At 46.6% G+C, this 276,529-nt stretch overlaps 17 protein-coding genes and 1 pseudogene across 38 annotated transcripts; 10 read left to right on the forward strand and 8 right to left on the reverse strand.

Annotated features, from left to right (window-relative positions):
* Positions 1 to 1,188: 1,188 nt before the first annotated feature.
* IFT172 (intraflagellar transport 172) lies at positions 1,189 to 34,504 on the forward strand. The gene is made up of 48 exons (XM_058551552.1): positions 1,189 to 1,344; positions 4,026 to 4,169; positions 4,389 to 4,501; positions 4,948 to 4,987; positions 5,289 to 5,354; positions 5,579 to 5,658; positions 5,867 to 5,954; positions 6,788 to 7,002; positions 7,910 to 8,033; positions 8,450 to 8,545; positions 9,456 to 9,617; positions 9,958 to 10,011; positions 10,234 to 10,337; positions 10,792 to 10,877; positions 14,537 to 14,649; positions 15,505 to 15,672; positions 18,582 to 18,718; positions 18,959 to 19,066; positions 20,507 to 20,591; positions 20,896 to 20,988; positions 21,519 to 21,596; positions 21,839 to 22,087; positions 22,270 to 22,348; positions 22,557 to 22,677; positions 22,868 to 23,012; positions 23,536 to 23,625; positions 24,184 to 24,281; positions 24,454 to 24,589; positions 24,675 to 24,791; positions 25,116 to 25,258; positions 26,038 to 26,131; positions 26,285 to 26,349; positions 26,542 to 26,722; positions 26,966 to 27,075; positions 27,194 to 27,323; positions 29,446 to 29,544; positions 29,750 to 29,859; positions 29,990 to 30,053; positions 30,160 to 30,246; positions 30,544 to 30,660; positions 31,251 to 31,361; positions 31,552 to 31,671; positions 32,216 to 32,311; positions 32,530 to 32,589; positions 32,675 to 32,773; positions 33,095 to 33,248; positions 33,446 to 33,537; positions 33,749 to 34,504. The coding sequence occupies exons 1-48, from the start codon at positions 1,306 to 1,308 to the stop codon at positions 33,836 to 33,838; spliced, it is 5,250 nt and encodes a 1,749-aa protein (XP_058407535.1). The 5' UTR covers positions 1,189 to 1,305; the 3' UTR covers positions 33,839 to 34,504.
* On the reverse strand, positions 33,976 to 35,599 carry KRTCAP3 (keratinocyte associated protein 3). Its single transcript, XM_058551549.1, has 7 exons — positions 35,517 to 35,599; positions 35,186 to 35,370; positions 35,043 to 35,102; positions 34,660 to 34,866; positions 34,406 to 34,540; positions 34,187 to 34,299; positions 33,976 to 34,064 (listed from the first exon to the last, which is right to left on the reverse strand). Exons 1-6 carry the CDS (start codon positions 35,542 to 35,544, stop codon positions 34,192 to 34,194), a joined length of 723 nt encoding a protein of 240 aa, XP_058407532.1. The 5' UTR covers positions 35,545 to 35,599; the 3' UTR covers positions 33,976 to 34,064; positions 34,187 to 34,191.
* A 97-nt stretch (positions 35,600 to 35,696) lies between these two features.
* On the reverse strand, positions 35,697 to 46,483 carry NRBP1 (nuclear receptor binding protein 1). The gene is made up of 18 exons (XM_058551548.1): positions 46,375 to 46,483; positions 43,410 to 43,639; positions 43,103 to 43,225; positions 42,809 to 42,910; positions 42,328 to 42,417; positions 42,134 to 42,174; positions 41,666 to 41,760; positions 40,077 to 40,160; positions 39,828 to 39,886; positions 39,569 to 39,667; positions 38,323 to 38,455; positions 37,712 to 37,817; positions 37,512 to 37,562; positions 37,282 to 37,417; positions 36,801 to 36,854; positions 36,650 to 36,713; positions 36,333 to 36,388; positions 35,697 to 36,249 (listed from the first exon to the last, which is right to left on the reverse strand). Exons 2-18 carry the CDS (start codon positions 43,617 to 43,619, stop codon positions 36,145 to 36,147), a joined length of 1,608 nt encoding a protein of 535 aa, XP_058407531.1. The 5' UTR covers positions 43,620 to 43,639; positions 46,375 to 46,483; the 3' UTR covers positions 35,697 to 36,144.
* A 16,407-nt stretch (positions 46,484 to 62,890) lies between these two features.
* PPM1G (protein phosphatase, Mg2+/Mn2+ dependent 1G) lies at positions 62,891 to 81,367 on the forward strand. Its single transcript, XM_058551558.1, has 10 exons — positions 62,891 to 63,136; positions 76,001 to 76,070; positions 76,557 to 76,642; positions 76,987 to 77,119; positions 77,801 to 78,216; positions 78,790 to 78,927; positions 79,273 to 79,507; positions 79,888 to 80,017; positions 80,335 to 80,437; positions 80,757 to 81,367. The coding sequence occupies exons 1-10, from the start codon at positions 63,017 to 63,019 to the stop codon at positions 80,961 to 80,963; spliced, it is 1,638 nt and encodes a 545-aa protein (XP_058407541.1). The 5' UTR covers positions 62,891 to 63,016; the 3' UTR covers positions 80,964 to 81,367.
* A 136-nt stretch (positions 81,368 to 81,503) lies between these two features.
* On the forward strand, positions 81,504 to 85,409 carry ZNF513 (zinc finger protein 513). 2 transcript variants are annotated; one of them, XM_058551567.1, is made up of 4 exons: positions 81,504 to 81,856; positions 82,398 to 82,553; positions 83,552 to 84,148; positions 84,238 to 85,409. In XM_058551567.1, the coding sequence occupies exons 2-4, from the start codon at positions 82,529 to 82,531 to the stop codon at positions 85,062 to 85,064; spliced, it is 1,449 nt and encodes a 482-aa protein (XP_058407550.1). In that variant the 5' UTR covers positions 81,504 to 81,856; positions 82,398 to 82,528; the 3' UTR covers positions 85,065 to 85,409. The 2 variants fall into 2 exon arrangements, with proteins under 2 accessions (XP_058407550.1, XP_058407549.1); XM_058551566.1 differs by lacking the exon at positions 81,504 to 81,856 and adding an exon at positions 81,973 to 82,146.
* A 108-nt stretch (positions 85,410 to 85,517) lies between these two features.
* Positions 85,518 to 91,672, reverse strand: SNX17 (sorting nexin 17). Its single transcript, XM_058551568.1, has 15 exons — positions 91,495 to 91,672; positions 90,963 to 91,037; positions 89,894 to 90,011; positions 89,088 to 89,152; positions 88,685 to 88,795; positions 88,482 to 88,572; positions 88,239 to 88,326; positions 87,922 to 87,991; positions 87,275 to 87,367; positions 86,975 to 87,178; positions 86,712 to 86,837; positions 86,471 to 86,548; positions 86,246 to 86,320; positions 86,112 to 86,153; positions 85,518 to 86,021 (listed from the first exon to the last, which is right to left on the reverse strand). The coding sequence occupies exons 1-15, from the start codon at positions 91,555 to 91,557 to the stop codon at positions 85,908 to 85,910; spliced, it is 1,413 nt and encodes a 470-aa protein (XP_058407551.1). The 5' UTR covers positions 91,558 to 91,672; the 3' UTR covers positions 85,518 to 85,907.
* A 222-nt stretch (positions 91,673 to 91,894) lies between these two features.
* EIF2B4 (eukaryotic translation initiation factor 2B subunit delta) lies at positions 91,895 to 96,427 on the forward strand. 6 transcript variants are annotated; one of them, XM_058551564.1, is made up of 13 exons: positions 91,895 to 91,973; positions 92,356 to 92,399; positions 92,714 to 92,849; positions 93,071 to 93,274; positions 93,553 to 93,635; positions 93,834 to 93,925; positions 94,160 to 94,274; positions 94,462 to 94,538; positions 94,711 to 94,813; positions 95,026 to 95,153; positions 95,292 to 95,469; positions 95,875 to 96,055; positions 96,180 to 96,427. In XM_058551564.1, exons 1-13 carry the CDS (start codon positions 91,943 to 91,945, stop codon positions 96,377 to 96,379), a joined length of 1,572 nt encoding a protein of 523 aa, XP_058407547.1. In that variant the 5' UTR covers positions 91,895 to 91,942; the 3' UTR covers positions 96,380 to 96,427. The 6 variants fall into 6 exon arrangements, with proteins under 6 accessions (XP_058407547.1, XP_058407546.1, XP_058407545.1 ...); XM_058551563.1 differs by having other exon boundaries at positions 91,896 to 91,973; positions 93,068 to 93,274; XM_058551562.1 differs by having other exon boundaries at positions 91,920 to 92,002; positions 93,068 to 93,274.
* A 3,521-nt stretch (positions 96,428 to 99,948) lies between these two features.
* On the forward strand, positions 99,949 to 121,062 carry GTF3C2 (general transcription factor IIIC subunit 2). Of its 5 annotated transcripts, none has more exons than XM_058551557.1 (20): positions 99,949 to 100,602; positions 108,304 to 108,575; positions 108,738 to 109,059; positions 109,656 to 109,737; positions 109,840 to 109,941; positions 111,756 to 111,850; positions 112,556 to 112,633; positions 112,779 to 112,877; positions 113,976 to 114,203; positions 114,378 to 114,489; positions 114,706 to 114,814; positions 115,935 to 115,960; positions 116,130 to 116,259; positions 117,902 to 118,046; positions 118,154 to 118,315; positions 118,506 to 118,593; positions 118,858 to 118,986; positions 119,294 to 119,446; positions 119,598 to 119,705; positions 120,010 to 121,062. In XM_058551557.1, the coding sequence occupies exons 2-20, from the start codon at positions 108,329 to 108,331 to the stop codon at positions 120,226 to 120,228; spliced, it is 2,634 nt and encodes an 877-aa protein (XP_058407540.1). In that variant the 5' UTR covers positions 99,949 to 100,602; positions 108,304 to 108,328; the 3' UTR covers positions 120,229 to 121,062. The 5 variants fall into 5 exon arrangements, with proteins under 5 accessions (XP_058407540.1, XP_058407536.1, XP_058407538.1 ...); XM_058551553.1 differs by having other exon boundaries at positions 99,950 to 100,235; positions 100,418 to 100,602; positions 109,656 to 109,941; XM_058551555.1 differs by having other exon boundaries at positions 99,950 to 100,235; positions 100,491 to 100,602; positions 109,656 to 109,941.
* A 2,970-nt stretch (positions 121,063 to 124,032) lies between these two features.
* On the forward strand, positions 124,033 to 134,390 carry MPV17 (mitochondrial inner membrane protein MPV17). 5 transcript variants are annotated; one of them, XM_058551574.1, is made up of 7 exons: positions 124,036 to 124,579; positions 131,230 to 131,345; positions 131,565 to 131,657; positions 131,752 to 131,847; positions 132,095 to 132,127; positions 132,395 to 132,447; positions 132,618 to 133,049. In XM_058551574.1, the coding sequence occupies exons 1-7, from the start codon at positions 124,459 to 124,461 to the stop codon at positions 132,643 to 132,645; spliced, it is 540 nt and encodes a 179-aa protein (XP_058407557.1). In that variant the 5' UTR covers positions 124,036 to 124,458; the 3' UTR covers positions 132,646 to 133,049. The 5 variants fall into 5 exon arrangements, with proteins under 5 accessions (XP_058407554.1, XP_058407553.1, XP_058407557.1 ...); XM_058551572.1 differs by lacking the exon at positions 132,618 to 133,049 and adding an exon at positions 133,453 to 134,390 and having other exon boundaries at positions 124,037 to 124,579; XM_058551571.1 differs by lacking the exons at positions 132,395 to 132,447; positions 132,618 to 133,049 and adding an exon at positions 133,453 to 133,509 and having other exon boundaries at positions 124,033 to 124,579; positions 132,095 to 132,333.
* A 1,129-nt stretch (positions 134,391 to 135,519) lies between these two features.
* UCN (urocortin) lies at positions 135,520 to 135,966 on the forward strand. The gene has a single exon (XM_058550674.1). It carries the CDS (start codon positions 135,586 to 135,588, stop codon positions 135,964 to 135,966), a length of 381 nt encoding a protein of 126 aa, XP_058406657.1. The 5' UTR covers positions 135,520 to 135,585.
* Positions 135,967 to 136,501: 535 nt separating this feature from the next.
* TRIM54 (tripartite motif containing 54) lies at positions 136,502 to 156,367 on the reverse strand. Its single transcript, XM_058550675.1, has 9 exons — positions 155,710 to 156,367; positions 140,943 to 141,115; positions 140,222 to 140,393; positions 138,644 to 138,739; positions 137,707 to 137,940; positions 137,423 to 137,445; positions 137,187 to 137,311; positions 136,962 to 137,054; positions 136,502 to 136,637 (listed from the first exon to the last, which is right to left on the reverse strand). The coding sequence occupies exons 1-9, from the start codon at positions 155,875 to 155,877 to the stop codon at positions 136,621 to 136,623; spliced, it is 1,101 nt and encodes a 366-aa protein (XP_058406658.1). The 5' UTR covers positions 155,878 to 156,367; the 3' UTR covers positions 136,502 to 136,620.
* A 1,991-nt stretch (positions 156,368 to 158,358) lies between these two features.
* DNAJC5G (DnaJ heat shock protein family (Hsp40) member C5 gamma) lies at positions 158,359 to 170,447 on the reverse strand. The gene is made up of 5 exons (XM_058551579.1): positions 170,315 to 170,447; positions 159,790 to 159,905; positions 159,280 to 159,493; positions 158,941 to 159,085; positions 158,359 to 158,423 (listed from the first exon to the last, which is right to left on the reverse strand). Exons 1-5 carry the CDS (start codon positions 170,345 to 170,347, stop codon positions 158,368 to 158,370), a joined length of 564 nt encoding a protein of 187 aa, XP_058407562.1. The 5' UTR covers positions 170,348 to 170,447; the 3' UTR covers positions 158,359 to 158,367.
* Positions 170,448 to 171,732: 1,285 nt separating this feature from the next.
* On the forward strand, positions 171,733 to 180,743 carry SLC30A3 (solute carrier family 30 member 3). 3 transcript variants are annotated; one of them, XM_058551577.1, is made up of 8 exons: positions 171,733 to 171,972; positions 175,513 to 175,694; positions 177,050 to 177,196; positions 177,292 to 177,445; positions 178,022 to 178,220; positions 178,470 to 178,575; positions 178,840 to 178,974; positions 179,871 to 180,087. In XM_058551577.1, exons 1-8 carry the CDS (start codon positions 171,878 to 171,880, stop codon positions 180,017 to 180,019), a joined length of 1,167 nt encoding a protein of 388 aa, XP_058407560.1. In that variant the 5' UTR covers positions 171,733 to 171,877; the 3' UTR covers positions 180,020 to 180,087. The 3 variants fall into 3 exon arrangements, with proteins under 3 accessions (XP_058407560.1, XP_058407559.1, XP_058407558.1); XM_058551576.1 differs by lacking the exon at positions 177,292 to 177,445 and having other exon boundaries at positions 179,871 to 180,743; XM_058551575.1 differs by lacking the exon at positions 171,733 to 171,972 and having other exon boundaries at positions 175,186 to 175,694.
* Positions 180,744 to 188,340: 7,597 nt separating this feature from the next.
* CAD (carbamoyl-phosphate synthetase 2, aspartate transcarbamylase, and dihydroorotase) lies at positions 188,341 to 212,683 on the reverse strand. Of its 2 annotated transcripts, XM_058551580.1 has the most exons (44): positions 212,434 to 212,683; positions 212,046 to 212,185; positions 209,217 to 209,346; positions 208,095 to 208,237; positions 207,778 to 207,919; positions 207,408 to 207,579; positions 207,022 to 207,207; positions 206,725 to 206,837; positions 206,296 to 206,441; positions 205,888 to 206,019; positions 205,522 to 205,755; positions 205,168 to 205,389; positions 204,775 to 204,963; positions 204,377 to 204,501; positions 204,064 to 204,194; positions 200,569 to 200,681; positions 199,609 to 199,853; positions 199,137 to 199,383; positions 198,667 to 198,765; positions 198,254 to 198,478; positions 197,986 to 198,168; positions 197,566 to 197,784; positions 197,095 to 197,262; positions 196,261 to 196,443; positions 196,026 to 196,130; positions 195,325 to 195,564; positions 194,999 to 195,080; positions 194,524 to 194,690; positions 194,199 to 194,363; positions 193,893 to 194,024; positions 193,473 to 193,674; positions 192,898 to 193,088; positions 192,662 to 192,802; positions 192,339 to 192,440; positions 191,835 to 191,931; positions 191,195 to 191,239; positions 190,920 to 191,089; positions 190,735 to 190,809; positions 189,997 to 190,209; positions 189,667 to 189,792; positions 189,317 to 189,472; positions 189,129 to 189,230; positions 188,840 to 188,934; positions 188,341 to 188,731 (listed from the first exon to the last, which is right to left on the reverse strand). In XM_058551580.1, exons 1-44 carry the CDS (start codon positions 212,513 to 212,515, stop codon positions 188,629 to 188,631), a joined length of 6,678 nt encoding a protein of 2,225 aa, XP_058407563.1. In that variant the 5' UTR covers positions 212,516 to 212,683; the 3' UTR covers positions 188,341 to 188,628. The 2 variants fall into 2 exon arrangements, with proteins under 2 accessions (XP_058407563.1, XP_058407564.1); XM_058551581.1 differs by lacking the exons at positions 207,408 to 207,579; positions 208,095 to 208,237; positions 209,217 to 209,346; positions 212,046 to 212,185; positions 212,434 to 212,683 and having other exon boundaries at positions 207,778 to 207,882.
* A 196-nt stretch (positions 212,684 to 212,879) lies between these two features.
* On the reverse strand, positions 212,880 to 217,242 carry ATRAID (all-trans retinoic acid induced differentiation factor). Of its 3 annotated transcripts, none has more exons than XM_058551587.1 (7): positions 217,125 to 217,242; positions 216,285 to 216,406; positions 214,363 to 214,434; positions 214,079 to 214,150; positions 213,857 to 213,978; positions 213,455 to 213,552; positions 212,880 to 213,238 (listed from the first exon to the last, which is right to left on the reverse strand). In XM_058551587.1, exons 1-7 carry the CDS (start codon positions 217,221 to 217,223, stop codon positions 213,134 to 213,136), a joined length of 690 nt encoding a protein of 229 aa, XP_058407570.1. In that variant the 5' UTR covers positions 217,224 to 217,242; the 3' UTR covers positions 212,880 to 213,133. The 3 variants fall into 3 exon arrangements, with proteins under 3 accessions (XP_058407570.1, XP_058407568.1, XP_058407569.1); XM_058551585.1 differs by having other exon boundaries at positions 217,188 to 217,238; XM_058551586.1 differs by lacking the exon at positions 217,125 to 217,242 and adding an exon at positions 216,531 to 216,636.
* Positions 216,906 to 228,818, forward strand: SLC5A6 (solute carrier family 5 member 6). 3 transcript variants are annotated; one of them, XM_058551584.1, is made up of 17 exons: positions 216,906 to 216,957; positions 218,012 to 218,078; positions 221,168 to 221,705; positions 222,029 to 222,094; positions 222,422 to 222,473; positions 222,848 to 222,915; positions 223,268 to 223,422; positions 223,825 to 223,965; positions 224,176 to 224,305; positions 224,868 to 224,956; positions 225,377 to 225,489; positions 225,827 to 225,894; positions 226,329 to 226,415; positions 226,564 to 226,745; positions 226,954 to 227,057; positions 227,298 to 227,413; positions 227,810 to 228,818. In XM_058551584.1, the coding sequence occupies exons 3-17, from the start codon at positions 221,313 to 221,315 to the stop codon at positions 227,960 to 227,962; spliced, it is 1,917 nt and encodes a 638-aa protein (XP_058407567.1). In that variant the 5' UTR covers positions 216,906 to 216,957; positions 218,012 to 218,078; positions 221,168 to 221,312; the 3' UTR covers positions 227,963 to 228,818. The 3 variants fall into 3 exon arrangements, with proteins under 3 accessions (XP_058407567.1, XP_058407566.1, XP_058407565.1); XM_058551583.1 differs by lacking the exon at positions 216,906 to 216,957 and adding an exon at positions 217,342 to 217,443; XM_058551582.1 differs by lacking the exon at positions 216,906 to 216,957 and adding an exon at positions 217,631 to 217,809.
* A 13,726-nt stretch (positions 228,819 to 242,544) lies between these two features.
* LOC131411693 (glyceraldehyde-3-phosphate dehydrogenase-like) lies at positions 242,545 to 243,586 on the forward strand (annotated as a pseudogene).
* Positions 243,587 to 268,237: 24,651 nt separating this feature from the next.
* Positions 268,238 to 271,827, reverse strand: TCF23 (transcription factor 23). The gene is made up of 3 exons (XM_058550676.1): positions 271,581 to 271,827; positions 270,579 to 270,821; positions 268,238 to 268,748 (listed from the first exon to the last, which is right to left on the reverse strand). The coding sequence occupies exons 1-3, from the start codon at positions 271,800 to 271,802 to the stop codon at positions 268,569 to 268,571; spliced, it is 645 nt and encodes a 214-aa protein (XP_058406659.1). The 5' UTR covers positions 271,803 to 271,827; the 3' UTR covers positions 268,238 to 268,568.
* Between the last annotated feature and the right edge of the window lie 4,702 nt (positions 271,828 to 276,529).

Here is a 276,529-nt window from a genome sequence, read left to right on the forward strand (position 1 = left end):
CTCTGGAGCCAACTTGTTACCTGTGAAAATAGAGGCTGTCCTCTACTCTTAAGTTCAAAGGGGGGTTGGGGCCAGTGAGAGAAATACCTGTTGACATTTGCAACCACTGTCAGGGAAGGGCTTCAGAACCCAGCATCTGTCTGCACAGCATATGCTACACTTTCTGGAGGGTTACAGGTCTTCTCAACCTCTGATCCTTAGAGGAGGCTTATGAATAACTCTCCTTTTCTGCATTGATCTCTCTAGTATGTTATAAGAAATTAGACCAGTAATTCTGAAAGGCACCCGAATGCAAACAAAAATCAGTCTTCTACTTAACCAAGCTTCAACCCTAGGTATCACAGGACTTAACCTTAACCTATCAGGTGAGCCAAACTCAGCTTTTGCTGTCCACCCTAAACCATAAAAGCATCCTGATCTAAGCAGCAGTTTTTAATCCACCATTAAAGAGGTAGGGTACCTTACCTCTCCCTGACCACTGGTTCCAAAACACTCATCTCTCAGACTCTAGACACATCATCATTTCTCGGGATGGAAGTGTGACAGGATATAGTAGCATGGCATGGAGATAGGGAGCTAGGAATTAAGAAGGAATATAAAGAGTGTTTAAAGGTACCAGCTCTGGATTGAATCCCAGTTCCGTCCTTTACTGATTGTGTCAGCTTGGGCAACTGACCCCTCTAATCCTGAGTCTCCTATTATGTAAAATAGTATATAAACTATCTAAGAATGCTATCCCCTTCATAAGGCAGCTTTGAGATGAAATAAGGTAATGCACGTATAACACTTTGCACAGTACCTGGCAGACACATACTGAGTATTCGTTGTAAGCTATCATTATTAACCTTGTGATCCCGTGGAAGTCATATAACCTATTTGGGTTCAGTTCTGACAACTGTAAAAGGCCTATAATAGCAACCGCCCTGCTTTCCTCCAGGGTTGCGAAGATTAAAAGAATGCATTGAGCCACGCTTACGTACGTCAAAGAGTCAGAAAGACAATGATTGCGTAGCACCCGGAGTTTGGGCACGGCTTGTGGGCGTGGCCTCAGCTCGGGTTTGCATGCAGCGACGGGATTGGTCGAAGAGAAGCTCCATCAAGCCCGCCCAAGGTCCTGCCCTAGATCTCACTGCGCCGGCGCGTGTTCTGTTTGCTTCGCCGCGATCTTACGTGGTGACCTTGCGACGTGTGTTGCGCTCCGGTCCCATCTGCGTCAGCGGGTGTCGCTGCGGCTGCGTGGCGGGTTGTCCAGGTAACCACGGGAGTTGTCGCTGTCTGGTGGCATCTGAGAGACAGGTGTTCGTCATGCAGTTGAAGCACCTGAGGACCCTGCTGACGCCTCAGGTGAGGAGATGCGTGCCTCTTCCCTCCCCTGCCCGCCTTAACGTTCCAAGAAAAATGGGGGACGACTGAAGTTTAATAACGTTGAGCGCCTACTGTGTGCAGAAGACGGAAGGCTATAGTGATGATTCGGACTCTGCTCCATCGATAGAGTTTTCGATCGATCTACATCGATAGAGTAGGCGAGATGGACAGCTAACCACTGTAGCTTTCATTACGTTTCATTTAGCATCAGTGGTGCACCAGACCCGGTGCTGGGGCTCGGAGGGATCCAGAACTACCTCAGTTATTGCCCCTGCCTTCAAGAGGCTCGTACTAGAGAGAGAGGCGCACATGTAAACAACGAACATAAATCTACACCGAGTTAAATAAGCGCTTTAGGTGCAAGCCCCACAGAGGGAGTGCAGGAGACCGCACCGTTCGTTCTGATGGTGAAGATCTCAGATTCAGAAGAGGCTGGGCACTGGGGCAGCAAACCTGAAACATGGTGAAGAGAGGCTGGGTTTTGGCGTTAGGAGACCAGAATTCAAGTCCTAGCACCACCACTACTTTAAGTAAATGACCTGATACCGCTGACTTTAGCCCTTATGACATAATCTCTCAGAGTGCTTACCCAGCTTCTTCATTTGGAAAATGGGAGTAATAATAATAGCAACCTTGGGGAACTTAGGGGAAGAGTTAAATGAAGTAATACACACAAAAGAACATTGCAAACTGAAAAGCAGTGTGAAAACTGATAGACAAGAGAGAAGGACATTTAAAATGCAAAGGACAAAATAATGCAAAGCTAATGAGAGTAACATCTGCCATAAGCGAGTGTTTAATATGTACCAGGGCAGCATAAGTTAAAAAGCTAGGATTGTGGTTTATGGAGTCAAACATGGATTTAAATCTTGGTTCTGCCACTTACAAACTGTATATGTAAACTTGAGCAAATTACTTAACCTTTCCGTGCTTAGTTTCCCCATCTGTAAAAGGGGCATAATAACAGCATCTACCTGAGTAATGAGGTAAAATGAGATAATACATATCAAGCACTTATCAAAATGCCTGTCTATGGTAAGTGCTTGTTAAAGGTTAACTATTATTATTGTGTTCCCTTTCTCGCTTAATCCTCACACAGTTCTGTGAGGTACATATTGTAGAGAAAGGAGAATTGATTCATTATGGGAATCAGGAAGGCTTTACAGAGGTAGCTTTAGGAGAACAGAAGGAAGTTAGAACAAAAGAGAGATCTGCTCGTTGCTCTGTAAACTGCCCCCTGAATCTGTAATTTAAAAATTCCTTTACCCTAATGGAATTATTGGAAATGAAATCCTCCTTCAGTCTTTCACAATAAGATGATGTCATGATACAGGAAAGGGCCAAATGCCCAGGATTGGGCAAAATAATGAAGGAAGATGATCAGCAACGGTTATTGAGGAGCCCTCAGCTCTTCTAACCTAATATAATCAAGAATTGGAGGGTGATAAAGGTGGTGATGTGGCTATTTGCTGACTGTGGTTTGAGGATTTTGATGAAGAAAGGCTTTTTTACCTTTGACTTTGGAGGTAGGTGAGTTAGGAGTGAAAAGTAACAATGTTTTAAGCCAGAGATCTAGAGCCCAAGTAATTAATCAAACAATTGGAACAGAAGCTAAATTTTTTATTTTAAGGAAGGAAATCCTTGGTGCAGAACCATAGAGGACCAGGACTGGTGGTGAAAGGGACAGACATGGCAAAAATAATTCACTGGGAGATGATCACTTCTAACTTGGGCTTCTGTGAAGTGGATAGTTAGGAAAAAACAAAACAAGATGGCATCGTTCATCCTAAATCTCAACTCTAATTATTTTACTATTTCAGAACTTTCACCGTCTCTCCCTTTCCTACCAAGTAAGCCCAAACTCCTTAACCTAACTTCGAAGACCTTCCTGAGCTGGCCTCACTCTGTTTTTCCTGCCTTGCTTCCTCTATCCTGCTATTTACAAGATAGTTTCAGCTAAATTAAATTACTCTTTCTTGACCAGAAGTTGCCTTTGGTCATGCCATTCCTTCTACCTCAGATAATTTCCCCACTCAGCTCCATCCATTCTTCAAAGCTTAATGTTGATTATTTAAACATCAGATTATCTCAGGCTTCTCCAAACTATTATAGTACTTTGTACATACCTCTCTTATGGGACTTTTCCTGTGTTTGCACCATCTTATTAGATCCTGGGGCAGGGACCTTATTTTGCTCTTTGTCTCACTCTCAGCCCTGGCCAAGTGCCTTTCTCAATAAGGTACTCAAAAAATATTAATTGAATGAATGGCTAAAGACCAAAACTTATCAGACAATTGAATTGATTTCAGTAGCAGACCTGGGATATGAGGGAACAAGGAGGCCATTGCAGGGACACATTGGTACAGTTGGTTTAGCATGTCATCTCTTAGTGCATTTGTATTATGGGTTTGTAGAAGCACCTTGTTCTCACAGTCCAGGGTTTTATGGCCTTGGAGACCAGGATGGATCACGAGCATCTCTTTGTTTTAAGGACTGTGATAGGAAGAAAATTGACCAAAGTCACACTAGAAGTAAAGGAACTAGAAACGCAGGAAGAAAATTGACCAAAGTCGCACTAGAACTAATGGAACTTTAATAGAAATGCTTTTGGCGTTCTAGATCAGCACCTGGGTTTATTTTTTCCCCCTTTGCCTCTGCAGGATGGAGCTGCAAAGGTGACCTGCATGGCTTGGTCCCAGAACAATGCCAAATTTGCTGTCTGCACAGTGGACCGAGTGGTGTTGCTGTATGATGAACATGGGGAGCGGAGAGATAAGTTCTCCACCAAACCAGCTGACATGAAGGTGAAGAGTACTCATGTGTACCTTAACCTACTGATGGGGCCTTATGAACCTGTAAAACTTCTAACTTACTTCCTAGCCATAGGCATAGGAAATGGCCTGCCCCTCCTTTTCTCTGTATAAATCCCTCAAGGCAATTACAGTCACACATGCACTTTTTCTTCTCTTTTCTCTTTCACGTATACTCATTACTTTTTTTTCTTTTCTTTTTTTAACTCTTAGTATGGCAGAAAGAGCTATATGGTGAAGGGCATGGCTTTTTCTCCTGATTCCACTAAAATTGCCATAGGACAGACCGACAACATCATCTATGTCTACAAGATTGGAGAAGATTGGTGAGGATGGAGATTGGAAGATGGTGTGGTTCAGAAAAGAAGGGGAAGGCAGGAAGAAATGCCTCACAGGGGAGCGAAAATAAACAGGTTGAGGAGCCAAGCTGGGGCATGGGAGGCAGAGGCCTTCCAGAGTCTGTTGTTGCTTCCCTACCTTTGCCTGCCCCCCGTGTTCTGCCATCCTATCCCTGGAGGAATCAGTCTAAGGTCAACAAGGAGGCCCTGTGAGACCCTGGGGAGCCCTGAGTGATGTTGTGTCTTTGCTATTGTTCCAAAGCTACTCAGACTCCTCCCTCTTATGCCTCCTTTCAGGGCTTCTACAGAGTGGTAGGAAACACTAGCGGGCCAGCGAAGCTATCTGTTCTTTCTTCCCTTCCCCCAGCATCATTTGTGGCAATTTATTTATGGAAGTGGTTTTTAATATGCTTTCCCTCCTTTTTATTTGGCAGGGGTGACAAGAAAGTTATCTGTAACAAGTTCATCCAGACGGTAAAGTTCAAACCAGTCCCTGGGAGATTGGAATGAACAAACATGTATCAATATATCTGCTTATAAATGCAACTAGGAGTTGGATTTTTTAACATCTGAATCTGACTTTTCCTACTGCAAGGATGGTGCTGCCTGTCTGCTCATCTGCTTTCCTCCTTAGAGCCCCAGTTGTGTCCCCTCCTCTCCTTCCCTATAGGTGATTGGGGTGGTGACATGTGGCAGGTTGTTCAGGTTCAGGTTGTCATAAGTGTGCTAACCTACGTAGACAAGGTTATCCTTTTCCATTATTTCTTCCTTACAGAGTGCTGTTACTTGTCTGCAGTGGCCAGCAGAGTACATCATTGTCTTTGGACTGGCTGAAGGGAAGGTAAAGGAGAGAAGAGAAACACAGGAGAGGTTGTGGATGAGGATAATGGTTCTGGAGAGAGGAATATGGTTAATCTTCTCCCTTAGGGTCAAGTCGTGTACTGGGGGAGGGCATGTAAGGACCAGGGCATTTTTTTTTTGTTTTGTTTTTGTTTTTCTTTTCTTAGGACCTGGGCGAAATTGAAAGTAGCCTGACCAGACTTATGTCCATTCTCCCATTTTCAGGTTCGTTTAGCAAACACTAAGACTAATAAATCATCTACCATCTATGGGACAGATTCTTACGTGGTATCACTGACAACAAAGTGAGTAAGGAAGAGTGGTATCCCAAGAGCTTGGAAATGGTAGGAAAAAGCTATGGGGAAGTCTGGAATGGGAGCCCATAGTATGAAAGATGGGGAGGACTGGTAGCAGGAACCACAGGTAGGGTAGTGTTTGACAGAGAAAGGGGACTTTCTTTGTGAGATAACTCTCCCTGTGTTTCTCTCCTTTCCTTCTTTTCCACTTTTTCAGTTATTCTGGGAAAGGAATTCTCTCTGGTCATGCAGATGGCACTATTGTTAGGTATTTCTTTGATGATGAAGGCTCTGGAGAGTCACAGGTATGTATAAAGGATGCTCTGGGATAGGAGATAAGGAAATCCCAAGAGCCCTCCTAGAGGAGGTTGGACATCTAAGGAATTTAGATTGAGGTGCTGGTAGGGGGAGGCTAGAGGAGTGAGACCTCAGGGAGAGAAACAGTTGGATGTGGCCAAAGAGAGGATTTGCGTTTAGGAGGCCAGAGCTTAATATTTATGGGAAAGGGTGAATCAGGTGAAAGGGACCTTGAGACAAAGGGAAATAAAGACTCAGAGTAATGAAAAATGAAAAAAATTCTCATTTATGTAAAAAATATGTGTATGTATATAAATTCATAGAAAAAAAGAGTTATTTACTCTCAGGAGGGAAAAGGGAAAAGATGGGGGAGTAAAGGAAACATTCATGTTTTACTCTATATAATTCTCTAATGTTTGAATCATTTACATTAAGAATTACTTGTGTAATAATTAAGTTTATCCTTCCTAAAAAAAAAAGGAGCCATGTGCTCCCTGTGGGCCTACACAGTATTGGCTGATGTTTAGGACAGGTCCTTTTGCAGGGGGCCTTATTAGATGCATATTAAAGCTCTCCAACACACAAGTATTTTGAGGTTTCCTCTTGAGCACAAGGTCAGGAAGTGTGTACATATGTCATATGTATGTGTGTGTGAGTATAAGACAGAAAGACAGTTTGTGAAATCTTCGGGATTAGGATGTGTTGGGGGTGGGAAAATGTTGGGAGAAAGATGTCTGCAGTGTAGGATGGTCAGAGTGAGTGTATCAGGTGCTAGGAATGAGAAATTTCTGGGATGGCACCTTAGAGTCAGAGCGATTGAAACCCTCTGCTTCTGTCTTAGGGGAAATTGGTTAACCACCCATGCCCACCCTATGCATTGGCTTGGGCAACCAACAGCATCGTGGCTGCAGGCTGTGATCGGAGGATTGTGGCCTATGGAAAGGAAGGCCATGTGCTACAAACGTTTGATTATAGCCGTGACCCTCAGGAGCGGGAGTTCACCACAGCTGCAGCAAGTCCTGGGGGCCAATCTGTTGTGCTGGGAAGTTATGACAGGTAGGTCCCCTTTCCACTGCATCTTCTTCTGCCTACTCTTCCTGTGTACATTCTTTGATTTTGCTCAGTTATTCTCAACTAGAGTGGGAGACTAGATCAGAATCAAGTGTATGTTGACAGAGATTCTCAGGTTTTAATTCATACACTTTCCTCTTCCTGCTCCCACCATTCATTGGCATGCTGGCAGTTCCAAAAGGCACCATGCTCTTGTTGTGCCTCTATGACTCTCCCTAGGATTCCACAGCAGAGTTCCTCTCCAGTTTCTTTGTGTTCCCTTCACCCCTTTTCAGACCACTGGCTGAGTGTTTACCACATTACATTGTAGTTTGGTGTTTGTATCTATCTGGCTAAACTGAAGAGCCCTTGAGAAGAGGGCCTAGTATTCATTTTTTTATCTCTAGTGCCTAGATTAGTATCTAGTACATAATATATGCTCAAATGTTTGGTGAATGAAGGAAGGAAGGAAGAGTAGATAAACAGCTAGGGTCTGAGTCCCGTCACTTCCTTGGAGTGCTTTTAACCCCAGTTTTGTCAGTCCTGTCGTTCTATCTCCTTCGATCTTATATGTGTCTCTTCCTGTTCCTTTCTTTCTTCTCTGACTCCTACCATTTCTCTTTTCTTTTTCCATATTTCTCTACTGCTAACAGCTCATTTTTCTCACCAGCTACAATATCCTTTTGTTTTTTCCATTCCCATCACTCTTACCCCATTTTACTTTTGACTCGGTTTTCCCAACTTGCTTCCTTTGATCCTTTTTGTCCTCTCCTACTAGACTCCCTAGCTTATCTGTTCTCTTTTATTTCCTTTCTTCTCTGATAAAGCAGGACTAATTTCCTTCAGTTACCAGCCCATTTTCACTCTTTTGCTCAGCCTCCATCTCTTCTAAAAGCCACATACTTTATTTCAGACTTCGGGTGCTCAACTGGAGCCCTCGAAGAAGCATCTGGGAAGAGGCAAAGCCCAAGGAGATTGCCAACTTATACACCGTCACTGCCTTGGCCTGGAAGCGGGATGGCTCACGACTGTGTGCGGTGTGTTACTGTTGACCTCTTTCTGCATTGGTGACTTTCTCCAAACTAGGAAAAATCCTGCCTTATCCTAAAGCACCATCTCCTGACATCGGAAAATCTCCTCTTCCCTTTTGACCCCAACCTAAAAATCTGATGTTAAAAGCAGGGAAGTGAAATTCATACTGTATTGGAGGCCAAAAGAGACAAAGAGTTGTATAGGAAGGGCTGATTTCCCCCTTAGATCCCCACAATATGTGGTGCCCTTGAGTCCTGTGATTGCCACCTCTTTCTTTCTGGTACTTCCAAAAATTACCAGCACTTTTACTGCCACTTCGTCTCTACATTCTAGAACCTAGGTTTTCAGGGTATCTCTAGATACCCTCCCCATGCCTATGTACTGTGTGTGTTACCCTTTATGTTGTCACTTTCCCTTCTAGGGCACGCTCTGTGGTGGAGTGGAACAGTTTGACTGTTGCCTCCGAAGGAGCATTTACAAGAACAAGTTTGAGTTGACATATGTGGGACCTAGCCAGGTAAGCAGCTGATAGCCTGCCACACCAAGATCTTGCCATGGTTCATTCATCCTGTAATACTTCCCTGCCTTCTGGCCACAGCCACAGTGTCAAATTTAACCTCTGGCAGACCTCTTCTGGGGAACAGAATGTGTCAGAGCAGCTCCCTGGCAATTTTCCTGCTATAGTTCCTCCAGCTTATTGTAAGAAAAGGTTTAGACACCAGACCTAAGGGGTACAGAGATTGCCACTTACATCTTCCTGGTTTAAAACTTCGCTACCTATATGCTGTTAACTGGATGATAAATAGGATTACAAGGGTGAATTCTGTTGTTTTAAGGGCCTCTGAACTCACTGTGTATGATGTTGCAAGCTAATTCCATAGTTCCTGAGCCCACTTTTCTCTTTTCTCTACCTCTATCCTCTTTTCCTTCCGTTTATTATTCATTGGTTCCTTCATTCTTTTATTTTCTCCAGAAACATTTATCCATTTTCTGTGTGTCAGCAGTGTTAGGCATTGAGAATACAAAGATAATTATCTGAAATACATTGTCCCTTAATCGAGGAGATCATTCTAGCAAAGGAGACAGACATATCAAAAAATAATATAGTACACTGTGGTAAAAGTTATCATAAAGGTTTGTACAAAGAGCTGTGGGAACGTAGGGAGAGTGATTGGTTTTACCTGGTGGAACTTCCAGAATCATATATATTATGAGCATCAAAAGAGATAATATATGAAAGCATTTCATAAATAGTAAAGCACTACATAAATTTGAGGTGTCATTATTACCAACAATATCCTAGGCCAGGTGAAGAAACAAGATATTAGCTTTGTTTAGCACTATGGAGGTGGGCAAAGGGCACAGCATGGTCATCCCTCTTTTGGGTTGGGGGAAGCCTAGGGAACTCAGACTTGTCCCTTACCAAGGTGATTGTGAAGAACCTATCATCGGGGACCCGAGTGGTACTCAAGTCACACTATGGCTATGAGGTGGAAGAGGTGAAAATCCTGGGAAAGGAACGTTACTTGGTGGCCCACACATCAGACACGCTGCTACTGGGGGACCTGAACACTAATCGCCTTAGTGAGGTAGGAATGGGGCATCTTGAGGTGCTACTTCGGGGGAGCCAGGGTTCCTAGGGGAAGATCTCCATGGGAAGCTCTAACATTCTGGTGTTTTGGGGGTGTGGTTTCAGGGTATGGGACCAAGGAGGTTTAGAATCCTAGAATATGAATCACCACTGTTGGACTGTTTTTACACCTTCTCTCAGAAACATAGGGTCAAGGGCAAAATCTGACATAGCACCTCTTTCGTACAATGTCAAAGCCTTCCCAAACTCAATCTCTCTGCCTCCCACCCTGTCATTCTTTCAGCATTGTCTTAGATAGTTGTCTACATTGTTTGTTATATCTTCTCTCCCCTTTACAGGTAGCTTGGCAGGGATCTGGTGGCAATGAAAAGTTTTTCTTTGAAAATGAAAATGTGAGTAGAATGTGATTCACCATCACCATCTTGATAAGCCTACTTCTAGCTTCTGTGTCAAAGGGATATCAAGTGGCAGCAGATAAAGGGGGAAGGTGAAATAGGCAGAGGAGCAGATTAAAGAGAAAAGTGGGAGTCACTTTGAACTGACAGTAACCTCCCTCTGCTGTTTTTCTCTTTCTTCATGCCTTTCCACCATATAATAATTCCATTTATCCCCAGGTTTGCATGATCTTCAACGCTGGAGAGCTAACCCTGGTGGAATATGGGAGTAATGATACCCTGGGTTCTGTACGTACTGAGTTCATGAACCCCCACCTTATCAGGTAACCCCACAAGGTTCTCTAAATTTTTTTTTTTTTTTTTTTTTTTTTTTTTGTGAGGAGATCAGCCCTGAGCTAACATCCGCCAATTCTCCTCTTTTTTTTTTTTTTTTGCTGAGGAAGACGGCCCTGGGCTAACATCTGTGCCTATCTTCCTCCACTTTATATGGGACGCCGCCACAGCATGACTTACCAAGCAGTGCGTCGGTGCGCGCCCGGGATCCGAACCAGCGAACCCCGGGCCGCCGCAGCGGAGCGCGCGCACTTAACTGCTTGCGCCACCGGGCCGGCCCCAGTTCTCTAAATTTTTGAAACCCAAAAGAATTCCTTTTTGACTTCTAACTTCTTTGTCCTCAGGTTAATCTAAAAACTTCATTCTATGTGGTACTTCAGAGCCCTTGATAAACATCCCAACTGTCTAAGCCCATTTTGCCTTACCTCACTCTTCATGTTTCAGTGTCCGTATTAATGAGAGGCATCAGCGAGGAATGGAAGATAATAAGAAACTGGCTTATCTTGTTGATATTAAGACTATTGCTATAGGTGAGTAAGACTCTCATAATTTTAATAACAAAATAGATGTTTATAGTACGCTTCCCTATCACAAGATTGTATGCAGTGGAGAATCCAGGAATCTGAGAGGCACAAAGTAAATGTGTGATCCCTCTCTTACAGTGGATATGTGAAATGTTTAAATCCATGTATGTGTGTCTATGTCTAGATGTCTAGAGATAGATATATAGGTACATATATAGGCCTTCCCATGTAGGCATCTATCTAGGGCTGGAAAATTGTGAATTGTAGAGAAGAACCGTTAGCAAATTTATGAATTTTCCTCTGTAGACTTCATAGGATCATAGTCTCTTAGAACTGTAAGAGGCCTTATTTTTTTGTATAGTTTGTCATTGGTAACTAGTGATGACAAACTTTATTTGCATTTTACAAATGTTCACGTTTATAAATCTTATTTTGTATATTAATAGTTAATTTTTTATCATGAAATATTTCAAGCATAGAAAAAAAAGTATAGAGAATAGCATAGTATTCTCCAAAAAGGAGAGAGAATAATATAGCTGTGTAGTGTAGTTGTTAAGAACAGGGCTCTGGAGTCAAACCTCCCCCCTTCTCTACTTACTACCTGTGTGATCTTAGGTAAGTTACTTAATCTTTCTGTATCTCAATTTCCTCATTCACAAAATGGGGATAAAAATAGTACTTACCGCATATGAAAAGCACTTAGACTAGTTCCTCGTACATAATAAGCACTTAATAAACGTTAGCTATTAATAATAATAATAGTATTACTTGTATACCCATGCCTAGTACTGTCAGATCCCAGCATTTCATTATATTTACCTTGGATCTTTTCTCTCTCCTCTTATTGATGGACATTTAAGTTGTTGGTTTTTCACTGTTACAGTGTTGCAGTTTTCTAAGGTTTACACCTAGAGTGGAATTGCTGAATCATAGACGAGGTTCATCTTCAGTTTCACTAAATATTTCCAAATTGCTCTTCAAAGAAGTTCTACAAATTTACATTCCTACTAGTAGTTAGAGCTCCCGTTGTTCCACATCCTCTCCAATAATTGAGATTGCCTGACTTCCTGATTTGGCTCAATCTGATGTGTGTGAAATAATATCTCATTGTATTAATTTTTTTTATTGTTCATTTGTTTATTGGCCATTTGGATTCTTCTTCTGTGAATTGAAGTTCATATTCACTGCCTATTTTTTTGTGTGTGTGAGGAAGATCAGCTCTGAGCTAACATCCATGCTAATCCTCCTCTTTTTGCTGAGGAAGACTGGCTGTGAGCTAACATCTATTGCCAATCCTCCTCCTTTTTTTTCCCGAAAGCCCCAGTAGATAGTTGTATGTCATAGTTGCACATCCTTCTAGTTGCTGTATGTGGGACAGGGCCTCAGCATGGCCGGAGAAGCAGTGCGTTGTTGCGTGCCCGGGATCCGAACCCGGGCCGCCAATAGCGGAGTGCGTGCACTTAACCACTAAGCCACAGGGCCGGCGCTTATTGCCTATTTTTAAAATCAGCTTGTCTTTTCCTCATTGACTTGAAGGAGTTCTCTGTGCATGTATAGCCTTCAATGGTTATTTGTATTGCAGATATTTTGTCTCAGCCTGTGGCTTGTCTTTTCTCTCCTTTTTGGGCTCTTTTAGTGATCAAACATTTTTAATTTTCATGTAGTCGATTTTATCACTTTTTAAGAAATAGTTTGTGGTTTTTGAGGTCTTATCTAAGAAATCCTTCCAATTCCCCGCTGTATTTTTAACATTTTTAAATTTTGCTTTTCACCTGGAATTTATTTTTGTGCATAATGTGGGTAGGATCTAATTTTATTTTTTTCCCATACGTTTAACCATTTATTGAAAGTCCATTCTTCACCCACTAATCTGTAATGTCCTCTCTTGTAAATCAAGTTTCCATATACACAGGGTGTGTTCTGAAGATATTTTTGCATTTCATGAATTTTATGTCACAGGTTGCTGAGCTCAGAAATGTAAGTATCCATAATGGAAATAATAATATAGTCCAGTGGCCTAAGTTCCAGCAGCAATAATGAACTATGAGACTTTGGACCAGTCACTTCACTCTATAGGTCTCATCTTCAATGTAGGTAAAATGACAGTTCTTCTCTTAACCTTTTTGGGTCACTGACCCCTTTGAGTATCTAATGAAAATCATAGATCCTTTCCTAGAAAAATATATGTACACACATAATTTTCTGTATAATTTCAGGGTATTCACAGAAATAGGGTCCCCACAGCTCCAGCATTCCATGATTCTACTTATAATTGGGGCATTAAAATATGGCTTTATCATTTTGCTTTTTGATTAAAGGAAAATTCATTTTTAAATTGGTCTTCCCAGTCTCAGACATTAGCTAACATTTGGTCTTTAGCTTCAGCATATATAACAAAGGTAGGCACATTGCTCGTTAATGATGTATATCAATAAGAGTTGTGAATGGGCTTTGATCAAGAGACTCCCTGAAAGCATCCTAGCCAACACTGATGGTCTGTTCTAAATGTGATCATTTCTTTTCTTTTTTTTTTTTTTGTGAGGAAGATCAGCCCTGAGCTAACATCCATGCTAATCCTCCTCTTTTTGCTGAGGAAGACCAGCTCTGAGCTAACATCTATTGCCAATCCTCCTCCTTTTTTTGCCCCAAAGCCCCAGTAGATAGTTGTATGTCATAGTTGCACATCCTTCTAGTTGCTGTATGTGGGACGTGGCCTCAGCATGGCCAGAGAAGCAGTGCGTCGGTGCGCGCCCGGGATCCGAACCCAGGCCACCAGTAGTGGAGCGCGCGCACTTAACTGCTAAGCCACAGGGCCGGCCCTGATCATTTCTTATATTGTCTACAAGATTCAGACCAAACTAAAATATTCATCCTCTACACTGACCAGCCTGACTTTACTCAAAGGTTCCTTCTGTTTTGTCTGTGTGCCTTCCTCACTGTTTGCCCTTCAGTGCTCTTACATCACAGGCACTCAAATGTGCAGGTAACTCCTTGGGGCCAATATGATCATCAAGGTCATTGCATTCATCAGCTTTCTCTCACTGGTGTGCTGCAACTGGGGTTCATCCTTAATGTGCTTAGTGCTGCCTTACAGAGGACTTCAGGAGTAATAGAAGCCAGTTGCTCTGTAGTTCTGATCGGCTGTGAGACAACTCCAAGAGTCCCAGAAAGGAATCACATTTCTTGATGGGTCTGGATCTTTTGAGTTAACTACAGAGTTAAGCAGGGCTGGCCCCGTGGCTTAGCGGTTAAGTGCGCACGCTCCACTGCGGGCGGCCCGGGTTCGGATCCCGGGCGCCCACCGATGCACCGCTTCTCTGGCCATGCTGAGGCCGCGTCCCACATACAGCAACTAGAAGGATGTGCAGCTGTGACATACAACTATCTACTGGGGCTTTGGGGGAAGAAAAATAAATAAAATTAAAAAAAAAAAAAAACTACAGAGTTAAACAAAAACAAAACCTCTACAGTTTTAAGAAACCTAGCGTCTTAGCAAAATTATGTTGTATTGGCCATTTGCATTCCTCACTGACATACTCTAGACTGATGTAACATTCTTAAAGCCCAACCTATGATTGCAAGGCCAGTCCTTTGCAGGCTGCCTCATGCCCTGTATATGATTATGTGGAATCTCACTTCTTAACCCTGTCTCCTTTACTCTATAGTGGATCTGATTGGTGGCTACAACATTGGCACCATCAGCCATGAGAGCCGTGTGGATTGGCTGGAACTTAATGAGACGGGGCACAAGCTTCTCTTCAGGGACCGGAAACTTCGTGTGAGGAGGGTTACTAAGGCCTTAGCCATTGACTGGTTCATAAAGGATGTGGTACTAGCTGCTACCAGGGATTGTGGGAGGCAGGATGGGACATAATTTCTTGGTGCTATGCCATTAGCATAGCAGAAGGCATAGAAGAATCAACATTCTTTGTATCTGATATCACAACCCATCCTATATTACCCTTAAGAAGATTGTATCATGATGGCGCCAAAGTCAAGAGTGGAATTTGGGAGTTGATTTCTGTCTTACCATTTACAAGTCTGTGCCCTCATGAAACTTCCTTACCCTTATATTCCTCTTCCTCACGCCTAGCTGCCCTTTACCCACACCTACTGCCCCAGTGCTCTTCAGCTACCCTTATCCAACAGCATTGAAGCTGGCTTGAGGACAGTCTTCTAGCCCCTTATTGATTCTGATCTCTATACTGTATCACCAAAAAGTTCAACCTCAAGGGCAGAGAGACTATCTGGTGATTTGTCATTTCATTTTCATTATGATGTGAAAACCATATCATAGATTTCAAGACCATTTTATTTGTCTGGTGGCCTTACTGTTGTAATCCAGGCTGGTAACTCTGGCCCAGAGTTATTCTCAGAATGAAAGTGTGACTTTCACCTAACTTAAATTCCTAGGGTGTAGAACTTTGCTCTTTTGGTCATCTCTTATTTGGCCAGAGTCAGATTATACCAACTCAGCATAAACTTCAAGGGTTGCAGGTGAAGAAGCTTTGAAATTTGGCGTGTACCTGACTGGTGGGTTAGCTCAGGACATTTCACCATTAGGGAAATGGTCAAGATCAGAAGACACCCCATATTTTCTTTTAATTGTGTTATCTACCTCTTCCTTCTTTAGTTGCATCTATATGATATTGAAAGCTGCTCTAAGACAATGATCCTCAACTTCTGCTCCTACGTGCAGTGGGTCCCAGGAAGTGATGTGCTGGTAGCTCAAAACCGAAACAGCTTGTGTGTATGGTACAACATTGAGGCACCTGAGAGGGTCACCATGTCCTCTATCAGGGTATGTCGACACCAGGGCACTTCAGAAATAGTGTCAAGCTATTAGAGCCCCCAGGAGGCTCCGAAGGGTACTTGGCTCTCTCTACCCACCACCCATAATCTCTGTGATAGAGTTGGCAAGTGAAGCTTAGACTCCTTCGCCACAGCGGAATGTGCCGCAGAGCCATACTTCTTCAGATTCCTGACATTATATTAGACCCCTGGATTATGGGTCTCTATTACAGTGGCCCTAGGAATTCACCAAGTCATAATGTGGAGTTCCTTTAGGCTGGAACATCCCTGATAGGAGGGGCAGTTCCATGACACCTCCTTGTGTGCCGATTCTCTGTTATAAGCCATTCAAAGTTCCTTTTTTCTCAGACTGCTGATCAAACCCTCTCTCCCGTCCCACCATATCATCACACATACAGTAATCCTCCAAAATCTGGGAGGAGCCTGTGAAAACAGAGAAGAGAGGCCTCTGTGCTAGGCTGGAATGACTGGTGTGGGTGTGGCTGGAGCACTTGATACTTTCTTTTTGTTCTTTTTCTGTATCTTTTTTCTCCTTTTTTGCCTCATTTTAGACTGATTAAGTTTGGGTTTTTTGGTTTGTTTGTTTTGTCTCTTTTAAAGTACCCTTTTTTCACTTTTTTGGTTTGGAGGTTATACATCTATTTCTATAGCGATTACCGTGTACTTAAATTAACAAAGTCTAAAGTTAATCAGCGTCTAATCCCCCCTCCCCTGAAAACAATACAAGGACCTTAAAAGGCTTTAACTTTGATTACCTCCCTTTTGCTATTGTTGTCCAGTGTTTTCGTTCTCTTCTCTTATCCTCGAAGTTAGACATTATTTAACACAGACGGAATTTGTTTCAATTTACCATCACAGTGCCAGTTTCTCTGTCTACCTTTTCCTTTTGCATTGCTGATCTTCCCTCTGGAGTTATTTTTCTTCTTCTGGAAGAATATCACTTAGAAGTTTCTTTAGTGAAAAACTTTTGATGATAAACACTCAGTTTTTGATTATCTGAACAGTTTTTTATTTAGCCTTTGTTCTTGAAAGATACTTGCACTCAGTACCCAATTCTAGACTGACAGTTAATTTTTCTTAGCCTTTTGCAAATATTGTCCCATTGATTGACTTCTTTTGTTGGTCTGAGAGTTATATTAACACCCCTTTCTGTAGAAGTAATCTGTTTTTTCTCTCTGGTTGCTTTTAAAATCTTCTTTTTCTTAGATGTTTTGAAGTTTTACTACAATGTGTCTAGATATAAATTTCCTTTTATTTATCCTGCTTGGTATATATCATGCTTCCTATATTTGTCAGTACACATATTTTTATCAGTCTTAGAAATTTCTCAGCCATTATCTCTTCAAACATTGCTTCTTTTCTCACATTTTCCAGTTTCTTTGTCAGAACTCTAATTAGGTATATGTTAGATTTCTTGTCCTGTCTTCTATACCTTTTTAACCTCTCATATTTCCTTTCTCCTTCTCATTCCATGCTATATTCTGGATAATTTCTTTTTTTCTTTTTCTTTTTTTTTTTTTGTGAGGAAGATCAGCCCTGAGCTAACATCTGTGCTAATCCTCCTCTTTTTGCTGAGGAAGACCAGCTCTGAGCTAACATCTATTGCCAATCCTCCTCCTTTTTTTTGCCCCAAAGCCCCAGTAGATAGTTGTATGTCATACTTGCACATCCTTCTAGTTGCTGTATGTGGGATGCAGCCTCAGCATGGCCGGAGAAGTGGTGCCTCGGTGCACGCCCGGGATACGAACCCGGGCCGCCAGTAGTGGAGCGCGCGCACTTAACCGCTAAGCCACGGGACTGGCCCTGGATAATTTCTTAAGATACATCTTTCAGTTCATTAATTTTCTTCCATCATTGTCTAATCTGTTATTTAAGCCATCCATTGAGGTTTTTACTTCAAAAATTAAACTTTTCACAAGGCTTTATTTGGTTCTTTCTCCAATCTGCCTATTTTTGATAGTCTTTTGTTCCTTACTTAATTTTTCATTTCCTCTTTTAGGTCTTTAAACATTTCCCACATAATTATTTTATATTCCATAACTGTTTTGTTCCTTAACTGTTATGTTTAATATCTGAAATCCTTGGGGGTCAAAGACTGTTGTTTATAGTTATTATTTATTCCTTTATAGTGGTTTGTTAACTTGTATTTTGGTATTTTTTTACTTTGAGCTCATATTACATTGAATGTAATCTTTTGGAATCCTGAGGGCCTGAAATGGACATGTTTTCCTCCAGAGATGAACTGTGTTTGCTTCTGCAGGAATCAGGCATATTACTGACCTGTACCTCTTTTGTTCTCTTTACTGAGAAGATGCCAGATTTAATGAGGGACTCTCAGATTGGGCATCCTGCAGAAGGACCCAAGGTTTAGTCCCCTCAGGCTGTGCTTACCTTCAGAGCAACTGTACTCTTCTCACTTGCTCACCTTTCATTTTTTCCTGCTCAGGTTTTAGCTTCCTGACTTTTTTCTTTCTTTCTTTCTTTTCTTGAGGGAGAAAGGTGGAAGAGGGAGTAGGAAGCATTACTAGTGATTTATTCAGTTGAACACAGCGATACATTAAAAAGTATGTCCCAGGTTGAAGTTATATTTTAACAGGAGGACCCTTAGGAATACATAGTCATGGTACTGCTGGAAGCAGATGTGGATGCCACACTTTGTCAGCTTACCTGCAGGCGTTAGTGCCGTCATAACTATGAGTGTGCTTTAACCCAAGGACATTACCATACATAGGAATTTTTATCTTCTTGAGAGAAACTAAATGTTAGCAAAACAAGGGCCACTATAATTCCCTCAGTGTGTGAGTAAATGGCTGAGTGAGGGTGGGTCTGTTCCGCAGTCGAGTCTGTGGAAACACTAACCTGGAATTCGGGTGGGGTGGTGGGATTGCATTTTTACAGGGTGATGTTGTAGGTCTAGAGCGGGGCGGGGGAAAGACCGAGGTGATGGTGACTGAAGGTGTGACTACAGTTGCCTACACACTGGATGAAGGCCTTATCGAGTTTGGAACAGCCATTGATGACGGCAACTACACCCGGTAAGGGGCTGGGCTGATAGCCAGCAAGGTGGTAGGAGAGTCTGGTTCTGAGAGAGGAGGACCTGGGATGGGTTGTAAAACTGGCCATATCTAAAAAGGACCTGGTGATCCAAGAATGAGACTGGACAAAAAGGGAAAATAATTGCCTGGCCTTCCCCTCTCCTGCCCCATCACCAGTATTCCTTGGTGTCTTCCTGACCCTAGACTCATTCCTTGTGTTTTTCTTCCTTCCCTCTCCAGGGCAACAGCCTTCTTGGAAACTCTGGAAATGACCCCAGAAACAGAGGCAATGTGGAAAACCTTGAGTAAACTGGCACTAGAGGCAAGGCAGCTACACATTGCTGAGAGGTGAGGCAGACTGTAGAACTGAGGTACCAGGCAGCTAGGAGGGATGACCACGTGGGTATTTTGCCTATGGGCTGCTCCTACCCAGTGTTAAGGCATTGCTTCCTTTCCCATGCCAACAAATGTCATAGAACCCTTCCATAGTACAGTTATTCCAAACATCCTCCCATCCTAGATTATAGGAGTATGTCTTTTCTTGTTTTTGCTTCCGGTTCTTGTAACTAGGTGCCCCTTCAAAGTTTTGAACACCCACACCCTACAAGCTATGCATTGTTAAGTATGTTCTGAGTATAGCATAGGAGTGTAGTTATAGGACAAACTTGGGACTGACACTCTTTGTGTTCAAATCTTGGCTCCATTTACCAATGTATGTAACCTTAGAGAGGTTAACTTAACCTTTCCAAGCCTTGATTTCTCGATTTTCTCTATGCAAAATGGGGATAATAATTGAATTTACCTTGTAAGATGGTAGAGAAGAATGGTAGTGGTAGTGAAGAACAAATGAGAGAATCTGTGCAAAGAGCACAGATTGTAAGTGCTCAATAAATGTCAACTGCTGCTATTTGGGCTAGGAGTCATCCTTGATCCCTTTTTTCCCATACTGCCCACAGCTAGACTATCAGCAAGCCCTAGGGACTCTGACCCAGGGTCTCCAAAACACATCCTGAATCTCTTGTCCTGCTCTACTGTCTCCACCCTAGAACAGATCACCCGGGTGTCTCCTAACTGAAGCGTTGCAAAGCCTCTTAATTAGTCTCACTGATACTGTTTTTATACCCCTATGATCCATTCATCCCATAGCACCTGAGGTAATTTTTTGAAACATAAATTAGATTGTCATTTTCTTGCTCAGAACCTTCAAGTAGCTTACCATTATACTTAGTATAAAACCCAGACTCCTTTACATTTCCTAAGGCCCTACAATATTTGGCCTCTGCTTCCTTCTCATACCAGTTACCTATGTGCCTATTCATCTCCAGCCGCACTGGCATCCTTTTGGCCCTTTGAGCATGCCAAGCTCACTCCTGCCATCAGGCCTTTACACTAGCTATCCCCTCTGCCTGGAATAATTTTTCCCCATCTTGCCATGACTGGCTCTGTTTTATATTCAGGTCTCAGCTGAAATGTCAGCTCCTCAGATAGGCCTTCTCTGACTACCAACTTAAATAGTCCCCTCAGTTACTGTCTATAATGTCACACTATTTTCTTTTCTTTTTTATTCTCTCAAATTATCTTTGTTTATTTGTTTACTAATTATTTCTTTTCACTAGAAAGTAAGTTCCTTGAGAGCAAGGCCCTCATCTGTCTGATCCCCTTTGTGTCTCCAGTGGCAAGAACAGTGCCTGGCACATAACAGATGCTCAGTCTATATCTGCTGAGCCAATGAGTTGATGATGATCCTATAATAACATTACTGTTACTGTTATTGCTTCCATACTATAGGTGCTTTTCTGCTTTGGGCCATGTAGCAAAAGCTCGATTCCTGCATGAGACCAATGAGATTGCAGATCAAGTGTCTCGGGAATATGCAAGTATTATCCTCCTGATTCATTCAGTCTCTCAAGCTGAGATTTCTCTTAGTACTCAGCCCCATGATTCCTAGCTTTCCAGTCGTGACTAATTTCCTCTGCGCTGCCCACCCCACCTCCACCCTCAAATTGGACCATTTTGGAATTGCTTGCCAAACCTCAAGCCTCTAAGCCCCATGAAGTTTTTCAGCTTCCCAAGTCTTTTAGCTTCCATGTCTCTCTGGCCTTCCTGTCTCAGCCCACACAGACAGAATGGCCCCTGCAGCACCAACAGAATAACCAGGACCTCCTTTTTACCTGCAGGGTGGAGAAGGAACAGACTTTTATCAGGTCCGAGCACGTCTAGCCATGCTAGAGAAGAACTACAAGCTGGCTGAAATGATCTTCTTGGAACAGGTGATGGGAGAAGAGGAACCGGCTGAAGAGGGGATCAGAGGGAAAAAAAAACGAGGCAAACACAGGAGAGGAAGAGCACTGGTCAGCTGGGCTGCCATAGATTTGGGGAGAACTTTTAGAAAGGTTTATACAGTTAATTTCAATCCTCCTTAATTTCCTCCTCTGCATTAGTACTTACAATTACTTCTTTGTTTTCTAAAAAGTCCACTATCTCCCCCTGTACTCCAGAGCCTGTCTTTGCAATTCTTGTGCATGGAGATAGATCCAGGTTTTATGGGGCCTGAAGTTTATACAATTTGAGGAACGCTCTTTAAGAAAAATTGCCTGGGAAGGGGCCTCTGCAAATAAGGTGCCCTAAAGCTTAAGCTTCTTTTAGTTTCACAATAAATCTACCTCTGCTTGTGCATGAGTAAAGGGTGAGGCTTTTAGTCCACATGGGCTGGCGTCTTAGCCAGGCTTAGGAGAGCTTGCTGATTTCTTATCCTCATATCTTCTCAATGTCCCTCTTTGCTGTGCCCGGGTTCCTCTAGAACGCTGTTGAGGAGGCCATGGACATGTACCAGCAGCTACACCGTTGGGACGAGTGTATCGCTGTGGCTGAGGCCAAGGTACCAGTTCTGTCTTCTCCACAGTTGTTCGGATCTTGGTTCCATCAATATCAGAAATCTCCTCTTGTCAAGAAGGCTATAGGAACTGGTACGGGGTTGGGGCTGGGACCTGATATGCTGAGGAGTTAGGACATTGATGACCAGGAGGATTTCCGTTGCTACAGTGGGATTGGAGAAACATGGGAAGCAGCAGGGCAGGAAGGAGGGATGTGACTTCTAGTTCTTCTCTGTTGTATGTCCAGGGGCACCCAGCCCTGGAGAAGCTGCGCCGCGGTTACTACCAATGGCTAATGGACACACAGCAAGAGGAGCGAGCAGGTGAACTGCAGGAGAGCCAAGGGGATGGGCTAGCAGCCATCAGCCTCTACCTTAAAGCAGGGCTCCCTGCCAAAGCTGCTCGGCTGGTGCTGACCCGAGAGGAACTACTAGCCAACACAGAGCTGGTAGAACACATCACCACAGCCCTTATCAAGGGGGAACTGTATGAAAGGGTATGGCTGGCTTCCTATTCCTATCCTTTATCTCCAGGGCTCAGTGCCCCTCTCCCACCCAGAGGAGTCTTGGAGTGCATAGCCCTCCCTGACTGGAGGCTAAGTCTCTTCCTTTTGGGGCTGATTCTTGATTATTTGTGTAGTAGGGGTATCATTGTTGGTAATATGGTATGTTTTAACAGGCAGGTGATCTCTTTGAGAAGATTCGAAATCCACAGCAGGCCCTAGAGTGCTACTGTAAAGGCAATGCATTCATGAAAGGTACCAGCCACCTACAACCCATCTTTCACTGTTGTAGACTTTTGCCCAAACAGTCCCCCAACACTATTTTGTGCATCTGTTCAGGTTGACTGGCTTTAGTTCTCTATTCCTCCACTTCTCACCTATATTCCATGCCTCATTTCCCTGTCTTACTTTTCATGAGTCCCTTCCCTAGAAGTCTGAGCTGAATGCTGTCTCTCTCTGGTAGCAGTGGAACTGGCTCGTTTGGCATTCCCAGTGGAGGTGGTGAGACTAGAGGAGGCGTGGGGGGACCACTTGGTGCAGCAGAAGCAGCTTGATGCAGCCATTAATCATTACATTGAAGCCAGGTATGGTTTTATGGGGGTGCAAAGGAGATTTGGGCATGAGGTGAGAGGTGATGGAGCAGGTGAGGGCACCAAGGCCTGAAAGAAATGAGATCTCAAAATGTAGGTTGGAGTATGCTTTTGAGGTGTTTCTTTACCTCTGTCCATCTTCTTCTTTCCTCATACATATTTATGCCTTTCCTAACTATGCCAGGTGCTCCATTAAGGCAATTGAGGCTGCCGTGGGTGCCCGCCAGTGGAAGAAGGCAATTTATATATTAGATCTACAGGACCGGAACACTGCGTCCAAATACTATCCTCGTGTGGCCCAACACTATGCATCTCTGCAGGAGTATGAGGTGAGGAAGAGCCCCTTTCTGCAGCCTGAGGCAGTGAAGTACAGGATAACAAAGAGAGAATCTAGAACAGGAAGTGGGGACCATCTCAACAAATTCTTTCTGGGGCCCAACAGTATCACCACCCTCAATGAGAAAAAAGACATGTACTGCCCCGATTTCATACCAGCATGACACAGACCCCTGTCCCAGATATATAAAGTAAGTCTCTAGCTCTCTTCCTGTGCCAGCATGAGTGATTGTTCATGAATAACTCAAACAGAGTTACAATATAGAATTGGCTTGCATTGCAGAAATCAAGGCCCTCTTAAACTCTGATTGTGTTGTCCTCATACTGTTTTGGGCTGGTCTGTTTTTCAAAACAGTAGAAAGTCTGACACACTCACAGTCATCTTTTCTTCTCTGTTATTATATGATAATGGTATCCCGGGCTCTACTCCATCCCAGCTAAGTTTTGTTCTTTCCTCCTACAGGCTGCTTTAACTCTATTGCTCTGACCTTTTGCATCTACATCTCTCAACCACAGATTGCTGAGGAGCTCTACACTAAGGGAGACCGGACAAAAGATGCGATAGACATGTATACCCAGGCTGGCCGCTGGGAGCAAGCCCACAAGGTAGAGAATGAGGTGGTTGTGTTGCCACTTTCCTTAGTCTCTGATTTCCCCCTTCACTAGGTCCCCTAAAGGCTGAGAAAGAGTTCCAAAATATAGTCTGGGTAACTTTGATCCCTAGCCACAAGGAAAGGCAAGGATGAAGAGAGGCCCTTGTTCCCAAATCTGAAGAGAGCAGATGGGTTTGTGAGCTGGAGAATCTGAAATATCACTCCTGAAGCTCTATTCACATTGGTAACTTTGTTCTTGCTTCTGCTCCCAGAGCCCAGTGAATACAGTAGGAGTATGGTAATGGGAACGTATGCCCCCAGCACAGGGCATCTCTGACCCTCCTGCCTTAGCAGAATATAGTTCCTACTCTGCTCCTTACAGACTTGGAATTCCCTGAACTGAGTAGGAGAATGGCAGGAACCAAACTCCTGTGGTTGTTGGGAAAGTTCAGAGTTCCTAAGAAAACAGGTTTCCTTGAAGCCCCACATCCCTGACCTCTCTGCATGTCCCTCTACTTCCCTGGGGGCACCTGGCTCTCTGAGGCTACTCTGGCTCTGTGTGTCGGTATAGCTGGCGATGAAGTGCATGAGACCAGAAGATGTTTCGGTGCTGTACATCACCCAGGCTCAGGAGATGGAGAAGCAGGGCAAGTACCGGGAGGCTGAAAGGTGAGTTGTGGCGCCAGAGGAGGTGTGGAGGGAGATGAGGCTTCAGGGCTGAAGGAAGAGATGGGGTCTGGGGATATGTGCCCTCTGCCCAGAAGGCAGTGACAGGATCTCTTAGGACCCTAGCAGCAGGAATCTGGGTCTAAGAGGCCCCAGGTGTGTCTTCCATCCACAGGCTATACGTAACAGTAGAAGAGCCTGATCTTGCCATCACCATGTTCAAAAAGCACAAGTTGTATGATGATATGATCCGCCTAGTAGGGAAGCACCACCCAGATCTCCTCAGTGACACACACCTACATCTGGGCAAGGTGAGCTCTTCTCGTGTCCTTGCCGATCTCTTCCCCAAACAGGCTCTGTCTCCCCCTCTCTCCATTCTGACCTACCTTTCCCCAGGAGCTGGAGGCTGAAGGCCGACTACAGGAGGCTGAGTATCACTACCTTGAGGCCCAGGAATGGAAGGCAACAGTGAACATGTACCGGTCCAATGGGCTTTGGGAAGAGGCGTACCGGGTAAGGAGTCCAGGCCACACTCAGGAGTACATCCATCCTTCTTCCTCACTCTCAAGTGACTGTAATTCTAAACTGGTTGTAGGTGTCTTTGAAAAATGTCCACACCTATACACAACATTTCTCATACAGTTTTAAGGGTTTGTGGACTACCTGAAATCCATCCTTGGACCCTAAGCAAGTTAAGAGACCCTGAAACTTAGCCGTCTTCCTGTTGTTCTAGAACAGGCACCTCATGTTTGTCAAAGCTGAGGTCAGGTTGGAGATGAGAAGGGAGCAGCCATGTACCCCTGTGTTGAAGGATTGCCGAGTGGCTTTGCTTTACAGGTGGCCAAGGCTCATGGAGGAACTAATGCCCACAAACACGTGGCCTATCTGTGGGCAAAGAGCCTAGGAGGAGAGGCTGCAGTCAGACTGCTTAATAAGCTGGGACTCCTGGAAGCTGCTGTTGACCACGCTGCTGACAACTGGTGAGGCCCTAAGCCTTCTCTCCACTGGCCTCATTCCAGACAGATCCTCTATATAGAGAAAGAAATTTGATATATAACTGAAAAGCATTTCTAAAAGCTGAGGCGAGAGTGAAGAAATGTGGTAGGGAGAGATTCTTGGAAGGACTTGATAGAGAGGCAACAATGAATTAGTAATTCTGCTGCTATTCCCCAGGGGCTCAGAACAGTGTTTAATCTTTGGCTGTTCTAAGGGGAAATGTGGAGACAGAACAGCTTTTAAAGCTAAAGTGCACTAAGCCAGTAACTTACTTCTGAGTAATGGAAGTGGGATTCTGTTAAATGCAAAATGAACTTTTCTTAAGCAAATGTTATAAACACCAGTAGTAATCCTGCATCAGTCAGATTGCTGAGGATAGCCTTACTCGTTTTTGAGAGATTGTTTTTCTGCTAATGTGGATGTGGCTCAGGAGGATGTGGTGGGAGCACCAAGAGCCCTTCCTACCCTGTTCGAGTAGTGCTGTGAGGCTCCCTCCTCCTTCGCCCTCCCTCCTTCATCCCACTGCTTCTCAGTCCGCTGGTCTCGGGGAAGCACAGGCCTTTCCAAGTGTCTCTTGATCCATGTCTTCCTTTATATCTCTCTCTGCTTCTCTATCACTTCATATGGACTGTCTTTCTTAATCTGTCCCTTTTCCTCCCCTCAGTCTTTGCCCTGTCTCTGTTTTCTTTTGCCCTCTGTTTCTCTTTTCCTCTTATAAAGGAAGTATTGAGTAGGCAAACTTTATCTGCCCCTTCCATTTCAGCTCCTTTGAATTTGCTTTTGAACTCTCTCGGCTGGCGCTCAAGCACAAAACCCCTGAGATTCATCTCAGATATGCTATGTACCTGGAGGATGAGGTATGAATGTGGTCCTTCTCCATTGCTTTTGACCCTGACCACAGAGCCCTCCTTTCCATCCCCAGCCCATTGCCCATCAAACCTCCTGTCTCATGACTGCCTGTGATGCCAGTCTCCTTCTCATCACGTGAGGCTGTCTTTCTCTCCCTCTAGGGTAAATTTGAAGAAGCTGAAGCTGAATTCATCAGGGCTGGTAAACCCAAGGAAGCAGTCCTCATGTGAGTTATCCCATAAATTCCTTAATTCTGTCCTCCCAAGCACAGCCCCAGGATCTTACATTGTCATCTTCACCTTCATCTAAACCTAGTACCAATAAATCTTATACTCCCTCAGTGACATGGCTGTTTGCCTGTCATTGTTGAGACCTCAGTCCCATACTCAGCCTGCCCTGTGTCCCCACCTGGGAGCAGGTTTGTCCACAACCAGGATTGGGAGGCAGCTCAGCGTGTAGCCGAGGCCCACGACCCTGACAGCGTTGCCGAGGTGCTCGTGGGGCAGGCCCGGGGGGCCTTGGAGGAGAAGGACTTTCATAAAGCAGAAGGGCTGCTGCTTCGGGCCCAGAGACCAGGCCTGGCCCTCAGTTATTATAAGGTAGGGCACCGGAGTCAGGGCCGTGAGGGGAGGGTGAGAGGGTATGAGAGCCCACAGAGTGCTACACTGACCCCTGGCACTGAGAAAGATCCAGTAGGTTAGCAGTGGACAGGGCGAAGGAGAGATAAGAGAAAGGAGAAGAGAGGTCCAAGGACCCAGGGATCAGTGGGTCATAGCACCTGTTTGGCAGTGGGAAGCTGTCATGTCTGCCTCTACCCTCCTGATACCTGGAAATCTGGGCAGGAGGCTGGATTATGGAGTGATGCCCTGCGGATCTGCAAGGACTACATGCCTGGCCAGCTGGAGGCTCTGCAGGAAGAGTATGAGCGGGAAGCTACTAAGAAGGGGGCCAGGTATGAAGCTAGGAGGCCAGGAAATGTTGGCAGGGTTGGGGGTGGGTCACAAGGTGTGCACAGGATAGGCCATGCTGCCCCCCTGCATTCCTGGTCACAAGCACTCTCCTCTTCACAGGGGCATGGAGGGACTAGTGGAACAAGCTCGACAGTGGGAGCAGGCTGGAGAGTATAGCCGTGCAGTCGACTGTTACCTCAAAGTGCGGGACTCAGGAAGCAGCAGCCTGGTGGAGAAGTGCTGGATGAAGGTGAGGCCTGCCCACCTTTCCTGGCCCTCCGCTTCCCCAGGCCTCCACTCACCCAGCATTCCTTCTCAGACATTCATCTTTTTCCTCCTGTGTCTTTTTGTTTCAAACAGGTATCTAATGAGTTCTTGCTAGATGCTAGATCTAGAACCTATGAAGGCTATAAAAGGGGATATAAGACAGAACCCTGACAGCTAGAAATTGGGGGAAGTTAGACTAACACATGGCTCAATTAATTAATATTGTATCTGAGTGAAGACTAAAGTGTGTGATTCAAAGTGGAGTTCAGGGGCCGGCCCCACGGCTTAGCGGTTAAGTGCGCGCGCTCCACTACTGGCGGCCTGGGTTTGGATCCCCGGCGCGCACCGACGCACCGCTTGTCCAGCCACGCTGAGGCAGCGTCCCACATACAGCAACTAGAAGGATGTGCAACTATGACACACAACTATCTACCGGGGCTTTGGGGAAAAAAAGGGAAAAAAAGGAGGATGATTGGCAATAGATGTTAGCTCAGGGCTGGTCTTCCTCAGCAAAAAGAGGAGTATTGGCATGGATGTTAGCTCAGGGCTGATCTTCCTCACCAAAAAAAATAAGTGGAGTTCAGAGAAGGGTGAGATCTCTGTGAGCTGGGGGCGTCAGGAGGCTTTGTAGGCCTGGAACCGGAGCTGGAAGGGCAAATCCAAACCCTGGAGCTGGAGCTAGAGGGAGGCCAGGAAGAAACCAGAGGCTCCTCCTCTACCCAGCAGCTCCTGAAAAGAAGCCTCTAGCAGATTAAACCAAACCAATATGTTTTATGAATTCTAAGATATATATAATCACATTTTAGTACCTTCGAAATTGGGATACATGTATAGTTTAAATGATGTGCCTTAGATTCAGGGAAATACGGGTATTAGGAGTTATGAGGAGGCAAGGTTGGTCAACCCCCTAAATAAAATGTTGTGTGATGATGCCCCTGCAAAATTTCCCTTAGGTTTCTAAGGCCTTGTAATTGAAGAACCCCTAGAAGTTGGAGGGGAAGAAGTAGAAAGAAGGACTGATGATTGGTTGTATGAGTTTAGCAGAGTTTAATCAGCAAGTATTTAGTAAGCATCTGCTGTGTCTTACTCTGGGGGGTTGTTCACTGGGGTGCATGCATGACTATACCTTCTTCAGATTAGTCAGAGGATAGCTTCCAGGATTGGGGCACTTTAAGCATTGAAGGGTTTGGCAGGTAAAGAAAGAGGCAAGAATAGGTGGGGGAAAGACCAGGAGGATTAGTACAGACTATAGCTAAACTAGACTGCGTGGAAATTAAAATCTGGTGAGGATGTCAGCACCATAGTGGAAATAGTGTGAGCTTATAGAACACTTGGGTTTGTAGAATTACTGAGTTTCAGGGTTGGAAGGTGTCTCCAAGACCATCTAGACCAGCACTGTCCAATTGAAAAATAATGCAAGTCACAAAGATAAGTCACACATGTAATTTAAAATTTTCTAGTAGCCTCATTCAAATAAATAAAAAAGATACGGGTGAAAATAATTTTAACATATTTTACTTAACCCAGTATAGCTAAACTATCATTTCAATAGTTTGAAATATTTCACTATAAAAATTTATTGAGATATTTTACATTCCTTGTTTCATACTAAGTCTTTGAGCACAGCACATTTCTACTGGGACTAGCCACATGTGACTAATGCTTCTGTTCTGGACAGTACATATCTAGACTCACCATAACTCTTATGGATGAAGAAACCAAGGCTCAGAAAAGCCCAACACAAATAGTTGCAGAATGCCTTGGACTCCTATTTTAGGAGTTCTTTTTCTGTACCATGCTACCAAGATTCTGTTTGTGACAAAGAACTTGAGAAACCAATTTGTCAAAGGTGGCAGGACCAAATGCAGTGACCTCAGACAGCAAAGAGAGTATCTGCAAGAGATGAGCTGAGAGGAACAGATAGTCCACTGATGGTCATTTAAAGGCTCGATGGACCATGAGGCAGTTTTTGCCCAGGAACATGGAAGGTGAGGGAGAGTGTGAGAGAGAAAGTTGGCAACTGGAGGGAAAAAATAGATTAGGCCGAGGACCCCCAGTGGTATTTGTCTCTCCTACCCATTTCCATCTTCTGTTCAACCACTCAGGCAGCTGAACTCTCCATCAAGTTTCTGCCTCCCCAACGAAGTCTGGAAGTAGTTCGGGCTGTAGGACCCCAGCTGATTGGAATTGGAAAGCACAGTGCAGTAAGTAGGGTGCTAGGACTGAAAAGAGATAGATTCCACAGAGATGGGTGGAATGGTGACATCTACACCCAGGAAGGTGTGTGAGGTGGGTCTCTTGGCAGGCGTGGTATGCAGTTCTGGGGAAACAGAGAAGAGGGTTCACAGAGGAAAGACTGGGGAGTGAAGGGGAAAGATGGTCTCCAGTCTCTGATTTCCCACCATGCAGGCTGCAGAGCTCTATCTGAACCTGGACCTAGTCAAGGAAGCAATCGATGCTTTCATTGAGGGTGAGGAATGGAACAAGGCCAAGCGTGTGGCCAAGGAGTTAGATCCCCGGTAAGCTCACAACCCTTTCTCAGTGGGAAATTCTCTTGTACTGCCTTTTGTAAAGACTGGGAGAATGTTCTCACGGGGAGGGTGTGCATCCCTGGACCATGAAGTGTGAGATCTGTGTACATCTTCACAGGTATGAAGACTACGTGGACCAGCATTATAAAGAGTTCCTCAAGAACCAGGGCAAAGTGGACTCGGTGAGACTTGCAGAGTTAGCAGGAGGCAGAACGCACAGAGAAGCTCAAGAGATGAGCTCAAGACATGAGTTCCTCATGTAACTCTCTCTTTTCAACTGATCCATAGCTGGTGGGTGTGGATGTAGTGGCTGCTTTGGACCTATATGTGGAGCAGGGCCAGTGGGACAAGTGCATTGAAACAGCTACCAAGCAGGTACTGCTCTCTTCCTCCTATTCCCAGCTCTTCTGTACGTTTTCCCTTGACTTCTCACCTGCCCCAGAGCTGTATCTCTTACTTCTTCCAAAGCCCAAACCCCAAAGATCCCTAATCAGCATCAGGGGGCTCAGTCTTCCACACTCTGAAGTTGGGGTCAGAGGCCTACCTGGGCCTGGCTTGTATATGCCCTTTGCCTCTTAAACAAATCTACAGCCTCAAGTCAGCACCCCACCCTCACTGTCTTGTCTTACTGATCCCAGCCTCCCCCATGCTTTTCCTCCACCCCCGGGACAGAACTACAAGATTCTGCACAAGTACGTGGCTTTGTATGCGACTCACCTGATCCGAGAGGGTGGCTGTGCCCAGGCACTGGCCCAGTATGTGCAACATGGAGCCCCTGCTAACCCTCAGGTACAGCTTGCTTCTTGGGGTGAATGTTTCCTCAAGGAAAGTCTTACCTTCTCCTCAAGAACCACCCATCCTCTCAGGAACTATCTTCTCAAAGGATTCCTTCATTAGAGAGCATCATGCCCAGAGACCCCTCCCAGCCTCTTCTGAAATATACAGCCTCTCTGGAGGATTTACCCTTTGAAGAAACACCCAACCTCCCCATGCTCTTAGCTAACACACAGAGAACAGTCTTTCAGAGATGAATCCTGCACACACCCCTAGGGCCTTAATAACTTCCTCCAGAGAATAAACACCACTCTCCTATCTGAGCATCACAGCTCTCTGGAATATTAGCCCATTAATACTGTAACTGTGCATTCACATTCACACATTTTCCCACACTCAAAGAACACCAATTAGTAAGAAATAGTTATTTTCTTACTCCTCTTCTTTCTCATCCCTAAAAATAATCAACACTTTCTCCATCATTGTCCTTTCCCTCCTCTATGCACACATTTACAGCCTGTTTTCCTCTCTTTGGCCCCACTTCCACTGACTTTCTTCTAGTTGTCCCCTTCTCACTTAGCCTTCCTTTCCCTGTCTACCTCCAGAACTTCAACATCTACAAGAGGATCTTCACTGACATGGTGAGCTCACCTGGGACCAACAGTGCTGAGGCCTATCACAACTGGGCTGATCTTCGGGATGTCCTCTTCAACCTGGTGAGGAAGTCCGGTCAAGAAGAGTGAAAAGGCTACTCCACTTGTCCCTGTCCTCGTCTCTTCTTTCATGCACATAAACCTTTACCCTCAGTTGTATTGTACCTTCCTTGTCCAGGTGACCAGTGGTCTACTGACCACTCTATGGCCCTGGCACTCCTCTGACCCCTGACCCAGGCTCTTCCTGCTCTAGTGTGAAAACCTGGTAAAGTCCAGTGAGGCAAACTCTCCAGCCCATGAGGAGTTCGAGACGATGCTGCTGATCGCTCATTACTATGCCACTCGCTCTGCGGCCCAGAGCGTCAAACAGCTGGTGAGATGGAGGCGGGAGGAGTATTCAGTCTTATGGACACATCTTCAAATGTATTTAAGTTGAATGAATTCAAGTTCTGGATTCTCAAGCTTGGCCTACTTCTCTGCTAGCTTCTCTTCTGTTTAAAGGAATCTTTGACCCTTGCTGAGATGGTTTTCTTCCTGTACTCCTTTGACCTTCTAAGGGCTCTGTGCCCACATTGTTCCAGCCACATTATGCTTAAACATTCAAATCCCATGATTTCTGTATTGACCTCTTATAATATATACATAATTTTGGCTTATTCCTGATAGTATATCGTATATTTAGTTCATATACTTGGATGATAGAATTCTAGAAGTGGAAGGAGATTTAGAAATAATCTAAGTCCAGTTCTCTTGTGCAGATGAAGAAAACTAAGACCCAGAACTGCTTGAAATCCAGAGCAATATAATACTGATTTGTTGGTTTTCTGGTTCTGTGGCTGCCTTAGTTATAAGATCATTGGTCTGGTAGCCCAGTCACTATAGTGCCAGAATCATAATGCTTAGACTTTAATCCATAGGAAACTGTGGCTGCCAGGCTTTCTGTTTCGCTGTTACGCCACACCCAGCTCCTACCTGCAGACAAGGCCTTCTATGAAGCAGGCATTGCTGCCAAGGTGAGCTGGGACAAGGAAGGGTGGGGCCGAGGAGATAAGGAAATCAAAAGTTGGAAGGTAGAATATCCCATCTGCTCAGGTAGAGCAAAGCTGAGTGTAGGGCTGATGTTATGGAGGATATTGTTTTCCTGTATCTTCCTGGATTCTTGCCCTGCATCCTGGAAAAGCAGCGTCCAGCCCAGCTGCTCACTCCCACTTGCAACTTTCCTCTGTTGCAGGCAGTTGGCTGGGAGAACATGGCATTCATCTTCCTCAACCGCTTTTTGGATCTGACGGATGTGAGTAGGCAAGTTGTGCCCAGAGGTTGGGAGGTTTTGCCGGTCACAGGCTGTGCCTATCTCATGGCTACCCATTCTACCGCAGGCAATCGAAGAAGGGACTCTGGATGCCCTTGACCACTCTGACTTTCAGGATACAGACATTCCCTTTGAGGTGCCACTCCCAGCCAAGCAGCACATACCGGTAAGGGTGCAGGATTGGAGAACAGGAGGCCCCACCAGTGTGAGTCCACTGAGAAGGGAGGACATATTAGGTTGGTCCCCCCCAACCCTTTGTAATGGGCATCAGTCAGCAACATCTTTGGAAGGGTCTCAGCCCTCACTATTCCTTCAGTGAAAGTAGAAGCAGAGGAAAAAGCTAAGGCTGTGACTGTGACCCCCAGTCCAAGGAGACTCATTTATGGGTAAAAGGCAGTACACAGGGTGTTGGCTTAGCAAACCCCCTCACCTACCACCCTCCACTTGCCCTGCCCTGCATGAAGCTGCTGCTCCCTGTCCTTCCTAGGAGGCTCAGAGAGAAGAGGTTCGAGACTGGGTGCTCACAGTCTCAATGGACCAGCGGCTGGAACAAGTTCTGCCTCAGGATGAGCGTGGTGCCTACGAGGCTTCCCTGGTGGCAGCGAGCACTGGAGTTCGGGCACTGCCCTGCCTCATTACTGGTACAGAATCCTACAGCACCCCATATTCTGTGGTGGGTGGAAAGGAAGGAAAAACAGCAGGATCAAGAAACTATTTTACTGTGATTCAGTAAAGAATGCAGAAGACAAGAACAGCCTACTTTGTACCCCAAATTGCTTGTCGTTTTCCCCTCTCAATCCCTTTCAAACCCCAGTTCACTTTTTTTTCTTCCCCACAGGATACCCCATTCTGAGGAACAAAATTGAATTTAAGCGGCCAGGGAAGGCAGCTAACAAGGACAACTGGAATAAGTTCCTTATGGCTATCAAGGTTAGAGAGGGAGACTTGAAGAACGGGGGCAGGGAGAGCAGCACTGAAGAACAACAACAAACCACTAGAAGGGTGGGTGGGATTGTCAAGAAGGCAGGTGCAGGCCTTGAACCCTGCTCCCCATGCTGAGATGGAGTTGATTTTCTTTATATCAGGAATGTTTTTCTCAGCACTAATGAGTTCCTCTCATGTTCTTTCTGTTTCCTCACAGACCTCCCACAGCCCAGTATGCCAGGATGTGCTGAAATTCATCAGTCAGTGGTGTGGAGGGCTACCCAGCACCAGCTTTTCCTTTCAGTAACTGGTAGAGCTCAAGGAAGAGTTATTAGATTCTCTCCCTCATTAAAGTCTTGTAACTGAGACCACTGTATTCTTTGATGAAGGTCACCCCCAACACCAATCCAGTGTCCTTTTTCCTCCAAAAGAATCATAATCAAGTAGAATAAAAGAGTTCTTTTATTATAATTGTTTATATCATCCTAGGAGTCAGTGGAAAACTCTTGGGGACTGAGCCTCTGGATCAGCACCTGCATGATAGGAGGTAGCCTCGGTCAGAGGACAAACAGCATAGCAAAGGACTCAACCCAGTTTTAAGAGTGGTTCCCTGCCCCCACCCTTTTCCCAGGCCACAATCCTCACCGCCCATTACCTGTCCTAAACCCAACTTTTCTGTGATGCCTGGATTTCTTGATTTTGATCCAGTAGCTGTTCATTTTCCTGCCTTTTAAATTTAGGAAGTTCAAGCTCTGTCAGTTCCACCAGCTGCAGAAGAGGGTAGAGTTAGTACTCCGGCCCTGAATTATAGTTCAGCATCTTTTCAACACAGCCAATCTGTGTTGAATGAACCCTTCCTGTTCATCTTCCTTACCTGCCCCTGTAGTCCTTCCTTCCTGCAGGGCCCAACCCCACGTAGAGTGAGTGCAGCCACACAGCAGTAACCAGACAGAACAGCCTCCGCTGCAGACATGAGCAAAGAAGGGATCCAGAGAGCCAAGGCTGTATCCTAACAGGGGAAGAGGAATGGTGGGGGACTAAGAGGGACCAGGGCACGATTGGCAAATAGGGGCAAATTAAAAGGGCAGGACCATCCTCCTCATCCTTTTGAGAAGAGAATGGACTCACATAGATTCTTGTGGGGTCAAAGGAGCAGTCAGTGTGTCCAGGCCCCTGGTCCAGCGGTAGCAAAGGATCCAGCAGTCCTGGATGGCAGTCACCAATAAGACGGCGGCCGCCATTGGCCACAGTGAGTGACACAGCAAGGAGGAGGCCCAGGGAGCAGGCAGCGGACAAGAGCAGGTTCACCAGAGCTAGTGCCAGCAGGGCCCAGTGCTGGCGAGAGCAGAAAGTCAGGGTGAGCAGCCTGGGGGCAGCTGACTCTCCCCCTGACTAGACTCCTCAGGTTTCTCTATTTGAGGCTCCTCCTCCTACTTAAAGATGAAGCTGTGTCAGCCCCCATTTCCTTGACTCAAGGCCTACTCATTAAAGCTCCGGAAATCCCCTCTCACCAGTCGTGGGCGAAGAAGGTTCCTGGATGCCAAGAGGGCCACAAGTCCCACGGAAACACTCTGCAAGACACAAAGCCTGAGGCCCGCGTTGCTCTCCGCACCGCCGGGCCGCGGCCCCGCCCCACCCCGCCTGCGGCGCTCACCAGCAGCCCTGAGCCCACGGAGATGACATTGGCGGTGATGTACTCCGGAGTGACGGCGCCGCGGGGATTGGCCACGTGCCGCAGGACGGTGCCGTGCAGCACGGCCCCCAGCAGCAGGTTCACGTGGCCCACCAGGATCAATGCGAGGCCCACGCGCATAAGCCGCCGGGGACCCCGGGCCGCGTCTGCAAAGCACCGGTGAGGGGCAGGCCTGAGCCGGGAGAGGAAGCGCGAGGCCCCTCGCGGCAGCCCCAGGCTAACCGGGGGCTGTAGGACGGGCCGAGGGTAGGCGCAGGGGAACGAGACCGAGACCGGAGGGCCCGGAAGTTACCGAATCTGCAGAGGCGGCAGCACCTCATTCCGTCCCTCGGCGCCTCGCCGCCGGGCACCTCTACCTGGCCCCGGCCCCTCCCTCGCTCTCCCGGTGGCCAGTTCCGCCCGATTACTACCTGGAGGCCCAACCCCCGCGCCCCACTCCCCCTAGCGGGGAAGGTGCAAACACACACGACACTTATAGCAAAAAGTAGACTTTTATTACAGCAGCAACTGAGGCGAATCGAATGGCCCCCCAGGGCCACCACTGCAGCACCACCCTTCTCTCCCGCCCCATCCGCCCCAGCGGGATTGTAAAATTCAGCTCCCCTAGTGCCCGTGGGCTTCCTTCCCACACAGGCTGGGCGGGAGCCGGCAGATCAGCTACTAGCCCCCAACTAGAAGGCGGCTGCTGAGAAGGCCCAGGCCCACGTCTGTGCAAAACAAGTAAACAAAGTGCAGAGGGGAGGAAGAGAAGGGGAAAGGGTAGGGTGATGCTCAGAACCAGGGAGCCCCAAAGCCCTCCTGAATAATAAAGGAGAGAAGGGGCTTCACAGGGTAATACTGACTGGGGGGAAGGGGCAGGAAGGCTGTGGCACGTCTAGTGACAGCCACAGCTCAGATTAGGGGCCTGGCCCGAGTGAGCTCTAAGAGGAGACGGTGACAGCGGCTGAGTTGAGGGTGCTGTTCCTAGCAAAATTGAACTTGTTCAGGGTCTCCTCTAGCAGAGAAGTCAGTCGGCTCTGGTCAGCCTGGGGAGAGAAGAGCTCAGTGAGACAGGCTGAGAGCAGAGAAGAATGGAGGCAGCCAGGGCAGCTGAAGGCAGAAACCTCACCTCACTAATGAAGCCCAGCTGCACCAGCTCAGCAGCCAACTCGGGGATGTTCTCATCTGACAGAGAAACAGGAGAGGGTGAGTACAGTGTGGGAGTGAGGGGCACAGAGCCCTTCAAATAGCCCCAGTTGGGTTACCCTGGCTGGGAAAGAATGATACAAGCAAAACTGTGAGATCCACCCTCCAATTTTAGGAGCTAAGATATTCATTCTATGTGAGTCAGTGTGTTACTGCCCTGTCATTTTCCCCACCCCGAATATGTCCCTCATAGATAAGGCTCATAGACTCCCTCCATTCTGAGGGAAAAGAGAGACTCACTTGGCATCAGGTCACAGCTCAGATGCCGGTTCAGTTTGTCCTCCAGCTTCAGCAGAAGTGTCAGCTGGAGAATAGGACAATCAGAAAATGAGGCTCCTCTTCCCCACCCTCTGGCCACCCAGCCCTATGCAGTCCTGGCCCTGAGCCTTACATGGTGTTTGACTCCCTCCTCTACTGACTCAATGTTGCACTGCATGAGCACCACCTAGGGAGAGGGGACAGAGAGGGTCACTAGAGTAGAGACTAGTCAGTATAAAACAACCCAACAGCTGGAAGCCTTTCCAGCCCACAGGACATGATTGTCAGGGAGCAGAAATGCATTCTTTCCTCTAAAGGACAAAGCCTTGAGGGCCAACCCCGTGGCTTAGCAGTTGGGTGCGCACGCTCCGCTGCTGGCGGCCCGGGTTCGGATCCCGGGCACGTGCCGACGCACCGCTTCTCTGGCCATGCTGAGGCCACGTCCCACATACAGCAACTAGAAGGATGTGCAGCTATGACATGCAACTATCTACTGGGGCTTTGGGGGAAAAAATAAATAAATAAATAAAATTTAAAAAATAAAGGACAAAGCCTTGAGATATCCTCTCCTTTCCACCATGACCACAGAGCCATCCACACTCACAAAGCCCCACCTTGCGGGTCTCCACCTCAGCTGGTTCAGGTGTTGGAGTTTTGACAGAGGGGGGCACCACAGGTGATGTCACCTCCTCCTGCTGTGGTTGCTGGGGCCGAGGTAGCCCAAAGGCTGTCAGGGGGTAGATCCCATTCCTAAAGGGAAATCAGACAGGTCACATGGGCTCTGAGAATACCTTAGGGCACCCACCCCTGCTTCCTCAAGGAAGCCTTCCCGCTCTTCTCTCACCTGACATCTTCAAGAAATTTATCCAATTCCAGAGCTGGTGACTGAGAATACCTGGAGGAGAAAAGAGAGTAAGAAGATGGAAGGAAGGAAACAAGCAAAATAGCAGATTCAACCATTCCCAGAGAATGGACAGTTGACAGAACGCTCAGGGTAGTAGTGACCCGTCTGGCCCTTTCAGACCCTTTCAGTTAGTTACTCACAAAGTCTGAACTGGTTCTCTTCCTGGTCTGGCAGGGATTTCAGCCAGTACAGCACTGGTATCCATGTTTTTGGTGATCTCCTCCAGAGCATTTTCTGGGATCATGTCTGGAAGGTATGATGGAAGAAGAAGTTACAGAAGGATAATCAGACTAATGTCACAGAAGGATAACAGGGGTCCTAAGGGGTAAAGAATCCCCTTGTGGGGGCTGGCCCCGTGGCTTAGCGATTAAGTGCGTGCGCTCCGCTACTGGCGGCCCGGTTTCAGATCCCGGTTGTGCAACCACGCACTGCCTGTCCGGCCATGCTGAGGTGGTGTCCCACATACAACAACTAGAAGGGGATGTGCACCTATGACATACAACTATCTACTGGGGCTTTGGGGAGAAAAAGGGAAAAAAAGGTGGAGGATTGGCAATAGATGTTAGCTCAGGGCCAGTCTTCCCCAACAAAAAGAGAATTGGCATGGATGTTAGCTCAGGGCTGATCTTCCTCACAAAAAAAAAAAAAAAAAAGAATCCCTTTGGAAGTAGAAGAGAAAAGAGAGCATGCCAGTGACAGTTACAAGGTTCCAGACTGGAAGAAAATTCCTAGGAGGGCCAAAGGGACTCACGTTGGTGTCCCACAATGCAGTGGGCAGCAAGGAGTTTGAGCGAGGGCACTTCAAACAGTGCTGGGTGGAACAGAAGTTCTCTGGCTGTTGGTCTGCGAGCAGGCTCAGACTGCAGGCACTTTTGAATGAACTCCTAGAAATGGGAACAAGGAAGTGGAGCAAGCATCTAGCAAGCACCCCACTGTGTTCATCTTTCTCTCTCTCATTATACTTAGCACAAAGCTTTGTACATACTAGTTGCTCAGCACTTGTTGAGGGAACATATTGCTAAATGTATTTGAAAGGGCCTTGAAAACTATAAGATATTCTATGAAAGGCATCATTCACTGTCTTTCCAGTTTTAATTATTTTCATTTTCTCCAACCACAAGCTTTCTCTTTTCTTTACTGCTCAAACTTATGATTTCTTTTTTCCTTATTTTCTACCTTTCTGCTTCATTAGTCCACTCACTGCCCAACTTCTTCTCCAGCCTTGCCAAATTTACTTTCTCTCTTCCCAAACTTACCCATTGTGTCAGTAACATTCATCATCTTTTTATTTTGCAAGCCCAGTACAATTTCCTTTGTGCACTACAATCATTTATTAAATTCATTGGATTTCCCCAAGGTTTTCCACCTCCCATAGGTCCCATGACAATTAACCTGCTTTGCTCCTTTCAGTCTTGAAGGCCAACAAGGTCCTATACCTAATCTTTCACTTCAACACCCCACACTAATACTGAACTAGAAACTTATTCCACACCAGCCTCAAGACCTCCCACTAGTCTTCTTTTCTGTCCTGCTCCCTTTTACACTTATCTGAGGTACAAACTATTCTTATTAATCTCAGCTCATTATTTCAGGGCATTTTCCTTAACTAAAACTATATAAATACAAAACCCTGAAGGACTGATTTGATTAATTCAAACGGATTGATTTGTTTAAAATTATCAACATGATGGTCTGAGGGTGTATACCAATTATTTGAGGTAACCATCAATTTAGCTTACCTCCATGTAGACACGCCTAAATTAACATCCAACCTTTAGCCTCAATATTACCCATCTTAAACTCCTAACCTGTGTGTGTGTATACAAAAAACATGGTAGGCACCACCTAGGGAAATGTTCACTGCCTTTCGCTGTCCTTTCTGCTTTGTGTTCTCTTGTTCTTAGAAGAGCGCATATTCCCAGTAGGTAGGAAGGAAGAAGAACCTGAAGACATTTCAAAGTCTGTTAAGGAGGGAGAAAAGTTCTGAAGATTCTTACCCTCTGTAATGGGTCTTCTAGAAGTTGGATGGCACTGCTGATGGCTTCCTGTGGCACATATGAGGACTCTCCATTGCCCTGAATCTCTAGCACTGCCATCTGCAGTAGGGGGAATAAAGAGGAAAAGTAGAGACCTAAGAACCTCAATGCTCCCACAGTCACTCCCTCAAGACCAGTACCATACTTGTCCTCCCTCCATTTCCGCCTTCCATCTTCTAATTTGACCCCTTTCCACCACCACCCCCTCTGGTCTCCTAACCTCCAGTGCACACATGCCAAAGGAGTAGATGTCCACTGCCGTTGTCACGTTAGTGACTTCTAGGGAAAACAAAGAAGATTTTGGTGAATCAGAGGATGGGGGTAGGGGGTGACAGAAATGCCTTAAAACAAACTTTTTGTATGCCAGTAGAGAAGGACTGGAAGTTTCAATTATGTTACCTCTGTCCCTCAGGTTATAAGGTGGGAAACCTGGGGATGGGCACAGGGCAGAGAAATTGGGATGCCTCACCTCCATACTCTGGTGCAAAGAAGTGTAGATTCTTCTGCTCTTCCCGACAAGTCTTCACATGATTGTTGATAGTGTCAGGAGCCACTGGGAGTAGGGGAGATACCCACAATCTGACCACCATGAACAAAGCATAGTCTCACTCCAGAGAGAGGCCCCCAAAAGCCAAATTCTCTCCTGAAGTCTCTAACCCTTAAAAGGCATAAACCTATCCCTTTCCCATCATGAACTACAGATTAAACACGAACACCACCTACCTCACCTTTCTTGGGTCTACCACTTCCCATCTAAGGTTCCTAACTCAGCAACAAAGGCTCCACACTAAACTAACAGGTACACGGGCTGGTCAAGGACCAATACAGTCTAAGGAAAAACTTGCACTTGTGACCTGTTCACCTTTCCCAAAGCCCAGGTACATCTAATCCCTGATCACATGAAAATGTTTGGTCTAGTTCTTTCATCCACCCTGCAAAGAGCATAAAAACAGGCAGCCATTCCTAATGTGGAACAATTAAAGACCTCAGAAACTTGGATCAAGAAGGATTAGAAGGATTAACAACACACACCCAGGTAGGTAGCCTCCTTCTTACTCACTTTTGCTGACTGAAACTCAAAAATAGCTCAAAATTGAACCAATACCCTTGAATCAGTTTCACTTTTAATCCACCAAAATTTTTAGACCCCTGCTCTATCCCCTTGTCCCTCAACATCGCCTGCCACAGAGCTGAAAGAGGAACCAGGGCAGGGCCCAGTTTGGACTCACTCAGATCATAAACAATGACTACAAGTCACAGAGAGTCTGGGAGCACAATGATTTAGGGAACCAGCCTGATGATGAGGGGGATTAAGAATCCAGGATGTAAGTGGCCAGCCAGGCAGAATCCACACAAAACAAGCAGGTTATGGAAGGGCAAGCAGGTGGAGGGCTGGTGGGGCAGAAGCCAAGCAGGCATAATTAGGCAGGGCGGGTAGGGGAACAGGGCTTGCTCCCACGACTGCATGCACTGGGCAGCCGCAAAGGGGAGCAGAGGGAGCACAAACAGAGCCCCAAGTGGGGCAGAAGGAGCTCTCACCATTAGCAAAAATCCTATGAAAGACTGTTGGGAACAGAGCAGCCCGTAAGCGGGAGGGAGGAAAACAGAGAAAAGTTGTGAGCGATGGAGCAGCCAAGCCCCAGACAAATGGACACACAAACAACACACAGACACAGCAAAAAGAAATGTTATACACTGCACACAGATACACAGCAAATGAAAGCACTCACAGCAGGCACAGCCTGGAACCTCCTTTGGTCGAGTCTGGCCCCAGGGGCTCAAGTCAGACCTTACACCCATCTCTTGCCCTTTCCCGACCTCCTATCAAGATCTCTGTATTAACCCCACTTTCCCTTAGAAAAGATGCAAGATTAGACCATATCCCTTCTCTACTAATTAATTGGCCTCTCCCTATGAATTACCCCTAGCAAGGTCCTTTCTCTTATCACTAGCCCATACCTCAGAATTTTGCTCTGCTCTCCCCCATTCTTTTTATCTTACCCCCATGGTTCCCAAATTCCCGAGGCTCCCCTGCCCAGAACCTCTCCCTCCCCTCACCAGAGCCAATCTTGATGAGTCCGTTGTGCTGGATGAAGATGGTGTCACAGGTCAGGTTCCCATGGATGATGGGGGGGTCACAGGAGTGCAGGTAGCTGTGGGGGCACTGGGCTGTTAGAGGGGCCACTGGGAAATTAGGGCAGGGGGAACCCAGGGGTTAAGAGGAGCAAGGGCCTGGTCTCCTGCTGGTCACCACAAAGATAATCCCCATACTCTGAATCTCCATTATGCCTGATGAGTTAAAGAACTGGATAAGCACTAGGAGAAAGAGGTGGGAGACAGTATCGTGGTTAGGGCATTAGGATGGACCCTTTAAAAGACCCACAATCTTGGGCCTAATCTTGACAGTATATGACTCAAAGAAAGTGGGAGAGGCAGAAACAAACAGCAGAGTGGAGCCCTGAAATCTGTTTGGAGGAACTAAATCAGGAATAAATATGGGAAAGACACTAACCAGATCCTACTTACCTTAGGGCAGAGAGGATTTGTGTGCACCAGCGCTTCCAAGCCTGGAACAGAGTTTGATCCAAGGGTCAGCAGTAATCCCCTCTCTTAACCCTCCAACCAGTTCCCTCCATCCCTTCCTGATCAGCTTCATAATTAACACAATCTTTTTTAAACCCCTAAACTAACCTGAAGCTTTGTCTGCTCTCCCTCCATACCTTTTCATTCATAGTCTTGTGGTTCTTTTTGGTCTTCTTCAGAAATTGCTTAAGACTCCCAGATGACATGTATTCTGTGATAAAAATGACCTGGAGAGGTGAAGCACACAAATCAGGCCTTACAGTAGTAATGATCCTTTACCTGGTAACATATACAGCAAATACATATTAAATTTGGAAGCTTGGTATTTTATTTTTTAAAGTTTCTCTCGTTTTGTTAAGCATCACTTCCTTAGATTTAATAGGACAATGAAAACTACTGAGCAACATGAGCTATGAGAAGGAGGAAACAAAAGTTCACTCATTTCTGCCCTGACTATAACCAGACAAGAGGCAAAGGTGGTAGTCAAAGCCCTACTCTCATCTCCACAGCAGCTGATTCCAGTTCTGTTTCAAAACTACTTTGTTTTAACCTCTGAATGTAAAAGGCACAATAAACATAGCTAGGCTCTCTGCAGTAAGCTCAAGAAAAAGTTCTTACCCTGGCCTTGTTCTCTTTAACGTCAGCCCAATACTTGTGAAACTTAACAATGTTGAGATGTTCCAACTGAATCAGATTATCAAACACAGCACGGACCTTTTCCTGGGAGCAGGGGAGACAGTGGGATAACAGAGTTCAGAAATCATTGTAATCCTGAAAAGCCATTCCCTATCCCTCCCCAGAAACAGTCTAACCCCAACATACTCTCCTCATAGTCAGCTTCCCAACACCAATTCCTCTTCAAACACCAGCGTTCTAACACCCCATAGGCTGCATCCTTTCACCATTACTTACTTCCTGCAGCTTGTAGTTCTTGCGCTCAGAGAACTGTACTTCATTCCACACAACCTCTACACCCTCCTCTGTATCCATGGCCAGGTATGCACTGTCAATACCTGGTACATTCCGTTGATTCACCTGATAAATTAAAATGGAAAGGAATTAAAGTTACCTCATGAATCCTCCATTTTAATACTCCATACCATCATCTTCTTGTAGGCTCCAACCTGTTGAAGTTTGGTCTGCCCTTTTGAGATTTTGCCCCTCTACTTCTCACCTCTTAGAATTCACTCTTCCAAAAGGGACACTACCACCACCTTACCTCTTCTCGCCTCTTCTGCCAGCGCCCACAGGGTGACTCTTCCAAGATCTCAGACTCATCTTCACTTTCTTCTTCTTCCTCTGGGGAAGCAGCTGAGGTGGTGGAGGTCACGGGAGGTGACACTGACGTCAGGCCAGGAGCTGAGGATGAGGATTCTACCTTTGGGTCTGAGCCACTGCTGAGTACTGTCTGAGACTCCCCCTCCGACATGCTGGAACAAACACTCAGGCCTACATTGGTTAGAGCAAGGATGGAGGGAGAAGGCAGAGACGGTTAGGGGAGATCTATAAAGATTTAATCCTACTAACTTCATCTGGAGTTAAAAAGAAAATAAACCAAATACCTCCCTTGTTTCCTTTAAATCAAAAACCAGAATTAGTCCTGTCTGAACACTGAAACATTTAACTACTCTCCTAGTCTAGAGAAGGAGAGCTATCTTGGTTGAAGATGACCCACCCAGAAGTGGCAAACACAAGATTTATGGCAGTATAACCTCTCTTAGTAAGGTCCAAATGAACAGCAAAATCAAGGGCTCCATTCCTTCTCAGCAAATACTCACCCAATAGCCTTCCCTGTGATTCCTCACCTACCCCTATTTGCATTGTACTCAAGAACTAAGCTACATGGGCAGTATTCAAGACAGATGATGCCAGATCCCAAAATGTTCCACTGAACCAGCCCCAAGGCTGGACCTTTAGCACTCTCAGTGAATTTATTCAGCTGAAACCCTTGGCTGATTTATTCCACTAGAACTAACCTTGGCATTCACTATCCATCCTTCCTATACACAGAATGAGCCTACCAGTCCATGGTGAGGCCACCCTTAGGCCAGGTGACTGGCAGTGGTTAGTGACTTCATCCCTGATGACCTCACCTTCCCTGTGATGTGAGTGTGGCAAATGGGTATTGGTTAAAAACATTTTTTTTCATTCACTCATTCAACAAATGTTTATTAAGCACTTATTATGGGCTAAGCACTGGGCTAGGTGCTTGAGATACAATAGTGAACAAAACAAATGAGATACCCACACTCATGGAGCCACAAATTTATTGCAGATCTAAGACATTAAACTTTCAGCTTTCATTTCACTCACATAGCTCAAAGGCTCCATTCTCTGGGGCACTGGATCTGACAAAGGTATTCCTTTCAAGCACAAATAACTCAACATACGGCCGTTGTAGGAAAAAGTACTATATAGAGATAGCATTTTCTCAGGGATGTGGCTACTTGAAAAAAGAATTCTCAAAAGCTAAACATCACTAACTTGTCCAGATAGTCACAGGACAACCACTGAATGTTATTCCATATCTCTAAGAACAAAGGCTGTGAAGGAGTTGGAACTTGTGTGTGCTGGTCTCAAGGGAGTGCCCTCCAGGATGAAAATAATATCCTGGAAAGTAGATTTGCTCCTCTAAGTAAGCTCAGAATACAGAAGCCTCTGATCAAACCAAGCTTTTGAAAAGCTCTCATTTCTCTTTAGGAGTCTGGAATGCCCCCTTCTGCTCATCTCTGTCTGCAACCTATACTATGTTTAACCCAAGTCAGGAGATTTTTATTAGATGACATTCTAGTAAATATCAGAGGGCAACAAAGCACTACAGAGAAAATCTGGCAAGATGTTATTTCCCTATGTTATTTTCTAGGTCTTTGCCTATCACAGAGAGATTTCATTCAACCAGCCAGGAAAACTACTATCTGCATGTCTTAGTAATCTATCAGAAAACTTGAGTTAGAGATCATTTTCCTTCTTCTTCCCCTAAAAAGTAGCTAAGAAAATGGTAAGAAAGTTCTTATGGGTTACCTTCTAGAGCAGCTATTTTTATAGAATGCATCTTGAATCTGAACAGCTAAGTAAAATTTCCAGCTAGATTACAATTGGAAATACCAATGGAACTCTAATACAAGAAGCCTATAGCCAATGGGCTCAAAATAAACTTCTGGACCCAGGGCACAATTAACCCACAGTAGGGCACCACAAGAGAAGCCAAACCTCATCAGTCATGGACATGCCCTTGGAATGTGCTTGTCCTCTCCTTTCCCAATCTTTCCCCAGCAGGCAAAATGAAGTCAATGCTCAAGATCCCCCGCACTTCCCCTACTAATGAAGAAACCTTTGCAACACTGGGAGTTTTGTCCCAGGGTTGTTCAGAGGTTTAAATGAGATCACATATGGAAAAGGCCATTTATGCCCCTAAAGGGAATCTCCTCGCCGCCTCCAGCCACCCCGAGCTGCACAGTGTGTTCACTTCTGAGCAATGTGGGTAGATTGTCCTGCAAAGTTTTTCTCCGAGGCTTTGACTTGGACTGCAGCCCCTCCGCATTTCAACTCAGCAACAGCTGGCAGGCCACAGGCCTCTCGGATGCCCTCACCCTGAGGGGACCAAAGAGGGCCTCTGAGGTCTGCAGGACTGTCCAGTCAGATATAAAGCAAGCTCAGGGGAGGAATTTCACACTCCAACAGGTCTCCCTGCCCGGTGTCTGCAGGGGAGCGCCGGCCCGCCTGGCAGGCCCCAAGAGCGAGCAGCGGCCACCTCATCAAAGGCCGGCCCCGCGGCGCCGTCAGGGGCGCAGGCCACGCCCCCGCGCAGTCGGCGCGCAGTCCCCGCGAGCAGGCGCGGCCCCGACGCTGCGCTTCCGCAGGCCGCCGGGCCCGCGACCGCCGCCCCCGCCCCCGCCGCGGGCCCCGCCTCTCGTCAGCCCCAGTTCGACGCGAACGCCAGGGCCCTGCGCCCCGCGCCGGCAGAATTCCGGGCCGCCTCCGCCGCCACCCGCCGCAGGTCGAGGAGGCAGGGACTGTGGGGCCGCGGCGGCCCCTCGGCTCCAGCGGGCCCAGGCTGGGCCGCCGAGTGAGCAGGGCCGCCTCGACACCCGCCTGCCGGGGTCCCACCGTCCCAGGCCGCAGAGCCCGATCCTCCCGTTCTCTCGCCGAACCTCTCCCTCCCCTCCATTCCCCTCGGCGCTCACCTCCCGACTTCGCTCTCGGCAGCCTGCGCTTCAGCTCCAGCTCGGGTTCCGGGGCCCGGGACCACAGAGACTCCCTCACAGCTGCGCTTCGCAGCGCAACCGAACTGGGGGCCCCGCCCTCGCGGCGTCCGACCAACAGATGAGCGGCGCCGCACTGCCGTTGGGTTTCCATTGGACGAGGCGGCCCGGGGTGGGCGGTGCCCCGGGTAGACGGTCGTTCGCAGGGATAGTCTTCAACCCGGTCTCCTCCCCTTGAGCCTGTCCGGCCGAGACCTCTCCGAGGCTACGGTATTTCGGTCACCACTGGGTCGTGTCTCTGTCCACCCCTCCGTCCGGGCCCGGTGCCCCCGATGATTCTGCTGGGCGAAATGAAGGCCTTCCACCTCTTCTTGAAGGCGCCATGACAGTTCTAGTCCGACTAAAAGACAAAAGGAGCGAAAGATGTAGCCTCAATCCGAGAGGAGCGCCCATCCCACTTTCATTATTTGGGGGCGAGACTGCGCAGGACACCGATTCTTCAGAAAGCTTTAAAAAATTACTGAACACATTAACATTGAAAATTAATAGTTAACGCTTCGTGATTGCATAGCACTATTTGCCAAAACTTTGCAAGAGGTTTTCACAGATGTTATCTCATTTGATCCTCATAAGAAATTGAAATGATCGTTCAATGATAGTTGACGAATACAAAAAAACTGAATCAGAGGCATTAAGCTACTTACCAAAAGTTGATTAAGAGCCAAATCTAGAATCCAAAACTAATATTCATCAAAGAAGACTTCCGTGAAAAGGTGTTTGGAAAGAATTTAGATTGCGAGGAGGTGGAAAGAAAAGATGATAGATTCTGGGTGAACCCATTGATCTGTGAAAACTAAAAGCGGAGGCTGAAGGATAGAAGTTGACTGCCATTAGACACGTATTATAGAGGGAGGAGGATGAATCAATCATCAGAACTTGGGAATGTCATAATTACTAAATTTCACTGTCTTGAAAAGGAATCTCTAACCGTACTTAACTGATAGAAAGGATATCTGGCAAAAGCTCTCTCATTTTCTCATCTCTTCACCTCAAAATATTTTAAAAACCTATCTTTTGTCCTTCCTTGAGTCTTTTACCTTAGAAAGAGAAGGCTCAAACACTCCTTTAGAAATCGGACGACAATTATGGATCTTGTTTTGGCTTTTTTAAAAATGCATTTGCCCATCAAATTTAGCATGTAATTTCAGGGAGCTGAGGTTAAGAATCTTTGTTCTAATCTCAAAGAAAGGATGTTCCTCCCCCACTCCCAGATTAACCTTTTCTCCCTGTGGGCTCCAAAGCAATTGGAACACCTGGCCCATGGTAAACATTAAATATCAGTTGATAATATTATAGTTTCCCCTTCCCTTCTCTCTGGGCCTTGGCATTATCAACTTTTCCTTTTCAACTAGCTCCTTCTTTCAAATGTGCATAGAGGACCCATTAGCATCCTCAAACTCCCATTTTATTTTTAACCTTTCATTCATGTTTAAAATGCTCAAATACTGCCAGCATTTTCACCACCTCATTTATTATCTTTTTTTCCTGCTTAAAAAGGTAACAGATACATGCTTATTGTAAAAACTCAAAAAATTTCAAAACTATTTAACATAGCATAATATTTATATAGTAGCTTCTATGTACTATGTGCCATTGTTTCAATTGCCTTATGACATATTACCTCATTTAATCCTCACAACAGTCCTATGAATATTGTGAACTAACAATGACAATAGAAAGTGAAAATCTCTTGTAATCCTATTTCACCAAAATAATTAAGACTTTGATGAATATTTCTTCGTGTTTCTTTTTCTATGTAAATATTAATGTATGTATATATAATTTAAAATAAAAGCAAGCTTATACTACATAATCTTTTTCAATTTACTCTTTTCACTTTTTTCCAGGGCAGCACATATAGCACTACTTTAGTTTTTTAATGGTTGTAGAATATTCCATTGTCCAAATGTGCCAATGTTTAGTAACTACCAGTGGACATTGGGGTTATAGCCAACATTTATTATTATAAATAAAGCTGTAATGAACATCCTGCTACATACATCTTTGCCTACTTGCAAAATGATTACGTTCTTAAAAGTGGAATTCTTGGCCAGCCCTGGTGGCATAGTGGTTAAGTTCTGCTCGCTCCACTTCAGCAGCCCAGGCCCTATTCCCATGTGCCAACCTACATCACTCATCTGTCAGTGGCCGTGCTGTGGCGGCAGCTCATATACAAAAAGAGGATGTTAGCTGAGGGCCAACGTTCAACGTTCCTCAGCAGAAAAATAAAAAATAACATAAAAAAAGGTATCAAATAACAATACCACCTAGAGTATGTTAGAGTTCTTGCTCTCTAACATCCTTACCAACATTGGGTATTGTCAATCTTTTCAACTTTGGTGATATATTAAGAAAAATATATATCCTGCTGTTTTAATTTGCATATATGTATTCAATTAGAAGTGAAATTAAACATCTTTTTTTTAAGACTTTTTTAGAGCAGTTTTAGGTTTACAACAAAATTGAGAGGAAGGTACAGAGATTTCCCATATACCTCCTACCCCCACATAAGCATAGTCTCCCCTATTGTCATCATCACTCACCAGAATGGTATGTTTTTTTTTTTTTTAGGGTGAAATGCTTCTAAAGATCTTATTTATTCCCCCCAAAGCCCCAGTGGGTAGTTGTATGTTGTAGCTGCACATCCTTCTAGTTGCTGTATGTGGGACTCGGCCTCAGGATGAACGGAGAAGTGGTGCCTCGATGCACACCCGGGATCCGAACCCCGGCCACCAGCATCGCAGCGCGCGCACTTAACCACCAAGCCACAGGGCCGGCCCCAGAATGGTATGTTTTTTAACAAGGATGAACCTACATTGACCTGTCATAATCACCCAAAGTCCATAGTTTACCTTCAGGTTCACTCTTAGTGTTGTGTATTCTAAGGGTTTGGCCAAACATAACGGCATATGTATATCCATCATTATATCATACAAAGTATTTTTTTTTGGTGAGGAAGATTGGCCCTGAGCTAACATCTGCTGCCAATCCTCCTCTTTTTGCTTGAGGAAGATTGTCGCTGAGCTAATATCTGTGCCAATCTTCCTCTACTTTATGTATGGGACGCCACCACAGCACGGCTTGATGAGGGGTGCATATGTCCACGCCCAGGATTTGAACCCATGAACCCCAGACCGCCCAAGCAGAGCACGGAGACTTAACCACTACACCACCGGGATGGCCCCCCATAGAGAGTATTTTTTTTTGCCCTAGAATCCTCTGTGCTCTGCCTACCCATCCCTGGCAACCACTAATCTTGTTATTGTTCCCATAGTTTTTCCTTTTCCAGAATGTCATATAGTTGGAATCATACAGTTTGTAGCCTTTTCAGGTTGGCTTCTTTCACTTAGTAATATGCATTTAAGGTTCCTCCATGTCTTTTCATGGCATAATAGAGCATCTCTTTTTAGTGCTGAATAATATTCCACTGTCTAGATGTACTACAGTTAATTTATCCATTCGCCTACTGAAAGATATCTTGGTTGCTTCCAAGTTTTGGCAATTATGAATAAAGCTCCTATAAACATCCATGTGCAGGTTTTTGTGTGGACATAATTTTTTAACTCCTTTGGGGAAATACCAAGGAGAGCAATTTCTGGATCATAAGTTGAGTATGAGAAAGCCCAAACTGTCTTCCAAAGTGGCTGTACCATTTTGCATTCCCACCAACAATGTATGAGAGTTCCTGTTGCTCCACATCCTTGCCAGCATTTGGTGGTGTTGGTGTTCTGGATTTTAGCCATTCTAGTATGTGTGTAGTGCTATCCCATTGTTTTAATTTTCATTTCCCTAATAACATATGATGTGGAGCATCTTTTCATATGCTATTGGCCATTTGTATATCTTCTTTGGTGAGGTGTCTGTTAGGTCTTTGGCACTTTTTTAAATCAGGTTGTTTTCTTATTGTTGAGTTTTAAGAGTTCTTTGTATATTCTGGATAATAGTCCTTTATCATACGTGTCGTTTGCAAATATTTTCTCCCAGTTTGTGGCATGTCTTCTAATTCTCTTGATATTTTCTTTAGCAAAGCAGAAGTTTTTAATTTTGCTGAAGTCCAGCTTATCAATTATTTCTTTTATGGATTGTGTCTTTGGTGTTGTATCTAAAATGGTATCACCACACGCAAGGTCATCTAGGTTTTCTCCTATGTTATCTTCTAGGAGTTTTATAGTTTTGCATTTTACGTTTAAGTCTATGATCCATTTTGAGTTAATTTTTGTGAAGGGCGTTAAGATCTGTGTCTGGATTCATTTTTTTGCAAGGGGATGTCCAGTTGTTCCAGCACCATTGTTGTCATATGTTTATTGCCCAATGCATTTCCTCTTCAGTTTCTTGCCTGTTCAAGTTCTTTGTGTATATTTTTACTGGGTTGATCATCTTTTTCTTATTGGCTTGTAAGAGCTCTTTATATATTTGGAAAATCCCATTGTCCTCTTACAATGGGATTTTCCTAATCTCCTACAATGTGAATCCCATCCTATCTCTCTATCTCTATTGAAGCTTTAATCTCAGTTTATTATAAATTCATTCTCCATGACCTTTTTAGCATTTGGGACCACTGAACAGCACATTTTTAAAACTCCTCTCTTACTTTTCATAATACTGATTTATTTCATTTCTCTCTCAACTTCTCATCCTAATTTTTTCTCCTCTATCTTTACTTTCTATTCTTCCTTCCTAACTATTAATGTGCCCAAAGTTATATTCTTTGTTCTCTCTACACCATCCTTTAGAAAATATATCCATTGATGATCTTCCAATATATCACCTGAATGATATTTATATTTACCTCTAGCACTTACTTTTTGCCCAAACTCCAAGATAGTATTGGATGCTCCACTGTCATTTCAAACTTAATTTGCCTAAATATTTCCATTGCAGCTCAGTAATTCAACTCAAGAACCAATTTATTGGGAATAGAAACCAAATGGCTGGATGACAGGTTGGGAGAGAGACTTCTTATATACCCATTTATGCCTTTTGAACATTGTGCCATGTGTATGTATTTTTTTATTCAAAAAAAACATTTAACAAAGAAACAGGGGCCTGCCCCATGGCGTCACGGTTAAGTGCGCGTGCTCCGCTGCTGGCGGCCGGGGTTCGGATGCCGGGTGCCCACCGATGCACCGCTTGTCAGGCCATGCTGAGGCGGCGTCCCACACAAAGTGGAGGAAGATGGGCACGGATGTTAGCTCAGGGCCAGTCTTCCTCGGCAAAAGAGGAGGATTGGCAACAGATGTTAGCTCAGGGCTGATCTTCCTCACAAAAAAACAAAACAAAGAAACAATTTATTAAATAATTGTAGAATAAAGAAAGGCAATGCCTTGAGACTACCCATATCTACTTGTCTAATTCTAAGCTTCACAACTGACCTGCTGACCTCATCTCCCAAGTGGACTATAGCTTGCATTGTGACGTGCTGGATGCACAACTCTATAAATTTACTAAAAATCATTAAATTCCCAGTGAGTGAATCTTATGCTGCAAAAATCATACCTCAATAAAACTGTCCAGAATCTTCCAAGATCTTGGCTTCCATAGATCAAGGCAATCGGAAAATCTATTGGGTTTCTGCTCTAAGCTTTTCTTCCTTAATGTGAAACTCACTAGTCATGCCTCCAATCTGATATGTGATGTAGCTCCTTTCTTCCAAAAGAGGCTCTTTTAAAAATGAAGACATAATCAAAGGAACAAAAATGCTCCTTTGCGTCAAGCTAGACATTTGCATTTCTATAGGACCTCAAACTAAGAGAAACCTAGATTTCTTTCTTTTTTATTTATTTATTTTGGCCGAGGAAGATTTGCCCTGAGCTAACATCTATTGCCAATCTTCCACTATTTCGTATGTGAGTTGCTGCCATAGCATGGCCACTGACGAGTGGTGTAGGTCCATGCCCGGGGACTGAACCCGGGCTGCCGAAGCACAGCGCGCCAAACTTAACCACTAGACCATTGGGCTGGACCCAAGAAAAACCTGGATTTCTTGATAATTGTGAATTATATGAGGTTCTTTAAAACATACACACTCCCAGGACCCTCCTTGGATCAACTGAATCGGGATCTGGGGGGAGAAGGAGGACTTTGGTACTATATGTCTAAGAATCTTCCCAGGTGATTCTGATGCAGGTAGCCTGGCCTGTCATTAGGCTGAAGTGTGGTAACCATCACCCTAGCTCACACCTATCCCTGTCTAGGAATGATTCCTTGGGACATTGCCTCATAACTTAGGCCTCTGAGCTTCATTATTTATGTTATGAAATGGGAACATTATTTAGTTCTATACCTCTGTCATGTCACAGGAAATTGAGTTAACTTCTAAGACAAACATAATAGATAAATAGGGGCACTGGGAAATAAAAAAACAAAAAGCCCACCTAAATTAAGAATTCACCTGAGATTATTTGATTTCCACAATTTCATTCAATTATATTTAAATTAAATTGAATTTAAATTAAATTCATTTATTATTTATGTTGCTCTATGTTCTACTGGCATAAAGGTAATACCTGTCTTATCTCATAGGGATGTTGTGAGTTTAAAATAATGATCCGGTCATTCCACAGCTTTTCCTGGGCTAAAAACTCTAATGTAAACCTTTTCTGCTTGTTTTCGTATACTTAATTTACCTCTGGGGTAGTAATAAAGACAAATTTTTCTAAATCTAAAGTTATTTCCTGTAAAAACAGATTTAGACTATAAGGAAAGGATTTGGGGATCCTTTTTAGCACTAATAGTCTAAGACTCCATTATTTCACAGCTCACAGCTGTACTGCCAGGCTTGAATCAGAGAGCAAAATTCAATTTAATTAAGCAAATATTTATCTAGTGCTGGCTGTGTGCCAGGATCCATGTTAGGCAGTAGAGTAACACATTAATAAGACAAACTTCCTGTCCTCAAAGAGCTCATATTTATTTGGGAAGATATCTGTGTAAACAAAAAAGTTATAATACTTAAGAAGAGCAACAACAGAAATATGTGTAAAGTTCCATAGGCTGAATAGAGAAGGACTGGACTGACTTCATAGAAGAAAGATACCTGGGAAGAGGTGGTAGGCTGTATAATGGCCCCCAAAGATATCCACGTCCTAATCCCTGGAATTTGTGAATATTACCTCATAGGGCAAGAGAGATTTTGCAGCTGTGATTAAATTAAGGATTTTGAGGTGGGGAGATTATCCTGGATTATCAGAATAGGCCCTAAATGTAATCACAAGTGCCCATAAAAGAGGGAGGCAGAAGGAGATTTGACTACAGACGAGAAAGAAATATAATAAATACCATGGAAAAATATATAAACGCCACGGAAGCAAGAGGTTGGAGTGATGCTGAGGAATGCAGGCAGCCTCCAGAAGCCAGAAAAGGCAAGAAAATGGATTCTTCCCTAGAACCCCCAGAAGGCACCAGGACTGCTGACACCTTAACATGAAACCAGTGAAATCTATTTCAGACATCTGGCCTGCAGAACTGTAAGGGAATATACTTGTGGTGTTTTAAGGCACCAAGTTTGTGGTAATTTGTTACAGCAGCCATAGTAAACTAATACATAAGGTTTCCCAGAGAAAAAGGCTGATGTCTATCTGACCTGGGTTTTAAAGGATGAATAAGAATTCAGGGCTGGCCCAGTGGGGTAGTGGTTAAGTTCTCGAGTTCTGCTTTGGTGGCCAGGCGATCTGGATTGGATCCTGGGTGTGGACCTACTCACCGCTCATCAAGCCATGCTGAGGAAGGGTCCCACATAGAAGAACTACAAGGACCTACAACTAGGATATACAACTATGTACTGGGGCTTTGGGGAGAAAAAAGAGAAAAAAAAAGAGGACGATTGGCAACAGATGTTATCTCAGGGCCAATCTTCCTCAAAAAAAGAAAGGAAGGAAGGAAGGAAGGAAGGAAGGAAGGAAGGAAGGAAGGAAGGAAGGAAGGAAGGAAGAAAGAAAAGAAAAGAATTTGACTGGCAGTTAAGGGAAGAAAGAACAATCCGGAGAAGAACTTTCCTTTTCTCTGACTCTCCGGTCTCAGAAGATAGGAAATTGGGCCATAACTCCTATGATTTTCCACTCCAAGTTTTGTGACATATGCCTCACTTTTTAGCAGTAAGAGTTGAAGATTTCTAATATGGGTATTAATTTTCTTCCATTCACCTCACCTCTGGCTTTTCAGTTTGAAATTTAATCTTTGTTTTTACAAAGTTTCTTACATGTGGGAGAGAAGCGAAGAGACTTACCAGGGAGAACATTCTTAAGAGAGTAAATGAGGAAACTAGAAAGAGACAATCTGATAAGGATACTTGTTTATTATTGGAGTAAGATGGGAAGAGAGTGACAAAGCCGTCTCCAAAAACAAGTAAAGGAACTCCTTGCCTGACTTGTTTGGGACTAAGAGAAACAAAATGGTGAAAATAAAAAGTTAGTAAGAGCTCTAAACTGGGTATAATTGAAGAAAGAATAAATTAATTCCACTCAGAATTCAGTACAGAGACACAAGGATATATACAGTTAGGAGAGAAGGAGGTTAGATTGACAGTCCCAACGTGTATAATGAGAGTTCTAGAAGAAAATAAAGAGAATGATGGAGAAAAAATGTTTGAAAACATGAGAGAAGAATTTTTAAGTATTGATGAAAGACATTAGTCCTCAAATTTTAAAAATAAGCTTTTAGTACTAATAAAAGAAACACATGTTGAGGCACATCATAAGGATATTTGCAGAACATCAAGGATAAAGAGAAAATTGTAAAAGATACAAGAGATAGGAGAAAAAACAGATTACCTACGAACCAACAGTAAGACTGGTAAAAGACTGAGGGCAAAATACGTTTTGCTATGCCAGAAACAATTAAGGGATTAAAACACACAAACACACACACACACAATCTCAATGAAAGACCTATTTATAAATAATTTATAAAACTGCTTGGGAAAACTTCCACTTCTGACCATGATGGTATAAGGGGGACCAACTTTACCCTCCTGCCTTAATCATCTAGAAAACTGGACAAAATATACGAGCAACAGTTTTCAGACATTGGATAACAGGCAGTGCAGGATAGTGATCTTTGAGACAAGGGAAACAAATAAAGTGAATCCTATGAGTACCCCAGCTTACTAAAGAGTTTTAAGGCTACTTTGTACATAGAGGAAACCCAAACAGAGCCTGATAATCTCACTGCATGGAGAACACAGAGTTTGGAGTTCAGAGAGGCCAAGGTGGCTAACATTTTCAGGGCAGAGTACCAGAAAGGATGGAGCTACGTAGAGAGAGAACTATGGCGCTCTGCAGAAGAATCCTCTCAAGATTTTGGCTGAGTACTCAGCTAAACATAACGTGAGGAAACTATCAAAGTTGAGGAAAGAACAATTTGAGAGGAGTAGGCGGAACAATCTTCCAGTGGAGAGAAAGCCATTTGGTGGACAGAGTAGCAGGACTCTGGCTGGCAGGTTTCCTACTACTGCTGTTTGTTCTTTAGTCCCTAGCAAATTGGAGACCCAAGTGGTTACAAATGTGTGGTCATTTGTTACTTTGAATGTGAGCCTCAGTTAAGAACTTTTGCCCTGGTGATGACTACAAGAAGCAGCAGGACTCTTCTAAGTAACACTATGGTTCTCTTGGGCCAATCTGTGAGACTCAACTTGTGTGTTCTCAGGTCTCAGCAGCCAATATGGCAAAGGAGTTCTGTTACTAAAGGATTTGAGGAATCTCTAAAGAATGGTTAAGAGTCTCCTTGGAAATTTCTATTGCTTATGCCAACTGTCCTTGCTTCAAACCACTGCTGCTCTTAAACTTTGCTACCACCTCCTTCAGGCTCTCCACGTGGCCCCATCCCAATGGACATAGATCTCCTCACTTTATTCCTCAAAGCTCAGCTCAGTCTAGGCTATTTAACAAGACACAGACGCAGAGACATTAAAAACAAAGAGTAGCCCACGACTGCCACTAGAACTGGCTATTCTTCAGATTCCTGATAATGTAGAGCCGGCTCAGTCTGCCCACTCCCCCCAACAGGAATCTCCAGTCTGTGCCACATCTTGAAATCCTAATGCCAGCAACAGGCATGGGTCCAAAGAGAATCTTTCTTTTCCAGTTCAAGTCCTGCTTATTTCCACTCTAGAATGTCCGATTGAGGGACTATTGAGGTAAGGGGGAAATACTCACCTTCACCTTGGCCTGGTTGATACAATCCCAGGAGTCACTGACATTTTCCAGACTTTGGATAATCTGGCTGTATATAAGACCACTTTTTGTGATACAAGTAGTTCAGGCCAGTCTGTCATCTTATGTGAGGTGTGGAGATAAAATTGACACACTCCTCAGGGTGGCTCCAGTTTTGTGATCACCTGTGAGCAAACACCTGGATAAAAACATATACAGGTCTCCTAAGAACAAATAGAGATTTTAAGAGACATTCCAGTCTATATGCTTACTTAGGGGGAAAAAAAAGCTCCCTCTCTCCCTGCAAGGGCACAGTCCTGTGAAAGACACAATTTATATTACTAATAAATAAATTAAACCCAGCATCTCAGTCTGAAACATACAAATTTTGGTTAATGGTCATTTCACGATTTTCTTTAGGATAAAAGTGGGTATTTCCTTTATATATGTGTAGAGGGCCCATTCTGGTGATTTCCCTGCGTAAAGGCAGACTGCTTCAAAATGAATTTATGTCTTGCCTTCTAGAAATATAAAAGTGCAACTGTAAAATATAACACTTCTCTGACTTTAAAAAAAGTTTCCTTTATTGGGTACCCTTTAAAACTTATGAATACAAAGTAGAGTATGTGCTAGACCAGAACCTCAGAAATGGACTCTTTCCCCCTTTCTTTTCTAGTAACTTCAAAATATCTATATCCCTTTTTTTTCCTTCCTAGACTAATCTTTCACCTTTAATCACACACAGGAAGGACTATAGTATCAAAACTGCTGAGCTTCCAAAGGTAATATTTTACAAACAGTATAATGTCATCAGAAACAGGATATAAAGGAAGTATATGAAGGGTCAAAAACAGAATTAGGAACCCCAGGAAAAGCCTGGGAGGGGTAGGAGCCTGGGAGGACCTACTTCCCAACTTCTTTTTTCTCATTCTCTCTTCACTTAACATCTTCCATATGCAGGCCAGGTTTTTCAATCTGTGGTCTGTTACCCTCTGGAGGTCTTGTAATTCCAAGGCACTACGAGTCTTCTTTGAGAATCTTAAAACTTTATGCTTTAAGTTTTATAATATAAGCAAATTAGAAAATTTTGAATCATCTGGATTAACACGCTATTTTTGAGTGATCTTGAGTTTATGTTTAAATTTACAATTGAATTCGTGTCACATTATACTCTGAGGTTAGCATTTAACTTTTAAGGCAATGTTGCCTGGCCTGGGTCCCTGGAATCCCTTGGGATCTGTAGAAATATGTCTCAGTGGTTCACAATTTCCCATGTTTGAAAAACACTGGTTTAAGCCGTCTTCTCCTCTTTTCTCCTTTCTCTCATGAGAGGTAACTGGAAAGAAGCTCATAAGAGGCTAACAGAAATAGACAAAAAAGGTTTTTTTTTTTTTTTAATTGATGTTTTAATGGTTTCTAACATTGTGAAATTTTGGGTTGTACATTTTTGTTTGTCCATCACCACATATATGACTCCCTTCACCCCTTGTGCCCACCCCCCACCCCCACTGCCCTGGTAACCACAGTCCAGTTTTCTCTGTCCATGTGTTGGTTTATATTCCACATATGAGTGAGATCATACAGTGTTTGTCTTTCTCTTTCTGGCTTATTTCACTTAACATAATACGCTCCAGGCCCATCCATGTTGTTGCAAATGGGATGATTTTGTCTTTTTTTATGGCTGAGTAGTATTCCATTGTATATATATACCACATTTTCTTAATCCAATCGTCAGTCGAGGGACACTTAGGTTGCTTCCACTTCTTGGCTATGGTGAATAATGCTGCAATGAACATAGGGCTGCATAAACCTCTTTGGATTGTTGATTTCAGGTGCGTTGGATAGATTCCCAGTAGTGGGATGGCTGGATCATAGGGCATCTCTATTTTTAATTCTTTGAGGAATCTCCATACCGTTTTCCATAAAGGCTGCACCAATTTGCATTCCCACCAGCTGTGTATGAGGGTTCCTGTTTCTCCACATCCTGTCCAACATTTGTTGTTTTTTGTCTTGGTGATTATAGCCATTCTAACGGGCGTGAGGTGGTATCTTAGTGTTGTTTTGATTTGCATTTCCCTGATGATTAGTGATGTTGAGCATCTTTTCATGTGCCTATTGGCCATCTGTATATCTTCCTTGGAGAAGTGTCTGTTCATTTCCTCTGCCCATTTTTTGATCGGGTTGTTTGTTTTTTTGTTGTTCAATTGTGTGAGTTCTTTATATATTATGGAGATCAACCCCTTGTCAGATGTATGTTTTGCAAATATTCTCTCCCAGCTGGTTGGTTGTTTGTTCATCTTGATTCTGGTTTCATTTGTCTTATAAAAGCTCTTTAGTCTGATAAAGTCCCACTTGTTTATTTTTTCTTTAGTTTCCCTAGTCTGGGTAGGCATGTCATCCGAAAAGATTCCTTTAAAACCAATGTCAAATAGTGTGTTGCCTATATTTTCTTCTATGAGTTTTATAGTTTCAGGTCTCACCTTCAGGTCTTTGATCCATTTTGAGTTAATTTTTGTGAACGGCGATAGCACATGGTCCACTTTCATTCTTTTGCACGTGGCTGTCCAGTTTTCCCAACACCATTTATTGAAGAGACTTTCCTTTCTCCATTGCATGTTCTTAGCATCTTTGTCGAAAATTAGCTGTCCGTATATGTGTGGTTTTATTTCTGGGCTTTCAATTCTGTTCCATTGATCTGTGTGTCTGTTTTTGTACCAGTACCATGCTGTTTTGATTACTATTGCTTTGTAGTATGTTTTGAAGTCAGGAATTGTGATGCCTCCTGCTTTGTTCTTTTTCTTTAGGATTTCTTTAACTATTCGGGGTCTTTTGTTGCCCCATATAAATTTTAGTGGTGAGGAAGACTGGCCCTGAGCTAACATCCATTGCGAATTTTCCTTTTTTTTTGCTGAGGAAGATTAGCCCTGAGCTAACATCTGTGCCCATCTTCCTCTATTTTGTATGTGGGATAACGCCACTGCAGGCCTAGTGAGCGATGCATAGGTCTGTGCCCCGGGATCCGGGCCTGTGAACCCTGGGCCACCGAAGCAGAGCACGTGAACTTAACCACTATGCCACCGGGCCAGCCCCCCCAAAAAATGTTTTAAAAATGACTAGTATTTGTCACCTTATCTTCACTGTTTGACCAATTTAAGAGACAAGAAAATATAAGCAATCTAATGATTTTGTGTGTGTGTGTGTGAGGAAGATCAGCCCTGAGCTAACATCCATGCTAATCCTCCTCTTTTTGCTGAGGAAGACTGGCTCTGAGCCAACAGCTATTGCCAATCCTCCTCCTTTTTTTTTTCCCCAAAGCCCCAGTAGATAGTTGTATGTCATAGCTGCACATCCTTCTTACTTGCTGTATGTGGGACGCGGCCTCAGCATGGCCTGACAAGCGGTGCATAGGGGCGCGCCCTGGATCCAAACCTGGGCTGCCAGTAGTGGAGCTCATGCACTTAACCGCTAAGCCACAGGGGGGCCGGCCCCTAAAGATTTTTTTTTAAATAAAGCAAACGTGATACTGGGATATATAATTGTGAATATGTGTAGGAATTGCCAAATGCTTAGAATTAGTTGTTTTCCATCTACAACAAACCAATCTCATGCCTTTATCCCTTGTTGTTGAATGAACTTGGTTTATATTTTAGAGACTCTTTTTTCATTCAGGCCAGGACATAATGTATATCTTCAGGAGCTACATCTGTTACTATGTTTGATTAGTCAGATTTTTGAAGCTTGTAATTTAAAGACAGACTTAAAAAAACCAATCTGTGATATATAATGTTTTGGGGTTTTTTAGTTAAAAAAATTGTTTTTTGCTCCCCATTGAAGCATGAAAACTTTGTGTCCTTAGAGGTGTACTGTGGTGGTTTTGGGGGAAATAGGGATGGAGTAGGGAGAGGATAATCTTCATATATTTTGTTTCTTTCTCACCTCTTTCCACGAGTCCCCCTGGTATCTCCATTTCCCCTTTCTGAGACACCACTGCTCTCCTAGTGCCTCACTTTTTCCTCAAGTCATCCTTTCTTTTCCACTTTTTTTCCTTGTCTATTTTGCTCCCATTTTGTTTCAGGCCATCTTCTAGGAGGCCATCTTCCATCTTCGTGAATGTAACAATTTAATGTTATTTCCATCCCATATTTAGCTTGTGTATATGGAGACTCAATAAATGGTAGTCTTTTTGTTGAATGATAACGCAACATTTATGCAAACTTGGCTCTTTATAGTCTACTCCTCTTATCCTTAAAGCAATCTGGAAAAGTAGATATTGTACGTCTGTTTTACAGATGAGGAACTGAGCCCTAGAGAGAATAAGTAACTTGTGAAGGACCACATAGGTAATATATACCAAGCTTATACTTTTTTCACAATGTCATATTCCATTCTTAGGGGGGAAAAAAAGGAGGCTGAGTAATTTCACGTGCCCTTTACATGGCCTTTGTCAGAGGTCTCATCCAGGTTCATGATGACCTGCTGGCCTAATCAACATCTTCTTCTACCCTCATAGCCTAATTTTCAGCCAATATTTTCAATGTTTGTATATCTAGTTGTCACCTTAAACTGAACCCACCATTTTCTCCCCAAACTAGCACACACACCCACACCACATCATTCTTGTTAATGGCTCCACCAATTTTTGTCCTTCAGGGTCAAAACCTTGGTGTTATTCATTCATTCAACAAACATTTAAATACAAATGAGCTCATACAAGAATTGTGCTAGGGATGCTAGGTATTCAATGCTAAGTTTGATGGAGTTTCTGCCTTCAAAAGACTTATAGTCTATCAGGAAAAACAGGTGGGGACCCAAATAGTGTAGAGATATTACAGAAGACTTCCTGGAGGCGCCGACCCCATGGCTTAGCGGTTAAGTGCGCACGCTCCGATGCTGGCAGCCCGGGTTCGAGCCGGGCGCGCACCAACACACTGCTTCTCCGGCCATGCTGAGGCTGCGTCCCACATACAGCAACTAGAAGCATGTGCAACTATGACATACAACTATCTACTGGGGCTTTGGGGGGAAAATAAATAAATAAAAAATTATTAAAAAAAAAAAAAAGACGACTTCCTGGAGGAAGTGATGATGAAGGGGGGTTGGTGTGGAAGTATGTGTTCCATGGGTGAAAGGATAGGAACAGAAAGCATGACTTTTGAGGAACCCAAAGAGGTACTGCTGAAGCATTGAGTTGTAGGGGAAATGGAGAGAAAGTCGGAAAGACATGCTAGAATCAGTTCAAGCATGAGGGTCTGGTAAACTATGTTAAGGAATTTGGACTATCTGAAGAGCAGGAGAAAGCCTGCTTTCTCTAGTTTGTATTTTAAAAGAATCAATCTGCTCAGAGTTTGGAGAATTCCTCTTCTCCCTTCCAGCCCCTGAATCCAATCTATTACTAAATTCTGTTGATTCCTTATTGTCTAATTTGTTCCTTCATCTCTATTCCCACCGCCACCTTTGTCCCAGCCCTTCTCATTTCGTGCTTAGATTAAGAGCCCTTTAACCGGTTAGTCTCCACACTTTCTCCCTCCAATTCACACTGCACACCAAGTCTAGACCAACAGTCCTAAAATGCTACCCCAGGATAACAGTGAAGTCCAAGTCACCCATCTTGGCGCTTACAACCATCTCTACCCCATCTATCTAATATTACTACTTGAAATCACTCTGCAAGGAGGCCAGCCAACTTCCTCAAAAATCCTCCCCAACGCAGTTTACACTCTTTCTTCACCCCTGCAACCTTGTAACATTATTCCCAGATCGAGGTATTCATTTTCTTTTGTCAGAAAAGCCTCACAGTCTACTCATCTAGGCCTCACAAGGCCTGGCCAGGTACTTCGTCCGCTCAGAACAAATACTAGCCAACTTTAATTGAACAGAATCGGATCGGGTTTGCGGAGTCTGAGGACGCGGTGGGGACAGAGCAGGCTGACACATTGGAAGATGGACCGGAAGCGCAGGGTTCCACACAAAAGAGCTTCACACAAACACCCGAGAATCGGGGTAAGGGGAAGGAGGGCGGGGGCACCGGCGGACAGCTACAGGCGAAGGGCTGCCAGCCGGGCCACGCAAGGTACGCCTCGGCCGTTGGTGGGCGTGAGCGCTCCAATCTCGCGGGACCGGCGGTTGGGCGGGCCGTTGTCCCCGCGGGCGGGGCGAGTTGCTAAGGAAATGACTGGCCGCAGCGCTGTGCCGCGCCGCGCCGGCCGGGCGGGGTCTGGAGAGGCGCCGTTTCCGCTTCCGCTCCCTCTCTGCTCCGGTCCCGTTACCGCCTCCTGGCCGGCCTCGCGCCTTTCACCGGCACGTTGCGTCGGCCGCGCCGCCGGGCCCGCTCCTGCCACGCGCGCCCCCGGGGCTCCGGCTCCGGTACGGGTCGCGCTCCGCTCGCCTGCCCGTGAGGCCGCCGGCCAGCCGCCGCCATGGGTGCCTACCTCTCCCAGCCCAACACGGTGAAGTGCTCCGGGGACGGGGTGGGCGCCTCGCGCCTGCCGCTGCCCTACGGCTTCTCCGCCATGCAAGGCTGGCGCGTCTCCATGGAGGTGAGGCGGGAGGGCCCACAGGCTGGCCGATGCAGGGCGGGAACCCGACGGAGAAAGGGAGCGGGGGGATGGGGTCATCCCCGGGGAAGGGTCCGAATCGAGAGCCTGCGGCCGCAGTGGCAGTTTGCGGGGCGGCAGCGAGAGCGGGGCTGGGGCCGAGAGGGAGCTGCTGGTGCTTGGAAACGTGTGCCGGTAGCCAGCTTGGCGGCGAGGGCTCGGCCATGTGGGGAGAGGCACCTTCCGCCCACTGACTGCCCTCTCCCCGTGCCTTCGCGCCATCCTCTCTGCCAGCCCAGCCCTCCAGGCTCATAAACGGTGTGAGGTTTAGTGTGGTAGTAAAAATGAAAAGAGGGGCTATTTACTCCTTTAGTTTTGCGAGGAAGAAGCGAATACATGTGAATGACTACTTTTTTTTTTAAAATATGTGATCTGAGAGGCCTCTTTGGGCGAGGAGTTTGACAGCGAAAGGAAGCCCGGGCAAATAGTCTGTTTTAAATTCTTAGCACCTAGTTGCCTGGCCTTGGGCACCGAGTGTCAATTTCAGACGTTTGACCGGACTTCCAAGAATTGTCACTCGTTTGTATTCTCTTCAGGGCCTTTTATGGCCTTTAGGAAACTTGAGTTGTGTCAATCACTGTAATTTCTTTTTTATGCTTGATTTTTTTCTCACCTGAGATTTCTTTAAAACTTACGCAGTAATTGTCATTTGCCTTTGCTTGTTGTAGTTGATAGTTTCCTTGATTTTCAATCATCTCATCAATTTTGTTTTGTCTTAACCTACAGAGAACTGATTTTTCTTTTCCAGAAAATTTCACTCTGGATAAAAGAGAAAAATGGAAAAATTCTGGATAAAAAGGAGTAGTATTGGGCAAAATGGATGTGAAACCACAAAGGAGAACAGGGAAAACTATGGTAGGAAGGAAAGGGAGAAAGACATGTCTTTGTGAAGAGTGTTGTGAGATATAGGCAGAGGGGCCAGGGAAATGCTCTAATTATGTCTGGGATTGAGGGTTTATCCGCTTAGTAGGTGGGCTTCAGGTAACAGCCAAACACTGTCTCCCTTGGGAATTTCTTCAAATCCCTCACTCCTCCCTGTGGTTAGCTCTGGAATGACAGTATAAACTTAAATGGTTTGTTCTCAGACTCAAATTTTATACCTCTCAGAACTCAAATTTAAAGCAGGCTTTAAACAGTTCTGTTATTAGACGTAAAATTTCAAGAATGGAGGGGATCCTATAGTTCATCTCATCTAGTTTGGCTCCCACGTTTCACAGCTTGGAAATTGAGGCCCAGAAAGGTTAGGACACTTCTGCCTTGGTGGAAAGAATCTGTTGGATGAAATTGTTCAAGACACTTATTAGACACTGTTATTGTCTGTGTCAGCCTGAAGTATAGCATTCATATTTCGCTGTGGTGCACAGTATTGAGCTTACTGGGTGCGTGGTAAATGTAATTGTCTGACTGTTAGAAATATCTGGATATAGCTTCAAAGGGAAAGCCTTAATGTAAGGCTGGGGTTTGGGTTAGTTGGTAGTTTGGAGTTTCCATTTCTATGGCATTTTCTGTTAATATTGTAAGATTTGAGGTGACTATCTCATCTCACAGTAAGACTTTTCCTTCAGGTTTCTCATTCCATATTTTCCACTTTCCTCTCTGCTGTGGTTTTTCCATTTTTTGGTACTCTTCTTTCTAGTTTTCTTTATGATTGAGTCGCTTGAATATTCAGTTTTCTAAGTTGTTTCCCAGTGATTTTGTGCTGTTTGCTTCTTCTCTGCAGGGCATTTCCTTTTATTTTTAGTTTCTCCTCTGGTAATTAGAAAATGACTTTTTTCATTGGGGGCTGTTTGGTTTATAGAGATCTTGCTAGACTATTCCTTAGATCCTAATCTTCCTCCTGAGAGGTAATCACTTAGGATTGTAAAATCTCCCTATTATGCTATTTCTGAATTTACTTTGTTTGAATAAATATGCCTAATCAAATCCTTTTGAGGTCCTGTTTGGGATCCTGTTCTGCTGCCTTGATACTTTTCTTTCTGGATTTGTTTCCTCTCTCCCCGAAGTATTACATAGTTTCTTTGCTATGGCAAGAAAATAACTATGACTTCTAGCCTCTTGAGTGAATCTTATCTTTTCAGAAAGTGTAAGCGTGTTCCTCTTAACTTTTAAGGCTTAATTCTACCATTTTATTAAGTCTATTGACCTTATTTGCTTGGTCCTAATGATTCAGTTGAGGTAAGTTGATCATACCAATACACGTTGCAAAGGTTGCTAAAATCCTGACTGATGCGTAGATTCAGCCTTAGAGAGTACTATTTTACTTCTTCTCCTGAGACAAGGATGGTAGCTATCAATAGTTGGCATTTTATACTTTCTGCCCCTCTCCAGCCCCTCTTGCTGTGGAACCAGGGTGTTTTGAGGAGGTGTAATCAAAATACTACAGTTGATGTTCCCTCTCCTTCCTTCTCCATGGTTTGGAGGGACCCTCAAGCTGGTTGCGGTGTGTATTTTGGAGGTTAACACGTAGGTTGTGGAAGGTGCCTCAGAAATATGTATGGAAAGGCTCTGAGTTTTTGGTGGCTAATGAGAAGTCCAATCTGAAAACAGATTTAGTTTAAGTAGTCTTAAAGGGACAAGAATACTTTTATTTATTTATTTGTTTATTTTTTGCGAGGACAGCCCTGAACTAACATCCATGCCAATCCTCCTCTTTTTTTTGCTGAGGAAGACTGGCCCTGAGCTAACATCCGTGCTGATCTTCCTCCGCTTTATGTGGGATGCCGCCACAGCATGGCCTGACAAGCGGTGTGGATCTGAACCCCGGGCAGCCAGCAGCAGAGCGGGGGGCCGGCCCCGGGACAAGAGTGCTTTTAGCTTTTGGTTGTGATGTTCTCTGGAAGTGATAAAATTGCTTTCTATGGAGAGTTAGGATTTTTTTTTTTTATTCTGTAAATTATATTTGCCCTTTTTTAAAGGCAGTATCAATACCTAGAGTATAATTTTGAGAAAGCTAGCTGTTTACTGCCATATAGAAGCTGGCTTATTAATGGTCATAGGGGGTCATCTAGAATTGAATGTAGATAATGTTGAGCAGAAAATTCTTAAGATACCTGCATGACAGTTTCAATCATTATATTAATGGGGAAAAATAGAAAATGAGATACCACAACCATGCTGTGGGGTTCCACTTGAGAGAGAGCATCTGAAGCTGCAGAGCATTTATTGTCTGATCCTGAGATTGGTGTCTCATCTCTGTAGCTTAAAGCACTTTTTACTTACTGAACCAGATCAGAATTCCTTTGTCTAGGATGCAGCTAAGCAACTTTTATAAAAGGGTGTTCTTTTCATTTGGTTAGCATGCAGTACCAATACTTCACAATTCAAAGATAGTATGAAATGATATCACATGTATGCCCATGAATATGGAGAAATTGTTTTCTACTATACTCTTCTTTTATGAGTTCTCAAGCGACTGGAAGTTACAATCAGAACTTATTCCTCAAAATTTCAAGACTATTTCACATAAATTATTTCTGTTGCCCAATCCCCTAGTTTGTTGTTACTGCTACTTCTGCACCCCTGACCCTCTGTTGGGTTATCATCTTGGAATTGTACTTTGAGAGGTAAGGGCTTGGATTTGAGTGTAGAAATTTAACAGATCTGATCAATAGTTCTTGCCATTGTAAGCTGCTATTAAAATTATGCTGTCTGGAAGCACATATCTTTAGAACTGAACTTAAAGCATCACTGATGTTTAATCATGTGGTATAAACTGAGTACTGATTCCCGTGGAGTTGTTTTCTGTTTCCCTCTAGATCTAGTTCAAAGATGGAGTATATCAACTTTTAATCATAGATAGTACTTGAAAATGCATATACAGGTCCCTTTTTAAACAATTTTGTTGAGATATGATTTATATACCATATTCATTTAAAGTGTACATTTCAATGGTTAATATAGTCACAGAGTTGTATAGCCATCATTACTCAATTTTAGAACATTGTCATCACCCCAGAAAGAAACCTTGTAATCGTTACCAGTCACTCCCTACCCCTCCTCCTCTACTCCCTGGCAACCACTAATTTACATTGTCTCTATGGATTTGCCTATTCTGAACATTTCATATAAATGGAATCATAAATATGTCACCTTTTATGTCTGGTTTCTTTTACTAAACATAATATTTTTAAGGGTCATCCATGTTGTATCATGAATCAATCAGTATTTCATTCCTTTTTATGGTTGAATAATATTCCATTGTATGGACATTTTGTTTATCCACTCATCAGTTGATGAATGTTTGGATTTCCACATTTTGGCTGTTATGAATAGTGATGCTATGAACATTCATGTACAAGTTTTTGTGTGGAAATAAGTTTTTATTTCTCTTGAGTGTATACCTAGGAGTAGAATTGCTGGGTCATATGGTAACTCCATATTTAGCATTTTGAGGAACTGCCTAACTATCTTCCAAAGTGGTTGCACTATTTTACATTCCTGCCAGCAATATATGAGGGTGTCAGTTTCTCTGTGTCCTCCCTGTACTTGTTAGATCATCTGTCTTTTTTATTATAGCCAGTCTAGTGGGTGTGAAATGGTATCTCATGGTTTTTGATTATATTTCGCTGATGGCTAATGATGTTTGAGCATTTTTTTTTTGTGCTTATTGGCCATTTATACCTTTGGAGACATGTCTATTCAGATCCTTTGTCCATTTTTAATTGGGTTGTCTTTTTAGTGAGATGGAAGAGTTCTTTATATATTCTGGATACAAGTCCACAGGTCCCTTATCAGATATGATTTGCAAATATTTTCTCCCATTCTCTGGGCTTCCTTTTTGCTTTCTTGTTGGTGTCCTTTGAAGCACAGAAGTTTTTAATTTTGGTGAAGTTTTTTATTAAGAGTTTTATAGTTTCAGCTCTTACATTTAGGTCTATGATCCATTTGCGTTAGTTTTTGTTTATGGTGTAAGAAACGTATCCAACTTCTTACTTTTGCATGTGGATACCTAGTTGTCCCAGCACCATTTGTTAAAAACTATTCTTTTCCCTCATTGAATTATCTTGGCATCATTGTTGAAGATCAATTGACTATAAATATGAGGGTTTATTTCTGGATTCCTAATTCCATTTCATTGATCTATATACTTATTGTTATGCCAGTACCACACTGTCTTGGTTATTATAGCTTTGTGGTAAGTTTTGAAGTTGGAAAGTGTGAGTCTTCCAACTTAAGTTCTTTTCTTGTTTCTTCTTTTCTCGGTCCCTTGCATTTCTATATGAACTTTAGGATCAGCTTGCCGGTTTCTGTACAAAAAGCATCTGGGATTTCGATAGAGATTGTGCTGAATCCAAAGATCAATTTGAGGAGTATTACTACTTTAACAATATTAAGTCGGTAGTTTTCTTGTGATGTCTGTCTGGTTTTGGTATCGGGATAGTACTGGCCTCATAGGATGAGTTGGGAAGTGTTGCCTCTTCTATATTTTGGATGAGTTTGTGAAGAACTGGTATTAATTCTTTAAATATTTAGTAGAATTCACCACTGAAGCCAGCTAATACTGACCTTTTCTTTGTGGGAAGTTTGGTTTTGTTTTTTTTTTTTTTTTTTGGTGAGGAAGATTAGCCCTGAGCTAACATCTGTTGCCAATCCTCCTCTTTTTGCTGAAGAAGATTGGCTCTGGGCTAACGTCCATGCCCATCTTCCTCTGCTTTATATGTGGGATGCCTGCCACAGCATTGCTTGATAAGTGGTACGTAGGTCCACTCCTGGGATCCAAACCTGCAAACCCCAGGCTGCTGAAGTGGAGCGTGCGAACTTTACCACCATGCCATCAGGCTGGGCCCTGGAAGTGTTTTTAAAATATTATTTATTTTTAATTGTGGTAAAATGCACATAAAAAATTTACTATTTTAACCATTTTAAAATGTACAGTTCAGTAGTGTTAAATACATTCACATTGCTGTGCAACAAGTTTCCAGAACTCTTTTTATCTTGCAAAACTGAAACTCTGTACCCATTAAACAATTCCACATTTTCCTCCCTCCCAGCCCCTGACAACCACTATTCTACTTTCTGTCTCTTTGAATTTGATTACTCTGTGTACCTCCTATAAAGACAGATTTGTCTTTTTGTGACTGGCTTATTTCACTTAGTATAGTGTCCTCAAGGTTCATTCATGTTGTAGCATGTGTCAGAATTTCCTTCCTTTTTAAGGCTGAATAATATTCTATTGTATGTATATACCACATTTTGTTTATCCTTTCCTGTTTTTTTTTTAAAGTAGATATTCTTTTTTTTTTTTTGAGGAAGACTGGCCCTGAGCTAACATCTGTTGTCAATGTTCTTCTTTTTGTATGTAAGCTGCTGCCACAGCATGGCCACTGACAGACAAGTGGTGCAGGTCTGCGCCTGGGAACCAAACCCGCGCCACCAAAGCAGAGCATGCCAAACTTAACCACTGGGCCACTAAGGCTGACCCTTGTTTATCTATTGATCTGTTGACAGACACTTGGGCTATTTCTACCTTTTGGCTATTGTGAATAAAGCTGCTGTGAACATGGGTGTACAAATATCTCTTTGATATCCTGCTGGGAAGTCCAAGGTCAGGGTGTCTGGTGAGGCCCACTTCTTGGTTCATAGATGGCTGTCTTCTAGCTATGTCCTCATAAGGCAAAGGAAGTCTCGGGTGCCTTTTATAAGGGCACTAATCTCATTCATGAGGGCTCCTCCATTATGACCTAATTACCTCCCAAAGCCCCCACCTCCGTATACCATCACATTGGGGATTATGTTTCCACATAGGAATTTTACTTTTTATTTTTTTGGTGAAGAAGATTGTCCCTGAGCTAACATCTGTTGCCATTCTTCTTCTTTTTGCTTGAGGAAGATTGTCCCTGAGCTAACATCTGTGCCAGTCTTCCTGTATTTTATATGTGGGACGCTGCCACAGCATGGCTTGATGAGCAGTGTGTAGCTCCGTGCCCAGGATCCAAACTCACAAACCCCAGGTGTGCAAACTTAACCACTACATTACTGGGCTGGCCCCAACATACGTTTTAGGGGGACACAAAACATTCAGTCTATAGCACAGTGGTAATACATGCATATAATTTTAAAAGTCAGATAGTAATACATGACTTTTTAAAACCAAAAACTTAGTTCCCTTCCCATCTACCTTCAAATTTTTTATCTTGATTTGTAAAGATTTAGATAAATTTATGTATCATGAATCTAAATGGTTGATTCAGTGACACAGGGAACATTTGTGGATTTATTTATGACCTTAGGAGATTAACAGCAGGAAGGATAACCAGGCCTTTATTAATATAGATCCATTGGTTATCTAGAAGGTCAGAAGGGGCTGTCTGATAAATGATTTGGTAAGGCAAGGCCTAAGAGCCCTGACTCAGGTGACTTGTATTCTGAATCTTCTCCTCCAGAGCATCTCAATGATTATTATGTTATGATACATCTTTAGGTTTAGAGTAGGAAATGAAGGAGGAGATATCCTTAAGGTATTTGTCCTGAGGCAGCTGGGAACTCACTATCATAAGCAAACATGGAAGTCCTGCTATGTTGTTAGACCCCAGAGCTGTAAAGAAATTGAAGACAGTCTTTGCTGTCATGCTGGTTTACAATCTAATTTTGGACCTAGGACTCCCTTTTCTCCCATGGAATGTTGGATAACAATACAGATAGCCTATGCTGAGTGCCAAATTACTGGTAGAGGCAATAAATATTAAAAGAGTTCAGAGGGGAGAATGATCATAGAGTATTGGTGTGATTGAGAAAGATCTCTTGGAGGTGGTGAGACTAACTGGATCTTAAGGAAAAAGTATAAATGAGGACAGGTATGGGGAGGAAAGTAAAAGAAGAAAAAGTATTAGAAGGAGGGATAGGAGGAAAGATTCTGAGGCAGGCATGCTTACTACTATGCTGGGGTGGGGTGGTCAGCATCAAGAGTGAAGTAGTTTCTTTTGGGGAGTGGTATGAGAGTTAAGAGATTAGGTTCTAGAGATAGGTAGGAATGATGACTGAGTGCCTTAAATTGCTAGTTTAGTTGTATGGAATTAATCTTATATGCAGTAGAATCCACTGAAGGTTCTAGCAATAAAATGTTGTATTAGGAAGATTAATCTGGCAGCTGGAAACATGTAGGCTAGATTACAGGAGACAGAGAGTAGACAGGAGAGGAATTAAAATACTATTGAAAGTAAAGTAATCCAGGAACAAAGTTATGAAGGAAAACTCAGCAGGACTCAGTGATGGATGGTGGAAAACAGCCAGGAAGTCAAGGAGGACTAGTGTTAAGTGTTACCTGGAAGAGTTAAGATTCCATTGACCAAAATAAGACCTGTAGGGGAAACTCTGATTTTTTGGAGTCTACTGAGTTCCTGTTTACATATGTTAAGTTTGAGGTGGAGAAGGGACATCCTATAGAAACAGGCAATTTGGAGGTACAGAACTGTGGTTCTTCACAGAACCCAAGAGAACTTTTCAAGAAAGCTGACATGGTTTGTACTGTTTAATTATGTGCAATAGTTGGGGAGAATTGAAGCCTGCAAAATGACTATTTGGATTGCTGTTACAGTCATTGTCTGTCCTGTGAAGTAAGATCTTGAAGGAGAAGGGTTTGAGATTAGGAGTTTAAGAGGAAATGTTAATCTGGAAAGAGAGGAGAAATAACTGCATTTGAGGCAGAAGTGAAGGAGAGGTTAGATGAAGCTATGGAGAAATTTTGAGGTAGAATAGGGAAGATGAGGTGGTTCTTGAAATATGACCTTGATCTAAGTGAAGAAGTTAGCTTATTTGCTACGAGTGAAAGGAGAATAGCATTGAGACCTTGAATAGTGCAGAAAAGGTTTGTGACTGGCTGTGGTTAATAAATTTAAGAGTCAGTGCAGAGTACAGAAAAAAAGTGAATAGAAGTAGTAACCATAATCAACATGATTTATGACATTTTATGACTAGCAATACTTAGTAGCTGTGATTCAGAGGTAAAGAAAGCAGTTGGTCAGGTTACACAAGGTTGGATTAGTTTTTCTAAATTGCTAAGAGATAGTGTTGAAATACTTGGCTCTGGCTCAGAGAGGGACAGAGAGAAAGAAAGGCAAGGGTAAATGTAGGGAGGCTATGATCAAAGGTGTGAAGAGGGAAATTGAAGTGCTTAGAGAAAGTGGTGATATAGATCCAACGCCTCACTGAGAAGTGGAAGAGAAGGTAATGTGGAGTAGTTCTAGAACAGACCTCAAGGCATAAGATGAATCTTTATGGTGGGCAATTCCTCTTTGAGAATAAGGACAGAGAAGAAAAATGTGAGCCAGGTGCTGAATTTCAGAGCAGAATATAGATATTTATATGTTAAATTCCAGCTTACAGAAGACTTTTACATGTTTGGCATCATCCTCGCAATAGTCCTGTGATGATATTGGTAAGGTAGATATTCTTATTCCATATTATAGAGCATAAAATTGAGGCACACTGAGAGGTAGCTGGCCACAGATCATGCAGTATATGGTAGCATGGCAACTCAAGGCCAGTTCACAGATTTGTTTGGTCGTTATTCAAAATGGACCAATTATTGTAGAAAAATTAAAAATTTAGAAAAGTAGAAAATAATTATTACCCAAATCTCACTCTGCCAAGTTTAATATGTGATCTTCCAGACTTCTAGCCTATACACACAGGTACTTTTTTTTTTCTTCTGCTTTTTATCACTTAATATATTGTGAACTTATTTCCAAATTAACAGATATTCATCATTTCTAACAGCTGTATATATATTCCATTGGAGGGATGCACCATTTGTAATCTAATCTATTCATGGAAATTTAGATGGTTATAATTGTTTTTTATTATAAATAATGCTGTAGTGAACATTCTTATACATATCTTTGTATCCTTGTCTTATTAATTCCATAAAATAAACTTTTACAAGTTGAATTACTAGATCAAAGGGCATGCACAATTTAAATTTTGATACATGTTACCAAATTGCCCTCCAGGAAACCTGTACTAATTTATATTCCTGTCGATCAGGAAATGAGAATGTGTTTTTACCTCAGTCTTATTATCACTTGGATATTATTAATCTTTTTCATCATTGTAATTTGCACAAAAGGGTATTACCTTGTTTTTAATCTTCATTTCTTTGATTGCTATTAAGGTTAAGTATTTTTTCGTACACTCACTAAGGCTAGATCTTCTGCTTCAAGATCACATGCTCTTGTGAGAAACAGAGGAGGAAATCAAAAAGATGGTTTGAATAGAGTTGTGGGTTCAAAAGAGATGATACACCTGTGATCTGGAGTAGCGTTACAGGACAGAGAAGGACCAGTTGATTCTCCTGTTCCACTGGGAAGGAGTGGACAGGAAGACTGCTCCTCCCCTACTCTACCAAAAAAGTGGAATTAGTTGGACGAGTTTCTCAAATTTTAGTAATACATTGAGTCATTTAATAGTTAATTTACTTTTGAAAAAGCTAAACATTTCCCATGGTTCAGTCTCACTCCCATCCCTCTGTACCTTCATTCCTTCCCACAGTTAACCACTTATATTAGTTTTATTAGTGTCTTTGTAGTATTACTATGAAAAGACAGGTATCTATTCCTGTGTTCCCTCTTCTTACACAAAAAGCAACTTACTAAATATATCATTTCTGCACTTTGCTTTCTTTATTTAACAAAATATCTTGGAGATCTTCCATGGATTTTTTTTCTTAAAGGAAAGCAATACTTTTAGAACTCCGGTATTCACTAAAATGATTTTAATTTAATGTTACTTAAATGTGTACAAACATAGAACTGGACATAAATTGCATTCTGACAAACCACGCTACAAAATCAACAGAATTAAAATCAACATTAATATGACACGACTCTTTTGCTGAAACTAATTAGACACTCACAGCATAACTTAGGTAGTGTGTGTTGAAGTAGTTTCTTATGGGTTTAGCATGCCTGTACTACACTGTGTCCCGTGCCAGTTTAATTTTCCCACTGCTTTTCTGTAATCCAACCCAGTCCTCGTTACTTTGTTCTACTTTTTTTTTATTTCATAGCACTACCATCTTTCCATATGAATTATACCATCATTCTATATGATTTACCTATTTATTGTGTTTATTGTGTATGTCCCTCATTAGAATGTAAGTTTTTTATGAAGTGCAGGTCTTTATTTTATTCACTGATATATCACAAGCACCCAGAACTCATCCGGGCAGATAATGGATACTCAGATATTTGATGAGTGAATGAATGAATGAATGAACTTTTAGGCACATTAAAGTCTGAGAATCACTGGTAGAGGATGATGGGGCGATATACAATCATAAAGGCAGGCAAGAAGGTGCTAAGATGGTGGTGAGAGGAGAGGAAGGCCCAGTAAGATAAACCCTGACTTAGAGGGAAGGGAGGCCAGCGTGGCTGGTGGTGGAGTGGTTGGAAGAGGGAGAAGATGACGTTTGGTCTCTGGTGCTCTCCAGATACTGGGGATGAGGCTAAGAGGCAGTTGGTGATGACCTTAGACCATCAAGAGCCATCTATGGCAGCCCATTAGCTTCTGGGGCACTTTCCCCTGGAGATAATCAGAGGGAAATACAAAACTAGCTATTTTTTAATGCTCTCCTTCCCTACCTTAAAATAACTTATTTTCTAGACTTGTATAATGAAGGCATAGTCTTATTTCAGGGACAACAGAAGAACCACTGCACTCAGATTTCCTAACTATTAATACAATTAGAAATTTTAAAACGCTAATGCCTGAAAGAGGAAGGAGAATCTATTAACTTACATAAGGATAATCAAAGTAAATAATTGATTATATCCTTTTTGTTTGTAGAAAGTACTTGAAAGGAAGGTTGGGTTGTTTTCCAAGATGGGGCAGAGTCAGCTGTGGCACACTTTTACCGAGGTCAGACAGTCTTGGTTGAACTATGGCTTAGCCTGGAATATTAGTTTGGGGTGGCAGTTTTGTTATTAGAAGAATTTGATCGAGCCCAGCCTTTCAACTAAAATGTTGGTGTGGCAGAACCGTTGCAAACTTCTCTTCAGGTATGTTATGCCGTCTGAGTTGAGTGATATCTCAGTTCCAGCTGGGAGTAGGAGTAAGAAGGCTGATTACATGGGGCATTGTAAATTCCAGTTAACAAGTACTAAACACAGTGTCGTTTAATAACACTATTTGTTGGGAAGATACTCTTTTGTCAATATATCCTCTGCCTAGCCTGAGGTTAACTTCCTGAGTGAGTTAAACTTTGAGAGAAGAGAGGAATAATTTGTTTAGATGGTGCTTTTTTTGGGCAGGGGGGTATAAGTGTATACAGTTTTACAAATTTCTAGTGCTTTCACTTAGTCTGTCTTAGGACTCTTCTAGAAACTTTCCAGGTTGGTAATGCCCTTGGGTCTCTTGCTATATTCCCTAAAATTTTCTTTGAACTTCACTGATTCATAGAATTGGTTTGGAAGTGACTTTAAAGATCCTTTATTCTGGTTCTTCCCATAGTTGTCACAAACCAAAAGGGTCAGGTCTAGAGTTCCAACAGCCAAACTTTCTGCCATCTGGACTGAGATCTCCTAGGCTGAGGCTGCTAGACTGCAGAGGTAGTGACCTGATTCATCTCTCTCCCTTCTTCCCTCCCTACTTGTTTTCTTTGTCCCCCGTCCCATCCTCCCTTGCTTTCCTTCCTTTCTTCCTCCCCTGTACTTCTTTTCTTATTTTATCATCCCATCTTCCTTTCTTATTGTAGGTAAGCCAAAGAAGGTTTAGTGAGATGATGGTGTGAACGCGATCCTCATGACCTGAGGTGCACAAAGAAGAATATCCTTTGACCTTGAGAAATGCTAATTATGCTGTTCTTTTTCCTAGGATGCTCACAACTGTATTCCCGAGCTGGACAGTGAGACAGCCATGTTTTCTGTCTATGATGGACATGGAGGTAACTTAAGCAGATCATATTGGTAACATTCTAGGACCCCAATTCCAGACTTTACAGGGCAAGAACAGGTCCTTGGTTCTTACACTTTCCAAAGTTCTGGTCCTTAGATATTATTTCCTGCCTGGTGCTGTTTTTCTCTGTTCTGCCATTCTTCCTTCCCAGTAGGGTGTTGTATTGGTTCATAATCTCACCAGGCCTTGTTTTAATCCAAGAAGCCTCTTCTTACATTGGCGTTTATCTTTTTTTCACTGAGAACTAAGTATACAGGTGAGAAAAGACAAGTGATATATTAATATAGCCCTGAGAAAAGTGATGATAAAATCTGTTTTCTGGATCAGAACTTCCCAAACATTGTCTTTCAAATAGGTTTCAGTTGTGTGAAAATACTCATCTCCTCAACCCATTTACTCCAGTATGGCATATAGATATTATATTACTTTCTATGTGTGGGAAGCAGTGCTCTGGGTGACCTGACCTTTCTTCTAGGGGAGGAAGTTGCCTTGTACTGTGCCAAATATCTTCCCGATATCATCAAAGATCAGAAGGCCTACAAAGAAGGCAAGCTACAGAAGGTCTGTCTCCCCACAGTGTTCATCCTTCACTTCTATAGGCTTTCCCTTGTTTTTCAGTCCTTGGCTTTTCCGTTCTCATTGCCACCTAGCTTCTTACTGTATTTCTTCTTAAAGAATTCTGTGCCTAAAATGAGCTTATTCCCACTTGGGCCTTTTTAGAGCTGCCTTATTAATTCCCAGAGATGTGAACTGTTTTTTAATTTATATATGAATGTCTCTTAGTATGGTGGACCACACTCTACTTTGCATTCCATTCTTGTGCCCAGGATTATATATGGGCAATTCATTTTGGACCCACTGTACTTTTTCCTGCACTTACCTCATACTGTTTTGCTTATATTCAGGCTTTGGAAGATGCCTTCTTGGCTATCGATGCCAAACTGACCACTGAGGAAGTCATTAAGGAGCTGGCACAGATTGCAGGGCGACCCACTGAGGATGAGGATGAAAAAGAAAAAGTAGCTGATGAAGATGATGGTGAGTGTGGCATCCCTTGTTTGAGAGGAACTCAGCATTTTAAAGAACTATTCTTTAATATATATTATTTATGTATCAATTCTAAGGGGAGATGACTTCCTAAGGACCTAGGGGGTCCTTACATTAAAGAACCCTATGTTCTCCTGCACTACATGTGGTTATGAAGAGGAGAAAGAGAATTAACCTTTGTTGAGTGCCTAGTGTCATAGTTTTAAACATTTGTATATACATTACCTTTGTTATTGTGATGGGGTCCTTCTGGTTCCTATTAATGTTTATACGACCTTTTTTCTAGACTGGAGCTGTCATTAACCCCAGCAGCCAGTCATTAAGCCTGGGCCATAGGCCTAGACTAGCACTGTGGGCTTCCTGGGTTCTCAGCCAAAATAGGGTTTCCAACTTACCAATAAAAAATGAGAAGTGATAAGGGAAATATAGTAACTAGTGTTCCTTTGGCTAAGAAGGGGGTGAAAGACAAAGACCAAAAGAAATCTATAGAGGCAGATGGTGCTTGAGGAGAAGGAAGCAAAGCAGTGTTGTTGTGAGACTTGATAAGTGAAAGGAAGGAGTAGGAGGTGGTGGGGAAGTGGAACTAAAGTTGCAGGGCTGTGGAGGTAGTGAGAGGGACTGATCCCATGAGGAGTCTGGCATGGGGGCGCTGATTTAGCCTCTTCCCTGCAGTGGACAATGAGGAGGCTGCACTGCTGCATGAAGAGGCTACCATGACTATTGAAGAGCTGCTGACACGCTATGGGCAGAACTGTCACAAGGGTGCTCCCCACAGCAAATCTGGAGCTGGGACAGGCGAGGAACCAGGGTCCCAGGGCCTCAATGGGGAGGCAGGACCTGAGGACCCATCTAGGGAAACTTCTTCAGAGGAAAATGGCCCCACACCTAAGGCCCACACAGGCCTTTCCTCCAACTCGGAACGTGGGACTGAGGCAGGCCAAGGTGGTGAGCCTGGTACTCCCACTGGTGAGGCTGGGCCTTCCTGCTCTTCAGCCTCCGACAAACTGCCTCGACTTGCTAAGTCCAAGTTCTTTGAGGACAGTGAGGATGAGTCAGATGAGGCGGAGGAGGAAGAGGAAGACAGCGAGGTAAGGGCCTGTGGGAGCAGACAGATGCTGAATTTTCAGAGAGGGCCTGTTTGGTCGCCCTGCATAGCTTTTGACTCTTCCTTCACCTATTTTGACACCATCCCCCAAGACCCACTATATTCCAAGCTTTTCTTGAATCCACCAACACAGGTACCATTAGCCTTCTTACCTCTTTCTTTGTCGATACTATAACAAGTAGATCTAGTTCTGGCCTTTCAGAATCTGTCTCCTAGAGAGGGAACAAGAAGTTGGTTGTTGTTTCTTTGGATATTTGGCTGTTTCTCTGGGCACCTTATTTTTTGGCCATGTTGTCTGGAAGGTGCTTTTGGCTGATAGCCCTGGCCTTCCCCAGGGCTTCCTGCTAGAGACTGCTGAGCCCAGTTCAGGATATCAGTTATACCCATCCTAGCCCTCTCCCCTCCCCCAGATTTTCCCATCATGATCATACAGTTGCATATTTCAGTGTTTTGAGGACCTATGTTCAGTCAGGGCCTCTTGGTTCTGAGTATGAGTGGGGGGAGGGGGGCAGGGGGTCATGCCAGTCTCAGCAGCCTGGGATCATCCCTCTGACAGGAATGCAGTGAGGAAGAGGATGGCTACAGCAGTGAAGAGGCAGAGAATGAGGAAGATGAGGATGACACTGAGGAGGCCGAAGAGGACGAAGAAGAAGAGGAGGAGATGATGGTGCCTGGGATGGAAGGCAAAGAAGAGGTGTGTAGAGAAGGGGGGCAGTAAGTCTGGAAAAGCCAAGAGGCAGATGTGAATCCCCTGATTTTAATTTGGGAACAGGGGATCTCCTTGCTATTTTAGCACTGAAGTCATGTCATGGGGTGGGGGGGATATTCTGCAAGGGGAACGAAGTCTTTTGGGTACAATTATCTCAGAAGAGGGAGGGAGCATGCTGTAGTCTTGGGAAAGATTAAATTTGTGCTCTTCCTGTTAAAGCTCTCTTGGTGGTCCTAGTGAGAGGAGAAGGCATAGGTGAATGGTCAGGGGAGCACTGATGAGGAGCTTGTGTCTAGGAGCTCCCATGATGCTCCCTTTCTTCCTCTTAAGCCTGGCTCTGACAGTGGTACAACAGCAGTGGTGGCTCTGATACGAGGGAAGCAGTTGATTGTAGCCAATGCAGGAGACTCTCGCTGTGTGGTGTCTGAGGCTGGCAAAGCTCTAGACATGTCCTATGACCACAAACCGGAGGATGAAGTGGAGCTAGCACGCATCAAGAATGCTGGTGGCAAGGTCACCATGGATGGGCGAGTCAACGGGGGTCTCAACCTCTCCAGAGCCATTGGTAAGGGCCAGGAAACCGTGGGAAAGATTTCTGGGGTCTTGTTCTCTGTTGAGACTGTCCAGTAGCAAACTTTAATCTCCATAGCCATGGTACCTTTCCAAGTACTTTCGTATCTACTACCTCTGTCCTTAAACGTCTCTGTGAGATTGGTAAGATAGGTATCATTTTGGATAATGAAAAAGATAGGTTAGCGACTTCCTTAAGGCTCAACAACCTGAAGACAGGGCTAAAATTAGAAAAACTAGAACTCAGTTCTCCATTCCACTAGATTATAGAACTTTGTAAAGAGAGAAAATGAATGGCAAGGCTTGATCAGCCTCAAACACAAATCTGTGGGAAGTGCTCAAACTACTCATCAACCAACCATTCCTTTACTTCAGGAGACCACTTCTACAAGAGAAACAAGAACTTGCCACCTGAGGAACAGATGATTTCAGCCCTTCCTGACATCAAGGTGCTGACTCTCACTGATGACCACGAATTCATGGTCATTGCCTGTGATGGCATCTGGTGAGCACTGACAGAATGCCCTAAAATTCCCTTTTTTTCTGCAAAATTCCCTTTTTTTCTGCAGCATTACTTCTCTTGTAGGGCTTTGGGCTGCTTTTGGCTATATCATCCCTCTAATGGCTGCATTCAGCACCTTTTCTAAAGCTGCTCTAGGATTAAAGCCTAGGCAGACCTCTTGGTGTCAAGACCCCCAAGCCTAAGGCAGAGCTGAGGACAGTCTCTATAGGTGTTTACATTGGCCTGGGCTGTCACCCCTGTCTACACTCCTATACTCTGCCTTGGTGTGACTAAAGAAGATTCTGTTGTTTTGACCCCAGGAATGTGATGAGCAGCCAGGAAGTTATAGACTTTATTCAATCAAAGATCAGCCAGCGTGATGAAAATGGGGAGCTTCGGTTATTATCATCTATCGTGGAAGAGGTGAGTCCCAGGATGGAGGAGAGAAGGTGTCTGGTCTATGCAGTCAAGGTTTTCTCTTTTGACCTGAGCTAAGACCAGAGCCTGGGAGTATCATTAATTGCTGACAGATGCCAAATCCCAGGTAGAAAGTTCCACCTTCCCGCATTTCCCTGACTTATCCTTATGCCTCATGGACTAGCAAGTGGCCTGTTTTGTGATACCTGTTGCCCATTCCCCTCCTTCCTCCACCTTATCTCAGCAGGGCCAGCCCTCTTGTGGAATTTAGGTTCCCAGGAAGGTGTTCAAACCCTGAAGCTGAGCTACCCCATCCCTTTTGTAGCTGCTGGATCAGTGCTTGGCACCAGATACTTCTGGGGACGGTACAGGGTGTGACAACATGACGTGCATCATCATTTGCTTCAAGCCCCGAAATACAGCAGAGCTTCAGCCAGAGAGTGGCAAGAGGAAACTGCAGGAGGTGCTTTCTACTGAGGAGGCCGAAGAAAATGGCAACAGTGACAACAAGAAGAAGGCCAAGCGGGACTAGCGGTTGCCCAGACCCCTGCCCACCTAGACTGTTTTCTGAGCCCTCTGGACCTAAGACTGAGTTTTGTCTTTTTCCTTTAGCCTTAGCAGTGGTTATAAGGTGTGCAGGGGGAGCTGGGTGGCTTTACTCTGCCCATTCCAAAGAGGGCTCTTCTTCCACCCAGCAGCCTGGGAGCCTCTGCTGTCCTCCCCAGCCTCCTCCTTGCTCCTTGGGGCTCATCACCGGTTCTGTGCCTGTGCTCTGTTGTGTTGGAGGGAAGGACTGGCGGTTCTGGTTTTTACTCTGTGAACTTTATTTAAAGACATTCTTTTTTATTGGCGGCTCCATGGCCCCCAGCCGCTTGCACCCGCTCTCTGTTGTACACTTTCAATCAACACTTTTTCAGACTAAAGGCCAAAACCTAATTGTGCCTATGGTGTCCTTTTTTCTCTGCTGCCATCCTGTCCAGGCCACCCAGGGTGCCCTGGCTCCACACTCGACCCCCCATCAGTAGCATCTTCCCAGCTCCTCTGCGTGCATGCGTGCGTGCGTGCGTGCGTGCGTGTGTGTGTGTGTGTGTGTGTGTGTGTGTGTTAGGGAGATGGGGCCTGGGTATTGTGACTTCCCGAGCTCCTGGCAGGCTCATCCGCACCCCCTCCTGGAGTCGGTAATAATATCCTCATTCCGCCGGCGAGGGGTCAGCATAGGCCAGGCGGCCCCTAAGACTGAAACCAAGGGCAGGGCTTCTGTCCCCCTGGCCGGCCGGGTTCTATCTGATCCCTGATTGGCTCGCCTGCTTCCTTTCGTTACAATCACTTCCTGGTCATGTTGTGGAAGCCTTTGCGGCTTCAGCTTTCCACCGACTACGCGTCCCGTGTGGCTTTGCGGCAGCGGAAGCGGAAGCGAGTACGGAGGTACCAGCTGGTCTCCGTAGGGGGGGTACGGGGCTCCATGAATGGACGCGGCGGCGGCGGCGGGAGCGGCCTGAGCTGGGCGCCGGGGCCAGGGCGGGGGGCTGCCCGCGGCCCGCGCCGCTGCATGGGGGCGGCCCGCGAGCCCTGAGAGGAAAGGCAGGCGGGCGGGTCGAACTGGGAGGGGCGGGGCCGGGCGGCTGCAGGCCGGAGGCGCGTCGGGCTGGAGCCGGTCACGATGCCCCGAAGGAAGCAAAGCCACCCGCAGCCCGTGAAATGCGAGGGGGTCAAAGGTCAGGGGTCAGGGGCCGCGGAGGGGGGAGGAGCGGGGGTGGGGTCAGTGGAGTGGGTTGAGGTCAGGGTGAAGGGGGACTCCTGAGGGATGGGGTGGGAGATCTGGACTCCTAGATTCCCTGCGAGGCACTAAGCGAACCTGAGAGGGTCTACGAGTACGGGAAGTACGGTCTTCGAGGGCTGGCTCCCCGGGTGCTGATGATGGGCACAGCTCCTGAGGGAGAATCTACAAGCCCCCTCCCCTCTTCAGTGGATACGGAAGACTCTCTCGACGAAGGACCCGGGGCCCTGGTATTGGAGAGTGATTTGCTACTAGGCCAGGATCTGGAGTTTGAAGAGGAAGAGGAAGACGAGGAAGGTGATGGCAACAGCGACCAGCTCATGGGCTTCGAGAGAGACTCTGAAGGTGGGTTTGGGGGACTTGGTTAAAGATTAGTGACCGCTGGCACCCCAGCCCTTCAGGAGGCGGGTTAGAGTTTAGTGCCAGTGAGCAAAACACCGTTTCCGGCCACAACCTACGCCTGGTATAGTTTAGATTTGAGCCAGATTCCTTCATTTGCCTAATGGGCCAATCAGCTCCATCACTTTGTTGAGGTGAAGTTATGGGGCCTGGTCCAAAAGTATGAATACCATGGATGAATCAGAGCAACTGGTTCAAGCTAAATGCCCTTTTAATAACCTTGTCTTACTCCCTAGTCCATTCCTTATGTGAGTTTACTTTTAAGAACTTCAGGGAAGCAACTTCCCATTCAAGCAAGTACTTATGTCTAATCTAACTCCCTTTTACCTGCAGCATAGCTCCTTTTGTATTGAGGTTTTAAACTCTACCCTCAAGTATCCTTTGATAGTCCTTTTCCCTATGATCTTAGCATCACTCCATCCTAATTTGCTGCACTACTAACTCATTTATGTAGGATATTTTTGAAAGTCATTGAGGGAATCCATGTAAAAGAGAATCCATCCTTTAGGCTTAGAAGTGGTGTTACATGCGTACCTTGTTTCCATTTCCCTCCAAATCGTGCCTCACTTTTTGAGATAGTTTTTTATAATCAGCTCCATACCAAAAGGGACCTTACTAATATAGGGCTTGGAAAAAGGTCTTAGGCTTCTGCCTTGTGTATTTTTACTTGCTCATACCAAGAATCAGTTAATTATATTATTGATTCATTTCATTCTGTGGCCCAATGTGAGCCCTTGATCTTTTTCCATTAAGTGGAACTAGGTACAATTCTGTCATCACTAAGTTAGTCCAGGCTCAGAGGCAGACAATTCATGTTTAATTTTCAGGATCATTGAAGTGGAGAGGGGTGGGACCAAGCAAGTCGGGAGACCACAAGTGAGAAGGGGAGTTTGGAGCCTGGTCCTACCCCATGTTGATGTCTCTTCTCATGTCTGTTTCACCAGGAGACTCTCTGGGAGCCAGGCCTGGGCTTCCCTACGGGCTGAGCGACGACGAGTCTGGGGGCGGCCGGGCACTAAGTGCTGAGAGTGAAGTTGAGGAGCCAGCCAGGGGTCCTGGGGAGGCCAGGGGTGAGAGGCCAGGGCCAGCCTGCAGGCTATGGGGGGTGCCGACAGGTGAAGGGCCGTGTTGTGGGGCAGGAGGGCCGGGTGGGGGGCCCCCACTGCCCCCGCTGCCCCCGCGGCTAGTATACTCATGCCGCCTCTGCGCCTTCGTGTCCCACTACTCGAGCCACCTGAAGCGGCACATGAAGATACATAGCGGGGAGAAGCCGTTCCGCTGTGGCCGCTGCCCCTACGCCTCAGCCCAGCTCGTCAACCTGACGCGACATACCCGCACCCACACTGGCGAGAAGCCCTACCGCTGTCCCCACTGCCCCTTTGCCTGCAGCAGCCTGGGCAACCTGAGGCGGCATCAGCGCACCCATGCAAGGCCCCCCACTCTTCCGTGCCCGACCTGTGGCTTCCACTGCTGTGCTCCACGTCCAACCCGGCCTCCCAGTCCCACAGAGCAGGAGGGGGCAGTGACCCGGCGACCTGAAGGTAAAAAGCCAGGCACAGAAGAACCTGGGACATGGGTGGGTAGCCCTAGGGTACTTAGATTCATAACCCAGGTTTCATTGTCCCCACAGATGCTCTGCTGCTTCCAGATTTGAGCCTCCATGTGCCACCAGGTGGTGCCAGTTTCCTGCCGGACTGTGGGCAGCTGCGGGGTGAAGGGGAGGGCCTATGTGGGACTGGATCAGAACCACTGCCAGAGCTGCTGTTCCCTTGGACCTGCCAGAACTGTGGACAAGAGCTGGAGGAGGGGGAGGGGAGTCGGCTGGGAGCTGCCATGTGTGGGCGTTGCATGCGAGGAGAGGCTGGAGGGGATGCCAGTGGAGGGCCGCAGGGCCCCAGTGACAAAGGCTTTGCCTGTAGCCTCTGCCCCTTCGCCACTCATTATCCCAACCACCTGGCCCGGCACATGAAGACGCACAGTGGCGAGAAGCCCTTTCGCTGTGCCCGCTGTCCCTATGCCTCTGCTCATCTGGATAACCTGAAACGGCACCAGCGTGTCCACACGGGAGAGAAGCCCTACAAGTGCCCCCTCTGCCCCTATGCCTGTGGCAACCTGGCCAACCTCAAGCGTCACGGTCGCATCCACTCTGGGGACAAACCTTTTCGGTGTAGCCTTTGCAACTACAGCTGCAATCAGAGCATGAACCTCAAACGCCACATGCTGCGGCACACAGGCGAGAAGCCCTTCCACTGCGCCGCCTGCGCCTACACCACGGGCCATTGGGACAACTACAAACGCCACCAGAAGGTGCATGGGCACGGTGGGCCAGGAGGGTCTGGCCTCTCTGCTTCTGAGGGCTGGGCCCCACCTCATAGCCCTCCCTCCGTTTTGAGCTCTCGGGGTCCCTCAGCCCTGGGTGCCACTGGTAGCCGGGCTCTCCATACAGACTCGCCCTGAACTAGGTCCTTCTCCCTCAGGACCCTATGGACTAGCCCTGACTCTCCTGTATGTTTTATACAGATGGACCAGAAGCCACCTTCTCCTTCCTCCCCCGCTGGCCAGGGGCTCCACACAGACTAACCTAGGCACTATATGGACCAGCCCAAACCCCGTGGGCAGGGGGCCCATATGGACCAGGGGGCCTTGCCTTGACTGAAGCACTTCATGAGCTCAGTGAGAAGGGCCTGTATTTACCTCTATTGCTCCCAGGGGCTGTGGAGGAACTGGCTGGGGGACTGCCCAGCCTCCCACCTGTTTATTTAACTTATTTCAGTGCTTTATAATAAAGGAAACACTAACAAAGCCATGTCTATGCTGAGTTGGCAGTGGCAAGCACAGCTCGGCCTCATCCTTAGCACAGCAGTCTGTGCTGTGATGGGGGGAGCAGAGGCAGTGAGAGGGAACCAGAGGTAGGCAGCAATCAGGCTGAGTTTAATGAAGGGAAGCTAGGCCAGACCATACACAGACCTCTGCCCATCCCCTTGGCCCATGGCCCCAAGAAGCCAGAAGCAGCCCAGGGGGAGCTGTGGTTCCTCCTCAAGGCAGGCAGCCATGGTCCCTTGGACTTTGTGCAAAATACTAAATGCTAATTTGGCATTGAGGACCAGCTCTGAAAAGACAGGGGACAATCCTTTGTGCAGCCAGCCCAGGGGGAAGGGAAGGTAGATTGGAAGGCCCCTGGCCAAGAGGAGGAAAGGGGAAGGTAGGAAGGAAAAGATCCCCCAGCTTGGGGGATACAGGCACAGGGCAAGTTTCTGAACATTCCTCCAGGGTAGAGAGCAGACATCCGAGCACTGGAGATCACAGATCCTCATCTCCAATGCCCTCGAAGGCGAAATTGCCGTGGACATCACTGGCACTGGCATCTGTGCTGGGACTGCCAATCCCCCGCAAGCTCACGGCACTCAGCTTGCTCTGTAACAAAGGCAGGGTGGGTCAGAGGGCTCAAGCCTCCCTGAGATTCTCTGCAAACGCCAACCTCACCAACCCTCATGAGAAACTTACTGAGAGTTTGACTATGGACTCCCGGCTGGCATCAGGTGACTCCTGGGGAAGAGGATGCAGAGGTGTCAGAGACCGCACTGCGGGAAGTGAGGCAAGGCTGGGGGCAGGGGTACTGACCAGGGAGTAATACTTACAAGCAGTGGGGGGGACTTCACTGCGTGCTGACTGTCTGAGTGTCTCAGGGTGCCCCCCACCCGCCGGCGCAGCATCTGGGGATGGAGACACAAGGTGCTGATAAGGGCAGCATCACTCCCTTTGGAATCCCAATCACTTCGCCTCCCTTTCAGAAGCCTCATACCTACGACAAAAGGCAGGGAGAGCATAGCCACTCAGCTGCCTGGTCCACGCTTGCTTCTTACCTTCCTGATACTACCTCCAGATTTCTTCACCATCAGTTCATCTACCATGGACTGCAAGCAGATGCTCATCATGATAGCCTGAGGGCAAGAAGAGAGCTCAGCCTGACTAGAATGGTCATCCTGAGCCCAGCACCCCTAAGACAAGGGCCCCACTCACATGGAGTCCTGGAAGCCCTAAACTTGGGTATCTAAGATAGATGGTACAATGGGCTCCAGAGGAGGCCTGAGGGTGGGCTCACACCTGGGGGCTGGTGATGGTAACCCACTGTAGCCGGTCCTTGCTCATGAGGTATTCGAAAGCCAGTTCCAGGCGCACCTCACCCCGGCCCCGGCCAGGGCTGCTTGTGCCTCCGCTGGGCAATGGCACCTGGGAGAGGAAGGAGAATTAGGCTGTGTTCATTCTGATCAGTCTGCCTCCCTCCCTGACCCACTGCAGCCCATTCCTGAAGCTCAAGGCTTGCCAGGCCCCCATCCTGAAGGCTTCCTCCTCCTATCCCAACTCACAGAGGAGGTGACCCGCCAGCACCGCATGCGGGTGACCCGGAAGGAACCTTCACGGAGTTGCTGGCCAGGCAGGCGGAGCTGGAGACTGAGTTCACTGTTGCCTGCGCTCACCACCACGGGACAGTCCTTCTCTGGGAAGTCAGCCACACAGGCATCGAAGCGCAAGTAGCCATAGTGCCGCAGCGTCTGGGCCAGCCGCAGGAACTGAAACCCAGTCACCACAAGGGGCAGGTCAGGAGGGGAAGTAGGGCAGCCCAGAGAAAGCAACCCCTTGGAAGGAGATAGGGAGGCAGGGCTCACCTCCTTCTTAGAGACCTTCTCTTGCAGAGATTTGAGCTGCTGGTGCTGCTCCTTGGTGACCAGGATCCATCCACGCTCAATGTCTGATACTGTCTAGAGTGGAGTCAAGGGGTAGGGGGTTCTGCACTCCCAGTCAGAGGTCCAAGGAAAGTGTCCCGTTACCTCTGTCCAGCCTAACCCCTAGCCCTACACCTGAGCAACCTCTTTGTAGTGAGTCCTTAACCATATCAGCTTACAAAGTAGGGGTTGTAGAGGTTGTGCCAAGTGCCCTGATAGTCTTCTAGAAACTTCCCTATGAACTGGGAATAAAGACATGAAAGGAGTTTTCTTGGCAGAGTATGATACCAGAGTCATTTTCAGGAGAAGGGTTCTTTTTTTTTTTTTTTTTTCCCGAGGAAGATCAGCCCTGAGCTAACATCCATGCCAATCCTCCTCTTTTTTGCTGAGGAAGACCGGCCCTGGGCTAACATCTGTGCCCATCTTCCTCGACTTTATATGGGACGCCGCCACAGCATGGCCTGACAAGCGGTGCATCGGTGCGCGCCCGGGATCCGAACCTGGGCCGCCAGCGGTGGAGCGCGCGCACTTGACCGCTACGCCACGGGGCCAGCCCCAGGGGAAGGGTTCTGAGGCAGCTCCAAGCTCACCTGAGCATAAAGCAGGTTCAGGCCAACCCGGTTCTCCATGACATCGTCATCATAGGCAGAGTCCCAATAACTGTGAGGCCAAGGGGTGGAAAGGGGTAATGGGACTAAGCTGGGGTAAGGCAAGAGGTAGAATGGAAAATAGGGGCAAAACAGGAGCAATCTGGAACTATCAGGCTAATGTTGGTACAGTGAGAGGAAGCTTGGGAGGCCTGGTAGAAACACCCAGCACTACCCCCTTGTCCAGATTATTCTGCCTCAATACATGGTCCAATAATCCAATCCAGCACCCTCTTCCCTCCTCCAAGCCCAGCCCTGACCTCTTCCTTAGCACAATCTTATACTCTTGACTTCGAAGACTGGTCACAGACACATATGGCAGCTCGAACTCTTGCAACTTCCGTATGACTATGCGTTAAAAAAAAAAAAGGAAAATGCCATGAAACTCAAGGGGAAGGAATCAAGAGAGAAGCTCTAAGGAAATACCACATTCTCGGGGGGAGACAGGGAGGCAAATTCACTACTGGAAGCACAAGGAGGCTGTAAAGTCCAGAGAAACTCACAAGAAAAGGTTCCATCCTCTTTTTCTCGAACTAGAAAGAGACTAAAATATCCGATCAAGTCATCTGGAAGATCCAGCTTTGCAGCCACAGCCTGGGGATAGGGAAGGAAATACAGCTCATCATACTGGCTGGTTCCAATCATCCCCAAGCCTGAGACCCTGGGGTGTAGGAAAAGGAGGGGCAGTGCAGAACAAGCACCTTACCTCCAGGACATCCTCAGTCTGATCTGAAGTTAGCACACTGACCAGCACTTTCTGCCCATTGCTGAGCAGCACTTCCAAGGAGACCTCCTCAGTGGGGACCTGCTGTGTCTCCTGGTTGTGAGCATACATGGGAATGGGAGGTACCACCTTATTAACACATACCCAGCATCCAGCTCGGACCTATCTCCAACTCTCTATTTCTAGGCCCGTCTAGGCCCATCTGATGCCTTTATTCTCAGCTGCTTAATTACAGGCTGGATTTCCTTGATTTCACTGGCACAGCAGAAGCCTCAATTCATAAAAAAAAGGTGGCAGGATGATGCCTCTGTAGCCACTTCATTAAAATAATGTGGCCCTACAGGAAAGTCCTTCCCTTAAATCTTGGTCCCACCCAAAGGCTTACCTGTTGTGCCCGACGCAGGAAACTATTAAAGGTCTCACTGCTCCCAAGCAATGGGTCTTGCCGAACTGTGGGGACAAGAGGATGATGTTCCAGTAACTTAGGACTCCCTCTTGGCTCCCCCTAGTTCTCTTCTTGGTAGGTACCCCCAGACCCCATTTCCTGGGCTGCTAGTGGCCTGTCACATGCCCCAGCTGGCCTCACCTCACTGCATAAATTCTTCACCTGCCCCACCCCTAGCTGCTATCTAGTTGAGTCCAGTATATAGAACTAGGAAAATAACAATGATGTTAATCTAAAGTACATCAGATACAAATTAAGTTCTCCCCACCAATCTAAATTGCTTTAAGACTACTTAGTGTAATAAATACAAAAAAAAAAAAGGGCCGGCCCCGTGGCTTAGCGGTTAAGTGCTCACGCTCCGCTGCTGGCGGCCTGGGTTCAGATCCCGGGTGCGCACCAATGCACCGCTTCTCTGGCCATGCTGAGGCCGCGTCCCACATACAGCAACTAGAAGGATGTGCAGCTATGACATACAACTATCTACTGGGGCTTTGGGGGAAAAATAAATAAATAAAAAGACTATTTAGTGTTTATTAGTATTTCTCATAGATGTTAGTGCCCAAATTGCTTTGCTAATACCTGGAGCGTCCTTGAATGCTATTTACTTTTGCTAATTAAATAACAGCTAAAACAAGAGGCTTCCCAGATCTAGAAATTAATTCAGGACCTTCTAGAGAACCAGCTGTTTTGAGTCTCTCCCCATAGTCCTCAACACAGTCAGCCTGAAGTTCCCTCCAACCACTCACCAGCTTGCATGTACTTCTCTAACTGCTCTCTCCTCTGTTCTACCTCAGCAGGTGTCAGAGAGAAAAGCTTCTTTGGGGGAAATGCAGGAAGCACATTGGCCCCATACTCCTTCCGAAGCTATTTGGAGAAAGAGATACAACCTTTCACATAAACATAGCAAATGAAAAGAGGCATCTACACCTACAATGTGCTCTTGGGCTCCCCTTCCCTTCCTTCAGTCTCTGCTCCCGTATCTACCTTGGTCACCTGGGAAATGATTCCTTTGGCAGAGATAGCATCCCAAGGGAGCCATTCCTCTGTCCCAGATATAAGTTCTTTCCTATGTTACTGTGTACAAGTCAGCCCCTTCACAGTGTGGGGAGGGTTTGTATAGCGCCTGGGCCTAGGCGCTTGACTATCTAGCAAGACTGTTCACTGAACCCTCACAGGAAGCAAAGGGCTTTATAAGGAAAATTTATGTGTACAAACAGTTAAGTAATAGCTAAATACGTTCACAAAGTATCTTAGGACTTAAAGGGACTTTGCAGATCAATCAATCCATTTTTCAGTTGTAGAAACTGAGGCCCAAAGAAATTGGGTACCTCGCACCAGGTCACAATCTGGTGAAAACGGAGAAACATGGCATCACAGATACATAAAGATAACTGAAACAGCTACGGGCACTGAAAGGAGCCAAAGAACACAGAAAGAAATTGGTGAATGGTTTGTATGGGCAAGGAAAAGAATCTCAAGTTGCAGCTCGGATGACAGAAGGCATGTACTTTGGCAGCAGGGGGCGGGGTAGGTCGGTTTTCCATGCAAAGGCAAAGGTTGAAGTAAGACGGGACAGAGAAGCAGGAAGGAGGACGTGAGCATAGGGAGGAGCGGTTAGAGCAGCAGACAATAAGCTTCTTAGGGAGTTCTCTGGAACTGTCAGACGATAAGATAAAGCACCAGATCCTCCCCTGTGGCAATCATTAAAGGCGAACTACAGCCTACGGGAAAGCGATGAGAGGGAAAATGGACACACTGATGCCCAGGTGTAGGAAAGAGCTTGATGCTGCCTCAAGGCAGGGGTGCTAGTCCCACCTGCTCGTGCAGCCCCAGGAGCTGGCTGTAGCGCACCCGACAGTGCAGGACTCCATTCACGTGAATGTTATAGGCCTGAGAACACAAAAGCAGGCAAGCATTTTAGGGTCGCGATCTGGGCGACCCCCTTCGAGAACCTCGGCCCGAAGCTGCCCTGGCACAGCTCCGCCTCAGTAACGCGCCCGAGATCTTCCGAGGGTTTGTCAGTCAGTCTGCTTTCCCCAGGGCCAGGTACCAAAGCAGAAGAACCAGTCCGGGGGAAACTCGGGCGCTCGTGTCGCAGTCTCCCTCCCCAAGAGGCCAGTGATGCCCACCAGAGTAGCCGCGGCCCAACGGCGGGAGGCGACGCGGCCGAACAAAGGACCTACAAGAGCTGGGGCGACCTGTGGACGAATCTGAGACGTGATATAATCTCGGGAGTCGGCAGCCTGGGACCAGGCCCGAAGGGTGGCGGCCAGGCCTCGGAGGCCGCTCGGAGGGCTCCGGCCCGTTATCCCCGCCCTTGCCCGGCCCGGCTCCGGCCGCTCCTCACCACGTAGGCGGAGCCGCCGCTGTCCCCGCTGCGGGACTCGGTTTCAGGAATGGAAAAGTGCATGTTCCCTGCGGCAGGGCCCGGTCGGGCTCCGGACTGTGAGAGCCGTAGCGGCTTTGCACGCTCGCCTCCGCTGCTCAGCGCGTCCCCGAAGCCTCACTCGCCATTTTGGGGGGGCCTGAGATGGGAAGTGAGAAAGGCGGTGGGACGTCCCCTCTGGGGCGCAGCTCCCCTGGCATGCTGGGAACTGTAGTCTAAAGGGCGAGAGGAAACTGCCGGGACTGGGAGCCCAAAGTTGAGAGGGCCCTTACTGCGATCCGTAGCCCGGGGCGGAGCCCCGGTGCACGTCGGATATGGTAGTCCGCTTGGGGCTGCACGCCGCGGGTGTCGTCCCAGGTGGCGCTGTAGTCCTAGTGTCCGTGGCGGGCGGAGCCTAGGACGGAGGGTGATGGCTGCCGTGGCTGTAGCTGTTCGCGAGGGTGAGTGAAGGGCCCGAGCGCATAAACAGGTACGCGAGCCGACGGGCTCCGGACGGCTACTGCTGGGCCCTGAGCTCTTCTGGGCCCTGTGGTTCCGTTCTGGCGCCACCCCGGGCCCTGGTCTGCACTGCCTCGGGCGCAGCCCCGCGCTGCGTACCGGCTGGTTACTGTGAGAAGGGTGGGTGCCCCCTCCTTCTTCCCTCCCCCTCCCTCCCTTTGATCCTGTCGCCCACTGCGTCCCCACGCGGATCCCTGGCTCGCCTCCCGCCTGGCGGCGGAGCCCTGGTCATGCCGACCCAGCAGCCAGCTGCGCCGACTACGAGTCTCCCCAAACCCTCCCACAGTCTCTCTGGATCACTTTGTGCCCTGTTTTCTGTTGCAGACTCGGGATCTGGGATGAAGGCGGAGCTTTCTTCTCGGCCTGGGGTAAGTGAGGGTGCCTGCTCAAGCCGCCTGTCACGCTCTACGCAGGACGCTGTGTCAGCTTCATTCTGCCCCAACTTCATTCCTGTTTCATTTTATTTCTTGGTAAAGCTAGGAGATTTTACTGTTCTTTCAGCCCTAACGGTATGTGACTGACCCTGGAGAAGAAGCTTTCATCCCTGTGGGATGTAAGCTTGTAACAGGTAGCTGGTGAGAATTAGGGAGGATTAGGGACTTTATGGGAATCTTGTGAGCATCCAGTTTATTCACCTTTGGAATTGTTGGGGGAAGAGCAGTATTCTGTGTCTGTGTCTCAGGCAGGGGGGAGGGAGATGACCCAAGAAGAGAAGCTGCAGCTTCGCAAGGAAAAGAAACAGCAGAAAAAGAAACGGAAGGAGGAAAAAGGAGCAGAACCAGAAACTGGCTCTGTTGTATCTGCAGCCCAATGTCAAGGTGCGGGGGCTTTTTTAAAAGGCTGGGGTTGTGGAGCTGGTAGAGGGATGTGGTGGGAAAGAACGGGGTTGGGGGGTGGGGTGGGGGGTGGGGGACAGGACAAAGTTGGTTTGAGCAGGTGAAGAGTGAAGAAGTTTAGACAAGCACAGAGAGATGCTTTCACTGGGGCATAGATATTAACTACCTGGGGCGTGGACATCTCTTCCTTCTATCTTTAGTAGGCCCAACCAAACCACTGCCAGGACCGGGCAGTCAGGTGGGCACTGCTGGGGAGAAAGTTCCAGCCGGTCGGAGTAAAGCTGAAGTTCGGGCTGAGCGGCGGGCCAAGCAGGAGGCTGAGCGTGCCCTGAAACAGGCAAGAAAAGGGGAACAAGGAGGGCCACCTCCTCCAGCCTGCCCCAGCACAGCTGGAGAAACCCCTTCAGGTATCTTCCCTTCATTTTAAGATCTCTGTTGATTCTAATTCTTGTGTTAGCTCAGGCTTCCCCATAGTAAAACAGCTCTCCCCTCCCATTCTTCACCTTGGTTCCCAGAGTTCCAAATTCTCCCCTTAACCTCATCCTATCCCTATTTCTCCTTCTACTCTTTTCTTCCCTGTTTTTCCTTTCCCTTTGTCCAATTTTTCTTGATGTCCCTTATGCCCTAAAAGAAAACTTCTCATTATCACCTACTATGTCTTGAAAACATGCTCATTCTCTTTTAGGAGTGAAGCGTCTCCCTGAGCACACTCAGGTTGATGACCCCACACTTCTGAGAAGGCTTGTTAAAAAACCAGAGCGACAACAGGTAGGAAGTAGGTTTGGTGCATGGCCAGAAAGACCCTAGGGAGATGGGATAGAGGGAGGAAAGGTGCTTGGGGCAAAGTGAGACCCCAGAGAAGGATGGGTATTTGGGTCAATAGTGGTCTCACTGTTTACTTCCTTTCCAGCTCATCCCATAAGTTTTAAACTCTGGGCCATTGGTCCTATTCCCTTGTTTGTCAAGGTTCCTACACGAAAGGACTATGGATCCAAAGTCAGTCTCTTCTCCCACCTACCCCAGTACAGCAGACAAAACTCTCTGACTCAGTATATGAGGTAGGATTATATAAAATTGTCGTGACTTTTAAGTCTAAGGAGTTTTAGTAACTGTATTGAAAGTGACTGGAAATTTGACATTGGATCTGTGGGAAGAAGCATGAACATAAGGCAAAACTCCAGAGGAAATGGGGGTGTCTGGTGCTAGTGAAGGAAGTTCCTTTTCATCAGGGGCAGGTGGGCAGTAGGTGCTCAAGCTCCCTTGCAAAGTGTGTGACACCGCCATCCCATCAGCATCCCATCCTCTGTGATCCACCCAGCCATGGTGCGACTCGGCCTGCAGTACTCCCAGGGCCTGATCAGTGGCTCCAATGCCCGGTGTATTGCCCTGCTTCGTGCCTTGCAGCAGGTATGCCCTGTCCTGTTCCCTCTTATGACCCAACCCCATCTTCCCCTACACTACCTCAGCTTCTCTTACCAGAGTAATCTCTGGGGGAAAGAAGCAGTGACTCCACCCTTAGAACACTTTGCTCAGTGAAGCTTACCCTGTCCCCCTTTCAGAGAGCATTTTGCTGATCAACTTGTGTACCCCATAGGTGATTCAGGATTACACCACACCTCCCAATGAAGAACTCTCAAGGGACCTAGTGAATAAACTAAAGCCCTACTTCAGGTAAGGACAACCACTACAAGTCCACTCCCACCTCACCCAGTCCTTTTCTTGTACCTTTTCTTTTGCTCTTCTACCTCTATTTTTATTGTTCTGTTCTCTGTCTTCTTGTTAAAGAAATCCTTTAAAATGTGAAAGCTTTGTAAGTTGTAGAGTCCTACAAATGTTGTTACAGCTTCCTGACCCAGTGCCGTCCCCTGTCAGCGAGCATGTATAATGCCATCAAGTTCCTTAACAAGGAGATCACCAGTGTGAGCGGCTCCAAGCGAGAGGAGGAGGTGATGAGTATGAGGGATGAGCAAGGCATGCACCTGGGAGTAGAGCTGAGAAATGTGTTCAGGACTCCCAGGAGGGGCAAGTTGGCCATTCTCTCCTAGTTAAGGGTTAAGGAAGTCATTGGGCCCATCATTACACATGTATTCAAACATCTGGCATGATAGAGGAAGAAATGTGTCCATTTCTTGTTCCCTAAGCATCTCACTCCATTTAGGCCAAGTCACAACTTCAAAAAGCCATTGATCGGTATGTGCGAGAGAAGATTGTGCTTGCAGCTCAGGCAATTTCACGCTTTGCTTATAAGAAGATCAGTAATGGAGATGTGATCCTGGTGTATGGATGGTATGATCCAGACCCTATTACTGAGAAAACTGGGGAGGGAAATGATCCAAAGAAGGGACTACCATTTTGCCCTTTAGGAATGAGCTGGCCATCAGTTAGTGACATTTATAACTGAATCCTCCTCTCCATTCGCTCCAGTTCGTCTCTGGTATCACGAATTCTTCAGGAGGCTTGGGCTGAGGGCCGGCGGTTTCGGGTGGTAGTGGTGGATAGCCGGCCACGGCTGGAGGGAAGGCACACGCTACGTTTTCTGGTCCGTGCTGGGGTCCCTGCCTCCTACCTGCTGATTCCTGCAGCCTCCTATGTGCTCCCAGAGGTGAGGGCAGAGGACAGGGACTCCAAAGTTGAAGTAAAAGGGTGTAGTAGTATAGACATAGTTCCACCTTACCAAGGTTACAATTATTTAGAAATACTAGAAATGGACAGCCCTGTTAATATTTAATAGGAAAAAACATCTAAGCGTGTTATAGCACAGTCTAGCTATTGCAAGAACATTATATTAAACTAGCAACCACCAAGAGGGAACATGACAAAAGTAACTTCAGAGTTTAGTTTTCCTGTGGGTGGTGTGGTGGGTCAATGGTCAGGTGTTTTCTGAGAAGAGCCATCATTAAGATTTGTTACTCGTTGTCTTAATATTATTGTCCTGGGCAGGAGTGGGGAACTTTATTCTGCATAGATCACATGTCACATTTTTCCCCCTTTTGACTCTCCAAAATAGGTTTCGAAGGTGCTATTGGGAGCTCATGCACTCTTGGCCAACGGGTCCGTGATGTCACGGGTAGGGACGGCACAGCTGGCCCTGGTGGCACGAGCCCATAATGTGCCAGTACTGGTTTGCTGTGAGACATACAAGTTCTGTGAGCGTGTGCAGACTGATGCCTTTGTCTCTAATGAGCTAGGTAAGAAGCCCAGAAGGGCATAAGAGAAGGTTCCAGGGACCTGAGAAGATTTGGGAGGGACAGGGGAGGTTGAACTACAATTTGTTTTCTAAAAGCACATAAATGGATACACCTCCCATTGCAGATGACCCTGACGATTTGCTATGTGAGCGAGGAGAACGTGTGGCCCTGGCTAACTGGCAGAACCACTCGTCCCTACGGTTGTTGAATCTGGCCTATGATGTGACTCCCCCAGAGCTTGTGGATCTGGTGATCACGGAGCTGGGAATGATCCCTTGTAGTTCTGTACCTGTTGTCCTACGAGTCAAGAGTAGTGACCAGTGAGTGGGGAAACACAGGGTCAATAAAGGACATACTCCCTACACTCAGCAACTCTGCTGCCTTTGTATCTCTTTTAGCATCGCCACCACTTAGGTTAGGAGTCCAGACTCCCCAACCCCTCTTTAGCACCTGCTGCCAACCTCGACCTTTAAGGAGACCCTCGCAGGTGACTAGCTCTACACCAGTGCTTTGGGGCCAAAGTGAAGGTCAGTATGGAGACCAAAACCTATGCAAGTCATCAAGCATTTATCAAGCATCTGTGTGCCAGATACTGAGCTAGATGTGAGGAGGACTATAGGGACAAATGAGTCCTATCCTTAGTATTTTAATATTATGATTATATTAATAATATTTGTATTAAATTAATATATTAATATTTATATTAAATAATTACATATTAATATATTAATATTTAGCGTCCTTAGTATTAAGTACTTATTGTGTGTCAGAAACTGTTCTAATCTCTTTCTTGTCTATTTAGGAAGATTAATACAACACTATGAAGTGAGATTTTACAGATGAGAAAACTGAGGCACAGAGGTTATTTGCCAAGGCAACACAACTAAGGCACAGAGAGGTTAAGTTTCCTGCCCAAGGTAACACGGTCAGTAACTAAACCAGCAAGTGATCTCAGGCATTCTGGATCCAGAGACTGTGCCCTTAACTTTTATGCTGTCTGCCATTAAGGAGCATGCATCATGGCAGAGGAAGATAGATAATATCTACAGGATGAGATAAATTCTACTAGTAGTACGAACAGAGTTTCTTGGAAGCAACCAAGGATGATGCCTGGAGATCTAGTAAGGTTGGAGAAGACTTCATAGGTAACATCTCACGTAGTCCTTGAAGGATAAGAAGTGTCCCAGTTGGAAAAGGATGGGAAGGCAGATCAGCAGAGGAAATAGCTTGAACACAAAGACAGAACAGACCTTAAAATAAGTGGCCAATTCCAAAGTGTCAAGTAGTGTAGTGAGGCTAGAATTGAGGCTTATTGGAGAACGAGTGAGAAAGCTGCAAAGGTAGATTGGGTTGGGGGCAGATTGTGAGTCTAACCATTGTGGTTAGCCTAAAAAAAGGGAGAGTCATCCATTTTGTGTGTGTATTTTATTGAAAAATTTCAAGCAGCACAGAAGTGGAGTGAGCTATACAAAGAATCCCCATCACCAGATGCAATAATTATCAAGATTTTCCACATTTGCTTTCTTTTTGTTTCCCTTTTTTGTCTTGCTGAAGTTAGAGCAAATCCCAGACATTATATCATTTCACTCCTACAAACTTGTGTGTCTCTAAAAAATATGGAAATTTACATTATTATTACACGTATTGAATTTTTTTATTGTCCAATCCACATTTGAATTTCCCTGAATGTCTCAAAAATGGCTTTTTATAGTTGGTTTGTTTGAATCAGGATCCAAACAAATCCACACATTACATTTGGTTATGTCTTAAATTTCTTGTAATCAAAATCAGTCTCCCCAACCCCCCTTCTTTTCTCATGACATTGACTTGTTCCAGAAACCAGGCTGAATGTGTTTCACATTGCCTCATCAGGAGGCAAATAATGGTTGGTTGGTCCATTTTCGGTGATGAGTGGGTTCAGTTTTAGTTTTAAAGTTTAAAGTTTCCCAACAAGCTTTCATTTTAGTGGTTTTATCCACTGGTGATTATTGCCTGAATTATTTCATTAGAGGATGCAAAATGGTGATTTTTTTTTCCCCTAAGTCTATCATTCTTTCCATATTTACTAGCTGATAATCTTCTATAAAGAACTGCCTCTCATCAGTTAGTTATTCTAAATTATAATTCATATGGAAAGACAGGATGTTTAATTGTTTCCTTTTACTTGCCAGTTTTCAGGAATTGATCACTAGTTACTTCCAGTGGCATACAATGAGTAGTTGATTTTTTGGCTTTCTCTCTTTTTTTTAAAGATCATTATGAACTCATGGGTTTTTATATATTGAGCATACCACTCAATTAACAGAATTAAGCAGAGGACCCACAGGGTCAGCTCTATGTTTTAGAAAATTAACAGAGATTAGAGGCAGAGAAAAAGATCAGTTGAAAGATTGCCTATCAATCAAAATTATAAATGCACCTAAACCTAGAGGAATTTATGCACTCATATAGTTGCACATGTCTGAAGTAACTTAGATACAAAGTTATTTATAGCAGCATTTCTTAATAATTGCCAAAAGACTGGAAACCACTTAAGTATCCATTAATAGTAATAAGGGACTAATTAAATTATACCACATTCATTTAATTAAGTACTAAGCAGTCAAAGAATGAGGAAGGTTTTTATGTACAGAAATGGAACAGTCTCCAAGGTACACTCAGTTAAAAGAAGCAAGGTGTAGGACAGTGAATGTAGCTGCTATTTAAATTAAAAGAGAGATATATATGTATTCCATGTGTGTATGAATACATAAAGTATCTTGGACCTGTGACAAGAAACTGATTACATAATTGCCTGTGTGGATGTGGTCTGGGAGGCTAGTGACAGAGGTGGAAGGGAGTCTTCACTTTATACCCTTTGTATCTTGCATTTTGACCTATGTGAATGTCTTATTCAAAAAATAAATAAATTTAGTAATATAAAAAGGAGATTTTGCAGTAGTTCAAAAGATAGCCTAATCTGAGGTAACAGGAATGGAGGCAGATTGATTCATTACAGAAGTAAATGTTTGCAGCTGAGAGCTGGCCGGCAGACAAGCATTTAAGACATGTTGTATTAGGGGAACTGCAGCCTCAGCTGCACCCAATTTTGTGCTCACAAAGGAGTTGGTCCTAAGTCACAGTGCAGCCTTAGTTTGTCCTTAGGCGACTAAGGGGGGTGGAATGGGAGTCCCTATACTCCCATGTTTAAGTCTTAGCTAGCTCCTCCAAGGTTTTCTTAAATGTTTTGTGTAGCCAAGAGAACTTAATAGGTGACATTGGGAAGAGAAAGATTGGTTTACCCCACCCCTTCCTTTCCGTATTTATACATCCTGGACGCTTCTACTCGGTATGTGGAGACCTGTGAAATTTATACAAGAAAGGACAAAAATTTGTTACATTCTTTCATCACCCGCATGCCACCTCCCAGGGAGGGAGTAGGGCAAGGCCTATGACCAAGGCCGGGGTCCAAGCCCAAGGCTCACTCGAGTGCAGTGCCCCACGCCAGATTTTTCTACTACCGCTTCCCTTTCCTGTCCTTTTTCCAAGTCCCCTTTCATTGTGTTTCTGTCTCCGGTCCATCCTTGACAGCACAAGTGGCCGGATCTGCGGGGGCTGCCCCACGGCAGAGGCCGGAGTCATTCTCTGGCGGCCCGCAGCAAGGACTCCTTTGTCTCCCATTCTCTGTCTTCGGCTCGAACCGCGCCGGGGTTGCAGGTAGACTCTCACATCCAGCCCAGCCCTGCCCGCCACAGACCCGGTAGTCTTGAAGGAAAGCAAGGATTCTCCGCTCGGGAGCGACAGCCAGGCCTGGGCGCCCGCACACTCGAGGCTCGCGTAGAGGCCGCGTGGGAACCCGCGGGGGCGCGACGACCGTCACCGCGCAGGCGTCAATCTTCCCTTCTTGACACTGCAATTCCCATAAGGCCATGCAGCGTTCTTTACGCCGCTGAAGCCCGGGAGCTTCGCCGGCTTTGAAAGGGCTCGGGGACTCTTGCCGCGCTGCATTATGGAATACATAGTCTAATAGAAAATATCTTTGGGCACAAACTCCAGCCCAAGCTCACGTGTTTACCTTGTGTACTAAGCGGGGGGTGGGAGGTGCGTCAGTGAAGAGTAGTTACCAGATTTCGTCATAAAACCGCGACCAGACAGGCGGCGCCATCTTCGAACTTGGACTTCCGGAAGGACTTTGGTGAGGGTGAGTGTACCGCAGCGGGGTTTGTGGGGGCCCGACGATTACTCCTCCCCCTTCTTTTTCGGTGGCGCTATGATATTGGGAACCAACTCCCAGCTCCACTATTCCCTTTCTGCACAGCATCGCGACTTCCAGCCCCTGCGGTCCTACATAAACTATCATGCTCCCCACTTCCTTCCCCACAGTGGCAACCGTGCATCCCCATCTCTGCTAACCACGGGTCTTGCCTTCTTCCCCCACGCGGTGTCCATAACACAGCATCCTGTATCCTGGCCTCGGCGCTGCTTACATTGCGTCCCTCCGACTCTGCGAACCTACAGTAGTCTTCAGCCTTGGAAAACTCGGGGCTCGCCTCCGGCACAAGCTAGTGGTAAAAGCTGCCCCCACGCCAGGACTGAGGAAGGGCAGGCGGTCACCCCTAGAATAGTAGCGGGTCAATCTCCTCATTCTGCTGTGTCCCAGCCTCTTCTTCGATAAGGCTCTTCTAACCTCGGGGGTTGTGCCCCGCGCGCTGCAATCCCATTGGCGCAGCCAAGGGCCAGTTATGTTTCCCTGTCTAGTTCTTTTATCCCGCGGCGGTCTGCTGTGGAAGGCAGAGGTGTCGACTGCAACCCCAGCCGTGGTAACTCACTTTGTTAGAGCGGTGCAGGGGATGGCGAAGCCTCTTCACCTTAGCGGCAGATTCTTACACAGACTTGTCCTTCCTGTCGCTTTTTGCCATCCCTTATCAACTGTGCTATTATTTCCTTAATAGTTTTCTTTAAATTGATTTATTTTTAGAGTTTAAGTGCTTTAGTCTCGATCTAAGCAACGTAGATAAAACCGTGAGTTTCGTGGGCCAGTTATAGTTTTTTATGCAAGTTGAAATAAAAACACAATTAGATATAATTGTTCGTTTTTGTACCACTAAAATCATCTTGCATACCACCAGTTGTACCGTAGGAACACTTTGGGAAACAATGTATTAGACTAAACCGTGTTTAAAGTAATTCGATACTTGAGGAACAGTGTTATCTAATTATTTTCCTTGGCTGGGGAGGTCAGGCTGGCAGCCTGGGGCAGCGTGGAACCAGACAAGTTGAGGTGCAAATGTAAAATTTTATAAACTCTAGTACAAATTTACTAAACATCTCTTCCTTTATTATGCCCAGAATTTGCATTGTAGAATTGTAAATGGAAATTAACCACCGTACCCTGCTGCTCCCTCCTAGAGAAGTGAATTCTTAGAGATTTTTGTACCTTGACAAGTTAGTCATTCAATCAATAAAGGTTAATTATTGCACTTACTATCTACCAGGTTCTGGATACAATAGTGAATCAGATAGGCAAGATTCCTATCTTATAAAACTTTCAGGGAAGATAGATATGAAATAAGTAAATACCCATATCTCTTATCATAAGAAAATTCCAGATCGACTAAAGAGCTACGTGTGAGATCCAAAACTAGAAAAAATATTAGAAGAAAATAAAATAGGATACATTTATATTAGTGGGATAGGAAGTACCTTTTTTTTTTTTGGTGAGGGAGATTGACTGTGAGCTAACATCTGTGCCCATCTTCCTCTATTTTGTATATGAGATGCTGCCACAGCAGGGCTTGATGAGTGGTGGTTAGGTCCATGCCTGGGATCCGAACCTTCAAACCCAACCACTGCGCCGCCACTGGCAGGCAGGAAGTGCCTTTTTAAGATACAAAACAAACAGAAGCCATAAAGGAGAAGTTTGAGAAATTTAACTCATAAAATTTAATTTCAGTTTAGCAAGAAACATTATAAATAAAGCTTTAAAAAAAGGTAGATACAGAGAGCAAATATTTGCAACATAAATAACAAACTCCACAGATCAATAAGGAGAAGATTGATTTGTCTTATAGAAATATGGGCAAATTATGTATACAGGCAATTCATAAACGACATATGGATGTGCAACATATAAAAAGAAGTTGCTAACCTCAGTTTGCAGGACAATGCAAATAAATACAATAGGGAAGAATTCTTTCACTCATCAGATTGGCAAAAATTAAAGATTAGTGAAGGTGTGGTAATGCATACTGATATACAGTTAGTGGGAGTATAGATTGATTTTCTTTTTGGTGAGCTGTTTGCAGTATCTATTAAGTTTTGAAATGTATGTACCCTTTAACCCAATACAGTAATTCCACTTCAGATGATGATTCTAGAAAAATAATTTCTCATTAATGAAGAGATCTGTATTAAAATATTCATTGCAGTGTTATTTGTAATAGTATTGTAATCCAATTGTCCATTAAATGAGGAATATCCAAATAAACTATAATTCTATGGAACACCATATAGTAACTAAGAAGGAGATATATGTATGTGTGCTGGTATGAAAAATCTTTAAGATATATAAGTTCTTTTAACTGATCTCTATTTAACTAGCTCCCTATGTTAACTGACATTCCCCGTTTCCTCTGTAAACATACAGACTGATGCCCATGGCACTGAATGCTCCAAGCCTGTAGGCTTTTCTCCTATAGGCCTGGTTACTCTCCTCCCACCGGTTGAGTTGAATGCTTGCCAAGAGTCATTTGTGTTGGTTCCCAACATTTTTTATGTCAGTTGATTTGTTGTTATATTTATATAATTGTGATATATATTTAAATTTTAGAGAAATTTGAGTATGAGTTATTGTCTATGAAAACTAAGTTGAAATGTGGCAGATACACAGGTGTTTTATAGTTATTCTTTATATTTTACACATATTTACAAGTATTTTTTATCAACTAAAAGTTTTATTAAAAACAATTCTAAAAAAGAAAAGAAAGCAAACTAAGTTAAATGCTTTGGAAACACAAAATAAGTGACTTTGCAAACCAGCTGCCAAATAGGTGTGAGTGAGACAACTGTAAAAGATTGAGGAAAATTTATAAAACTCTGGAAGGTTACTGCTCTTGAATTGCTTCTCAAGAAAAGAGAATGTTTCAAGAAAGGAGTGGTAAGTAGCATCAGTGCTGCTGAGAGGTCAAGTTAAATGAGACTGAGAAGTATCCATTGGATTAGTTGACATAGTAATTATTGATCACTTTCGTTTCAGTGATGGTTTGGGGGCAATATCCTAGTTAGGATGAAGAAGGGTAATTAATTGACATCAAGTGCAGACACTTTTTAAAAGTTTGACAGTGAGAGGGAGGGGGAATATGGGTTGAAGGGTAGTTGTATGTATGTTAAGATGAGAATTACAGACATATTTAAATGCAGTTTGGAAGGAGCTAATAGAAAGGAAAAGGATAAACAACTCCAGTTTCCTTAGGACGTAGGAGAATGGGGCTAGAACAGAAGTGGAAGGTTTGGCCTTAGCAAGTGGATGAGGGGTTCAGATGCAGGGAGTATTAGGCTACTTGACAAGAAATTGAAGTATTTCCCATCTAATGGCTTTGGTTTTTGTTTTGAAAATCTGAGGCAAAATCACCTGCTGAGAACCAGGGGATCAGATATTGGAGGAGAGAGGGTGTGGGAGCTGACTAGAGAGAAAGTGTGATTGCTAGTGCTTGGCAGCTTAGATGCATACATGCAGAAGATGGATGGCTGGTTCATCAAGGGCTTAAATTTTGCCAGGCCTGTGGGACAAAAAGAAAGGAAGTTCATAATATCAACAAGAGTTTGGTTAAAAGAAAGGAATCTGAGCTAGATAGGATGTGGCCTACATAGGGAGAAATTGGAGAAATCAATGGATAGTGGCTTGATGTGGTTGAAGAATAGATACAGTGATGTGTTGATCAATCTAGCTATAATGATGGGAGGTTGTGATGAGATAGTGGGATGTCTTAGTGATTTTGGAGGTTAAAAGGTTTTGTGTGATGACAAGGTCCAGGATCTGACAGTCAGTGAGTAGCAGTGGTTTAGCTGAGTGTTAGGAGCTTCCCAAGGAACAAGGCTTTTACAAGATGGGGAGGACTGTTGGTCTAGAAGTGGCATTGGAGAGGAATTGAGAAGACACCAATCCCACGTTCTACCCTGGGGTAAATGGCATGTGAGGGAATGAGCAACCCTCCACTTGAGAGCCTGGAAAGCTATAAATTTCATTTCCTGGATTTTTTTTTTCATCCAAGATTCTGAGTATGGTTTAGGTGTTGCCAATCAAATGTCTTCTTGAAGAACTCAAATTTGGACCTGAGTGTAGGGAGAAGAGAGGCAGGCCAGGAGGCAATGCATTTTGCTGATGCAGGTTGTGGCAGTGGCATGGTTCTGGATCTGGGAGCCAGAGAAGTATCTTCCCCATTTAGTCAGGTCACTGTCTGATTATTGCAGAGGCAGCTTGTTTATGGAGCCATCAGCTGTGGCAGGTGGCTCCCCATCATGGCATAGGAGAAGCCATGTGGTTCTTGAACGAGCAGCTGTAAAACAACTTCCCGATTTGACAAGCACTTGTTCCTTAACTGTTTTTTTCCGCAACCCTCCCAATGATCCTCTGTGCAGCTGGTTCTCCAACTTGAGTGTGCATCAGAATCACCTAAAGGAATTGTTGTAACACAAAGTGCCGGCCCCGTCCCAGAGTTTCTGATTCAGGAGGTCTGGAGTAGGACTGGAAATTTGCATTTTAACAAATGGATCTAGGATCACACTTTGAGAACCACTGATATGAACCATTTAATACCCTTAATAAATCCCTTTTAGCTTGAACTGGCTAGAGAGGATTCTGTTCTATGTAACTGAATGTTGACAAATATCGTTTTATTCACATCTTCTCTGTCCTTACCTACTTGATCTGTCAATGATTAAAAGAAGTAGTTCTTATATTTCCTGAAGATTTTGCTTTATGTATTTTGATGCTATGTTATTTGATGTCTGAATGTCCATGACATTTCTATCTTTTATATGATTTGAAGTTTTATTCATTATAAAGGGCTCCCTTTTTGTTTCATTTAATATTTTTTCCCTGAATTCAACTTTGCTGTTACCATCAAAAATCTTTTGGGGGCCGGCCCTGTGGCTTAGTGGTTAAGTGCACGTGCTCCGCTACTGGCGGCCTGAGTTCGGATCCCGGGCGCGCACGGACGCACTGCTTCTCTGGCCATGCTGAGGTGGCGTCCCACATACACAACTAGAAGGATGTGCAGCTATGACACACAACTATCTACTGGGGCTTTGGGGAAAAAAAGGAAGAGGATTGGCACTAGATGTTAGCTCAGAGCTGGGCTTCCTCAGCAAAAAGAGGAGGATTGGCATGGATGTTAGCTCAGGACTGATCCTCCTCACCAAAAAAAATAAATAAATAAAAATATTCTTTTCTTTTTGCTTACATTTGCCTTGTATATTTCAATTCATCTTTTTCCTTTCACCTTTTTGAGTTCTTTTGTTTTAGACATCTCTTAAAAAGCATATAGTTGTTTGGCTTTTTAAGTCAACCCAAATCTTATTCTTTCTTTTAATGGTTGAATTTATCTGATACATGTTTATTGTTATAATACATATGTTTTATCTTGCTTCTGTCATCTTTGTGGGTGTTTTTTTCTTTGTGTGTGTGTGTGTGTGTGTGTGTGTGTGTTTCCTTTATTTTCAATCTTTTGTTGTGTGTTCTTTTAAAAAATTCCTTCTGGTTCTACGGCCTACTGTGTATTTTGGAAGCAATATAGTATACTATTTTTAGGTCTACTAAACATCTAAATGGTATTAATAAACCTATAATTTTTAATTTATCAACCTTAGAAGCAAAATTAGGATACTTCTTTTGTCTTAGTCTACTACAATCAGAATATTGGTATTTTTACATTGTGCAGCCTTTAAAAATTTTAAGTTAGAGTCTATTTTATAGCTGTATTTACCATGGTTATTTAAACTCAATTGATGTGTCACTGGGTTAAATGCTTGCTGCCAATCTTTTCATACCACAACTTCTCTGTTTGCAAGTTCTTTATATTGATTTATCTTTCATTGGCAAAATTAGGGCTTCAAGTGGATTATTTTTAAGTATGAATAATTATAAATGCATAAGATTTATAATTCTTAGAAATTTGCATATTGAGAATGTCATCCTATTGCCTTTACATGAATGACATCCTAGTTAAGTAAAGAATTCTCTTGATTCTCTTAGCGTTTCTTTATCTTCTGGCATCAAATCTTTCTGAGGCGGGCCTGATTTTTCTTCCTCCTTTGTAGGAGAAATTTAGTATCTTCACTGAGATTTCTTGGTCTTCGTGATTCTTTATTGATTTTTGTTTCCCTTTTATACCATAAGTCCTTTTGATCTATAGACTGAGGTCTTCTTTTATTTCAGGAAAGTACTCTGTTTTTTATTTCAGGAAATTTTCTTCTATTTTTGAACATTTTTTTTTTCTATTCCCGTATTTATTCTCTCTTCTTTAGGAACATCAGTTATTCATATGTTGGCTCCCGACTTTCTCTTTTCATCCGTATCATCTTCTCACCAGTGACCTTTATCTCTTTGCAATCTGTGTGGTTTTTCTCAAACCTATCCTTCCTATTACTGATTCTCTTTTCAGCAGTCTAGTTTCAACATTCTGCTTCTCCTCTGGTTTTCATTTCTGTGATTTTATTCTTTTACTCAGTTTCTTTCTTTATGACTGCCAGCTCACTTTATACCATGCCATTGTTTTACCTCTTCTTTGATCTCTTGTTTCTTGGATTCCACAGTCTCTTTGGTTTTTTGAAAGTATACAGCTCTTTTTGGAAATTTTCTTCTGTTTTCTGGAGGCTTTCTTTGAAAGGGTTCTTTTCATCTTTTTTCATTTGTTTGTTTGTGTCCTTGTTATTCTTTCTGTTGTATCTATGCATAGGTCCCATTTGGATCCTTTTTGCTTATTACTAATTTTGAATGGAGTGGTTCTGTCAGAGCTTGCCATTTACCAAAGAACTATGTAGGTAGATTCTCATTGACTTTATTTACCTTGGTATTGTTACACTGCATCTTTAGCACATGATGTTATATTGTATCCTTAGCTCCTGAGTTAGAGGGTTGGCTACTGTTATAGTTTATAATCTACTTAGACTGTAGCTTCTTCAAGAGAGACAGTTGGGAACTTTAATTTGTCTGATATTTCTTATGATATTTGTATTAGCACACTTTTCCACTGAGACTGATGAATTCTTTATCCTTAAGACATATACAGACCTATGGAGGGTTCCCTCCTGGGATTTGAGCTATTTCTCCACTTTGTCACAGACAAGCAACTTATTCTGGCCCAAAACTGGGCCCTTGCAGAGTTCTGTGTTGCTCAGGTTTTTTGTTTGGTAGTCAATGTTTTCTTTATCTCTGTCAGTTTACCTTGGTCCATGGTTGCATAGCTGATTTCCTGGGTTTGAAGAAAATGAAGATTCATTACATTTTTTAGTCCATTCTTCACTGTGGAAAAGGTCTCTTAATGTAGTAGGATGTTCCTTAATTGTCTCAGAGCCTATCATCTCTCACATCCAGGTAAGACATTGATGGTAGGGCACTAGAGAACTCTTTTACTTATTCTGAAATAAATCTGTTGTTTGACTAATATTCACAAAGACGGAAGTTAGCTCTAGGCATTCTCCTTCAATTTGATCTAAATTTTATAGTATCTAACAGCTATTCCTTATAGTCTACTTTAGGAAGTTGTGGCCCTTCTCTAGATTCATAACAGGTGATTTCTCTTTCTCTCTCTTTTTATTCGAGGGGGGTGGGGGAGTGATTCATTTCCTTGGGTTTCAGGGAGAGGAGTTAAATAATTGTTCATTCACTGCAATATCCTTACAAGAAGTCTTATGAGCTTTAAATTAAATGCTGTGAATAAAGCACTTAGTACAGTGCTTGGCATATAGTAAGCATTTAATAAATGATAGCTTTATTATTATTTGTTTGTTTATTGTCAGTTCCAGTAGCATGTAAGTTCCATGAGGGCAGGGACCTTGTGTGTCTTGCTTATTGTCATATTACCAGTTCCTAGAATAGTGTCTGACTTATAGAAGATACTTAATAATTATTGTTCAATGAATGAATGATCAGGGAGCTTGGGTTTCTTGTTGGGGTGGAGGTGTGAGGGGAGAAAATACAAGAAAGTAGAAAGATCTGAGCCCTTGCAAATAGCTTTTGCCTTCTACTCATTTTATGTCTCATTATGCAGGGGCAGCCATTTTAGGGGGGTGCTGATGGATACCTGCGGGGTCGGCTATGTTGCCCTTGGGGAGGCCGGCCCCGTGGGGAATATGACTGTGGTAGACTCTCCTGGACAAGAGGTGCTAAACCAGGTTGACGAAAAGGCTTCTTCAGAAACAACCAGTGTGGAGGCTTCCATAGAGATGTCGTTACCTCCTCATTTGCCTGGATTTGAGGATTCTCTTAATGAGAGGAGTCTCCTTCCAGAACAGGAAAGCCTCTCCAGACTGGAACAGCAAGGTGTGTACCTTTACCTTTCATCTTTTTATCTCCCCATGCTTACCTTAAGATGAAAGAGAGCAGGTGAGCTCACAGGATCTTACAAACCTGGGTATGGTGTAATCTATTCCAAAGAGGTTTGAGCTCTGGTCCCCTCTCACAGACCCATATTCTTCTCTACAGATCTTCCTTCAGAGATGTCAAAGATCTCAAAGCCTAGGGCCTCAAAGCCTGGCCGGAAGAGAGGTGGTAGGACACGGAAAGGCCCAAAAAGGCCCCAACAACCTAATCCTCCATCAGCCCCTCTGGTTCCTGGTCTCTTAGATCAATCCAACCCTCTATCCACCCCCATGCCTAAGAAACGAGGTCGAAAGTCCAAGGCAGAGCTGCTACTGCTGAAGCTGTCAAAAGGCCTAGATCAGCCAGAATCTCCACCTCCAAAGAGGCCCCCTGAAGATTTTGAGACCCCTCCTGGGGAACGACCCCGCCGAAGGGCTGCCCAAGTGTAAGGATTGTGGGGCACAGCTTGGTGGAGGGAGGTTGGGGTGAAGGGATCAGGGTGGGGCAGATGCTGGAGAGATGAGAAGACTATGATGAGGTGTCAGGTAAGCAGGGGTGGTGTCTGGGTTCTGGGAACTTGAGCAATCTAGCTCTTACCACAGCAACTTTTATCTGTTGCTAAATTTGTCTATCTAGGAGGCTTCTTTCCGTATCTTGTATCCTTCACATTTTTCATAGTTTGCTCCAGATCTTCATTACAATTTTACCCCCCAGTATATATCGGTATATATGTGCCCTTCCATTCTTTTCCTTTGCCCTCCTCAATGATCTTTGACTGTGGTAGAGTGAAAAGTGCTTTGGACTTGGAGTCAGAAGACCTGGGTTCAGATTCCACATATGTGATCTGAAACATCTTGGCCAAGTCACTTAACTTTCCTGGATTTCTGTTTCTTCATCTGTCAAAGGGAAAAGGGTAATTAATAGCTGCTTTACAGGATCACTGGGAGGATCCAGTGAGATAAGAATCAGCCAAGTGTCTGGAAAAGTGGGCTCTCGGTTAAGTGTTTGTGATTATGGCTCTGACTCTGCCCTATCCCACAGGGCACTTCTTTATCTCCAGGAACTGGCTGAGGAGCTCTCAACAGCCCTGCCTGCTCCAGTGTCCTGTCCTGAGAGCCCCAAGGTGAGCAGCCCCACCAAACCGAAGAAAAGCCGGCAGCAGGCAGCCTGTCCAGGTGGAGAAGGAGAGGATGATATTGCACGGGATGAAGACTTTGTTCTCCAGGTTGAGGCTGAAGATGGAGAAGAAAGTGAGGCCCCAAGTGAGAGCTCGTCTGACCCCGAGCCTGCAGTGCCTCGAAGCATCCCACGAGGATCTACTTCAGGGGTAACCTGAATGGACAAGAAAGTGAATGGGGAAATAGTTGATAGGATTATTAGGGGATCACTGGGGTGTCCAGAAGGAAAACTTTGGGCTAGTAACTGTGATAGCCAAAGTAGGTAAAAGAAGAAAGGGACAACCTCAAAAACAGTTGAGATTGTGGGGGCTGAGGGTGTAAGTAAATACGATTATTCATTCCTATATTGAGCATCTACTCTGCTAAGAAACACAAATGTGAATAAGGCAGAGTCCTGCCTCACAAGATTCAGAGTGTGATAGGTGCTATACCAGCAGTGAGCAAAAGGCTTTGGGGATGTATAGGAAGGGTGATTAACTGCTTAGGCTTCACAGAGAAATGATAATTGAGCTAGGTCTTAAAAGGAATAGAAGTTTGCCAGAGAGGATGGTTTTCCCAGAAATTGATTATGGCTGCAGCATAGGGCCTGGAGTAAAGTGATGGGGGAGATTAAATTAGAGAGGATGAAATGACTAAGATTGGTAGGAGCCAACAAAGGTTGTGTGTGTTTGTTTGTTTGTGGTAAAATAGACATTTACATAAAATTTACCATTTTAAAATGTACAACTTGTTGGCATACAGTGCATTCACAATGTTGTGCGACCATCACCACTATCCATTTCCAAAGCTTTTTCATCATCCCAAACAGAAACTCTATACAATAAAGGTTTTTAAGTAGAAAAATAACATGATGAGTTAGGAAAATAGGTCAATTTGCAGTTGTTAGTTAGAAGACAGCTTCAATTATGCAGGTGAGAGATAGTGAGGGCCTGAATCAAGCAGTGAAGGAAGAGAAGGTAGTGGGGAGATTCAAGAGATATATAAGGGAATTAACAGCAGTTGAGAGTTGAAGGAAAGGAAGAAGTGGGAGTTTCCAGCTTAGATGGTGCTCTCATGCACTGAACTCAGGAACACAGGAAGAATGGGGGACGCTGGAGGGGTGAAGATCCGCAGGGGAGGTGATGAGCTCACTTTCTGATATGTTGAGTGCTGGTGGGCCATGGGCCATCCTTCTGGAGACATCTGGTTGCTAGTCATGTACGTATGTGAGACCAGTGCCTTATTTGTCTGAAGTGCACATTTAAGGGAACACCACAACCCTCAGTAATCAAGGTAAATATTTTGATGCAACATTTTAAAAATCAAAAGTAATGCAACAAATCTATGGTGAATAAAATATCAAAATTTTAAATAAAGATAGGAACTGTATTACTGAATTTTCCTTTTGCCTCACGATCTAATATGGCTCAGCACTACACTGTAGGGATCTAGAATTTGTAGAAAAGTTGAATCTGGGTGAAGTTTACATTTACTAAGATGTAAACTTGATAATCAGGCATAAAAGTGGTAGTCAAAGCCATGGGATATGGGATGAGATTACCAGGAGTACATGTATAGAGGTTGAGAACAAGACAGGACTCTGGGAAATACTATCATTGACCAAACCTATCAGAGGAGGGAGAGCCTGCCAAGGAATATTAGAGAGGTAGGAGGAATGAGGAGAGACTACCATGGGGCAGGAGTTTCAAGAAGCAAATGGGAATCCTCTGAATCAATGCCATGGAGACACTGAGGAAGATGAACAGAAAATGGGTAACAGGTTTTGTAGTTTTGTTGGAGGAGTAGAAGCAGAAGGTGGAGAAGTCATTGTAGTGGTTGAAACATAAATCTTAAGATGGTGATAGGGCAGAGGTTGGAGGGGAAGTAGTGCCAAGAAAAGTAAAAGCTGGGAAAGCTGTCTCCTGGGGACTTTTTCCAGCCTATAAAACTCTCTCCCTTACACTTCCTTCAATTTGATCCTCAGAAGCAGAAACCACACTGCCGGGGAGTGGCTCCCAATGGTTTACCAAATCACATCATGGCTCCTGTTTGGAAGTGCCTCCATCTTACCAAGGACCTGTGAGATTCGGGGAATGGGGGCTGGGGATGAAAGGGTGTGGTGGAGTGCAAAGGATGATCTAGAAGTGGGGCTGTGGGAAAGAGGGAAGGCTTTCACAGGGCAGAACACTGTGAAGACGTTCATAACCAAAAGGCACTGCTCCAAAGGCAAGAGCTCTAGAGCTGTGCTGTCCAATATGGTAGCCACTAGCTGCATGTGGCCTTTTAAATTAATTAAAAATAAATAAAATTAGAGGACTGGCCCCGTGGCTTAGCGGTTAAGTGCGTGCGCTCCGCTGCTGGCGGCCCGGGTTCGGATCCCGGGCGCGCACCGACGCACTGCTTCTCCGGCCATGCTGAGGCCGTGTCCCACATACAGCAACTAGAAGGATGTGCCGCTGTGACATACAACTATCCACTGGGGCTTGGGGGGAAAAAAAATAAACAAATAAAAGTCCTTTAATAAATAAATAAATAAATAAATAAATAAATAATAAATAATAAATAAATAAATAAAAATAAATAAGTAAATAAATAAAAATTAGAAGCCCAGTTTTTTAGTTGCACTAGCCGCATTTCAATTACCCAATAGCTACTTGCAGCTAGCGGGTAGTGTATTGGATAACACAGATAATAGATCACTTCCATCATCACAGAAAATTTTGTTGGGCAGTACTGCTCTAGAATTTCTCTCCTCCTTCATTATTGCTTCCTCTGTTCCTCCAGCCGAGAACAGAAGCATTCATACTGGGAGTTTGCGGAATGGATTCCTTTAGCCTGGAAGTGGCACTTGTTATCCGAACTGTAAGTTGAAGAGACATCTCTGGAGCCTAGGAGGGGTGATACCGTTAGAGACAGAAGGGTGACAGAGGACTCTAGATTTATAATGGGAATTCTGGGATGGGTAAAACTCTTCCAAATTCAGGCTGTTCCCTTTGTCTTCCCCTAGTGAGGCAGCTCCCTACCTGCCCCAGGAGGAGAAATCTCCACTGTTTTCTGTACAACGTGAAGGACTTCCTGAAGATGGCACACTCTACCGAATAAACAGGTGAAGATTGAATCTGTTTTTCTGATTCTAGGAGACAGAAATAGGAAAAATGAATGTTGAAAAGGATGACAGACCCTGTTGGCCCTGTTCTTCCCCTGATGCTGGTCCAGTTGGTCCCAAGGGTAGGAGTCCTGGCTAGATCTGGTCAACCTCGTCTAATTTGCAGTGCTTGTCACTGTCTGAGGGAAGCTAGGGAGATTGAGGGTGAAACCAGATTACAAGGTCACATCTACTCAGATAGACGTGGACAGGCTGGTCCTAGAGAGAACACTGTGGTAAACTAGAATGCACAGCCTATCATCTTTGAAGGTGAGCTAGAGTTGGACAGACTTGGGGAAGGAAAGGAGGAAGATACAAGTGGTGGCTAGGACTGTTCTCACCTTTAGACTCTTCTTGATATTCTGGCCCTTGCTTAAGCCAGTTCATACTGGCTCCAGGTGGAGCTCCCATTCTGTCCTCATTACTTTTTTTTTTTTTTTTTTAAGACTTGATTTTTTTTAGAGCAATTTTAAGTTCACAGCAAAATTGAGAGGAAGATACAGAGATTTCCCATATACCCCCGTCCGCACACATGCGCAGTCTCTCCCATTATCAACATCTCCCACAAGAGTGGTACGTTTGTTAGAGTTGATGAGCCTAAAATGACACATCATCGTCACTCAAAGTCCATAGCTTATCTTAGGGTTTACTCTTTGTGTTGTACATTCTGTGTGTTTGGACAAATGTGTAATGACATGTATCCATCATTATGGTATCATACAGAGTATTTTCACTGCCCTAAAAATCTGCCTATTCATCCCTCTCCCCCACCCCAACCCCTGGCTATCACTGATGTTTTTACTAGCTCCAAAGTTTTGCCTTTTCCAGAATGTCATATAGGTGGAATCATACAGTATGTAGCCTTTTCAGGTGGGCTTCTTTCACTTAGTAATATGCATTTAAGGTTCCTCCATGCCTTTTCATGGCTTGATAGCTCATTTCTTTTTAGTGCCAAATAATATTCCATTGACTGGATGTATCACAGTTTATTTATCACCTACTGAGGTCCTTACTACCTTATATTAACTCTTCTTCATCCTGTCTTTGACTTTTTTCCAGATTTAGCTCCATCACAGCACACCCAGAACGCTTGGATGTGTCCTTCTTCACGGGGGGACCACTCTGGGCTCTGGACTGGTGCCCAGTGCCAGAGGGGGCAGCAGCCTCTCAGTATGTGGCCCTCTTCTCCAGCCCTGACATGAACGAGACACACTCACTGAGCCAGCTTCATTCGGGTCCTGGGCTGCTCCAGCTCTGGGGCCTTGGGACCTTGCAGCAAGAAAGCTGGTGAGGTGGGGCTGGGACACTGCCGTGGGAGGGTGGTTGAGGGGGAGAGAAGAATGGAGCTGGGCAGAGGAGGTGGGGAGAACTTGGATTGGGTTGAGATGAGGGGAGCACAGGCTCTGGCATCCCTTGGCCCCTCCTTCCTACCCATTCTCCCCACATGCTTTCTTTCCTCAGTCCTGGCAACAGGGCCCACTTTGTCTATGGGATTGCTTGTGACCATGGCTGCATCTGGGACCTCAAGTTCTGCCCCAGTGGAGCATGGGAACTTCCAGGCAGCCCTCGGAAGGTACCTCCCAGTTGATTGTGGGATGGCCCTAGAACTCAGAGCCAGGACAAAGAAGCCCTGGGTGTTCCCAGAGTTGGAGGAAGGGAGGTTGGAGAGTGGTGGATGGAGTTTTTCCAGCAACTCTATATCATATTTTCTGGGACCAGAACCTCAAAAGTTTTCTGAGAGGTGCCTGAAGGCAGCAAGCCTCAGCACAGATCTGATCTCACCCTCTAGGCTCCTCTCCTGCCTCGGTTGGGTCTCTTGGCTCTTGCCTGCTCAGATGGGAAGGTGCTGCTGTTCAGTCTGCCCCATCCTGAGGCCCTGCTGGCTCAGCAGCCGCCAGGTGAGTAGCACAGCAAGGGGAATGGGGCTGCTATAGCAGTGGCCAGAGCTTAGCAGGGTCTGTACCTGTCCCGTGAAGCCCATCCGGGCCTACTCTCTCTAGCACAAAGCCTTATTCAGTCATATCTCCCATTCTGACTTTACACATTTTGTTCTTGACCTCTCTCTCTTTAGTAGCCTGCAATTGCTACTCTCTTTGGCAGTCTTATAACTGCACTCTTTCAGCACATTACCTTTCATCTCCCCCTCTTCCCTGTTCTCCTTCTGTGCTCTCAGGCCTTCCCCCTCCCGCTACCACAGTTAATTGGCTATGTAAAAAGCTGCTAAAGGCTGAGGCTGACGGATGGGGCTCGTCTCCCCTGTCATACTCTTCTTGTTGCCTCGTATCCTTTCCTGCCCTCACCACCACACGTACACTGAACACACTCTTTGTTGTGAAGAGAGGGAGAGAATATAGAGCTGAAGATGAGCAAGAAGAGGAAAGGGTCAGGGAAAGGTGGCTCCTATTTGGTGAATTTGTTTTTCAACAGTACTGAGTAAAGAAAAGGGCACCCAGGTTGGAACCCTGAAAAATCCCATATTTGGTGGTCTGGTGGAGGAGTGAGTTCAGGAGGGAACGGGAGGGGAGGAAGTGAAGACAGAATGTATAAATTCTTTCAAGTAGTTTGACTGTGAAGGGAAACAAATGAGGGTGGTAGCTGGAGGTGAATAAGGGGTAAAGGAAGGGTTTTGTTGGTTTGTTGGATTTAGATAGGAGACAATAGTGCATGTTTTTGTGTGAGTATGAGCATGACCCAGTAGGGAGAGAGAAAATGGATAATGCAGGAGAAAGGAAGGATAATCAAATGAGGAAAGTTCTGGAAGAGGTGAGAGAGGACAAGAAGAGAGCAGAGTGGAGGGATGAGTCATTCTGATAGGAGGAAGAATACTATCAGGTGTAACAGGAGAAAAGAAGAAGATGGGGGCAGATAGAGGTAGGTTTGTACTTTGGTGGTGGAAAAATAAGAGTGTAAGGGAAGGTCGTTATTGAAAGGGAGGGGTGCTGATCTAAGAGCAAGGCCTTATTAGGACCTCAGTTCTCTGGATCCAAAGCATCAGTTACTGCTCTTCTTCCCTCACAGATGCAATGAAGCCCGCCATCTATAAGGTGAGTGAGGAACCTGCTACCTGAGCTGAGGCTCCGTCTTCTAGAGCCTGCGCAGTGAGTCTCCTGCCTCTGAAAAATCTCCTCAGCCTCTGGATTAAACACTGATTTGAGCCTTCATTCCAAACAGTGGGTATCCCTAACCCTAGTCCCATCTTTTCTGTTCTTGCAGGTACAATGTGTGGCAACCCTTCAGGTGGGGTCTATGCAAGCTTCAGACCCCTCCGAGTGTGGTCAGTGCCTTAGCCTGGCCTGGATGCCCACCCGGCCCCACCACCACCTGGCTGCTGGATACTATAATGGTAAAAAATAAAACAAAATATAAGGAGTTATTGCTCTTTAAACTTTTATATATGCTTGTTTTTTGGTTGTTGTTTCCTTTTGGTTCACTTTTGGGCATTATATAGTTACAAATATTCAAGCAATATAAAAAAATACAAAAGAAAAAAAGTCACCAGAATTTTTCTACTCAGAAAAAATAATTAAGAGTAGATGAACATCATTTCGTGGAGTTCTGTATGCATATGTAAAGATAAAAAAATTAGATGGAGAGAGAATTTTATAAAAATGAGATTATACTCTATGAGTTATTTTAAATTAAAAGGTATTTAATTATACTTTAATTTTATAGAAGACGACAAGTGAAACTGAAAGATTAACTAAGCTACCAGTGGTGGTATTCTTACATTGTCAAAGTATATGATACTTGATGCTGTTTTGTTATCTTAATTCCCAGAGTTATTTAATCTTAATTCTGTATTGAAATGATTGTGTCTCCACCAGTCCTTTCATCTCAGTCTCCTCCTCCATTGCTGAATTATTTATATTCCTTAGCTGTAATTCGTTGTCAATAAATTTTTCCAAGAAAGGTTCATAGGTGCTACATTTTCCTGAGTTTATATATAAAAGAGGGTTTAGCTACAAATATTTTCCCCAAATATTATTTATTAAATTCTTATTGTTCTTTAATTTGTGTTTTATTTTTAGAAAAGTTATACTTTTTTGTTGTTGTGGAGGAAGATTGGCCCTGAGCTAACGTCTGTTGCCAATCCTCTTCTTTTTGCTGAGGAAGATTGGCCCTAAGCTAACATCTATGCCAGTCTGCCTCTATTTTGTACGTGGGATGCCACCACAGCATGGCTTGATGAGTGATGCGCAGGTCCGCGCCCAGGATCCGAAACTGCGAACCCCGGGGTGCCAAAGCAGAGCACGCAAACTTAACCACTATGCCACTGGGCTGGCTCCCCAAAGTTATGCTTTTGATTACCTCCTCCTCTGCCAGCCTGGTCAGGGGTCAACTTGTTTTGGGTCAGCTGAGTTAGTTTCAGTTTGTCCATTTGTTTTCTGTTCCTCTACATTTTGTTGCTTTTGCTCCTTGCCTGTTCTCTTTGTCTTAGAGCAAAGTTGGCAAACATTTCTGTAAAGGTCCAGATAGTGAATATTTTATGCCTTGTGGGTTGTTTGGCCATTGTTGGAACTACTCAACTCTACCATTGTAAAGTGAAAGCAGCCATAGACATTAGGGAAACAATGGGTGTGGCTGTGTTCCTATCAGACTTTATTTACCAAAACAGGTGACAGGCTGTATTTGGCTCATGAGCTGTAGTTTGTCAGTCATTGTCCTAGAAGCTTTACGCTTTTTAAAAATCTCTTTACTTCTATTTAGTTGAGAGTAGAGGCTACTGGGTGCTTTCAACCTATCTTTCAACTGCAGATCCCATACTAAGCTATTACTTTTTGTTGATGAGAATTGGAGCTAAAATATCAGGTTGAGTCTTTAAACCGTGGAGGGAATGTTAGGTAGCTAATCATGATCGCTATATCCTTTCATAAGGGATCAGATCTGAGGGTAGAAGACAAAGGTCCTAGGAGCCCAGAGAAAGAAATTAGAGCAAAGAAGAGAGAACCTGCCTTTAATACCTATGCATTCTGCCCCTACCTCAGGCATGGTGGTTTTCTGGAACCTTCCCACTAACTCACCCTTGCAGCGGATACGGCTCTCTGATGGCTCCTTGAAGCTCTACCCCTTCCAGTGTTTCCTAGCCCATGACCAGGCTGTGCGTACCCTTCAATGGTGCAAAGCTAACAGGTATAGATTAGGAGAGTTGTGGATGTGGGGGGTTGGGACTGGGACAGGCTGACTCTTTCAGACTTGTTCAGATTTGATCTTCTCCCTCTTCTCCCATTTTTCCATAGTCATTTCCTAGTCTCTGCGGGGAGTGACCGGAAAATCAAATTCTGGGACCTTCGACGACCTTATGAACCAATAAACTCTATCAAGCGCTTCTTGAGTACAGAGCTGGCCTGGCTTCTCCCCTATAATGGTGTCACTGTGGCTCAGGACAACTGCTATGCCTCGTACGGCAGGATGGAAATAAGAGGAGCTCTGGGGACAGGCCCTAAGGGTTGGGGTGCAAAGTGTGCCAGATTGTTGTGGGGAGAGAAGGGTTGAGAGTTGTTTCACTGAGGTAGTTTGGATTTTGGAATTGGGGAGAGGAAATGAATCTAATCTTAGAAAAAGGAAGGTTTTATTTTCTTTCTCCTACAGTTTTGGACTTTGTGGAATTCATTATATTGATGCTGGTTACCTTGGTTTCAAGGCCTACTTTACTGCTCCTCGAAAAGGCACTGTCTGGGTAAGCCCCTCTCTTCAAAATCTTCATTACACAGGAAAACGATTCCTTTGCTCACCTAGTGGTGGTCAGGAAGAGGCAGTAGTTTTAGATAGAAGGAGAAGATAGGTGTGTGGTAACTGTACCATCAGGGACATGGGTTATGATAAACTCATTTTTGTTTATGTGTGTGTGTCTCTTCCCACTCAGACTGGGCAGTTGTTACCTGTTCCCAGAACTGAATGAGTATAAGTGAATGAATGAGTGACATCTGTCTCTTCCTATTAGAGTCTTTCAGGATCCGACTGGCTTGGGACAATAGCCGCAGGAGATATATCCGGGGAGCTCATTGCAGCTATACTGCCTGATATGGCACTGAACCCAATAAATGTCAAGCGACCTGTAGAGCGAAGATTCGTATGTATATACATATTTAATGGTGGCACCATCTATTGGGTCCTAATCCACATGACCTCCCAAATTGGCACTACAGATCAGCAGTAGAGTACAAACTAGTAATAGGTCTCCCAGCCCTGCTATTATCCCTGGAAGTCTTAGCACAAAATTGTACCTAATCTTCCCTACCCTAGTGCATCTGAACATATGTTTAAACATTCTATTTTCTTCCATCTTTAAGTCTTCTGCCCAAAACCAATTTTCTATCTCTTTTACTTTTATTCTGTCTTCAGTTTTATAGAACCTAACGTCATGGTCTTCTTTCTAGCCTATATATAAAGCAGATCTGATACCATATCAGGACAGTCCTGAAGGTCAAGACCACTCTTCTGCTTCATCTGGGGCTCCCAACCCTCCCAAGGCTCGAACTTATGCTGAAACCGTCAACCATCACTACTTGCTCTTTCAAGACACAGATTTGGTAAATTGAGGCCAGGAGAATGGGTCTAGCATTAGAAAAAGTAGAAAACTTTAGTCCTTGTATAGTAGGGGATTCTAAGGAGTTCCAGCACAAAGATGCAAGACTAAGAAGCTGCTCACTTTCTCTCTCCCATTACACACCTCCTCCCCAGAGTTCATTCCATGGTCTGCTCCATAGAGAACCAATGCTGCGCATGCAGGAGGGAGAGGGGCATTCAAAGCTCTACCTGGACAGGCTGCAGCTAGAGGCTATTCATAAGGTAAGAACCTTGTCTCCTATCTTCTCTACCCTTCATTCTCATTTTCTCCCAACTCTGGGCCTGTGATCAATGAAATGGGAGATGAAAAGGTAACAGAGACAGCTAAGGAGGGAAAACAGCTCTGGCAACCTCACCCTCCAGAGCATGATAGACATGCCTCATTCATCTCTTCTCATTCCTACCTCTCTTACCCCATCATGGTCCTATCCTTTCAGATTGTGGCTCATTTTTTTGCTGTTACAGCTAGGACTCACCCTAAAGCACCAACTCTGAGCACCTCTTTTGTTTTCTGTTCTCTTCACAGGTACGTTTCAGCCCAAACCTGGACTCCTATGGATGGCTGGTATCTGGGGGGCAGTCAGGGCTGGTTCGGATCCATTTTGTCCGCGGACTCACCTCCCCACTGGGCCACCGTATGCAGCTTGAAAGCCGAGCCCACTTCAGTGCTATGTTCCAACCATCCTCCCCTACTAAAGGGCCTGGCTTCCCTCCAATCAGCCACCGCCTTCTGCCCAGTCCCTAGTCATGGTCCACACAGGACCTTGGAATGAAGTCTGCCAAGAACAAATGGCTCCCATGCACAGAGCCATAGGAACTGGGGCCTTCCTGAACAGTGATGCTGCCAGGCCTGGATCTTTAGACCTGCCTCCCCAGGACTCCTTAGAGCCCTCTCCTTCCACAGACTTCTCCTGTCATCACAGCCCCCTGCGGGCAGGGGGGCTGTCCCTCCACAAACTCGCAAGCCTCCTCAGCCTAAAACTATGGCTCACAAGAAACACTCAGGCCTGACCTAGGCTTGGGAGTCAAATTGCTCATATTGAGCATATTGTGAAGTGGGTAAAGCTAAGTAAAGGTTCTGGGTGTTTTTGAGACCACATGTGAGTGGGTGTTTGGAGAATTGGAAAGGGTATCTGCATGAAGGCTCCTGTTTCACTATATCCCAGGATCCAATATTACTACCTTCAATAATTTCCTGTTTAGAGTAACCAACACACAGGCCCATGAGGGGGTGAGGATAATTTATTGGACTGAAGCTGCTTATAGTACTTCTTGGGCTGAGGAACACCACAGACACCCTACCAATAGAACAGCAGCTCAGATCTTACTTGCTCCTGCTTATGAAGTATTCCTGATCACTGGTCATCTGACCCTGCGTGAACACTCCTAGACAGTCATGTTTTAAAAAAATCTTCCTTTATATCAAGTCAGAGTATACCTCTACAAATTTTACCATGAGTGTTAGGAAATCTAGTCATTCTTCCCTGTGTTTGCCCTTTTAAGTATTTAACAATAGCTATCATGTGTTTCCCAAGTCTTTTCTTCTCTAGATTAAATATCTTTAGTTACTTTAACCATTCTTTTACACGTCATGATTTTTGATCTTTCATGATACTGTCACATTGTTGACTTACTAAACATGCTTAGCTACTTTATTTCAACTCTCTCTATAGGTGTTTAGAACCCAAGTACAGTAAGGTATTTTTATATCTCATCTTGTTAGAGTCCTCTTGTGGGATGCTGCAGACTTGTAGTGACTGCAATACTGCCTCCTAAGCAAAGACAACCCCACCAATGAGAAATAGGCAAACCATAGTCTTGGAATGTATGAGTACAATCTGAGTCTTAGGGGGAAGTAGTCAGATGACCTCAGGAAATAGAGAAAAATATGCAGCCAGCTCCTGTTGAAGGGAGTGGAGATTAGTTTAGTGCCTACCTGGAACAAAACCCTCTGGCACTTTAGACTGATTGGCCCAATATCTGGAAGCAGATTTCTGCCTCTTTGATGTAGGGAATTTATCATATGTCAGAAAATCTTTAAGAAGAAAGGAATCAAGTAGTTCAATTCCCTTCCTGTAGAGAAGAGGAAACAGACCTGGAGGAAACCCAGACCATTAGCAGCAGAGGGACCTCAACCCATGTCAGTACAAAGGACCATCCTATTGTGATCCAGCTCATGTTATGCCAGGATTGTTTTTTTAGCTGACTGATAAGGAAGTGCCTTCCATTGCAGAGAAGCTTTGTTCACTCTACCTAGCAGCCCCTTGACACTGCATCATGAAATCCCACTCTCAGTGGTAGAAAAGATGGAATCTGGGGACCCATGCTGTTGAGGCTGTAGGTTGGTGCTGGCAGCCCTGTTCCTGCTTCTGAGTCTCAGCACTCATCTCAACCTCAAAAAGAAAATCAGGAATATGCTTTCAGCTCTTGGTCTGTCACTACCATAAACCTTTTTCTCCCCAGGCCACTCCCCTTCCAACCCTCCCTCCCCACATATCCACTTTATATTACCCATTGGTTCCTGCACTTTTCTACCTTCGTGGCTTTGCTCACATTATTCCCTCCTCCAAGAGTGTCTTTTTCCAACATCTCCACCTAAGACCTATTCATCCTTCAATGTCCCAGCTCAAATCCCACCTTCACCAAGGAGCTTCCCACATTCCTCCAGTAAAAATTATTCTCCCTCCCATGTGTTCCCAAGAGGGAAGGAAGGAAAAGAGGATAAACAAGTGTTTATTAAGCACTTGATCTATTTCAGATACTTTGCTTATGTTACTTAATCATGTGAGGTAGGTATTGCCCCATTTTACTTGTTGAAGAAAAATAAGATTCTGAGATGACAAGCAGTCTGAATAAGGTCACATAACTACTAAGTAGTGGTGCTGGGATTTGAACCTAGACAATCTGACTTCAGAATACAACTTCCCAACCTACCACATTCGGTCTCCTGTTACATTTACTAGTGTAAATTCACTCTAGCACAGTGTTTTGCATATAGGAGCCTTTAGTTAAATGTGACATCAGATTTTCTTGCTTCCTTCTTGTGGTTTCTCCAGTGTCTGTGACAGGATTCTCACTGCTTTAATCATATAGGAATTGAGTGAATTGGAGCTGGAGCTAGCCAGGTAGAGAGCCTGAAAGAGTCAGATATGGCTGCCTCCTGAAGTGTGGGCTCCCTGGAGGTGGTTAAGCAAAGACTGCCAGCCTGACAGGGATCTTGGAGTTCTATCACCCTAGAAAGGATGTACTATATTCACAGAATTTTAGAATGTTAGAGCTGGATAGGGATTAAGAAATCTCCTAATCTGTTGTGGGTTTTTTTTTTGTTTTTATTTTTGTTTTGTTTTTGTTTTTTTTTTGGTGAGGGAGATCAGCCCTGAGCTAACATCCGTGCTAATCTTCCTCTTTTTGCTGAGGAAGACCGGCTCTGAGCTAACATTATTGCCAATCCTCCTCCTTTTTTTCTTCCCCAAAGCCCCAGTAGATAGTTGTATGTCATAGTTGCACATCCTTCTAGTTGCTGTATGTGGGATGCGGCCTCAGCATGGCCAGACAAGTGGTGTGTCGGTGCGCGCCCAGATCCAAACCCGGGCCACCAGTAGCGGAGCACGTGCACTTAACCGCTAAGCGACGGGGCCGGCCCAATCTGTTGGTTTTTAAACACTTTTAGTTGTGAGCCCCTTTGTTTAAAAGTGGCTCTCTCTAGAAATATATATATATATTTTTTACAGTTGAGGTAAAGAAGAACCTGTAGTGATACCTCCTCTCGCCCCAAACATCTCCTTATAAACCCTTAAAACTGAGGAGCCTAGTTTGGAAAACACATAGTCTAACTCCCTCATTTCACAGATGAGGAACCTTAAGTGTAAGTCTAGTGATGACGAAGGCTGCATAGCCTGCTACTTATGAAACCAGTATCTAAACCTTCTGAGGTTCTATAATCCCTAGCTTTCCATGGAGGAGTCATCTTTATGCAGCATTTCTAAAGGCTATTGTGGACAAAGCACCGAACTAGTTGCTATGAGGACGACAAATATGAACAAGACCCAGGGCCACCCATTCAGAAGCTCACGATTGAGGCGAGTGAAGACCTCAAGATAAAAAATAACACATGCACGCACTTAACCTCTCTCTTATAGTCTCCAAACTGATCCCTGACACAGAAGGATGTCAGGACCTTGGCCAGCTCCCAGATGCGGGAACAGTGAGGGTCTGTCCAGGTTGAGAGGCTCGGACGTAGGGGAGAGAAGGGGCAGGCAGAGGCAGAGGTCTGACCCAGGTGGAAGGAAGTATGGAAGGCGGGCCCCACACCAAGACCTGGCGCAGTCCACTTGGAAAAGGAGCTGCTAACAGACCGAGCTGAGCCGCTCTCCATGGGTATTAGAAGCTCAGTGCACTCCCATTCCTGCTCTGGGTGCAGAGGAAAGCCTCTCAGCCAGCCGGCAGGAAGGGGCGGGGCTTGCGGCGGAAGTTTTTGCCCGCTCAGGTCTCGAGGGAGGGGCTGAGCTCGTGCCAGGTGAGTAGCCGGCGTTCCGCAGTCACGGGCTCAAAGTGCCCTGCGCCACGAGCAGCCGCACTGCTTGTGGCCGTTCCAGGCCCAGGGAGTGACAGGCCCTATATCCCGTGTGGAGTTGGACTCAGGAAGGATGCGGGCTGTTCCAACTAAGAGTCTGAATCCTGGAACCGACCAGGCTCTGGGTGAAAGTCAGAGCAAACCTGTGCTCATGAGTGTCTCGGTCGGGACGGAGGACCCCATGTGGCCCTGCTTCAGGGCTAGGGGTGGGGTGGCGAGTGCCTGCCACCGGGATTCCATAGCTGCCCACAGCCTTCCTCTCTTCCCGCATTGTGTAAGGCGACTCCTGTGACAGGAAGCTGTCCAGGAAGCATCCCTCCTGAGGCCTCTGCCCCTTAAGGACATATTGGAAGGGAGGAGGGGAGGAGTGGGCACCAGGGAAAGTCAAGCGCCTCTTTAATTATGGGGAAGGGCAGTGGGGGTGACCCCTCTCCTCTTGGCTTGACAGGAAGCATGGCACTCTGGCGGGCATACCAGCGGGCCCTGACTGCTCACCCGTGGAAAGTACAGGTCCTGACAGCTGGTGAGTCTTCTGGGACCTGAGTGGGACCAGAGCAGGCTGATTTGGGAGGCAGAAGCTCACCCCACCGCACCTCATTTTTTGCTTCTATTCAGCCCCTTTGAAGGGTTGGCTGTCTCTCATTCCAAGCTGTCCCCAGTCTCTTTTGGAGGGTGGATCCCCAAGGCTGTTCTTAAGGAAAGGGGTATGCATAGTTGGCCTAGCTGTGAAGTAGGATCTGAAAGTCCTCAAAAAGCTGAGGAAGAGGCCGGCCCGTGGCTTAGCGGTTAAGTGGGCGCGCTCCACTGCTGGCGGCCCGGGTTCGGATCCCTAGCGCGCACCGACGCACCGCTTGTCTGGCCGTGCTGAGGCGGCGTCCCACATACAGCAACTAGAAGGATATGCAACTATGACGTACAACTATCTGCTGGGGCTTTGGGGAAAAAAAAGGAAGAGGATTGGCAATAGATGTTAGCTCAGAGCCAGTCTTCCTCAGCGAAAAGAGGAGGATTGGCATGGATGTTAGCTCAAGGCTGATCTTCCTCAGGAAAAAAAAAAAAAAGCTGAGGAGTCATCCCTTAAGGAGAAAGGCATTGCCCCAGAAGGCCTTAATATAAAAAACTAACAATAACAAACATTCCTCTAACATTTTACAGTGTGCAAAACACTTTCAAACACATTATCTCACAGGGTCCCCACAGAGGTCTGCAAGCTAGGATTACTTATGTCCACATTAGATCACACCCCTAATAAATGCTGGAATATGGACTCTTACCCAGTTTATTTTCCTTAGTATTTTTTTGTGAAATGTATCTTAACATACAAAAGAGCAGTTAAGACATGTACTGTTTGAATAGTATTAAAAGTGAATAATCTTGTATCAGTACCTAGCTTTGAGACCCCTGAGTGCCTCTCCCTAATTCGTATACCCCAAGAGATAACCACTTTCCTGAGTTTTGTTTGTATCATTCTTTTGCTTTTCTTAATAGTTTTACTACCTGTGTATGTATCCCCAAATAATACAGTAATCAAGGATTTTTTTTACTCCAAATCCAGTGATTGAGTAGCAACCTCACAAAGGTAACCCAGTGACTTACCTGCATTTGTTACTATCTTCTTTTTGCAGATTAGCTAATATAAGAGGGGATGGTACAAAGATAAATAAGCTTTATAGGGGGAAGGATTAGAAGGCTTATGACTATCCAGGCAGTACAAGAGTGATCAGGTTAAGATGGGGTCTTCCCTATGTTTAGAGGAAGGGAACAGGATTTTAATGAAGACCATGGGCTTCTGAGAGGAAGACTGTTGAAAGGGATGGGGGGCTACTGGAAGCCAGGTGACACAGGGATCCTGTTACTGGAATAGCTCCACATCAGTACTAGAAACTTCACTAGGTGACTGGGCAAGGGATGGCCTCCTTTGCTCCTCCCCGGGCCCGTCTCTAGCCTCCTTGCCCGACCACCCTGTGTCCTGTCCTCAGAGTGTCCGTCACCCTGTGTGACTCACCTGGCTGCGTGTGTGGTGACTCATGCTGGACTGTGTGGCTGTGATGGGAACTGACATGCTGGGCCCTTTGCCCAGCCTCAGATTCCCTTAGGGCCCCTAACTGCCGGAAGGAAGGTTCCCCCTCGTGGCCATCAAGAATAGGGAGGGAAGGATAGTCCTTGTGTTTCCCTCCCAAGGGATCTGCAGCCGACAAGGGCAGGAACTAGAGCTCAAGGGGCCCAAGTGCAGCCTCAGTCTTCCTGAGGCTGTGCCGACATCTCAGCCCAGCCATGAAGATGTCTCTAGGTAGCACTTTCCTCAGACTTTTCCAAACCTTTCAGACTTTTCCTTCCCTGCTGCTCAGTGTATTTGGATCAAACTACAAGTAAAGGGAAGAGATGGGTTTAGCTCACTGAGCTGTTTTTAGTCCCCAGCACAGCAGTTCCTAAGGTCGCGTGGGATAGCTCATCACACTGGAAAACAGAATAGAGATTTCAGACTTGGGGATGGAAGACAAGATTTGAATCTCAAAAAAAAAAAAAAAGCACTTAGTAGCTGCGTGAACCAGGGTAAGTCAATAAATGTCTTTAAGCCTGAGCTTTCCTCGTTTAGAACTCGAGTTTAGTTCTATGACCTCACAGAGTCAGTGTAGGAATTATCTCTGTGAAAAGGCTTTAGAAATAAAAAAATCCTCAATAAACTTAAAAGGCTCTAGGGGTATGCCCTTTCTATGAGTGTTGCAACCCAAGCACAACAAGCTATTCTTTTTATAGTGGTGTTGGGTTAGGTTTGTTCCACTTGCCGTAAGTGTTAGCCTTGGTTCTCCAAAAAGCAGACCCTGAAGCTTCTGTGCAGGTACTTTGTAAGGGAGTAGGAAGTGATCCCATGGTGGGAAGAGGGAGAGCCGATATAAGGATGCATTATCAAATTGGACACTGCTTAGGGCACCTGGCCACTCAATCCCTTAAAATTGACAGAGAAGCTCTTTGAAATGCTTCTTAGGACTATATGGGTGAATAGTCTTTTCTGGAGAAAAGGAGAAACTTTTACCCACCAGCTCACATCCCACATCGGTCAAAAGTTCACCACATGGGATGTAACGCTTAAGCAATACCGGGTTGCACATGCATAGTCCCCAGAGAAAGCATCAGCAGCATAGACCCAGGTATGGCATAGGCCTAAGGCAAGGATCCATCAGGTGGAACTGCGGTATTGGCTGGAGTAAGAGATAAGTGGATCAAGAAGATCTGAAATGGTTCAAAAGAAGTGTCTGACCCACCCAGTTTTGGCCAAGCCAGAATCAAGATCACAGCAGCCTGGGCAAAGGTCTGCTGCGTGTTCTGCAGAGTCTGAGTCAGCCTTATCCTCTTCTTTCTTGAGGGCCCTTCCGGTCTCCAGTGGGCCCAGGGCCCAGCTCCATCCATCTTAGGCTACCCTGGTCCTGCTGTGGGAGCAGTTGAGTTTCTACAGACACTAGTTTCCCTGGAGTCTGAATTAAGCCAGGATGTGAGAGCTCACTAGGCATTAGAGACCATCCATTCCAGCCCCTGATACTACAGAGAAGAAAACTGAGGCAAGAGGGGGAAGTGACATGCACTGAGATCTCACATGGTCAGTAGTGTAGCTGGCCTTAGAACCTGGGGCACTCCCCAGTGTACTGCCCTCTGCTTGAGATGCCTGGGGCCTCAGAATGCTGAGTGTAGCCCCAGCAGGTCTGGGCTTAGATACGTGACAAGCTGCAGAATCCTCCAGTTTGTCTCATTTTCTAGCCGTAGGATGGGTTCAGGCCAGGAATGGAGAGAGCATTCAGACCAATCCCAGAGGATGCATTCTCCCCTCTCAATGCTGGACTTCAGCTCCCGCTAGGCTCTGGCAGACCAATCCCCTACCCCAGGCCGCTATTTAATTATTGGAGACTTTGGGGGCGGAATGAGTTGACAGCACTGCTGGCTCCATGCCAGTACCTATACCTGCCGACCCAGGCCTCCTACACTCAAGGACACACTTCCTGCTCCTCATTCCAACTTCCTGCCCCTCTGCCTTCTCATCTTCCATTAACACTTTATTTTCATGCATTTAAGACTCCAAACACAAAAGCCAGAAGAGGAACAAAATAGGGGAAGTAGGGAATTTATCCCCACCTGTGCTTAAGAAGAGGGTATGAACTTAGGGCTTTTCCACTAGTGGGCAGGGGGTGGTCCCAAATAGATCTGTGCTCAGAGGTAGGCTCTCCTCCACCCCCCTACTCTGCTGATCTGGTGGCGAGTGATGGCAAGAACTGGCACCTACCCAGGAGTATGATGTCACACCCACGCCAGCGTCTGCCAGCTGGGCTCTGCGCCCAGCCTGGCATTGGGGCATCACTACCCGGCAGCCCCTCGCCCTGCCCCATCGGGGCTCAGGCATTATGACTCTGCAGGCCTCAAGCCCCAACCCCCTGGAAACAAGTCCCAGGAAGGGGGAGCCAGAGCACTGGAAGATCCAGACCAACCAAATAAGTCCAGAAGGACTCCCAGAGCCTGGGGTGGTCTGCTTGGGCTCTGGTGTTGGGAAGGTGGAATGAGGAATCTGAACGTCAGCCCTTCCTGCTCAGACAATCACTTGGACTGGAAATGAGGGCTTTGCTCTATGCTCCCACCAAAGCCATAGACTACCCTGGAGTTGCTGCTGGCCCGGGAGGCCTGATGATCTGTAGGTGGAGGAGGAACCTCTGGGCACTGTTCTGGCTGAAATGGGCAGAACTGGCAGGGGCTACAGAGCTATACACCACCTACTCACTCCTGTGGCTGCCCTTTTGCTTGGGAGTCCCTCAGGCTTGATGGGCACAGTTTGGGGGCCTGGAATCCATCCTTCTCAAAAGCTGCAGGCTTCCAGGACTACGGGGCTAGAAGTCAGGGACTTTAGTTTTCGTTCCTCGTCTGCCCTTAGCTTGTTGTGTGACTGTTGGCAAGCCATGAAGAGTGAAAACACACACTTCTCTTTATGACTGTTTCTTTCCCAGGAATATTGCTGCTTGCCCTCCCCACAAGGTGACAAGGAACAGAAGTGGTCACATTCTGGGGAGTAAAAGAGAGAGGAAGAGCATTAGTTCAGGAAGTGTCTTTGATATGTGGGCCTTTGGGGCCTTGTTTGGGCAGGAACCCCCTGCCAGTAGCAGCTACAGGAGCCTCATGGTGCCCACTGGCCCCAGAGCCCAAGTCTCAGCCTGTGCTTGGAATTCCCTGGCCGCCTGTTCCTCCCTGAGAGAAGGCCTGGGTTCAGGTCCCAACTCCACTTCTTACCAAGTCACCTTATCTCTCAGAGACATTAAATGGAGGTGTGACTCCTACCTCCCAGACCTTGTGTGAGGATTAAATGTGAGAGCCCTTTGTAAACTGTAAACATCTTGCAAAAGTAGAATGTCAAACTGTTAGTCCCTTCATTTAAGAAGTGACTGCCTTTTATTCTACCCTGCCGGGCCTTTTCAGGGTCACTCTGCCCCTTATGCATGGCCACAGCAGCTCCTCCCTCCCCAAGAGTGCAGTTGGTGACCCCAAGTTGTCAGAGGGGGATAGGGAGTTAAGTGCTGACTGCATGAGTGGGGAGCGAGCCTTCAGTTCCACTGGTCCTCACGCCTTGAGCCTGACCTGTGGTCCTCAGGCTAGACTTCCCAGAGCAGTCCTGTTGTTTGGAGCAATACATTTGGCATATTTCCTTGGTATATTTTCTGAGTGCCTGCCTGGGGCTCTGTTAGGTGTGGCAGGGGATAAGAGAACAAAGATGTCTAAGAGTATGTCCTTGCCCTCTAGGAGGTCATGTCTAGCCCTATTCTGGGAAGAGCCTCCGCCACTGGGAGAAGAAGCAGGGCTGCCTTGATGGGTGTGCTGGGGGTCCCAGAACTGCTCCATGGCTGGGAGTGCCAGCAGCTAAGGCCAGCAGCCTAGGTCACCTCTGGGTGCCCCAGCTTCAGCCCCAGTCCTAGCTGTCAGCCTTACCCAGCTGCCTCTGATGAGACTGCTCAGGGCAGGGCTGTGCAGAGGGTGTGGGGGAAGAGCAGTGAGTGTGCAGCCAGCACGGACGTCAGAGCCAGCTCCGGGCCAAGGAATGGGGTTGAAGGATGTGTTTGCCCAGTGCTAATTGAGGGCACAGGGAAAGTGGTGGCTACAGGGCTGGAGGGGGGCTCTCATTACTCAGTGGGATGGACAGGAGAGCTGGAGATCATAAGGTCACTCCCAAGTGGCCCAGTTAGTGTGTGTTTGCTAGAAACCATCACGCCACCATAACTGACAGAGGCTCTGTAAATAGCAGTGATTTCTGTCTTGGTTTATGGGTGTGGGTTTCTGACTAGTGCTGCTTGGAGCTGGGTGTCTGTGCAAGTGAGGGGAGGGGAAGTGGGTGCAAAGGCCTGAGGGAGAAATGGCTACAATACCTATTGCCAGCTCAATCTGAGATTGTGAATGGGGAAGTCTGGGTTTACCTGATTGTGCTAAGAAGTGACCAGGACTCTTCCTTGTGGGGACTCTTACCAGCTCAACCAGTCATCTTCCTGCTGGGACCATTTGAGCACTCGTGTTTTAGAAAAAGAATTATTCTTGCTGTTCTCCACAAATAGAACTCCCCAAAACCAAGGTGAAGGACATGGCCAGAGTCTTACCTTGGGCTGAGGGAAAAAAACCCAGGGTTCCTTACCATTCTACACATGATCTATTCATCGTGTGGTGTCCTGGAAAGAACACTGTCTAGGAAATCAAGCCACCTGGTTCTTGCCTTGGCCCTGCCACTTACTGGTTATATGAGGTCCTGGACCTTCATTTCCATGCCTCTAAAATAAGAGGTTTGGATGGAATGATCTGGAAGGCGTTTCTAATTCTGATAGTCTGTGGTTCTTAGCCCCTGGCACCTTAGAGTCTTTTTCCTCCATCTGCGGTTTCTCACTCTGACTTCCCTTTATTGCTCAATGCAGAGTTCTTAGTCCCTGGCCTGCTCAAGGCTGCTCATCCCAGTTTCTAACAGGACGCATAGGAGGTATCACCATCCTTGGAGGGAGGTGACACCATCCTTAAGGCAACAGGAGGGGAATAGCCATTTGCCCCAGAATTAAGCCCTTGGGCTCAGGGTGCCAGAGCCTCATTCGGGGACTTACCTCTCCTCCTTGGAATGGCAGCCTGTCCCCAGGAGGTGTCCTGACTATACCCATGTACCCTGCACAGGGTCCCTGATGGGTCTAGGTGACATTATCTCACAGCAGCTGGTGGAGAGGCGAGGTCTGCGGGAACACCAGACTGGCCGGACTCTGACCATGGTCTCTCTGGGCTGTGGCTTTGTGGTAAGTTCTGCTCACAGTAGGGCTGCTGGTGGATTGGACAGTGGTCTTAGTTCCATGTTATCCTTTAGTTTCCCTTGGCCTCTCTCACATCTGAGCCAACCTCAAGTGTCTGCTTCCCCTGGGATTTGGTTTCTAATACTCGAGGAGGAACTTTGTGATGTAAAAGCCAAGTGCTCCTTTTGCCACCTCCCTGCTCCCCTCTCTGGGGTTTACTTTCAGGGTCCTGTAGTAGGAGGCTGGTACAGGCTTTTGGACCGGCTCATCCCGGGCACCACCAAAGTGGATGCACTAAAGAAGATGCTGTTGGATCAGGTGAGCAGAAGGGAAAGGGAGTTGAGAAGGGTGAACTGTGCTGGGGGTGGGTCGAGGGTTAGGTACTCACAGCGCTTTCATTTCTCTTCCCTAGGGGGGCTTTGCCCCGTGTTTTCTAGGCTGTTTCCTCCCACTGGTAGGAACATTCAATGGATTGTCAGCCCAGGACAATTGGGCCAAACTCCAGCGGGTGAGCTGGGCAGATGTGGGGAAGATCTCTGGCTTGCAGACTGGCAGACCCAGGGGAATGAGGCAGGCTTCCGGGGAATGAGAAAGGTGAAGCGCAGCTGGATCTCAGGCTCTGGAGGAGAGGAGCTGAGGGGGGTGTGGTGCAGGAGCGTGTTCTTTGAACAGAAGTCTGTGTGTGATATTCAGACTGGGAGGTGGGAGCTGCTTGGAAATGGAAGTGTTAACTTGTTCCTTCTCTGTCTCCTCAGGATTACCCTGACGCCCTCATCACCAACTACTATGTAAGAGCTGACACCTCAACTGCCTGTTTTCCTGCTTTCTTGAGTCCAGAAGTGCCCAGGGATTGGGGTCCTCCTGACAGAGAAGTCCCTGAGACATCCCTCAGTTGTTCCCTCATTCCCAGTGTGGGAACATCCTCAGGGAAGCGCTCACCCAGTTGTTCAATTTGTTCTTGTCTGCAGAAGTTGGAATAAGACTAGACCAGGCAGTGAGTCTGGGGATCAGGTGATGGAGTCAGCCCCCCAACATTTACATTCTCTCTCTTGTAGCTCTGGCCTGCTGTGCAGTTAGCCAACTTCTACCTGGTCCCCCTTCATTACAGGTATGACAGATCCCTACCCCACCCTTCAAGGAAGATCTGCATTATGAACAGTTGTAGATGAAGTGATATTCATTTCAACCTTGAACTTCTTTAGACCCCATAGAACAGTCTGTCCTGATCAGAGCTCCTCAGACTCTAGCATTTTATTCAGAACTTCTTACCCATTACAGAACCTGTCACAGAGTGTCTGCCCACTGACCTTCATCTTCCTAGGGAGGATCCTGCTCCACAACCCTGGTCTCCATCCCACCTGAGCTCTCTACCTTTGCTGTAGGGACAGTGCCTGGGGTGCTATGGCCTAGGTTAGACGGAAAGATAGACCAAAGAGCCAAGTAGGAACCTCGTCAGGTTACTCCACTGCAAAGTATTATTTTACCCTAATAATAAAACTAATTGCTGAAACCACAATAAAAATATAGTGGAATTCAGGATGAGTAGTTAAAATTATTGGAGGTGAGGAGGGCTTTGAGAACAGGGAAAAATATGAAACTCTTCAGAGGGGATGTGGTCAAAATTTACATGAATAGCATAGCTATAAGGAATCTAGATTTATGAACCAAAAATCTTAAACATTAAGGTCCTTGCAACTTTTTTGAAACTAAAGCAAGGAAAATTTAAAATAAAGAGAAGGAGGTGCTACTTTGCGTGGCAGATAGTACATTTTTGGAAGATGATATCTCCTCAGCTGGTACAAGACAGACAGATACGTGTATTTAGAAGGAGCCCGGACAGGGGTATGGATAACGGCCATGTGGCAAGGTGGCTACTGAGGGTATTTAACTTTGAGGCTCTTGTCCAGGAGACCGCTCTGGGACAGCACCAGAACCTGAGCTGGTTGTCCTCTGGTCTGAGCCATACGTCCTTCTATAGGGGGCTGAAGGAGGGAGACCTAAATCTCGGCATTCTCGGAGATAATCTCTCCTTTTCCATTGCACTTTCCCATCTCTTCCCCCTTGCTTGCTCTTCATTCTTCCTCTTCTCCACAATGCCATTCCTGTTCCTTAGGTTGGCTGTTGTCCAGTGTGTTGCTGTTATCTGGAACTCCTACCTGTCCTGGAAGGCACACCGGCTCTAAGTCTGCCTCTCTCCATTGTTTCCGCCTTGCAGTGACGCAGCTTGACTCGAGAATGGTCAGACAACCTCCTCAAAGAGGGCACATCATTTTCACAGGGTTAATTTGCTAGTCAGAACTTAATGGGGTTAGCGCTATTAAGTGGCCCATTTCACTCTAAAATGTAAACTGACTCCTTTTGAAATCACTAAAACCTTTATAATAGTCTTATACCCACCACATCCATAAATATTTGTTGAACCATATGATCTTGTCAAGTTTAGTTTACACCCATATCCTGACAAATGCCACTCATCCCCACTCTTCATAGACACATCTGTTTCTCTAACCCTTCCCATCCCTAGTGTAGCTCCAGTTCTTTGGGGACCCTCTCAAACTCTTTATATGGTACCACTGTAAATATGTCATTAAATATGTAACCTGGAACCTGCAGAGGCAATGAGCAAGACTAACAGAAAACTACTGGGGAGTCAAAATTTCTAGAGCTAGAAAGAAGCCTAGAGACTACCAAACTTAATATTCTTTTACAGATGAGGACATTGAGGTCCATAGAAATGAGGTGCCTATCCACACCACGAGTTACTGGCAGATTAGAAACTTGAACCTATGTGCTATAGAGTGAATGTTTGAATACCCCCCAAATTCATATAGTGAAAACTTAATGACCAAGGTGATGGTATTAGGAGGTGGGCCTTTGGGAGGTGATTAATACCCTTGTAAAAAAGGCTATGTGTGGACACAGCAAGTAGGTGCCATCTATGAACCAGAAGGCAGGTCCTCACCAGACACTGAAACTACCTGTACCATGATCTTGGACTTCCCAGCCTCCAGAACTGTAAGAAATAAATGTCTGTTGTTTATAAGTCTCCCAGTTTATGGTGTTAGAGCATCTCGAATGGACTAAGACACCAGGTTTCCTTACGTCCTACCCAGTGATCTTAACCTGGAGGTCAAAGATACAGTAATGCTGCTGCTGTGATTCCCAGGAGAAAAATTAACTTGGCTAAACTACCACTTTGGGACAAACTGAGAAGCAGATGATCCAGCCTTTTGTGGTCGGAAAGCACCCTGAGGCCTCTTTTTATGGTGCCTCAGTCAGACAGCCCGAGAATTTAAATCCTGGCGCTGGAATAAGATCAAGAATCCTGGCAGACTCAGGCTGCCTCAGCTGCGTCTTGGGGGGTACCATGTGGTAGATGAGTGCCAGCTGTGTGCTCCTGATTGTCTCAGTTTACAGAACTGATAGCTGGGACAAGGGACTGGGTCTGAGCAGCACAGCGTTCTCCCAGTGCCTCTGGCCCCTTCTAGAAGCAGAGGACACCTTCACCGTCAGCACCACGGACAGCCCCGCGGGTCAGCCTCCCTTTCTTGTACCAGAGAAGACTGGAGATCCAGACTAGTCTAGTCTGGGGACCGGCCCCTAGTCACTGCTGGCTGTTATAAGCGGGTGAAGGACTCTTGTGGCTCCCAGAGCAATCTTTACGCTCCAGCCAGCTTCTCGCCCTCTTGAGTCCGGTGTTGCTTCCAGCCCTAGCCCCGGAGACGGGAAGTCTCGTGTCCCGTGGCGTGCCCCTTGGGGTCTTGCAACTGGCTGGACTGGAAGCTGCGGCCGTCATTGCTCTACAATCAGTACATGTTCCTCGCTGACGTCAGTCTGAGCTGTCCTGGCGCTATATAAGGCTGGCGGCGGTCCCGGGACAGACCCCGTGTTCCCCAAGGCGCCTTCAGCCCGCCCCGAGGGACGAGACTGGAGCTCCGTCCTGCACCATGCAGACGCTCTCCGGTAACCTGTGAGTGGCTGGGAGCGTCCGCCCGGGCTCCCTTAGCACCGGGACCCTGCGCTCAGCTCACCCACGGCGACCCGCCAAGAGGGAGGGAGGGAAGAAAGGGTGGCACAGGACTGGGCAGCGGCTGGGGCTGGAGGGAAGGTGGTGGGCACCGGGAGGCAGCCGCAGGGGCCCGGCGGGGGCGCTGGACATACGCCGGAAGGAGAGTGGCGGCACCTGCGACTGCCCCAGGCGCAGCTCACCCTGCGCTGCTCCTGTGTGTCCAGGGCCGGTGGCACCATGAGGCGGGAGGGACGCGCGGCGCTGCTGGCGGCGCTGCTGCTCCTGGCACAGCTGCGCTCGGGGAGCAGCCAGTGGAACCCGGAGGCGGCGGAGGCCGGGGTCCAGGACCCGAGTCTGCGCTGGAGCCCCGGGGGGCGGAACCAGGGCGGCGGAGCCCGCGCGCTCCTCTTGCTGTTGGCGGAGCGCTTCCCGCGCCGCGCGGGGCCTCGCCGATGGGGATCCGTGACCGCGGACGAGCGGCCGCGACGGGACGACCCTCCGCTGTCCATTGACCTCACCTTCCACCTGCTGCGGACCCTGCTGGAGTTGGCGCGGACGCAGAGCCAGCGAGAGCGCGCCGAGCAGAATCGCATCATATTCGACTCGGTGGGCAAGTGATCCGCGGGACCCCGAAAACTTCGACCTCCATTGCCCACCCCCGGGCCGGGACGTGCGTGACCGGAACTGACCCAGTCCCGCTGCGCTAGAACCGCCCAGGGATACCCTCAGCACTCTCCGCCTTACTAGTTTTTAATAAAAGTGCTGAAGAGCCTTTGCCTCTGTTTTGGGGGCGCGGGGAACCCCGGCAGGGTGGGAACCTGTGGGAAAGTGGGGCCTCCCAGGCCGGCTGGAGGGAACCAGGTGCTGCAGGAGGGCTCCGCGAAACGGCTTTCAGCCAGGGTCCTGTGGTCCCCATTGTCTTCAAGTCCCCCAGGAACTCAAGTCCTGGTGCCGCTGCACCATCCCGACCCTTTTCCCTTGGCACTGGGCTTGCGAATCCGTGCCTGATATCAAGGAGGTGGCCACCTGGGGTTCATTCCACTTCCGCCCCCCGAAATAGTCCCAGATCCGGAGAAGCGCGGGATGGTGATGGAGTCGCCTCTAAGCAGAGGCTGAGCGAGCGAGCAGTGAAAGGAGCTGCGATCGGGACGCATTAGCCCTTTATTGAGCCCCTCCCCGCGCGGGGCGCCGAGCTGAGTGGCGCGGTGGTCCCTGCGCAGATCCTCCGCGAAGCGAGCGACCTGCCCTGGGTGCGCGGGCTCCGGGAGCGGGTCAGTGCGGGCCTGTGCCTGGGAAAGAAAGCTCGGTGGGCGGGCGCTCAAAGGAATAAGTAACTCCGAACCCAGCTCACCCCCTTTGTCCAGCTGCGTGGATTTTTTCCTTCACTTTCCCACCCAGCCTGGTTTTCCAAAGCCCCAGAGGAATGGCTGGTGGGCAAGACAATGTCTTCTGCACGCGCGCTAGGGGGCGCTCCTCTCCCGCTGGGAGTTGGCAAGCACTTAAAAGGAGTGAGGGCTACAAGCGGTCCCTGCTGCAGCAGGGAGGACAATTCACCGAGGGGGGGACAGGAGAGTACCAGCCAGTCCCCGCCATGCCCCTCAGGCCACACTCACCTTCCGGCCGATCTGGCCGCTCTTCCTCAGGCCCTGCGCTGCCCTCTTCCCCGTCCAACGCCACCTCTTCATCCTCTTCCTCCCTGGAAGCGCCTGGGCCGAAGGAAGGCCTCCTGAGCTGGAGTCTCTGCTTCTCTGGCCGTCATGCCCCGCCTGGCCCCTACCCGAGGGTCTGGACGCCCAGTCCCAACGGCCTGCCGGCCCCTCCCATCCTTGCTCCCTCACCCGGCTGGAAGTCGATGGTCCTCAGCATTTCGGCCACGTGCTCCACGCTCACGGTGAATTGCTCCATGCTTTCATAGCCCGGCTCCGGCCGTCCAGCCAACTCCACCTTCGACATTGTCCCGACCCTGCGGCGGTGGCAGCGGCTCATCTGGACACGCCCCAACACCCTCCCCCCCCACCCCATGGCAGTGGAGCCCCGCGGCCCCTTCCTTTCCCTTCCCGCTCCGCCTACTCACTTATTGATCAGCTCCTTGGCCTGCTGCAGGGAAGAAAGGAGGGTGAGAGTAAGCACTGTGTCAACCTCTGGCAAAGTCTCATTTCTGACGCCCACCACAGTCCTGCGCAGGAGGTGGGGATGCATACCCCAATTCCTTAAGGAGAAAAGGGACTCAGAGAGGGTGACTTGACCCAAAGTCCTGGGGCAAGTAGGTACCAGAGATAAGATCTGTACCCAGATCTCCAGGTGCCCAGGCCCCTACTCCAGCCACTATGCAGCCTGCCACTCTCCCCCAGGGCCCACCTGCAGGTAGAGCGCCATCTGCGGCTCCTCCATGGACTGGATGGCTGACTCCACGAGCTTAGATGAGGCCTCCAAGTGGTCTCCGTATTGGCGAATGAGGCTCCTGACGCGCTGCAGCTTTTCCTCCTGCTCCCTGGCCAGCGCCTGCAGCAGCTCACCCTTACGCTCTTCCAGCACCGCGCACAGGGCCTCGAACCTCTGGTTTAGCAACTGCTTCTGCCTCCGGCTGTTGTCCTGAAAGACGGGAGCAAGGACCAAACCTCATATAGTTGAGGGAGCACCCGGTTACTTGTCCTCCTCCCCACTAAATGGAAGTCACAGAGAGCCAAGAAGAAAAGTGACCTGTCAATTATACCACAAGTTAGTGGCAGAGCCAGAACTCCAGCCAAGGGCTGCTGATTCCCAGAGCTTTTCAGTAATAACAATAACACAATATTATTTTTATTGAGGTATAAGTGACATATAACAATATATTAGTTTCAGATGTACAATGTAATGATTCAATATTTGTATATATTGTGAAATGATCACTACAATATGTCTAGTTAACATCCATCACCATACACAGTTATAAAACTTCTTTTTCTTGTGATGAGAACTTTTAAGATCTACTCTCTTTGCAAATAACATGATATTTTAAAGTAGCTTCATAAGTGCTGTCTATATCTCTGGCCCTTGTTTTTACTTGTAACTATCTCATTTAATTCTCAAAAAGATCCAATGAGGTAGCCACCATATCATTCTCATTATCATTATTTTATGTAATTAAAAGCAAATAAACCAAAGCACAGAGAAGTTAAGTAACTGAACCAAAGTCACAGAGCTAGTGAGGGGAAGATCTGGGATTCAAACCTGCAGCCTGGCAAAGCACATCCCACTACTTGTGCTCTACTTCCAGAAGCCCAGAAACTTTCCCTCCCTCCCATGCCAGACTCACCTCGATGGTCTGGCACACTTCCTCCATCTGTGTGATCACTGCTTGCACACGATCATTGCCCGCCACCAGCATCGCGATGCCATCACTGAGCTCACTCTGCCACACACACAGGCCAGCACTTAGGGCTGGAGGACCTGGTCTAGCACTGCACCCCTCCCATCCCAGCCAGAGCTGCTGAGGAGAGGACTGCTCCCTCCACTCCACCATCAGGCCATCTTCAGGGCAGCTATTCCAGAGATCTAGAGGGCTTGGAACCACCCAAGAAGCATGGAAGCACAGTCTATGGATTCTAGAAGGAGGTGGAGAGGAAGTCCTCCACCACCAAATGAGAAAGGAAGAGACATTCACCAAACATCCACCCAATGCCAGGCACTGGGCTAAATGCTTTATCTGTAGATTCATATCTTCCATCAATTCTGAAAAATTCTTCATGATTATCTGTGAGGATAATATTGCCTCTTCTCCATTCTCTTTATTCTCTCATTCTGTGACTCCAATTAGATATATGTTAGACCTTCTCATCTTGCAGTGCTGCATTCTAGGCTATTTTTTCAGTTCCCTCTTCCTGTTCACTAATTCTCTCTTCAGAGAAATCTCTAATTTAATTCATCTTTTGAATGTTTTATTTCAACACTTATATTTTCATTTCTAAAAGCTCTATCTGGCTCTTTGTCAAATCTCCATTTTTGATCATCTATTATTGCTTTTTATAAAAACTTTGTCATTTTTTTAGAGCATTTTATACACAGTGACTTTCTATTCTTTAATAATTCCAATATCTGAATTCCTCAGAGGTCTAAATCTATAATTTTTGTTTCTGCTGATGTCACTCATGGGGTACATTTCTTTGTGTATCTTCTACTGCGAGCTAATTTGTTTTTGTTCTTAATCTAAGGAAAATCCAAAGGCCTAAATTGAGGGGTTTTTTCCTCCAGGCAGAATTTGCATTTGCTTTTGTCAAAAGGCAGGTGGCACAACTGACAACTTTAGTTCCTGGGATCCCAGTTTAACCTGAGATTCTTGGAGGTCTTCACTGCAGGTCCCACACCTTTTAGGGGTTTGGAGGCATAGTCTCATCTCTTTAGCCCAGTAATACTGCCAGCATCTGCCCTCTGGGAAATCCTGCCTTTTCTGTGCTTACCACTCAGGGTTCTCTTTTCAGCTCATTCCTCGCTCCTCCTCTCCCCACCCCACTCCTACTTGGAGATTTCCTTTACTTCCTTTGTGCCTTCCAATATCATTTTTAAATTATGTTTTATGGAGAATCTAGTTGTGTGATAGGGAGAGGGCCTTGACAGTATCTAGTCCACCACACTGAAGTCTCTGCTTGCATCCACTGTCTCATTTTATCCTTACAACTCTGAGAAGCAGGCATTTTCTTCCTCATTTTACAAGTAAGGAAAGTGAGCACCAGAGAGGTCAAGTGATTTACCCAAGGTCACACACTGAGTCACGCATAGAGCTAGGACTTTAGCTCTGATCTGCCTGCCTTTAAAACCAAGTGGAGTAAGAGGCTGAGTTTGAGACCCTGTCCTATGTCCCTACCCCCACATGCCTGCTCCTTCTGCTGCTTGATACCTTCTGGCGTTTGTAAATGGTGGGCAATGGGGCCACCTCACAGTCCTTGTGGGCTCCGAAGACCTTGCAGAGAGAGCAGGTGGGCACTTCACAGCTCAAGCAGTAGATATTGATCTTCTCATCTTCATGCTCCTCGCACATGAGGTGCTGCTCAGCCTTGGAGTGTAGTGGCCTGGAAGGGAGTGGGCAGGGTGGCAGGAGGGTCAGGGTCCAGGCCAGGGGAAGGTGGGCCTGCAGAGTTGGGGGGGCCCCATGAACACCTTCTCTTCAGCCTCCACCAACCACCACCACCACCACCTTCTCTGCCCCTGCAGCTGGTGCTGTGGCTGGGCAGGTGAGTGACTTCCACAGTGCTCTTCATTTGAGGAATAGAAAGAGCTAAGGGGTAGAAGAATCTTAGATCCAAGAATAGTCTCTATTCCAGGAGGCAGGGAAATCCCACAGGGCAGGAAGTCATGGAGGGTTGGCAAGGACCTTGCTGATGGACTGCCAGCCCCTCCCCAGGGGGAGAGAGTGAAGGTGAAGCATTGACCAGGAATCAGAGATCACCTGAGCTGGGTGACCTGGGACAAGTGCCTCCCCATCTTTGGGTCTAATCTTCTTATCTCTAAACTGAAGGGGCAGGCTGATTGTTTCAGCCTCTCCCTTCTGGCCCTGATGGGTTCCCCCACTGTGTTCCAGGCTCCACCCTTTAGAAAGACAAGAGGCCCTGACAGCTCACCGGGAAGACTCCTGCTTATAAATGTCGATAATGTTCTCCACTAGCAGGTTTCTCTGCAGTCCGTAGACACCATGTCGGTCCAGGACAACTTCATGCCTGCAAGATGGGCAGCGGAAACGGCCTCCTGAAGACACAGTGGTGGAGCCCCGGGATTGCCACAGAGGGTTCGAAGCCTGTGGGGACAGGTAGCGTGAGAGAACAGGCACAGTGAGGCATGAAGGAACTGGGAGGAGGCAAGGGGAAGGTAACGGAGGCTAGGGAGCATGAGAATGGTGGAGGGGGAGGCATCAGCTCTTTTCTATGGCTGGGCCTTCTTCTGAGAGCAGCTCAGGGTGGGTGGCCATGGAGATCTTGTTTCCCACCTTTGCCTCATTACTCAGCCCACCTCCTTGAGTGTCCTGCATCCAGAGCCTAGCTTTGGTCAAGGCTTAGTCAGGACAGGATCTCCCCAAAGGGACATCTTGGAGTTGTGGGGAGACATTGATCTTGGCAGGAAGGCTTAGGTAGGAAATGGACTCTGCATGATACAGCCAATGCCCTCCAGCCTGCAGCTCTCATGGGTCACATCTAGGGAAGATTCTCTGCAGCCCTGGGTAGGGGCACAAGCAGAGACAAGTGCTGAACAATGGGGCAGACAAGCCACATCCAGCCGGGTAATTCAGGGAAATCACTCCAGGGACTGAAAATCAGGAGTCTTGGGTTCTTGTGCTGCCCCCGACACTGTTCTACTATGTAAATTTGGGCAAGCATTAACCCTTTAAAATTAAGGACTAGATTGGACTATTCATTCTACAACCAATACCGAGTGTGCCAGGTAATTACTGGGCTCTGGGGATAAGCTATGAACAAATGCATCCCTGCCCTAAGGACAAGCAAACTGACCACTACATCCAGTCGGCTGGGTGTTATGGTAGGGTAAGCTCAGAAGGAGAACTTACCAGAGATGCTCATCTCTTCCTCCCACTTACACCGTTTAGAGAACTTGCTCCATCTCATCCTAAAAGGGAGAGCCCTGCCATCTGCAAAACCCCAGGTCAGAGATAACTGTTTCAGAATTGAGGAGGTGATCGCCTGACCCAACAAAACCAATTACATTTTCTCTCTAGGAACTTGGAATTGAGACACAGAGGCTGAGGTGGCTAGACCATGTGCGGCTTTGGAACTGAAAAGACCTGTGGAGTTGGGCTAAGAGCTGACACTGTAGCGACCCAAAGTCTTGTGCAAGTGGAAGTTCAAAGTGTGAGGGGTCAGAAACTATGAGCAGAGAAGGCTGGAGAAAAGAAAAGAGTCAGTTTGTGGAGAGCAGCCGATAGAGTGCCTGAGTTTTTAGCAAGAAACATGGAGTAAAGACCATGTGTCCAAGCCTCCTTGCCAGATGGATGTGGCCAGTTGACTGCATTCTGGACAATGGAATGTACATAGAAATGTTTTGTACAATTTCTAGTAAGTATCTTTAGTGGGAGGGGCATGCCCTATTCCTCCTCTTTTCTCCTTCCTGCTGGCTGGAATGAAGATGGAATGGCTTTAGCTGAAATAGCCATCTTGAGCCATGAGGTTGCCATGTGTTGAGACTGGCAACAAGATAAAAAGAGCGCTGTGTCTGATGAGCGATCAGACTGTGTCTGATGACACAGTCCTGGACTGTCTATTCAGACTTTCACTTGAGAGGAAAAACAAATTTTTACCTTCTTTAAGCCATTGTTATTTTGGGTTTTCTGTCACTTACAGCGGGACCTAATCCTAACTGGCTTGAAGACCATGCACTCCTAGACAGTAATGGAGAGAACAGTCACCTGTGACTTTGTGTATATTTAGATGTATTTTCTGCAATTGGGTTCTATAAAATTCTCCAAATCCTTATGCTATACATTACCAGGACCCGTATGTGTGTGCAGCAGCCCCTATAACACATAGAGGGCGTCAAAGTCCACGGTCTTGTTTGATCCTTCGGTAGCAAGAGATGTAGGCAAGGCAGGAAATGTGGCCCCATTGTGAAGTGGGCAGCCTGTCTTGAGGAGAGTTACTGGCATGTATCACAAATATCACATTTTGGGGGGATTTCTTGAGAATTATAAGAAGTAAACACTTTACCTCATCATAAAGCTGGAATGGATTAGTTTGAGATTATCCAAGGCTGTGTTTGTGTATTTGTCCTTCTCAGTAACTAGCATTGTTAAGAATATTGTTGAGTTTAGTTTAGGGAATGGGTTAAAGTGTAAGATCACCGGGCTTTTGTTTGCTTAATACAATTACCTTTCAATATTTGGAATCCAAGTGAGTAAGGGGGTCCTGGGAGAACTCTAAGCCTGCAAGCTCATGGAGGGATCTTACTTCTCTTTGATTGCTGGTGGCAAGCATAGAAAGGTGCTCAGTAAACGTCTGAATGGGAGGAAAGGGGCATATTCTAAAACCTTAACCCAGAGCAAAGACAAACTCCTGGGTAGCATCTCCCCTCCACCTCCCTTCTTCAGTGCACCCTTCCTCTATACTCGTTATTTAACATTCAACACATGTGTTAAGGGCCTATTGTGTGTCAAGCTCTGTGCTATGGGCTTTCCAGACATTATTGAATTTAATCCTCAAGAATTTCTTGTAAAGATCGTAGAGGAGATGAACATTTTCCCCCTAACTCAGACTACAAGAAATATAATGACAATGGCTAACATCTATGAGCACTTTACGCCAGGCTTTGCTCTAAGTCCTTTTATTTGTATTAACTCATTTAATCCTCATATTAACTCTATGAAGTAGCTACTACTATTAGTCCATTTCAAAGATAGGAAATTATAGCCCAGAGAAGTTAAATAAATTGCACCTGGTCATCAGATAATAGGTGGCAGAGCCAATATTTGAACTCAGGGACTCTGACTCCAGAGTCTGTCCTAAAAATCAATATACCACATTGTCAGATACAATAAAACTTAGGCCAATTGAAGGGTGATGTCCAGAGCTAAGATTTATTTCTCTGAGTTTCAGGTAAAACAGATTTTAGTAAAAGAGTCATGAAGGGCCAAACATCAACTCTTCACAAAGGAAAGAAACAACAGCCTAAAAATCAACTGTGCAACTGTGGACTGAAGTTGTTTGAGCAAAGATAAATAACAGATGACCCATCAAATCAAAACCCTGTGTACCATGCAATGCTATAAGGGCCCAGCTCACAACCAGAATGTCCTGCTGGTCTGTGAAAAGGAAAGTAAATAGCTCAAATCTCAGGGAAGACTTCCTTCCATGGATCTACACATGCCTCAAGGGTAAATAATTCATCAGATTCTGTGTGAAAAATATTCTGAGGCAACATAACCAAACTGAGACACTCAACTGCCTACTAATCCAGGTCATGCCCCTCTATTCACCAAAGAACCCAAAGGACTAAACAGAGATTGCAAACCAATGACAACATCCAGCTAGCCAGTTCACATGTAAGAGAACAGTGGAAGAAAGCCAAGGTAGACAGAGGGTTTAGTACAGAATTCACCCTCCACCCCAGATAAAACTATCCTATTCAAAGAGGAGTGATGAGCAAAAGGGATCCAACAGGAGATGCAAGCCAAGATAATACCAAAAGAATAGGAAAAAGGAAGCATGACAAGCAAAGAACAGATGAAGAATGCCCTTTAGAAGAATTGCTCGAAGAAATAATACAATTTCAATCTGACATTTTTAAGGAAATAAAGAAAACATAGTCTGTTTGATTAAAGAAGAGATATAAGTGATGAAAGCTGGAGAATAAACGTGAGCTGGTAGAATTAAGGAAAGAAATCAAGTAAAATATATTATCAACACAGAAACAAAATTCACATTTGACTTACTAGGAAGTAAAATCTATGATACTGATAAAAGTCACATAGATCGTAGTAGAAAATAACAGAGATAAAAGTAATTGGGACTACGTGCTGCAACATAATGAAGACATTAGCCATAAGTGAAATAAGCCTGACACAAAAGGACAAATATTGTGTGATCCCTCTTATATGAGGTCCCTGGAATAGTCAAATTCATAGAGATAGAAAGTAGAATGGTGGTTGCCAGGGTCTGGGACGAGGGGGAACGGGGAGTTATTATTTAATAGATACAGAGTTTCAGTTTGGGAAGATGAAAAGTTCTGGAGATGGACAGTGGTGATGGTTGCACAGCAATGTGAATGTTCTTAACACCACTGAACTGCACAATTAAGAATGGTTAAGATGGTAAATTTATGTTTTGTTTTGTTTTTTGGTGAGGAAGATTGGCCCTGAGCTAACATTCATTGCCAATCCTCCTTTTTTTGCTGAGGAAAATTAGCCCTGAGCTAACATCCATTGCCAATCTTCCTTTTTTTTTTTTTTGCTGAGGAAGATTAGCCCTGAGCTAACATCTGTGCCCACCTTCCCCTATTTTATATGTGGAACGCCGCCCCAGCATGGTTTGATGAGCAGTGCATAGGTCCACGCCCGGGATCCAAACCTGCAAACCCTGGGCCGGGAAGTGCAGCGTGTGAACTTAACCACTACACCACCGGGCCATCCCCCATATTACATGTATTTTACCACAATAGTAACAAAAGAAAAAAAGTTAAAAAAAAAAAAGTAACCAGGTCTTGTTGGGATGTCTTAGCCATGGGTCCTACTTCAGACTCCCTACAGTTAGGATGGACCTCAGGGATTGACCTGAGGTGGACTGGGGAGGCACAGTACCTCTTCACCACTTCCCCACTTGCCAGAGAAATTTCTTTAGCAGCTCATTCCATTGGCTAATCACTACCATTCTCCCAGGACTCAGGGGTCTGAGAGGCGATCAATCCTCAGGCTGTCCACCCTAAATCTTTTAAGAACACCTTTCTTGAGAACTGGAGAGCACACAGGGCAGGTGCCGGGGAAGGGTTGTGCCTCTGCCTCTTCACAATTTGGTTAAGTGCTGGTGCTGCTCCCTGAAGCAGACACCACAACTGAGCAGAGCTTTTCCATTCCTGCCTTGGTCCCATAGTCCCCTCCGTCTTCCAAAGCTCAAGTCCTCCTGCCACATCCTACCTCTGGCTGGCTTTCCTCTTAACCTCCAGGACATCCCTTCCTTTCTGTGATTGCTTCAGCAATGTTTCCCCCCACCCAACTCCACACACACACACACACACACACACACACACACACACACGTACTCTTTAGCACTAGGCTAAGTTTGACTAGTAATAAAATAGTAAAGTTTATATTTTGGAGTTTCCAGGGTCCTCATGGCACAATGCTTATGTTGCTGAGCCATCTCACTGTGCTACCCACATGCTAATTCAGTGATTCTCAAAATATGGCATACATACTGATGACAAGCATGAAGATTTTAGGAGGTATGAGGATGGACATTTAAAATTTTTATGTGTTTACTTTCATGCATATTAGAAAAAATAACCAGCCTGTAAAAATGGTGATTTTTCATGGATTTTAACACTTTGAATGAGAATAAAGTGGGCTGGCCCCGTGGCTTGGTGGTTGAGTGCGCGCGCTCCGCTGCTGGTGGCCCGGGTTCAGATCCTGGGCACGCACCGGCACACCGCTTCTCCCACCATGCTGGGGCTGCATCCCACATACAGCAGCTGGAAGGATGTGCAACTGTGACATGCAACTATCTACTGGGGCTTTGGGGGAAAAATAAATAAATAAAATTATTTTAAAAAAAAAGAATGAGGATAAAGTAAATACTTAAGCTTTAAAGGTGAGTCCTTTTAAATAGAAATATGCAATCATAGTACAGGTGGGACACAGCTACAGCAAAAATCAGGAAGTTGAAATGAGAATGAAGTTTGGGAAGTTTGCTCTAACCCTTTCCTGACTCCCTCCTCTTATCAAAACTTGTCTGAGGGCTGCCCTGTGGCCTAGTGGTTAAGTTCTGCATGCTCCGCTTCAGTGGCCACGGTTTGGTTCTCAGCACGGATCTACAACACTTATTGGCCATGCTGTGGTCGCGACCCACAAACAAAATAGAGGAAGACTGGCAAAGATGGTAGCTCAGGGCAAATCTTCCTCAGCAAAACAAACAAACCACAAAACTTGTCCATCTTATGTCCCAAACCTTTTGCAAATGCTGGGTGGCTACTTTGAGAAAGTCATCTGTACTGGATATGTGGATAAAACTGTTATCCCTTCTTGGTAACATCTCTATATTTTAACAGAGGGCATTTAATGCAGCATGATATGGGGAAAGTAGCATTGACCTGAAGATACGGTTTGGATTTGCCATTTATGACTTTAGGAAAATAATTTCCCTCAGGGCTCCAACTTCCTCAGATCTAAAAAGAAGGATTTGTACTTAGCACTAGGTCATTTCAAGGGCTGACAGTCTCTGAGCAATGAGCCTCAATGGATATAATTATGGTAAGAATTTCAGATACACTGACCAGTGTGTATTTGCCTGTGAGATGGGGGGGGGGGGAGCTGGTGGTTTTTATAACAACCTTCTCCTCTCATATCATGTAGGCACCTTCTTCCTCTCTAACTTTGTGATCCAGTATCTCACTTCCATTTGTGCCTCTCCCTAGCTGTCACTGGAGCGCCCTCTTCCTGTCTGATGTAAGCAGTTCCTGAAATCCCATCTCCTCTGAAATAGCCCTGTGTGTTTAGATGGGTTTATACACTTTAAAATTTGTATTATCTATGAGGTTTTAGTTTTATATAATACATTGTATTATTCTTACAATCAGAATAAACAATAAAATTGCTTTTTCAGATAAGAAACATGCTGGTTATTTAACAGTAGAGGAAAGATTAATGAGTTATTAATAGAATTATTATGCAACTATCTTTAACAGAGTTCTTAATAACATGGGGGGATACTCATGTTATGATTTTAGATGAAAATGCAGGATATAAATCTTGATAGACAGTAGGATCCCAATTTTGAAATGGGTGATAAGATTTACAGGTGATTTTTAAAATTTCTTCTTTGTATTCATCTACATTTCCCAAGTTTCTCTGTATAGACCATGAATTACTTTATAATATGCATAAAATAAAAAATAAAACATGTTTGCAATAATTGTCCTTGAGTGATTCTTTATGGGTTTTTTTTTTTTTTTTTTTTGGTGAGCAAGATTGGCCCTGAGCTAACATCTGTTGCCAATTTCCTCTTTTTGCTTGAGGAAGATTGTCCCTGAGCTAACATCTGTGCCAACCTTCCTCTATTTTGTATGTAGGTCGCCACCACAGCATGGCTTGATGAGTGGTGTAGGTCCACGCCTGGGATCTGAACTTGTGAACCTGGGCCGCCAAAGTAGAGCATGCTGAACTTACCTACTACGCCACTGGGCCGGCCTCCCTTTTTTTTTTTTTTTTTTTTTAATAATTTCCAAATTTTGTACAAGGACTTTGGGGTCTGAAAAAAAACTTCACTGTTTAAAAATGCAATGCTCAGTCCTGACGTGAATAAAAAAGGGGCGCTAGAGTGCCATAAGAGCCAACAAGACAAAACACCACTTAGGAGAACCGTAAAGAAATACATTAGTTCAAATGAGGGGATGTTTAAGAAGATACCATTTGAAGACAGGGTAGACAGGTAGCAGGAGAAGGGAGGTAGGAAAGAGTTTCAGGAGATGAGAGAAACTATAGGAGTTTAGGTTATAGACAAAAGAAGCATAGAGGAAAGCTAGAAAGATGGGTTTTACCCTGAAGGGTTTTTTTTTTTTAATTGTGGTAAAATCATGGAGGGCTTTGAATCCAAGGGTAAGGTCTGAACTTAATTTTGTAGACAAGATTTCTAAACTGGGAGAGAAAATAAGAGTGAATATTAACCTAACAAAGGTAATTTGGATACATGGGAGGGGAGGGACAGGCTAAAGGCACAGATCAGCTGGCAAGCACATGTGAAAGTCAACGCCAGTCGCCAGTCACGGGGCAGCCCTCAGTGGCAGCAGTCCTGGAGAGATGAGATGCCAGAGGGGAATCAGCAGCACCGGCCAATCACTTGGATGTGGGAGGGCTGTGGGGAGAGGAAGGAGTCAAAGACAATTCTGGCATTTCAAGCCTGGATGCTTGGGGAGACGCTGGTGCCCGTAATGCAGGAGTACTTAAGCTGGAGACCACAGCCCCCTAAAGATCCACGACTAGAATTCAGGGGGTCTTTGAACCTGGATGGGAAAAAAAACTACATCTTCATTTTCATTAACCTCTAGCAGAAATTGGGCATTTCCCTCAATTTTGAAGGTAGGCAACAAACAACAGTAGTTTTAGTAGTATCTGTGACTTTGTCACCAACAGAAATCACAGATATTTTCATATCACATTACAGTTGTTGATCCAATCTCCAAAAAGAATTTGCACTTATCACTACTTCTAAACTATAGTAGCTGTTAGGCCCACCGCCCAATCTCATTATTTAACGTGTTAAGAAACACATATTACTCTATCAAACATGTTCTAATTATTTTGGTAGTTATATTCCAGTGTTTCTCAAGCTTTTTTTAATTACTGCCCCTTCCAGGAGACTTTTTAGACATCTTTTCCCTGATCGCCATCCCCTCCTCATTAAATTTTTTTTGGTGAGGAAGATCAGCCCTGAGCTAACATCCATGCTAATCCTCCTCTTTTTGCTGAGGAAGACCGGCTCTAAGCTAACACCTATTGCCAATCTTCCTCCCTTTTTTTTTTTTCCCCTAAAGCCCCAGTAGATAGTTGTATGTCATAGCTGCACTTCCTTCTAGTTGCTGTATGTGGGACGCAGCCTCAGCATAGCCAGAGAAGCGGTGCGTTGGTGCGCGCCCGGGATCCGAACCCGGGCCGCCAGTAGCGGAACACGCGCACTTAACCGTTAAGCCACCGGGCCAGCCCACCTCCTCATTAAATTTTTTTGTTTTTGTTTTTTTCGTGAGGAAGATCAGCCCTGAGCTAACATCCATGCTAATCTTCCTCTTTTTGCTGAGGAAGACTAGCTCTGAGCTAACATCTACTGCAAATCCTCCTCCTTTTTTTCCCCCCCAAAGCCCCAGTAGATAGTTGTATGTCATAGTTGGACAGCCTTCTAGTTGCTGTATGTGGGACGTGGCCTCAGCATGGCCAGAGAAGCGGTGCGTCGGTGCGCGCCTGGGATCCGAACCGGCCTGCCGGTATCGGAGCGCGCGCACTTAACTGCTAAGCCATGGGGCCGGCCCCTCCTCATTAAATTTTAATACTACAAATCTAAAAAGGTCAAACTCAGAGAAGCAGGAAGTAGAAAGATGGTTGCCAGGGGCTAGGGGTGGGGGAAATGGGCAGATGTTGGTCACAGGACACAAACTTTCAGTAATAAGATGAATAAGCTCTGGGGATCTAATGTACATCATGGTGACTATAGTTAATAATACTATATTGTATAGCTGGCATTTGCTAAGAGAGTATTAGACCATACACACAAACAATGGTAACTATGTGAGGTGATGGATATGTTAACTAGCTTGATTGTGGTAATCATTTCACAATGTAGATACATATATCAAATCATCACATTGGCCATCTTAAATACATATAATTTTTATCAATTATACCTCATAAAGCTGGGGGAAAAATTTTACACGAAAGCAAAAAATAAATAAAAATTAAATCACAATAAAAATTTTTTAATACCACAGATATACTTGGGCTGATATCACCCCTGTTGAGAAGGCATGCTGTGTTCTAACGCAATCGGTGTTCTTTATAATTGTATGTAGTATATTTTATGCATTTAAAAACGTTGTTCTTAAAAAACCCACACACATATTGGCCTTAGAAAGGCTCCATAGGCTTCACAAACTGACAAAGGGGCCCATGGTACAAAAAGATTACTTTTTGCCCTGATTGCAAGTCCCTAGCTAGCCTCATCACAAATGGGAATTTTATACTGTAAGGTGTAGATGGCAACCTCCTTACTATACTCCATGGCTGACAGTCTCCACATTGGACTAAAGATCTCTCAGCTGACTAATATCCATTAGCAAAATTCTATCTTCTGCTTCTGTTTGTCTTTTTATTTTAAGACTAAGAAATAACTGATGGGCGTATTGTACACATAAATGTCTTTGTTCTTCCTTTTAATCTTACATTTACATAAGGAAAGCAGCCCCTTAAAGTAAAATTTTGTGTGCCAATGATGTGATGTGTAGAGGAAATTCCATCACTCTAGGAAACAGAACACCTAGATTTATGTTCCCACTCTGTCCCTTTGTTTGTGTGACTGTAACCTGTTGCTTGTGTTCTCTCCTGTAAAATGCAAATAACATCCATTCTCTCTAACTCAAATGGCATCACGCATGTGAAGGTGCTCTATAAATTATAAAGCACTGCAAAAGGAATATTAACAATCCTAATCTAGACCTTAAAAATATATGACCACACAAAACCACTGGACATGAAATAACTGTTTTTTCTTCACTGTGAAGGATAAAATGGAATGGAATAAATAAATGGAATTAACCTCTAGGCTATGTTCAAGGCTTTTATGCGGCATACATGCCATAAGCTATCTCTCTTTTAGGCTGTATGGTGCCTTCTATTTCCTTTGTAATGTTCCATAGCATCTAATAGAAATGTTCCATCTAGAAAGATGCACTGTGAATGCAGTTACTCCATCAAATCTATACCTATCTCAGAATGTTGTCTCTCTTCCCTGGCTATCCAGAGTGATGCTAATTGGGGATACCAGTCCAGTATGCAAGGGGGGTTGAGGCTATCTCCCCCAACCTGATGGCCTGGCCAATGATGAATAGTGGACCATGTCAGTCCTCTGGGCCAGACCATCAGAATATACTGGAGAAACCATGGAGAAATGGTGGTCAGAAGACCAGACATTTGGAGAAAAGTTGAAGAGCCTTAGAGGAATCCAGGTGTCAGTAAAAGCTGAGCTGTGGGTGGGAGAGGGATTTTGAGTGGAGGGCTAGCTCTGCCTGACAGAACCTAGCAAAGAGACTGGCACAAGAGACTGGTTTATGAAAGGAGGCTGGCTGAAAGGAAGACTGATAAGCAGAAGAGTGAGTCAACCTAGGACACTAGTAATAGAATGGAAGGCCCTTAAAAAATGGAAATCCGTAACAATATTTCTTGAATTTGTGAAATCAGAATTACAAGGATGTTAAAGATAAGTTTAAAACATCCTTTTAATCTATATATGTGTAAACAGGATTGAAGAGGTGAAATAGCCTGATTTACATCACATGGCAAATTAAGGAAGAAACTGGTGGGACTAGCCCCCAGGAATGCTAAGTCTCAGTCGAGGTTTGTGCTCCCCACTAAGCCAAGTTTCTTCCCTAAAGTAAGCGAGATCCCTAACCCTGCTTCAAGGTTAATGCAATTCACAAAATGTCAATGAACCAATTTCTCACAAAGACGACTGGCCCAAGGTCAGGCTGGGGAGGCCCCAGTGCCCTGAATAGCAGGTGGAAGTGGTCGAAGAGGCAGGCTGTGCAGGATTTTCATTAGCAGGCCTGTACTTGATGACAACAGGTCCTAACAATTAACTGAGAAAGAACTGGAATTTGCAGTGGAGTGAAAGAGGTCATCTCTTTCCCAGACCGCCCTTTATTAGAGAAGGAGGCCCCTTTCTTGATATTCCTGTCTCTGTAAATGGCTCCTTAAATGGACACCCTCCAGAAAAGCTGTTCCTAAACAACCTTTTTACAAGGCCTTCTGGTTATCTGTTAAGTTACAACAGGGTGCAGCTCATAAACAAGTGCCCACAGGGAAGTGGGGGCAGGTATAAAAATAAACTGAAGGCTTGCTTTAAAGTAGTTTAGGAGTGAATATAATTTACAAATACAGAAACACATGGGAAGATGTTTGTGTCAAATTCCCACACCAACAGCTTTCCTCTAGTCAAAATGCTTGGTAGCTGAGTGGGCGCAAATCTGGGGAAAGAGGGAGGGAGAAATTAGAGGGGGTTAACGTGGTGTTTTATTCTGTTTAAATTCAGAGAGAGATGTATTACAGCTCTAAAGAAAACCAGTTAAATTGTGAAGGCAACTATGTAAAAATATGTATGGGGACAAGGGCTTGAAAGTAATATGTAAACATGAGAATAACTGTGTTGGGAGAGGTAGGATTATGAATGATTTCCTCCCAAACCTTTAATACTGTTTAACATTTTCAATTAAATGTTTTAACTTTTCAAATTTTGCTTCCTGGCTCTCTAGTTAACCTGATGTTATAAAATCACAGTTCCCAAAAATTCTCGTTGTCCATCACAGCAGTCTTCAGGACAGCAAAACACTGGACACCACCTAAATGTTTTAGAAGATTGATTAAACAGACTGTAGTCCAGTCATAACAATGGAACACTATATAGCCATTTAAAAAGGAAGACACAGAGCTGAATGTGTGAATATGGAACAACCACCATGCGAGAGTAAGCGAACAAAGACAGGTGTAGGGCAAGGAGTCTAGTTTAAATATACATATACACACACCATATATATATATGTACACACACTATATATACACACACACACACACACACCCCACACACGTATCTATCCATGGAAAATTTCTGGAAGGATACCCAAGAAAGTTGGCAATGGCTACCTCTATCTGGAAAAGGGAATTCAGTGCCCGAGGTGAAGATTCACTTTTCTTGATATAAACTTTATACTGGTTGAAAAAAAATATGTATAATATACTGGTGTCACTTTTATAAGTCCTGTTAACTTTCTAGGCAATGTCCTAAGGGTATTCTTCCTAAGCGGTTTTAACATAGAGGAACCAAAAGTCCTATTCTTGTCCCCATACTTAGAAAACAGACTATCTGATTATGCCTAGAGTTGTCAAAATGTGGAGGCAATGTGTGAAAAAACTAAATATGCTCATCTTTCAGAGGGAGATTTACTGAGATGTATATACATAAGCGCAGCTGAAGAACTGGGTCAGCCTCCCACCAGGCCGTCCCAAATAAAGCAGCAAGGGAATGAGCTGTTCCCTCCTCTCTCCTTGGAGGGCCCAGAGGTGCTCTGCACTTTAAAAGATACCCACCAGTCCAGATCCACAGAACCATCCCAAGCCATCCCTGGGAATCATGTTATCTCTCAAATATTCTGCACAGTACTTGACCCAACCCATTCCCAGGTCTCTCTGGGCCCAGATCAGTATTCCAGAGCTTCAAGGAGCCGAAACTGTGTGCCTTGATACAGAGGACAGGCTTGAACAAGGAAGGTCACTTAAACATCTTCTAGCCTCCATACTCAGGACCTGTCCCTGCATCCCTCTGCCCGATGACACTGTGTGCCTTGCATTTGAATATTCTGACCACTTTTTTACAGGACACATTACCTTCACTTTCAAAACTTCTATTTGCATTCACATATTTCAGGTTCTAATGAAAGAAAAGTTTCACTACAAATTCATTTTGCCATTCCCTTCTAGGCATCTCAGCCTGCAGGATGTTCAGAGAGTTACTCAGACCAAGGGAAAAACCAAGATGGAGGGCAAGGCATAGTCTCTCCTACATGACTTGATGCCTGGAATAAGCAGGCATAGCAGTCAGTCTAGGCCTCCAGAAAGGGAAAATCACTGGCTCTGAGATACTCTGGAGCCAAATAACGGCAGGTTTGGACACATAGAGGAATAGGAGATGGGAATGGGCCCTGATGTGAAGATGGCAGGAAAGACTATGGGGCTGGGCACTCAGTGAAGACGGCAGGCAGTAGAGAGACAAAGTGTGGGTCACAGGGCACAGCTGGAGGATGGCCTGACTTAGCTAGCCCATTATTTTCCCCCAAACATGCTGCCACAAAGAACTTAAAAGGGAAATATTTTCTTGGTTAAGTTAAAAATCACTTGTGTTCAACACATTTCCCCATAATTTCTGATACAGCTGAAGAATATGTGTTCATGATGTTCCTTATTGCCCCATGCATACTAAGCCAGCCAGCTCTGGTCTAGTCAATTTTTACTTCATTTGCAAGATCTTTGCGTGTGTGTGTGTGTGTGTGTCTTTTCCCCTCACTCTCCCTGATCTTTGTTCCATTTTCTATATTACTAGTTTTTCTAGATTACTAGAGCCTACACCAGTGGCACAGGGCAAGAAAGCAAGCTCAGGAATAAACCATTCTGTGATATGCTGCTTTTCTTTTTGAAACTAGTAGCTAAAATGGTATCTGTGAATTTGATTAGCTATGCTTTGCCCCACGACCACATATAAACCCAAACTCATTATATTTCTGAGAAGTAAAATTTCATGTCTGCCTTCTCTGCTGAAGTGACCTCAATCCTTTTTAACCAGCAGGCCCCTTTATTGACCAATCTGGAGCGGGGCACAGGCCTGAGCTTTAGTTGGGGAGAATTCCCAGTCTCCTGTCCACTGTCTAACTCTGCCCCCAAAAGATGGATATGCTGAGCTTTGCCTTAAATACAAATAGTTTCACTGTCATCATGAACTTTTCTCACAGGGTTCATTTTTTAATGTTTCATTATCTCATTGCTATTTTCTCCAGATTTTCTGTATTGTTCTCGAAACCCGAAACTCCAAACAAGGATGCAGAGTCTAGTATAGACTGTTGTACAGTCTGATGTAGGATCACCTCCCTCCCAGCTCTATGCGGGTCTTCTTTCCTCTGTAGATACCAGCATTCCAGCTGCTGTCCATGCACAGGCTGTACTTGCCAGCCTGCAGAGCAGCTGCTGACTCATGCTTACTTTGGGATCTGCTAGGACCCCTGGCTCTTCTTCTGCTCTTCAACCAGGACAGCCACCACCCACCTCATAGAATACTCTGCCCATCACCTTCCGGGGTCTCAGCTCTGACCTGATGAGAAGTCCCCCACAAGTCTGCACTGCTTTACCTGGCCCTGCCCCCGCCCCTGGCCCACCTGGAAGACGTCGTTGGCACACTTGCGGCACAGGTTGTGCTGGCAGGGCAAGATCACCACCGGTTTGGAGAACATCTCCAGGCAGATGGGGCAGATGAGCTGCTTCTCCAGGTTGTCCATGCTGTGTGCATCCCCTAGCAGCGGCTTGAAACCCACTGTGAAGTTCATCCCCTCAGTGATTGTGCCTATCCTGGCCTTGGCCCTGGTCCTGGCCTTGTCTCACTGCCTCTGGACCCTTCCTCGCTTACTTCAGACAGCCTGTGGATTCTTATGTTCCCTTCTGTTGCTTACTCTTGAAATAGCTCTGCTATCTCTCCTGTCCCTTCCTCTAACAATTCACCTCGTCCTTAGATAGCTGTTTTCAGACACTTCTCTGTCTCTCTATTCTTTGCTCTGTACCCCAGCCAGGCACATGTAGCTTTATCTACCCTTCCCTCCCTGAATGACTCTGTCCCTGGAAATTTCTCCTTTTGTTCCCCAAATGACTCTTGTTCACTCTATGGGCAGCACTGTTTGTCTCTCACTCCCCAGAGAGATTAACTTTAACGTGGGGGTGGGGAACAAGGGGCATCTGCGTGACATTCCAACTCCCAATTTAGCTCATGTAAGGCGAGCCACAGCTGTCACTGAGTGAGTGACCCTGACTCACTCAGTAATGGGTGACTCCCTTGAGCAAGAGCAGGGGTGAGCTTCACTGCTTAGGGTGAAAGGTGGGCAGTAAAGGTGTCAGGCTCTCACTTGCTCTCCCACTCAGAAGGCTCCTGTGAGCCCCTGACTCCCAGGCTCTGGCTTGGGCCCTTCTTCCAGGGCAGTGACACAGAATCTAAATCAGCCTGGATGAGAGGCACCATACATGGCTCACGGTGGGAGGAAAGATACTGCCAGACTCACAGACTGTCAGTGAAAGTTTCTGCCTCCAAGGCTTAGCCAGTGACCCTGGCCCTCTTCCTCTGACCCCTGTGATTCAGAACAGAGGCACCAGAGACTAGAGAGAGAGGCTCTGGTCCAACACTTCTGGTCCATTTTTGTTCTTGCCCAGACCTTTCTTATATCACCCCAGGAAAAGCAGCTCAGGAAGCTGGCACTGGAAGCCAGGGCCTGGAACGACCTCATGAGCATGCCCCTGACAAAGTGTGGGATTCTGGTCCATGACAACATCACCGGAGCCACTCCAAGGACTTTAAATTTGTTAGGAAATCAAGAGAAGCTGAGCTGGGCAGACAGGACCTGAATACCAGGAACCTATTTTGGGCACCAGGGGAATCAGTCTCCAGGGAAATTTTAGAGGTCTGACAAAGTCATAATCACAAGGCTCCAGGAACCTTCTGCCCCAACTCCATAGTTGTCCCAGACTCCTACTGTCCAAAGCAGGCTGGTCTCACGTGTGAGCACTGGGCTTCTGTCTTTTTCTCCTACAGGACTTTTTCTCCATCCCAGGCACAATTTGTCTTTTTTGGGACCAACATATGCACTGGGATTTGACAAAAACTCTTTTATTTACTGACATTCATTTGCCCTTCTCCCAGTCAGGAGAGAGAATTTTGAGGAGTTACTAGGCTCTGACCCTGGGTGGACAGGAAATAAATGGTGTGGAGAGGATACCAAACAGGCAGTGTGAAGAGGCACGAGTGGGGAAAGGGTCTGTAAAAGTACAGTATTTTCCCTATCACGTTTCATGCCCCTGCTTTAAGAACAAAATATATGGTGATCAGCCGGCATAAGACGTGGTAAAAAGTGTGGAGGCAAAGCAGGCACTGACGCATGAACTTCAGTCAACCCACAGGACCCATGCTAATGGGCGCTGTGCTGGTAGTTGCAGTCCAGGGAGAATCCAAAGGTGAGATAAACACCCCTAGGCCTCAAATGCATTCATACTTTTCCTGAGGTGACTCATGGTGGCATGGAGTGACACTGGCAATGCCAAGTGCATGGGCACCAGAAGAAGGTGAGATGAGCCCCAGAAAGGTGTACTGGCTTAGGAATGAGGCTGATGCTAAGAGTTCTTAATACACAGAGTTGTAACAAAGGAGGGTTAGCTGGCACAGCAGCTCTGGGATAGGATCCACCCTGCTCAGTATCAGGATCTTGGTGGAGATCTTGCAAGTGGCTCAGAGACCCTACCAGCTAACATTGGCTCAAATCTCAAGGAAGGCACAGGAAAAAGAATGCTGAGGAAAAGTCTATATCACCACTGCCTGAGACCTCATAAGGGTAGAGATGGGAGGGCTGCTCTCTAACAGATTAAAATTGGAGCTAAAAGAAGAGTAGCTGGGTGACCCTGTATCACCAGGGTCAGTGATACCATCAAGGACAGAGATGGCATCCCCACTAGGATCAACTCCATCAATGCTTCTGAAGTTGGGATTCTTACAAGAAGAGGGGCAAATCAGGGTCAATGTCAGGACAGGGCTACTTGCTCCTTTCTTCAACGTGTCCAGTGGACTGGGCAGCAGAAGCACTCTCACTAGGTCAGCACCTATGGGCAGAAGAAGTTGGCATATTATGAACTAGAAGGAATGATCACCCAGAATTTAAAGCAAAACCACTCTAAGTAAGGATATAAACATCTGTAATCCATACTATAAGGATATAAACTTTCCACTTGTCCTTTAATTACTGCTGCATTTCAGTTTTCATACCTCAACTCTTCTTCATCTTTTAATAATCATCTTCATTATCATTATCTTCCCCTTTTCTAAAACTTTGCTTGTTTCCTATAATGGAATTTGAAAAACACATATATAAACATTTAGTAACAATTCTACTGGTGAGAAAACTGTTATCTTGCAGTTACTCACTAGCATCACTAGGTGGCACTGGTGTGAACATCAGTAAACCCACACTTCCAAGTTTAACTACTTGGGGGTGGGGATAATCTCAGACACTTCATCTTCCTTTTGAGTAAACACAATAAGCTGCATCCTCTAACTTGTCTTCAACTACTGCCTTTTCTAGGCAGACTCTCTCACCTGATTCCTTACCTTAACTCCCACTCCATTTTCCTTAGCTTAACAGTCATGAGAGGCCAACACTACATTCAAACTGTCACTTTGTGGCATAAGCCCCTCAGAAACCAAGTGTATCCCCTTCTCTTTCTTCACTTTGCCCCAATACTGACTTGAGATTCCAATATTTAGGGGTTCACAGTTTCACCCCCAACCATTTCTGTCACCAACCATTTCTTTCATTCCTAACCCAGCTCTTACCTCAGTCCCCGTCTCTGGTTCTCACCTGACCTTGAAGGCTGATTCTGGACATTCTGCTGATATTTTCTCCTGGCAGCCTCATCAGGTGGTGGCTTAAGTGCTCCACAGCAAAAGCAGCAGCAGCAGCAACAACAGCAACAGGTGAGCAGAGCACACAGGAGGACAAGTGTCTAAAAGAGGAAAGAAGCGTCTCAGTCCAGCAGTTCTTCTATATTTCCATTCAAACTCCCCTCCCTCAATCCTCCCAGGACCCAGAAAATGAGACAGTTGAAGCATTTGTCCTCGGAAGGGAGGGTCGGCTGTCCTACAAGAGGAGGGCTGCCCCTCCTTCCTTATTCTTAAGGGACTAGGAGGAACTGTGTACCTTGAACCAACAACTATTCAGCGTAAAATAGTATCTGACGCCTTCTTCGCCAAAGTGATCATGTATATATATTCCCAATGAGCCATGCTTGTCGTAGATTTTCCGCTTCTTAGGGTCACTCAGTATAGAGTGGGCTGTGTTGATCTCTTTGAATATTTCTGCTGCTTGAGCGTCCCCTGGATTCTTGTCTGGATGATACTTCAAGGCCAGTCTCCTACCCAGGCAATACCCAAAAGGAAGGTGGAGAGAGGATGGGGAATGGCTGGGGAGGGAGGGTTAGGATGAATGACAGGGACAGGTCTCTAGATTGTGAAGAAGGAATGCATGGGACATGGTACAAAGGATGGCGGCAAGCAGCCCAAGTCTAAATTCCTTCCCATGCCACACTGAAGAGGAGAATGGCCCCAAAGTGAAGGCTTGGGGATTTAAAAATGGGTCAGAAAGCAAGGTAGAAAGAAAAAGGTTTAAGGGGGAAAATTGCAGGGTTTAATAAGGGGCTGAGGTCTGAACCTGTAGGCCTTTTTGATGTCTTCAGGTGAGGCACCCTTCTTAAGCTCCAGCACTGCATAGAGGGTTGACCCACTCTTGGACAGCCGGCGGGCTGCTTCATCCACATGAGACATGATCTGGGTCAGAGGAGAAGAAATATTTGTGAGAAACTCCACAGGTGAGGCCACGGAGAAGTGAACTTCCAGTGGCAGGAAGCTCATTGCCTTCGGGGGCTAGGCAGGTAAATGACTCCAAAGGGACAAGTATAAGACAAAGTGAGTGGGATCTGCGACTAGCAGGAGAGTGCAGGCGACCTGAAAAGACGTTCAAATTCAAATTTTAAAGAGGAAACGTCTTCTCCTCACAGTTCTCAGCATCCTTCAGCTACACAGACCTCCAGACACCCCACATTCTAGAGAGGTGTACGCAAGGGTGGTCTAAGCCATGGGGAGAGACTGATTTTGTCCTGAGCTACTAGTAGCTTAAGGAAACGGCCCTGGGCCTGTCCAGGCTCACTGCTGGGTCTGAAAGAGCAGTGCGCCTCCGCCCTAATAGGCGGCTCAGGAATCAGGGAGCCACAGTCCCCACGGGAGAGGCCATTCAGACCACACGCCGAGCTGCCGAAGAGAAGTCAGGCGTCCAAAAGCCAGGACAGAGGGCAATGCTCGCCGCTGGGCCACCGACTGCCTTCCTCCCCCAGCCTGCCCTCTCAAACCATCGCACCCTCGCCCCCCAGAGCCGGGGCAGTGGGCAGAACAGAGGGATGGCTCAAGAGACGAAGAAGGAAGCGAAAAGGGGGAGCTGTGGGGCCGACGAGCGAGGAAACAGGGAGCAGAACCTCCGAGTGGGAGAGAGCTCAGAGGCTGTAGCCCAGGAGAACCAAGGCAGCAAGCTCCGACGGGAGTGCTCGGGTTCCCCAGGTCCCCGCTGGCTCTGACTGGACTCCCCACCCGGCCGGGCGCTTTACCTGAAGAGTCGCTCTCTTCAGCCGGGTAGGCCTCATACAACCTCCATCGGGGCGTGAAACTTCTCACCCGGAGTCCACCGCCGACTGCGCTTGCGCGCAGCATCAACACTCCGGGCGCTTTTTGGCGCCGCCGGAAGGTCTGGGAGGTGAGGCTACGAGCCCTGGGACTTATTTCACTAGGGGGAAGCCTGAGCGTGGGGGATCGCCGGTCGCGAGCGGCCAAAGGCGGGGGAGCTTCGTTTCCAGCCCTACCCTTGGGCGCAGCCTCGAGGGGCATCCCTTCTTCTCCAATGGGAGGGGGTCGCCTGTCTTGATCACAGTCATGGCGCATCGACTCACTCACAGAAAGATAATGGGTTTGCAGACTGTGCTGTATGAGAGGTATGGTTTCTGCAAGCCTTTCTCAAGAGGTGTATTGCCTTCCCAGTCTTCTTTTTCAGAATTTGGGAGTCTCCACTTGGTCCTTTCTTTCTCTTCCACCTGGAAACTCCTACATATCCTTTAAGACCTACATCAAATGTTAGTATTCCTGGGAATCCTTTCTTCATTCCCCCCGTTGTTCCCACCTTACTCTGCGAAAGCATTTATCCTATTATATTGTAATTATTAGTTCTCATGTTCTTTTGAAACGATATCAAGAAGTCCAAAAGTCACTACGGTTCTTCAAATCTTCATTTAAATACTTTTACATCATGAGGATGTATCATAATGTAATTATATAATTTAGATTGGATAGTTGTTTCTAACCATTTGATAGTATAATAGCCTTATAATGAAAATTATCTATAAATCTTTAAATAAATCTCTTTTTTCCTTAGGGTAGATTCCTGGAAGTGGAATTATTGGGTCAAAGTGAATGTTTCTATAACATGTAACCAAAAGAGCTTTATTATTTCAATAATATCTCTCTGTTACCCCTCTTGTGGCTTTTATCACTCTCTTCCCTTTATTACAGTTATTTGTGCACATTTACCTCCCCCTCCAGATTTTAAGTGGTAAATCCTCCCCAAGAGTTGTGAGCCATCTGAGCAAACTAAAGAGTCCATACCCAAGAGGCACAATGACCACTGAATTGATTCCTTTGTTTCTGTAGATCTGTGATCAGTGTAGAGGGTGGGGATGAAAATCTTTGGCATCACGCACCCACTTCATAGATTCTGGGTCAGATGAGTTTAGAGGTTACTCACCAAAGTGAAGGAACTAAAGCTGACAATTTTTTGGGTGGTTTGTACTATGCCAAATTTCTCTAACCTCCAACCTTTCATCACCATCACGGGACGACAGAACTAGTAGAACAACCAGGTCGTTTCTTCACTAGCACTGGGAAGAGAGCAGAAGACCTTGGAAGTAAGTGCACTTACAGTGAATTCTTCACCTCAGTCTACAGGCCCAGCGTGGTGCAGCCCCTGCCTCTCACTCCAATTCTATTGAGTACCACTGTCTTGCTTGCTCTGGTCTCTGCCACACTGCTTTCCTATCAGATCTTTGAAGACATGTGTTCCCTCCCACATCAAGGGCCTTTGGTCACCCTGCTCCCTCTGCCTAGAGGACTCCTCCCCAGGCTATTTGCTGCCTGACTTCTCATCCTTCGAGGATCTCAGTTTCGTCCCTTCTCAGAGAGGCCTTCTAAATTTTCTGCCTCTCTCTCCTCACCTCATAACACCCTCACCACGATTTGTGAATATATGTTTATTTGTGTGTTGATTTGTCTAAGGTCGGCCTTCCCCAGTAGACAGCGAACTCCACAAGGACAGGGACCTTGTATGTTTGTTCACTATTGTATCCCCAGCACCTAGAACCAGGCCTGGCTCACCGTGAGTGAATTAATGATTTGTTGAATGAACTACAGCAGAGGGATCCTTCTGCTGATTCAGTGTAGGCCCAGAGGTTGGGCCATAGCAAGAATTTCCTGGGGCAGAAGCACTTAGCCAGGGAATTGGACAGGATCATAGGGCCCATCTTCACTCATATGGTCCTAGACAAGAAGAGACATAGCGATTAAGAGAAAGAAGGCCATAGGGGAGATAACAATGGTGAAGCTGAGCTCCTTGTTTCTTGTTTGTCTTAGACTTCCTCCAGTTCCTAACACAGTTCCTGGGATATTGTAGGTGTTCAGTAAATGGTGGTTGGTTGAATGAATGAGCAAACTATTGTGTGCCTTTTCAGAGGCACTTTTACCTGATCATCTCCTCTGATCCTCACCACAACCCTGAGAGGTGGTATGATCACATCCCTGCTTTATAGAAGAAGTGAGGGCTGGCCCCATGGCTTAGTGGTTAAGTGAGAGCGCTCCACTGCTGGAGCGCTGGGCGCGCTCCACTGCTGGGCTGGCGACCCGGGTTCGGATCCCGGGCTCGCACCGACGCGCTGCTTCTCTGGCCATGCTGAGGCCACGTCCCACATACAGCAACTAGAAGGATGTGCAGCTGTGACACACAACTATCTACTGGGGCTTTGGGGGGAAAAATAAATAAATAAAATCTTTAAAAAAAAAAAAAAAGAAGAAGTGAGCCCTGAGAAAGAGGGCAAATTAGGTTCTGAGCAGAGGTAGTAAACATCTCTCACATCTTGGCAGAGGCTCCAGAATGTTATTACTTCTTATCATTGCCCTCTGACATTCTAATTAATTCTACTCATAGTTCCTGGCTCTTGAAATAGCCATTATCTTTAAGTCTTCTGAGCTTCTGAATAAAATGACGCTGCAGCCTGTAGGCTGCAGAGGTGGGAACAGAGCAGGCAAGTTGGCCTGGCATCCTTTGGCCAGAGGCTCTCCACTTTGCCTGCACCTAGAAACAGAGCCCCTTTGACTCTGTTTTTTTATGCACAAGATTTCTTCCAACACCCAGCACAGAACTAGGAAGAACACACAAGCCAGGAGTCAGAAGCCCTGGATCTTAGTTCTGGCTCCAGCTCTAACAAGCTGTGTGATCTTGAACAAGTCACTTAATCTCTGAGTCTCTTTTTCCTCTTCTGTAAAAATCTGTGCCATTTCACAGGGTTGATATCAAGACTAAATTATATTTGGTTGTAAAAAGAATGGAAAAAATAAAAATAACTTTGCTAAAGAATGATTACAGACTAAAACCTTTTCTGGAATCATTTGCCCTCCTGCCATACCTTGAGTCAGTGATCTTATAGTTTACTACCTCACAGAGCCATTTGGTCTCTCCTGGAGAAAACCAGGAAGCATCCCTTATTTGCCCACAAACAACTAAAGTTTTAGTCATATAGCTAGAATACACACATACAGACAGCAGACATTGGCATATTTATACCCAAAATATCACGCTCTCGAACATATGCGGTGGGAGAGAGAGATCATAATTTGTCATACCCAACCACCAGGTTCTAGAATTGTACAGTTTTCAAGCTGGAAGGAACCTCAGAGACTTCGCTCTCATCCAATGCCTTCATTTTGTAATTGAGGAAAATGTGGCTTAGACAGAAGGATTGACCTCCTCAAGGTCAACCAGTGAGGTCCAAACCTAAGTCTTCTGACTCCAAGTTTAGCGTCTACACAGTGACTGCTCCTTATATACACCAGCTCCCTCCCCACTTTAAAATCTAGGTCTAGAGACAGACCTAGCTGTAACTGATATTCACCTCCTTTCGTGGGTGATGTTGGGTAATGGCCCTCTTTCCCTCCCCCCGGTTGAAGACAGACATACTACGTGTGACCAGCAACACCTCTGGCCCATTTAGTTTGCTTGTCCTCCTCAGGGCGGACATCTCGAGGTGGGAGGTGGAGGGCTTCCAGGTGGAGAGGCTGCATCATAACCCTGTCCTCTCTGACCTGCAACCCCAGACTCTGCAGACCTAAGGGCAGGCTAATAGGGCACACTTACCTCCCTTGTAAAATGGAGATAATAGGGTCTACTTCTTGGGGTTGTTAGGAGGATTAAATATTTAATTTGAACAGTGCTTGGCACATGATAAGTGCTATGTCGTTATAATCATGATCATCCTCATCATTCTTTCTATCCTCTTTCCTCCCAATTTTGGAAAGAGAGAAGTTGCTTTTCATTTCGTCTCTGGGAAGAAGGGAGAAATCAGCATCCTTCCTCTAAGAAGATTTGCAAATTGTCATTGGTATCCTTCCATCCTGTTTCTACATCCTTCTTCCTGCCTCTTAGAACCCCATTTTCTTGTTCCCCTACCCAATGTCCTCGTGCTGCCCTCTGGCTATCCAAAATATCCCCAGCAGTCCTCCCCAAGCAGTCAGAACTCCAGAATTACCTCTCACTTCCTCTCCTTTCAACATTTTTAATAAAAACTATTAACTCCATAAAATGATCTCCTCCTTAAGGGTTAGGTGGAAAGCAATCTGATGAAAAACACTGTAATTCAGCTTACAGTGAGAAAGACTATTGATATCTCACCCTCTTAATTCCTATTCACACAAAAGGAACAACTGGTAGAATTTCAGGCAGTGTGTTTAAATGAAGTGAAAAATATCAAGCTGTGTTTTGGGAAGAGGCTTTGGGCCTTAAATCATTTCTCTCCTTTCTGTTCAACCCCACCGATTTCACATCTCTTCACTTCTGCGGCTCTGCATTAGGCTGGTTCTCCTCCTACATCTCTGCTAAGTTTCCTGTCCCCCCTCTCTGGCTCCTCTTCCTCTTTCACCTCCTGACTGTGGATATTCTATATGGTTTGGTCTTTAAGCTTCTGCTTGTGCTCTCTGCTCTCTTCTTCAGAGATCCAAGCTATGCCCATGGCTTCAGCTGTCACAGCTATGCTTCTAGAGTCAGTTTAGTGTCATCTACATGCCAGTCTCCCATTGCCTCAAAACCACACTCTAAAATCTGAACTCACGGGGCCGGCCTGGTGGTGTAGTGGTTAAGTTCCCGCACTCACTTCAGCAGCCCGGGGTTTGCGTGTTCGGATCCCGGGTGTGGACCTACGCACTGCTCATCAGGCCATGCTGTGGCGGCGTCCCATATATAAAGTAGAGGAAGACTGGCACAGATGTTAGCTCAGGGACCATCTTCCTCAAGCAAAAAAGAGGAAGATTGGCAACAGTTGTTAGCTCAGAGCCAATCTTCCTCACCAAAAAAAAAAAAAAAATCTGAACTCACGATCTTGCCCCCAAACTGGTTGTTCCTCTCAGATTCTCTATTTAGGTTAATGTTATGACTATTTCCAAGAAAATGATGCTCAAAACCCAAACATCACTGGGCTGTAGACTCAGTATTTCCCCCAAATTCAAGCCAAAAAGTCTCTTTTTTTTTTTTTTCAAAATGACTCTTTCATTTGTCCCTTCTTTTCAGCTCCCACAGCCTTGAAGCACCACAGTTAAAGGGTTTCCATATCACACTGACTGTTGTCCTAGCCTCCTAACTGTTCTCCCTGCTGCCAGTCTCATCCTGGATACTGCTACCAGATCAGTGTTCGTAAAGCAGTGCCTCCATCATTACCTCTCCTTTCCTCGTAGCCTACAGGATGCAAAACAACCTATTAATTCTGGCAATGAACTCTGCAAGAGTTCCAAAATCATTGTCTACTATTGCTCTAAAGTGAACCTTCCATGACAATCAGGCTGGTCTTTTTCCCCTCTAAATATTCCTGTTTTTTCTCACCTCTCTCCTATTGCTCTCATGCCATTTCCCCTCATGAACTGTCCTTTTCATGAATCAGTTCACTTACTCAACAGATATCTGTTGAGCACTGCTATATGCCTAGTACCTTGGATACGATGATAATTGGTCAAACTCTTTTTCTGCTCTCATAGATCATAGCCTAGTGTGGAAGACAGACATTCATTAATATCTTTAACAAATATTTATTGGGTGCTCTCATGTGCCAGACACTGTTCTAGGTGCCGGGGATACAGCAGCATGCAAAACAGACAAAAATGTCTGCCATCATGGAGCTTACATTCTGGTGGGAGGAGATAGACAGTAAACAAAATAAGCAAAATATATAGTATGTTCAGTGGTAATAATGGCTATGGAGAAACATAAAGCAGGGGATGGAGATAGAGAATTTTTGAAGGGAGATTGCAATTTTTTAAAAGGATAAGCAGAGGGGGCCTGCGAAGGTGAGATTTTGATTAAAACCTGAAGCAGGTCCTCAGGTCAGTCGTGAAGCCACCTGACAGAGTGTCTTACAGGTAGAGGGATGAGTTAATGCAAAGGCCTTGGGGTGGCGGCGTGCCTGGTGTGTTGTAGGACTTGCACGAAGGTCAGAGTGGCTGGGGAGTGAGGTGGGAGTAGTATGATATGAGATCAGAGGGGGCTGGACTATGTAGGGCTTTGCAGGCCATTGGAAGGCCTTTGGCTGATACTGAAGTGAGATGGAGAGTGACAAAATCTGGCCTATGTTGCCTAGCCACTGGATTGAGACTAGACTATAGGGAATAAGGGTACAGAAAGGAAGACAACCTAGGAGGCTGGCTGTAATAATCAAGAAGACAGATGATGGTGGTTTGGACAAGGGTGAGAGCAGGATTTGCTGACCGATTGGATGTGGGGTGAGAATAGAGGAGTCGAGGATGACTCTAAGGTTTCTGGCCTGAGCAAATGGAAAAATAGAGTTACTATGTCCTGACATGGGAGGACTGCTGAAAGAGATGGGTTGGGACGGGGGTGACAATCAGGAGCTCAGTTTAGACTAATGAAGCTTGAGATTAGATATTACAGAGGAGAGGTCAAGCTGACATTTGGTATTTGAGTTTGGAGCTCAAGTGGGAGATCTGGGAATCATCATCATATAAATGCCATTTACTTTTTCAGTTTTTTTAATAGAAAATTTCAAACACATACAAAAATAGAATAGGGGCCGGCCCCATGGCTTAGCGGTTAGGTGCGTGCGCTCCACTACTGGCGGCCAGGGTTCGGATCCTGGGTGCGTGCTGACGCACTGCTTCTCCGGCCATGCTGAGGCCACGTCCCACGTACAGCAACTAGACGGATGTGCAGCTATCACATACAACTATCTACTGGGGCTTTGGGGGAATAAATAAATAAATAAATAAAATTTTTAAAAAATTGTAAAAAAAATAGAATAATACAAGATCCCCCATGTACCCATTATCCAGCTTCAACAACCATTGCTTTCTGATGCTTCTAGATAGTATTTAAAGCCTTGAGACTGGATGATATCTCCATGGGAGTGAGTGTTGAAAGGTAAGAGAAGAGGGTGACCAAGTCCGAGGCTACTCCAGCATTCACAGGTTGAGAAGATGAGGAGGAACCAGCAAAGGAGATGGAAAATAAGCAGTCAATAAAGCAGGAGGAAAACTTACGGTATGCTGGAAGCCAAGTGAAGAAACAAGTAATTCTCAAATAATTTAATTACAGTATGATAAGTACTAAGGAAGAAAAAGAAGTGTACAGTTTGGGGGTCAGGGAAGGTCTCCCTAAGGAGATGGGCATCTAAGCTGCAGCCCTCCCTCATCGTCTCTATCTCCAACTAAAATCCTACTTCCTCCATCCTGCTTCCACTCTGCCAACCAGCTCCTCCTTTCTGGGGTGGCTTTATTATAGAGGACTGTGTGTCAGCCACTAGGGGGAGCTGGGAACACAGCGATGAGAAAGACAATTCCTGTCTTCAGGGAGCATGTACTCTAGTGAGACAGAGAAGCAAACCATTTCGTGGTTACAACGTGGCCAGTGCTACAATCACATAAGTACAGTGGGCCTTGAGAGCACCAGAGGGGAAGTCAGGAAAGGCTCCTTGGAGGTAATACCTGAGCAAAGAATGGAATAGAGGTTGGGCCCCCTGGGTTGCCTCTGCACATACCCTTCAGCCTGGCTTGCCTCTGCACATACCCTTCAGCCTGGCTTGGACCTTTCAACTGTTAACCCTTGCCCACGTGCTTGGATTCCAAGTCTTGCCTGAGATCTCTAGCCTAGCCTAAATCCTGACCTCAGCACTGAGCTTTGTTGTCCTCTCCCAATATGAACTGGTACAGCCTAGGTCCCCCTGTAGTCCCCTTCTGACTTGCTCTGCCACCCTCTGCTCTGTAAATCAGTAACAAAAGACTACAGAATAGAAATCGCTTGGGGCCGGCCGGGTGGCGCAAGTGGTTAAGTGTGCGCGCTCTGCTGTGGCGGCCCCGGGGTCCCCCGGTTCAGATCCTGGGCGTGCACCAATGCACTGCTTGGTGAGCCATGCTGTGGCGGCGTCCCATATAAAGTGGAGGAAGATGGGCATGGATGTTAGCCCAGGGCCAGTCTTCCTCAGCAAAAGAAGAGGACGATTGGCAGATGTTAGCACAGGGCTGATCTCCTCACCAAAAAAAAAAAAAAGAAATCGCTTACAATTAAGTTAAAGCCAGGAGAGGAGGGAACACATCTATCTTAGTCACCAGGAATCCCCAGTTTCCTTAGTAAAGTTCATGGCAGGAAATAAATGTTCATAAATGTTCAGCAAATAGTTGAATGAACAGTTCTTAAGAGACTACAGTTCCCTACAGGGCACCAGTCCTAAGCTGTCCTAACTCCTGCATAATTTTCCTAGGTCCTATCCAGGAGCAGAATGCCTTCCTCAGGCCTGGCATTCAAGAGGACCCTTGGAAAGATTTTTATAAGGCCACTTGATGGCTCTTTGAGAAACAGGTGCAAGCAATCTGTTTTGCTGCCAGGCTTTTCTTGCATAAATTTCCAAGCAAAGGCAACTGTCGGTATTCTCTCTGCCGGTGCCCTCGGTTTCCGGAGGCGGCACGTTCCAAGGGGCGACACCCAAGGAGGCCCGGCGGAGGGCAGCCCTGTAATCTGTCTGCTCCGACGCCCCTTTCTTGTCCCCTCCTGCTGGCTCCCCGCCCTGTGGCAGGCGGGCACGTGTCAGCGTCTGCGCCCCCTCCCGGGCACCGGGGGCTGCTGTCCGCGTGCTTTGGGCTGCCCGGGAAGGGAACTCCTGGAGGAAGCCATTGTTGTTATCATGTCCCCTGTTGTCGTCATCATTTGAGGCGTGCAGAGAAGCCCCTTCCCCGCATGGGGCCCCGCAGTTTCTTCCCATTCTCGAGCGCGCCTGCCCTGAACTTCCGGCGAGGCTGCCGCATCCGAGCCCTGGAATGCGCGGTCGCCCCTCTGCGACCAGCTCCAAGGCTCTCAGAATTGGGGAAGCCCCAGGTCTAGTGCGGAGCTTCGAAGACCGACGGCGCCAGGCGGGACGTGCCTGGGGCCGTGGCATAGCGGGCGGGGACATGAGTTCCACTCCAGCCCTGACACGGACCAACAAGGTGACCTTGGCTAGTGGCTTCCCCTCTCGCCGCCACAGTTTGCCCCCCGCCATGACCCGAGAAGGAACTGAGGCCCCACGCCTAGGGGGGAGGTTGAAGGGAGAAAACCACCCCCACGGCGCTCCCCCGCCCCGCGGGGGCTTTGGGCTGGGCTTTCGGCGGGGAGTGGAGGGGACCGCGCCGAGGAGAGGCTGGCGCGGGCCCCGGGCGCCGCGTGGGTGGAGGCGCGGCGCCGAGGGCGCGCGCAGACCCCTTCGTTTTTCCGTTCCGCACCGCTCTCCGGCGCAGAACGATCCCTTCGCACTCGCCGCCCGCAAACCTTGGCACCAGCCGCACTCTCCCCCGCCGGAACAGCCAGCCCGCCGCCCAGCTTGCCTAATCCGTTCAAGCCTTACCTCCTCCGCGAAGCTCTCCCGGGTTAACCCCATCACTTCCAACCACTCTATCTGGCACGTGCTGCGGGTTTTTGTTTTTGTTTTGGAAGCGCACACGCAGTCTCATTGTTTGGGATAAAAATGTTGGGGCCAGTTGTCTATCCCCAGAACCCTAAGTTCAGGACGCCCAGTGTGTTCTGAAGGGTGCAGTCGATGGGTTTCTTACCTGGGCTCACTAACCACTCCCACCCTCCACGCCTCCCCATCCATGCTCATTCTTTCCCTTCCTCCTACGGACCCTACTTTCAGAGTGTCACAGCTTGGAGTGCACAATCCAATCCCCACCCCCTTTTCATTCTACAGTGGCAGCAGGTGTGAGGGACAGAGAGCATTGAGCATTTGAAGCTTCGACTCCAGGCTCGGCCACCGACTTTGCTGTACGTCACTCCTTCTCCTGGACTTTAGTTAAAATGAGGCAAAATGAGGTAATGCCCGGGAAGGTGCTACAAGTTCGGAGGTAAGGAATCACCTGCTGACAAGCTGACCGCAGCCTCCCTCCAAGAACAGTGGCTTGTGACCCTGGAGAGGTGGCCCCTCTCCTCCCTCCTCCGGCTGCCCCAGCCTCTGAGTGACAAGACTGCAGCTCGCGCTCTCTTCAGTCGCCAGTGCGGCTCCCTGAAGCAGGGAGGGAAAGTGGATGGGGTTCCAGTCCCAGCCCTTTAGTCACCGGCTGCATGACCCTGGACACTTCTTCCTCTGGGACTCAGTTTATTCATCGGAAAAATAGGGATAATAATGGATTGAAGGAGACAGCAGGAAGCTTTTTGTCACCCAATGTTTCTGTATAAAAATAAATGATAATGAGCGGTACAGTGCTTGGCAGCAGATTTTGCTCGCTAATTCCGACCCCACATCCTCCTCAGAGGGATTTCTGGCCGGAGTCCCTGGAGTTGTCCTGTATGTCTCACTGCTCACCCCACGTTTTTTCTGGTTCTCTCGAGATAGGTAATGGATTCACTCCTGTTTCTGCCTCCGCGTGGGGGGCTGGGCCCACAGAGTGACGGGTGGCGGGAGGACGCACCCGCGGGCGTGCAAGGGGCGGTATTCCTTGGGCGAAGGTTGGTCGCCAGGTCCCTAGGCTTGAGGAGCCTGGCTTGGAGCCTGTGGGCGGGGCCTGCGCGGAGGCGGGGCTCACTGGCCGAAGGGTGGGGCTATGGAGATGGGGTTGTTCTCTAGAACCCGGCGGGGCGCGGAGGGTTCCCGCTGCCCGCACCTGGCTCTGGCACGGGGAAATGGGGCTTTGGCTCCGGGGGTGGGGCTCTGGGGGCGGAGCCTAGGCGTGGAGGAGAGGCAGGGGAGCCTGGAGGCGGGACTTGGGGAGCTCGCCCCATGCGGGGCGGGGCTCCAGCGGCCGCGGGATCTGCAGTTCGGACTCCCGGCGCCACAGTCGCCGCAGTTGCCTCCCCTGGTGGCCCCGCGGCCCTGCGGGGAGTCCGGGGGCCGGCTGGCCGCTCGGACTTGGCACGGGGCTGGCCTCGCCTCTCCCTCCCTCGGTGGGTCCTAGACAGTCGGGGCCGCGGGGACATGGAACCCTCTCCTGCCACGGGGGGCTCGGAGACCACTCGCCTGGTGAGCTCCCGGGACCGCGGCGGCGCCGGTGGCGGCCTGCGTTTGAAGAGGTAGGACAGACCTGGGCCGGCCCTCGGCCCGGGGGCTCTACCCTCCTGCCATCGGTCTATTTCGTTGTCTTCCTCGGCGCGGCCCCGGCCGGCCGCCCCAGCGCGCCGAGACTCCCTCGGCTTTGCGGTGCCGGGCTCCGTTCCCTCCGGCCGCACAGAGCACCCCCTCCCCCGGCCCCCCCAGCCAACCCTGACCCTCGCCGCTCAACAGCCCGCTACGCCTGCTCCCGGCCACCCTGTTTCTCTCGGTCCCGCGAAACGGCTCCCCGGCCCGTCCCCCAAGCCTCCTGAGCTCTCGGCCGCCCCCGCCGCGTCTGACTTCCCTGCAAGAGACTAACCCTCCGTCGAGCCGGAGTTCGCGCCAGGTGTCCAGATGTCCGCATTGCTCCGGGGCCCTGGTGGTGGGAGCACCTCGCCGCCCAGACTTCGGAGCCCCCTCTGCAGGCCCCCGGCCCTTCCCTCCGCGCGCCCGGGCTCGGGGCGCCCCCTCCAGCCGCGGCCAGCTGTGGGCACCCGGGCCGACGATGGGCCCGGGCTCCGCGGCGGGTCTTGCGGGCCCCCGGGGGGCGGGCGGCCGCGGGGAAGCGAGGGGGCGGCGAGGAAGGAGCAGGTGCGGTCTGGGCGGCAGGGGGTATTCCCGGCTCCGCACAGACGGGGCCGGGGGCGGCGAGGTGTGAAATGAGGCGCGCGGAGCGGCCGGGACAGCGGGCCGGGGGCGGCCGGAGAACCGCCTCCACGTCCCGCCGGCCGCCCGCGCCCGGCGCCCGCCGGCTCCGTCCGCCTAGTCCCGTGGAGCGGCCGCGCCAGGCTCTTCCTGGCCGCCTCCGCTGGCCATTTTGTCTGTTGGCTGACCGTCCGTTTGTCTCGGGAATTTGACAGGGTCTCCGGCTTTTTCTCTTTCCTCATCTCTCCCAATCTTTACGTTTCCCTCCCAACCTCTCTCCCTTTGTCTCTGACGTGGTGCCTCTGTGTGTTTCTCGCTCTTTCTCTGGGTGGGGGCTGTAAACCTGAGTGGGTGGGGGAGTGGATGAGCAGAAGGGAGGGAAGACTTCCCGTCTGACTCCTTCCTGCAGGGGCCTACAGAATGTGGGGGCTCCCGCCGTGGTTCTGGCATCTCTTCACATATCCTTTTGACTCTGCTTCTGGCCCATCTCCCCTCCCTACACCCCCCCTCAACCCCGCTCAATGTTATTCGTTTTTTGTTTGTTGGGGATTTCAGAGGGCCAGGGAGAGAAAACTGCCTTTCCTTCTTTCTAAACAGCATGTAGCCCTCCACATACTCACCCACTCACACACTAACAATGAGGCTTCTTTAGTGCCCAGTTCATGCAGAACAAAAGGGAGCAGCCTGTTGATGGGTGGCTACCTTGATGACTGGCTGCACTGTGCCTTACAGGGCCAGGGAGGCATCTTGCCCACTTCCCCAAAGCCACCCAGCCTCTCTTTGCTCTTCAGACCTACATCTCTGACTCCCAGCTCATCTTCATTCTCATATGACCATTAGTCACCGAATCTTGCAGTATTTTCCGAAAGAGGCTCTTCCCTACCTACCTACCCCTCCTCAAAAATTCTGTGCAGGAAGCCTCTGGCCTGGTCTATTCTGGACCCCTCCATCTCCTCTCCTCTCTTCCTTCCAGACTAGTACATCAGCAAGGTCATCTCAGGGCTCAGGAAAGATGTGTTAAATCAATCAGCGTATCTCCCTTTATGTTCCTCTGAGCCCATCACTTTCCTCCTCAGCCCTTCCCCTGACTTCTCACACTTAAACTTCAAACTCCATATCTTGTCATTATCATTCCATGTGTCTGGACCCCTTTCTCCACCTAGGTCTCGTCTTAAACATCTCTCCCTCTGTGAAGTTCTCCTCACCCCCATTAGAGTTGGTCACTCCCTCCCCTGTGCTCCGAAGTCCTTTGTTCATAACCCTCCTGGCCCCAGCTTCTCCTTGCATAGTAAATCGTTTGCAACATGTCTGTCTCTCCCACTAGACTGGCCTTCAGTATGTGTACACTGCCTGGCACACCTCACTGAGGCATGAGGATGGGTTTCAAAGCCACCTTCACCTCCTCATATCCTCTGGAAACGCACCTAGAATCATATGCACCCAGATTCTAAGTCTTGGAAGGAAATTCCAAAAAATTAATCTACCTACCAGCACTTGAATTTACCCTGCAAGCACCAAATGACCCCCCACCTCTCTCACATCTCAATTTGCCCACTTGGCCTAGCTTTCCTCAGCCAGAAGGCCCCAGCACCTCTCCCCACAGATTTACCACTGTCATCACGTTGCTATCTGGAGCCTTCATTTTCATTCATTGGTATTCTTGTCACACCTCCAGGAGTATTTCTAGGACTGTATTTTTCTATTTAGGTCCTTTATTCTGTGGAAGGTTCTGTCCTTGCTGGAGTTCAGGTTGGATAGTAGTGGGGGTGAGAATTGGGCCAGAATGGACCTAAAACTCAGTCGGCCTGAGCTGAGCCTCTGGCATCCGTAGGTGAGGCCCCCAGCCCCATTCGTCAACGGAGGCTTGCAGCACTGTGCAGTTAAGGTGGCCTCTGCAGGGTGCTTATGGTCAGAGAGGTTCAGCTAACGTGTGGTAGACTCCAAAGCCAGTGCTCCTACCATTCCCATCCCCAGACACAACAGTCTGCACTCCGTCCTCCCCATGACAAACCCAGCTCTGGAATCTGGCCATTAGTTCTCTGTGCCAGGAACCTCAGACTTTTTGGGTTTCAACATTCCACTCCTCTCTTAAAGGGCCACACTTCAGCTGCATGTCCAGAGAGGGAAACTGAAGGATCTGGGAGCGGAGGCACTAAGGGCAGGATCAGTGCTGAGTCCCGCCCATATTGCCTCTGCCTGGCATGTTCACCTCGCCTTTATCAAAATCCTCCCCATCCTTCAAGGCCCTTCTCTTGGTGCCTCCCTCCTTCAGTTGTTTCCTTGATTTCATTAGAATTAATCTATCCCTCTATCCTCGGAACCCTTATAGCACTTTGTTGTAACCGCTCTAATGGCAATAGCTACCTGCTGCTGCATATCATAGTATTTAGGTACACGTTTGTCTGGTTCACCAAAAGCTTCCAGAGATCAGAAAGGATGTCCTGCTCATTTTGTATTCCTTTTGGTGCCTATGATAAGGAATTGATTTGGTTGGAGTCTAGTCTCAGCTCTATCCCTAACTAGCTGTGTGACCTCCATAAGTCCTCCCCCTCTCTGAGCCTCATACTTCATTAGAATAAATGAATAAAGTCTTTAATACAGTGTTAGACTAGACCGTCTCTAAGGTGCTTTCCAGCTGTGAAATTGTATGGCTCTTCATATGACAGGAAAAGGAGGCTGGGGTCTGAGCTGTTCATTTAGCCTCCATGTCTCATGTGGCCCTCTGTCCACAAGGCTCCTGGGTTTGACCAGACCTTGGGAAGGAGCGAGAGATGGGTCACATCTGATGAAGCCAGTCTTGGGGACCCAGGATCTGGGAGTGAGGAGCAGGTCAGCCTGTGGGCCAGGCCCCAGGTTGAACCCTATGCCCACCTCAGTCTCTTCACAGAGCCCTCAGAGCTCCTCCCCGAGGAGCCCAAACCTCTGGAGATGCCCTTCCACCACTGCCACAGGGACCCCCTGCCGCAGCCGGGTCTCACCCCTGAGAGGCTGCAGGCGCAGAGGCAGCTGTGTGCCGCCTGTGCTGTATGCTGTGTCTTCATGGCCGGGGAGGTGGTCGGTAAGTTGAAGCCCCTCCAACCCCACCATCCTGTCACCTGCCTAAGCCACTCTCCATCCAGAGTCCCAGGGATGTTCCTAGGTGGAGATGCAGAGAAGATGGAGATGGCTGGGATGGGGGAGTTGAGTGCCCAGGACTCTGGAAGTGGGAGAGGGTGAGGGACAGCACCAAGGGGACTTCAGAGCCAGGGCTGGCTTCTCAGTATTAACTGGTCTTTTAAAAGCCCTATTTTCTTGTTATTAAAATATGTCATTGTAGGGGCTGGCCTGGTGGCGTAGTGGTTAAGTTAACATGCTCCACTTCAGTGGCCCGGGGTTCGCAGGTTTATTTTTATTTTATTTTTTTATTTTTTATGAGGAAGATCAGCCCTGAGCTAACATCCATGCTAATCCTCCTCTTTTTGCTGAGGAAGACCGGCTCTGAGCTAACATCTATTGCCAATCCTCCTCCTTTTTTTCTCCCCAAAGCCCCAGTAGATAGTTGTATGTCATAGTTGCACATCCTTCTAGTTGCTGTATGTGGGACGCGGCCTCAGCATGGCCGGAGAAGCAGTGCGTCGGTGCGCGCCCGGATCCAAACCCAGGCCGCCAGTAGCGGAGCCCGCGCACTTAACCTCTAAGCCACAGGGCCGGCCCAGTTCACAGGTTTAGATCCCAGGCACAGACCTACATACCGCTCATCACCATGCTGTGGTGGTGTCCCGTATACAAAACAAAGGAAGATTGGCACAGATGTTATCTCAGGGACAATCTTCCTCAAGCAAAAAAAAGAGGAAGGTTGGCAATAGATGTTAGCTCAGGGCCAATCTTCCTCACCCCCCCCCAAAAAAAAAGTCATTGTAGAAAAACTAGGAAATGTGGATAAGTGAAGAGAAGAAAATACAGGCATGCTTCAGAGATATTGCAGGTTTGGTTCCAGACCACGGCCATAAATTGAATATCGCAATAAAGTGAGTCACACGAATTTTTTGGTTTCCCATTGCATATAAAAGTTATGTTTACACTATAGTCTATTAAGTGTGCAATAGCATTATGTCTAAAACAAACAATGTTGATACCTTGATTAAAAAATACTTTATTGCTAAAAAATGCTAACCATCATCTGAGCCTTCAGCGAGTTGTGATCTTTTTCTGGTGGAGAGTCTTGCCCTCCCCACAATATCTGTGAAGCACAATAAATCAAAGCGCAATAAAATGATGTATGCTAGTAGAAACTACCTGTAATCCCATTACCAGAGAAAAATCACAATTCACATTTTGGCATATATCCCCTCAATCTCTTTGTCATGCCTACAGGTACACACTGCATGATATTTTCTAAATGGAACCGGACCGTACATGTTTTTACCCTTGCAGGTGGGTATTTGGCGCACAGCCTGGCCATTATGACTGATGCAGCCCACCTGCTTGCAGACGTGGGCAGCATGATGGGCAGCCTCTTCTCCCTTTGGCTCTCTACCCGTCCAGCCACCCGCACCATGACCTTTGGCTGGCACCGCTCAGGTAAGGCCCCTGCATGGCCTGGTGACCTTCCAATCTTGTCAGAGGGTACCTCTCAGGGTCCCAGAAAGGTCTCTGATAGCTTGTCTCCCCTGCAGAGACTCTGGGGGCTTTGGCCTCTGTGGTCTCCCTCTGGATGGTCACTGGCATCCTCCTGTACCTGGCCTTCATCCGCCTGCTGCACAGCGACTACCACATCGAGGGGGGTGCCATGCTGCTGACCGCCAGCATCGCAGTCTGTGCCAATCTGCTGTACGTTCCAGTTGGAGCAGGCACCATGTGGGGCGAGGGGCGAGGGGTCTTCCTCTAGGATGGGAGAGCTGGCTCTGCCCTCTGACAGACACACAACACACAACACGGTTCTCAACTGTTTTTCCTGGGGATGCCTGAGAAGGGACTGGGATAGAGACCTAAAATTCAGAGTTAACAGACATTTGTTAAAGGCCTACTGTGTACCAGCCCCTCTGTTGGTGGCTTTCACCCGTATTATCTCATTTAAAGCTCACAAGCACCCATGAGGTAGGTAGTACCACCCCTTGTATGCAGTTAAAGAAATAGATCCTGAGAGGTGACCAGGTGATTTGCCCAGGCCACAGAGCTATTTACATAGCAGGGCCAGGATCTGAATCCATGTCTCTGGCACCAAGTCCAATATTCTTTCCCCAGGCTGCACTATTTGTCTCTCTTGGACAATGTTGTCTTCTTCCTGGGGCTAAGAAAATAGGTGGAGAAAGGGGTCCTGGGGAGGTGAGAGGAGGAGGGGTGGAAATAGGGCAGAGGAGGCTGGGAGCAGACCACCTGGGCTGAGCTGCTCTGCTTCCCCCTCAGAATGGCCTTTGTGCTGCACCAGGCTGGGCCCCCCCACAGCCACGGGTCTAGGGGGGCGGAGTATGCGCCGCTGGAGGAGGGGCCTGGGGAGCCCATTCCCCTGGGGAACACCAGCGTCCGGGCGGCCTTTGTGCACGTGCTCGGGGACCTTCTGCAGAGCCTTGGGGTGCTGGCTGCCTCCGTCCTCATCTACTTCAAGGTACTGTCTGTGCAGGCCTGCGCCAACCTTCCTCCCCAGGTCCATACCCCACCCCCTCATTCCCAGGAACTGCAGCTTCCCTTCCCCCACTCCAGCTCCCAGCTCCCTGGGACTCCTGGCCCAGGGTCATGGTCCCTTTCTCCTCAGCAGGATTCTTAGGGGTCTCTCATGTCCTGTTTGTCCAGGATGCCCCTAGATCTTCCTCTGAAAATCTCTGGTTACCGGGCTTAGGGAACTCTTTCTCCACAGCCTCAGTACAAGGCTGCTGACCCCATCAGCACCTTCCTCTTCTCCATCTGTGCTCTTGGATCCACGGCTCCCACCCTCCGAGATGTTCTTCGTGTCCTCATGGAAGGTGAATCAGATGCCACTGCTCCCCACCCCTGGGGCCCTCTCTGACCTCACTCTGCCACTGGGCACCTCTCTTTTTCTCTGAAGAGAGTGTGGAGAGAAGGCCTGGGTCATGGGGCCTGTTGCTGGAAGGAAGATTCAGGCACAGGGTAAATTGTGGGGGTCACTAGAGTGAGTGAGTACAGGATAGAGGAGGTAGAATCTGGTGGGGGGCTGCCCCTGGGCAGGAGTGGCCCTGACAGTAAGGCATGGTGGGTGTTGCTTGCAGGTACCCCCCGAAGTTTGGGGTTTGAGCCCGTGCGGGATGCACTGTTGTCAGTGCCAGGAGTCCGGGCAACTCATGAGCTGCACCTGTGGTCCCTTACGCTCACTTACCATGTTGCCTCCGCACACCTGGCTATTGGTGAGTCCACACTGGCCCCAGCCATCTACTCCCTAGAAACATTTCTCCCTTCCCCTCCCCCTCCAAACGTAGGAAGATAGCCTGAATTTCTGGAATTGTTTCAGTCTCTCTCTCTTTCTCGATCTCTGTCTCTGTCTCACACACACATGCATTGTTGGAGACAAGGAGCCCTGGACATGGTATTCCAGGGGAGGCTTCACCCTCTCTGAAATAGTGCAGTGAATCAGCCACCCTTTGAAAGATCACTAGTGCCCACAGGTCAGGTAAATTACTGCACCTCCACTCAGTGGGATATCACATAGCTACTAAAAATGAGGATTATGAAGACGGTATGGCAATTAGGAAAAATGTTTATGCTATAATGCTAAGAGAAAAAAGATGAATATAAAATTATATCTACATTATGATTCAGCTATTAAAAATATATATGGTGACTCACAAGCTGACAAAGGATTTTTGAGTTTCTTCCAGATGCAAGAAGCAATCAGAGACATGCAATTTGGATGCCAAAAATATTATACTTTGTGGGGTATTTGATGGTAACTAACTCTAGAGGGACAATGGGACAGAATATTTAACATCTGGATTGTCCTGGAAAATCGGATGGTATGGCTACGGAAACTTAACTGCCGCATATTGATACTAAAAAAGCGGAAGAGAATAGAAGAAGAACAGTTTAGTGTGTTAGCATGGTTGATTAGGAGTGAGTCTCTCCAACCTTTTCTTTGACGTTTTTACACTGTTCATACAGTACAGGAAGAAAATAAAGCTCCCCATTCAATCCTGGCTTTAATTCCGTGCAAGCCCCTGGGTCCCCCTTCACCCATCCTTATCTCAGCCCCTGCCTGGTTCTGGATGCCCCTGGGAACCTGCTGCCTCTTATCTCTCTCCCGCAGACTCCACAGCTGACCCTGAAGCTGTCCTGGCTGATGCCACATCCCAGCTCCACTCCCGGTTTGGATTCTCTAGCTGTACCCTGCAGGTCGAGCAGTACCAGCCCGAGATGGCCCAGTGCCTGCGCTGCCGGGAGCCCCCGCAAGCCTGAGCCACGGCCCTACCCTCACCCCACTGCCAGGCCCAGGCTCAGCCCTGGGCTCTCAGCACCTTTCTCCCTGCTCATGGAGAAGGGACAGAGCTGGGCCCGTACCCCTTCCTCTCTCCCTCCTTCCACCTGCCAACTCCCCCGCCCCCAGCCCCAGTGGGCAAGACCAAAGTGTGTGTGGGGAGTGGGGTGGGAGTCTGGCTGAGCAGGAGAATCAGTGCACTCCGGGATATAAAAGTCCCATGGTCCCCGCTCCCCACCATCTGAGGAGCCGAGAGTGTCCTTTCCATGCAGTTCATTTGCCTGTGTGGCAAGCTGGCTGGCTGGCTGGCTGGCTGGGGGCATCTGCCTGTCTGTGTGCTGTTGTTGTGCCTATGCCTGGGGGAGGTCAGCAGGGGCCCCCTCCCCATGTGGTCCTTGCTCTGTCTATGCAGGAGCCCCAAAGTGTGCACTTTGTCCGTGTGTCCTAGCCCTGTGGTTTTGTCTTTGTGTGTGTGTGTTTCTTGGTGCTGTGGCCTGTGTGTCTCTGTGCCTGTGTGGCTGTGCTATGGTCTCTATGAGTCTGCACCATCCATGTGTCCATTTGGGGGTCTGTCTCTCCATCCCTCTTTTGGTGCTGTGCCCTCGGCTATCGCAGAGAGAGGGAGGACTCCGCCACAGCTCCACCAATAAACTTGTGTCCAACTGCATCTTTCCGCCCCTGTGCTGACTCCTCAGGAGGGGGCAATAGAATCGGTCATCGGAACTGACAGAATCCCACAGGAGGGACCTTCCACAGCCCTCCTACCCCTTCCAGCCCCTCCACTCTCTCCAACCTCAAATATTCATTTTGATGGAGGCTAAAACCCACCAGGCCCCTTACTACCTTCCCCTATTCGCAGCGTGCTGAAGCCTGGGTCCTTGTCTCAGAGAGAGCCCCAGTGTGTCCTGGGCTTGGTTGCAGGATAAAGCTGGAAGGCGAGGAGCCAAAGGATCCTGAAGAGTCATTCCTAAAGGCTCCCGCAGGCCGCAGTGGCCTCTGGCTGCTTGGAGGGAAGCTGCATCCCTTTGGGGGAGAGTGGATGGACCACAATGCTGATGTGGGCTCAGTTCTCAAGCAGTGTAAGGTGCCGGGGAGGGCCTTCACTCCGACTGCTGCAACCCTGAGTCCAGGTTTGGGCTGCGGACACCAAGGACCTCTCTTACAATTATTCCCCCTTTGCCTTAAGAATCATACAGATCTGATCTTACAAGTCAGACTCATTAAGGGATTCTTGATTTTCTCTTTTAAAAAATCAAACTTTGTGCTTTGATTTTAGACCTAGTGCTTTGGGTCAGCAGGAGTTCACGGACCTTCCCACCCTAGTTTGAGATAATTCCAGCCTGAAGCAAAGACCGAGCATTTTCATTAGGCCATACATATTTCTGCAAGGCTTTCACCTCCATAATGGAAATATCTTTACTATAAAATTATTCTTTTGGGCCGGCCCCGTGGCTTAGCGGTTAAGTGCGTGTGCTCCGATGCAGGCGGCCCGGGTTCAGATCCCGGGCGCGCACAGACGCACTGCTTCTCCGGCCATGCTGAGGCCGTGTCCCACATACAGCAACTGGAAGAATGTGCAACTATGACATACAACTATCTACTGGGGCTTTGGGGGGAAAATAAATAAAATTAAAAAAAAAAAAAAATAATAATAATAATAAAATACATGGCAAAGGGGCCGGCCCCGTGGCTTAGTGGTTGAGTGCACGCACTCCGCTACTGGTGGCCCGGGTTTGGATCCCGGGTGCCCACCAACGTACTGCTACGTACTGCTTGTCCGGCCATGCTGAGGCCGCATCCCACATACAGCAACTAGAAGGATGTGCAGCTATCGACATACACCTATCTACTGGGGCTTTGGGGAAAAAAAAGGAGGAGGACTGGCAATAGATGTTAGCTCAGGGCCAGTCTTCCTCAGCAAAAAGAGGAGGATTGGCATGGATGTTAGCTCAGGGCTGATCTTCCTCACCAAAAAAAAAAAAAATATTCTTTTACTATAAAAGAATATTATAAATATATGCTTATTTTAAGAGTCCAACAAAGGAAGTGTGTAAAGTAGAAAGTGAATGTTTCCCCTATAATCTTACTCCCAGAGATAACTGCTATTCACAGTTTGGAGTCTCTCTGCCCATATTTTTATATATGTACAAACACTTCTATATAATAACGTAAATGGGACCATTTATAAGTGAGAGTGTGTAACCTGCTGTTATGACTCAGCCGTGCACCCTGGCTGCATATTTCCACGTCAATACACATAGATTTCATTACTCTCTTTAAGGAGAGGCTTTTGTACTGGTTGAAAATAGGCCTCCCCACTCTGATCTCCAGCTGGGGCCTGGGCCCGGGCCCAGGCTGGGTGAGTTGCTGCTGGCCTGATGGGCCTGAGTTGGGCACGGGAGGCTGGGCTGAGGTGAAGGGCTGGCAGTCCATCAACCTGGGCAGCACCGAGGCTGCCCCAGCTGCTCTCCATGCTTTGCTAGTTCCTGATACGTTCTCATTTTACGTCTCATTGATTACAGGCCCCAAGCGATAGGGTGGGGGTGGGGAAGAGTGAGGAACTGGAGTATGGGGAAAATGAGGACTAGTATTTTCACCCTATAAATAGCCTTAAGCTGCAGCCCCGCCCTACATGTACAATGCTGAGTCCCTTTGCAGGGCAGGGAACAGAATGTTCAGGGCAGAAAGAGGCCTCACAAAGCCTGTGGTCCATCTCTGCCCCGCACCCCTGCAAGAGGAAGAGGAAGCTGAGGCTCAGAGAGGGAAAAGGACTTCCAGTAAGTGGTCACCCAGCAAGTGACACGGGCAGGAGCGGAGCTAAGGCTCTCCCCCCTACTCAGGCCCCTTTGAAGCTCTTGCCCAGTTGAGTTTCTCAGCAAATCTTTTCTCGGCTCCTTCCCAGCAACCTGCTGCCTCTGGCGCTTCGATACCGGGGCTCTGGACTCAGGCTCCTTGGTTCTGCCTCCACCATCTACTAATACTCTGGTCACCAGTAACCCCTCTGCATTGCAGCTTTCCTAATTGTAAAAGGAAGAATTTCGTGGCATTGCGGGTGTGAATGTGCCTGGTCTATAGAGGGCCTGTAGGAAAGGGTTAGCTTTTGGGTGGAATCCAGGATGCAGGGGAGAGATTTCAGGGGACAGCAGGGACAGGAGCCAACATTTACTGAGCTTACACTTGGTGCAAGGCACTTTGAGGTAGATAGTATTATCTGCACTTTACAGGTGAAGAAACTGAGGCTTACCTGCCCAAGGTCATGCAGCTAATAACTGTCAGAGTTGAGGCTCAAACACAGTGCTGACTGCTCTAAGTCCCCAGCCCTTCTTCATGTCACCGTGCCTCTCCCCCCACCTCCAGGCATGGCTCTGTCAGGGACAGGGAAGGATGGAGGATCAGGAGCGTGCTCCGTTGTTCATACAGCACTCCCGAGGGAGTCCAGGAAATCGTTATCTGCAAGAACTGCCTGCATCACCCTTCTTATCTCCCCAATCCACCTCCTCCACTTGCTCATCCAGAGGCCCTTTCCCTTTGGAGCCCTTCCCTGATGGTAAAATCTGTGGTGGAGGGAGAGATGAGGAGAAGTGAGGGAGAACGAATGGGAGGCCAGAGGAAGAGCAGAGCAGAGAAAGGGCCCATCGGTCAGCCCAGCCCTGGCAGCTCTTTACACAGCTGATTAACCAGGCGGGGAGAGGGGAGAAGGCTGCTTGTGAGGCAGAGAGGGACCAAAGAAAAGGGAGAGCCAGAGGATGAGGTGGACAGGGAGGGAGACAGGTGTGTCATGCTGAGACTGCAGTTGTAGGGGTGTTCAAGACAGAGACTGAAACTGAGACAGAAAAGCCAGAATGGGAGAGTGTGGATTCAAGAGGCCTCAGGCTGCAGAGACTGGGCCTGGGGAACATCCGGGTAGATGGGCAGGCCCTGCCCTCCTCACTGTGCTGCTCACCTAGGGGGCTGCTGGGCCAGCTGGCCTGGGACAGGCTGCCCCTTCCTGTCTGAGGGTTGAGGGCTGAGGTCCCAGGGGGCCAGGGGAGCAGGCTGTCTGGGGTCAAGAGGAAGGGCAGGGTGATAAAGCAGTGTTCACCTCCTTCCAGTGACCCTGCTGCCTCTGCAGAGACTTCAGTGCAGGCCAGTCTAAAGGAGAAGCTGTGGACCATCCTGGCTGCCTTGAGCCAGATTTTCAGAGGGGTAGGAGCGCCCCCATGAGGCCCATGCCATGATAGCAGCAGAGGCAGCCAGAAGGCTCTTGAGGGAATCTCAGGACCTGAGTCAGGATAGCAAAACTCCTGCCCCTCTTCCTGGCAGGTTCTCTCCCCTCTGTGGAGAACTGCATTTAGGTAGTTTCCTTCAGAGTTGAAGGATTCTTCATCCCCAACTCTGGGAGTTCCCAAGTTCTTCCTGTCCGTCTATGAGCTCCAGGGCCATCCCATCAGCACCTGGTCAGACCCTTCCAAGGGGTGCAGTTCCCCGGCCCCTGAAGTGCAGAGCCTGAGGTGGCAGATGCAGGCGTGATCACAAATGATCTCACAAAGTGGGCCCTGTTGCCAGGACTGGCGAGAGAAAGCGTATGAGGAGAATGGGTAGGAAGGAGGAGCCCAGGGCTGCCAAAGCCTGTGCCTCACTCCTTCATCGCCACGCCCTACCCTCTCTCGGCCTCAGTCCCCCTCACTGCTTTCTGGCTACAGCATCCCAAAGCCCCAGGGAGCAGCCCCCACTGGGCCTGGACGAAGCTCGCTCAGAGGACAGGTCTCCTCCACGTCAGAGCTGACCCTCTGCATTGAGCACCAGTCTAGAAGCCATGGTGGCTACCCTGGGAAGGGCACATCTCATGGGCGCTCATGAGCTATTCCCCTCTCTTCCTGCACGAGAACTCCCACGCCCCCTGGGAGACTTTCTGGTCAATTCCTAAGTGGAATTCTCCTAAGGAGAGGGTAAATGCAGCCATCAACGGTCTCCCTACCATAGCTTAGAGCTGTGCTCCTAGGGAAAGGCTGCAGGCTCCTTGTGTGGAACAGTTTCCATTCTTAAAAGAAAACATAAAACCTTCCCAGAATAGAACAAGAAAGCACTGGATAGGGGGGTCGCCATGTGCACCCCTTCTGAGTTTTCCTCTCCTGTTTGGTGCCGTGCCCATGGCACCTGGTCCCAGGGTGTACTGCCTGACTTTCTCTCTGACCCAAACAGTCAGAACATCCAATTCTATTCTCTTATTCCTTTTGGCTCAACCAAGATAGACTATAAATTTTAAAAGGATTGTAGCCAAAAGCCTAGGGAGAAACAAAAGGGAACCAAACTCAGGAAATAAAAGACAGTAAAAGCTTACCAAAATAAGCAGGTTTCAGATCCTACAACAGCAAACTTGCTTTTCCCTGACTGTAAATTCAGCCCAGAGGTCACCTCCCTGCTCCTCTCCATCCCGCCCACCTGCTGCACCAGAGAGGGTTCAGATCAGGACTCGGTCACAGGAGTTCTGGGAGGCACAGTGATGGGGTGCGAGTGCAGTGAGATCGCAGATCTGTAGATTACCCTTGAGGGAAGGCACTGCTTTACTTGTGTTTGCCTCCTGAGCACCGAGCTCACGGCCTGGCACTGAGGAGACGCTCAGTAGTGACTGATGGTGGAATGGCTCCCATGCCCATCTCTTCTAGATGCTGCTGCCAGATTAGTGTTCCCTATGCACACATTTCATCCTGGCGCTCATTCTCTGCTCCACCTCCACCAGCCAATGTCCCCCCACAGTCTGCAGGATGTTGTTACAGAATTACAGATGCCTACCAATGTTACACTGAGAACTTCCAACTCTGTCCTTTCAACTTAAAGCCCTCAAGTGCACTGACTTGCCCATGCTTACAGCTTGTTAGTGACGAGAGGCAGGAGTAGGATGAAGGTGGCAGGGCCCCAAGTGGAATACCCATTTTGAGAGGATTTTCTTCTTCACTAGGGTAGACAATGAAGGGTTGGGGGAAACAACTTTGCAATGATAGTAAGTGAACATGGTCAGATCTCTTTTCACAAGGGGATAAATTTAAAGGGTTCATCCAAAAGTAAAAGTCAAAAAGAATGTTAATGTTTGTGAAGTGCTAGAACAGTGCTTGGCACATAGAGCTATGTTAACTTTTTTTAAAAAAGAAATAGATCAAATCTCTTAAGTAAGTATCTCAGGAGGAAAGGAGACCAGGAATTTTTTTTTTAACTTTTTATGGTTAATGATAACCACATGGAGCATATAAAGTTGTTTCTCAATGGATGTGGAACAGGCTCAGATATGGATATTTTGTTTAAAGGGCTGTTTTCATTTATTGCTGATAGCATCTTTTATTTCCCAATGTAATAAGATCTCATTTCTGGTTGTAGGGGAAAGAAGTTTATTCAACTTAGAGCTGTGTTATGATTAGGAGAGCCAAAGAAAGGATCAGGGCAGGAACACCTCCCACCACTTAGCAACTGAGTAGAACGTGTATGCCACTTGGCAGCAAACAGTGCTTCTACTTGAGGGCGAGGCTCTGAGTTCTGTGGGAATCTGTGTGTAACAGATTCCCAAGTACTTGGTAAAATAATCTCTAACTTGTTCGCATAGCCTAAGACGGATAACTGAAGCTCTAAAAATGAGTAGAAGGGTTCTATAGATGATACTTTCTTTTCTGACCAACAAAGTCCTCCAGGTACCCAAGGGAGAACTTTTCAGGGTCAGGGTTTCGAAACCCTGGGAAGGGTTAACAGCGGGATGGGAGAGGTCTCAGAGGAGCGGATGGTGTTACATTTAGTCCCAGCTTTCTTCAAACAGTGCCTGTGGTTATAAATTCATATTTCTGTTGGACTCTACACCCAAACCTCTTGGTCTGGTTCATCAGACTCTCAACTCTAATATGGAGCAGAAATGCCCTGCTGGGTCTGGGTGTATCGCCTCACAGTGCTGCCGACACACAGTGCTGCCGACAAGCTGTGCTGGAAGTCAGGTTCTTCATCCTCTTCCCATCTACCTGCCAAAGCTTGCCCCTTCCTCAGTAACCAGCCAAACCCCAACTCTGTAGGCCTTTCCAACTCCAGATCTGAGCTGATCTCTTTTCTGAAAACTGGCTCCCCACAGACATCTTAGACTTGTTCTCTGGTTGTTTAGATTTGTGTGGCTTGTCTCTCCCACTGGTTTTGGAGGCCCTTAAAGCCCAAAATGACTTTTTAATAGAAAGATGGGTTTGAAGTCAAGCAGTCCTGTATATGAATCCTAGCTATGTGACTTTGGGTGAGGCACCCAGTAACTTCTCCGAGCCACTTTCTGCATCTTTAAAAACGGTTGGAAAGTTGGTATAAGATTAAATGAAAATATGTGTAAAGTTGCTGCTCCCACTCAGTTTTCATAAAAACAAGTTCCTTCTCCTTTTCCCATTCCTGTAACACACTAATAGCTCTTTGCAGGTAGTAGGTTCTTCTTGAATGATGTTGGAGCAGTTTGGACTATGTTGTGCCAACATGTGGCAGTTCAATCTGTAGAAATCACTGGATGTCTTACCACCTGAGGCCTCAAAATTAAAGGTGAGGATTATCTGTTCATTCTTGTACTTGCATTGCACATGGTGTTTTGTACCCAGAGAATGCTAAGTTAAAGTCTGTTGGATCAAGAAATTTCTCTAATGCTACTAAAGCTCATGGAATGGAATAGCTCACACCCTTTGAATGATCCACAGGAGCCCTAACCTGCAAAGACACACGAGCTACTCAGCCCACTCCCCCTCCCTGGAGTTTCCAAGCCAAAGTGCTCCTCAGCCCTCCATGGCATGCGCCCCTCTGTCCCTAGTCCAGTCTGAAAAGTCCAGTGTCAGGCTGAGGCTCCCAGCAAGTAGGAAGGGCTCCTAACGGTGAGGGCAGCTGGAGAACACCAAGGTGAGGTTTTGAGGACACAATGGCTGCCTCAGACACTGAAGGAGAGGACTAACCAGACTGAGAAGGAAAAAGGCCTACAGCATCATGAACCTCACCAGTTGGAACCCAGCTGCTCAGCCTTCCTTTCACCATGACTTGTGTCAGGACTTTTGAGTGCAACCTAATTGAGGAAGGAGGACTGGACATGTATCAGTGTAGCGTGGGACTCAAAGAGCACCAACAGAATAGCATGTTCTTGCCCAGAACCCCAAGGAGACTACGACTCTGAAAATGCCAAGCCTGGCTGCTCAGCCCTGGCCAGAGCAAGAGCCTGCCCAGTGCAGCTGCTCTTGTATTTGGGAAGCTGTTCTCATTTTACAGAAGAAAGCTCTGCCTATTACACTTAGCATCCTATGCTGAAGCCAGGATACACCAAAGCAGCAGGAACTAGAGGCAGCTCAGCTGTTTATTAAGTCAGTAGAAAAGTGACTGTATAGATCTGAGGTGCAATAAGGGAGAAGGGCCCAACTGGGCCCCAGCATCTGAGGCCCCACCCCCATGCTAGAGAGCTCCAGTCCAGTCCAGTGCCTTAAGCATGGTCTGCATGTGTGTGCATATGAGCACGTGAGCTATGTGGATGCCCCAGAGCATCTACTAAGTGTGCTGCCCCCGTGGGGGGCACCGGATTCTGTGCCCAGCAGCTGGGCCTGATGAGAGGAGGCTGAGGAGCCGGCCCCTAGAAGCGGCCCAGCACGGTGGCTAACAGAGCCATGCGTATGTACATGCCATTCTCAGCCTGGCGGAAGTAGGCTGCTCGAGGGTCCGAGTCCACCTCCACACTGCCAGAGAAGAAAAAGAAGTTAGCACACAGCCCACGATGGCCTGTCCAGGACTAAGTGCCCTCCCACAGCCAGCCCCCAGTGTATCCTCAATTTTGATGCTGTCACCTTATCTCATTGACGCGGGGCATTGGGTGCATCACCACCATCTTCTTCTTGGCCCGGGTCATGATGTGTGGAGTGAGGATAAACTGGCCAAAGCACTGTGAGGCAGACAGGGGCCTCAGGGCAAGGGTGGCCATGAGGCCACAAGCCTTGGCTCCCCGAGGTCCCCTCCACACCCACACACAACTACACAACCGAGGGGCCCCGACCAAGCTCCTGGGGCCCAGCCTTCCTGGTTGCTAGTATGGATGCCCAGCAGCTCCAGCCCTGACTTCTCAACTCCGGCACTCACAGCTTCATACTCCTGGGTAGAGCCAAAGCGTTCCTTCTGGATTCGAGTCATGTAGAGCACATCTGTGTCAGGCAGCGCCTCCTCAATGCTCTCAAATTCCTCCTGGAGAGTGAGGTAGAGCCAGGTTGAATGCAGTGCCAGGCTCTGTCAGTCTAACCCATGTCCCCCATGGCCTCCCAGGGTCTTACCTGCTTGGTGCCACGGGACGCCACAAAGGCCCGCACATTGGGTGGCATGCGCAGGCTGGGAGGCGCCACGTAGCGCAGACTGACACGGTACTGGGTGAGCAGGCAGGCCAGGGAATGCACCGTGCGTCCATGCTTCAGGTCCCCCACCATTGTGATCTAGGGCAGGAACCCAATCACCAGGAAGGCCCCCAGACTGAGCACCCCCCTTCCCATTTCAAAGCTCACAGCCTTAGGATCAGGATGTAGGCCCCGTTGATGCAGCATGCCGTGTAATGGAGAAACTACTTCCCAACTGTCTCCCTTTCCAGACCTTCCCCAAGCAGGCCTCCAACCCCTGCCACCACCCTCACCGTCATGCCATTGACAGTCCCAAGCTCCTCCCGGATGGTGAAGATGTCCAGCAAGGCCTGGGTGGGATGCTCTCCAACCCCATCCCCGGCGTTGATCACTGGCCTCCGGCAGTGCTTGGCTGCCAGCTATGAAAACGGGGACAAGAAAGGAGAATTCCGTCTTCTGCACCTCAGTGGCCCCACTCCCTGCCACAGTCCCACTCTTCCTGGGTTCCCTCACTCATCTGGCCCAACCTGAGACCTGCAGTCCCAGAAAATGTGAGCAGAAGGGACCTCAAGTCCCTGGGTCCAGGCCAGTCAATCCTGTCCTGGTGCAGAGGCCAGCCTCACCTCCACTGCCCCAGGCTGGGGGTGTCGAAGCACAACGACGTCAGCGTAGCAGCTCATGGTCTGCACTGAGTCAGCCAGGGATTCGCCCTTCTGGACGGAGGACGTGGCTTCTGAGAAGCTGAGCACAGCGCCCCCAAGTCGGGCCATGGCTGCTGCAAAGGAGCTGCTGGTCCGTGTGCTTACCTCGTAGAACATGGAGGCCATCACCTTCCCCTGGAGGGAGGGCAAGATACAATGTGTATGTGTGTGTTCATGTTGGAGAATGAGCAGGCTGCTTCTTGCCCCCACAACTTACACAAGAGGGGTGCTGAGAGAACCCCCAAACCTCCCCATGACCTGTCATAGCCTTGACATTTCCACCATTACTATCACTCTGAGCTAAAGGCTCTGCCTCCGAAAAGCCATTGTTAAGTGTCTGAATGAGACGCTCATTCTTGGGGAGAGAAGGAAATATCCTAGCTTTCTCCCAAGAAAACATCAGCACAGACCAACGGACCAGATCAGCTGGCTGATGTGCTGGCGCTCAGGGCCTTGCAAGTCAGCTAAATACTGACCAGAGGAGGGCAAATGTGGGGCAAGGACCTTGAGCGGCAAGACCTTCCAGAGAAGAGGCCGAGTTACAATAGAGGGTTTGGACTCACATGAGGGAACCTATGGTAGGGGAGGAAGACCCCTCTGACTACTGCACAGCCCTGCGGACAGCGGCCTGGAGCCTCAGCTCACAGCCCTGACCCTGACCTTGAGGATGTCGAGGCTCCGCTCCTTCTGCACCATCATACGCAGCATGTGTGCCACATTGAACAGGTGAGACATCTAAGAAAGATGCCGAGTCAGCAGGAAAGGCAGTGGCCCCCAGAGGTCCTAGCCCCAACTTTCCAGATCCTCAAAGCTCTGGGTGTCCCCACTCTCCCTCCCACAGGCACCTGATCCTTGGTGAACTGCTGGACGGACAGGATGTGTTGGCCCACTAATGAGTGGAGCAGGGGTGAGGTCTGGGGGTGCAGCAGGCCAGGGGTCCCCAGGTTCTGGGGTGATGCCTGTCTAGGTACTGGTGGTGGAGGGTAGCAGGTGCCATCAAGGGTTCCCATCAGCTCTGCAGTGAGGGACGGGGCAGAAGAGGCTGGTCAGAGGGTTCCTTCCACCCGGGACAGATCACAGAGGTCCCCAAGGTGAGTGTGTGTTCCGGGGAGTCTCTCACCTGGCTCAGTTGCCTTCCGAGAGGACTTTTCCTTTGGCTCCTCAGCTGCAACAGGGCGACAGGACAGATGTAAGCCTGTGGTTGAGGTTTGTGAAGAGCCCCACTTCCCCAGGACCCTGGACCGCAGTGTCTGTGTTAAATCAACTCACACCACAGTAGCTATAGCAGGTTAGGGCAGGCAGGACATGTGATTTCCCACGGAGGCTGTTGTGTGTGAACAGTGGTGCCCTCCCAGGGCCCTCCCAGTGGCAAAGGGATCCTAGGCAAGGGGAATGGCCAGGCTCACACCAACCAACAACCTGGATTTACCCCACGCTCTGCTGCCCCGTGGGATCCCAGCTCCCAGGTGGAGGAACACAGCTGCCCACAACAAAAAAGGGCCTGTGAGAAGCAGCTGTGGGATGCCTACCTCACGCTGGGTGGACTGATTTAAAGGAGGGTACAGCGGATCAGACTAGGATAAGGGGATGGCGGGAAGGGCAGGGTAAGTGGACAAAGGTGAGGTGCTGGGAGGGGAGGGCCTGGATCATTCCTAGGCCACTGAGCTCCCAACTCCGGTCCATCCGGGACACTGCGGGAAGAGGAACCATCTCTATGTCCAGGTGCCCTGACCCTCCATATCATAGGACCTCCCTCTTACCTGGCAGACCTGGGTCAGAGGCTCGGTGGATTCGGGGTGGCAGGTGGAAGCGGCCATCGGGAAGCCCTGGGATGCCCCGGCGGGGCCTTTCAGGTGTCTGCGGACACAACGACCTAACGTTTTGAAAAGTACTGACCCAACTCCTCCTCAAATTCAATCCCTTAAGGAAAGCCAAAATGCCCACTGTACACATGGACTCCATTCTCCATCATCTCACCTCAGCTCCACCCTTCCACTAGGCTGTCCTCGACACGGGTAGACAAACTGGCCTTTTAGAGGGGTATGCTAGCCCCATGACAGGGGCTTGTGTTTCTCGTCGGTAGCCTCCTAAACTGAGAGTTAATTCTGCTTTGCAGCAGACAGAGGGGTAGGTGGTGGGAATTTTAACTGTCAAGTGAAGAGCCTTCCACCCCTAAACCACCAATGAAAATGTTTATGCTGTCAGCCCTGCCCCTGGCTGCACCCCCAACACCCCCAACCCTGGCCCCAAAGTAGCGTGGATACCGTGGTTATCTCACTGGTGGCAGGAGCTGAGGACGTGAGCTGGGGAACAGCCCCCTGAGGCCACTTGCGTACATCCTGTCCATAGCCTGGGGGCACCAGAACCTGCAGACAGAAGGCAGGGGCAGGTGAGTGAGGAGGGAACAGAGAGCCAGACTGGGATCCTGAAGGAGTGGAAGCCAGCAAGAAAAAAAATGCCTTGGGGCATCTGTGCCCACCATGTACAGGGCAGCGGGAGGGGGTAGTGGGACCACGTGGATCTGCTAGGGTGGGACAAAACGGTTGGGGAGGTCACTACTGGGATTGGGCACGGGCCATACACGTACCTGCCCATCGATATAGGCGACCTCCCCTCGTAGGACCACACGGCGGACGGTGCCCTTCACCTTATGCCCTTCAAAGGGTGTCCAGTGGGCCTTGGAGAAGGGCATGTGGCTGGGGACTGTCCATTCATGCTCCAGATCCACCTGCCCAGAGTCATGGGTTACGCTAGGGAACGGCCACACCATGGAACAGATCCAAGGGTTGGACAGTCCCCCACCCCAAGCCTTCATGCCCACACCTCCACATAGGTGTCCTCCTGTGGGGGCAGGTGAAAGATACGCCGAGGATTGTGGTGCAATCGCTGCAGCACGTCGTCCAGGCTGAGCCGGCCCTCGCTTACAGCCGTCAGCAGCAGTGGCAGCATGGTCTCGAGCCCTGGGAAGCCAGGGGGAGGCCGGGGCCCACACTTCTCCTCCAAGGTGTGGGGGGCTGGGAGAAAGAGAGCATGTCCCTCAGGACCAATCACCTCTACATCTGGGAAGTCACACACGCCACCAGGACTGCACTGCCTCACCACGAACGCTGAGGCTATTTTTTCTGGGAATCGGAAAATAGGGAAACTGGGACTTCTGCCGTCTTCTGGGGCCCACATCCTCTCCCCATATTCTCTCACTTACAATTTTACTTGTTTGCTCATTCCTTCCTTCAGTGAATATTTATTAAGCACTTATCACACACTGAGCACCGTAGTAGAGACTGGGGTACCACACAGATCAAGTACCAGTGCTCACGAGCCCAGAGGACTGGCCCAGATTCCTTGAGCTGGGGCATGACCCCTGCTGGGCTGAGGAAGCACATTTTGGGTCCTCTCACCATGGTCTGAGGCAAAGCAGTCGATGACAGCCATGTTCTCCCACAGGGCCTCCACGTCCTGGCGGGAGCCAAGCTCAGGCCGGACCTCCCCCTTCCCGGGCCCCAGGCGCTCCAGGTCCTCGCGGCACAGGAATAGATGGTGGGGCGCCACCTCGCAGGTCACTGGCAGCCCCCGTGCCTTTGCAGCTTTAATTAGCAGGATCTGAGAGGGAGAGCGGGGAAATCCAGAGGCGGCCTCCCTCCATACCCTGCCCTACAAAGCCCTGCAGCCAACAACTCCTCTCAGAGAGTTATGGGGCAGATATGCTGACGGTGCTGACTCCAGGCTTCCCCCGAGCCTCTCTTGCCCCCAAGGACTACCCTGACCTCTTGTGTTACTGGGAGAATACTGGGGCACTGGGACTGCTGGTGTCCTCTCACCTCCTCCTTCCGTGCCACGTGACATATGTGCACTGAGCGCTGGGTGAGTTGAGCCACCATGAGGACGGCAGCGACACTCTGCCGCTCCGCGTGGGCCACAATAGGGAGATGCGACGGCCATGTCTCGAAGTGCTGGGGGGGAAAGACCTCTCAGGGAGTGGGCAGAGCCTTTGGCTCTCCATGCTCATCAGAGCCCAGAGCCCTCACGGAGCTCTCGTGACTCCTCACTGCTGTCAGCCCACTCCGCGGGGCCCTCAAGCCAGGAAGCATTGTTGGGCTGCCTCCTCCCATGTGCCCACTCCCTACCTCCATCCACTGGGCCACGCTGTCCAGCCGCAGCTCAGAGAAGGTCTCATTGAGGTAGAGCTTCAGCCCCGCAGCAGACCCAGCCACAGAGCCCAGGCTCCCTGCGTTTTCCGACGAGGCTCCGAGGAATAAGGTAAAGTCACAGCGGGCGCCAGCCTCTGCTAGCTGGAGAGGATACATATGAGATAAGGCCCATCGGCATCCGTGCCAGCCTGGCACCAGTGGCCTGGGCCCCTGGGGAGGGGCAGAGGGAGAAGGGCTCAGGGACACAGGGGAGGTTGGTGGGGGCATATGGATCACATGAAGCAGGAATGCGAGGGCTTACCTTCTGGGCCAGGGCCAGAGCAGGGGCATCAATGATGGGGGGCCGGGTGTTAGGCATGGCACACACCATGGTGACGCCCCCAGCCAGGGCAGCAGCTGTGCCTGAGGCAAAGTCCTCCTTGTGTGTCCCACCTGGTTCCCGCAGGTGCACATGGACATCAATCAGTCCTGGGAGACCATGGAGGTGGCAAGATTAGAGGAAGATTCAGAGACACAAAGGGTATCAAGGAGGTGAGGTGGGATGGCAGGAAAATCAGCAGCAACTGATACAAATGAGAGGTGGCGTGGTTCCTCAGTCAAGGGTACTGTCGATCAAGGAATAAAAGAGCTCAGAGGAGAAAGATTCTGGGGCCTCCACACTCTATACAGTCCAGGGCAGGGAGTGGGCCCCACAGCCATCTTTCACCACACCCGGGGTCTCTATGCCAGCTGCTACCAATGTCCAGAAGCCAGGTTCTCCCAAAAGATACACTTACCAGGTAGCCGCACAAGCTTCTGGGAGGTCATGCAATCAACATGCACCTTCAAAGGAGGAGCTGGCCCGATCTGGCCTAGGGCCTGCAGGTGGAAACCACTGTCAGCTCTGACTTAAGGGCATCCTGGGAGTTGTAGGTAGGGAATGGGTTTTCCCATAAAACCAGGCTCCTACCTCTCTATACCCACCTTCTCTCTGCAGCCATAAAGCTTGATTATTAGCATGGCTGCTTCATACTGAGATTTCCCAACCCCATGACACACTCATTTCTCCCTCCTCCTCCATTAACACTGGCTGTCTTCCTCCCAGCACCCAGGTCTTGGTTACCTCCACAAACAGTTTGGTGCACTTGATATCGATGATGAGGGGCACGGAGAAGTCAGCGGCCAGGCGGCGGGTGCGGTAGCCCTTGGTGACGAAGGAAGAAAGACGCCGGCCCCCGGCCCCACGCATTGAGAGGTTAATCACTAGCTCAAAGTGATTCTCTGCCAGCTGCTCCAAGATGCTTCGCTGAGGTGGGCACTCACCATCCACTGCCTCCTCGAAGTGCCAGTCCACAGCTGTTACCTGTGGCCCAGAGACAAGGTCAGGGCCAACCTGAGCCTGGCAGGTGTCAGGAAGGCAGCTTGAGGGGAGGAGAGGTGGCCCAGGAGCCCATGAGGAGGAGACTGAGGACCCATACGGTGGGGACCAGGGCTGCCTCTATTTGCAACTGGCAAAGTATATTTCTTGACAGGAAAGGTATCTACACTACGGTTACCAAGGACTCTGTGCAGTATGAGCCTACATATACATACATACAGAGACAAAACTCTGGAAGGAAACATACCAAAGTGGTAACAGTGGTGGAGAGATTGTAAGAGATTTTTTTTCTTTTTTCTTTTCTGTATATTTACTTGCTCTACGTGAAATATACATGATTTATACAATAGCAATAAAAGCAGGGGAAAGGGGAGAGAATTCTTTGGTGCTTTCACAGCCTTGAAGCTTTCACACCCTGTGGGGGTCGGTCATGGGAGCCCCAGTACCTTGACGCCATGCTCGGTGTAGAAGTCAGCGGTGCCCAGACTGGCGTAGAGACTGTAGCCCAGGCTCTCCAGCAGCCGCACAGTTGGGAGCAGCTCGCTCTTGTTCTGAACCAAGCAGAAGGAGAATGAGATGTGTTTCTCTCCTCTCTCACTTCAAGGTCAGCCCTGGCTCAGAGAGCCAAGGCCATCTGCCCCTACCTCTCTGGGTGCTCCCCCTAGCCCCCGGATTCTGTACCTTATAGCTGCCAATGGTCAGCAAGATGTTCTTCTTGGGGATCTTAAAGCCAGTGCTGAGCATGGCCTTGAGGTAGGCCTCGCAACGGCTCTCCCCAAAGCCAGCCACTTCCCCAGTACTGGTCATCTCCACACCCAACACCACGTCAGCACCCGCCAAGCGGGAGAACGAGAACTGGGGCACCTGAGGGAGCAGGATGTGAGAGAGGCCCAGGCAGGAGGGACCCACCTCCCCTCACCAGGAGAGGCAGCCATGGTTCCCTCCTTGGTCTCATCCAAACAGCAGGGTGGGCCCGCCCTTCTGCTACTCTACGTGTGCCCTACACCAGTCAGCTGCTTCTCAAACATACTCCGGGTCTTCCCTCAGCTTCCACCAGGCTACTCCCTGGCCTTGGAATACTTCCTCAATAAGTTCTACAAATCAAACATCCTGACTATCCTCCAAGGCTCCAAATACCAACCCTTCTCTCAAGCCTTCCTAGGTCACCCCATTTGGAAGTGGCACCTCCCGTCTGTACACTCCTTTAGCATTTTGTTTATATCTTTACTTTACTATAAAGATATTTACATAGTAAAGATATAAACAAAAACCCAATCCGTATCAGACTGTTCTATAAACAAGATGTTTGGGACCCAACTTCTCTTGCCTCCTGTTACTAGACCAGAAGCACCTAAGGGACAGAGACTGTCTTATCACCCTCATGACCCAGTGATGCTTGCCCACAGTAGGTGCTCAGTTTACGTGTTGACTGACATATAATTTGTGCGGTAAATGAACTCTCTCACACTGTCTCCCTGCTTCTGACTGCTAACCCAGGGTTTCAATCCTCCTTACCTTTACCCCCACAACTCCAGAGCCAGTCATGAGCCCCACAGGTTCCACTTCTTCCCCCATGATGACCCGTGTGGCCAAGGCTACTAGGTCCACACCTAGTGTCTTGGAGACGAAGGGGAAGGAGCGAGAGACACGCACGTTGCATTCAATAACTTTCAGCTGGTCATCCTGGGGCAGAGAGGGATTGGTCAGGCCTTCCACAGGCTGGGCTTGCTGACACTACTCCACTGACCTTGACCCTTCCCCTCACTCACCATTCTGTGGGTAATCAACCTGGGACAAGTGTCAGGGTAACTGACTCTCACAAACCCTGACCACAATGCGGGCCCTAGCCATGACCCCCTCCCCCTAGCCGTCCTGCCTACTCTGACGAGGGCAGGAGACAGTCCAGGGTTCCCTGGCACTGTGGCCAGCACAGAACAAGGAGGTGCTTCAGTCCTCTAGTCCCTTTCTTTAGCCCCCTCTTACTACCTTGGCAATGAGCTGCAGATTGAAGGGTCCTGTGACCTGCAGCTCCTGGCCCACGGCATGCACGATGGCTTTGATCCGCTCCAGGGTTTTGGCAGTGATGTCTTGTGGTGGGGTCACCAGTGTGGCATCGCCTGAATGCACACCTGCATTCTCCACATGCTCAGAGATGGCGATGGCTACCACCACACCATCACAGGCCACAGCATCCACGTCAATCTCCTTGTGGGAGCAGGCAAGGCAATGTGATATAGGGCAAGGGCCATTTTCTTCTCCCACTTGCCCCAGGATGTCCCTTCCTTTAGGAGCCCTGGCACAATTCATCCTTCCCAGCCCCCTGTGCCTATCTCTGTAGGACCAGAGAGGGAAATCTCTCCCCAGGCTGGAAGCCTGCCCTCAGAGACTTTGTCTGCAGCCTCCTACCTTGGCCTCCTGAATGAACTTGGAGATGACCACGGGGTGCTCCTTGGAGACGGCTGCTGCGCTGCTCAGGAAGCGCTCCAGGTCCCCGTCAGTGTAGGCCACATTCATAGCAGCACCACTCAGCACATAGGAGGGGCGCACCACGCAAGGGTATCCCACGCTTCGGCAGAACTGGCGTGCAGACTAAGGGTGCACGGAGCTTAGCTGGGTTGGTCACACTCACCCATGACATCATCAGCCTCCAGCCCCCAACCAGGCCCCAGCTCACCTCTAGGTCACTGAGCTCCCTCCACTGAGGCTGGCTGATACCAATGGTGTCGAGGAGCCGGGAGAACTTGAAACGGTTCTCAGCAGAGTCGATGGCTTCAGGGGAGGTGCCCAGAACCCGGCACTGTTGCCGATGCAAAGCCATGGCCATGTTGTTAGGCAGCTGCCCACCCATAGACAGGATCACGCCTTCAGGGTTCTCCAGCTCATAGATGTCCATCACCACCTATAGGGCAGGAGGAGGCACATGGCAGTGACAAGCGGAGTCAGGGATCTGAGCCTTCTTGTTCATTGCTCCTCACTCTCCACACACTTCCCCTCAAATCCCACAAGTTCCAAAGAATCTTAGGTCAGCCAGCCACTCCCACTTGACCCTGGCCACCCAGGCTAACAGGTAGCCTTTATTCCTCTCACCTCAAAAGAGATCTCATCAAAGTAGAGTCGGTCACACATGTCGTAGTCAGTGCTGACTGTCTCTGGGTTGTAGTTCACCATGATGGTCTTATACCCCATCTGCAATTGGGAGGGGAATGATATTTAGCAATTAAGTGGGAGGAAGAGCATAGAGAAACTAAGCAAAAGCCCCTACTTCAGAGAGTACCACCTCAGCTTCCTCTGAAATAGTTGTACAGGACACTTGCCTTAGGAAGGAAGGAGGACCAGCACTGTAGGTATCGGAGAAGTAGGTACAAAGTGTTGGAGAGGAGACACATGCCCTGTGTGGGGCACAAGATGGCCTAAGGGGGCCCCCCAACCCAAAGCCCTATGATAGATGTAAGGTGTAGCAATTAATAGAAAGTTTCAGGATTAAATGTAGGTGGAAGGCAATTGCTGGAGCTGAACAGAACACAAAAGAAAATGGTATGAAAGACTAGCTCTTAGACCTTTCGGAGCTGCTGGATGCAGCCCACGGCACACCAGTCAAACTCAACGCTGGAGCCGATACGGTAGACACCAGAGCCAAGGACCAGGACATGAGGCGTTCGAAAGGTGAGGTCATGGCTGGTGCCCCAGTACGTTAGGTACAAGTAATTTGTCTGGGCTGGCCACTCAGCTGCAACTGTGTCAATCTGCTTCACCGCTGGGCAGATCCCCAGTTCCTGACGCAGTTTGCGAACAGCCAGCTCTGTGCTAAAGGAGAAGAAGGGTCAGAAACATAGACCCTGGGATTGGAGTGTGGACTGAGTAGAGGGGTGAGATCCCAGGGGAGGGATCAGAGAGGAAAATATCCCAGGGACGAAGGTCAGAAGCCTCCAAAGCTCCCCATACTCTCCCTCCCTTCTGAGGGCCGCTCACTGGTATAAAGGTTCTCCGCCCCATGTTTCTCAGCCTCAGGCCCTCACTGCTATCTCTGACCTCAGAACCGCAAGGGCAATCTGCTTGTCTGAGAAGCCAAGGCGCTTGGCCTGGTGCAGCAGGTCTGGGGGCAAAGGCTGTCCACGGTGTTGTTCCAGCAGCTGGGCGTGTGCTACGATTCGCTTCATTCGGTGCAGAAACCAGCGGTCGATGCGTGTGAGTTCATACAGGCGCTCCACTGAGTAGCCAGCCCACAGAGCAGCTGCTACCACAAAGATCCGCTTATCTGTTGGAGTCTCCAACTCCTAACGGAGAGAGGACAGACAGATGGATAAAGAAGGATTGTGCAGAGGTAGGAGATGTCAGAATGTTAAGCAAACTATTCCCAATCTACTTTTAGCACCTCAAAAAGCCTGAGAACGGGGAGCTGGCCCTGTGGCATAGTGGTTAAGTGCGTGCACTCTGCTGCTGGCGGCCCGGGTTTGGATCCCAGGCGCGCACCGAGGCACCGCTTGTCAGGCCATGCTGTGGAGGCATCCCACATAAAGTGGAGGAAGATGAGCATGGATGTTAGCTCAGGGCCAGTCTTCCTCAGCAAAAAGAGGAGGATTGGCATGGATGTTAGCTCAGGGCTGATCTTGCTCACAGAAAAAAAAAAAAAAAAATCCTGAGAGCATGACTGCCATTGTCTTAGGAAAGGTAGTCGTAGACCAGATTAGAGGCTCTGCAATTGCAAAAACCTGGATACAAATCCTGGCTCTGCCTCTTACCGGCTGTGCGGCTTTGAGCAAGTTCCTCAAACTCTCTAAGCCTCAGTCTCCTCATCTACAAAAAAAAGTCTAATAATACATCTTCATATAATGATAAATGAGATGAAATCATAAAATTCTCAGAAAAGTGAAAACAGTAAATGTCCAACAATGATCGTTGCTAGTACTACTGGTAACAAGCTCATGGGCCAGGGACAGAGAGAAGCAGCTCCATTTCAGGGGTGTTGCCAGGGGGAGGGGAGCCACTTACCATATCGCTGACCGGCTTTACAGTGTGATCAAAGCCCACACAGTTCTCATCCACCATGCGCAGAGCCTTCTGGAAGGCCTCCTCAAAAGAACGCCCGATGCCCATGACCTCACCTGGAGGAATAGGATGTAAAGACTGAAACCCTGGAGATGCGGGGGTGGGGGTATGGCAGCAGGCGGGAGCTGCCCAGAATGTCCATGGTTTACAGTCAAGTCTCCAGGAGGTTCTCAGGGCAAGTTTCATGGTGGCATTTATGGTATTTCATTATTGAGAAATCTTAAACTTGCAGCTCTTCTCCCCATCATTTTCAAGTTTTGTGTTTATTAGTGAGTATGGAATTAAAATGCCTAAAATGGGCATGTGGATACTGGAACATCCACACCGGTTGGGATATTGGGCCATCACAATGGCCCAACCACTGGTGTGTATCCAGTTACTTGGTTTGCTTTATTCATACTGTGATGACACCATGTGGGATATGTCTCATCCGTTAAAACTTTTAAGAAGTCTGGATAATGGGAAGATGAACCCACTACTCTTTGAATCCATCCAGAGCTAATCATATTTACAACTATCATTTTGGAGTATTTCTTTCTGGACTTTTTTCAAATATATGTTTTATACGTGATTATAGTGTACATACAACTTCTATCCTGCTTTTTCCCTCATGCTAAGCATGTTCCCACACTGCTATGTGACCTTATTACCAGCAGTTTAATTCCTGTATGACTTATCATAATTTAACTGCTCACTTACTGAAGGACATTTAGCTTTCAAGTGTCCATCATTCTCACTGAGGATGTGATGTTTTCTGTGCTTTGGATTATCTCCTTAGGATAAATTTTCAGAAGTGAAGGGGCAATAGGTAAGACAAATTTTCTGGGGGCCGGTCGAGTGGCGCAGTTGGTTAAGCGCACGTGCTCCGCTTCGGTGGCCCGGGGTTCGCAGGTTCGGATCCCAGGTGCACACCGACACACCGCTTGTCAAGCCATGCTGTGGCGGCGTCCCATATAAAGTAGAGAAAGATGGGCATGGATGTTAGCCCAGGGCCAATCTTCCTCAGCAAAAAGAGGATTGGCATCAGATGTTAGCTCAGTGCTGGTCTTCCTCACACACACACACACACACACACGACAAATTTTCTGGCCCTTGATAAGTATTAATTGCTTTACAGAAGTCTGTGCTTTACAATACAAAGTATAAGTTCAACCAACTTTTTAAGAAGTGTGTATAATCATTTTAAACAATTTTTACTAATAAGCAAAACTATGATCTCATTTTAATTAGATTTCTATTTACTAATAAGAGGGAACATCCCCCCGGCTCAGGTTTGCTTATTGTTTTCCTCTTCTGTAAAGTTTTGTTCATGTCCTCTGACAATTTGCCTTAAGGTCTTCAAGTATTTCTTACCAATTGTATTTTTCTATTTACAATCTTAATATTTGTTTAAAAAATTTTTCAAACACCAAGATGCTAACGGTAATGTTAAGGAAGTGGATTATGAATGATTTTGTTTAATTTCTTTGTAATGTGGGTACATTATAAAAGTTTTTATTTGAGGTAAAAGAGAAACCCAACACATGCATACATGCATGGCTAGAAAAATTCTGGAATCATATATATACCCAAATTAATCTCTGTGTGACAAGATTACAGGTGATTATCCTTCTTTGGTTAAACTATCTTTTCTAATTTCTCAATGATTTATATACTTACTTGTATAATAAAAGTTACAAAAAGTTACCAGAGAAAATCACATTCTAAGAAGACTTGAATAGACATAAAACATTTAAACGTCTCATCTAGGAATCAATCTTTGATTGTCCTATTTTCAATCCACTTCTTTTAGCCACTATTTAATCATGGCTTCATTCCCATGTTTATTATAATTTTCATTTAACAGAAATTCATCTCCAGAAGGAACAACTTGGCAGTCTTGTAAGATTTCTTGTAAGATTTCTAAAAATTCTGAAATAATATCTGAGCTCAGACTTACTTGTTTAAAGGCTACTCATGCTCTTAATGGAAATTTGGAGCACAATGAAATGCTCTTATCCTTAGCTGGTGGCACTTTGGTATGTGCACATGCTTGTTTTCCTCGAATTGTTTTAGAGGACAGTCTAAGGCAACTTAAAGGGATGCTATAAGGAAGCATATTCACTCAATGCCAGCACCACTGCTTGGAGGCCGACTGTTTGTTTACCCATTCACTGTTCAAAACAAAATCTGTTTTTATGAAAAAAGTCTCGGATGTCCTGCTCTGATCTTAAACATTGTGTTTAAAAAAATTTCATTTAGGGGCCGCCCCGTGGCTAAGTGGTTAAGTGCGTGCGCTCCGCTACGGCGGCCCGGGGTTCACAGGTTCGGATCCCGGGCAGGCACTGACACACCGTTTGTTAAGCCATGCTGTGGCGGTGTCCCATATAAAGTGGAGGAAGATGGGCACGGACGTTAGCCCAGGGCCAGTCTTCCTCAAGAAAAAAGGGGAGGATTGGCATCGAATGGTAGCTCATGGCTAGTCCTCCTCACAAAAAAAAAAAAAAAAAAAAATTTCATTTAGTGACCATGGCAGAAAAGTGCCCAAAGGAGGAGATATGCTAAGAATGGCTGCCACCATGCTGAGTTGGATTTAGAAGGTTCACAGGAAAACAGCAGTCGTCGTTTCCCCAAAGCATCAGTATTTAAACAAGCACGGAGAACAAAATGTCACTGGCATTAACACCTGGTAATGAGGCCATGGGCAAAATGCCATGAAATGCTGTGGCAGAGTTTCACAGAACTGGTCTCACTGATGACAGGCAACATAATGTAACAGGAACAGCCAACTGGGAACCATGTCTAGCTTTCAGTTCTTGGCTCTGCCCTCTACTCAGCCACGACATTTTCCTTCTGTGGGCACCTCAGTTTACTCATTTGTAAAATGAGAGAAATGAGACAGTCTGATCTATCACTCCATCCTAGAGATTCGGACATGCCATCTGGGAGTGGAGGTGGCATGTCTACTCTGACATGGTTTCCAGATGCCTTTGAGTCCCACTCCTGATGAGGACTACTATCTTAGTTTGAAATATCCCTATTCTGGGGCCGGCCCGGTGGCGCAAGCGGTTAAGTGCGCGCGCTCCGCTGCGGCGGCCCGGGGTTCACTGGTTCGGATCCCGGGCGCGCACCGACGCACTGCTTGGCAAGCCATGCTGTGGCGGCGTCCCATATAAAGTGGAGGAAGATGGGCACAGATGTTAGCCCAGGGCCGTCTTCCTCAGCAAAAAAAAGAGGAGGATTGGCGGATGTTAGCACAGGGCTGATCTCCTCACAAAAAAAAAAAAAAAAAAAAAAAAAAGAAATATCCCTATTCTGAGAGACTGTGTTCCCAACAAGCTAATATAGGAGCTGAAAGGCCATGCCAGGGAACTAACTCTATGACATCCTAGATTCTTGAGATGGGTGGGACCCCGTGAGTGATCTGGGGAGGGGTCTCTTGGGGCAAGTCTCTCTCACCAACGCTCTTCATGCAGCTCCCAATCTTTGTGCTGACGCGGAGGAACTTGCTGAGGTCCCAGCGAGGAATCTTCACCACACAATAATCCAGGCTGGGTTCAAAGGCTGCTGTTCCTCCTGTCACTGAGTTACTGGGAACCATCAAGTAGGGGTGCCAGAAGGACAGAACAGAAGATGTAAAGGGTGAGCTTCCAGATAGCTCTCTCCATCCCCACACATCCAGGCCAACGCCCTTTTCATATTCCCTATCCCATGAAGATTTTCTTCAGCTCCCCATCCCCTTACCTCCCTGATGTCTCCCCAGCCCTTGTACCTGAGCTCAGGCAGAGGGATGCCCAAAGCCAGCTTGGCTGCCACATAGGCCAGTGGATAGCCTGTGGCCTTACTGGCCAGGGCAGAGCTGCGAGACAGCCTGGCGTTTACTTCGATGATGTAATACTGCAAAGAGAGAGAACAGAGAAAGAGTCACCAGGTAACTGGCCTAGAAGGGCTGCCTAGGAGAGCTCTCAGAAAGGCAAGAAAATAAAGCCCTCCCCGAGGGGATGGAGAGCAAAAGGCCCTCCTCCTCCCCAGGACTCAACTCTACTAAAGACAATCCCAGCTTCTACTCTAGGGTCTTTGGGGCCAAAAGGCCTCTTGGGCCTCAAGGCCCCAAAATTATAGAAGAATGTCCCATAGCTAGAATATCAGCTCCAGGGCCTAGAGTCTCACCTGCTCAGACTCGGGGTTCAAGGCATACTGCACATTGCACTCCCCAACGATTCCAAGGTGTTGGGTCACCTTGATGGCCGTCTGCCGCAGTAGCTGGTACTCCCTGTTATTCAGCGTCTGGCTTGGAGCCACCACTATAGACTCACCAGTGTGGATGCCCAGTGGGTCTAAGTTCTCCATGTTACACACCTGTGAAGGGAGGTTCTCAGGGAGGTTATCGCCAAAAGGAGTCAGGAGAAGCAGGAGGCTGCATCCCAGGGTTCTGTTGCCTCTGGGGCTGCACCCATCCTGGGTCTGAGGGACATCGAACCCTCAAAGATCCCAGCCCTGGATTCTGCTCTTACAAGCACTCATACTGCCTGACACTACCCCCACCCTTCCTCCATCACTCACCGTGACACAGTTGCCATAGGCGTCTCTCACCACTTCATACTCAATCTCCTTCCATCCCTTCAGAGACTTGTCTACCAGCACTTGGCTGGTATGGGCAAAAGCTGGGGCCACAAGAGCAGAGAGCTCCTCTCTGTTAGAAGCAAAGCCAGAGCCCAGGCCACCCAGGGCAAAGGCTGCACGCACCAGCACAGGATACCCCAATCGCTCAGCGGCTGCCTGGGCCTGCAATGAGCAGGAGATGAACAAAGGGATCAGGCCTTGACTGCCTGCTGCACAGAGGGTTCCTGGACCCAGAAAAAAATAAGATATAAAGCAAACGACACCATTCTACCTTCTCCCAACCATCCCTCGAACCTGTTCAAGAGAATTTGCCGCCTCACTGGGGGCTACATGCTCTCCGATCTCTGCCATCCTGGAGGCAAAGGCACGCCGATCCTCAGTCAGCTCAATGGTCTCCACAGGTGTGCCCAGGACCCGGACCCCATACCGAGCTAGCACTCCAGCCTTGGTCAACTCCACACCACAATTCAGAGCTGTCTGGCCCCCAAAAGTCAGCAACACGCCATCTGGGCGCTCATTACGGATCACCTGAGGGAGGAGAGAGGCATTAAGACCTTGGAGTTAGGGAGTGGATCAAAGAAGTTTAGAAATGCAGAGTGACCAAAGGATCCCCCTGTCCACATGGGTCCCCTCCTCAGTCCAGCCTTACCCCAGTCATACCTGGGTTACGTAGTGAGGTGTTATGGGAAGGAAATAGACCTTGTCAGCCAGCCCCTGGGAGGTCTGCACTGTGGCAATGTTGGGGTTGATCAGCAATGTCTGGATGTTTTCCTCCTTCAGGGCCTTGATCGCCTAGGGGGACAAAAATGGCATATCACCCTCAACTGCAGAAGAAAGACTGTAAACAGCTTGAGACTGGCATTTCTCTTCCTCTTCTTTCCCTCCCTGTACTCTTAGTCCCTAATAACTGACTTCTGTTCCTCACCACCTCACCTTTCTACACATTACCCAGATCTCCTGGTTCATTTCCTCCCTAGAACCAATGTTCATGCCTCAGCCCTTCTCCGTAAGAATCCATCCACTCCTGAGGGTCATACACCCAGAGGGGTGGGGATGGACATGCTTTACCTGAGAGCCTGAGTAGTCAAACTCTCCAGCCTGGCCAATGGAGAGACCTCCTGAGCCCAGGATCAGAACCTTTCGTGGTGGTGGAAGCCCAGAGCCTGGGGTGGGAATCCCAGGGGGACAGAGGCACTCAGCTAGCCGCTCTCGAACTATGAAGGCAAAGAAAGTCATAGAATGTTAAGAGCTGAATGAGACATGAGTGATCATCTAGGTTAACCACCTCACTTTACAGAAGAATCCAGAACAAGTCATGCCTCTAATGAGTGGCAGAGGCAGGACCAGAACCCCGGACTCATGACTCCAGAATTCCTTCCAATAGAAGCAGCATAAATGAATTATCTTGGCTTGTTGCCTTCCCATCCCACCCCCTTAACCTGCCAAACATCCAACCCTGTTCTTAGTTCCGCAACCCAGATCTACTCAGGCACTTACCTGTCTGGCCCCCGGGGTTTCCAGCTGTGGCTTCTTTCACAGTTTCCAGAAAGATATCAAAGAGAAGTTCCATATCTGAAGGGCCAGCTTGGTGCTCTGGGTGAAACTGGACACTGTTGAAGACACTGGATTAGGAAACCTGTCATCATCACCGGCCTGGGCACTGGCAGCCTTGGAGGTGGGGAGTGGGATACATGACAGGGGCCCACTGCTGTGCTTTACTTTTTGATCTTCAAGTCACGGGAGGCTTCAAAGCTGTACAGATCCAGTCACCCTGCCAGAATCACCCAGGCTCACCTGAAGAAGGGCAGGCTGTCATGTACAATGCCTTCACTGGAACGATCATTGGCATTGGTGAAGAGAGGACACCAGCCTACTGGCAGTGAGTCTGTTTCCACAGCAAACCCATGGTTCTGGGATGTCAGAAAGCAGCGCCCAGAGCCCGCCAGTAAGCATGGCTGGTTATGGCCTCGGTTCCCGTATCTGGAGATGGAAGCATGCAGAGTCACAGGCCTTTTACCTTCCTTCACCACTGTACCAAACCCAGCTCTTGTTGATCTCGTGACTCTTACCAGCCCCTACTCCTGTTTCAACACTAATAAACACCAACTCTATTCCCATTCCCAAGACTCCCCACCCCTCATGTCAGTAGTGCAGGCCCTTCCTCTCCCCACAAGTCCCACCTCATCTTGTAAGTCTTGGCCCCAATGGCTAAGGCCAACAGTTGGTGTCCCAGACAGATCCCGAAGACAGGCCGGGGATTAGGCTCAGATAAGACACGGCTCAGTGTGGATACCACATTGGGATAGGAGGCGGGATCACCAGGGCCATTACTCAGGAAGAGACCCTCATACTCTGGAGAGGGCAGAAAAGATGATCTCAAAACCAATAGTTCAACCAGAGAGAGACACTTGTAGCTCTTACCATTAGAGCAAATCCCCTTATCTCCATCTTCTTCCCTGCAACTCATGCTGACTTTTAGCAAATGGACCAAGGGACCAATTTTCCACTCATGCTGTTGTCTGTGGTCCTGTACACACCCCAGCTACTCACCCTGGCTGTCTAACACATGGTCCCATGGTACCACAGTGACCTCAGCCCCACGCTGGCACAGGCATCGGATCTGATTATACTTGAGGCCACAGTCCAAAGCAAGGATCCGAGGGGTACCGCCTGCATTGAATACCCGTGGAGCCTGAGGAATAAAGGGCAGTGGTTGGCAGCTGTGATCAGTGGGTATAGCTATGCACACACCAACCCATACCTTTGAGGCCTCCTCTGATTCTCTCTCAAGTGTTCACCCCAGTTATGGGCAGAACGTAACTACCGTGCTATAGCTTGCAACACTCTCCCACTCTACCTCTCTGTACCTTAATGGAAACCTCCGGCACCAGGGGGCGGGCATTGGGGTCCAAGAATGGCAGGGCTGAAGGATCTGTCCCATCCTGGACCAGCTTTCCCAGCAGAGACCCTTGCTCTCGTAACTTCTTCGTCAGCTCCCGAGTGTCCACTCCTATCAAGATAGTACACTCTGAGAGATCATACTCCTCCAACTCAGTCATGCATCAGATTAGACTTCTAGGAGCACTTCCATTCCAGAGCCCTGAGTCACACACAGCTGTTCTATGAGAATCAAAATTTTGGGCCATCCTGAAGGAAGTATACTACCACGAAGTATTCTTGCCAAAAATATCACATCAGAGTTGAACCATGACTCTAGATCTCTCTGTTTACAGAAAATAATACCAAGGAACAAAAGAACATAGTAAATGATACTATAGGAATGTAATTAACAAAGTGCAGACTATGGGATACTTGAAAGGAAAACTGACCTGTTTTTGTCAAGTGGGTTACAAGGCCAATAGATTAAAGAGACATATCAATTGTCTCTTTAATTGTCTACAGGTTGTCACTGAGCTAACATCTGTGCCAATCTTCCTCTACTTTGTATATGGGACGCCCCCACAGCATGGCTTGACGAGCAGTGTGTAGGTCCACACCCGGGATCCGAACCCACAAACCCCGGGGCCACTGAAGCAGAGTGCGGGAGCCTAACCATTAAGCAACCAGGCCAGCCCCAGTTATTGTTAATTTTTCAAAGGTATGATGTTATTGTGGTCATGGTTTAAAAAAGATTCCCTTTTCATAGATATTGAACTATTTGTGGATGAAATGATACAATGTCTGAGATTTGCTTCAAATTAATCTGGGGGTTATAGTAGTGGTGATGAAATAAGTTCAGCCCTGAGTTGATGATTATAGAAGCTGGGGGTTCATTATACTATTCTCTCCTTTTGTATGCTTGAAATTTTCCATCTGAGTGAGAGCTCAGTTCCCTCCCCCACCCTCTGACTCCAATCTAAACCTTCCAAATCAGATACATTCTATTACAATCTTGGATTCAAGTCCTAATAGTGCACAGAGATCTTCTCTTGATTCTTTCCATCCAGGCATTGGTGCTCTGCCCAGACACACCTATGCTTGCACCATACCTTGCAGGCCTGGTATGCCATGCTGTTGCAGCCACTCATGCAGGGTGCAGGCGGCACTCCAGTGGCTGGGTGTGGGGCAGCACTCTCCCACCACCAATCCTGCCACATGGATCCCCGAGGATTCAAACCACTGTTGATGGAAGGAGGAGATCATGAGGAGCCCAGGGCTGCACACCTGCCTATGTCATCTCTTCCCATTGTATGGCACAGACCCCATACGTCAGCCACACTGAATGACCTGTCATTCTTTTAACACACCAAGTACCTCATGCTTTTTGCCCTTTACCAACAATGCTGTTCCCTAGATGAAACACTGAACACATGGGCATAGGGTGCCTGATTAATAATTGAAAATGACATTTTCCTTTTCCCTTTCTTTCCTTTGATCCAAAACTGAGATCACAAATCCCCTCTTCTGTGAAGTCACCCCACTCACTTACTGCAGCTTGTGCCTCCGCCTTAGAGCTCACCTAAGCTCACTTTATTTCCACTGTTCTTGCTATTTACATTGTATTATGAATGTATCTGTGTGTCTTCCTCACAGAACTGTGAACTCCTCAAGAGCAAGATGCCTGACACATGGTAGCAGTCAACAGATATTTACTGAGTGCCCACTTGGTACCAGGCATTGTAACAGATGCTAGAGGAGGAGCAGTGAGCATGAAAAAAGACAAGGTTCCTGCCTTCCTGATGTTAATCTGCTACTTAGGGAGCCTGAAAACTAATAAGGTAACATGTAAATAAACAAGATCATAATTACAGAGTGTGACAAAAACAGGGTATAAGATAGGTTGGTATAGGGGGCCGGTCCGGTGGCACAAGTGGTTAAGTGCGCGCACTCCACTGCGGCGGCCTGGGGTTCGCCGGTTTGGATCCCGGGTGTGCACCGACGCACTGCTTGGCAGGCAAGCCATGCTGTGGCGGCATCCCATATAAAGTGGAGGAAGATGCGCACGGATGTTAGCCCAGGGCCAGTCTTCCTCAGAAAAAAAAAGAGGAGGATTGGCAGATGTTAGCACAGGGCTGATGTCCTCACACAAAAAAAGATAAGTCAGTGCACAATATCTTACTAAATAAAAATAAAGGTTCAGGGTACAATATTAGGCATTATTATACCTCCCCGCTTCACAGGGCATTATCATTAAAAAAAAAGATAACACAAATTTGTTACCCAATAGGTAAGCATTTAATAAGTAAATAGAGAAACAGGTCATCTATGTGGGAGGGAGTGGCATATTTAAACTACATCTGCTTAGCGGTAAAAGGTTTAAAGGAAGATGGATGTTGAGACTGCTCTTTAGGGATCTGAAGGACAGTTTGGCAGAACCCTCCATGGCCAGGTGGACTAGTCTGCCCATAGACAAGTGTATTTACAGCATATGTGCCACAAAAACATCTGTGGTGGATTGGTGGCTCCAGGATCCCTTACTCACCCTAGTTCTGTCAAGGCTTCGATTATGCAAGTTTATAAACTCAATTTTGTCAGTGTGTCTGCAGCAGACAAAGCTGAAGACTGACATATGTTAACCAAGATACTGCATCATAAACTAGAATGTAGTATAATTATAGGTTTGTGATGAGGGATGGTCCCTTCCAGGAATAAAAAATGAGTCCTTTACCTAGAGCTCCCTCCCCCAAGTGTCAGGGTGATTGGGAAGGCAAATTAATAATTAAAGGCTCAGTAAGCCTGGAATCAGGACAAAATGAATTTTGAGGAATACTTCACCTAGGTTATGGTGACTTCCACTATTAACTTGTGTCGATTTTTTTATTACTTGAACTCTCAGAGGGCAACTTAGTTTCCAAATTCCAGAGGAGGAATGGGGGAAACTTCACTGTGGGAGGAAACTGACTTTTTTCTTATCTAGAGATAAAAACTCTACCGGAGGGCCGGCCGGTGGCTTAGAGGTTAAGCGCGCGCGCTCCGCTACCGGCAGCCTGGGTTCGGATCCCGGGCGCGCACCCGGGATGCACCGCTTCTCTGGCCATGCTGAGGCCGTGTCCCACATACAGGAACTAGAAGGATGTGCAACTATGACATACAACTATCTACTGGGGCTTTGGGAAAAAAAAAAAAGGAGGAGGATTGGCAATAAGTATTAGCTCAGAGCCGGTCTTCCTCAGCAAAAAGAGAAGGATTAGCATGAATATTAGCTCAGGGCTGATCTTCCTCACAAAAATAAATAAATAAATAAGGCCAGCCCCGTGGCTTAGCGGTTAAGTGCGCGTGCTCCGCTGCTGGCGGCCCAGGTTCGGATCCAGGCGCGCGCTGACGGGCCGCTTCTCCGGCCATGCTGAGGCCGCGTCCCACATACAGCGGCTGGAAGGTTGTGCAGCTATGACATAGAACTATCTACTGGGGCTTTGGGGGGAAAAAATAAACCAATAAAATCTTTTAAAAAATAAATAAATAAATAAATAAAACTGTTAAAAAAAAACTCTACTGGAAAGCGGTAGAAAATGAGGCAAGGTAAAGAAAGTAAGCTTAGAAGATGACAATCAATTTCATTGGTTTGGTAGAGACCTACTGTCACTGGGAAGAGTGTGACCCTAGTTTCCAGTCTCTTTCCCACTAATCTATATAATCTTAAAGCATTGCTCCTATCACAAGACTCTGCTGCTAAAAAATCTTCACTGGTTCCTTACCCAAGCCCAGACTGGCTTGACCTCCAGCACTCTGTGCCTCTGAAGATACTTAACAAGTCCTGCGCAGTACTTATCACTTCAGCGTGTACCTCTGTTCTCTCCAGGATGCCTAGCAGTATGTCAATGTCATCACTAACTACTGATCTGGAAAGGAAATGTAGAGAAAACACTGGGTATGGCTACCTTGCTGAGACCGAACTCATCCACTTCATCGGGGGGGATGCCATAGTTGCCGACCAAAGGATATGTCAGCACTAAGATCTGTGCTTTGTAGGAAGGGTCAGTGAGGGCCTCGGGATAGCCGACCATGCCAGTCTGAAACACTGCAAGAAAGAGGCAGGGCTGGGCTCAGGCAGGGCACCCTTCAGAACACGGCCCCGCGCGATGAGAATGCTCCAGTGGAGGCTGTCTTGACCGTGAGGGATGAAAGGGGCTGGGCTGGGGACATGGGCACCGAAAGCGGGGAGGAGGTGTGCAGGCGGGAAAATGGCGGAGTCTAGGCAGGGCAGGATGGGCAGAGAGCGGCAGCAGAGAGTGGGATGAGGTCGGCAGCCGGCCTGGGCTTGCTTACCCACTTCCCCGGCAGTCGACACAGCGGCCCCAAACGGCTGGCCCCGCAGGATCGACCCGTCCTCCAACACCAGGGCCGCCATAGGAACGGAGCTCAGAGGCGGGAGAGCGCAGAAACGCGGGAAGCGCAGCAAGCTCCAGCCGATGCCGGAGCCACGTGAGGACGGCGCGCCCGCAGTCGGTCCACGTGGCTAACAGCGTTGGCGGCCTGAGAGCTGCGTGGAAAGCGCATGAGCTGCAGTCTGGGCGCGGCAGACTGCGGCGGCGCGGGAAGCCGGCAGCGTGAGGGGCGGGGCCGGGAACGTAAGGGGCGGGGCCAGGGCGGCAACCGGGTTAGAGGCGGCCCATCTCGCGCCTGCAAAGCCAGGGGAAACCTGAAAAAGACTGCTGACTTCCCCAAAGCGGGCTCTCCCACCCCAACCAAGAAACACACAAAGCCAGGGCGCCTTTCCCTAAAAAGAAAGAAAGAAAAAAACGTTTTTATTATAGTCAACAGCACAAATGGGAACTGGTACTAGTCCACTCCCGGACCGGAGTATGTATGGCACACCAGCGTTGCGCTGTTTTCCATCTTTCTTCCAACGACGGCCTCAGCCTTGAGGAGGATTCGCTGGCCAACAATGCCCGTCTAGGAGGCATCTCCCTGGCTGGGCTAAGATAGATCAGGACGATCTTTAGGTCAGTAGGAACATCTATGTGGTTCATGATGCCTTGGCTTTTCGGCGTTGGGTCCCCCAAAGCAGGATGGAGATAGATAACGTGGTGGATCCCAGAATCCCGAAGAACATAAGCAAGGAGAACGAGCCCTGTGAAAAACAGACAAAAAAAATCTGATGCAGCGTTACACCAACGGCTACATCCTAACACTCAATTCTTTCCTAGTATACCTATCATCCAGGGCAATTCTCTTACAGTTTCCTTCTCTGGGTGGTTTGTATCAGCTCCTGGTCTTCTGGCTCTTTCAGAGAGGTTCTTGCTCTATGCATTTCTCTTATTCTTAATTAGAAGGTATAATTTCTCACCTGGCGCATACACTTGTAACCATGGAAGCCATCAGCACAAACACACTGCAAAAGACCTGGACCATCAGGCACACAAGATCCATTCTCAGGACACATTTCTGGGATCCAGAGAAAAACAGAGAACATCATTGGATCTCATTAGGTACATTTCTCAAATATCTGTTTTGACTTAGCTTCTCTCAATTATTTCTAGGTCAAAGGTAGAGGAAAGAAGATCACAGATAATTGGAACATAACAACAACAATAATAAAAGATATAAATTATAAGACCTTTTCTTTCCAAGGGGTTAGAACCTCAGAAACCTGAACAACAGGCACTTAAGCAACTTTACTGTCTTTCTGATCTAGAGAATACAAAGGAGGAAAGGCAGTTCCCAGAAGGGTGGAGGTGAGACAGCATACCTGGGTCCCCAGTGCTGTTGCAAAGGTTTCTTTGTCCTTGGCAGGTTTGGTTGTTTGTATAAAAGGTGACAGTATCCCAAGCATTAATACCTCCAGGACAGCTGACATCCTGTGGCAGTATCCTGAACACAACATAGGCAGTCATAATATGCAGCCCAAAGTTGCTGAGCTCACAGCACTGCCCCTCTTTGGTTCTCTCCCCCACCCCATACCCTCACTCACAGAGTCTGGAGCTGTGTAAAGCCACGGAAGGTGCTGGCCAAGTCATCCTTCAGGGGATTTGCTTGCAGGTCTCTGCAAAGCAGACACTGTTAGCACTGTGCTCTAGGAAAACACCCTACTTCCATTCACACATCTTCCTGAACTGGTAACCCAGTTCTCATTCTGAGTTGTCCAAGTTTAGACATTAATATTCAAACGTTTTTTTAGGAGTCCATCCTCAAAGATTTTCCCATCAACCCTTTGCCATGGCCACCTTTTGGGAGGAAGGATAACTAATGACTTACATGATGATAGCAGTATGTGCCTGAGGAAAGTGCGGACCAGGGTCCTTCAGAGAACAGTTCTGGAGATCCAGCCTGAGGAGACAAAGTAATCGTTGTTAACTATGTGTCTCTCCTCTTCATCATGGTAAGCTAATACAACCCGCTTGTCAGCTATTATTAATTGAACACAGCTGTGTAGAGGGCCACAAAGTAGGTGCTGTGATAGATGTTTTAATCCTGCACTGTCCAATTCAGTCCCCACTAGCTACATGTAGCTACTTAAATTAAACCAAAAAAATTTAGTCCCTCATTTGCACTAGCCACATTTCAAGTGTTCAGTAACATATGGTTAGTGGCTACTGTATTGGAGAGTAGAGATATGGAACATTTCCATCATGGCAGAAAGTTCTATTGGACAGTACTGTTCTAATCAGTATACCTATCCATCTGTGCATATATTGGAAAAAATTTGTTTCTTATCTAGATCAGTGAATTTCACATTGTCATATTATGATTTTCAGATCCACAGAGGGCCTTTAAATGGAAAAAAAATTCAATTCATATACATGAAAGTTTTTTCCAAGTGCATTTTCTACCACAAATTGGATGTAAACTACTGGATATTAAGGACCATGCCATATTATTTTTTCTTCTATATCTATTGCTGTCTGTTCCTTTACTCTACAAATATTTACTGAGCACCTACTAACTGCAAAAATTGGGAGAATGAAAAAAAAAACCCTCACTATCTTAGCTTTCAAGTGGTTTATAATGTAGTAGGGGAACAAGACCATGACCAAAAATAAAAACAATATAAACATTAAATTATAATATATAAAAAAATCACAGGACAGTATATAAATTTGAGTGGTACAGACACTAAGGATTAGAGGAAGTAAAAAAATAGAAAGATATTACTCTGGTATTTAGTAGTAAGGACCATTCACAAAGGATGTTGGAATTAAAGGACGTATATCTCCTAATTTGATGGAGGAAAGCAATTTCAGGTAAAGAGAGAGGCCTGAAAAAAGAAACAAAGGTGGAATGCTTTGAGAGGTAGATGAGTCTGGCTGAAGCCAGATCTTCATGCAAGGTTTGAGTGGACAAATAATTGGAAATAATGTTGGAAAGGTGGGTTGGGACCAGTCTGTGGTAGTTCATGGTTTGAACTTTATCCTGAGGGCAAGAAACAGTTATAAATCTAATTTTAAAGTCAGAGAGTGATAATAGAAAAAAATTGGTTTTCAGGAAGTTTAATATAAAGAAGTACTTAGGTAGATTAGGGAAAGAGGGGAATGGAGGCAAGACATATGACATTTTGAGTTTGAAGTGAGGCTGCACTTAAGGGGAAATGTTAATAAGAAGCTAGAGGTACCCACACATACCTGGAACCTGGAGAGAAGTCAAAGGATACTAAAAGAGATCTAGTTTTGGGCGATACCCGCATGGTGGTTACAGCTGAAGCCCTAAGAATAGGTGGATTCACAAGAATGTAAAGGGAAAAAATGCAGGGACTAACCTGCATAAAGGGATAGGAAGAGGAATTTGCTTCAAAGACAAACATGAATTAATCATAAAGGGAAGAAAACATTTTAGCATAGTGTCTTGGAGGCTAAGGGAGTCATTTCATGGACACACAGTAAATAATCCAAAGAGTTGATAATAAACAAAAGAACAAAGCTTTTTTGTTTTTTTAAACGAAGCCATAAAAGCCTTTAAAAAAAGGCAAAAATTATGACTTTTATGCAGTTTCAACCAGGAAGAACCACAGGGTTGTTTACCTAGCCAAAAATGCTGTAACAGATTTAAAAGTTTGAGAATCATAGTTTAAATGCCTCCAAAATAGGAACCAATATTTATCCCACAAGCCAATCAGGCAAGCCTGGAGGAATCCGGTTTGGGAACTCTTTTCCAGTATCCAGGGATGTCTTCTCCTCCCTCACCCCAGGATGGTGCCCTTCTGATTCAGGCAGCAGCGCGCGTGCAGCACTAGCCCTGATGTCTGCTTACAATAAAGGGCCATTTCTGACAAATTTTGCACACTCCCTGGACACTGGATGCATATCTGTAGAAGAGAAAAAGACTATTAGGACACCAGAAAGAAAAGCCAAGAAAAGAACGGAGATCAAAAGTTAACTGCCGGCACACTCGCCACAATTCCCCTAACGCAGGGTAGGGAAGTGTCCTACCTTTGTACGAGATTTACTAGGAGATGCATTTCTTTCCCTAGAGCCAAGCGCCCAATCAGCGCACCCGAGAGTTTATGTCCCAGACGTCGCCCAGGGAAGGCCCTCTTCTTTGAGAATTTACTATTAGAACATTATTTATTATGCCCTCTCCAGTGATTTCTCAATCTGACAGGCCCGATTTGGCCGGGTGTAATAGGACTGCAGATACACAAAGAACTCATCATCGAGCATTACAGAAAGTACAGTCCTGCCACCGCACGGCATACGGCATTTCAGCGTGGCGAGCTCGCAGAAGAGCCAGTGCACTCGTCCGTAGAAATAACAACTTAAAATTATTCAAACATTAAGGAGCGAGATCAAATTTCAAAGCTCTTTGGACGTCGGCAGGGCAGCAGGGCGAGGGCGCTGGGAGACCAGCGAGCGCAGCGTGAGTACTCGGGAGCGGGAGCCTGCCCGGCTTCGGCAGGGGCGACCTCAGGGACGAAAATGGAGCTGCGGGCCGGCTAGGGAGAGGGGAGAGCCAAGGGCGGGCGAACGAGACACACAGAGGGCCAGCAACTCTGCTTCAGCCCGACTTCAAACTTGCTTCTGTACCTCGGGTAGCGCCATACCCCCTTCCACGCCCAGAGCAAGGAGCAGGGCCACAGCCCAGATCACCAGACTTGAAGGACACCCCCGGTCGCGAGGAGCCATTTTCGGCTCCCTTCGTCTTTCTCAGCTCCTCGCGAGATTTGCGCGTGGCTCCGCCCCCCTGCCCCCCCCCCCGCCCGGTGCGTCACGCCCTCCCCCCGGGATGGCCCGGGACGGGCGTGGGGTTCCTGTTGCTGCGGGAGGTCAGCGTTCTTCTCCGTGCGCCCCAGTCGTGGTTAGGGATACTGAGCCGAATCCCTGTCCGTCTTTCGCTTCAGCGAAGGTTCTCCCCCCCGCCCCACGCGCCGCTCTTTCAGCCCCGCTTCTCTCGCGCCGAGGCGCCAAGCCCGCTCCGTCCGCCCTCAGTAAACATGGCGGCGCGGGGGCGGGCAGGGGGCGGGGCCCACTCTCGGCTGGCGGCGGCCCAACCCACGTGTGGAGACCTGGCAAGTGGGCCGGACGGGAACGGGCCACGAGAGTGTGGGCTGATGCAGAGAAGCTCCGGAGAGCGGCGTCAGGATGGGGAGGGCGGGGCGAGTCTGTTTCCCACGTGGGGGCCCGGGAAGGTCTGAGGTGCAAGCGGCGAGGTGGTAGTTGGTCCCGCCGCCTCGCGTGTGGCGGGAAGGAGGGAAGCCAGGAAATCAAGAGGGTAAGGGTGACGGGGGGGCGAAGGGCGAAGGGCAAGCCCAGCGGGAGGAGACGAGGCTGGGGACGCCCCGGGCACCCTGCCCTCCTCGCCACAGTCCTGAGACCGCGCGGCGCCCTGAGACCACGCGGCGCCCGGAGTCCTGGCGAGGAGGTGGGGGCGGGATTCATGCTTCCCTAACTCCTGGTGTCCTTTGCTGTCCCAGAAGATCGGAGCGATGCTGATCTCAGGAAGAACGACGAGACCTTCTTAGCCCTGGCTGAGCCACGGAGGTGAGGGGAAGGCGAGCGCTATCCCAGGGTGGCCGGGCCCTGAGCGAAGGGTGCCGGGGGAGCGCCATGCCGGGAGGGACCCAGTGTTGGCTTTGGTTGGGACCAGCCAAAAGCTCATCAAAACTAACCGAAGCTCATCTTGAGTAGCCGGCCCAGCCTTCCCTTCTACCCACCCCCAGATATCTAGAATCTCCCGAAAGAATTCACTTTCGGCTACCTAGCTAGCACATTTTTTAAGGTGTTAGTAGTAGTTATTAGTATTTTGACAAGGGCCCCCAAAGCCTTTCAGACCTTGAGGAATTCTAAACACAAAGACAGATTTTGAAGGAATCTTTTGGGGATGTTTGGTCCTGCAGTGGCCCCTTTGCCTTTTATAAGAGTCAAAGTAATTCTTTGACTCCTACAAGGTGACCGAAATGATGAGTAGGGTGGTGGAGAATGATTCTATTACTTTCTTGTGTGTGAGTTAGACTTTTTAAAAGGAGTCTCGCAGCCGGCTGTTTGTGCCCTGTGTATTACAGTTTTAGTGAAACAACTCAGCTCTTACTTTTGGCTCCCACCCTCAGAGAGATGCAAATCCATAGGGTTTAGATCAGTGTAGAGTTTTTAGAAAGCCACTGTCATGTCTGATGAAGACTTTTTACTGGGTCAGGTTTTTCCTGTCTTGCCTGGCTCTCTCTTTCTTCAGCCATCCAGGAGGGTTCTCTGCACCTCATACAAATAGAACTCTATCAAGAAACCCTGCCAGTTTACCCCAGAAGAAGAGGGTCTCCATTTCTGTATGTCTGCATTCCAGTCTAAACTGGGACCTTTCTTCCTTTCTCCAACCACATGCCTCTACATGTCACTAACCCTTTACTACCACACGTTCTTATTTGCACACAGCAGACATCTTCTCTTACTTTCCAGTAGTTCTCATCACCTCTATCATAGCAGTAAAAATTTGCCAAAGAGGAGTGAGAAAACTCAGAATGTTGCACTGTATTGTACAAAGGTCCAGGGCATCTTTAGGTTAGACCAGAGTGGCCTGTTGGTAACATTGCTCTGCGGACTAACATTTCTGACTCTGTAGAACAGGTGATCCAAGAGCTGCCAGCTCTGATTTCCTTTATTCATTGGCCCCAGGGGCTCAGAGTTCAGGTTTGGTCTGTGTAGGGCTGTATCTTGCGAGCCAGGCAACGTCTGCCCAAAAACACAGTGTGGAGAGCCAGAAGACAGCCAGGCTGATCTTTCTCCTAGTGGGCAAGAACAGAAGACATAGCTTATATTAATATGTCTCTAGATTGGTTGGAATCTAAACTTTGTTCTGTGAATGACTGACTACAGTTAACACTCTGCTCCTCCCCTGGTTCTAAGAGTAGTGAGGATGGGCCCCTGGCGAATCATGTCATACCTGCAGATAGCACTGTTTCTCTCTGTCTTGTTTTGTATCATGCTGTGTAACTCTTGAGAATGAGAGAGTGTTCATGTAAAGTGTATGACCTGAGACGTGGTGTTTTGGAAGTGATAGCTATGGTTATTTCATCATTACTTATTTCTAATGCTTATAAAGTACATAGCACACTGCTGGGTTATGTAGCAGGTGTTCAGAAAATGTTAACTGTCATCATGTTAGGTTGTCCAAATACATGGCATTCTCTGGTATTTTTTCCCCCATACCAATAAGTACTCCAAGGAATAGACTCTAAAGACAGTGTGGTGTAAATGGAGAGCAGTTGGATGGGGAATCTCTAGACCTCGGTTCTAATCTAGCCTCTGACGATAATTGGCTTTCTGATTTTAGAAAGTTATCTGGGCCTCAGTGTCTTTGTCAGTAAATGAGAGGGTTGTAATAAAGATCTCTTAAGATTCTTTTAAGTTTTGAAATACTATGATCTGGTTTTTGTTCTGAGGATAATGGTGTGTTCTTTGAGGATTAGCATTTCTTGTGCAGGAGTCAGAAAAGCAACTTTCACATCTTCTCTCAGCTCCTCCTTTCCAGTTCCCCCTAGCACACAGTGCCAAGTGTGACTTACAGTGAAAGCCTAATCCATCGAAGAATGCTGTTGAATGTGAGCTCCCTGCTCCCCATTCTGGAGCCTGTAGGGGTAAGCTGGAGTTTGGGGGCTGTAGGGTGATAGGGCCATTTGGACCACAGTGATTGGTTCCCTGAAGGGGCCAGAGCAAATAGCTGCTGAGCTTCACTCCCTCCGCCCCCAATTCCTCATCATACCTCAGCCACTTACAGAGCCAGACCCTCAGCCTTTGCCCAGCTCCAGATACACAGCTTCTCCAGGCAGCTCTGCCTCGAAACAGGGATAAGCCCTTCTCTAGGTGGGTGTCTGCCCTGGGGGGATAAGCCCACTCTTCCTGTCTGGTTTGCTTCTCTTCAAAGCGCCTCTGTAATTGTAACTCTGGACCCCTGGCTCCAGCATGTGCCTTCTCACTTTTAAATCCTATTGCTTTTCCTGGACCTGCCATTGACTGTGGTGTTACAGGTAGAGGAGCTGAGAGGTGGATGTCAGGGCTTATCTAGTGGTGGTGTGGAGAATGTTAAGAAAGGGGCATGGCGTGGTTGACCTGGGATTGCCTGGAATGGAGTTTGGGGCTGCTGTGGAGGTGATCTTCCTGGTGACCATTGCTGAGAAGGGGTACTGTTAGCGAGGTGACACTGGGAATCGTGGGAAGCAGGGACTGAGGCCAGGGGGAGTAGAGGAAGCCAGGCTGTCATTAGTCTCTGTTTCTTCTTCCCTGCTGTGCTGTGGCGCCAGGCTGGACCCTGCTGGCTTAGTACATTGTAGTAACTGGGTCTGTGCCTACAAGTAGGGGCAGGGAAGTCTTCTAAGAAGAAACATGGGCTAGAGTTGATTTTTCTTTTGTTACTGGGGTGGAGACCTAAGAAAGTTCTTAAATTTCACAGCTCTGTACGCCCAGAAAGATCTTGGCCGAGTAGTTGTCTCCTGGCTGTCTCACTCTGCTGCTTCCTCCAGATCTTCAGGGGCTGCCGCAGAGCTGGCTGGTCCAAGTTTGATGGATGTGGGACACACAGGCTGGAGGGTGGGTGGCCCTGAAGGCAGGATAGGCCTAACTAGGGGCTGATTCCTTTGCAGCTAACCCTGGACAGTGTCACTTGCTGGAGGAGGAGGACTGTGAGACCGCGACTGGGAGCCAGGTTGTAGCCACTTATCTACAGCCGAGTGGCAGCCCAAAGCCCAGAAGCAATAAGTGGCTGCAGGTCACAGACACAGTGAGGATATGAATGTGGGGGTGAGCACCTCCTCTCCCCTCCCCCCACCCTCAGACACAAGCCTGGTCACATCCACCTTCTCCCCCCTGGACTATGTGGTCTTCGTCTTGCTGCTGGTTCTCTCCCTTGCCATTGGGCTCTACCATGCCTGTCGTGGCTGGGGCCGGCATACCATTGGTCAGCTGCTGATGGCGGACCGCAAAATGAGCTGCCTTCCTGTGGCGCTGTCCCTGCTGGCCACCTTCCAATCAGCCGTGGCTATCCTGGGTGTGCCGTCCGAGATCTACCAATTTGGGACCCAGTATTGGTTCCTGGGCTGCTCCTATTTCCTGGGGCTACTGATCCCCGCACACGTCTTCATCCCTATATTCTACCGCCTGCATCTCACCAGTGCTTATGAGGTAAGCAGGGAGGAAGGGAGGAGCATATAAGACCGGCAGGGTCAAGGGTGGTGGAACAGAGCACATATGAGAGATCTGGGTCTCCAGACCTCCTGTACCTAACAAGAGGGACAGAGAACATCATGTGTTTACAAGTCTTTCTGGGTGAGGTCAGCCGGGTGGGATTGAGGAGAGGAGGAGGGTGCTGTACTGTGTGGGTCCAGAGTGGTATGAGTTGGATATTACCTCATGTTCCTGGGCCTCTTGAGAGAAGTTGTATGTGAATTGTGGGAGGTGGAGTGGGAAGGAATAACTTTTTTTTTTTTTTTAATACTCCTACCTAGTACCTGGAGCTCCGATTCAATAAAGCTGTGCGGGTTTGTGGGACCGTGACCTTCATCTTTCAGATGGTAAGTGGAATGAGGATAGAAATTGAGCCTGAAGCATGGTAGAGGGACCTGAACTTAGCAAGCCTGAACTTACTTAGGCTTGCTCTCAAACTGGCAGGATTGAAATTTCTGCTAGGAGTCAGAGTCACTGAAGCTCCCAGAGGCGTTCTGCTTCCCATTCTTTGCAGTTTCAGCACAGATACTGTGGTGGCAGCAAGCCAAAATTTGGAAGAAGGGAGAGGCAAGGGAGCCTAGGCAAGGGGAGGCCATTGGGATACTGGAGCTCCATCTTTCCTCCTCTCTGCCCACCTTCATCTCCCCTTACATTCTCTTTTCCATACCCAACAGGTGATCTACATGGGGGTTGTGCTCTATGCACCATCATTGGCCCTCAATGCAGGTGAGGAGTCGTAGCCCCTGGCAGGCTGGGAAAACACCTTTGGGAGGGGCAGGAAAAGGAGAGTGTGCAGAAAAGAATCCAACCTTGGCCAGGGAATTATTTCACTGAATGGGCCCTTGGCTGGTCTCTACCAGAGGTGGAAGCAGGCTTGGTTCACCTCACTTGAAAGCTAATCAAACATTACCATGCCCCATCTGAACTGGTTAATCAACACCTTTTGGTGGAGCTCTGCAAACATTTTTTTTTTCCATTGTGGTGAATGATTTATTTTATCCTTAATGACCAAATGCTTTATGTCTTACCAGGGCTTCTCTGGCTTCTCGGCTGGGAAACCCTCTTCCAGAGACAAAAATGTGACTTTTATCTGTTTATAGTGACTGGCTTTGATCTGTGGCTATCAGTGCTGACCCTAGGCATTGTCTGTACCGTCTACACTGCTCTGGTAAGTGCACTAAGTCTTAGGGGAGGGAAGAGAAAAGATGAAGTGTAAGGAGGGGAGATGAGAAGAAAAGGAACAGGAGGGATGAGATAAGAAGGTAGGAGAGATGAGATAAGAATAAGGTGAGGAGATGGGATGAAATGAGATGTAGAAGATAGGATGGGATTATGGTGGGGGATGGGATATAGGTGAGGGGGTGGCATATGAATGTAGGGATGGGGTAGGAATGATGTAAACAGGGTCTCAGCAGTTATGCCCCTGGTGGCGGTATAGTGCCCTCACTGGTGGCAGGGTGTCTTCAATGGTGGACAGTTTGGAAGACATCTGTAACAAGTGTGCTGTCTTTTCCCCACAGGGTGGGCTGAAGGCAGTCATCTGGACAGATGTGTTCCAGACACTGGTCATGTTCCTAGGGCAGCTGGCAGTTATCGTCGTGGGGTCAGCCAAGGTGGGCGGCTTGGGGCGCGTGTGGGATGTGGCTTCCCAGCACGGCCTCATCTCTGGGATCGAGTAAGTACACCCCTTCCCCTGTCTGGGGTCTGTAGTGCCTGAGAGCTGAGCTCAGGGCTGTAGTAAGTAGAAGACAATCTGGAAGCCTTAGGTGCAGCACTGAGATAGGTGGGAAGCTGGCACTGCAGAGATGGAGGGTGATCACAGGGGTCTTGCTGGTGGTTAAGGAGGGTCAAGACGTTTTTAGTACCTGGGATGAAGCTGTGGGTTGGAGGAATGGAACCCTCCCTCCAGCTTGCTGCACTGTCTCTTAAGTCCACCCTATTGTTGCCTTTAGTAGCTCCTTGGCCCTCACAGCGATGTCTCTGCTCTGCTCTCCTCTGACCCCTGTTGGAGGAGGGTGAGGAAGGCTGAGTCTTTGTCTGGAGCTATGGCACAGTGACTGGGTGGTGTCTGTTGCAGGCTGGATCCGGACCCTTTTGTGCGGCACACTTTCTGGACCTTGGCCTTTGGGGGTGTCTTTATGATGCTCTCCTTATATGGAGTGAACCAGGCTCAGGTGCAGCGCTACCTCAGCTCCCGCACGGAGAAGGCTGCTGTGCTGTGAGTGCAGGGACAGGAAGACTGAGGAGCAAGGGCTGGGGAAAGAGAGTGGGCCCCAGTTCCACGGATGCAGTTGGGTGGGGGCAGGATGCCAGAGCACACACACATCCATTGGGGTCAGGACGTGGGTCTGCTTTCTGGGGGCTCAGGAACATGCCTGAGGGTGTCTATTAACAGCCTCTCTCCCCTTGGCACTCGCCTCTTTTGCAGCTCCTGCTATGCAGTCTTCCCTTGCCAGCAGGTGGTCCTCAGCATGGGCTGCCTCATTGGCCTGGTCATGTTTGCCTACTACCAGGAATATCCCATGAGCTCCCAGCAGGCCCAAGCAGCCCGTGACCAGGTGAGAAGGCCTCTCCAGCCCCGTTTTGTGGCCCCCTGGGCCACCCTGTGCCCCCAAGAAGAGTGTGTGGGTGGCTGTAGTGAGGACTCCCACCCTGGGTGGGAAATGGATGTAAAGTCCTTTGCCACTCTAGGATTCTAGCAATCTAGCATGTGAGGGTTCCAGGCCCCAGCATCACCTAGTCACAGTGCTCACCCTACTGGGTTGGGAACTTAACCTTTATTGACTTGCCACTATGCACCACACACTCTGCTGAGAGCTGTCCCACACCTGGTCTCCTCTAACTCTTCCAACAGCCTCATTGTACCTCAACAAGGTAGCCGGCATGCTCCAGTCACTCTGTTAGTTGTGGCAGAGCTGGAGTGTGAACTGCGCCATTCTCTCTCCAGAGCCCATTTTCTCTTCATTTGCTGTGGAATCACCCTCAGTGCCTGGCCCCCTTCCTGATGCACCCAGTCCCCATAGACTGGGGTGGGGCACGTGCAGGGGGGCTTCCCACATGTCTTGCCCTGCAGAAGGGTGCCTCTCTCAGGAGAGCTGTGCACTTCTGCTCTGCTTGCAGTTTGTCCTGTATTTTGTGATGGATCTCCTGAAAGGTCTGCCGGGCCTGCCTGGGCTTTTTGTTGCCTGCCTCTTCAGTGGCTCCCTCAGGTACCCTGTTTGACCATTTCCCTCAGGCTTGGCATAATTGACCCCTCCTTGGTGCAAGGTGATGTGGAAGAGGGGATCCCTCTGAGTTTCTCATTGTGCCCACCCATCTGTGGATGACAAGGGACAGCTTATCTGACAGAGCATATCCTCTCCGAGGAGGTACCCCCTTTTTGGTGAAGGATTCTTTTTTAACGATACCAGCAATCGATCCACTTGGACAAAACCTGTATCCCATTCAGAAAAGGACAAATGTCCTTGCCTTCCAGGCCTCTTCCTTTGCTGCCAACTGCCAGGATGGTTTTTGGCTGCATGTGTCACCTTCTACCTTTAGGGCGCTATTCCCTCAATAGAGTCCCTTGTTAGTCTTGCCTCTCTCAGCTCCCAGACTCAGGCAGCTTGTCTTTCTCTTCCTCCTTTCAGCACCATATCCTCTGCTTTTAATTCATTGGCAACTGTTACGATGGAAGACCTGATTCGACCCTGGTTCCCTCAGTTCTCTGAAGTCCAGGCCACTATGCTTTCCAGAATCATTGGTGGGATTATGCTTCCTCATCTCTCCAGTTGTGTTCTTTCTAAGACACGCCCTAAGCACTGTCGTCAGTCTGCTTTAAAGCACCAGCTTTGGCCTGGGCTCGGCGCTTGCTGAATGAAGCATACAACCTTGTTTACATCTCAGGGCATTTTCTGGGGAGGTCTCTGAGTCACGTAGGAGTGAGGACAGGGTGGGAGGGACCTGGGACATGAGGTAATATGCCCTGTTTCCAGGGACACAAAGGTAGTGTTTAGCTGGGGAAGGAGCTTTGTTTTATTTTTACCCTCTTTTATTGTGTTAACTCACACCTGCTTGTTTCCTCCCTTCTTTTTCCCTAGCCTTTGGCTATGGGCTACTTTGTCTAGGAATGGCCTATATTTCCTCCCACATGGGATCCGTGCTTCAGGTAATGACTATGGAGGAAGGAAAGCAATTTTTAAGGGAGAAAAAGAGCTAATAGAAACAGGAAATTGAGAAAGACAGCTCTTGTGACAAGAATGACATAGGGGGCAGATGTCAGCAATTACCCTTCGGTGGGCCACCTTTAGCTATGAACAGACTCTCAAGTAACCGAAAGCTCCAGGCTCATTCCTGGGACATTGTTGGCTCAGAGAGATCTAAGGAGCAGCCTCAGAGGGGAACCCAAAGCACATTCCCTTAACTGTTCCTGCCCTCTGGAATCCTGCTTTCTGATGGTTCCAGGTAGAAGAGACAGGCAGGCAGATCTGACAAGTGGGGCTCTGAGGCAATGGTGGGTGGCTGTGTTCTACATTGGTGAGGCTGAGGGTCTCTGAGCCTGTGTGTTCTTTTCTCAGTTTTTCTCAACCCTGTTCTCTGCAGGCAGCAATCAGCATCTTTGGCATGGTTGGGGGGCCGCTGCTTGGACTCTTCTCCCTTGGGATGTTCTTTCCTTGTGCTAACCCTCCTGTGAGTGACCCATCTGGCTCCACAGTCATGTGCTGGGGTGGACTTGGGAAATGGCTTGGCAGGGCTCCCACCATGAGTGCTGGGAACTGGTGTGAAGGTTTGGCATGGCTGGCATTGTGACAGGAGAGTGTGCCATGTCTCTGGGCAGGGTGCCATCGTGGGCCTGTTGGCTGGACTCATCATGGCCTTCTGGATTGGCATTGGGAGCATAGTGACCAACATGGGCTCCGGCATGGCACCCTCTCCCACTAATAGGTCCAGCTTTTCCCTGCCCAGCAATCTGACTGCTGTCACCATGACCACCCTGATGCGCTCGACCACCCTCTCCAAGTAAGTTGGGACTCACTCTCTTTCTCCTTGGGGAGAATAGCTAATTTTTGAGGGGTTTCCCGGGGGCCTTGCCAAAGAGACCTCAGGGAAATGTTCTATTGGGTGTTGGGTCCCAAGACCCTAGGACCATGCAGGTGGGTGGAGCCAGGTGCCCAAGGAATGCCCTGCCAATAATTGCTAATTTTCCTCACCCCTTTGCTCTCCGCAGGCCTGCAGGGCTGAAACGGCTCTATTCCCTGTCGTATTTATGGTATAGCGCGCACAACTCCACCACAGTCATTGTGGTGGGCCTGATTGTCAGTCTGCTCACTGGTGAGGGGGTGTGCGGTGGGGGCACAGAGAAACAAGGACTGGCTGAGGGAGGGAGCTCAGGGAATCTGAAGTCTAGAGCTCAGGGAATTCTGAGCTCCTGGATGTCTGTAATAGTCAGGCCTCTTGGCTGAGCTCTAGGAGGTGGGCAGAAGCTGGGGGCTCAGAGCCCTGAGAACAGAGGGCTTGCTGGATGTGCACTGGTTACACTGATAGGAGACTCAGAAGTGCCTTTGCCTTTAGGGGGAATGCGGGGCCGGACCCTGAACCCTCGGACCATTTACCCGGTGTTGCCAAGACTCCTTGCCCTCCTGCCCATGTCCTGTCAGAAGCGACTTCACTGCAGAAGCTACAGCCAGGTAGGACCTATGTTGTCCAGATTGGCCCCTCCTTTCCCTTTGCAGACTACTGCCGGACCTTCCAGGTTCCCTTCCATCCCTTTCTTTCTCCTCCCCCAGCACCCCTTTTGCTGATTATTTGCCTGAGCCTGGACTGTCCCCCAGCAGTTGCCCTGGCTCCTTCCCACAGAGGGGCACTGGCTTGGTGGGCAGAAGGGTCTTAGCCTGGAGAGGTACACATTGTGCTGGGCCCCTGACCCCTGCACTTTGCTCCTCCCTGTCTCCCCTGCCCCCCTTGCTGATCCCCCTTCTAGTCGAGATCAAAGCAGGATCCTTCACCTTTTCTGCATGAGTTCCTCTAGCACTCTTTTGTCTCATATTCACCCCACCCCGCTCCCTTGGCTCTGTGTTCCTCAGGACCTCTCCGTGGACACTGCTATGTTTCCAGAGAAGATGAGTAATGGGATGCTGAGGGGCAGCTGTGACAAGGAGGCCATGGCAGTGCCTGAGGAAGGCTCAGTGCACCAGGGGAACAGCCCCACCTTCGTCCTCCAGGAGACCTCACTGTGATCTGGACTCAGGACCCAGGCCCAGAGGCTACCTTGTGGTACAGGGATGAGTTACTTGATGTGTTCTGCAGGGACTGTCAGGGACTGGATGACCAGATGACCTAGCTCTCCAGGCCCTACACCAAAGGACCTTGTTCTTAGGGGTTCCTGCTCCACTAGAAGCTGTCATGTCACGGGAGGTGTAAGGGTAAGACTTGGTTTTTCCTTGTTCCTTGCCAGTCTGTTCTCTAGAGGACCAGACTTGCAGGAGGCAGGATTTTGCCAGAACGGGATAGAAGTGAGTCCTCTGAGAAAAGGATAATGGCTTCTGACTCAACATGGCCAAGCTCCTTTGAAGTGAATAGAAGCAGCAGTGCTGGTTCTAACTGCTCTGGGGCCCGATTTGGCAAGATTGACCATTTCCACCATAAAATTCAAAGCTGCCTTGGCCAGCTGTTGCTTCCCTTTTAGTCCCATCTAAGGACAGATTCTGTCAGCCATAAGGGCCCCTGTGACTACTTTGAGATTGTCTGTGACACCCAGGCCCCTCTCATCTGTCTACCTCCATTCTTGAGAGGTTTTGGTGTCCCTGAGATGCCTTGGAATAGACAGGTACGTTCCTATCCTTTATGTAGAGTAGGGAAGCTTTATGCCTCGCTGCCTCCACCCTCCACCTCTGTAATGGCACTTGGGGATGGGGCAAATGTTGATCCAAGAAACCAGGGCATGACCAGGTCCACTGTGGAGTGCCCCATCCATCTGACTCCTGAGCCACACCAGCTTAGTGTCATTTTGTCATTCATGCTTCCATTTCCTTTTGAAGTTTCTTCCCACATATCTTTGTTCCTGGGGAATAAAAACTCCCATTGGACCTAGAATCTGGGCTCCTGTACTGTTTGCAGCTGCTCTTGTCTACCCCAACCCCATCCTTGGCGAGAATAAAGAGCCCGCTCCTCCCATGCACAGGTCTTCCTCTGGTGAGGAGAGACAAAGGGGACTATTGCTGGCTGCTTGAGCTTAGAAGTCTCTGCTCATTGACTGTTTCAAGTCATGCCCCTGGCATGGCTGCAGGGGTCAGAATTGTACTTCTCAGGATGGAAGATGCACACTCTCCCTCCGCTGATTCTCATCCCCTGTGGCTCAGTGTGTCCCCTGTTGCACCCCTCTTGTCCTTGACCAGACCATTCACTGCTGCTCAGAGATTTTCATTTTGGGGGCTGGAGGAAGAGGGCTGCTATTTGGCTTTAAAAATAGAACATTTGAGGTGGACTTTTCTGGTCTTGTGAAGAACACTGTGCTCATGCCCACCCACACCTGGTCTCTGCCCCTGCCTGGCCCTGTCCAGCTGCCCAGAAGCAGCTCTGCACAAGCTCTCCAGGCTCCTTAGCAGAGACTCGGTCCCAGGTAATCTGTGGACAGTCCCGGTAATCTGTGGACAGTCCCAGAAAGTGCCAGATTGACTCTGCCCTGAGGTCTGTCCTCCACCTGGGGGCCAAGGGGGCACTGTTCTTGGCTGACTACCCCAGCCCACCTAGCTGCGAGTTCTCCACCTAACCGGGGTCTCATTTGTTCATTCTTCAACATACTTATCCATCACCTACTACATGCAAGGACTTTACCTTGGCCGCCATTTTACAGCTAAGGAAATGATTATGTCACCCCAGGACCTTGGACCGATGCCACCATTGGCGTTTCAGAGTTGTCCCCCTTTAGTCTCAAATTCTTGCATTTTTCCTGTACTTGTATAGAAAAGGGGAAAAAACCCCACAGGACTCAAAGCTTTCAAGAATTGGTATTTAAGGGGAAATAATAAAAAGATTCAGTTCTACGTATAAATAATTCAAACTCCATAACAGAACAAAGAAGCTTCTTGATTTTGTGTGTGTGTGTGTGTGTGTGAGGAAGATCAGCCCTGAGTTAACATCCACGTGAGTCCTCCTCTTTTTGCCGAGGAAGACTGGCCCTGGGCCAACATCTCTGCCCATCTTCCTCCACTTTATATGGGACACCACCACAGCATGGCCTGACGAGCGGTGCATCGTTGCATGCCCGGGATCCAAACCTGGGCCGCCAGCAATGGAGTGCACGCACTTAACCACTACGCCACGGGGCCAGCCCCTAGGAAGCTTCTTCATTTTTAACACAATAAGCTTTTTTCTTCACGCAGCATTTTAAAAGTGCCATTTAATGATTGTGAGGATGGAGTCTAATAGACCTGGGTTCACATACTGGTTTTTCCGTTTGACCTCCTTAAGCCTCAGTTTCTTCATCTTTTAAATTGAATTTCACAGGGTTAAGAATTCAAAATTATATTGCATGTAAAAGACTTATGCATTCCTTAAATGTCAGTTATTGTTGTGATACTTATCTGTTGTAGTTTTCAAACCACTTTTCATATACGACCTGATTTTATGCTTGGGAGAGAAGTACATCCCATATCGTCTGCATTTTTCATGTAGAAGGTAACTGGATTGCTTGGCTAGTGAGTGGTTGAGGCAGAGCTAGAACCCGGATCTGTGACTCCCAGTAGCCCATCAAAGTTGTCTCTCTGTTGCCGTAGGAGCAGTGTCATTTTGGATAGGGTGTTCACACAGGTGACAGGGTCTCCTGAGACAGCAGTCCAGAGAACAATCAGGCACTAAATGAGGTGCTACTGTACCATCATTCTAGAACCTTTTTAGGTCAGTGGCTTTCAGCTGTTCTTGACTGAGACCCACAGTAAGAATATATTGCATAGGGGCCGGCCCCGTGGCTTAGCGGTTAAGTGCGCGCGCTCTGCTATTGGCGGCCCGGGTTCGGATCCCGGGTGCGCACGGACGCGCCGCTTCTCCAGCCATGCTAAGGCCGCCTCCCCCATACAGCAACTAGAAGGATGTGCAACTATGACATACACCTATCTACTGGGGCTTTGGGGGAAAAAAAAGGAGGAGGATCAGCAACAGGTGTTAGCTCAGAGCTGGTCTTCCTCAGCAAAAAGAGGAGGATTAGCATGGATGTTAGCTCAGGGCTGATCTTCCTCACAATAAATAAATAGATAGATAGATAGATAGATAGAATATATTGCACATCATGATCCAATACACCCATACATTGCATTACTATACTATAACAAATGTTTCATGAAAAAGTACCTCTGGATGTAGTTAATATTTTCTGAGCGCTTCCTCTTTCCTTTCCTTCCTGAATAATTCAATCCTAAATGCATTATGTGGGGTAGAGCAAGGTAGGCCTTCATGCTGGGGGTCTGTTTGGTGTAGATTTCAGAGCTCAAGTGAAATGAAGGGAGCCATGCATGGGAGTGGCCCAGCTTAGATGTCATAGCCTCAGCAGGATGAGAGAGCATGTACTTGGAGGGGCAGCCTGCTGTGGGGTGTTAGAGCTCAAGCTGGATGAGGAGAGTGTCCTTGTGGGTGGGTGACCTGGTATGGAGTTGAAGCATAAGAAAGGCATCCCCACAGGAAAGAAGACCTGGTGTGAATTACAGTTGGAGTGGAGTGAGGAGAGAGTCCATGCATGAGGCACCTTGCTGTAGGGTGTCGGTCTGAGCAGCATGAGGAGGACATCCACAAGGGAGGTGGCTTGTCGTGGGTTGTCAGAGCCAATGTGTGTGTCCATGTGTATCCCACGTGGAGCATCAGAACCCAAACAGAATGAATAGGGCATCTACACATGAGTGGCTCAACCTGGGCTGTTGGAGCCTGAGTGCAGTGAGGAGGGTCTCTGCATAGGAGGAAGACCTGTGGTCAGGTGGGAGCCCAGTTAGGCTGCGGAGGTCATCTGCCACAGAGGCAGCCTGGGGTAGAATGTCAGGCTAGGCAAGGTGATGAAGACGTCCGTCCACATAGGGGCCAACCCAGTGTAGTTTTAGAACCTGAGTAGGATGAGGAGGGCATATATGCAAGAGACAGTGATGGGGCTTTGACTGCATGCAGAGCGATTAATCAAATAAGTATATTAAGGATACTGTGAGCAGTGTTTTCTCACTATTGGAAAAGGGTATTACGTGCATGGAACGGGAGAAAGCAAGAATGAATCCTGAAGTGGTGAATTGAAGTAGGAAATATTGCTGTGTGTTCACTCACGGTTTTCAACAGATCTATATAGATATAGAAATAAATAGGGATGGAAGTAGCTCTGTCCACTGAGAGCATCAAGGAGCAGTAACAGCCCTATAGCAATAAATGCTTTGTGCCTAGATCTTGGATTCTAAATACTACTCTCCACTAAAAACAAACAACAACAACAAAACCCAGGGCCTCTTGGAGAAATAGCTGGTTCTAGGGCTGGGACCAAAGTACGAGATGTGCCTGGAACATCTTGTGCCAAAAAGCGGAGAACCTTCCTTACCAAGGAATGATAAGATCATATCAGAAGGACATTAGCTTGAAGGGACTCCCACTTGCCAAATCTGAGACAATCTGAGCATTAAGACAGTAGTAATGGATTATAAGACATTGAATGAAAAAAGGATATCATGAGTTTATACTGATAAAAGTAAGTAATAAGTCAGAATTCAGATGAGAAATGATATATTCACATGGTTTCAGATACTTTCCTCTGCACAAAATACTTATTAATTACAAGGGAAAAAGGATAACTTTGTAGTGGAGAAGCCTGGCAGACACCATCTTAGTTAAGTGATCAAAATGGACATCATCTGTAACAGGACAAATCAGGCATGTATTATCTGACAAGATGCAATGGGAAGAACACAATCACTTCTGTGATACTCCTATCAAAGATGTATAGCCTGAACCTAATCATAAGAACACATCAGAAAATAAAATTGAGAGACATTTTATAAAATAACTGGCCTGTAATCTTTACTGGCTTGTAATTATTGGGACCATAGGTGAAATTTAAATAGGATCTGAGGATTAGATGGAAATAACATTAATTTCCTGGTTTTGATGCTTCTGTTATAGTTCTTGCTAGGAAATATAGAATATATTTAATTTCATGCATGACCTATTGATGTGTTGCAGCCCACTGAAAACACTGTAGTGCTAGGCTTCCCTCCCAGCTTTCAAACACAGAATCCGTTCCTTTCCCACTTCCCACCACTAATGGTCCCAGAATTCTGAGGCCTCCTTGGATTTTCTCTTTTCCTGAAGTGGCCACATCCTCTGAGAAGCCACTTCTGGCTGTTCCCCTTCCTGTGGGAAACAAAGGGCCTATCAGCCTCCAATCCCAGCAGCCAACCTTGGCTCCCCTCCATATGACAGAGCAGAAAGCAGATGCCTCCATGGCAGGTTGGTGGTGGGCAGGGTCTTGAGTCCATTTGACCATTTTTGCCAGCTAGACAAAAATCCTTCCAGCCATTCCAGTGTGTCACTAAGCCATTGGCAGAGGTTCTAGCTTGCATGCACTAAGCTGTTTGGATTCATCATCTGATGGAAAATCATTATTACCTAGAATTTTATACTTAAAATATCATCCAAATGTGAGCATGAACTAAAGACATTTTCAGATATACAAAGACTCAAAGTTTTCCACCTAGAGATGTTCTTTTAAAGAATTTCTGGGAGAAGTACTCCAGAGAGAAGAAACGTGAATTCAACAGAAGTGAACTATTGGAGGGAATGATGACCAAGTTAACCCATAAAACATATTGTTACATCTAAATAAGGAGGGATTATTTTTCAAATAATCAATGTAATCTGGAACTAAAATCCAAGAGCTGAGATTCTCTTAGTTAATTGAGCTAAGGTTCTCTTTTCTCTTTTATAGAACAGAATATAGACTAACACCAGATATCAGAAAAATTAAAGTTTGAGTTAAACATTTAAAGATAATTAATAGAATAGTAGAAATGCTATATATCACTCCCATACCATTACAGCAAAAAATCAAATGGAACAAAAAAAATTTTGATTAATCCAATTCAAGGCAGAATAGGAGTGTGGGGGCTAAGTATGCTAAAAAAAATGCTGAATGATATGGTAAAAATAAGTCCAAGCATATCACTAATCTGGATATATATTAATGTATAAAATTAAAACATAAAAGTCATAGATTTCTAGATTTGGCAATAAATAAATTCAGCTATTTGCTCTTATAAAAGATAAAAGAAAGAAGCACGAAATAATTGAAGATAAAGGAATGGAAAAAAATTGCCATGCAAATGATAAAAGGAAAGCAGAAGTAGCAGAAATATCAGACATAAATAGAATCCAAGAGTATATCAACAGAATTCAAGGCAGAAAGCATTAAAACAGACCGAAAATGATATTTCATATTGTTTAAAACAAAGAAAACTACTAGATTTGTGTTTGATAATATTAAGGCTGTTTAAATACCTGGACCAATGTTTTCGTTGAAAGCAATTATAATGCTGAATAAATTGTTCTTTAAAGACTTCTTAAAATCATCATACAGCTAGTGAGGGTAAGAATTTATTGGACTCAAGTCTAAGTGAGAGCAGAAATCCAGAGAGATAGGGAGAACCCTAAGGCTGTTTTTGTCCCGAGGGCCTTTGCAGATTTGGGTGAAATTGAGCTTCAGTTTTGACAGCTTCAGTTTTGACAGAAGTCTAGCCCAGGGGATGCCCAGCGTGTGGAGACTAAAAGGAAAGCTGCCCTCCATAAAGTTGGGGCGCCAAAGGGTGACACTTTCAGTCCCCAGAGACTGCAAGGAGAGTTGCTTTAGAGCCAAGCAGAGCAGTGAAAAAGATCTCTGGAAAATCACAAATCAACTCTCAGGTGGCTTTGCAATCCAATTTCACATCGCTCAACAAGTCAAAATTTGGGACTTTGAGAAGAATAATAAAATTCACTAACCCCGGAAAAAATGATCAAGAAAAAAAGAGAAGGCACAAACAATTCCAGAAATAAAAAGGGTACATAGTTACAGATATTGTAGACATTAAAATGATAGTAAGAAGATATGATGAACAACTATAGGCCACTAAATTTGAAACTTTAGATAAAATGGACAAATTACTAGAAAAATATCACTTACTAAAACAGATTCAGGAAACAATAGGTTATCTGAGTAGTCATATTCCCATTAAAGAAATAGAAACAGTAGTAAAAAAACATCTTATTGTGAGGAAAATCCCAGGTCCGCATGGCTTCCCTATCGAGTTCTACTAATCTTTCAAGGAATAAATAATTCTAACTCTACATAAATGATTCCAGAATGTAGAAGAAGAGGGAACTCTTCTGAATGTGTTTCCTATATACCAGCAACAAGCATTTAAAGTATGAAATTTTAAATGTCTCTTTTATAATAACATCAATCCAGTACTAAAACCGACAGAAACAGCCTAAGAAGAAAAGAAAAGTATAGGTCAATCTTAATCATGAACATAGATGCAAAATCGTAAAATACTAGTGAACTGAATCCAGCAATGTGTATAAAAAAGATACTATATCATCACCAATTGAGTTTATTTCAGAAATAAGAGGTTGGCTTAACAATACACACTCAAATAATATAATCATTAACATTAACAAATTAAAGCAAAAAAATCTCACTATCATCTCAATAGATGCAGAAAAGTTTCGTAAAGGTCAACATTCTTCTGTTACTATGAAACTGAACACAACCCAAAAGTCTATAAGAGCTAGTGTTTTTTCTTACAGGAATGCTATGCGGCAATGGCAAAAAATTAACCACAACCACACACATCAACAAGCTAAACTATGGGCCGGCCTCGTGGCTTAGCGGTTAAGTGCGTGTGCTCCGCTGCTGGCGGCTCGGCCCGGATCCCGGGCGTGCACCGACGCACTGCTTCTCTGGCCATGCTGAGGCGGCGTCCCACATACAGCAACTGGAAGGATGTGCAGCTGTGACATACAGCTATCTACTGGGGCTTTGGGGGGAAAAAAAAATTATAAAAAAACAAAACACAAGCTAAACTATTGATCAAAAGAAAGCAAGTCAGAGAAGAAAACACTGCTATCCCATTTGTTAAAGTTCAAAACAGAAAAGAATTAAGTTCTATTGTGAACAATAGACCCATACAAAGGTGGTAAAACCATAAAGAAAAGCCAAGGAGATTAACTCTAAAGCCAGGAGACTGGTTACCTCGAGGGAAGAGGATGGATGATATGATTAGGGAGGGGCTTTGCAGTACCCACCATGTTCTAGTTCTTCACTGAGGGGGAATATCACAAAGGTTCACTGTCAACGTTACAAATATGAATATTTTGCAATACAATTTTTTAATCTACAAATGTACGATAGTCATTGACAGAGCTCTCATTTCCAATATATTATTAAGGAGAAAAGCAAGATGCAGAATAATATATAATATGCCATCTTTTCTAGTAAAAATGATGAGGAAAAGGATACAGTAATACTTCTTTGTGCACAAGCAAACTGTGGAAGAGTATAGAAAAAACTAACAATGATGAGCGCCTGTGAGAAGGGACAGGATTATAAGGAGATGGAGGTGCGGGGGGCCTTACCTCTCATCTTTCTACACTTTTTTATACATTTTGATTTTGAACAATTCATGTACTACCAGTACTAAAATAGTTTTTAAAGCCCTGTACATCTAGGCACCGTGGCCTAGTGGTTAAGTTCAGGGTGCTCCACTTCTGTGACCTAGGTTTACAGGTTCGGATCCTGGGTGCACACCTACACCGACTCATCAGCCATGCTGTGGTGGCGACCCACATATAAAATAGAGGAAGATTGGCACAGATGTTAGCTCAGGGCTAATATTCCTCAGCAAAAAAAAAAAAAAAAAGATAAAATCATCCTGGCAATTATAAACCATTTAGAAATGTATTGCAACTAGAGCATTACTTAGCAAAAACTGTGGTTTTAGACAAGCAATCTTTTTCTTTTTTAATTTGGTTATTTCTGTGAACTTCCTGGTCATATCCTTTGTCCATTTAAATAATTGTCAGAATTCTGTATATAATCTGGATAAAAAGTACATGCAACATTTTTTTCTCCCACTCTCTTTTCTTTTAAAAAAATTTTTTTTTTTTGATGAGGAAGTTTAGCCCTGAGCTAACATCTGTTGCCAATCCTCCTCTTTTTGCTGAGGAAGATTGGCCCTGGGGTAACATCCGTGCCCATCTTCCTCTACTTTATATGGGACGTCGCTACAGCATGGCTTGATAAACAGTGCATAGGTCCGCACCCGGGATCCGAGCCTGCAAACTCCAGGCCGCCGAAGCGGAGTGTGCAAACTTAACCACTACGCCACCAGGCTGGCCCCTCTTTTAACTTTTATTATAGTATTTGTTTTAACAGGAGTCTTAAAATATGTGAGAACAAATCTCTCCATTTTTTATGGCTTCTAGGTCTTGTCGTCTTGTATCTTGTTTAGGAAGGCATTCTCCACCCTATTATTAAAAATATAGTTTAAAAACCTTTAAAATATTTTAACTTATCTTCCCTAAATATTTAACTACTTATACCATCTATGTCTGATGTGATGGGGCAGGAGGTTCAATCTAATGTTATTTTCCCTTCAGTAGATAGCCAGTTATCTCACAGGATTTATTGAAAAAGCCACCCTTCTGTCACAGATTTTATGTTGCCTCTATTGTAAGCTTCATTTGCACAGATATGAGGATCTGTTCCTGCACCTCATTCTATTCCCCTGAACTATTTGTCTGTTTTTATCCCTTTAGTTTTATATTGCTTAATCTATTTGGATTATGTTTATGTAGCTTTATATATTTTTATATTTACATTTCCATATATTGTAGGGCAAATTCCCACTCAATAATCTTTTTCAGATTTTTTGGGCTGCGATTGAACATTTTCTCTTCCAGAAGAGAATCAGAATTCTTAAATTCCTATTTAAAAGTCCTGTTCAGATTTGCTTGGGATTGCATTAAATTTATAGATTAATTTGATTGTCCTGGATGACAATAGCATAGAAACTGTTTTTCCTGGGTTATGTAAGCACAAGATCTGTGTGACTTTCCATGCAGTTTCCTTTGTGAATTTTTGTTATTTGATTCTGAAGGGCGATTCCAAGGAGCCATCGCTCTGTCTGAATTGTCCACAAGGGGTCCTCAATATCCAACGTATGGATGGTGTTTAGACGGGGTTCTTCTCTCTGTCTTTGGATAGGCACTATAACTTCGAAGTGCCAAGCAGGCTTAGATGCCGAAGGCCTATTTAACTTGCAATATTTCCATGCAGAAATGCACTAATAATCCTAACCACCCTCTACTTAACCACCTTAGCACATTGAGATGCTCTACATTTAGTCTGCAAAATACACTGACCTGTTGCAAAACCCATCAAAATTCCGGAGCTGGTAGGCTACTCTCTAAAGCAGTCATATGCCCTTGGCTCCCACTGGTTGAGTCATACACCTGCCAAGAATCAGTTGTGTTTTTTTCCAAACCTGTATTTGCCAGTTGTACTTGTTATTGTAATTACATACAATCACCTTGTTGTCAGGTGGGAGTAGAAGTCCGGGTTCCCCACAGAGCCCCTGTCGACACCCTGGGAAGGGCAGGCTCCCCACTGGGCATCTGCTGACACACCCTGGCTGTGGGGGAGGGGTGCTCCCTACTAGTCTCCAGTGACACTGTGGGGGTGGGACTCTACTTTCTGACTCCATGCATTTGCCTATTCTGAACATTTCTTGTAAATGGAATCATAAAATATGTGATCCTTTGTGACTGGCTTCTTTCACATAGCATAATATTTCAAGGTTCGTCCATGTTGTAGCATGCATCAGTACTTCATTCTTTTTTATTGCTGAATTATATCCATTGTGTGGATATACCACATTTTGTTTATCCATTCATCAGTGAATGAACATTTGGGTTGTTTCTACTTTTTGGCTATAAATGAATAACGTTGCAATGAACATTCATGTATGAGTTTTTATGTGGATATATATTTCCTTTCCTCTTGGTTATATACCTAGGACTGGAATTGCTGGGTCATATGGTGACTCTATATGTAAACTTTTAAGCCATTACCAGACTGTTTTCCAAAGTGGCTGCAAATTTTACATTCCCATCAGCAATGTATGAGAGTTCCTATTTCTCCATAACCTTACCAATTCTTGTTATTGTTTGTCTTTTATATTCTAGTGGATATGAAGTGGTTCTCATTGTACAGTTTTTTTTTTATATTTTACTTTTATTTTTTTAGAGCGGTTTTAGGTTTGCAATAAATTGATTGGAAAGGACAGAGATTTCCCGTGTATCCCCTCTCCCTGAGCAGCAATTTCCCCTATTGTTTACATCTTGTATTAGTGGTACCTATGTTATCATTGATAAACGATATTGATACATTATTATTAACTAAAGTCCATAGTTTATAGGGTTTACTCTGTGTTGTACGTTCTATGGGTTTTGACAAATGAATAATGACATGTCTACCATTACTGTATTATACAGAATAGTTTCACTGCCCTAAAGATCCCCTGCGCTCCACCTATTCATTCCTCCCTCCCCACAAACTGCTGACAATCACTGATCTTTTTACTGTTGCCATAGTTTTGTCTTTTCTAGAACATCGTATAATTGGAATCCTACAGTATGTTGCCTTTTCAGATTGGCTTCTTTCACTTAGCAGTATGTTCTCAAATTTTCTCCTTGTCTTTTTGTGGCTTGTGTTCATTTCTTTTTATCGCTGAATAATATTCCAGTGTCTGGATGTACCACAGTTTATTTCTCCATCCACCTGCTGAAGGACATCTTGGTTGCTCCTAAGTTTTGGCAGTTATGAATAAAGCTGCTATAAACATCAATATGCAGGTCTTCCAAAGTGGCTGTACCATTTTGCATTCCCACCAGCGATGAACGAGAGTTCCTGTTGCTCCAACTCGTTGCCAGCATTTGGTGTTGTCAGTGTTTTTGGATTTGGGGCATTCAATAGGTATGTAATTTTGTTTTAATTTGCATTTCCCGGGGCTGGCCTGGTGGCGCAAGCAGTTAAGTGCGCACGCTCTGCTGCAGCGGCCCCGGGGTTCGAGGGTTCGGATCCCGGGTGTGCACCCACACACCGATTGTTGAGCCATGCTGTGGCAGCATCCCATATAAAGTAGAGGAAGATGGGCACGGATGTTAGCCCAGGGCCAATCTTCCTCAGCAAAAAAGAGGAGGATTGGCATCAGATGTTAGCTCAGGGCTGATCTTCCTCACACACACACAAAAAAATTGGCATTTCCGTGGTGACATATGTTGTGGAATGTTTTTTCATATGCTTATTTGCCATCTGTATATCTTCTTTGATAAGATGTTTGTTAAGGTCTTTGGCCCATTTTTTTAATCGCGTTATTTGTTCTCTTATTATTGAATGTTAAGAGTTCTTTGTGTGTTTTGGATGACAGTCCCTTATCAGATGTGTCTTTTGCAAATATTTTCTCTCAGAGCAATTCCATTTCTAGGACTTTATGTCACAGATTTACCCCACACAAGCACAAAGATGTATATGGAAGGATAATCATTATAGGTTTTTTTCCTAAAAAATAAGAAATTAGAAGGAAAACAAAATGTTTGTCACCGACTCTTGGTTGTGAGCAGCAGAAGTGACTCTGGCTGATGAACAGAAATTCATTTATTATAAATATAATTGTTGGGAAGGTTAGCGAATAGGCTCGATGCTAAACCTCAAGAGAGAAAACCATGAACCACATATAGAAATAACATGACGAGTAAAAGGCACAGAACTTTGTGCTGTGATCAAGAACTAGATGCCACAATTTGTACTGCTGCCCAGAACTTGACTGCGGCTGCACCTGTCACTCACACCAGTGCCACCAGTGTGTCTTCTGGATCAGAAATTCACTTTGTAATCCCTGTTGCCCCCAAAGCCAGAGGCTGTACTGCACCCTTGCCAGCAAAATGGACGTGCTGCCCAAAGCCCAGTGCCTCCTGGGGCCCACTTCTGATCTGGAGACTGGCACGGGTGCAACTGGTCAGTGGAGCTTCAGAGGAGACTGGAGAGTGAGTTTTTCCACAAACATAAGAAGTGTTCCAAAGGAACTGGCCAACCAGAGAACATGACAGATGTCCATTATAGTGTCTGTCAGTAGGAGATCGGCTAATATGTTATGGCACATCCATGCATTAAATACTGTGCAGCCCTTGAACAGAATAAGGTGGTTTTAAAAGTAATGATGTGGGAGGAACTCCAAGATACAGTTCATGTGTGTTATGTTCTACCATTTGTATTTGAAAAGGAGTTGTACATATTTATATATCTGTCCTTGTATACAAAAGTCTGGAAGGATACACAGAAACATAACAATGGTTACAATAGAGTAGAAGAAAAGGAGACTGGGATGGAAGGGAGACTTATTGGTCTGAATTCCATAGATGCCATGTGCATTTTTTTTAATAAAAATATTTGCCACACATAAAAATTATGGCTATTAAACATTTGATAAATTTTCTTTATTTTAGAATGTTTGGAAATAAAACCAACAAATGGTGGGTATAATCCACATTGTAATCAAATGTGACAGCACAGATGCCGTAGATGCTAACCTTATCTCAGGACCGCCAATCCCAACTTCTTCTGGGCTAAAGGTTGCCCGTTTCACACCCACAACTGTGAAACAATGTCTGTCTGTCCCAAAAAATTGGCCTGCCTGGCTGGCTCTTCCCCATGCAACCAGTACAGATCTCTGCAGCTATCAATGACATTGCAGGTACAGAAAACTGTTAATAACTATTCCATCATAGGAGGCAAGAATCACTGTCTCCCATACATCTTCCAAATTCCATGGGAAGGTTTTTATTTCTTGAAAGTGTGAGAACTTGAGAATTACCCATGTGATACTACTAGGCCAGTAGATCTTATAATAAAATAACTTTGTTTAGCTGGGTGGGATAAGATTCTTTAGCTGAGTTCTGGGTCTATCTATGAACCACAGCCATTTAACACCTGCTGAGTGAGATCCAAAATACTTTCAGCTGAATCATTTAGCAACATAAACAGAATACCCAACTAGGAGGCTTAAACAGTGAGGACATTCATTATTTTACATAACAAGAAGTCTGGAGAAGAGAATTCCAGAGCTGCCTAATTCAGAAGTTCAACACTGTCAGAGCTCTGGCTCAGTCTCTCTGACTTTCTCATGTCTTTTCCTCAGGTGACAAAATGACTGCTGCTGTTCCCAGCACCACATCTTCACAGAAGATTACTGAAGGCAGGAAGCATGAAGATCTTCCCACATTGCTCTCTCTCTCTGTGTTTTTAATCAAGGAGGAAAATCTTTCCCAGAAGCCCCCAGAAGATTTCTCCTCAGATGCAATGGTCGAACTGTGTTATATGCCCACCCCCAAACCAATCACTGGCAAGGGGGAAAGGGATTGCCACATTTGGCTTAACCAAGTACAGTTTATCCTCGGAACCTGGGGGATAGGGTTGCCTGTTAGTTGTTTGTCTGAAATTCAGTTTTAACTGAGTGTCCTATATTTTTATTTGCTAAATCTGGCAATCCTATGGGTGACCCCCATCTTTCCTGAGCCTGTTACCAGCCCATACTTAACAAAATCAGAGTTCTAGTAGCAAGAAGAGAGTAGTGCCTAAAAGTAGTAATCAACAGTCTGCCCCATTGCTTCATGAAATTTCCTATAGCTCAAGCAAGAAAGTCCTGGTTTGGCTCTCTGTTCCTCCTAGTTCAAGAGACAGCCGCATCTTCTTGTGTGGTGCCAGCTGCATCCCTGAGACACAATGGTGAAGGTCAGAGTAAATGGCCATTTTGGGCACCTGGTCACCAGGGCTGCTTTTAACTCCAGCAAAGTGGATATTGTTGCCGTCAATGACCCCTTCGTTGACCTCAGCTATATGCTTTCCATATTCCAGTATGAGTCCACCCATGGCAAGTTTAATGGCACAGTCAAGACTGAGAGCGGGAAGCTTGTCATCAATGGAAAGCCCATCTCCATTTTCTAGGAGCAAGATCCCACCAACATCAAATGGAGTGACGCTGGTGCTGAATATGTTGTGGAACCCACTGGTGTCTTCACTACTTTGTAGAAGGCTGGGGCTCACTTGAAGGGTGGAGTGAAAAGGGTCATCATCTTTGCCCTTTCTCTGATGCTCCCATGTTTGTGATGGACATGAACCATGAGAAGTATGATAACTTCCTCAAGATTGTCAGCAATGCCTCCTGCACCACCAACTGCTTAGACCCTTGGCCAAGGTCATCCATAACAACTTTGGCATTGTGGAGGGACCCATGACCGTAGTCCATGCCATCACTGCTACCCAGAAGACTGTGGATGGTCCCTCTGAGAAGCTGTGGCATGATGGCCAAGGGGCTGCCCAGGACATCATCCTTGCTTCTATTGGTGCTGCCAAGGCTGTGTGGACAAGGTCATCCCTGAGCTGAATGGGAAGCTCACTGGCATGGCATTCCATGTCCCCACCCCCAATGTGTCAGTCATGGATCTGACCTGCCACCGGGAGAAAACTGCTAAATATGATGACATCAAGAAGGTGGTGAGGCAGGCACTGGAGGGCCACCTAAAGGGTTTCCTGGGCTATACCGAGGACTAGGTTGTATCCTGCATCTTTAACAGTGACGCCTCTCTTCCACCTTCGATGCTGGGGCTGGCATTGCCCTCAATGACCACTTTGTCAAGCTCATTTCCTGGGACGACAATGAATTTGTCTACAGCCACAGGGTGGTGGACCTTATGGTCCACATGGCCTCTAAGGAGTAAGAGCCACTGGGCCACCAGCCCCAATGAAAGAACAAGAGGAAGAGAGAGGCCCTCAGCTGCAGAGGAGTCCTTGCCCCAACTTGATCCCCCGACACACGGAATCTCCTGTCATCCACACAGTTTCTACCCCAGACTCCCTGAAGAAGAGGAGGGACTTAGGGAGCCCTACCTTGTCATGTACCATCAATAAAGGCTACTCTACCCCTGCCAAAAAAGAAAATCCTGGTTTATGTGGCCCAGGGTTTTCACATAAGCACAATTGTGGCCAGTATCGTTTGTGTGTGTGTGTGTGTGTGTGTGTGTGTTGGAGGGTGGGGGGAGTGGGGTGGGCGGGGGGATATCCAAGATCATAGTTTTATAAGATTACAGAATAATAGCAAAAACTTCAGGGTCAGCTGGCAAAGATAAACAGTGACAGAACGGTTAAAAATAAGATGTGTGTAGGGCATGTTACAACCTGTAATTTACATTTGTGTCATCCGAAGTTTTAAAAGCCACCACCTACTGTTCTTTAGCTTTGCTGTGGCATCTAAAGAAGAAGAAATACCAGCCCAGCTTCTTCCTGAGACCCTGGAGTTTTCTTTGTGTGGAAGATCTGAGTATTACTGCCTTTTAAGAGACCACTTGGGATTGAAGATGAAGGTGCCATAAAAATGATGCGACAGAACAGGAATGTTTCCTGTGGGAGTCAGTGCCATTTCAACACTATTTTTACGCTTTTATGTAAGGGGATGATTATGATGTAAATAATGAAAAGGCATTCCGGGTCCTGATTATAAGTGTGATTACTGGAATGCTACTCATAGACATACACGGACCCACAATTCCTTTGCCAAGTTGCCAGCTTACCACTATCAGCAGGCTGCCCCAGCTCCCACAGCCCCCTGTAAAACCACTGGTTTGTCAGACCTCCGTGAACTCTGGCCCGCAGCTCAGGCAGCTGTTGGAATTTCTGGCTGTCAGACTGGAAACCGTGTGACAACCTTTTTAAAGTGTCTCCTCTGGGAAACAAAAATCCAACGGCTTGCATGGAGATATTTACTGGGATCATGTCTGGTAAACATCTATGTTTTCTGAGGTTGGCCAGAGATAAACTTCAAATATATGTATATTTCATGAGAAAATAATATCCATTTCCTAAACTATGTTTATGTCATAGACTTGATTAAAGGATAGCTTGTGTAAGTAAACATGAAAGATTGAATATGTATTTATCTGTTCCCTCCCCAATCCCCACTGTAACAACAGTAAAGAAATAAAAAGACCATAAATCCATGGGCTTAAAGAGAAGGGAGAAACGATGATAGGAGTCAAGAGATGTCAACACAATTTTGGAAAATAAAAGCAGATGGAGGAGTGAGAACTGATTTAGTAGAATGGAGAGGCTTAAACCTTAGGACGGGAGGGGTGCATGAGTAGAGGCAGGGAGTGGGGGGCACACCAATAAAGAGAAAGTCGAGGGCCCCATGGCTTAGCGATTAAGTGCGCGCGCTCCGCTACTGGCGGCCCGGGTTTGGATCCCGGGCGCGCACCGAGGCACTGCTTCTCCGGCCATGCTGAGGCCGCGTCCCACATACAGCAACTAGGAGGATGTGCAGCTATGACATACAACTATCCACTGGGGCTTTGGGGGAAAAATAAATAAATAAAATTATTAAAAAAAAAGAGTCGATTGGCCCAGCAGGACATGGGAATGGGTCAGAAAGTGAAGGAGCAGTGTATCTCTGGCAACTATCCCTATACTTTTGCCTTTTCCGGGATGTTACATAAATGGAATCATGCAGTATGTGGTCTTTCAAATCTGGCTTCTTTCATTTAGCATAACGAATTTGAGAGTCATCTGTGTTGTAGTATCAATACTTTTTTTCCTTTTAATTGCCAATTAGTGTTCCATTTTATAGATATGCCACAATTTGTTGGATTGTTTCCAGGTTTTGGTGATTACAATCAAAGCTACTGTAAACATTTGTATAGTGGTTTTTCAGTTTTTCTGTGAACATATGTTTTTATTTCACTTGGGTAAATACTTAGGAGTGAAATTCCTGGGTTGTGTGGTATGTGTATGTCTAATAAGTCTATAAGAAATTTCCAAACTCTTTTCTGGAGTGGCTGTGCTGTTTTGCACTCTTATCAGCAATATATGAGAGTTCTGATTCCTCCACATTCTTGGCAGCACTTAGTATTGTCGTTTTTGTTCTATTTATTTTTTAAAATTTTAGCCATTCTAGCAGACATGTGGTGGTATCTTACTGTGTTTTTTGTTTTGCTTTTTTTTTAAATTTCTTTTTAATTTTTTTTTTGTGTGTGTGAGGAAGATGAGCCCCGGCTAACGTCTGTGCCCATCTTCCTCAATTTTGTATGTGGGATACCGCCACGACATGGCTTGATGAGTGGTACGTAGGTCCGCGCCCGGGATCCGAACCTGTGAACACCAGGCCGCTGAAGGAGTGCGTGAACTTAACCACTACGCCACTGGGCTGGCCCCCGTACTGTGTTTTTTTTAAGTATACAATTCAGTGTTTTTTGGTATATCCACAAAGTTGTGCAACCATCACCACTATCTAATTGCAGGACATTTCCATCACCTCCCTGCTATGGATTGCCCCCAAAATTCATATGTTGAAGCTCTAACCTCCATTGTACAGGTATTTGGAGATGGGGCCTTTGGGAGGTAATTAGAGATAGATAAGGTTGTGAGAGTGGGGCCTTCATGATGGGGTTAGTGCCCTTATAAAAAGAGGAACTGATACATAGATCTCTCTCTCCACATGCACACACCAAGGAAAGGCCACAAGAACACACAGCAAGATGGCGGCCATCTACATACCTTGTTGGCACCTTGATCTTAGACTTTCCAGCCTCCAGTAGTGTGAGAAATAAATTTCTGTTGTTTAAGCCATCCAGTCAATGGTATTTTATTATGACAGCTGCAGCCGACTAAGACACCCCACAAAAGAAGCCCTGTGCCTCCCAAACCCCACTACCCTCATCCCCTGACAACAACTAATCTACAGTACTTTTTGTCTCGATGGATTTGCCTATTCTGGACAATCATATAAATGGATCATATCATACAATATGTGGCCTTTTGTGTCTGGCTTCTTTCACTTAGCATAATATTTTCAAGGTTCATCCATGTTGTAGCATGCATCAATAGTTCATTCCTTTTTATGGCTGCGTGATAGTCCATTGTATGGATACAATGGAATACATTTTGCTTATCCATTCATCACTTGAATATTTATATTTTTTCCACTTTTTGGCTATTATAAATAATGCTGCTATGAATATTCATGTACAAATTTTTGTGTGAACATATGTTTTCAGTTCTCTTGGGTATATATCTAGGAGAAGAATTGCTGGATCTTACAGTAACTCTGTATTTAACTTTTTAAGGAACTGCCAAACTGTTTTCCATAGCAGCAGTGCCATTTTACATTCCCATCAGCAGTGTATTGGAGTTCCAATTTCTCCACATCGTCGCCAACACTTGTTATTGTCTGTATTTTTGATTATAGCCATCTTGGTGGGTGTGAAGTGGTATATCATTGTGGTTTTGGTTTGCAATTTCCTAACATCTCATGATGATGAGCATTTTTTCATGTACTTATTTGCTGCCCATATGCCTTCTTCGGTGAAATGTTATTCAAATCTTTGCCCATTTTTTTTATTGGTTTGCTTTCTTTCCATTGAGTTTTGAGAGTTCTTTATGTACTCTGGATACAAGTCCTTTGTCTGATATGTGATTTGCAAATATTTTCTTCCCATCTGTTGGGGAAGGTCATCAAGAAGACATGACCACCAGTTGACCTGCAAGCTGGACCTGGGCAATCGGGAGGCTCTCCACCCCCTCCCCTGTCTTTGGAATTTACATTCTGCTTGCCTTCCCCACTTCCAGAAGCTACTCCAAGGATACAGCCTTGAGATAGACATGTGGTGTTGAGGCTATCTGGACTGGGTACGTGACCAAACCCAGTTAAAGACTCTATATAAACTTTTAAGATTCTAGCTGGTAGGTATGAAAACTTCTAGTCTTGCAGCCATCCAAGACAAACCTCGTAAGTTCCTTTGCTTATTAAACCTGTCACCTACCAATCTGAGTGGTCTGCCCTTTTCTTTGGTCTCTCCCTGCCCTCTGCGTACAGAGGCCAGTTTCAGATTACACCTGGGAAGTTCCTCCTGGGGAGGTCATGTGGCAACGCTATCTGTGAATTGTCTTTTTATTCTTTTAAGAGTATCCTTCACAGAGTAAAAGTTTTAAATTTTGATGAAATCCAATTTGTCGATTTTTTCTTTTATAGATTGTGCTTTTAGTGTCATTTCTTAGAACTCCTGTTTACAAAGATTTCCTCCTATGATTTCTTTTAAAGTTTGTATAGTTTTAGATTTTACATTTAAATTTGTGATCCATTTTGAGTTGAATTTGTATAAGGTGTGAAGTATGGGTGGAGGTTCACTTTTTTGCAAATAGATGTCCAGTTATTCCACCACCATTTTTTGAAAAGACCATCATTTCTCCATTGAATTGCCTTTGCACTTTTGTCAAAAATCAATTGTGTGGGTCTATTTCTGGACCCTCGGTTCTGTTCCATTGGCTTGTGTGTGTGTCCTTTAACCTAATGCCACACTGGTTCTGGTTTTGATATTAGGGTAATTGCAATGGACTGAATGTTTGTGTCCCCCAAAGTTCATATGTTGAAATCTTAACTCCTAATGTGATGGTCTTAGGACATAAGGCCTTTGGGAGGTAATTAGGTCATGAGGATGAAGCCTTCATGAATGAGATTAGTGCCTTTTAAAAGGGACCCCACAGAAACGCTTGCACTCTTTCCACCATGTGAGGATAGATACAATGAGAAGACAGCAGTCAGCAACCCAGAAGAGGGCCTTCACCAGAACCCGACCATGCTGACATCCTGATCTCACACTTCCAGCCCCCAGAACTGTGATAAATAAATTTCTGTTGTTATAAGCCACCCAGTCTATGGTACTTTGTTATAGCAGCCTGAACTGATTAAGACAGATACATTGGTCTCACGAGTGGCTTGGAATGTATTCCCTTCTCTTCTTTTTTCTGGAAGAGGTTATGTAGAATTGATATTATTTCTTTTTTTTAATTTATTATTTATTTATTTATTTTTTTTTGGTGAGAAAGATCAGCCCTGAGCTAACATCTATGCCAATCCTCCTCCTTTTTTTTTCTCCCTTTTTCTCCCCAAAGCCCCAGTAGATAGTTGTATGTCATAGTTGCACATCCTTCTAGTTGCTGTATGTGGGACGCGGCTTCAGCGTGGGTGGACAAGCAGTGCGTTGGTGCGCGCCGGGGATCCGAACCCAGGCTGCCAGTAGCGAAGCACGCGCACTTAACCGCTAAACCACGGGGCCAGCCCTGATATTATTTCTTACGTAAATATTTGGTAGAATTTTCCAGTTAAACCATCTGGGCCTGGAGTTTTCTTTGTTGGAAGGCTTTTCGCAATGAATTCAATTTCTTTGATAGATGTGGGACACTTCAGCTTATCTATTTCTTCTTGAATAAGTTTTGGTAATTTATATTTAAGGAATCAGTCCATTTCATCTAAATTGTTAAATTAATGGGTATAGAGGGTTTTTTGGTAGTATACTCTTAGATTCTTAATGTCTGTAGGGCGTGTAGTGATAGTTCCCCTTTTATTTCCTATATTGATAATTTGGTGTCTTATCCTTTTCTTGGTGAGACTGGCTAGAGGCTTATCAGATTTATGATTCTTCTCAAAGAATTAGCTTTTATTTTTGTTGATTTTTCTCTATTGTTTCCTTGTTTTCAATTGTATTGATTTCTGCTCTTATCTTTATTTCCTTCTTTTTGTGTGCTTTCAGTTGAATTTGCTCTTATTTTTCTAGTTTCTTAAGACAGGAGCTTAGATGATTGATTTTGTACCTCCTTTTCTAATAAAAGCTTTTCATGCTATAAATTTCCCTCTAAGCGTGGCTTTGTCTGCATTTCACAAATTTTGATATGCTGTATTTTCATTTTAATTTAGCTCAAATATTTTTTCTAATTTTACTGAAGACTTCTTCCTTGACCTATGAGTTATTTAAAAGTGTGTTGTTTAATATCCAAATATTTGGGAATTACCCAGATATCTTTCTGTTATTGATTTTTTATTTAATTCTGTTATGATCATAGAACATACTTTATACGATTTCAGTTTTTAAAAATTTATTAAGGTTTATTTTATGGCCCAGAATATGGTCCACCTTATTGGATGTGAATGTTTTATGTGTACTTGAAAAGAAAGTTTTTCCTGCTATTGTTAGGTAGATTGTTCTATAAATGTCAATTTGGTCAAGTTGGTTAAAGTGTTGTTCAGAGTTTCTATGTGCTTACTGATTTTCTGTCTATTTGTTCTATCAGTTACACAGGGAGGAGTATGGTAGTCTCCAACTATAATTGTGGATTTGTTTGTTTCTCCTTTTGGTTCTATCAGTTATCAATTCATGTGTTTTAAAACTTGTTATTAGGTGCAAACACATCTAGGATTGTTATGTCTTCCTTGAAATTTTTTGTTGTTGTTGTTGAGGAAGATTAGCCCTGAGTTAACATCTGTTGCCAATCCTCCTCTTTTTCTGAGGAAGATTGTCCCTGAGCTAACATCTGTGCCTATCTTCCTCTACTTTATATGTGGGACGCCTGCCACAGCATGGCTTGGTAAATGGTGCGTATGTCCACTCCCGGGATCTGAACCTGTGAACCCCAGTCCGCCGAAGTGGAGTGTGTGAACTTAACCACTACGCCACCAGGTTGGTCCCCCATCTTAACCATTTTTAAGTATGCACTTTAGTGGTATTAAATACATTCATATTGTTGCACAACCATCACTACCCTCCATCTCCAGAACTCTTTTCATCTTGCAAAACTGAAACTCTATACTCATTAATCAATAATCCCCATTCTCCTCTCCTTTCAGCCCTGGCAACTGCCATTCTATTTTCTGTTTCTATGATCTTGACTACCCCAAGTATCTCATATAAGTAGAATCTTGTGGTATTTGTCTTTTTCTGACTGGCTTATTTCATTAAACTTAATGTCCTCAAGGTTCATCCATGTTATAGCATTTTGCAGAATTTCCTTCCTTTCTAAGGCTGAATAATATTTCATTGTATGTATATACCATATTTTGCTTATCCATTCATCTGTTGATGGACACTTGGGTTACTTCCACATTTTGGCTTTTGTGAATAATGCTGCAATGATCATGGGTGTACAAATATCTCTCTGAGACCTTGCTTTCAATTCTTTTGGGTATGTATCCAGAAATGAAATTGCTGGATCATATGGTAATTCTATTTTCAAGCTTTGAAGAACCATCATACTGTTTTCCATAGTGGCTGCACCATTTTATATTCCTCCTTGCAGTGCATAAGGGTTTCAATTTCTCCACATCCTCACCAACACTTGTTATTTTTAGATTTTTTTTAATAGTAGCCATCCTAATGGGTGTGACTGTAGTTTTGATTTGCATTTCCCTAATGATTAGTGCTATTGAGCATCTTTTCATGTTCTTATTGGCCATTTGTATACATTCTTTGAAGAAATGGCTATTCAAATCCTTTGCCCATTTTTGAATCAGGTTGTTTGCTTTTCCAGCTTTCTTTCTTTTTTTTTCATGAGGAGATCAGCCCTGTGCTAACATCTGCCAATGCTCCTCTTTTTTTTTTATGTACTTTTTTTAAAAAATTTAATTTATTTATTTATTTTTCCCCCCAAAGCCCCAGTAGATAGTTGCATGTCATAGCTGCACATCCTTCCAGTTGCTGTATGTGGGACGCGGCCTCAGCATGGCCGGAGAAGTGGTGCTTTGGTGCACACCCGGGATCCGAACCCAGGCCGCCAGCAGCGGGGTGCGCACACTTAACCACTAAGCCACCGGGCCGGCCCTCCTCTTTTTTTTTTTTTTTTGCTGAGAAAGACTGGCCCTGGGCTAACATCTGTGCCCATCTTCCTCCACTTTATATGGGACACTGCCACAGCACGGCTTGCCAAGCAGTGCGTCGGTGCGCGCCCAGGATCCGAACCAGTGAACCCTGGGCCACCACAGCTGAGCATGCACACTTAACCGCTTGTGCCACCGGGCTGGCCCTTTTCCAGCTTTCTTTTGATTAGTGTTTGCATGGTATATCTTTTTCCATCCTTTTACTTTTTTTTTTTTTTTTGTGAGGAAGATCAGCCCTGAGCTAACATCTGTGCTAATCCTCCTCTTTTTTTGCTGAGGAAGACCGGCTCTGAGCTAACATCTATTGCCAATCGTCCTCCTTTTTCCCCCCAAAGCCCCAGTAGGTAGTTGTATGTCATAGTTGCACATCCTTCTAGTTGCTGTATGTGGGATGCAGCCTCAGCATGGCCAGAGAAGCCGTGTGTCGGTGCGCGCCCGAGATCTGAACCCTGGCCGCCAGCAGCAGAGCACGTGCACTTAACCGCTAAGCCACCAGGCTGGCCCCCATCCTTTTACTTTTAATCTATGTATATTTAAAATGGGTTTCTTCTAGATAGCATATAGTTCGGTTTTTTTAAAAAAAAATCTAAACTAGCAATCTATGTCTTTTAATTAGTATGTTTAGATGAGTTTACATTTAATGTGTTTATTAGGCTTAACATGATTATTTTTCTACTTTTCTTCTGTTTTCTGCGCCTCTTTTATCCCTTTCTTGGCTTCCTTTTTTATTATTTGATTTTTTTTGTATTCCATTTTAACTTATTTTTTGGCTTTTTGGCTATATCTCTTTGTATTATTATTTCTGGTGGTTGCCCTAAGGATTATAATTATATAATATATAATTATTTTATCTAATTTTTTGCAGTTTGCTGAGAGCTAATATTCAAGTAAAATATAGAAGCCATACCACCATATGTCTTTTTATCTTCCCTTTATGTTGTGGCTGGCGTATGTAATTCATCTTCACACTCTGAAATCCCCCCAGCAACATTATACATTTTGCTTTCAACAGTCCTACATATTTTAAAGAACTTAAGAGGAGAAAAATAGTCTGTTATATTTACTCACATGTTTACAATTTCTGTTACTTTCCATTATTCCTGAAGTTCCAACTTTCCCTCTGGTATCAATTCCCTTCCTTTAGGCCCTCTTTTAGAGAAATTCTGCTCTTGATGAACTCTCTTCGTTGCTTTTTTTTTTTCAATTTCTTTTTCTTCTATTATTATTCTTTTTTTTATTTTGCCTTTATTTCTTATTTATTTATTTATTTTATTTATTTTATTTTTAAAAAAATTTATTTATTTATTCCCCCAAAGCCCCAGTAGATAGTGGTATGTCATAGCTGCACATCCTTCTAGTTGCTGTATGTGGGACGTGGCCTCAGCATGGCTGGAGAAGCAGTGCGTCGGTGCACGCCCGGGATCCGAACCCAGGCCGCCAGCAGTGGAGCGCGCTCACTTAACCACTAAGCCACGGGGCTGGCCTCATTTTTGCCTTTATTTCTGAAGGATATTTTTGCTGGAATAGAATTCTGGGTTAACAGCTTTTCTACTGTCTTTTAACCTCCATGGTTTCTGATGAGAAATCTGCAGTAATTTGATTTTTTGTTCTTGTATATGTAATGTGCCCTTTTCTCTGGCTCCTTTCAAGATATTTTTCTTTGTCTTTGGTTTACAACAGTTTGGTTATGATGTGTCCAGGAATAGTTTTCTTTGAGTTTGCCTGTTTGGGGTTCACTGAGCTTCATTTTGAATCTGTAAATTTATGTCTTTCACCAGGTTTGGCAAGTTTGCAGACATTATTTCTTCAAATAATTTTTCTGCACCAATCTCTTTCTCTTTTCTTTCAGGAACTCCGATGACATAAATTTTAGATCCTTTGATATTGTCCCACACGTATCGGAGGCTCTGCTCATCTTATTCCATTTTTTATTGATCTTTCTTCAAAGTATCTAACTTTTTTTATCATCTCCATTCTGCTGTAGAGGCTATCCAGTGAATTTTTTTATTTCATATATTTTATTATTCAATTCTAAATTTTCATCATGTTTTTTTTTAATAGTTTCTGTTTCTCTACTGGGAATTTCTATCTTTCTGTTCTTTTTGAGAATGTTCACCTTTACCTCATGGAGCATGATTATAATAACTGCTTTAAAGTCTTTACCTGATAATTTCAACATTGAGATTGGCATCTGTTGATTGTTTTTCCCTTTAAGAACTGGTCAGATTTTTCTGGTTCTTGGTATTTTGAACATTATGTTGTGAGGCTCTGGGTTCTATTAAATCCTCTGAATAATGTTGATTATTTTGTTGTTATTTTAGCAAGCAACCAATCCAGTGAGATTCAGACTACAAGTTCTGTCTCGCCTTCTGTGGGAAGTGGTTCCCACATCAGTTCAGTTTTCAAAGACTTTGCTATACTATTTAGGTCTGTCCCTTCATGTATTACTCAGGGGTTGGTCTGGGCCTTGGATGTTGATTTATTTTTATGTTGTTCCATTCTTGAAGCCTTTGTATGCTTCTTCGGGTGTGTCCTGCACATGCACAGCTTGGTGCCAGCCTGAGACTTGTGCAGTTCATAGACAAAATTAGAGATATCCTTCTTCAGCTCTCTCTTCTGAGAGATTTCCACATTACAAATCAATTGATCATGTGGCTTCTATTCCCCAGTCAGAGCTTATTTTGAATGATGCAAAGGATGCCAAATTCTAGTGCTGTAAATGTTTAGTGACAGCATTTCACTTTAATCTCCATCCCCTGCTCTGCCCCTCAGGTCATCCACAACCACCATGTTCACACATTTCACATGAAATAAACTCTTTGTCATTCTGTGTTGTCAGGAGGATTCCTATCAACAGAATGTTTGGGAAATGTGTTGTAACATCCTGTACAAGGGCTGCCAAATAGCCATTGCACCATATTATTTTTTATGGCACTTTAGATACTCTTTAACCACCATTTTGATGTAAAAAAATTCTCTGTCAATTAGTTTTTCTCTAAAATAGACTTATGCCTGAATACAGACACACACAAAATATTTTTTGCAATTTTACCTATAGTACTCAGTAGCCATAAGGGTGCATTTCAAAACTTTTGGGTACTTTTTTTAATTGTGTTCTGTTTTTATCATATATAATGATTTGCCCTTTATTATGTATAATGCTGCTCTGTTGCATAACTATCTTTGCTCAGTTCACCTTCCCAAATTGAGCAATGGTTAAGCACAGGGTCTTTTAAGCTGTCAAAACTGACCTTTGGTGCCATATCCAACATTCAAAGAATCCTTGTACTGCGATCACATTCTTACCACCTATAATTTCATCCTTCTGTGAATTGGGGCAACAGAAACAAACATGAAGGTATTTTTCGTTTGGCAGTTTGTGAGTCCCCTTCAGACAAAGACATCACAAGAAAATAAAACTACAGACCAACAATAAGGACAGTCATTGTCTCACATGATAAGATGGCTGGGGGCTAGGTAGTCTAAAGTCAGCTCAGAGCTTTGATAAGCTCGTTGCAGATTTTGATCCACCACCGAGTCCATCTTTCTGCCATGACATCTTCAGCATGTTGGTAATGTTTCCACTTGGGATTTCAAGATGGCTGCAGCAATTCCAGACAGTGCATGAAGACATGATTTCATCCAGCAAAGAAGAAAAAGGGGGTGGCTTCTTCCCGTGCCTCTCTTTACATTAGAATAGACACAAAAACTTCTTAATACATTATTTTAAGACAACAAATATGCTATATTAGCGATGGTATTAATAATCCTTTGGCAAAAGGAAGAAGAAGCCAGCAAAATAAAACTACAAACCCTTGTGGCAAACAACAAAATGCAGAAACTTAAGTCGCTGAGGTACAGATCCAAGACTGACTGCTGTTTCATAAGATAATTCATTAGCAAGGCTTGGAGATTGATAATTGCATTCTACAGGGGATAATATGAAACTTTTGGAGGCTGAATGTCTATAAGACAGTTCTTACAAATAACATCAAAAGACATTTTTATGATTACAGAAAACAAACAAGAAGGTTAGAAGATATTGTACAGGTAAAAATTTCACAACAGAGTCCCTTTCCTGAATGTAGGTCGGCAGTTCACCCTAAGTGGACATATATTCAGCATAACTTCTGGGGCAGTGAAGTGGTCTGTATTTTCTGTATGGCTTCACAGTGATTAATGCTAAGAGCATATAAATGGAATCATACAATATGTGGCCTTTGTGTATGGGTTCTTTCACTTAGCATAATGTTTTCAAGGTTCATCCATGTTGTAGCATGTATTGGTACTTCATTCCTTGTTATTGCCAAATAACATTCCATTGTATGGGTATACTACACTTTGATTATCCATTCATCAACTCAAACATCCACATTTGGGTTGTTTCCCCTTTTTGGCTATTATGAATAGGGCGGCTATGAACATTCATGTACAAGTTTTCATTTGAACACTTGTTTTCAATTTTCTTGGGTACATACCAAGGAGTGGAATTGTTGGGTTATATTGTAATTCTATTTTTAACTTTTTGAGGAACTGCCTAAGTGTTTTTTACAGTGGCTACACTGTTTTCCATTGCCACCAGCAATGTATAAGGGTGCAAATTTCTTCACTTCCTTGCCAGCACTTGTTATTTTCTGTCTTTTTTAAAAAAAATTATCGCCATCATAGTAGGTGTGAAGTGGTATTGATTTGCATTTCCCTGACAACTAATTAATGTTAGTGATTGTTTGGGTACTTGATTTGGGTATGTTCTTTCTAGCAACCAATGGCATCCAACTGATGCCAATGCTTCTGGTGAAGGTGGTGGTTAAAGCAGATAACAGTGCTAGCTGGTACCCTGGTAAAAATTTGAGTCTGGATCCAGTGTAGGCAAGTCATGGATCCAGTGTACGGTATTCAAATAGATCAACATATGCCTGGTGATGCTCTTGTCTGTCATCATAAACGTCCTTCCAGGCCCTTGTGATTATCACTGAATGGTACAGGATTCAAGTTCAACTCAGGATCCATACAGCCTGCTTATAATAATGCCCTAATTCCCTCTGAAGATGAAACACATTGGTTTGTGTTCCTTTAACCAATGCACATAAAAATCTCACTAGGAAACTCTTTGGACCATAGTTCTTTGTTTCTCTTTTTAAAAAATGTAATACATTCATACGGTTCAAAAGCCAAATAATCTAACAAGGCGTACACTTAAAAGATTCACCCTCACCTTATTCCCCATCCTCTTCAGGTCCCACTCCACCAAGTAACTGCTTTTCATTGTTTTGTGTGTTTGTGTGTGTGTGTGTGTGTGTGTGTGTGTGTGTGTGTGTCCTTATGCAAATACAAACAGAAATCATATATATTCTGGGAGCATAACATACATACTATTTTGTAATTTCTTTTTATCCACTTAAAAATCTATCCGAGACATCTTTTCATATTAATGTCACAGCAATATATTAGACCTGTTTTCCCCAAAGCACGTTGTCAAACTTTTGAATTTTTATCATCATCAAAGTTGAAAATTGTATTTCATTATAGTTTTAATCTTTATTTCTCTGTATTATTAACGACCATGTCTATCTCCTTGTATGTTAAAGGGCATTTGTATAATTTTTCTGAGATCTGTCCATATTCTGTCTCCATTTTTCTATTGGGTTGTTGGTCTTTTTCTTATTAATTCTAGGAGCTCTTTTGAATATTAGGGATATTATCACTATGTCCATGATCTGAGACAGCTATTTATTTTCTCCATGCTACTTTTACATTTAGAAGTAGAACAAAGGAAGAAGAGCCAGGAAGAAGACCAAGAAGGAACAGTTAACCAACAGGGAATCTAGAGAAGAAAAGTGTTTCAGGAGTTGTCAAAAAGGTCAAATGATGCTTAAAACAAAACAAAACAAAACACTGCCATACAAATGAACATCAGATTTGGCCAAAGGAAGACTATCAATGACCTTATAAGTGCAGTTTTCGAGGTGAGGTGGAGATGGACACCTGGTTGGAGTGAGTAAGTGAGGAAAGACAATGGAGAATTCTTTTTTAAAGCTTTCCTCTGCAGTGAGGCAGAGAAATGCGGCAGCAGTGAGATGGGAATATGGGGTCAAGGAAGTTTTTTGTTAATGGGAGAAATGATACTAGGGAGTGTTTGTATGCTGACATAAATGGCAAAAATGATTCAGTGGTGAGAGAAAAGCTAAGGATGGCAGCAGGAGGCAGAGGGAATAATTTTAGGAGTGAGACCCTTCAGAAGGGCAAGGGGGGTGGGATCGAGGCCCACATAAAGGACAGGCTTCATCCATTGTGGGCATGGGCACACAGCTGGGAAATTGGTAGGTGTGGTAGTTGGTATGACGATGGAGGGGTTCCTGCCTGATTGCTCTTGTTTTTTCCATGAAATATGTGGTGAAGATAAGCTGAGAGTTCTCAAGGAGAAAAAAGAAGTGGAAAATAAATGTGTTAGAATGTGGGGAAAAAACCATATCAGGGAAGGTTGGCAGAGAGTGTTGCGTACCCATTTGATATGGGGCTGAGAATTCCAAGGGGGGCCACTGAGCACAGTTGTGGATTCATCTCTAGCCATGTTCAGGCAAAGCCTGGAGTGGGAAGACAGTACAGGGTCAGGATGTTGCTAAGCAAAAACAATGGGGGAAGGGAGGCAAGGGAAAAGGGTATTTGCAAGGGAGCAATTATAATAATGAACATGGAATCTGAGATGAGGAAAGAGGAAATGAGGACATGAGGGAAGATGATTAGTGAAACAGAGGGTGGTAAATGAATCAGAGGTCTCAATAAGGTTGAAGAAATACTGGATTGCAAACACTAGCCTAAGTGAGATGGAAAGATAGGAGACAGGGATCAAAATATCAAATCAGAAAGAGAGGTTTTATATCATGCAGTTATTGGTGATGGCAAGGTAAAAGGCACAGCCACAGGAGTGGGTGGCTGAAGTGTGGGAATAGGAAATTGCCTTTGAGGAGGTCAGGAGCTGAGATCCTAAGATGTTGGATAAGGCCTCTGGGCAGAATCAAAAGATTGGCACAATCTAGAGTGTCTACATTAGGAAAATCTTATGAGAATACTCTGACTCAAAGTGTAAATAAAAATAGATTTTTGAATAAGCAGCTTGTGTTCTGCTTTGTTTAGACACAGATTTTAATGGTGGGAACTATGGCGTTGTGTACTTAACTAGGTTAGGAAAATGATATACCATGAGAGATTTTTTTGAGGGAAGAAGGGTGGACTGGGTTTATAATAATTCATGATGGTTGGTGAAAGCCTGCTAGGGGAAGAACACTAAAAGATCATGGCCCATCAAGGTCTTAGCTCATGTTGTTTTGCCCGCAAATTGCACAACCTTCTTGTTCATTTGCTGGGCAAGCTCTGCACACATGTTTACAATCTGGTTAAAGAATCAGCCCTTACAATGACGTTATTAAACACACACATACACAATGGTAGCCATAGTAACCGCAGGGCGCCTCTGGAGTTTGATGTTCTCAAATTCGGTTTCCTCAGCAACTTATCTGAGGAGGGCTGTGAAGACTTTAGAAAAGACGCCATTTTCCCATGCACATTTGCAGGAGAAGAAAACACCCAGCCAGATAGCATTCATAAGAGTTGGCGTGACCTTGCTTGTCCTCCTGGCAGGCAGTCACAGCAGTAGACACCCAAGATACTCTGCTCTCTTTGGCTCTGGTTGATTTCTGTAACTGTGTCAAGATGCCATCGACAGTGAAGCAAGCAAGGCTGTGGGCATCTGCAAACGTTGTCGCAGCCCTCAGGTTCCCTGTTTAAAAGAGGAGTGACGTTCAATGCATTCCTGGTCAGGAGACAGGTCAGATGCCAAAAGAATAGAACCTTGGCTGTTGTATCAGTGAGAGTCCAGTCAGGAACATAGAATCATACCAGAGAATTTATTATAAGGACTGCAGAGGCCAGAGGGAAATGTCCAGGAAACAGAGGTGGCAATTGAAGGAAGCCCCTGGAGGGGTGGCAGTTAACAAAGGGAAGAGGTGGGAGTTCCTGGAACCCAGAAGCTTGGAGGAGGAGCTGGGGTGGAGGTGGAACTCAGACCTCTAGGAAGGAGTACCGGACAGTTGGTGCTGGTATCTTTGAGGGGCACAATCAAGGCTAGTTCTGAGAGGGGAAAATTGGAAACTAGAACCAAGTGCAGCTGCCAGGGTAAAGAGCCGTTGCCACTATGACACTCAGGCGTGGGAAGCAAACTGCAAGAAGCTTCTCTCCTTCCGCTTTTGCAGGCTTCCTCTAGCGCCCTCTTTGGTGGAGCCTAACAAGGTGCCACTGGCAAAGAGAAATAAGGTTTGCAGAAGCCCAGCCCCAGCAGCCAGAAGAAACGAATACAAGTGTCCAGTTTGGGGCTATTACAGATAATGCTGTTATGAACATTCTTGTAAGTTCTTTTGATGCACTTGTGCACTCATATTTGGGGGTACATACCTAGGAGTGTACTTGCTAGATTTAATAGATACAGATATCAACTGTTCTGGTGAATGTGTAGTGGTATCTCATGATTTCAATTTGAATATTTCCAATTACCATTGAAGTTGACCATCTTTGACCACTTGGATATCCTCTATAGAAAGTGCCTATTAAGTCTCTAGCCCATTTACAGTTGGATGGCCAGTCTTTTTCTTATTGTTCTGTGGGGATTTTTAATATATTCTTGATACAAGCCATTTTGATTATACGTATTGCAAATATGTTCTCCCAGTCTGTGAACTTGCCTTTTTTACTCTCTCAATAGCGTCTTGTGATGAATAGATATTCCTAATTTTATGCAGTACAATTTATCAGTTTTTTCCTTTGGAGTTAGAGCTATTTGTATCTTCTTTAAGAAATATTTCTTCATTCCAGGGTCATGAAGATATTCTCCTATATTATATTCTTTTTTTTTTTTCTACTTTCCATCTCTTTGTCCATAGGTACCGAATTCTGAGTGATTTCTTCAGATCTATTTTCTGGTTTACTAGTTCTGTTTTCAACAGTTTTTAATCATCCAGTGGGTTTCTAATTAAAATATTATATTTTTAATTTCTGGAAATTCTATTTTTTTCCCCCAGTTCTGCCTGGTCATTTTTAGCCTCTTGTTCCTGCATTGTCTTTTCAAAATACTCTTTATTTCTTTAAACATATTAAACATATTTAATGTATATTCTGTACCTAAAAATTACAGTATCTGTAGTCATTGCAAGTGTGATTCTACAGTTCAATGTTTCTGTTGTCGCTTGCTTATGGTGGCATATTTCCTTCTGATTTTTATAATTGGTTGCTGTGAGCTCAAGTTTATTGGAATTTTATCTATGGGAATCCTTCAAAGTCTGAATTTAAAGTATGTCCTTCCAGAGAAGAATTGTGCTTGCTTGTGCCTAGAAACACTACTAAATTGAGACCACTTGAAATTTTTGGCTTTTTTTTTTCCCCAAAAGTTTAAGGGCTTGGAAGTCTCTGAGAGACTTCCTCCCACTGACCTGAGCCAAGACCTGGCAAGTATCTTCATGTCTCTTTTACTCACCGAGGGTATTGCCTTTTGAGGATTCCAGCTTTATGGCAGGGTCTCTGATCCAGCTTTCCATTTTGTATGGGCCCCAGGCTTTGTCTCTTGTCCCCGAATTCGACCTGTTAAAACCCTGGCCTTGGGCACCAGGAATCTGCAGATACCACCAAGTCAACATAGACTCAGTGAAGCCTTACCACGTCTGGTTTTAAGCTCTCTTTTCTCTTATTTCTTTCCCTTAGTTTTCTGCCAGCCCAGCAATGCATTTAAAAATATGTTTTTAATATTTTGTCCATCATTTTGAGTGTTCTGTACCAGGAGGGTTTCTCTGCACATTTAGTCCATTATATTGTCAGAAATGGAAATCCAAAATTTTTCTTAGAAAACATGTCACTCATGCAGGAACCTTATAAGGCAGGTAATTTCTACTTTAGCAGTCGGTCAGGTATGTTTTACAAACCTGTTTTCTCTTTCCTTCTGTTTCTTCATGTTTGTTTAGGGCTCCCTGAAGAAAATCCTCCTATAAATTGCGTAGTTGTCATAACTGAGCATAAATTGAATGAAAGCTCTGTAAGAATAGCAATTATTGCACTGCATAATGAGATGATCATCCAGAACCACATCAAGTTGAGAGAAAATAAAGGCTATGGGAGAACTGATCAACCTCATTAATACCCTTCTATCAAGATTAGAGCCATCTTCTTTCACAATTTTGCAATTTAGTAAGAGCTAGAAGTTGTTTCCAAATAGATGATCTCCCTGACTTGGGATGTAAATTTAAGTGGAGAAGATTCTGGTAAAGCCGGAGAGGATATTTCAACATAGATGCTTTGTCAACTTAGGTCTTTGTGGGCAGCTTCTGAATAATTCCAGTTCTGACCTTTTACAAAGATCCTTGCAATGCTTTAAAGAAAAAAAAAATCCTCCAGTGAAGGTAGTAGGGCAGAAAGCCCTGCCAGACTCTCTATCTTCTTAAGTTAGAAAGAATACTTTTCTCTTTCTTAAAAGGGCTTTAAGAGGACCAACATATAATGATTGACTTAGGATTTTTACTGCGTCTGGGAGGCTACTGATGGCTCTGGCTTCTTTTAGTATGCATGAGGCCAGCCCCTTTCTGTGCTAGGTCTTAAATAAGCATGGTGTTAATAACACACCCCATCACCTCACTGGTAATGTTTCTAACAGCTGGTTTCTTGGGAGGATTTGCAATATCAAGATCTCTTCTGCAAAGTGACACTGCCTTTCAAAAGCGGCCATCCAGTCTTCTTCCCCACTGCCCCCTCATGGCTCAGACATAACAGGAACCCCATGAAAATCTGTTAACCCTGGGTCCTGTAATCATCAAAATACAGCCTAGTATTTTTATAATTTTTTAGTAACACTATTTTTTTCCCATGTAGAGTTTACCTTTCAAAAGCACAAGTAGATATTCACTTTATAGTAATGTATGAGGCATAATTTTACGATGTCCTTCCAAAAGCAAAATAGGTCTATCTTGGCCTGCCCTTATGTCCAGGGAAATAATGGTGGCAGCACGTTGTTGCCGATAGGCACCTGGTGAGATGGGTCAAAAGGGAGCCTCACTTCCTTGGCCAGTTGGTGGAGTATTACAACTGTGTTTGCAAATCACATTAAACCAGCCTCGCCTTGTGGAGGAAGAGGAGCTTTGCTGACTGGCACATTCCACATCTGGCAGCCCTCCCAGTGTCAGGGCCAACGGCCTCTTGTGATGAGATGTAGCCCTTCCCAGCAGGCTTGGCACATGCCCACACTTCAGCGGCTATAGCCGAGCTTTGCTTCATCTTCTGGTTTATGCTACTGCACTTCTTCTCAGAGCATATCAGAGCTTGACAGTTTTATATTCTCCTGTCGTGGGTGCATCAGTTACGGCTGGCTCCCTCCCCAAGCCCTAGTCAAAATTTGCATCTTTAGAGTGTGACCTTTATTTTTACCAGGACTCCAGAGCTCCAGGGGCTCTGCCAGCCACCACACAGTTAGCTGTGGTTTCTGTGATGTGTGACATAGAACCTATTTTCATCCAACTTGGACCCAATGCAGAGGTTCTGACCCACTGAAACCTTGATATAACTGCTGTTGTTTGGGCTAGCCTGATTTACTCAACTTTTTTTTCTCCTTCCAGTATCCTTAATGTGGAGGATTCTTTCTATTTTGATTCCTAGATCATAATTTTTTGTAGATTAAAAAAACCTCAATCGTCTTTGCCCCTTCATAACTTCTCAGCTTATTCAATGGCATTGGTCCTTAGTGACCACTTCTGTCCCCACTAACATCTCCCTGGTGGCTGGTGGTCGGCTCCTCCATCTTTCAAGTATCTCCTGTGGGTTACACATAATCCTGCAGCTCCTGCCCTAGGCAGTTGACGTGGTCCCTTGTCCTTTGTTTCGCTGCTCAGCAACTGACCCCTTGCCATGTTGGGGGGCTCCTCTCCCCACCTGAGACTGGGGAGGCAGAGCTCCCAGAGAGAGGAAGCACCCATTCTCACTTTTCGGGCACCTCCAGCAGCCAGCCTGGGGATATGGGGAGTAGGAAACCCAGGCTCAACCAAGAGGAGATAGGTATTCACTCCTGGTGTTTCTCATCATCTAAGCGGGGACCCTGGTGGTTCTTTTGGACGCCACTTGCAGGCCAGAGCATGGAGACCTGTGGTTGGCCTTGAGTCCAGCGGGGGTCAGGGGACCAGGCAGTCTGCTCACTGGTGAGGGGGGTGTGGGGGGGTGCACAGAGAAACAAGGACTGGCAGAGGGAGGGAGCTCAGGGAATCTGAAGTCTGGAGCTCAGGGAATCTGAAGTCTGGAGCTCAGGGAATTCCGGGCTCCTGGGTGTCTGTAACAGTCAGTCTTCTTGGCTGAGCTCTAGGAGGTGGGCAGAGGCTGGGGGCTCAGAGCCCCGAGAACAGAGGGCTTGCTGGGTGTACACTGGTTACATGATAAGAGACTCAGAAGCGCCTTTGCCTTCAGGGGGAATGCGGGGCCGGACCCTGAACCCTCGGACCATTTACCCGGTGTTGCCAAGACTCCTTGCCCTCCTGCCCATGTCCTGTCAGAAGCAACTTCACTGCAGAAGCTGCAGCCAGGTAGGACCTATGTTGTCCAGATTGGCCCCTCCTTTCCCTCTGCAGACTACTGCCGGACCTTCCAGGTTCCCTTCCATCCCTTTCTTTCTCCTCCCCCAGCACGCCTTTTGCTGATTATTTGCCTGAGCCTGGACTGTCCCACAGCAGCTGCCCGGGCTCCTTCCCACAGAGGGGCACTGGCTTGGTGGGCAGAACGGTCTTAGCCTGGAGAGGTACACAGTGTGCTGGGCCCCCGACCCCTGCACTTTGCTTCTCCCTGTCTACCCTGCCCACCTTGCTGATCCCCCTTCTAGTCGAGATCAAAGCAGGGTCCTTCACCTTTTCTGCATGAGTTCCTCTAGCACTCCTTTGTTTCATGTTCACCCCACCCCGCTCCCTTGGCTCTGTGTTCCTCAGGACCTCTCCGTGGACACTACTATGTTTCCAGAGAAGATGAGTAATGGGATGCTGAGGGGCAGCTGTGATAAGAAGGCCATGGCAGTGCCTGAGGAAGGCTCAGCCCACCAGGGGATCAGCCCCACCTTCGTCTTCCAGGAGACCTCACTGTGATCTGGACTGAGGGCCCAAGGCCTCTGTCCACACTCTGCCAGGCACTCCCCCTCACTCTAAACCCTTTGTCTCTCGAAGACCAGGACCAATTCACTGTGTCTGTCCTAGGCAGAGGGTAGAGCTGTCACATACAGGGTCATGGGGGTGGGGTAGGTACTTTCTTTGACCATCACCAATCTATTCTAGAGCAGAGATTCTAAAAATATTTGATCTTAGGACCCCTTTATACTCTTAAAAAAGTAGTACTCGGAAGAACTTTTGCTTATGTGGGTTATATCTATTGATATTTACCATATTGCAAATTAAAATAGAGAATTAAAAAAATATTTATTTAAAATAACATTAACCCACTAGATATGAATATATATCACATTTTTATGAAAAATAATTATTTTCCATCCTGGAAAATATTTAGAGAGAAAAGTGGCATTGTTTTACATTTTTGCAAATATCTTTAATGTCTGTTGTAACAGCTAGATTCTCCTGTCACTTCTACATGCCCTCTGTTGTTGCATTTTCACATGTCATACAGCTTCTGGAAAATTCCATTACACTGGTGAGAGAATAAGAGTGAAAAAAGGCAAACAGCATCTTGTATTGTGAAAATAGTTTTGGCCACTTAGAGCACCAAAAGGGTCTCAGGGACCCCCAGGGTTCTTAGAGCACACTTTGAATATCTCTGATCTACAGCAAAGGTCAGCAAACTTCCTCTGTAAATGGCCAGAGTTCCTTCACAGGAACTCTGTAAAAATGTAGGCTTTACAGTCTCTCGCTTTACAGGCTATTCAACTCTGCCGTGGTGTCAGGAAAGCAGCCATAGATCACATGTAAGCAAATGGATGTGACTCTATTCCAATAAAAACCTATTTACAAAACAGATGGTGGGGGCTGGATTTGGCCCACTGCCCACAGTTTGCCAACCCTGATCTAGAATACGAGCTTGCAGGGGCCCTGGATTTAGGGCTTGTGCCACAAAAGCGAGAGAACAGCGCCCTTTGACTCATCCTAGCTGGGCTCCTTCCAGTGGAAGAGAAAAGGAATTTCTCAGAGAAGACTAGAGTTTCTATTTCTAATTACTGTAGTTCTCTATTTGGTAAAATCTTCAGTCTCCACCCCTTGGCCAGCTCTGCTTCTCCCACAGCCTCTAAGGCTCTGCCCTGCAGTTCTGCTGCTCCTCAGGAAGCACACGCACAAGTCTGGGGAAGCTGTCCTCACCGTCACTGACTCCACCCCACCTTGAGTCATGGGCCCCTGGGGATGGCGCAGGTGGTACAAGACAACCAGGTGGACCAGCCATCCCTCTGACTCCTGAGCCAGGCCACCTGAGTGTCATTTTGTCACCTGTGCCCCTGTTTCCTTTTGGAGCCTCTTTCCCACTTACCCCTGTTCCCAGGGAATAAAAGCTGTCTTTGGACCTGAATCTCAGCTGCTTCCAACTGCTCTCGTCCACCCCACATCCCCTAGCCCTGGTGGAAATAGAAAGTCTCCCAGTGAGCATGTCTTTTTCTTTCTCACTGCAGAGGCTAAGGGGGTTACTCCTGATTCTGGTTCATTTGTGGATGCAAGTCTCCGACCTGATGTTTCCTCTGGTTATTCCCCTTCATCCCTGGTCCTTCCCCTGGCTCTGCCTGCCCCCTTGCAGCCTGTTTGCTCCCTGGCCTGACTGTGCTGGGTGTTCTCCAGCTGGAGGAGGTGGCCTCTGGACCCCACAGAACTGTCCCAGCAACTAAGGAAAACAGCTTTGCCTGGAAATAGCCCAAGGCAGCCGTGGAAACTTCTAAGGATGGCACTTGCCCTTCCTCAGCCCTCCACCAGCCTCATCCTTCTTTTGTCCTCTTGTCTTCTCCACCAGGGTAATGTGGTCCACCCCGAGGAGCCTGATGTTATAGGCAAAATCTTGACTCTGAGCAGGGTGGGGTGGGGCAAGCTCCAAACCAAAGTCTCCTCAGTTAACAGGAGAAGCCCCACTGCACACCCAAAGCCAGCTTCCCCAGTTTTATCCCCAGAAAAAGATTATATGCCACCAGCTCAGGAAGAAATTCATTTGCTCCTCTTCCTACCATTCTTGAACTCAACCAGGAAGATTCTGCTATTTGGCTTTAAAAATAGAACACTCAAGCTGGACTTTTATGGTCTTGTGAAGAACACTGTGCTCATGCCCTCCCACACCTGGTCTCTGCCCCTGCCTGGCCCTGTCCAGCTGCCCAGAAGCAGCTCTGCACAAGCTCTCCAGGCCCCTCAGCAGAGACTTAGTGGATTTACGAGTTCAGCCTTGGCCAAGGCCTTCTCCCCTTGGCTCCCAGCCACCGTCCAGCTGCTCTCCCACATCCCATGCAGCCACGGCTGGACGTTCTGTGTCTCCTTTTCTGCCTCCACCCCAACTTGCTGAGTCACCCCCTCTGCCCCCTTTCTCCTGCTGCCCTGGCCAGCCCTGTGGAGGAATAGCAGCTCATCACGCCAGAACCCAGACCCTCCACCATCCCCGCCTGCCCAGAATCTCATTTATTCTCACAATGGCAATGGTGGCTTCTGTCTAAGGCCATCCCTGTTGGGATTCCAGTTGGTCTGGCCTATCCACTCCCACTCTGAGATGCTGAAGTTTAACAAAAAAGTGGTTCCTTCTCTGTCTAGACTTCAGGTGCCTGATATGAAGCTACACCTGATCTGGAAAGTTACTTTCAGTATGTGTAGACTCTGTGATTATTCCTCAAATTGTTTCTTCAGGGCCAGAGATAAATTCCATTAAGACTCTATCAGATTTATGGCATCTTGTGGCAAGACTTAGGGAAAGCCTGGGAGGGCAGTGCCTTTGCGGAGGAGCTGGCCCTAGGGAGCTAATTTGTAGATTGATTGTAGAAATAACTCCAGAGCCAGTGAAGCCTTAGGCCCAAATCACACAAGGAACCCACTGAACCCAGGCCTATCTTGTTTTCCCTGGAGGTTAGTTTTCTAACATAATGGAAAGAGAAGACCATAATTATCATTCCCTGGAAAAGATACATGTTCTCCTTCTAAGGTCCTTCAAGGGTATAATTGAGTCTATCAATATCCTTCACATGTGAGGCCTTAAGATGCTGCCTGGTTCAGTTAAAGCAGAGCTGCCTCGGGGATAAGATCTTCTCAAACTAGGCAGCTGGGACTACCTAAAAGTCTCTCTGGAAACTGGAATGTAAGCAATGTAAACTTTATGGCTTAACCTGTAAATATAATTCATATCAAGAAAAGAGTGGAAGGGTGCAGGGCCCAGAGAGGGAGAAAATGGAGTGATGAGGGGTAGCTGGAGAGATCATAATGCAGAGAAAAGACTCCTAAACTCTTCTCTGCCTCTTTGACGTGGAGTAAGCATCTCGTGGTGCAATAACAAATCATGTTCCCTTCTTCAGCTTCCCCCTTGGCAACACAACCCCTGCCCAGCTCTGTTCACACTCACAGCTGCGAGAGCCTGTCTGGCCCCTGGCTGTCCCATCAGCATCCACAGCTGCTGCCATCCTAGGCCCCTCCCTTTGTACCTGCACAGCACTGTCTGTCTTCTTGCAATCTTCAGATGGTTTGTGCGAACCTTAGGGGAGAAAAGCAAGGGGCGGTGCCCTAACTCAACTTCCAACCCAATCAAACCCCTTCCTCTCCCACTTCCCTTGTAGCTGCCACAGAAGAGCCACTGGGGAGTCATCCCCTGGGTACCAAGATGAGGATTTGCTCCCTGGTGCTCCTGAGTATTCTCCATCACAGAAGTGCCCGCTGCTTCGCCTGGTCTGTGTGCTGGAACCTGGGAGCTGAGGCTCAGTCAGATCCGATGGGTGAGAGTCAGAGTGAAGACAGGCAGGGCCTGGTAGAGAATCCAGGTCCCTAACCTCGAGTTGCAGTCTGGGAGGAAAGAGTGACTGTGATGATCATTTGTCACCAAGAGCTGGTGAGAGTAGCCTGGTGGGAAGGAGAGCAGCTGCCTCCCCAGAGACTGGGGGCTTGACCTCTGCCTCCTTTGTTCTTTGGCCCGAGGTGGTGGCTGTGGTGGAGTCAAGGCCAGAGCACCCCAGGCCTCCAGCATAGAGACGAGATCGCATCGGCCACTTCTGCAAGACACAAGGATGGGAAGTGAGTGATGCTCACCATTGCAGCCCCTCGTGTACCTTGGCACCCAAAACTGGGCCTTCCCTAGCCCCCCTCCCTGGGACACTTCCTCACCATGACAGCTCTAAGGACAGTGGTCTCAGGCTCACCACCACTTGTGGCCCCACACACTCTCCTGACCACTGAGCCTGGCTGAGAGGCACAGGAGGAGCTGTCTGAGGAGAGCAAGGGCCCTCCCTCCCCCCACAGTGGGGAGGGAGGTGGACGGCAGAGCTGGCAACAGCCAGGGGCTGGGCAGTGAAGAGGGCAGCAGAGCCGGGAAAGGAGAAGCTTCTTCTGACACTGAACAGTCCTGACCCATTCTCTTGCCCAGCCCCAGGCCCAGGTGCCTCTGGCCCCAGATGTCAGTGCTGCCTGCTCCCTCTATGCGGGGGACCCCCAAGATTGTCCATCCTTCCAGCAGGAGTGTGGGCAGTCCCAGAAAACTCCAGGTTGACTCTGCCCTGAAGTCTGCCCTCCTCTTGGCAGCCCCTCCACCTGGGGGCTGAGGGGGCACTGCTCCTGGCTAACCACCCCACCCCACCTAGCTGCCAGAATTCTCCACCTAACCGGGCTCTCATTTGTTCATTCTTCAACATATTTATCCATCACCTACTACATGCAAGGGCCTTACCTTGGCCGCCATTTTACAGCTAAGGAAACGACTATGCCACCCCAGGACCCTGCACCAGGTGCCACCATTGGCATTTCAGAGTTGTCCCCATTTAGTCTTAAATTCTTGCATTTTAGCTATGTTTGCATGGAAGAAAAAAATCTCAAGTTTCAAGACTTTCAGAACTATGATGTTAAGGGGAGAGAGATGGTGAAAATTATCCTCCATAAAAATAAAGTTGACCCCATTACAGTTCTATCCTCAGAGGGCAAAGATGACCCTTCCTTTACAACACAGTTACGCTCTGCAAGCAGCAGCCTGCAGTGCTGCCCCCAGGCCTGCTTGGTGGCTACTGGTCTCCCTAAACTTTGGTTTCCTGTCTGTAAAGTAATCCTCATTTGGTTCTTGTGTGGATTAAAAAATTAAAATGCACTAAAGCACTTAAACCAGCTCCTGGCATAACTTTAGCACCCAAATAATGTTAGCTGTTATTGTGATGGTGATTATTGTTAATTATACTTTTCTTTCATGATCTCATTTCCTACCCTGGAAAAGAAGAAGGCTCATGTTATCTTCCATTTCACATAAATAAAACTGAGATTCAGGAAAGATAAGTTGCAGTCTGGCAAGTGGTGCATGCAGGAAGCCCCCCTCCTCCCAGGCCCAGGCCCCGCCCCTCCCCCTCTACTGCGAGGGTTAGGGGGCCACCACCCCTCTAGCTTGGTTGCTTCTAGAGTAATGCTTTCTTAGACCACTGATTCCCCAGAGGGAGATCTTTCCTGAGGCAGAAGTCCAGAGGACACCAAGGTACTGTATGATGGGGTGATGCCCCCCTGGAATCTAGGACTCTCCTAGGTGTGGTTTCCTTTCCCAGGCTCCAGCCCTGGAACCTGCTCCTTTTTCTTCCCTACCTCTAAGCGTCCAGAGTCTTGGGACCTCCCTAAATTCCCTCCTCTTGAGGAACCACATTCTTACGAAGCTGTTTCCAATCACCACCCCTACCACACCCCATGAGAAACACTGGGTCAGCCCAGCCTCAAGAGCCAGCCCCGGCTCCTCTCCCTCTGAGAGAGCAGGAAGCAGCTAGCCCCAATACCAGCTCCGCTCAGGGGAGGGGGCCCGAGTCCAGTGTCCCTCCATCCCAAATTCCCTTCCCCAAGGCCCTGGGCCCATGGCCTACCTTGAGAGGGTGTAAGTAGCGGAGTCCACGCAGGAAGGGTGGCCAGGCTGGGCCAGGCAACTCGTGGCCGAGCGTGCGGGTGAGGTGGGCTATGTAGCTGGTGGCCAGCACCAGCACGTCCAACTTGGAGAGCTTGGTGTTGGGCGGCACGGCAGGCAGAGCGGCCTGCAGGGCCAGGAATGCCTGGCGCAGTGTCCTCACCCGGCTCCGCTCCCGCGCAGCATTCTCAGGACTGGCCTCGCTCTGCACAGAGGACCCCAGGTGAGCGGGGCTGACTGGACCTCCATGGGCCCCTGGTTTCTAAGAGCGTTCTAGTGCGAGGTTTCCTACCAGAGTAGTGGTGCACTGAATGGCATAGACCAAAGGGCCTCACCCCCTCTTTGTCCACTCTCAGCCCTGCCCTGCTTCACAGCTGAGGAAATGGAGAGAAGGCCTTGCCTGGGGTCAGATGGCAGCAGGATGGCAAAGCTTGGCTCAGAATCTGAGAGCCCTATACTCTCTCTAATGCTCCGCTCTGCCTCCTCTGGCCCTTGCTCCATCCATGCTCAAGTCTGAATCCTGCTTAGCAGGGTGTCCTGGGCCACAGGAAGCACAGAGCCACGCCCTGCTCTGTAGGGCTGACCCTTGGCCCAGCCAGGTCCCGGGAAGAAGAGGCAGCTGTGGTAAAGAGGAGAGGAAACCAAACCAGGGGTCAAAACACACAGGCCGAAGTCCTGGCTCTGCCACTGACTGCTGCTCTGGGGCCTTGGGAAATCCACATCACTCCCCCAGGCCTCAGTTTCCTTGAGAGAAGTGAATTGGTGTGGCTCAAAGAGCTGGTTAAGACCAGCTCTGACTTATCCCAACCACCCAAGCATGGAGCCCTGGAGTCGAAGGGGCCAGTGCCCCCTCTCTTGGGCAGGGACAGTAGTATTGAGCGAAACTCTAGCATCAAAGGTGCCATCTCAGCCCCTCCAAACCCCACCTCCCCCAGCTCCCTCTGCAGGTCCAGTATCTCCTTACCCTGCCGCAAGCCAGGCTCCTGGCCTTGGCCTCTCGCGGGCTAGGGGCAGCTCTGCTCCACCTTTTGTTGCTCCAGTTGGTCTCTTCCCACAGGTCCTGCCTTGCCCTGCTCAGGCGGCTCCTCTTCCTGTCAGTGCCTGCTAGCAACCGCGGCGTGGCCTTAGCCCGGCTCTGCCCCACTCCTGGCATGGCTGGTGCCCCTCTGGCCTCCCTCTGTGACATGCCACACCCTTGGGGTGTGGTGCTGCAGCCCCCAGGACAACAACACAGTGCCTGAGGGAGCCCTTGAGCTCAAGCTAGCTGGGGCAGGCTGGTCATCCAGTCAGCTATGTCTACATCTGAGGGAGCTGGCGCCAACTCAGTCCGGCTTCGCTCCTTGCTCCGGGAAAACCTCCCACCCGGCACAGCCCCCGCAGAAAGCCTCCTGCCTGCCTCCCAACTGGCTGAGGGGTGGGGGTGCTGGATCCTGGGAGTGGCCAAGCCCTGGGAGGAGGCCCCTGCTGAAGAAGGCAGGAGGACGGTGGGAAGGCAGCTTCCTTCCCGGAGCCTTGCCTGACCCTGACAGTAGTCCTGTGATAGACCTGCAACTTCAGCTTTGGGGCTCAAGTCCGTGGAAGGGCCCCGAACCGCCTTCTCTGTGCCAGAAGCCTGCCTGTGACATCCCTGAAAGGACTTTTGCTCCTCTTGCCAGTGAACATGACGTTCCAGCCCCAGGGTGCTCCCCTCATCCCTCAAGCATGCCTCCTGCTTCCAGCCCAGTTCTTTACTCTACCTTTCCTCCCCGGGATACCTCCCCCAGCTCTGCCAGGGGAAAGGCTGCCCATCCTTCCGGTTATGTCCATCATTTGGGAGGACATCTTCAAACCCCACAGAGCCCAGGGCCCATGTCTCCCTGTTTTATTGGTGCCCCAGTTTATGACCACACCCTGACTAGTTTCCTAACAGGTCAATGTTCTTAGATGGCTATGTACCAGGCACTGTGCTAAGTACTTTATATATATTAGCTTCTTTATTTCTCAGAACAATCTTATAAGAAAAAAGACTCTTATATCCTCATTTTACAGATGGGAAAACTGAGGTATCAGGAGGTGAAATAACTTGCCCAATATCAAACATCTAGTAAGTGATGGAGGTGGATGAAAATCCAGAAAGTCAGTTGGGCTTGGAAGGCTGCCCCTCACCCTGTGCTGTTCTGCCTCGGTGAGTTACTTGCCTGTCTGTCCCCATGCTAGACGCGAGGTCTTTGAAGGCAAGGACCAGGATGTTAGCTGAGTTGCATCGTATCCTCCACACAGCTAGTTAGGAGGAGGCAGGCTGAAGGAATAGTGAGCCTGCCACAGCAGCCCCTGCCTGCCCTTGAGTTACAATCTCTGTCTGCAGCAGAATCATCTTGCATGTCCCTTGTCCCCCAATCCTGAACCCCAGGGAAGACAAAAGAAGTAAAGAGAAAGTACAGAGAGGACAGAGAAACAAAGATGGATGTGGATACAGTGAGAGAGACATCCAGCCAACCAGAGAGAAAGGAGAAAAGAAAGACAAGCAAAAACAACCTGAATGTCCGTCAAGAAGGAAGTGATTAAATAAATGTTGGTATATCCGTACTATGGAATGATGTGCATTAGTAAAAAGAATAAGACAGACCTCTGGGGGTCAGCCTGGTGGCGTAGTAGTTAAGTTCACACGCTCTGCTTCAGCGGCCTGGAGTTTGCAGGTTCGGATCCCAGGCATGGACCAACGCACCACTTATCAAGCCACGCTGTTGTTGCGTCCCATATAAAGTAAAGGAAGATGGGCAGGGGCCAATCTTCCTCAGCAAAAAGAAGATTGGCAACAGATGTTAGCTCAGGGCTAATCTTCCTAAAAAAAAAAAAAAAAAAAGACAGACCTCTGTATGTGACATGAAAAACCTCTCCAAGATGCATGGTTAAGTGAAGAAGCCTAGTTGTAGATCAATATGTATAATAAGATCCCAGCCAGGATCAAAAACACCAAAAAACAAAAGCTGTAAGTGTGAAGGTTTATGTGCTTATGTGAATGTATAGTGCTTATGTGAATGTATAGAAAGGAGACCAAAAAGATGCACACCAAGGTTTTTTTTTTCCTACTCCAGATGCAGAAAATTAAACATACACTTGATTTGTGGCACACTGTCGTCTTTGGTACACACAGGGCCCCTCATTAGCCTCCCTCCCTTCCTCCTTCCCTCCTTTCTTTCCATCTACTCCCTTTTATCCCCTTCCCATTATTCTTCTCTATCATAGGCAACCATTCCAAAGTGTTTAATGTATATTCTTTTGCTAACATGTGTGGTGGTTTTAAAATATGCACAGAAACTCTTTGACACTCCTCTCTTCGAAAGGTGAAGCCTCATCTCTCTCCCTGCGAGTGTGGGCCGGACTTATAGACTTGCTTTTAACAAATGGAACGTGCCAGAAGTGTCATTGTGTAACTTCTGAAACTAGGTTATAAAAGACACTGTGGCTTCCTCCTTGCTCTCTCTGAGATCACTTGGATCACTTGCTCTGGGGGAAGCCAGCAGCTATGTTATGTAGATACTCAAGCAGCCCTGTGCAGAGGCCCATGTGGTGAAGAACTGAGGCCTGCACGACAGCCAGCACTAACTTGCAACCATGTGAGTGCACCACCTTGGAAACGGATCCTCCAGCCCTAGCCCAGCCTTCAGATGACTGCAGCCTTGGCCAACAGTTTGAGTGCAATCCATGAGAATCCCTGAGCCCGAGTCACCCAGCTGAGCTGCTCTAACCCATAAATTCCTGACCCACAGAAGCCATGTGAGATACTAAATGTTTATTGCTGTTTAAGTTTGGGGGTAATTTTGTAAGCAGCAATAGATAACTAATGCAATATGTATTATTGAACTGTGTGCATTGTTGTATGAACGAATTTTAAATTTATTAAAATGATAATATTTTGTATTATAAATATATAATACAATACCATTTATGTCTTAGATATTGTATTATATATTTCATTGTTACTTCTTCCATTCAATCCTATGTTTTTAAGTCCCTTCCTTCTAACTGCTGCAGGGTACTCCACAGTACATCCGTCACATTTTTTTTTTTTTTTGTAAGGAAGATCAGCCCTGTGCTAACATCTGCCAATCCCCCTCTTTTTTTGCTGAGGAAGACCGGCCCTGGGCTAACATCCATGCCCATCCTCCTCCACTCCACAGGGGATGCCGCCACAGCATGGCTTGCCAAGCGGTGTGTCGGTGCGCGCCCGGGATCCGGGCCGGTGAACCCTGGGCCACCACAGCGGAGCGCGCGCACCTAACCGCTTGCGCCACCAGGCCGGCCCCTATACCCATCACATGTTGACCACCCAGAGCCCCAGGAATGGACATCCAGATTGCCTCCAACTCCTCATCACCCCAAACAATGCTGTCATGAATACCCAGCATTGAATTGCATTGCTCCTTGTGGATCCATGTAAGATTTTTAATAATATATATCCAGGAGCAGAATGCTGGATTAATTGACTAAGTACTGCCAGAGTGCCATTCAGAATGGCTGCAGTGTCTACATGTCCAAGAGCACTGCACGGGGCCCTAGAGCCCCACATCCTCACCACCACCTCATATTAACCAGATTCTTAGTCTTATGGTTGAATAGCTATAAAAGGCTATCTTGTTGCTGTTTTAATTTGCCTTATCTGATAACTGATGAGTTTGTGTGTGGTGCTTGGTAGAGATTCAGTTTTATTTTTTTCACATAAGGAGCCAGTTTTATTTTCTCCCTGCAGGGAGACTGTTCCCTACATCATCTACTAAACAGTCCATCCTCTCCCTGTTTAGTTACAGCTCCCACTTTACCATATGTTAAGTTCCCATATTCATATATAGGTCAATTCTCAGTTCTCTGTTCTGTTCTGCTAATCTTTTTGTCTGTGTTTGAGCCAATATCACACTGCTTTTATTATTATGACTTTATTATTATGACTTTGTAGCATGTCACTATTTGGTAGGATAAAACTCCTCTCTTGACTCTTATTTTTCAAGGTTGACATAGTTATTTCTGGACCCTGATTTTTCCATATAGATTTTAGAGAAAGATTATTGAGTTCCTAAAAAATTCAACTGAACTTTTTTTTTTTTAATTTATTTTTTCCCCCAAAGCCCCAGTATATAGTTGTATGTCATAGTTGCACAGCCTTCTAGTTGCTGTATGTGGGACGCGGCCTCAGCATGGCCGGAGAAGCGGTGCGTCGGTGCGCACCCGGGATCCGGGCTAGGGCTGCCAGCAGCGGAGAGCGTGCACTTAACCGCTAAGCTACGGGGCCGGCCCCTCAACTGAACTTTTAATTGGAATTTCATTGTTTCAACGGGTTAATTTGGGGAGCATTGCCATCTTTATACCTTTAAGTCAATCCTTCCAAAAACATGAAAAGTCTCTCATTTTATTCCAAATTTTATTCCAAATGTCTTGTATAGCCTTTATTGGGTTTACAGCTCACCCCACGAATGTCCGTGTATTCTTGCTTAAGTGAAATAGTTCATAGTTTTTGTTGCTCTTGTGAATGCTCTTACTCTTATTGTATTTTCTAGTTGATTATGGCTGCTATACAGAAATGCTATTAAATTTTTGACCTTTAACTTGAACCCAGCAACTTTGCTGAGCTTTCTTATTGGTCTTAATACTCTGTGATTCTGTTGGTTTTTGTAAGCAGGTAAAATAACGACTATTTTATCTCTTCCTTTCCAATCTTTATACTTGTTTTTTTTCCTTTCCTTAGAGCTTTTGACCAGTGCTTCCAGTACCGTGTTAACCAGAAATAGTGAGAGTGGGCACCTTTTATTTTCTACTCTTTGTTTTTTTGTGTGTGTGAGGAGGACTAGCCCTGAGCTAACATCCATGCCAATGCTCCCCTTTTTTCTTGAGGAAGACTGGCCCTGGGCTAACATTCATGCCCATCCTCCTCTACTTTAT

The sequence above is a fragment of the Diceros bicornis genome, chromosome 12 (genome assembly GCF_020826845.1).
Source record: "Diceros bicornis minor isolate mBicDic1 chromosome 12, mDicBic1.mat.cur, whole genome shotgun sequence".
NCBI classification, from domain to species: domain Eukaryota; kingdom Metazoa; phylum Chordata; class Mammalia; order Perissodactyla; family Rhinocerotidae; genus Diceros; species Diceros bicornis.

Bases quoted from the DNA above. Each gene is read 5' to 3' on its own strand.
- PPM1G (XM_058551558.1), top strand. From the start codon at position 63,017: ATGGGTGCCTACCTCTCCCAGCCCAACACGGTGAAGTGCTCCGGGGAC. The intron at 76,071-76,556 runs GTAACTTAAGCA...CCTTTCTTCTAG, and splicing joins TGTCTATGATGGACATGGAG to GGGAGGAAGTTGCCTTGTAC. The intron at 80,438-80,756 runs GTGAGTCCCAGG...TCCCTTTTGTAG, and splicing joins TATCATCTATCGTGGAAGAG to CTGCTGGATCAGTGCTTGGC.
- TRIM54 (XM_058550675.1), bottom strand. From the start codon at position 155,877: ATGAACTTCACAGTGGGTTTCAAGCCGCTGCTAGGGGATGCACACAGC. The intron at 137,941-138,643 runs GTGAGTCTGGCA...CCCGTCTTTCAG, and splicing joins AAGTGTGCCAGACCATCGAG to GACAACAGCCGGAGGCAGAA. The intron at 137,446-137,706 runs GTGGGCCCTGGG...TCTTCCCTGCAG, and splicing joins AGATGGCGCTCTACCTGCAG to CAGGCCAAGGAGCTGATCAA.
- SNX17 (XM_058551568.1), bottom strand. From the start codon at position 91,557: ATGCACTTTTCCATTCCTGAAACCGAGTCCCGCAGCGGGGACAGCGGC. The intron at 88,573-88,684 runs GTAAGGTGCTTG...CCCTATCCCCAG, and splicing joins AGACTGAGGATGTCCTGGAG to GCTGTGGCTGCAAAGCTGGA. The intron at 86,022-86,111 runs GTAAGTTTCTCA...CCTTTGTTACAG, and splicing joins AGTCCATAGTCAAACTCTCA to AGCAAGCTGAGTGCCGTGAG.
- KRTCAP3 (XM_058551549.1), bottom strand. From the start codon at position 35,544: ATGAGGTGCTGCCGCCTCTGCAGATTCG. The intron at 35,371-35,516 runs GTAACTTCCGGG...GGTGCTTTGCAG, and splicing joins CTGCCGCCTCTGCAGATTCG to ACGCGGCCCGGGGTCCCCGG. The intron at 35,103-35,185 runs GTGAGCGCCGCA...TGTGTCTTGCAG, and splicing joins CCGTGGGCTCAGGGCTGCTG to AGTGTTTCCGTGGGACTTGT.
- EIF2B4 (XM_058551560.1), top strand. From the start codon at position 92,262: ATGCCGACCCAGCAGCCAGCTGCGCCGACTACGAGTCTCCCCAAACCC. The intron at 92,400-92,713 runs GTAAGTGAGGGT...TCTGTGTCTCAG, and splicing joins AGCTTTCTTCTCGGCCTGGG to GCAGGGGGGAGGGAGATGAC. The intron at 94,275-94,461 runs GTATGCCCTGTC...TGTACCCCATAG, and splicing joins TGCTTCGTGCCTTGCAGCAG to GTGATTCAGGATTACACCAC.
- ATRAID (XM_058551587.1), bottom strand. From the start codon at position 217,223: ATGGCTCCTCGCGACCGGGGGTGTCCTTCAAGTCTGGTGATCTGGGCT. The intron at 216,407-217,124 runs GTACAGAAGCAA...TCTCTTCTACAG, and splicing joins GGGGTATGGCGCTACCCGAG to ATATGCATCCAGTGTCCAGG. The intron at 214,151-214,362 runs GTAAGTCATTAG...TCTGCTTTGCAG, and splicing joins GCACATACTGCTATCATCAT to AGACCTGCAAGCAAATCCCC.
- MPV17 (XM_058551571.1), top strand. From the start codon at position 124,459: ATGGGGAAGGGCAGTGGGGGTGACCCCTCTCCTCTTGGCTTGACAGGA. The intron at 124,580-131,229 runs GTGAGTCTTCTG...TACCCTGCACAG, and splicing joins AGTACAGGTCCTGACAGCTG to GGTCCCTGATGGGTCTAGGT. The intron at 131,848-132,094 runs GTGAGCTGGGCA...CTGTCTCCTCAG, and splicing joins ATTGGGCCAAACTCCAGCGG to GATTACCCTGACGCCCTCAT.
- GTF3C2 (XM_058551553.1), top strand. From the start codon at position 108,329: ATGGATACCTGCGGGGTCGGCTATGTTGCCCTTGGGGAGGCCGGCCCC. The intron at 114,815-115,934 runs GTGAGTAGCACA...CTTCCCTCACAG, and splicing joins GCTGGCTCAGCAGCCGCCAG to ATGCAATGAAGCCCGCCATC. The intron at 119,447-119,597 runs GTAAATTGAGGC...CCTCCTCCCCAG, and splicing joins TCTTTCAAGACACAGATTTG to AGTTCATTCCATGGTCTGCT.
- DNAJC5G (XM_058551579.1), bottom strand. From the start codon at position 170,347: ATGGGGTTAACCCGGGAGAGCTTCGCGGAGGAG. The intron at 159,906-170,314 runs GTAAGGCTTGAA...CCTCTGACCCAG, and splicing joins GGGAGAGCTTCGCGGAGGAG to ATCATGTCTCATGTGGATGA. The intron at 159,494-159,789 runs GTTCAGACCTCA...TTGCCTGGGTAG, and splicing joins GACATCAAAAAGGCCTACAG to GAGACTGGCCTTGAAGTATC.
- CAD (XM_058551580.1), bottom strand. From the start codon at position 212,515: ATGGCGGCCCTGGTGTTGGAGGACGGGTCGATCCTGCGGGGCCAGCCG. The intron at 194,025-194,198 runs GTAGGGAGTGGG...TTTCCCCCCCAG, and splicing joins GCGTGGCCCAGTGGATGGAG to CACTTCGAGACATGGCCGTC. The intron at 192,441-192,661 runs GTACGTGTATGG...TTCTGTCTGCAG, and splicing joins TCGCCTATATCGATGGGCAG to GTTCTGGTGCCCCCAGGCTA.
- UCN (XM_058550674.1), top strand. From the start codon at position 135,586: ATGAGGCGGGAGGGACGCGCGGCGCTGCTGGCGGCGCTGCTGCTCCTG.
- IFT172 (XM_058551552.1), top strand. From the start codon at position 1,306: ATGCAGTTGAAGCACCTGAGGACCCTGCTGACGCCTCAG. The intron at 10,878-14,536 runs GTGAGTAAGACT...TTTACTCTATAG, and splicing joins TATTAAGACTATTGCTATAG to TGGATCTGATTGGTGGCTAC. The intron at 30,054-30,159 runs GTGAGACTTGCA...ACTGATCCATAG, and splicing joins ACCAGGGCAAAGTGGACTCG to CTGGTGGGTGTGGATGTAGT.
- ZNF513 (XM_058551566.1), top strand. From the start codon at position 82,092: ATGCCCCGAAGGAAGCAAAGCCACCCGCAGCCCGTGAAATGCGAGGGG. The intron at 82,554-83,551 runs GTGGGTTTGGGG...CTGTTTCACCAG, and splicing joins CTTCGAGAGAGACTCTGAAG to GAGACTCTCTGGGAGCCAGG. The intron at 84,149-84,237 runs GTAAAAAGCCAG...TTGTCCCCACAG, and splicing joins AGTGACCCGGCGACCTGAAG to ATGCTCTGCTGCTTCCAGAT.
- NRBP1 (XM_058551548.1), bottom strand. From the start codon at position 43,619: ATGTCGGAGGGGGAGTCTCAGACAGTACTCAGCAGTGGCTCAGACCCA. The intron at 39,887-40,076 runs GTGAGGCATCCC...TGTTTTCCCTAG, and splicing joins CTTTGCACCAGAGTATGGAG to AAGTCACTAACGTGACAACG. The intron at 38,456-39,568 runs GTAAGAATCTTC...TCCCATTTCTAG, and splicing joins TAGAAGACCCATTACAGAGG to GAGTTCATTCAAAAGTGCCT.
- SLC5A6 (XM_058551584.1), top strand. From the start codon at position 221,313: ATGAATGTGGGGGTGAGCACCTCCTCTCCCCTCCCCCCACCCTCAGAC. The intron at 225,490-225,826 runs GTGGGATTATGC...CTTTTTCCCTAG, and splicing joins TATGCTTTCCAGAATCATTG to CCTTTGGCTATGGGCTACTT. The intron at 226,746-226,953 runs GTAAGTTGGGAC...TGCTCTCCGCAG, and splicing joins CGCTCGACCACCCTCTCCAA to GCCTGCAGGGCTGAAACGGC.
- TCF23 (XM_058550676.1), bottom strand. From the start codon at position 271,802: ATGTCACAGAGGGAGGCCAGAGGGGCACCAGCCATGCCAGGAGTGGGG. The intron at 270,822-271,580 runs GTAAGGAGATAC...TCCTCTGTGCAG, and splicing joins GGAGCCTGGCTTGCGGCAGG to AGCGAGGCCAGTCCTGAGAA. The intron at 268,749-270,578 runs GTAGGCCATGGG...TGTGTCTTGCAG, and splicing joins GCTACTTACACCCTCTCAAG to AAGTGGCCGATGCGATCTCG.
- SLC30A3 (XM_058551575.1), top strand. From the start codon at position 175,349: ATGTGGCCCTCTGTCCACAAGGCTCCTGGGTTTGACCAGACCTTGGGA. The intron at 177,197-177,291 runs GTAAGGCCCCTG...TCTCCCCTGCAG, and splicing joins CTTTGGCTGGCACCGCTCAG to AGACTCTGGGGGCTTTGGCC. The intron at 178,576-178,839 runs GTGAATCAGATG...TGTTGCTTGCAG, and splicing joins TCTTCGTGTCCTCATGGAAG to GTACCCCCCGAAGTTTGGGG.